Source organism: Ischnura elegans, chromosome X (genome assembly GCF_921293095.1).
Source record: "Ischnura elegans chromosome X, ioIscEleg1.1, whole genome shotgun sequence".
NCBI classification, from domain to species: Eukaryota; Metazoa; Arthropoda; class Insecta; order Odonata; family Coenagrionidae; genus Ischnura; species Ischnura elegans.
Window position 1 is genome coordinate 98,910,957 of NC_060259.1, and position 263,711 is coordinate 99,174,667.

At 39.7% G+C, this 263,711-nt stretch overlaps 1 protein-coding gene across 1 annotated transcript; it reads left to right on the forward strand.

Moving 5' to 3' along the window:
• The first annotated feature begins 58,128 nt into the window (after positions 1–58,128).
• On the forward strand, positions 58,129–188,416 carry LOC124171683 (univin). The gene is made up of 3 exons (XM_046550924.1): positions 58,129–59,181; positions 128,847–129,045; positions 187,253–188,416. Exons 1-3 carry the CDS (start codon positions 58,888–58,890, stop codon positions 188,077–188,079), a joined length of 1,320 nt encoding a protein of 439 aa, XP_046406880.1. The 5' UTR covers positions 58,129–58,887; the 3' UTR covers positions 188,080–188,416.
• Positions 188,417–263,711: the final 75,295 nt, after the last annotated feature.

Genomic DNA, 263,711 nt, shown 5'->3' on the forward strand with positions numbered 1-263,711 from the left:
GCATCAAACAAAACATAATCGATGTTTTCGCCGCGCGCGCAGTCCACGGCAGTTCCCTGATGGTGTGGAATGCCGTGACGTGGCCTACCTACTGTACAATTGTCAAATTGTCAGATTTTGATTTCAGCTAGTTCGGAAATTGATAGAAAAATAGTGACTAGTCCGTAACTATGGGTTGAGAAGGAAATTCATTGCCCTATACTTAGTGAAATCAATCCCATGTGAAATAAAATGGTTTAAGTTAATTAAAGCCAAATATATCCGCATCAAAGGTTATACATAGCAATTTGGCTCTACCCCTCCGCACCCCGCAAAAAGGCCTGCGGCCTGTTATAGTCACGATGGAAGGTCTTAAGCTTTTTTTCTGCCATTTGTTACTCAAAGATCGTTTCCTTTTCGGCTAGCTGAATTAGACACATAAAATTTCACGTAAAACGAGTGCATGGTAGGGGAGACCGGGGCACGTTGGCCCGATTTTTTTTCATTTTTAAATATTTTTTATTTATGCATAGTTAACTTTATGAAATTATTTCTAAATTATAGAACAGTCTTTCTAAATCTGGATAGCAATAAATAAACTTGAATACATGAGTTATAAATTTAAAAAAATAAATAAATACTGGGCATATGACAGGTGAGCCAATCTGCCCCTACATCGGGGCAAGTTGGCCCAGCGGCTGGGGCACGTTGGCCCATGTATTTTTTGATAAGCTGAACTAGTATGATTTTAGGAAATCAAAATAAAACTAATAGTAATCAAGAAATATATTTCAGTTTATGTAACCATTTTACTAAAACAACGGGAAAGCTTTAAAATATTAGGATTTCTGGCGTGCTAATACAAACCAGTTGACTTTTGTGACTGTCCAGATGCAAAGGATCAGCACAATTATTGCTCTTGTGAAATAGTACGCGGATTTCATTGTTCACACATGTCTAATGAGCACAACGCTTGCAATTTGTGCACTAAATACATTGTGCTCCAGGCTGACCGTCGAAAAAGGCACACTTTAAGCACAGTGAATCTTCATCTTCCTATATTGGACGCGCGTATTTTATTTTTTTTAGCTCCAGTTGACATGCGTTACATTGTGATACTATGTTACGTTCAAATAGAAGTCTGTCTTCACCACTGCGCTTATATTTTAGTAGCCTCAGTGAATTTAATTGAGTCTTTGTGTCTAATCAGTTCAGACGCAACCCAACGCTCCCAAAGACGACTAATCGCAGACCCAGCGGAACCTCTGGAGTTGACTATTGATGCAAGCTTACCCGCAAATGTAACAGAAAATAATCCATGTAAGTGAGAAAAGGGTAATCCAGCTTTCGAGCTCAATTTAAATTGTAATTCAATTCTTCCTAATGAAGAGGCAATCAAATGCGTAAGTCCACTCGACTTTTTTTTATTTTTCTCGGATAAACTGCTTAAGCACATTTGCATAAACGGTGACATATATGCTAACCATAAAAATGTAAATCTAGCTTTGGAGAAGGAGGAACGTATGACATGATAAAGTCAGGTAATATGACATGTAATGATAATGTCATGCTACGATAAATTCCCTAATAAACGTATGTGTTGGTCCAAAAAGGTAACAAAACTTAACAAAAGGTACTTCCCCACACTCTTGTTGGCAAGCATGCATTGTAACCGATTTGTAACAATATTAAGTCATTTCCACCTGAATGATAGCTCAATTGATGATGCAAGTGACCGTCTATTAAAATTAGGCAATTTTTGACGAAGAAATGCATAGGACGGGGCATGTTAGCCCGGGTGGCCAACGTGCCCCGTCGTCGCTGGGCCAACCTGCCCCATCGCCATGTTTACAATAAATTCTATTCGTTACAAAACTCACTGAAGCAATTTAGATTGTATGCCACACAGAAGTTGTCCTTAAACTATGAATTATAATTATAGTACTCAACTATTGGGCCCAAATTGATCAAAACTTAAATAACACACATTTAACCTGGGAGTAGAATTTTACTTAAACACGCGCAAATACAATTAATCGCTATAACTTGTCAAAAACTGCTCCGCCAGTCATAATGGCGTTGTGGAGAAAGAGGAAGTGTGCTACCAACCTTCTGATAGATTCCTAGCACGATTCAGTGTCTATTGTATGAATTAACTCGACTGGGCCATCCTGCCCCTATGGCCAACGTGCCCCGGTCTCCCCTACTTAGGCTACAATATGAGAATTAGTTTTTATAGAAGAGAAAAGTTTTCTGAGGAACTATAAAAGTAAAATAAATTTGTACGAGTCTGACAGGGACTAAGGGCCGTATTCTTAGTCGACCCTACATATCCGTCCCTAAATAACAAAAGGCCCCTACATGCGTTTCTCAGTCGACCCTACATAAGTGGTGGGGGGTGATTCCGTCGTTAAGGTCTCTGAAATGACGTAGATGATGGCGCAGCGCCAATTTACCACTCTTGTGGCGTAATGGGAACTAACTTTGAAACTAAGAAAAGACGTCCGATAATTTTCGGGCGTATTGCTAGGGTAACGGCTCAAGGTAAATAAACAATACGTGTCGCCCACCAAGTCGTGTCGGTACCTTAATTATCGCTACAAATACTCTCATATCGAGCCAAAAGTAGAGCCTGATTGTCGTTAAATTACTTCAAAAGCGGTCTGCACAAGATAGTAATAAGTAATATGAGCAAATATGAGCATTGACGTGGGAACTTACGTTAAATCATCAAGGTTCGTCATTCGCTTTCACCTTCCGTAGTTTAGTTATTATGTGGAAAATAGTGGCATGAAAATACGTTTTCTATGGTTATACGTAAACGAGGTATTAGTTTCCCAAAAGTATACCAAGTGCCAAACGTGAAAAATATTATTATATATTTGTAGAAACAAGGTGATGTATACCGCTATATTGTTCTTATTAGTTCAGTCAATTTTATAATTTATTTAACTTGGTGGTTATAAAGTGTTAGTATTATTACATTTCCGCTGTGTTACTGTACATTTTAAAATGGCTTGTGTGAGGTCGTCTCCCTTAACCCTCGGCCTCCACCTGCTCAATACTTACGTGAACTCCACCTGGGGTCTTTTTTGACCCCATGCCGTAAATTTAGAAACAAATTGGTATTTTTTCAGGGTATTTTGAGTAATACAGTTTTAAATCATAATTAAGTCGAATATAAGTAATTTTATTGTTTGATCAAGTAATATTAACACTTTGAAATACAATAACATTTATCCTAGGAAACACTACAAATTATTTTTCATCCAGAAAATTTCTCTTTTAATTTTTCCGTTACAGTCCAAGACAAAAAACAATTATTTGTATAAAATTAGGTATTGAATTAGTTACTAATCTATCGTACAATCCTTCACATTTTCTGCATGATATAATGATATTTGCATGATCACTTCAAACAAAGACTCCGCATTTTTCACACCTTCGATTCATTTTCCTATCGGATTTTCTCAGACAAAATGAACAGCGTCCACGTTTTTTTTTCTATGTGGTGGCAAATGTATTCTAAGCTGCAGTTGAATAAATGTTCAAATCCTGCAGAGGTAACTGCTTCCCTAATTACTTGCATTCGTGTATGAGGATTTTTCAATCATCTTCTTATCTCTGGTTCTACTAACTCCTTTGCAAATCAATAAGAAATTTTCTCCTTGCTCCCGTTTCCCTGTTGATCCTCTTTGCATTTAAAACAGAAGCAATTATTGATGTGATATCAGTAATATAAAAAATAGAACAAGAGATCATCACTCAATTTTCAAGATGGCGGATGCTAATAAGTGCCCGGTGTGTCTCAAAAACGTTGATACGAATAATTCACATATTGTATGCAGCAAGTGTGACGTTCATGTACACAAAAGGTGCTCTAAAATCAAAGACAACATCTTTAAGATATATTTGAGTCAGCCTGAACTCGATTGGTTTTGTTCTGGGTGCAACCCCAAAACTGCTCCGACCACGCCAGGATCTAAGGCACCTAATAGCAGTAAGATGGCAGATAGTGGAGTGAACTGTGGTTGTGCCACTTTTATCATCAAACTGGAAGCCTTGGTGATGGAACTGAAAACAGAGTTGACCCAATTGAAAAATGAACGACTGATTAATCCTGTTCCCGCAAATCCCACTACGGACGCATCTGATTTTATGGAAACCGTGATCAATGAGGTTAGGGATAGGGAATATCGTAGCAGGAATGTAATTCTTTTCGGCATTAAGGACAATGGTGCTAATGAAAAGGAGGACAAACGGGTGATATTGTCCGTTATCTCTGCGATTGACCCTAGAATCGCAAATGGAAACGTCGTTATGCATAGATTAGGTAAGGTCGTCAACGGGAAAAACCGTCCGGTGAAGTTACGATTAAACGAGGGTCTCAAACCAACAGATCTATTTAAGGCTTTCAACACGTTAAAATCAAGCAACCCTGAGGGGCCACTGAAAAATATTGCTATTTCGCGAGATAAGACCATCTCGGAAAGGCAATACATAAACAAAGTGCGTGAAGAACTGAGTACTCGTCTTTCTTCTGGTGAGTCTGACATCACGATTAAGTATGTGAACGGTGTCCCAAAAATTGTAAACAAATCCACAAAAAACGTATAAACACCTCAGTTCTTAACTGTTATCACCAGAATGTTCGAGGGTTAAGGTCAAAATTACCTAGATTGAGGGCTGGGGTGTATTGTTCACATTATGACAAAGTAGTAAGGTCGACAAGATCTTTCCTCGCCTTTTACCAAAATGTGCGAGGTCTCCGGACCAAACTTGATGAATTAAGACTGAATGTTCCTCTCTTGAATTCGGACTTGGTTTTTTTAACAGAAACTTGGCTTGTTCCTCATATCCACGACTCTGAGCTTGGATTTACTGATTACGATATATTTAGGAAAGATAGACCCCTTGTTAATGGTGAAAAAACTCGCGGGGGTGGTGTTATGATTGCAGTGAAACTTGGATTGCCTGCTTATACGCTGCCGTCTGATAGTGACAACATTGAACATATTTTTGTGATGTTACCTTTACTGCATAGAAAACTGATTCTTGGATGTGTTTACTTCCCACCGGCATCGCCTTTAGCACACTACGAGGAGCATTTTGAGCAGATTGACAGGTACTTGCAGAAATATCCGGATTCCTTTGTATTAGTATTTGGTGATTACAACCTCCCGGACAATATCTTACCTTCAAGTAATTTAGGTATTTTCCCAGACTGGTACTCGTCCACTGGGAAACTTGCGTACGAATCGCTTCAGTTTCTGGGTTTGTCTCAGCATAACTCGGTGATTAATGTAAATGGACGCATTTTGGATCTTTGTCTCTCAAACATTAATGATATTTCTATTGAATGTGATGATCCACTTGTAACTGCTGATGTTCACCATCCACCACTTCAATGTGCTTTTAATGTTGATTCTAATGTTGTACCTGATTCTTGTGATATTTCATTCTTTAACTTTAGGAAGGCCAACTATGCTCTACTCAACGACTATTTCTTTGCTGTTAACTGGTTACCCTTATTGTCAATGTCTGTTGATAATGCTGTGATGGAATTTTATTCAATTTTGAACAGTGCAGTTAATCAGTTTGTGCCTCTAATTAATCTAAAAAAAAGTAAGAATAGATTTCCATCCTGGTTTACTAAAGAGCTGAAGGAAAAGATTATTGCCAAGAAGAAAGCCCATAAAATATACAAATCATCACATTCAAGGGTTGACTATTTATCTTACTCCAATCTACGATCTCAGTGCAAAAATCTTATTAAGAAGTGTCATCATGATCATATAGTTATGATTGAGGATTCCATAAATTGCAACATGAAGTATTACTGGAAATATGTCAAAACCTTGTCTGGGTCGGACTAATTACCTAAACAAATGCACCATGGAGATGTTCATTCTTCTGACCCAAAGTCTTCTGCTAACCTCTTTGCTGACTATTTTTCCCAAGTATACACTACCCTAAATAGTGCAAGCTCTGTACCTAGCGGCACTCAATCTATTAATTTGGGATTTCTTAAAATTACTTCTTCAGAAGTGTTGAATGTGTTAGTAAATTTGGATATCAACAAATCATCAGGGCCAGATGGTATTCCACCGATTTTTCTTAAGAATTGCTCGCAATCACTCACATTTCCACTCACCCTGCTCTTCAACCATTCATTAGATAATGGTCTTTTCCCCTCTTACTGGAAATTAAGCTACATTACACCTATATTTAAGACTGGTGATAAAACTGATATTAGTAATTACCGGCCTGTAGTAACTCTCTCCTGTGTACCTAAAATCATGGAGAAAATTCTGGTTTCTCGAATTACTCCTCATTTCAAAAATATTATAGTACCACAGCAACATGGCTTTATGCGTGGTCGATCAACCTCAACTAATTTATTGGTGCTGCAAGATTTTATAGTTAGTGGTTTGGAGTCCAATTATCAAACTGATGTGATATACACTGACTTCAGTAAGGCTTTTGATCGAGTGAACCACAAGTTATTGATATCCAAATTGTATTCCTTAGGTATTCATGGCAAGCTCTTAAGCTGGTTTGAGAACTACCTAAAATCCAGATCTCTAATGGTCCGTATTAATCATGTTTTTTCTGAGCCGTTTCCCTGTCTATCTGGTGTACCTCAGGGCAGTCATCTAGGACCTTTACTATTTTGTCTTTTTATAAATGATATTCATAATATATTCGATGACGTTAACTTCCTGCTCTTTGCTGATGACTTAAAGATTTATAAGCATATTGCTTCCCTGCAGGATTCTCATGTGCTACAGAAAAACATTGACCAACTAGTACAGTGGGCTGATGCAAATGAGTTATCACTCAATGTACCAAAATGTAGTGTAATGACTTTCCATCACTCTTGCACGCCCTACTATCATGAGTATACCATTAATTCCACTGTATTAGGTAGACCTACTGCTGTCTGCGATTTAGGTGTTTGGTTTGACAGCCAGCTCTCATTCAAGGTACATCTAGACCGAACTGTCTGCGATGCCCTAAAGAATTAAGGTTTCATAAAGAGAACCTGTCTAAAATTTAACAATCTTCATGCTTTAAGGACTATTTATATAGCTCTGGTACGCTCAAAATTAGAATACTCTATTGTAAACTGGTCACCTTATTATAATGCAGACTCAATACGGCTTGAACGGGTCAAAAACAAATTTCTCAAATTTATTAATTTCAAATTAGGAATACCTCATTCTGATTACAATACTTCACATCTTCTATCCCTTTTAAATCTGAAATCCTTATCTGACAGGCGTTCCTCCATTGATGCCCTATTCCTTTACAAAATTATTAATTCTTATATTGACTGTTCGTTTCTTCTTTCTTTAGTAAATTTTAACGCACCCCGACATAATTCCAGAAATCCGCACCCATTTGTTATTAACTACCATAGAACAAATTATGCCTTTAACTCCCCGCTATCTAGAATGATGAGGAATTTTAATAGACTCGGCCAAAGTTACGATTTCTCTATGTCCTTTTCCAGATTCAAATGTCACCTGTGGCAAAGATGAACTTTTTTACTGGAGAACATGTTTATACTTTAAATTTTATTTTGTTGTATCTCTCTACATGTTTTATTCATTGATGTGCAATTCTGTATAGATTTTTTTTCTTCTTTTTCTGGGTTTATTGCATGTGTGTTCAGTATTTTGTATTGTTTATCATATGTAACACTATATGTAAGAATATGTTAATGGGTTATCCCGTAAATAAATGAATTGAATTGAATCTTTTTGCCCCTCGCTTTACTGAGTAATGTCTTGCCTTTAGATCTACAGTTTCGACGCCGGATTTTGTATGACAGTAAAATAAAATTACTTTTTTTATGTTCACCACGACTAACATCAAATGACCGGTGTTGAGTTGAAAGTAGACTAACTGCCTTTCTTGGCTTTGGGAAACATGTAAAAATTATCGTATTGTTTGCATAAGAAAAAATACTTGATTGCTCCTCTCGATGCTTGGCGGGTAACATCACCCTCGGAATTTCAACACGATATGATCTTAGTGTAGCTACAAGTGTTAATTTCCTTTTTTCAGAGTTCCTGACCCAGTTCATAGCTTGTGAAGATATTATCCGTAGTTATATTACTTCCATTGCCTTGCAAATGACAAACCAAATCTAGCACTGTGCGTTTACCTTGATACACTTCCCTGGATCCTTCTATTTTTCCAGTGTATATTTGTGCATTAACAATATACTGAGTTTCACATTCAACGGCTGCCCATTCTTTTATTCCATATTTCCCCGGCTTTGATGGCATAAACACTTTGCATCTAAATCTACCTCTAAATTTGCACAAATTCTCATCAACTGTAATGTTTAAGGATGGTTTGTACGATATGATGCAGGCCTCCGTGAACATTTCAAACACAGTTCTTATTGCCTCCACTTTATTTTTTCATATCTCTTGCCTAGCCGCACGAGTCTCCTTATTATCAAAACGGAGACACCTAAGAACATCTTGAAACCGGTGACGAGGCGTTGTAGCTCTAAATATTGGTAAGCCATAGTCTGCAGACCAAAACTCAGGTAGCGGCTTCCCTCGTCCTTTCTGAACACCAGACATAATCAGAGCACCAAGGCAAGAATTTAGCTCTATGATGTCCAGGTCCACCCATTTAGATAGCTGAAAGTAACATATTTATAATTTTAGTAATATTTTGGATATCACTTGAAAAATATCAATGAAAATGAAAATGATGAATAAATGAAAACACTTACTTTCAAGCTGCGTACTTGTTCATTCGTGTGCTTACAGATGAGTTGCAGTATGTATATCGTGATGAATCTCTTGAATCAGTTGGTTTGAATCCAACTCGTTCTGCACTTGCATTGGAATTCCAGTGGCTTCTCTCGATAAGTTCTCTTGAGGGCGTTTCCGAGCGATAGGTGGAACTTAATTTCAAATTTCCATTCTTGTTGGTGTAACCTCCCTCATCTTCACTGTCCTCAAACTCTGACGAATTTTCTTCCTCCACTATCACGTCTATGATATCCTCCTCTATTTCAATTCGTTCCTCTTCATCACTGCTCAATTCACAACTGTCCATTTGTGTCTTCGTTACTGTCCTCAAAAATTTCATTTAGTACCCGATCTGTACTATATCCTCTGCTCAGCTGATGAAACTCCATATTTACTACAACGTTTTGAAAGTACAATTTTTTACTGGCCCCACAAAATCGCTTTCTGCACTATGCACCTACAGAGCTAAAAAGAAAATAAAGCCTGTCCTCCTTGACATGATAGTTGTGTGATAGACAGCTGTGGCTAGTTTAAAAATGAGGAGGAAGAGGAAATCCTGCGACAAAGTAAAGGTGATGAATCATAATCACAGTGGAAGCAAACTGTCCCCTAATATTTTCTTTTCCCTCTCTCAATGAACCTGCTGATGACATAGGGTTACGTTGCTCCAAGAGGCCAGATAGTGCCTTCGACTTGGGCGTTATATGCTATTATTATTTCATGAGTGAAAATGCTGTCTTTGACATGGAACAATATGAGGATAATACATGAACATGATGCCCTCCAAGAGAACTCAGGCAGGCAGTGGCTATTTTCACTCAATGCTCACTGGGCTCACATTACAATATCTCTGAAACTTTATATTCAAAATATAGCCCTAAACGGAGGAAAATATATTGGATTCTACGAACATCTTCAACAGGAAAAACCGGAACCAGCTACCCAACTCATGGAAAATAGTTCACGTTGAGTAAAAAATACTCACCCCATGCCTAAAACCCTAAAACCCTAGGAGTTTATCATGTAGATTAGATGCTGAACAGAGTGCTCCAGCAAAACCCGGAAAAAATTCATAGGAGAAAAAAGGAAAACACGAGGATCAACTGACCAACGAGATGAGCAAAGCCTTGAACGAATGATATGGATGACGATCTCTACCTCCCCTCTGCACTTGACCTAAAGATGCTAGCTGCAATGCTGGCGAAACTGTTTATATAAAGAAAGACACTCACGGTGTATAACCCGAAAACTTTGCATCTGAACCTTCATCCCACCATGAAAACCTATGTAAGGATTACTTACCTTTCATTAGCTTTTATGAATTATATTTCCATATTTATAAGTTTCTCCACCTGGGGTGAAATTTGACCCCAATCAGGAAAAATAATCCCTTCCATGACTAACTTAAAATTTTTATTTCAAAATGGTATGAATTTAAAGACAAAACATGCGGGAAGGCATATCTGTAACATGGCACGATTCTCTGCATTGAGTCAAAAATTGCTGGCATTTTATCAACCTTGGGGTCAAAGAAGACCCCAGGTGGAGTCGGAGGGTATCCATTGTAACGTAGATTCTTTAATCGAAGTGATCAGCAGACGATATTTGGCCGCCATGTTTTTGTAGGGTGTAGGGTTGGTTCGAGTACCCTACATCAAGTTGGGCCCGTTTAGTTCCAAAAACGGCCATATGTAGGGCTTGATTTGGCGTATGTAGGGCGAGATCGGTTTATGTAGGGGCTGATGACGTATCCAGGGTCGGTTGACCCTACAGGGTTGACTAAGAATACGGCCCTAAATTATTCAAGTCAAAAACAAAAAACGTTGAGGGCATGTTCCACTGTGACACTCAATTCATACGTAATATCATGACATAACGGCTTTACGCAATAGAGTGAAAAGCACGTTCATCAATTTTTTTCTTATAACTCAGCCAAATTATTGATATATCAATAAGGTGTGACTGCAGTTTCCCTTCGTAACCTTAAGAGAGGATGAAACACACAATATAATTACATTAAATCTGAATATCAATATCTAGTGCAAATGCGCAAAGTGGAGATCCTTCGCATGAATTAGGGCTCCTAATGGCGTATTTCATCGAAAGATTGTTTTTCATGATCGCGAATGATACCACTTCAGGATTACCTCTCGTTAAAGTTTCAATGATCCGGGATACATAAACATCTCCAAAGAGCTTTTATATCCAATATTATGCGCAATAAAATCTTCTAAAATCCATCACAATCGATGAAAATAATATCATTTTTATCTACCTATCTTTTATGGAAGATTTGTTTAGAAATCTTTCGACTGCAATCGTGTATTGGCAACAAGAAACAAGACAGGAACTACAGTCAAAAAGAAATATCTACAATTGCACTCATCCTCCATATTCTATTATTCACTGCCTTTGATGCACCAGATCACGGATAACATTGCATATTAAAAAGGATATTAACGGTGAAAGAACGTAAAAAAATTAAACGTTTTCGCTATCACTATCAATAAAAATAAAATCATTTTTACCTACCTGTCTTATATGGAAGGTTTATTTAGAAATTTTGCGACTGCAATCGTGTATCGGCAACAAGACAGGAACTACAGCCAACAGCACGAATCATCTTTTAAAAATGGCATTATGTGCACTTGTTAACTATTGAAGTAATGATAACCACACTTTAAATTTTGATAACACCGAAATTTCATACACAGAGTGTAATTCATCAAAAACAACAAGTAATTTCTTACCTTATATTTCTCCTCTTTTCGTTTGAATAAAAGTCTTTGGTGTTAACAAATTTTTGTTCTTATGGAAAGAAGCTTTTAAGAAATTGACTTTTCAAAAATTACTTTGTAAACTTCTTACCTTATCTTCATCATATTTTCGTTTTAATTCATTTATCTATATTTTAGTTTTAAATCCTTTACCTTCTTTTCAAATTTTGCTCCTTCTGCTTACACAAACAAATATGTTGCTATGATGTTTTGTTTGTATCTGATCGCCGCGCCGCCATTGGATTTTGGTGGCCATTTTATGAACTAATCCCCATACTTAATTTGAAATGAATAGACGGATATAAAATGGGAAATTTAGTGTTTTCATAATTTTTCCAGGAGTTTCAGACAATTTTAGAGGGGGTTATCATAAGATTTTTTGTCGTATCTCTTCTCGTTTACCCCAAACATTTGTATGTGTGAGTGAGTGAGTGGTCATAAGTGGGCTTTATAGTATACCGTAAACTGGGACAACTTTGCCACTTTTTTTCTTTTTCAACTGCATTCTTGTAAGTTCATGTACGACAATGATTTAAAACTATTTTCAGCCATTACTCTTGGTCTCTTCTTTCAAAATTTGAGAAAAATTACAACCTAAGTAAAAGTTTATACGTTAAAATAATTGAAAATATAGTTGGCAAAGATTCTCTGGAACTGGGGCAACTTTGCCAACGGAGTTATATCCAGTGGAAACCTCAATAAAACAACGGAATAAATAATTTTAACTTAGAAAACTCTTTAATATAGAATGGTACACACAGATACTCATAACACTGAACATAATATACTATGGTTATTCCCCTAATTTTTCTTCTATTTACAAGTTCCTCTAATATGATTCTGCTGATCTGATGTGAAGGTGCTTGGAAGTGATCAAGTGTGATTTTTCCGCGGTTTCTCCTGGGGTCACATCAATTTTCCGACTTCTTCTCTATGGCGAACTTTTGTTTGGATTACAACGACAGACTTGAAGATAATTAAAAAATGAAGCACTTACTCTTGTAGGAGTATCATTACGATCAGTTTTCTATGCATCCGGAATTGAAGACTAAACTTATTTGGGGTCGAGTAGCACCTTGCTATATTTTTCGAACCCTGATATGATGTTTGAGTTCATTTTACGTTATTCATCCAAACCACTGAGATATTTTTGCCTAAAGTGTTGGAAATGATCTATTTTCAAGACTTTTATTACTAGTAAAGTTCAACAATTTATGGCCTGTCAGTATGGCTCTCCATTTATTTTTTACAAGGTTTGAAGACTGAAACATCAAAAGGTTGTCATAAATGATTGGACGATGGCGTAAGAATACAAAATGAATCAATCATCAATCAATGCCATTAAAAGGCATTCCCTGGTCTGCATAAACAACCACATGTTTGAGGATCTCTTCTACCATATCCTTGCTCAATGCCGTCTGGCGCCCTTGATTCTTTGAATGGCGACACTTCACCTTACTGTCAATTGTCCTATGTGGAATATTATTTTTCAGAGCTGCTTTTCCACTTCTCATTTCATTATTAATTACTGCAGTGACAGCAAGTTGCAGCGTAGTATCATCATCATTTCGATACCTGCGGCCTCCCCACTTAGTATTAAAGCGTCTTGGCATCTGAACGGTCTATAAAACGAATATGAAAAACGCACCCTTACAATAAAGTGTTTTAGAAATTGAGAAATAACAATATTGTCAGTTGGCAAAGTTGTCCCATTTCCATCAAGCTTCCTGGTGCAACATTGCCAAGTTACATTATGAAACCGAAGTACTACATACATTTCACCATTTAAAGTGATTCTGAAAGTAAATTATATGCTCTATTGAACGATACCAGAAATTTTTACTAAGTTTGAGAAAATTGGCATGGGGAGACACTTAAATAGCCTACCAAAATATTCAGTTTGGTGCGACGAAAACAAAACACTAATAAATACCTGAAAAAAAACTCGCAAGACTACAAGTGTGTGGAAAGGCTATCACTTAATATCTTTTCTGTGTGATGAACAGATATGCCCTTTCTTGGATAATTAGGGAACCTAGTAGGGCACCAAAGATAATATTTTTCAAAACCTGGCAAAGTTGTCCCAGTTTACGGTATAGCGATAAAAAAATTCTGCATGAGTTTCCTTATTTATATTTCTACAATTTATAATTGTAAACACTACATATTTAAAAATTAATTTTATGGCACAAAATTCGAATAAGCTACTCAAATTGAATGTATTAAAAGAAATTGAGTTATGTTGTACTAACTTTCACTATTCTTATGTCGAGTACACTCTCATGCACGGATAGGGACTGGTGACGGTGATGCGAGTCTAATGGTTTGTACCCCTCCACAAGTACTGTGTATATAGCGAGTATACTGTGTATATGCAGAATATACACAATAGAGCAGGGGTCTCCAAAATACAGCCCGCGGAGGGCTTTCATCCGGCCCGCGCACTCGTTTCAAGTAGCGCGCGATTCTCGCTCGCTTAACTCTGTGAGACGCCGCTAGGAGCATTGCAGCGCTGTACTGCACGCCAAAGTCGCCTCCAACTGTTAAATAAGAAATACGCCACCGGATTCTTCAGTAGACGTTGGTATCGAATACTTCAGTCATCGGCAAATTTGCTATCCGGCCCGCGGGGCGATTCGGAACTTGGAATGTGGTCCTCGTGGCCTAGTAAATTGGAGACCCCTGCAATCGAGTATTTGCGCCCGGGAGGAATACGACTGAAATGCAGTTTATTCGATGAAGTGTATCATAAATACCATTAATTTCTATTAACAGCATTAATTGTTGCTTATTTGTGCAATAATTAATATTTAATATGCATTGTTTTCGCATCGATATTGAGCAGATGAAAACGCTTATCTATTGGCTCCTCTATATCTTACGTAATTCTGTTCTATCTCATCAGCGTGCGAGGTGTTTATGATACGAGTATCATAAACACCTCGTACAGTGAACTACGTGTGGATTGGAAAACGTTGGTGGATCTAATCTGTGTTAAGGGAAATACGTTTAAGTGCATATCATGGAATCAGGTTTCGTGAAGGTTTCTTAAAACAATATCCTGAAGGTGGATGCTTCAATGATTGGCCATGCTGACTATGTTGGACTATACCTACATGCCACGGCACGATGTTTTAATGTTGCACTAGAGCTTTTTGTTATGTTGCCTCATTAATAATAATTAGCAATCGACGGGAAACATCATCAGAAATTAGGCCAATGTGAAGAGTAAGAGTGTTTGTACAGTAGGTAATTGGGAAAAAGTTTGTAAGCACGATTCGAATATTTACGGAAGTAAAAGTGCCTGTGCGTAGATAACTATCGATGTTTGTGTCATTTTTTTCAAATACCGATCTTAATGTAACTTATCTATTTAACTATTTTCTCTTCCATTATTATTTAACCTACTGACTCGCGAAAAATAATTTTTCATATTGAGTTTTGGCCCATAGTGACTGAATGAATATCCATGGTTCATTATTTAATTTATGCAACTTCTGGGCTATTTAATGTTTGAAACGCAAGCAAAAATAACTGGAGTTACATTTTGGTCCAGTCTAAGCAGTAATCTAACCTTCATTTCTTTAACAAAACACAATTTTTATCGACGTATTTGTTCTTTCGTAGAATTAATGTATTCAAAAGCAGAGTTCTGACTATCTCAATGTTTCTACAAGTTATTTTCATTTCGCTGATAGAGATATGTCCGTCAGCTTTACATTTGCTTGGGTGAGGTTTATAAAGAGCATTTGTGAGGTATATCGTAAAATAATGTTATTGAGAACTTAGTCCAGATGTATGACCTGCTGATGGAACTCTCTCGGGCTGGAAATCAAATGTTTGATTGTAAGATCAGACGATTACTTTTCATTCATTCGGTTTTAATATGCTTCTCGAAGCATTTACCAGCACAATTTTATAATTTGTTAATTTAAATTTCTTCACAGCATGATTTTAGAGGTTTTCAAGGTACAAGTATCATGCAATGACTATCCATTAAGCGAGGAATTCCTGAGCGCGGTGCATTTCCAAAAAGTAGTCCCGACCTGTGATATGTGATAATGAGCTTATTTCACATTCGATTTTGACGATATTTGCATCACCGTGTTTGGCATTAAATTACTACTATTATTGACATTTTGAATACCCAAACTATCAATTTCTATCGAAAATTAATTTAATGTTTTTTAGTTAATAGTACGGGTACTGCTACTTACAATTAGTGACTTAGTTTTCACGATTTAAGTCGTAATATTAGCTAGGGTCATCACTGTTTAAGTTCCTCTATTAATGTTAATTTCAAAATAAATCTGCAAATGAACGCAAAACCAAGAGCCGGAGAGGGAGAAACACTATTAGGTAGTTCAAGGTAGAAATATTGATAGTCTTGTCGTCAGCGTAACCGAGAAATAAATGAATTAAAATATGTAGATTATGGCATGTACATGTTTAATCTAGTCCTTAAGCCATTCCATGGCTTCTTTCCAAACTCGGTATACGCTGTAGAGGTTCTCACCCTAAAGAACGAGGTATGCCTGAAAACACTTAGAACAAAATGACAGCTCTGGGAATATGGCCGCCTGGCGTTTCAGCGCATCATTAAATTTGCAAATTTTAATAATTAATATCTCATTTAAAAAGTATCTCACTATTCTCAGACTCGGAATTTAGCCTAATTGAGGTTTAATTTTTTTTAAGATCAATTCCCAAATATGTGCAAATACTCTATTATACATATATGTAGTAGCGGTGACGGTGACGGTGATACGAGTCTAATGGTTTGTACCCCTCCAAAAGTACTGTATATATAGCGCGTATACTGTGTATATACAGAATTTACACAATTATACATATGTATGGTACCGGTGACGGTGACGCGAGTCCAATGTCTGTTATCCATCTACAAAAGTTCTCAACGCGATATTTGAAGTTTTCACTTTTACCCATCCACAAAAGTGTATACATAGAATATACAATTACACATAGATTTAGTAGTGGTGATGGTGACGATGACGGTGACGCGAGTCCAATTGTTTGTCAAATAGTAGCGGTGACGGTGACGCGAGTCCAATGTCTTTTACCCATCTACAAAAGTGCTCAACGCGGCATAAGAAGTTTTCACTTCAAAAAATGGAACTGAAAAATATGAATATTCAAAAATAATTGTAGGTATCACAAAAATGTGAGTTTGATAACACACCTCCTTATTTAATAAAATGCTTGCTAGACGCAATTAATTTTTCAGATGAGAAATTTAAATTTTCAGAAAAATCGATTAATAAAAATGCAATTGCGATGGAATTAAGGTGAGCGGCAGAATTTGTAGGCTGTGATATTATTCACCTTCGCAACGCTTTAGGACGCTTCATTTAATATAGTTTCACTTATTCCATCATGAGAAACCAGCTCCCCGTATGAAAGTTAATGTTTTTTTTCCATTCATAAAGTCTACTTTCGTTATTATTCTCTATCTCGAATATATTTTTCAGTCCCTCAGTATGTTCCATCTTATTTAAAAAATCTGTGGTGACTCATGTCTTCAATATTTCACTTTGCTTTTCTCGCTTGTATTTGTCGCTGTTTCCATTTATCTGTTATCATTTTTTGCGCGTTGATTTCTATTATTTCAGGATCAAATCATATTCCATCAAATAGAAAAGGAAATATTATAAAACTATAAAGGCCGAAGGGATCAAATTTGACCGACCGGTGTTTCAAAACTGTTAACGATTCCTTCATTTTTTGCCGATTGGAATGAAAATGTGTGACTTTCATCTAACCGTGACAATGCGTAAACACGGTGAATATCAAAAAACGGTTGAACGATTAAGTTGGAATTTTAACTTTCACCTTCAAGGCCGGAGGGGTCAATTCTGACCCCGCGTTGTGATACAGTTTTCACCTCTTTCAGTTCCTTGCATCATTGCTACTTAACTATAAATTTGTCAACTGCAAAAAATGCCTAAATAAAATTAAATCTCTACTCCCTATGCCTTCCACGTCGCAAATGTCCACATGTCCTCATAATTTTTGCCGATTCTACGACTACTTACCATTCGGTAAATTTTTCAAAACGCAGTCGTTGATCAGCACAGTTGGAGGACGGAATCTTAGACTGTGAAGTTTTCTATCGTTGCCCGTGTTCTTTGCCGTGGATCGGAAATGATTACCTATATCTCGAGGAGCTTCTCGCTGCCCTGCTGGATACGTGAAAATGAATGGGGTTCTCATCGTGAATTAGGGAAGATAGTGATCCGAAAAGCTACGAAGAACCTATTTTGCTGACGAATCATCCCATCCCACCCTCTTAATCAGATGTCTCAGTTAGATAGTTAGAAGACTGCAGTGCACATTGAAGCGTTTAGCAGAAGCTCGATTGAAACTTGGGGCTAATAATTGGTTTATGATATTTGAAGAGTAATCATCACTGGCCCACAATCCTGAGATATTTTATTCGATGTCTTCCATTCCCGTTCTTGCCATCCACTTGTCCCTCGACAATTGTCCTCATCAGGTCTTCATTTCCAAAGATGTGGCCTATTAGGTTGTTTCGTCTTCTTGTTAAGGTTTTCATGAAGCTTCTCTCCCACTCTTCTTAGGACTTCCTCGTTACTAACTCGGTCGATCCATTTGATCCTCATCATACTTCTGTAGCACCACAATTCGAAGGCCTCCTTGCTTTCTCCGCTGCTGTCATTGTCCATGGCTCACTTCCATATAGGAGCATACTCCATATGTAGGTTCTTATGAATTGTTAAATTATAAATAGTGATTCTGCTTCCCAAATAACAGATTTCATCTTCCTCCAACAGTGTTTGCTTCCCTATTTTAATTTTAGTCTTGACTTTCTCTCCTCTGATGAATACTACTATCTTGGATAGATGATTTTCTTAGCAATTTTCTACTCGAGAGCAGTCTTAAAATCATTGTGGTCATTGTGAGAGGTAGGGCTTGGCCTTTTGCAAAGAATCAATGACTAGAGACAGTGTATTCAAGAAATTAATCATTGTCTTAATTTGGACATATAATCAACATGACCAAGTAGACTGGTTACTGAGTATTTTCATTGAAAATAGTAAGGCATGCTAAATTATAACGCCCTACGTAACAATGGTAGAATAACTTTTCCCCATGAAATCCCGTTGTCTATATTCGTAATTTACGTCATATAAGCCTGATAAGTAAGGGCCAAAATTTCGGCTATCTGTGGCTAAGGATAAAATTTATTTCATAAATACTTTTCCCTATCGTGGAAAATATGATTCCTGGCCCAAATGTATGCGTCCCGGAGATCATATGGTGATATAGTTGATTTCCTTCTATTCAGGAAAGGGAATGAACATAACTTTAGATAGTATCTTTATTCTCTTTTCCTCTCAAGACTCTAAGGAGTTGTATCACTAGTTAGGTTGGAACTATTAACGGATCAAGAAGGGAGATCCCTACTGAATCAAATTCCCTTTGATTTTTACAATTTAGCTTTTAATTATATACGATATTTTTATCGATGATGCATATATGTTATCAAAATTGCGAAGTATCTCTCTAAATATTTTTATTTAAATAAAATATGTTCAACTTGGAAAGAAATAAAGGGCCGTTATATATGCTACTATGATCTACCGAAATTATGTGCGCCAATTCTTGTCGCATCCGTGGTCATTTAAAATGATGATTAGTTTTGCAACTCTGGAGACTTTGTTTCAGCTAGGAGGGTTAGTCGTACAAGCTGCATTGAATTTCCGATACGATGGTCGTCCTATTTCAAAATGTGCAACCAAGTTCATGGTTGCACTTGGTTCACTTTGATTGGCAACTTTTTTCGAATAAAGATTGGACATCCTACGTGATTGAGCTTTGGTAAGGATTTTATGAAGAAAATCGCTTAATTCGTTTCTCAAGTGTCCAGAATATCTTTTGGCGGCTGGTATCTCTGAGACCAATTCATGTTTTTCCTAAAAATACGTTTTACGAAAAAGTCTGGCTAATTTTAAGTCGAGGCTTTGAGGATGTTAATATTATAAGGATTTTATCTCTCTTTTAGCACTAAATGTTTGATTTAAATGTTACATCAGTTCTATGTACGAACGGTAAGTAATCTTTATCTCTTTTGTGGAGTATTTTTTATTTAATTTAAGGAGGGCTTCACGCTCATAGCCGCGCGGAAATGCATATAGGGCGCCAGGCGGGTGAAGTGGGAGTAAATAAGAAGTAATACTGAAAAATTGTAGATATTACCATTGTTATAAATACTGAGGTAACTTTTTGGGTCAATGAGGTGTGATAGAAGAACTTTTTGTTTATATATTGACCTAAATCAACAAAATGTAGCCTGGCACACTATATAAGTGCCCTTTTACCAAACCACCCTCGTTTTTGAAAGCTGTACTTTCACCGGTCAAAGTTTTTTCTGACGTGTATAGTGACAATCTAGTAGTATCATTTTGCAGTGTATAAATCCAAAAAATAGGTGCAGAATAACATTTTCTTTGCTATCAAAGATGGGAGAAATAATTGCGTAATACTTTTATGCGTCGAGGAAGGTTACTCGGGATTTCCATCGGGTCTGGTTCTCCATTACGGCCGACGTTTTGATGAACGTCGCAATACACGACTCATAAATACTCCACACAGGATTCTCCACTCCCATGGTTCCATTGATTCCCACCGGTCGCAAAAAATAGCGGCGCTCCAGTCGCTAGAATACGTGTTAGCCCGCAAGAGATACGCTACGCGTTGAATGTAATCGTTTATTGCTCAAAATCATCCTGAAATAGTTATTATTGAGCTGATTTTAATATATAATGGTTAAAAAATGCAGATAAACATTTCCGAGTGAAATATACTTCCTTCAAAAAGACATGTATAAATTTGTTAATGTGGTCTAGTGGTTTCGGTGATGGAAGATGATTCTATAGGTTCGTGTTCGATTCCAATCTGTGGTATTTCTTTTTCATAATTTCCTTCTACTTTTTATGGTACAGAGACTTGCTATTCACAATTATATTCACGATTGTCACTGGAAACTTTAATTCCGTGCGAGGAAATGTATTTGTGCACTTGCGACGTCTGATGTTTTCCCATTTTTTCACACGGAAGCTTCCTTAGAATTATTTCATTTTCGTGCCGCAACCCGACGCATTATGAAGATGCCCATGTATTTGGTTTCTTTTCATGCTGCAATACGATATTAAGGACTCATTATTACCATTCATGCCTAGTTTTAGAATCCGATTTCGTTATTGGTTGAACTTTTAACACCCTGCGGATTGGAAAAAAACTTAACCGGAGAAGCTGCATTCTTTGATGATTAAAATTGATAATTCTCCCGATGGAAAAAGCAAAAATTTGCCAACAAGACGCTTCTCAGGAGCCTCTTCTTTGATGAGTGACAGCTTGCTGAGTGAAAATATGGTTGACCATTACCAACTCCGTAGGAAGAACCCATTCCCTTCTTGGCTCGCTCTTTCTGGATTTCAACGATTCTTTTCCATCGAATCGAAAACTAAGCTTGAATCGTAAGAGTCCACACACCCGTATTGCAGTATAAAAGGAATTCAAGTACATGTCTATGCTAAAAATGCGTTGTATTGCGAGAAGGAAATAATATAATTCAAGGACATAAATTGGGAAAACATCGCATGCCGCATGAGCGCAAGGAAATCCTCGCGCAGATAAGTGAAAATTTTAGTGAAAATCATGAATATAATTGTGAAAAAGAGGCTTCTGTAAAAGAAAAAGTAGAAAGAAATATTAAAAAAAAGTATCGCAGACGAGCCTCGATTTTAAAATCGTAGAGAAGAAGCCGAATAAATTAGCCACTAGGCCACGAGTGTGTTTGTGTTATACGGAGTTCTGAAGGGAGCTCAATGCCAAATACATTGACAGCTACCGAACCTTGCGCCACTAATGAATAAAGTTGTAGTACGAATTAATGCGCGGAGACCAGTTACACAGTAACGCGGCAACTGCCCTCAGTGGAGCCTCCTGTGGTAATATGAACTTTATCGGCCGTATTCATAGAGTTCCGCTAAAACACGCTAGTAGAGCGACTAACTTAGTCAGCTACTAAGACCCTTAAGTCGCCTACTAATGATATGGTAATCATGGACTCTTTTAAGTGAGCTACTAAGAGCAACTAACTTAGTATGCTACCAGCCAGCTCGGCAGCCGATAATCGGTAGTGCTGTGTTCAACCCGCTGGACTACGCTTTACAACACTGCATCCGACTCCTCCGCGGCACGGAAAATTCGTAAAACCATCAAACAGAAGAAACTGATTCAGCAAAATGCATCGAAACTTCTACTTCATAATGGATAATTCGATGTGATATCGCAACGCAGATATATTTTTTGATTGCTGTACACACAAATTATGCTATACCATTGGCAAAGGATACATTTGTGAGTACTACCGAAGCATTTGTACGTTTGAGATGCAGTTATTCATGTACAAACGGCCGTGTATTCGTTGATGATATACATTGCATGTTTTTTGCACTTCCGATATTTGTTTTCATAGGTGTATGCGTTATGAGTAAGGAAAAACATAACTAACAACGTCAGTAATACACACATTTATATTCGAAAAGCAGAAATACACCTCAATGTAGGAGTAGGAACGAAACATTTTACAATGCAGAAATGAATCGTAAAGAAAATAACGTTAAGTTAAATGTGTGAATGACACACATTAGTTACGTTACAAATACCTACGTGCGAGCAATTAGTAACATATGTTTGCAACTCCTAAAATTTTATAGTTCAGGATCCCACAGTCACAGTGGGCGGAAATCGAAAAAAGCTTGACAAAACTAATATCTCCGATATTATTCAACGTAGATCCACGATTTTTTCCATTTTTAATCATTTGTACCTCCTTTATCCGATTCTAATGTTAGTTTTGCTCTAGAACAATCAGGGGCCTCTCTAAAATAAAATGGCGGAAACAGTAAGAATTCCCTAATTTTAATATTAAAAGCGCTGCATGTTAGATGCTAATTATAATATTCATACAAGTACTATCACTGACTTAGAAACTTTGATACATAACCCTAAACAACTTAACCGTGATGTATCGATACATCATAGAATGTATAGATGCGTGGTATCTATGTAATATTAAGGATATGTATTTTAACAATGTATTCCACGGAAATTAATGCAAGTATTTTTCTATTATTTTCATTAGAAGTTAATATTTCTGTTTCTGAAATGAATGACTAATGAAATGGAAATGATGCATACCTGAGTAAATACAGTTATAGGTCTTCGTCACCTGAATCAATCTCGTCTCCATCTGACTCTGCGTTCTCGTCAATCAGAAGGAGGTTCCTAGCTCCCTTAGGTACCTTCACATTTCCGTGATTCGAATCGATTGATGAGGATACTATTGCGTCCGAAGATAGAAGAAGTCTTAGAAAAATAAAATTTTGCACTGGAAAATTTTCTGGAGTGCTGCTCTTTGAACCTCCTAATATCCTTGTGCCTCGATTCAAGGGCCTCCTTCGACAATTGTCCAATGGGTAGCACTGCTGCGTTTACAATACACGCTCCATGTATTAAAATCTTATGCACAGTTGGGGGTATATAATACCATTCAGAGTGCTCCACATAAAGGGCGGCAGTGGAAGAGCAATACTCGCGGAAACGATCTTCATCAATTAGAAGTCGCTAATTTCCCAAAAAATCCTTTATCTCTGCATCTCCCCCAATACTAAATTTTTCAATTGAAATTTGAATGCCAATAGTTTTTTCGACTCTACCGTCTACACCATTCCTTGGCACATAGCATCGTGCAGTTCTTTTCGAGTCACTTTCCTCCTCTTCATTTTCTCCCCTGTCGGAGATAAAAGCTTCTAAATCTACAAGCCACAAAAAATTGCTACATTTTCTAACGTTGCCTTATCGACATAAAATATTTCTACAACTAGTGGTGTTAATCATACCTGTGACCGATTAATGTATTCCCTCCGTCGTGTACGACCTCTCTGTATTAGAAAAAGTTCGACAACCGGTAACCAATCGATGGGCTCACCTAGGAGAACTCCTCTGTCAGTAGTCACTGTGGCTAAAAGACGTCGATGTTTCAACACTCACCAGATAACTTAGATTGACCGTATGAGTAAAACTGAGGAAGCAAGACATTATCTAAGACAATAGAACGTGTGAATTTTTGGGAAAACCGCCCGGTAAATAGCCAGCTAACTCGTTCACTAGCGTGTTCCAGAGAAGCGATCTTTTGGAGGGTATTAACCGATGCACGTGCGCTGCGGTGGTAAAACAAATAGCGGCGAGTTTCAAAGAAACAACCTAGCCCCAAACACCAAATTCAAGAGCCCCACATTTTGAAGGAACAATAAGCTGGAGTAGTCAAGAGGTGTTACTTAGAGAACTACTAGTTGTGGAAGCGGATTACCGCCCCAAGGAACAATTGCGGTCTGTCGATCGTGTGCACTGACTGCTTCGATTCTTTCCCTCTCCTCAAGTTCGGAGGGATTTCTAGTTTGAAGGGACCTTAAAGGCGGGAAATTCCCTGTAAATATGTATGTGAGAATAAGTACGAATAAGGGAACAAAGCACTCTGCCGACGTATGGTCACACGTCCTCATAGGGCTCATGGGTGACCGGCGGCAGCGGCGAATTTTCTACTTTCTATGTGCAACAAGAGAGTACGAAATTTTTTTGGACAAAATATTGCCTTTACTTTTAGATTTCACATCTTTCCTAACAATTGGGGTAAAAATAATAGTGGTGGAACCATTATTTGCTTTAAACTGGAGCAAAAACCAAATCAGGGTAATCCGCGGCTGGGCCGGGCGGCTGCGTTGATTTTATACATATCCCATCAACAAGCAAGGTAGCAAGTTGGAGCAAGATTTTTCTTTTGGATCATATAGTCAAGATTCAGGTCTTTATTTCCATATGAATTTTAAGATCGAGTCTCGTCGCCCTCATAAAGTTTTTTTCCACTTTATGTCAAAAATAGTCCAAAAACAATGCACTTTTGAATGTTTAATTATTATATGAAAAATTGATAAAATTAAATAAACTATCCCGTGTAATTCTTAGGAAAGATTTACTCTTTTACAAAATATGCGTTGAAATTTATGAAAACCCATATTAACGGCTCAATAGCGAAAGTAAATACTCGATTTTTGCAGAAATTCAGAATTGACATTTCTTATAATTTTTTCTCGTCTTTAACGTATTCTAATGATTTAATGGATGAACCAAATATTGAAACAGCCATAGTTCTTTAATCCTTGGATATTATTCTATCGGACTGTACCATTTTTGTTTACCAAAAAAATTGTGAAAATTTAGGGTTTTGTCACACTTTTTTCGATTTCCGCCCACTGTGGAACGCTACTTATGCCTTGTTTCCACTACGAGGGGTCTACAGTGGTTAGAGGATGATGGGTAATCTAACCAGCGTTCCAACAGAGAAGTTTGTCCGAATAGCCTGCCGGGAACAGAAGTATGGGGAAGGTAAATAGTTGAGTAACGAAATAGCTTGTGATGAAAATGGAGGTTCAAGTAGCTAGATTGTTGCCTTTAATCAACATTTATTTAATGCTGTGGCGAAATTGGATCCGCCTCCGGAGCTAAATAGAAGAAATGCGACGGAGGAGGAACCTGAGGGCCTATATTATAAATAGGTTACGAAGAAGGCCCAAGTATGCTTTAAGAAGAAGTTAGCGGTTTGTCAACAGCCAGGGGTTCTGGGATAGAGACGTTCCCACTTGGCCCGATGATGTTTTTCAAAAAACATATCGTATCCAGCGGGATACATTTCCAATGCTATGCGATGAAATAGGGCCTCATATCGTTAAAATATGTACTCGCATGCGTGAAGCTATTCCCCTCCCTAAAAGGATAGCGATTGCGCTGTACAAAGGTTCTTAGAGTAAAGGTTGCCTCATTCGCGACTCGGGCTCCCATTGGCTTGACGTCACTGTAGACCCAACTTCCAGCGCCATTTCAAATTCTAGCCTTCCCGCGGGCGTAACTGCTTACCGCAGCGAGTTCTTGAAGTTACCCTTTATCGAACACTGCAAGCAGAATTTTAAATTGAATGCCGATTTATGAAAATAATGACGTTAAGATTTAATAAAAGATAAATTCGTGTATTCAGACGCTATAATTTCCTGATGAAGTGATCAAATGGGAAGGTGTGCGAGTTAATTTCGTGTCCACACTTCCTTCCTGTAACTCTTAAAACACTGTTTTCCTTGCTCCTTCCGCAATATAATTTAAGCTTAGATTAATATGGCTGGGAGGAAAATACGCAAAAAACGAATTAGTTGCTTCAAATAATTACAATTCCGCCACTTTCTTAATAGAAATTATGCTCGTTTTCATTCCTCGTCGGGCTTTGAAAATATATAAGATAAAGAAAATAATACAGGAGGACCTTGAAATCCTTAACTTCAACGGGAAGAAAAAAATAAGCATATAGAGTGAAAAGAGTTGTAAATTTACCGTTATTACCATTTTCAAATAATTCGTAATAGGAATTCAAAGTGATCATACTTTAAGCAAAAATCATACAGATGAAATGGAACTAACTTCAATATTATGCCGAGAGAAATAAGAATTCCCCGGTGAAATAATTTTTAGAAATGGAAAATAAACCACCAACAATTGCCGTTATCAAAACAGCACCATAGTTGCCCGCTTGAGTGGAGAACAGCCTTCGAATCAGAGGACTCTTCTCTATCTTAAATCCCACAGAAAGTTTCCACTGTAGCCTTTGGTCAAAAAACGTAAAAGAAAAATGTTTCATGGCACCAAAAAGCACTGCAGGAAACAAATCCGGTAATTTTCAGTGACGATTACTGAAACAAAACTTACACTAATATATATAAGCTATTTGATCGATCATAAGTCTGTTTTAAAAATTTAACTCCACCGTCAAGGTTCATTTTGAAGAGGGTATAAATAATAAGACTCAATAATATATGTAAAAGGATTTAATGAACAATTTTTTAAATTTTTTTAGTTGCACTACCAAAATTGCTCTTCCTTTTTACAGTTTTTTGTTCAAATATTATATTCTTATGAAGACCCTCTGCTTGGCATAACATTTAATAATTGCTTTGTCCAAGTTGGAGACACAGCACAGAACATCGGTAATTTTTCGAATTAGTCCTAATTAGAGGGCAGAGTCTACTTCATTACAGTTTGCAGGTAAATATACACGCGAAAGAGTACATAAAAATATTATACGGTTTGACTCAAGTAAACATTTATAAGTTTATAAAGGCTATTCTTAACCAATTTACTAGTTCGAGAGAAAATATTATGATTAAAATTAACGTAAGATTCTTTTATGTGAACTATAATTTAACAATTGATTCCTGATAAATATTTTTATACAGTCTAAAACTTTTCTGTCCCTAAATTAATAAACAATTTTGCACTACCGCGGCCTCGAAAATTTCTCAATAGCTCTCAAAGGCATACGAAAGGACTAAAATTTACAGACTTATTACTAGAAATTTGTTTACCTGATATCTTACCAGTGGCACACGATATTAGTCATAGCATACGAGGTAAACGATGAATTTGCAAAATAGTCCCTGCATGAATGAGTGGGCAAAATATTAAATTCAATTTACCTTAAAAGGGAAGAATTCCTGATTTTCCAATGCAATAGGGGCATCTAAGTTCTTGATTACCGAATCTTTAGCATATCCACTTAGTTTGTCTGACTGATTCACTTTCACCACTTTTTTCACATGTGTGGGGGGTGAGACACGGTCAATGATTCGATTTGCTAATATATAAAATAAATTTTTTTTTCAATTTTAGCATCCGCCTGTGATATGAGATATTCCGTCCAGCTTTCTTCGTTTTCAACAAGCTGTTGGAGCACGTTGCCACAGTACAGCGGGAGCCTGGCATATCCGACGATTAAAGGCGCTCTTCACCCACAAAAAGTTCGTCTTACGAGTAGTGGATTTCAAAGACGATTTCCAGTGAAATTGCAGGAAATGTGTTCAGATTCGCGTTAAACACAAGGCGGCGCAAGGTCTCAGGAACTTATTCTCTCTCAATTTCTAGCGTGCAAACAATGTAATGGCGAGGATCAGCTAGGATACAGGGTCGTCAGTGACGTAGCGGGACTTCTGTTAGCGCATACGCAGCTACGAATGAGGCAACCTTACAGTCTAATAACCTTGGCGCTGTACTACCTCAAATCAGGGTTAGATCTTGCAGTGGGGGGAAATACTTTTGGTGTTGCCAAAACGTCAGTGTGGCGTATCGTGGAGGAATTCTGCGATGCCATCATAGGCCACATTTATCAGGGACGTAGCTAGGAATTAAGTCTGGGGGGGTTAAGGTGCAACTTATCCGGGGTGTGTGGTGGTATGGGAGATAGACCCAACAGGATAAGCGGTAGGTGCTAGATAAATAAATTGCGGAATTTTAAGATAAATGGTTCAAAATGGTGAGTTTTACGGCTTTCTGAGGGATATTTTATTAATCCTTACACCATTCTATTAGTAATATCAATCCAATTAAGTAAAATGGATCAAACTTAAAAATTTCTCTGAGCTTTGGGGGGAGTTTATCCCCCAAAACCCCCCCTCGCTGCGCCACTGGCTTTTATAGCCGGGCAGCGAAGTCTGCCCACACCTGTTTGTGGCCTTTAAATGTACCCCGAAACCTCCGTTGGATATTGTCCTCTTTATAAATCGAGAGCAATATCTCCGTCTCCTCGTCTAAAAAATTCTTTCCCTCAGGATTGGCCATCCCCGCTCTTATAAAAAAAAATAACTACTCACAACGTTTTTCCCGCCTTCAATAAAGGCCTGATATCGTGGTTGTTAGACGAAATACGTTCGTCAATTGCTCACTAGATGAGGAAACTAGCGTTCCCACTATGATTTCTAACCCGCGTTACCTGCTAACCGGCGTCAGCCAACCCGGGTTACAATTCTGACCGGGGTTGGCGCGAACTGCCGTTTCCACAACGATATGCAACCCGGGTCAGCACTAACCCGCGTAAGAAGATCGTTGTGGAACCAAGGTATTAGGTGTTAGTAGCTTACTAAAGAAACTATGAAAACGGCCGTATGACACAACCAATGCGCCGCGAAAGTCTGCGATCTTCCTTTTTTATGCGTGCGTGTATTTCAAGGGAACTGCGTAGAGGAGGCGCAATAGGGTGGTTTCTTATTACTTTTTTATTGCCTAAATCGAAAGATTATTACTCCTGGAGTACGTATTTGACGTTTCTTGATTTTTAAATGACGATATCTATTTTTCACGATTAAATGAAAAGTGAAAAATTTCAAGCGCGTGCAAACGCGACGGCTAAGTATGAATGCTGGGTAAACCCCGAGTGACGTCATTCTGGTTCCTGCTACCGCCGTGTGAGGTGACCTTGGAGCGAGGATATGTGCGCCGCAGGCTGCTAGCAGGTAGCGGAGTACCCTGCTAGCAGGTAGTGCTTGGCTTAAATAAGGATTATTAATATCTTATCCAGCGAAGAAAACTTTCAGACCATAGCCAGTTTTAATTAGTGATTATTAAGACATGTTTCCCTGAGCTCTGTGCCTCATAAACGATGTAAAACTGCTATATACTCGTATAGAAACTAGGTCCCTGTGACGTCACGTGGAGTGGCATCGCATGGGCGCCAATCTGGCCGTTTTCAAATGCGGTTAAAATAATTTGTGTATTATGTATACACTAATGGTGGGTAACGAATCGCAATCAATGCCTTTCGTTTTCTTTGATGAAGGAAACTACCCTATTCCATTCCATAGAAGGCTGATTTCTATTGCGACTTCGGTCGCTTTTTTTAATGGGTTTTCAAAAATGTCCGCAGCGCGGGGATGAGTGCAATGCGATCCATTTTTTCCCAATATTTTACAGTGTAATGTTTGTATTGCGAGGAAGAGCATTGAAAAGTAATGAATTTCATAGATCATGTCATCATGTGTATAAAATTCGGTTAATACTCCTAGTAACACCTAATTTTCTCGTGCAAATCGGATCACTTTGTCCGTCAGTGACGCGAGTGGCGACTTTTGTAAACCCATTTGAATATGCGGTGGATGGCAACACATTTAGAGGCCGTTTGAGGATCCTCTTTTTTAGTATTAGTGGTGTAATTCTTGGTGTCTCCTGTTTGTTTGGCTGCTGTCCTTCGGTTCACCCGATGAACCTCAGGAATGACATCCTGCTCTCTGCAGACTCGCTGCACAGCAATCCTCTTATCTCCCAGTCTAATGCGTGACCCAGAATAAAAATCTAAAGTATTTGACTGCACTTTTTGTATTTCAAGCTTCCGTTCATAAAGAGACTAACCCCAGCCGTAATTTGACATTCTTTCGTTAACCTATCTGATACTAGCGACCGAAGCGCATGCCTTAATATTGAGTCATGGATGCTTGAAGATTATCATGCGTCAAACTTTATGCAGACTTGAGTGACTAACACACCATTTCCGCTCCAATTTTCATCTCGGTTTCTCAGCAAATTTTATCACCTTATTTATTCCCAATGCCGCATGACTTTTGCCTGTCCTATACAGTTCCGTTCTTGTCTTCAAGTGAATGAAATATATTGTGATAGCCGAATGAGTGAATGATAACCCAGGGGAAAATGGTACTTTTTACTTGCGACAAGATGATTGACCATGCATAGGCATCAGTCATAACGGATGCAATGCGTGATAAATTGCTTTGACGGTAGTTCAAATCTCACCCCAACCGCTTATTGACAATAGAAATAATAAAAAATACTTTTCACGTGTTTTTCTGTTTTCTGTGTTAGGGTAATGATTACATGAAATAAGGAAGCATGTCAAAGCAATTGTGACAGATGGTGGCAAAAAAGAGAAACGGTGACGTAAAGATAAAATAAATATTTTACCTATCAAAGTAGGTTTCCATAGAATACTAAAGAAGCATTATGGGAGCCTCCCCGACCTTCAAACTTGTTCCTTCTAAAACAAAATGAAGGGCATTTTTTCTTTTTCATAACTTTTTCTTTTTTACACATTTTTCACAAAGATACCGCATAATACAAAACGAACGCAATGAAAACGTCACTGTATTAAAAATCTTGCATACTTTTTAAGGGTCTGGGGGGGGGGGCGCACGTGCCCCCGCAGCATGTTTTCTCTTTTTACACTTTTTTGCATGTGATTTGCCTGTTATCAATGAACAATGAATGCTGTATAAAATTTTAGGGGCTTACGAAAAGAAAAAATATAAGAAAGACTCACAGACGAGCGCTAAACATTAGCGGTGAGTTTTGTTTTGGACATAGGTAATCCTTTTATCTGTCCATTGCATACCCTTAACGTGATAGGACAGTGGAACGTCAATGTTTCAACCTTTTTCCACAATAAGCCTTGTAAAGTCATTGACTTCACTCACCGTTCCAGTTCCCTGGTCTAGAGGGCTGCTGACATATCCCCTAGGGCGGATCGCAAAAATCGATTTTTTTCAAATCCATCTGGCCCAATGAAAAAAAGTTGTGGGACCGATCAAAAATAAGGCCTGAAAAATTTGAGACCTGTACGTGAACCCCTGACCCTCGCTCAAATGCAATTTAGGGGGGGAGAGTCAAAATTCGAAAAATATAGTATTTTATGGTCATTACCTATAGATTTTGCCGAGTTACTGTCCTTTTAGGGCAAAAGTTTCGTGCGTTTTGACGTATCTGCCACCGTTTAGCCACAAAATGCCTAATTTGAGTCCGCGTCCGCGAAGAAAATATTCCAACGCCCACGCAGCGTCGCGGATACCAGAGCCGCAGGCCGATCCCTTCCCCTCCACGCTCGCTTCTCCCCCTCCCACGCCTCTAACACAGCAAAATTCATCCCGCGCATGCTGCTAGGAGGTCGTTTATCTTTGATAATATGAATCAGAAGATGGTAGAAGGTAAAAAGCGATGCGTAGTGAGACGACTTGTCCCTTATTTGGCGCCTCGTCGTCGTGAAACAAATCGATGTTACCAACTTTCAGAGATGTGATGAAATATTTTTAGACCTGCGCACGCAGGAAAGGAGACTACGGTCTATGAAGACGCCTCTCGAGTGGCTATGAAGGTTTGGGAACTTAGATTTATGCACTTCTATTCCGGTATTGTCCGACAGCTGTGATTAAATGGATGAATAAGGGTGAAGGCCGCCGGCGTACCCTCCCCGCTCCCCTCTCGAACGCCACAGATGCAACAAAATTCACACCAAGTGCGTCTTTCTTCGTTAGTCTTACTAACATTTGATGTATCAGCATCGTCCAGTGAGGAAAAATCACGAAGGAATTACTCAATTACCTGCTTTCCAGTCTTTATTTCTTATGTTAGTGTCATTCCTCGTCTTTTGCTGCTGTCAACAAAGTTATGGTAAATTCTTTCGCGAATCTCTCGTCCGTATGTATAACAAAATGAATATTGAAATTTAAATTTGAACTTTCATCAATAGATTTTTAAATTCCACAGCGCTAAGCTCAGATATAGCCGAAGGAACCGGAGTCTCTCTCCGATATATCATCAGCCTTTATGTCGATATTAAAATCCAGCAATTAAAAAAATCTCGGATTGGTCACCAAACGCATCCTTGCAGAGACGCAAATTGGGTCCCTAGGTTACCCTCACAACGTTTATGTCGCAAATCCAAGTCAACATAGTGCAATTAGCAAATAGACCACTGTAAGGGATGAAATACGATTTGATGCTTTCCCGGCGAATGATGTGGGTAAACTCTTTTCGGGGTTCAACAAAATTTATCCCTTAGGATGAGCCCCCAGTCGGAGCTTGAAATGTTGCCCATTATGGAAAAATTAACCCGGTGGGAATCCCGAGAAGAGTCTACCCACACTGCAAGGGATGTTGGAATTATGCTTATAGCAAAGGGATGATGCCTCCTTTTTGGGCGGTATTCGCTTGGTACCATCGTAATCAAATCCTTTTTAATTCTGTGTATATAATTTTCACTCGGAAAGGAATCGATATTCGCAGATTTTATAACTTTTGCTAATCCTCCGACGGGGGAGGCAAACCTCCAAAAGTGGGACCCTGTTTCTTCAACTAACACCACACATTCCCCTCTAAACTTGTATTGATAAGTCCTCTTCCCTTTTTTCATCAGACAAGAGTATAGTCTTTCATTCCAATAAAAAAAGGCCCTTTAATGACACCTCTCTTTTCTTATTCACAGTAATTAGCATCTTTTTCTGTCTACGTAAGTAATTCTGGTACACTAGCTTTGATATATCTTACGAAGTTATGACTTTTGCGTTTGCTAAAGCTGCGGGAACGATCATTGCTGTTGCTTGGTTCTTGCATATACCTCTATCACAGTTGGCAGACGCATTTTCCCCGAAGAAGTTCCAATTTGAGGTTATAGTCCTTAATGTTTATTTCATTAGGAAAGTAGAGATACAAATCGGCTAATTTCTCGCCAGTTTAATTTTCTTCGGATGAATTGATGAAGAAAATTTTTGATTCTATTTTCCCGTACAAGAATTGACGATGATGACTCAACGCTCTCCTACGATTCCCTTTTTTCCTTAGTTGTCGAGTTTCTATAGGGTTCAATCCAGCAGCCATCATCTTTCTTTTCGTCAGATTGTCTCTCAAAATACTTCTCATTGGGGGAACCTTATGCTCCTCCATGCGCTTACACGCAAAAATATCGCATAATTTAAAATGTTCCTTTAAAATTGTTTGAGTCTTATACTTCATCAAAACCCTACTTTTGGCCTATTACGATTTTCCGTAAGTTTTAGTACTTCCTGTGGTACCGCTAAATCCATTTAGTCACATTCATAATGGAAGAGAAGCGCGTCACCATAGTTCGCACACCTTCATAGCCACTCGAGAGGCGTCTTCATAGACCGTAGTCTCCTTTCCTGCGTGCGCAGGTCTAAAAATATTTCATCACATCTCTGAAAGTTGGAAACATCGATTTGTTTCACGACGACGAGGCGCCAAATAAGGGACAAGTCGTCTCACTACGCATCGCTTTTTACCTTCTACCATCTTCTGATTCATATTATCAAAGATAAACGACCTCCTAGCAGCATGCGCGGGATGAATTTTGCTGTGTTAGAGGCGTGGGAGGGGGAGAAGCGAGCGTGGAGGGGAAGAGATCGGCCTGCGGCTCTGGTATCCGCGACGCTGCGTGGGCGTTGGAATATTTTCTTCGCGGACGCGGACTCAAATTAGGCATTTTGTGGCTAAACGGTGGCAGATACGTCAAAACGCACGAAACTTTTGCCCTAAAAGGGCAGTAACTCGGCAAAATCTATAGGTAATGACCATAAAATACTATATTTTTCGAATTTTGACCCTCCCCCCCTAAATTGCATTTGAGCGAGGGTCAGGGGTTCACGTACAGGTCTCAAATTTTTCAGGCCTTATTTTTGATCGGTCCCACAACTTTTTTTCATTGGGCCAGATGGATTTGAAAAAAATCGATTTTTGCGATCCGCCCTAATATCCGCGCCGTCTGCTCAAGAGAGAAATTGGATACTGCGCTAGAGATCTCATAGCGCCACCAACTATCCAGGGACAGAGAACATTTCGCGCGGGTGATTTTTTTAATTTCCTAGTAAATGGCTGAATTTCCATTGATTTTTTATGGCAATCCGTCTTAATTATTCATTGACAACTCAGCAGTGCGTCTCGGCGTGAACGAGCCCGTCGCTCGATAAGGATCCCCTCAAATATCTCAAATGTAGGCGTGGAACACGATGCAGTGTATATATGGAAGAGGGATAATCGCCATTTGCTGTCACCATCAGCTGTGGTCATGTAATCCTTGATGGGATAACGACTGTGGTGTATAATATGTTAAAACAAACCCTGGAAACCAGCGTCATTTTGCAAAGAAAATTTCTTTTCCTGATTCAGATAGTCACATAACTAAACCTTCATGCTAGTTATCAACTGACGTACACTTATATGCATGATTATAAAACAAGTACTTGCTTTGTATTGAACAATCTATTGTTTAAAACTGACGAAATTATATTAGTCGAAGGGAGGTCGCCAGCCCTGAACGCCAGATTACTGGACCTATCGGATTACCGTAAGGCCGGATCACAGAGATTGTACTGTATTTACTCTGACGGCTTAATTACTCGTTAAATATTGATTTCCCAATCAGCCCTAGGTGCACTAACTTCAACTCGACTCTGTTAGAGCGACTTATATTAGTAGATAATTCCGCAAGTGGTCACCGCTCCATTAGGTTAATGACCTCTGCGCGTCCTTGCCTCCCTCATCGTTTTTTACGCCCTATTGCAATTCACTGCCGTACCCTTCGTCCCTTCGTCGTTTACCTGCGAATGGTTTCCTTTGTGTGAGCCGCTCGAATGGTTCAAGAGGAGAGCTCGACTCTCCGTGAGCTTTTATTTTAATTACCCTATTAGGTACGTAGTCTTTTGTATTTTATTTTGTACGACATAATGTTTTTCTGCTCTGGACCGATATTCGTCCACTGCCTGCGATTTGTTACGCGGGCCACGGTGGCTGTGGGGTTAAGTCCTTGGCTGCCTAATCGATGGTCGCAGCTTCGAGTCCCGCCGTGATGTTTCTATGTGTGTTGTTCAAATATATTTACATGATCGTAATTGGAGAACTCTGTGATCGTTACAGTTCTTATTATTGTTGTGAATTTTTGGTTTTAATTTAATCTGATGCTTTAGGAAAGTCGGTGCTTCGTTATATTAGATTTAGTCTTTCTAATTTAGTGTAAAATGCGCGCTCACTAGCAGCTCTGACTTAAATTTCTCCTTCTCTTGCACTCGAAAGGTTTACACATTTGTAAAATCACACATAAAATCATTTTCCTTTCCGTACCAAGTATTGTATTCTGAATTCATGAATACTGAAATGGTTGTACCGTTCGCAACGGAACAGTAGAGGGAACATCCGGGCCGAAAGGCCCAATCAATGAGTGCTGTGACTTTGTGAGCCTACTTATTGTTAGTATTTTTACGATTCCTTACTCTTATGTTTCTAAAATTTCTTTTACAAAGATTTATGTTGCTAGTTTATGGGTAAACATTTCTGTGATGAAAAAAATCTTTCCAGTCCAGCGGTATCATTTGAGGTAGTGCCGCTGCGATCGGAGTTTTAACTGCTCTTCTTGCAAAGGCTTCCTTGATGAATAGTTGATACGATCACGTTTTCCGGTCATCAACCGCGTTGTTTCGATGTCTGGTGACGACAATTTTGTCGGCATGCCTTCTTCATGAATATAGTCTTTCCAGACCAGTGTGGGCCCAGTAGGCCCATGTATAAGACATTATTAGGCTTTATCAGTCTTTCCTTCGGGATCATTACAGAGATGTGAAGTTGATGCGTATAAAATTGATCTGTTGGCTGTTTCGTGAATGCTTAGTGAGTCAGCGTACGCCTATAGATTTGGAAGCTGCATTTCCGTTATTATTCAGGATGTCTTGTGTCTGAGAAAACCGGGAAAATTGGGAATTATTGGTGAATTTTTAGTCCCTGAAGTTATGTATTAATTATTCATTCATTTTTGCTTCAACCTAAAATTTCCAATATTTTATTTTAAATTCACTTAACTTACTTACTTAAATGTTTGCCAGTTGAACGCCCATTGTATGGCCGATTTTACGTACTGTCGTTTTCAATGATATGTAGACACCCAAGAGTCCCACTTACCTGATTGGGCCGGGCCAGTGAAAACTTGCAAGGTTGGCACATGTAGCAACCTGCATTCTTTGCCGTCACGGCACCAAGAGCTGACGCGGGCGCGACCAACCTACTGAAGCTGGAGTCAAATTCCAAGGGTAAAAAGCTCAGCGGATTTCTAATTAGCAGATGGAATGCACTGAGGAAACTCGTCCACAACCCATCGGAGTATTTTTTTCTGAATTCGTGACGAAGTTTATCCTCCCTTTGCATTCACACATGGAATTACCATTTATTTCTCTGTAATACGTAGCTCCGTAGCATCGCTACAGACCTTGCCATTGTTGTAAATTTCTAGTTTTAGTTTAATTTGATGTTTAAGGTAAATCTGTGTTTCATTATATTAGTTTTAATCACCTTAACTTAGAGTAAGATGCGCGCGCTCACTTGCAGCTTTTATTTTAATCTCTCCTTTGATTAAACTTTAAATGGATATTTATGAAAAAAATTTCGTCTATATAACTCTTTAAATTATGACATAAGTCTTGATATGCAGAATGAGAGGTCCATAAATTAAGGGTAACATTTCATTATGTTTCGACGTGACACGTCATCATTCGGTTCATTTGCATCGAAGATAGAGAATAAATAGTCACACTGATATTTTTTTTTCAAAAACTCTAAGAAAATACAACGGTTTGGGTTGTGGGTTTAGGGGTGAGAGGCGGGGTTTGGCCAAGGAGGTGTGGTATGGGTTTAAGAGCATGGCTTTAGTCAAGGAGGAAGGAACATTTGGCTTGATAACAATTTCGTTCGCTCGGATAATTAAACCGTCAGTCCTTGCCGAGCATATCTATTGCTTGCAGGAAGAACTCGAAAGTAAAATATGTTATTACACTCTTTCCTGACTGACTGCTTTAAATCTGACAACCAAGGACTTGGCACTTCGCAGAAACCCTTTATTCTCGCCGCCATATTTCCGTTATGACCGCAAAGTCGTCAAAGAATTTCCATTGCTCTAGTTTAAGCTTTTGAGCGCCCATCTGCAAGCTGTGCACCAATTTTTCACTTCCTGTGAGTATAGAACTTTGGTCGCGTTATCCGTTTTTTCCCCTCGCTGTGCGCTGGCGTCGGAGGTTCTGGGAGGATGACGGTCGCCTTCTTTTCGGTGGCGTGATGCTCTCGCTTTCTTACTGGAAGATGGGTGGTCCACGCTACCGTGAGGAAAAAAGTGATCTTAAAAAATACGCAGGGATGCGTATGGCGTGTGAGGGTGTCGAGAGACGGCTAAGGTAAGAGCACTCTCCCTATTGCGGGAAGGAAACGGAAGGGTGGAGTCTGGAGGGAAACCCTTGGCTTCGCCGGCTTCAGCAGGCTCGTGATGCTCAAAAGCTCATCTGGACGTCTTAACCCTCTAGAACCCAGAACTGATTCTGGGACAAATCAAATTTCAAGATTTTTCATTTTGAAAACTTGAAAATGTTACATTCAATGATAATTATCGCGGCAGCTAACTATTTCATCATTAAAATTTACACTACAAAATAATGGGTATTTTAGATATTTCCTGAATAGAGCTAAAAGTTTAAACATTTTTGATGTTGCTTGGAAGCAACATTGGGTTATAAAGGGTTAAATGGAGGATGGAGTGCTTTTCTGAATTCGGGATCGGCTAGAAGTGGTGGCTGGAGTGCTGGCTTCCCACCAAGTTAAACCGGGCTCAAATCCCGGAGGTGGCAGAGAATTTTCCGAGGCTGCCCGATCCCTGCTTGAGTGATGTTTGGGGGACATTTCGAGCGCAGAACTCCGTCCGTCGGATGGGACGTTAAGCCGTGGTCCCCTTGGCGCCTGTCGTCAAGAGCAGGATAAAGTCGACGCCGGGTCTCTCTCCACCCTTCCGTCCATACCCTTATCTAGTGGCGTGAATGACCTCAGTTCTCGGCCGCCTCCTCCAAATACCATACCACCTTAAATTTAATTTTACTTACTAGCGAAATGCACGACCTTATGTCAGTTAAGCCTAAATTTCCTGTGTCGATACCTTATGATTGAATAATAACTGAATATTTCGTTACTGGAAATTAAGAAATTATTTAAGAAGTATACATTTAAAAATGCTGAAAAACGGATGTCTTGAGGCCTGCTTTGTTTGTTTGCATTCTTACATACGTACTACATCAATACTTATATTATTTGCATCTCAAGCAATTTCCATGATAAACAGGTGATACAAATTCTGCTGTAAAAAAAACTGTCAAAAAGAACATTAATGAGTGTGATTCCCAGCCTCAAGTCGTTACGAGCTGGAAGGGAACTTTTGATCTCCTTTTGATCGTATTTTTAACTTTCTGGCAGCTTCTTTTTACCTCTTAAGTACACATATTCAGAAATATCACACATCGTTTTCGAACTCGAATTTTAAAATATATTTTTGAAAAGCAGTGAACCATTAAATAGCTATTTGCAATAATTTGACCGAGAACTGATGTAGCCTTTCAAGGATGGTTATATTTTTGGAGTATGGATAGGGAAAAGAAAATTGGGTAAAAACCTGGCGTTTGCATTAACCAGATCGTAATGGCTACAACAAATAGGTAGACATTTAAACATCTTATCCGATGGCCTGTGAACTTAGTGCACTTTTGAATCATCCACATACCGCTGAAGTAATGGCGAAATTGATTTTTGGGACATGAGATTAGAGTATGAAAAGCCAAGAAAACATCTAACCTCTACATTTGCGTATTCATTTGTCATTCACATACTCATATTTTATATGAAATAATAGGGAACTGGACATGCGACTTTCTGAGTGATCGTAAGAAAAAAGTGTTTTTTGACGAAATAGCTCTGATGTATTCAACGAGACAACAATTTTCCCACGAGGCAGCATAATCGGCCCTTTGTTCATTATATTCATAAATGGCTATTTATCCCAAATTAGCAGTAGAAAATGTTTATTTTCTGACAACCAAGTCATTAATCGCGAAACTATTGATTATTTTGGTCTTGAAATTCTGTCAACGAATTTTATACACGTTCATGTGTGGAGCCAAGAGTGGGGACTAGAACTTAGTATGAGAAAATGCACGGCGGTGCATTTCTTACGTAGGTCGTCCAATTACCGCTGTGTCTGTTGCAAATAGTGTCAACATAAAGGCTGATTGATGAATTTAAGTATCTGGGAGTTACGATAACTTCGAGTCTAATTTGGGGCTCGCATTTATGAAATATTTGTAACAGAGCCCATGGCCGTATCCAATTAGGGGCAGGAGGGGGCAGCTGCCCCCCCCCTTTAAAAGCAAAATTCGCAAATTTCTTTAAGAAAAATAATATTCTTCAAGCAAATAATTTTAAAAACTAATAAAGAGCTGTTACGGTATCCTTAAAATGTTGATTTCATTCACCTTTTCCATGATTAACTCGTGCCTACAACTTGAACAATCATGGCTTGCCCCCATCCCCTAGTTTTGATCCTGAGTACGCCCTTGACAGAGCCTTGAAGAAGTTAGGATTTCTGTAGTGTTTTGTGATAAGATTTTCGGTTCAAAAAGTAAAAGGGATCTGCTATTTCGCACTCGTCCGGCCATACCTTGAAAGTTCAGCGAGAATATGGGATGCGGTGCTGAAAGACGTAATCCGTGAACTTGATATTTACGAAGGAGAGCTTCGCGATTCGTGAAAACTACTCGGGGTATACAGAAAGCGTTTTACCGATCTTAATGAAATTAGGCTGGAGCCGCTAGAGACTCAGATGATGCGCGCTAGGTGTACAATGTACATAGATTAAGAGATTGGAAAGGGGTGTCTTTGAGAGTGAAACGGAGAGCATAATAGTAGAACCTCTCTTTTCAATTCCTGGTCCAACATAAACCATAAATAAAATAAAATGATAAATTAAAAACCACCGAGAGTGCAGAGGGATAACTGCCAATTTTACGTATCGCCAATTCCCCGATTTCTTTTTGCGATGAAGTCAGAAACTTAGGATTAATTATTGATCCAAATCTCTTTTGGGGATCACATGTAAATAAAATCACTTTATCTGTTAATCAATCACTTTGTCCCGCATTAAAATTTAAATATGTCATCCCTACATCTCTTAAAGCGCAATTAGTATCTACTTTAATATTACCTATATTTGACTATTCTGACATTGTCTACCAGGACCTTTCTCAAGAACTTAGTCTTAAGCTTCAACGTTCCATGAACAGATGCATTATATCAACTTACAATTATCGCACCATATAACCGATTATATTAATAAACTATCATGGCTGAAACTCGATTCTCGACGCCGGCTGCATACTCTTTCTCTCCTATATCAAATTCTAAACACAAAAACACCTCCTTACCTGTCATGCGAGTTGAGGAGTCTTGACACTGTCCACCTGACAATCACAAGAGGGAATCACGATCTTGTTATACCTCACCACCGAACTGTCATTTATAACAAATCATTTACCGTTACTGCATGCGGGAAATGTAATAATCTTAACCTTTCAACTAGGAAATCATCATCATTGGCATCTCTTAAGAGGAGGCTACACAAAGCACTATTCACTTCACTACTAGCTGGTTAATATACATGGCACTGAGCAGCGCCTACGACAAAGTGATATATATATATATATTTTATGTCTTAATTGCATGTGTAATATTTGTGTATACTTTGTACCTCATTAACTTTGTTGTATTTTACATGTAACATGGCATTAGCTTTCACTCAGTAGGTTTTTCGCAGTTTCTTCACGCCCCCCATCTTGTGTGGGCGTTTTCCTGCAGTGGGGTTTTTCGCTGAGGGATATTACACTCTTGTTCTCATGTTTTCCCACAAACAGAAATCATTTTTGCACAAAATTTTCACTCATACTTGTTTATCTATTTTGACATTTCACAAATAGTGTATATTGTATATCTTTTGTATTTGAAAGGTTTACATACCATTTTTTTAAATATGTTTGCATTGCCGCTATCGAGGGGTTAGGTAGAAGAGGGGACTTTTTAGTCTCAACCTCGCCCCAATAAAGGTATATTGTTATTATTATAAATTAAGAGAAAGATTTAGTCGCACAGATATGTATGGCTTTTCGTTTTTCCCCCGAAAAATAAAACTGGTTTTGTAATATTAATGCTAGGTGGAACTTCGTGAGAGCCTTTCCTATTTATTTGCTAACAGCTGCTTTCCTAACACTAACCGCCACGTGACTATTAGCCCTTTCTAACCCAGAGGCGCTTCTGAGAGAAATTAAATTTCAAGGCTTCTCATTTGAAAAAAGGGAAAAGTTTCTACGGAATCATAATTATTGGGGCAGTCACATATTTCACTATCAAACTTTAGAACACAAATTATCACGTATTTTAATCTTTCCTGAATAGAGCTGAAAATATACGTTTTTGATGCTGCTTACAAGCAACATAGTGTTATAATGGATCAAGGCGGCTTGCGGGTAGGATATAGATGTGGATATCTCAGGATAGTAGATACGTTTTATCAACAGCCAAGGTTATTGAGAAGCAGAAGAACGAAAAAATGGAAAACGCCTGAAACATTCTTGTTACCGTGAAAAAAAACATCATTGTCCATTGTTTCGTGGTGTCGCCGAACCCAGCCATGGATTGGCTACCCTCTTACCACGCACGGATTTGATATTAAACCCTCAAAGCTACGGCGTCTCCTATTATTATACTTACAAATTCTAGATTTGGTGTTTGTATTGAATACTGGCGAATCCTAGGAAAAAATACAGTGTGGATTGTTAACTGATCAATCTAGCGATTTGATGGATGGATTTTTCTTCCTCATAGGAAAACCCACTAAAATCGCTGGTGCATTAATTGCGTAAGCTTGGTTTCGTTAGTAGCAGGACCCGCCCGCCTTTGTGACGGTGCGGGATTCCTCGTCCCTTCCCTTCCTTCCCTATCCCCTCCCAGGAGGCGTCGTCGGGCTCTCATCGCGGCGGCGCCTCCTTCCTTGTTCCTTCCCGTCCTTCTCCTTCTGGGTGCACAGGAGAAAAGCTCGCGCTTATAGTCCCTGCCCTAGGAGTGTATCCTTGCGAGCCCGCCCTGGAGTCTCGTTTCCACTGGTAACTGATCACCTTCAAGAGAAGTTTCCGTTGTCCGATTATTTAATTTATATGTAAAATTCATTCTCCTCATATATTTGCATAGCATCAAAAGTATCGTCATTTATTTGGTAAATCAAGTGATTACCACAAAAGCAGGGAAATAAAGTCGATATTATTTGGTAAAGTAATTAATATTTGTGGCATTGAAACACCGAAAATCTCTGTCCCTTGAACCCCTTACTTTTATTAGATTTTGTAATGAAAATAATTGTAATAGCAATAGAATTGTCTCTCATCATCTGCGGTGAAGGCGCCTCGAGAAAATTGTCAGTCGTTTTTACCAATCGATGGGAGAAGTCAGTTGCAAAAAATTCGTTACCCCGTCTTCCAAACCAACTTGGCTACGCTAGGCAAATATCATTTCGGCTGTTAACAGAGGCCTTTGTGGTAAATCCCTCATTTCCGGTCGGCAAAGACAAGAAGAGCGCACTCATTTTACGATTTGCATTACACAGCGTCAACCCTATTCCCGCTCATCTACAAGCTGTGTGCTAGGGACCCCAGGCCTTTGGTCACGTTTTCCCTTTTATTTCTCACTGAACCACATGGGGATGGAGGAAGGATGGATCTTGTCGGCATGTTGAGTGTCTCACTGGAAGACGGGCGCCCGCTGCCAGTGTGGGTAATATCTTTGGGGGCGTCCATTGATTTCGTTTGGCCACTTTCAGACGAGACTCTTCGCCGGTCGCCGTTCACGGCACCGCTCCGTGAAATGGAGTCTCTCATATCGCTTGAAAGCGCCAGAATTTCTCGGTGCCGTGCCGTGAACGGCGGCTGGTGAAAAGTCGTCGCGTCTGAAAGCGGCCTCAAGGAGGCACGGTATGTATTTCACGCCGTAGACGGCGTCGGGCCAGATTGAGATGGGCGCCGTGGTGACCACGGCGGCCGTTGACGCGTCGCTACGGCGCTATTCGACTTGTTTGAAGGCATCCATAGAGACCTATGGTTGTTTGAAAGCACGATGCGCCGTGCCGTGGACGGCGGCCGGCGAAACTTCGGCACGTCTGAAAGCGGCCTTAGGTCATTTTTAGCATTTTTTGGACCCCCCCTCTAGTACTTCTTCCCATTACCGTGAGATATCGTGAGATTTGGCTCTACCCTCTCCTGTAATCTCTTATGAGATTGTTCAAAATGCGCATTTTCGGTATTAATATGGTTCTATCTAAGCTTATCTATGCTTCATTGCGTAGGTATTATTAAAAACATTTTGCTTAGTTATTTTTGTTTAAGATTAGTTACTACTAGTTTTTAAGATTACTAAGATCGCAATTTTACTCTGTGTCTTGCGTAAAAAATTACGTGATACCTGCCAGAACCTCCTCTCTCCCCCACGTGAAATTCGGTGAGAAGCGGCTTGACCTCCCCCCCCTAAACGCCTCACTTAATTAATGCATGCCCCCTTTAGAAAATGTGTAGAGAAAATGGTACTTGGAGGGGTCAACTGACTGCGGAGGTCACTAATATCATTCACAGAAGGAGATGAAGGACGGACCGAAACTCAGTGTCGGCATTCATATAGTGATCCTTCCATTGCATGCATTTTTTCTTTTTTATCATTGCGCATTTCTCAGAGTTAAAGGAAATTCCATGGGGAATGATTTCCAGGGAGAATGGTTTTATGATCAAGGGTTCATGTATCCCGTTGGATAGGAGAATTTCAAGCATTTAAATATACCTTTGATTTAAGGATGAAGATATTTTTAATTGAGACAAGAAGCAGGAAATAATTTATTAATTCGTGAAATTGAGTTTTATTTACGGCTGCTCATATTTTTATTGTTCAGGCAAGTACTTCTTTCTATCCCAAATTGGCATTTTTGAAAATTAAAGGCCAAGGATACATTTTTGAGGAACTCTCTAAAAGACCAGGGCTGGGGTGGGCTTTACAAGTATATTCGAAGGAGACGAAAAGGGTGTAATGCTCTAGAAAATATTTCTCTCAAGTGTTAAGACCGTATTGTAAACGATAATTATTCAAAAGCCACAGCTTTTAAGAACTTTTTTTCCAAAGTGTACAGTGAAGATGGAGTATTATCACCAATAGTTGGGGAAGATCATTCGTTTGACTCTTTTGAAATCAAAGGCAGTGATATAAGAAATAGATTGAAAAAAATAAAAAGTCACGCGTCCTGTGGACCTGACGGTCTTCCGGGGGAACTAGTTAAAAGGTTGGGTAATTTTCTAGTTCCTTTTCTTAAACACTTGTTCACGGTAATAATTAACAATGGTGATTTACCCGATGATTGGAAACAGTCATACATAGCTCCCATCTACAAAAAAGGGCCTCGAGATAGTGTAAATTCCTATCGGCCGGTTAGTCTAACTTGCATCCTGTGTAAATTAATGGAGCATCTGATCGCGGACTATATCAAGGAGGTATTAAGAAAAAAGAACTGGTTTTGGGAAGGACAACATGGTTTCCGTAAGGGTTACTCCTGTGAAAGTCAATTAGCATCTCTTTATCAGGATTTGGTGGAGGGGCTTGACAACGGGAAGCAAATCGATGGGGTTCTGATTGATTTCTCAAAAGCTTTTGATAGGGTAGATCATGAGATTCTATTTAAAAAAATAAACGCGCTTGGCTTGGATGGTAGAGTCGTAAAATGGATAAATTCATTTACTGTAGGTAGATCACAACGTGTTAGAGTCGGCAATATTTTTTTCCGATGAATTCACTGCCACTTCAGGGGTACCGCAAGGAAGTGTGCTATGTCCTTTGCTATTTATTATCTACGTAAATGATATTAGTGGGAATATAAAGAGCACAATTAGAATGTTTGCAGATGATTGCATTATTTATAGAGTCATAGACAAAGTAGATGATTGTATCATCTTACAAAATGACCTAATTAATTTGGATAAATGGTCTAAAGAAAATAAAATGATCATCAATGCCAGCAAAACTAATCTAATTATATTTCGGAAAGGTAGGTGCTGTGTAAAAAATGATTACCATATTATGGGTGACTTACTGTCAGAAACCAAATGTTGTAATTACCTAGGAGTGACATTAAGCTGGGATTTGCAATGGGGACCTCATATCGAAAAAACTGCGACCAAAGCTTTCAGGGCGTTACATTTTTTGATGAGGACCCTTGGAAAAAGCTGTAAAAAAAACAAAGGAATTCGCGTATAAAACGTTTGTTAGGCCCATTCTAGAATACGGGGCATCAGTATGGGATCCTCATTTGAATCGGGAGATCAAGCAATTAGCAAAAGTTCAGCGATTAGCAGCTAGATTTGTTTTGGGAAATTTCAGAAGGAAGGCAAGCGTCACGGAAATGTTAAAAACGCTGGGATGGAATTCTTTAGAATCAAGGAGGAAGAAAGCACGCTTGTAGTGTGTATTTAAAACTTACAGTGGTGATCCTGCGTTGAGGGAGCTAACGAAGCGGTTAAAAGGACCAAGTTATCTAGGGAGGAGGGATCATAATTATAAGATTAAGGCCCCAAGGCAGCTGACAGATAGACTAAAAATTTCCTCCCTACATCGGGGGATAGAGGATTGGAATGGCTTACCAGAAGAAATTTTTTCTGAGCCATTTCCAACTCACGCCTCTATATTTACCAAAAGGATAGATAAAATTGAATTTTGAGGGCTTTGTAATTGTATATTTTTTAAATTTGGTGTTTCTTGTCTTTTTTTCTTTGGTCGTAGTATATTATTGTGTAAAAATGGATTTTGAGGGCAATGTAAATGTAGATATGTATTGTATTTTTGCTGATTTGGTGCTATGTATACGGGGACATGTATTGTGTAAAAATGGTTTTTTTTAGGGCTTTTTAAAAATTTTGTGGTGCTAAGTATTTTGTTTTGCATTTTGGTTTATGTATATTATAGTGTAATAACTTTATGTTACCACCCGACTTCATGGTCGACTTGAAACCAATTATTTAATAATAATAATAAAAATCAACAAATTTGTTGGCATTCCCTGTTGCGTTTACGAATCGATATTATTCAAAGATTTCATCTATGTTTATCGAACCCCACTTCAATAGTTTCTCTAGTTAGACAAACGAGTATTTATGTTAATCTGGAAAAAAGTGGATCTTATCCAGTTTAGTCATTGATTATCACCTTTCGCTCGTTGATCATGATTGTACTTCATAATGGTAATTTTAGCTTCTTTTTTCACGTGAATGTTAACATTATTTTACATCTTTCTTTCTTGGCCGCCAATTCTGTCAGTTTTTCAGATTTTTATAAGCACAGTCCCTAGTTAAAGCTCGTAATGTTTAATTCAGTAATCGCTGATACTAAGAAGACTTAGTAGCATTTCTGTCATATTTTCCGCAGGAACTTTATTCATTTTTCCATGGCCGCAATATGAGAATGCAGAATCGTTGCGTTCAAACTAATCCAGTCCCATTCGACAAGTAATATTTGAGTTTTCCGCAGAAAGGATGGTCTAACTCGTGTTTCCGCTGAACAAATGTATATTTTCTTTCTTTACTGGAATTTTATGTATACATTTATTTATGTTCCAAGTTATATTACTTTTCCCCGACCTTGATCAGTGCATCAAAATTGAGACACAAAATCAGCAAAAGTCTTATTTACTAAGCATAATATACTGTTCTAAGTATAATTTTACGGTCAAAGGTTGAGCTCAAGACTGATTCACCAACCTTGAAGTTGAGTTTAAAAATTGAGCTGGGACATTACTTATGCGGTACAGTAGGATTTATACTTATTTTTCGAAGTGTGCCAATCTGAAAAAATCAATTAACTTTATTTTTCTTTCGCTTAAAAAAACTCACCGAGTATGTTTGCATCACGCCACAGGACTGCACAAGTTGCCTCGTGTAATATTTCAAGTCGTGGTGGTAGTTTATTGGCATATTTTTTACAAATCTCTTTCACCTGCGTCATCTGTTACTTTTGCACATAAGGAGAAAAATTCACCATGTTAAATGTTTTCATAGTAATGATTTTAATGCCACTTCTATTAAGGTTTTCAAAAACGTATCTGCCTCGAAATCATAGCAGTTGTTCGTTGGCGGAGTTATAGCATTGGAATAGAAAATATTTATCCAAGTTTTCTTCATAGCTCTCCTAAATTTCTCGAACTAGTGAAATTTATTTGAATATCCTTCCCTGTCATCATCAATGCACCGGAGTGAATAAGGGGTCTCTGCGGGGACACGGATTTACCGTAATTTCGCTGCATTGTTTTACATTTTGCAGAATTATCCTAATCTCTGCTGCGGTTCAATGTGTATATCACCCAATCTCGAATACTCCATGCCTTAAAGCGAGTTAAGGCCCCCAGGTTTACCAACTGCGTGTCCAAATGGTAGACAAGACACCTTAGTTATTGATTGAGATAAGACCTCGTATTGAGTCTTCGAATGAAAAATTTGAAACTTAACAATATTTATAACTCCTAAACACTAGCTTCACATTAGTTTTAGTTTCCTTTCTCCATTCAAATATGTCATATTTTCGTTTTATTTTTCTCTATCTCGGATGTATTTTCCATTTTCTTCATTATTCCTTCCAATTCAAAATTTCTGTGGTGCCTCAAATCTTTAATAATTCACGTTTCCTTTTTCACATCGTATATTTCCCTGTTCCCTTTTATCTTTTATATTTTGTGTAACAGATAAAAGGGAACAAGAATTTCTTTCCTGGAAAAACAATAGATATACGCGTGTATATAATTTTTTTTGTTAGGATAATGGCAATGGCTAAATTTTTGTCCATTTGGATTGAGGGATGATCCTCCGATTTCATGAAAGTGGTCCTCTTTCCGCTGAAAATGTTGTCTCTTCTGAGACACAACCATTCAATATTTGCATTCCTATGGTTATCTTCCGTACTAGTCTCTTTTGCCGAAATACTAAAGTTTTATTCGTTTATTATCTATTTAAACATCACATTAAAGTTCGTTTTTCTGCTCTGCTGGATGTGAATTTGGTTGAAAAGAGGGATCTGTAAACATCGTCAATGGCTTGTTCAACCTTACAAACCCAAGGCTCGCTTGTTGTCCAGATGGTGCTGAATAAACCTCAGTACTATTTATGGTCACATGACTAGTTGAGGGCAACACAGGTGTGTGGAGTGTACCATTGTCTTGAGCATACTTGAACACTAATGTCCCGATACCTTGGTTGCCATGATTCTCTTTTACTACTCCGTTTGATATCGGTGGTGACTATTTCCGTTATTTAAGATTGCCAATTACGTGGCAAATATTATTTTCACCGAGAATATCAGACTTTTCTAAGATTAAGATTTAACATGGAAACCGCATAAAGCGAAATCATATTTTGCGTCCGGAGCCACGTTACGAAGTCAGAAGTTCAATTTCAAAATTTGGCTCGCATCCAACAAAATTTATAATATTTCCTAATATGCTAGCAAAGGCCATCAAAATCGCGCCGTTGTAAGTGCCTGTAATTAGCGACCGTTTCTTGCACCCGATCAATGGGATTGTCTCCATTAAATATTTTTGGCTTTTAAGTGACCGATCCTTCGAACGATGCAGAAAATGCTCGAGCTATGGATTTGTTGTTACCCGATTAGGCCATGTAACGTATTTATTTAATGCAATGTACAGTGTTTAAAATATCGTGTCGATCGAACATTTCCCCATTTGCTCTTAGAAATGGTATTTCGTAGAAATAATCCTTATGATTTGATTGATCTTTGATGAAAATCTGTCTTGGTCATCTCATGTAACTGAGATATGTAAAGCAGTGAATAAGTCATTGTTTCCATTAATTCGTTTCAGAAACATTATTCCTCTCCCGTTAAAGAAGCAAGTAATTTCGACTTTAATACTTCCCCATTTTGACTATACCGATGTTGCCTTTCAAGGCATATCTCAGGTGCTGTCGAATAAACTTCACCGCTCCTTCAACGCCTGCATTAGGTTTATATTTAATTTACAAATATCAAAACATATCACCATATTAACGATGTCAACTGGTTAAAACCTAATTCTCGACGCCGGCTGCATATCCTTTGTCTTCTCTATCAAATCTTACCGACAAATACACCAGCGTACCTCAGAGACGAATTTCAAACACTTAGTAGAGTACACGACTCAAATACGAGGGGAAATAAAAAACTCGTTATACCTCACCACCGGAGTCAGATTCAATAAATTATTCATTGTTACTGCATGCCCGAATGGAACAAAATTGACCTACCGCTACGTAAATCATCATCACTCGCCTCCTTCAAAAATGCACTACACGTAAAACTTCTTCGAGAACAACAACGAGACATGTAACAACATGGGAACAGTAGGAAAGATTCATCACTTATCTCCTCCGGCTTCATCTAATTTTCTTTTTCTTTACAGGTACTGGGTGATATTTTCCATGTAATTCATTGTATTTGTAGATACTCAGGTTTACATTAGCTCCCTCAGTAGGTTTTCGCAGGATTTTCACGCCCTCCTTCTTGTGTGGGTATTTTCCTGCAGTAGGTTTTTCCAATAAGTACGACAGTCAATATCCATACGTTTTTCCCACGTACAATTACATCTTTTTACACTTAGTCAATAGTAACTTTGTTAATTTATAATTTTATTTGTTGATTGAAAATGGAACTTCTATTTATTTTTATATAATTTCTGTGCATGTAATTTCATGAGCAACTTGACAATGTATTTAACTGCATATATTTCATGTTTGACGAGGGGTTAGATTGAAGATGGGACTTTCTAGTCCCAATCTCGCCCAATAAAGACGTTTCTTATTATTATGATTTGAGAAAATAAATTCATTACCCTTAATGATATGCTGCATGAACTATTTTTCAATCCAATTCATTGGGGAACGCGGATGATTTGCAGAATCAATACCACCAACCGTCGGCAGCGATTTTATATTTCATGAATGTGACTATCATCAATCGTGAACTAGTTTCATTGCTTAGCACGCGATTACAAATGAACAAATTTATTTGGTGCCACAAAGAGCAGAGAAAGTGAAAAACAATTTAAAACATTTTTGTTGATCAAATTGAGAAAATATATTATACCATTGCTTAGCTCGGATACCAAATAAATGGGAATTGGAGGACATTTGGGGCGACATCTAGCGAGCGAATTTTCGTTTAAGAATCTTCAGGACGAAGGTTTATTTTAAATCCATTCTCATTTACGCTGTCAAAGGAGTGTTTTAGGTAATCCTCTTATCGTTTTTTTGCTAAGCACTCTTTGATCAATTTATGCTCAATCTGATTGAGTTTCCAACCACTCGAAATGAAAAGCGATCGGAATAATTTCTATCAATATCAACCGGAAGTCCCCAGGATTCTGTCGGGGACTGGCTTTATGTGATTTCTAGAGTGCTAAATTGACACCCCGTGGCCTAGGGTTCAAGTACGGGCGGGAGCAGAGTTTTTTTTAGAGGTTTACGTATCCGTGCTTAGGTATTTGGTGGAGGAGACTTGCTGTGCAACACTCCGTCCATCGGATGGGACACTTAGCCGTGGTCCCCTTCCTTTCATTAAGTGCTGATGCCGCGTTTCCCTTTCCCTCCCTGCCCTTTTGCAACGCCGCAGAATACGTAACCTTGTCGGCAGCCTCCTGCAATACAACATCAGACAAGGGGACTGAAATGAGGAAGCCAATAGGAGGCGCTATTCCATCGCATTTCTCTTGCCACTTCGGTCTCATTTTAATCGACTTTCAAAAATGTCCGCTGCGCGGTGATGCAGACGGCGACGCTGCCAATATTTTGCAGTATAATGTTTGTTATTAAGAAGAATAGCATTGAAGAGGTATACATCTGATAAATAAATTCTTCATGTATGTAAATTTCGGTTGATGTCCCTGATTTTACGTTGTCTTCGTGATACTCGGATCAATTTGTCAGTCAGGGACGTGAGTGGCGACTTCTGTAAACTCATTTAAATGCATGGTGATCGACAACACATTATCCGTCCGACCTGAGGTTCCTCTATTGTTATATTCGTGGCATAGAGGATGCCCCATTCCATCCAATAGAAGGCTGATTTCTGTTGCCACTTCGTACGCAATTTAATTGGCTTTCAAAATATCCGCGGCGTGGTGATGAATATAATGCTATCCTCTTTTTTTTATTTAATATTTTGTATTATAATGTTTGTAATTGCGAGGAATGTCATTGAAAAGTTATTAATTTGATAAATCTCACAAACATGTAAATAGATTTCGGTTGACACCCCTAATTATACCTTATTTCCCCGTGATACTCGGGTCGATTCGTCCGTCTGCGACGCGAGTGGCGACTTTTGTAAACCCCTTTTAATGCGCGGTGGGTGACGACACATTTAGAGGAGGACTGAGAGATCCTCTTTTCTAATACTCGCGATATCAGACCTGGATTCTGTCTACAAGTCGGCTTCTTTCCCCAAAGGCAAATATCACCTTGTGTTTCATCCGCCTCCCGCAAATGCCCAGCCACAGCCTCTGCGCACTTTTTAAGTTAGCTTAGGTAGTGTGGTGGATTACCTAGCCTCCGTTAAGACTCCATCTCGTCACCGAGAAGGTGTCATCCACCGCCCTCTCAGAAGTTCCCCTCTTCACTGAAGGGATGCCACTGCAAAGGGAAGGGGAAAGGAAAGCGTGACAAATACTCTACACTCGAAGGAAGTAGGCTCTTAGCGAACGGCTTGCAGATGAGCAAGGTTATGCTTGACGTTAAGTAATGAAATTTTTTTATGCGAGTTCGTGGTTCTTCTCTCTACCGATCGGATTGCCTCCCTGATACCGACTCGGATACCGACGCAATTAAAGTATTAGTGCTGAGTGATAGCAGGGATTATTCAGGGTAGTCTCCAACCTGAAAAAAAACTCTCAGAAGATGGTGTAAGGAAGGTAATGAATCGGAGGAGGTTAAGAAGTGTTTTCGCGGAGGTACAATTTCCTTAAATATGGGGGAATGTGATCACTCCTGTGCTGTTGTTTCCTCATTTGCGAACGTCAGCCAAAGTTTAATGAAATATTTAGGTTTATTACACTTCATGTTATTGGAGTAACTTGTATGCATAGATAAGGTTTTATCTTCTCAAGGTGTTAAACACAGCATTATAATAACTCGACCACTATTCCCGAGGTCATTCATTGCTGTTATATGAGCAATCATTAGCCAAAAGTTCTTATTTTTTAACCAAATAATGTATGGCATAAGAAAGCATTTCCCCAGAAAACTTATAAATCTCATGGAATATTTGAAATCCTACCCAATGGTAACACTCCCAAGTTATTATGATTATATTTGCGAGGACGGTGAAATATCAATATTTAATGAAATCTATTTACAATAATTTCGTTTGCTAAATTCTACCATTTTCAACCACGAAAATTATGCGTTTGGGTTTTCAGTATTTCCTTCAATTTATTCCTCCTCAGTAGTTATTTTTTACGCCTTTTTTTACGAATTTTCTAGGACGATGGGAGTTATAAAGATTGAGTTATTTTCCACGCATCGCTTATTAACCCAACAGGTTTCGACACTTTAGTTGATATCAAGGGTATAACTCCTTGAATTGTACCTTTGTCGATGGGGTGAATTTTGAGTGGAAATTAAAAATTCATTGCTGCCAACGAAAAAATGTATTCATTCGGCTATTGCAGAAAGAGTAATACTTTATGGTGGAGAGACGTGGACTATAAATGAAAGAGAAAAAATGTGAACTAAGGGTCACAGAAATGGGCTTATCAAACCCTCTCGTATTCATTTCCTTGATTCCATCATGGACAGAAGGTCCGCTATGGATTCCATAACAGACTGGATAAGAAATGAATAAATTAGAAAAATCATAGATGTTAAGCAGGTGGTGGTGAATATCGGAGACCGAAGATTACGATGTTTGGTTTGGTTTAGACACGTGTAAAGAATTTGGGAAGGAAGATTTTTAAAAGCTATTTTCACATCGACAGCGGGAGACAGAAGGAAAGAAGGAAGACCCTAGATGTAATGCTTGGGTGGTGTAAGCAAGGAAATTAATACGAGAGGGTTTGATGAGTTTGAGCATGAGTCTCCGCGGGCCATAGTTTGGAGACCCCTGAGTTAGAGGGACGATAGGAATTCGTGGAGAATGGGGATTGGGTGAAAATAGGTGGAGATATGAAGGACTTTTTAATTTGGAAGACACAGTAAAACGCACTTATAACGATAAGGCATGCAACCAAATCCCGCCTATAACGAGGTGAGTTCCCGGTCCCTTGGACTTTCCTACGATCGCCAATGTTCATTTCCTCGCATTGTAACGAGTTCGTTGGATACGATATCCCTGCTATTACGTATCTATTCTCCGGTCCCTTGAGGAATTATTTCCTTTTTCATAAAGAAATTACGGCCCTCTTCGCTAATTAACCGTTCTTTACCTTATCATCAGTTGTTTTCACGTGTGATATTCACCTCTGTTGATCTGTAAATCCTTCCCTATACAGCTTTTTGATGGAAAGAATGCGACGATGTTTAATTGTTACGGATCTGGTAGTTAAATTAAAGACGATTTACGAAATATTATCCGGAAATCCTGTGATGTATGGGGCAAAATCCTCTATTATGCATATAAATAAATCACTTTTATGAAAAGGTAGAACGATGGTCCCCTGAAATTCTTGATAAGGAAGTTTTACTTTACGTATATTTTTATAATTTCTTCCTTAACAAGCATATAACAAACTTTAAAACGGTGCTGCCAACATCTACAATGCGCAATAAAAACACCCACGCCCTGAGTTGGGACCGCGTGCCCAGGCGGGACGCGAACCTGCGACTTTCGATTTGGGAGGCAATGGCTCAACCCACCGCCACTGATGCGGACATTATGTTAGTGAGTGGAAAACTAATGTTAAGTGAAATGCCATTAAAAAATATTACTACCAGCATCATGGCGAAATTCCACGAAGTTACGTCAACAGCCATTGAATATTTCCTCTGAGTTCGGCGAAAGGTGGGCTGACTACATGTCAGGCGCACCGGCTCATAATCAGCCCATCGCGATGCTCGGATCCTTCGGTAAGAACAGCACTTAAAATCGACTGCCTTCCCGGTATTTTACTCCAGTAAAGATGTTTATCGAAAGTTTTTGCTGTTGTTTTCTTTTTCCGTCCTCAGTGTATTTTGTGGTGCTGAGTCCGAATCTGAGGTTTGTTAACTAAATTTAGTGATGCAACATTTCAAGCCAAAAGAGGTATAAAATGCTTACTTTTTTTTAAAGCTTTTTTGTGTATGTATATGTATATATATATGTGTGAATTAACTTTTAGATAAACTTCTTAAATTTACGTGGGGGTGTGGAACTTCCTCTAACGCGGTCATGCGAAAGGTAGATTTCAATTTACGTGCATTACACCTCCATATTCTGCTTCGTTGACGGCAGCATGGTGCTCGCCTATTACGCAGTTTCCAAATAAAATACATGCAAATATGGGCGAAAGAAGATTTAAAATACCCTCGTGAGTAAACCTTATTTCAAAGCGGATTGACTCATGGTAATAACATCGTAGCGGATCGTAACTGCCATGAGGGTGACTTGTTAGATACTGCACCGAAATAGATCCCAAACGGAACATAAAAGGAGCTGCCTAGAAAAGAGCACGAGTGGTCCATTAAACTTTAAAACAGAATTTGTTGCAAACAATGTGAATTTTTCAACCGGCTGGGTGAAAAAGATGAGTGGTTTTCCAAAGAAAATTTATTTTATTTATCATCAATAAAATATAAAGATGCACCCAATGAAATGTCTAAAAGAGACACCAGCAATTCCAACTACATACAAACTGCCTAAATAAATTACTATGAGTCTGTTATATGTCTTTTCTCCTTGTGTAATTATTGCGTAAATTATGAATGTATTTATATTTAATGTTGCAATCTCATTTTTTTATTCCAAGAAGACCAAAAAATTTCAAATAACGAAAACTGCTACTTGTACCTAATCAAAATAATTATTTAAAAAATCAAATCAACAAAAAACTGAAAAATAAAAGAAAATAGTTATTAATCTGCTTTCAAAGTGTTTTTCTTTCTCAAAAACTTCTGCATAATTATTAGTTTTAAGTTTTTCCTAGCACAAACACAACGCTTAACCCACATCATTGACTAATGTTCATAAAATTAAATGTATTGTTAACTGACTGGTCAGGGTGAACTTGGTTTACCGGGACAGCTATAACGCGCCTGCGGTGCGGATGATTATGAAAACTGTAAAAATTGAAGCACACAACTTCAAATTTGCTTTGGAAAATGGAAACAAGCTGTAAAATACTTGTTAATGGATTCTTTTTGAAATTGCGATTCTTCTCCTTGTTTCGAGTGCTGAGTTTGATGGAAATGCAATGTTCGATATCAATATACATTATATTTACCAACACAACCATCGGAATCAGCCAATCACGTCCACCATTTATCATGTGATCTGGGATTTTGCCAATTCAAGCGTGGTTGCAGTCGAAAAAGCCGAAAAATACTCTTGTGTATTACTCCTCTGAGCCACTAATTGGCAGAAATGAACATTTTTGAATGGGGTCACACCTATGCCACAAATTTTGAGTGCTAAGGTAAATATTTAACGCAATATTCATTTCTTTTAGCGCTTTATTTAGGTTAAATCGGTTTTATCACAGCTATTTATCGTAAAATTGTCAGTAACGGTAACGCTAATTTTCAATGTAAGTTAAAAAATTCGTGAGTACGAATTTTGCCATTTCAATCTTGCTCCCAATGTATGTAATTCGTGGGGTGTGTGTCTTTCCTCAGGAGCAGACATTTACATACCACCCCGCAAGCCGCCTAAAAAGGCGTGTGAGAAGGGGTGTTAGGACACCAGGCGTCTGCAGAATAAAAACAAATGCTCCAACAAAGCGTACGTAGGCGAAAATGTGGAGCCTGACCAGATCGGAAGCGCGAGAAAGAATTTTCTAATTTGTTCACCGGGAAAACATCAAATCCTGATTCTGTCACCACCATTCGACATTCTGGAGAATAGTTGGACGCAACTCTTCATTCAACTCTCTTTTCTTATTATAAACGCATGTCTACTTATTAAGCCTTTCATCAATCGTGTAACAAGGGAACAAAAATAATCACGGTTATTTATAATACAGCGTTTATAATTGGTCAGAAATTGAAAGTCAAAGCCAATAAAAAAGTAATTAATATGTTTAATGAAATGCATGAAAAAATTATCCATTGGATTGAAAGATTGGAACTGATTTTGTTCAGTATTGTATGGCTTAGTGCGTGCCTACGCTAATTACCTTTTGATAGGGCTATTCACTTAGGTTGGAATAATTTTCGAGTGCCACTTCGCATGTAATGATGGTTTTGGCGATTAACGTCATATAATGGAATTTAAGAAATGTATAAAAAAGTACACTTCTGTAAAGCAGTCCATTTTGAGGCTAAATGAACCAATTGTAGAAGCTCGAGGAAACGATGTGATGGTAGCGATAAGAAAATAATGATAAGAATATTACAATGAAGAGGTGGTTCAACAGGGCAGAATATGGTAAGGGTTCTAGGATTCGTGACAAAGGAGATGACAGGAAGTTAACGGAGGGGCGAGAAATAGCTGAGCGAAGATAGGGCGTGGAGAAAGGCGGAGAGAGCAATATAGTCAGGGAACAGGGACGTGGGGCTATGAACAAAATTGACTGCATCACTGCTTCCGCACGTACTCTCGCTATAGCAAAGCTCTCCCTTCCTCCCTCCTTTCCTTTCCATGATGACGTATTTCTTCTCTTTTACATCCTTCATGACTCCTCGCATGTAACTCATTCGGCGCCGTTCCTTGCCCTTTTCCCACTCCACTTGACCTTCTACGATTGTTTTCGTCAAGCTCATCATGCGTCACAGTGTGGTCAACTAAGATGTCCCGTCTTCTTCTTAGAGTTTTGAGAAGATATCTCTATTCACCCGCGTATCATAGCACTTACTCTTTACTTACACGGTCAAGGAAAAGGGGCGTCCTTTAATTTCGTGTGGTGATTTTTCCGATTTTTTAACCACCACCCTTACCGAGATATGGTGAGATTCCTTGACCCCCTCCCTCCTTGCCTCTAATCTCACGTTATATTGTACAAAATGCGTATTGTCCGTGTAAATACGTTAATTTATGCTTCATTGCATTGGAGTTATTTAAAATTAACATTTGTATATTAATTTTTATTTAAAACTAGTATTTAGTATTACTAGCATCGCAATTTTACTGTTTCTTGTGGGAAAAAATATGTGATACTTACAAGGACCCCCCTCTCCCTCGCGTGAGATTGGGTGAGAATCGGCTCGAACCTACATCCCCCTGAACGCCTCACTCAATTAATGGATACCCCTAAGGTAAATAGTAAAGCGATTTTATTGATTTTTATTTTAACTTCATTTTGTTAGCAATTATGACCATCTTCATGTTAACTGTTCAACATGTCCTGTAACTTTAATCAATCGGATTTCGATTAATGCAATTAAATATAGCGTGTCGATTGTAGTTTAAAATTCTCGGGTTTTCTGAGCCATTACTCATGGTCTTTCTACAATTTCATGGGTGTACCTAATGTCATAGACTCAATTCTTCTTCGCTGAAAGCACCCTTATCTGAATACGATGCTCGAACTCCTCCTCAGCTACTTATTTACTCCATTTTTAATCCTGCAGGACTTCTGGTCACCGTTTGGAGGAAAATTAATCTGACGATGTGCTGCATCACTTCAAGATAAGAATGTATCTATTTCTTGGCAGTTGCGCAGTACTTACGGTAAGAATTTTTGAAAATACTATTTGGAGTGTTTAAGGCCATTGAAACAGCCTGTTATTCCGTAGAGATAATGCAGTTTGATAGTGAATGAAATATGTAGCCATATTGAAGTTATGAAACTGAATGCATGTAATTCACACACTTGTACTCTTGGGTGAGCTTTACCCTCATCTGACCCCTCTTTACCCTGAGCATGTTTAATTCATTTGCTCGTAGTTTAGTATGGAGTAATTACATCCTCATCCATCCAAACGGCTGAAGCATCGATTTGGTGATTCTTTATTTTGCTTGAAATGGTAGATAACCTCGAGTGACAATTATATTTTTTATAATAAATTAAGGGCTGTTGATGATCATAGAATTATGCTACGATTTCATTAGTTAAACTGTGGTTAGGAAATTATACTGATTGATTAGGTCTCACCTTGGTGAGGAGTCGTGGTGCGGTCGGCACCAAGCCCAAATACGGCTCCCTGCGACCGCCGCTCCCCCACACCACCTATGACACATCCGCGGTGTGCATCGCGAGCAGATTCAAACGGTTGAGGCGCGCGCGCACCGAGTCTTCCGGCAACAGGATTGGGAGGCCCCGCCTCCGGTGGGGGAGGACGGGCCAATGAGGAGGCGGCTGGCGGGGCGCGTCCCTCCCGCCACGGCGTGGGGCAGCCGCCACCTTATATAAGCTCCCGGCAGCCCGGTGGCCTCGTGTCTTTGTGCCGCGAATGTCAAAGGCTGTCCATCCAAGTGGTCCATCGTTCCCGGCTCTCGTGTTTCCCTAGTGTTTGTGTGCGTGTGGAGGGTAAGAGCCGGCTTTGCCGCTTTCCCCTGTGGTCCCCAGCCGCTCGGACATCCATCGTGACCCCGGTCGCCAGTGATCGCCCATGGCTCCGGCTCTCGTGGGCCCGCTGAGGCCCTCCGTGGCGCTGGCCGCTTTGGCTCTCGCCGCATCCGCCGTCCTGCTGGCCGAGATGTGCCGAGCCGCCCCCGGACTCGGCCGCCCTACCGGCCTCATGGTGGTCATCGAGGCCCCCGCCACGCCACAGCCCGCCAACTCGAGCAAGCCCTCCGACACTGCGGAGGCGTCCGGCCTGCAGATCAGCGAGGAGGACCGCGCGGCCATGATGAAGAGGGTTCTGCAAGGGATGGGACTGTCCAAGATGCCTGACGTGTCCAGGGTGAGTGTTACTTCCCTAACCTCGTGCTCTCGGTCCCCTTTCGGTGATGCTGGGTTGTGAAAAAATCGACTGCTAAGTAGCTTTAAGGATAACGTAATACTGATATTGGCAATGATTTGTTGTTGGCTGAAAAGTTTTAGCCGTGTGCATCAGAATGATGTTTTTCTCTCATTAAGTGTTGCAAATATTAACTGATAATTATCTTAGAATGCAGTGCGCCGTTGTGTACCGTGGTCTAACTTGGTGTGAAATTGTCGCAAAATTTGCGAAAGGGTTCTGAATCGGGCCAGGGGCTACAATTTCAATGACGGATTGGAGCCCAACTCGCTGTCCATCCTGAAGATCTAAGCCTTCTCCGGACGAAAAGATCTGAGGAAGGACAGCGGTTGCAATTCCAAAGCGCCGATGAAAATATTGCCTTCAACATTTTTGGAAATTCCGTACGCTTTAATCGATATTTTATAGGTTAGGGCAAAGTGGAATCAAAGCAAGCAGCGATGCAATTTGGTGCAAGGAAAACGAAGTAAAGTTACACTTCATGGTGGATGTCGGGACAAAGATAGGATTTTTCATCATGGAATTATTTAACAGAATCCATTCTAATACATTTGAGGATTAACTGGCATTAAACGTCAATAACTTTTCCATTCTAAGTGGCATTTTTAATATTAAAGTCTGAAAAATATTCACGTATCGATAAGGCATTAAGTTATTGCGCTTTCAAGTGCCTGCCATAGATGTATCAACCACTTTTCGATAAAATAAAAGTTCTATTCATCGGAACAAATGTTTTGTGTGCGTTATTAATAGTCTTGAAGTGGTCGTGGAGCGAATAAGGGTCGTTAATATTTGTTCTGCTGAAGTGATTAGTGCTCAAAGTTGTCATATTAGCTAGCCATTTCTGTCCATTCCGATGTAGAAAATTCTTTCAAGCATCGCGTGCGTTATGAAAAGAATACTGCTACTTCCCGTGAGGATAGGGTTTGCGTGTGTGATAGATGAGGAATTTGCCCCGCGATAATGGTTTTCGGGAGCACTCAAGCCGGACGCTAGTTGATCATGTGTTAAGTTCTGAGTGGACTTGACGTTGGCAGTTTTTTTTCGTGTTTCTGCGGGCCGAGGCTCGCGCGAGGCATTCCTCCGGCCCGGTGAGATGAGACGGCGAGATGCGGCTCGTTAATCGTCGTGAGTGGCCCGTTCCAGTGTCCGGCCGGTTGGCAGTCGCCGGCGCGCGAGCCCTCCCCTCGTGCCACGCCGGATTCGAAAACACTTCCACCGCTCACGAGTTAATGGCTGTGATTTTTACTTTCCCAACTCATCTCGCCTCGCCGGAATATCTGTTTTGATTTTTCCACTAGTCCCAGCCTACTTGGCTGTCTCCAGTGCATTTTAATATGGTAAATTCATGTAAAAAGTCATTGGTCACAGTATGGCAGGAGAAATTTTAAGGGGAAAGGGTGTGGTTGGGAAGGGAAGCGGAGTTTGGGTTCTGTGCCTCGCTATTGGATTTGGCGTATAGTTCCATAGGTTTTCTCTTTTGCTTTTTTCAGTGAGGGGAAGTGATTTTTGGAAGATGTGTAGGTTTGCTATCAGATCTTGCCGGATCGAGGTGATACGGAGGTCTTTACGGAGGTCTCTGTTGCAGATGAATCATTACTTTCCCAACTCTGGAAGTGTTTTTATTGCGTTTCTTCTTCAGTTTTCTACGTGGATTGCCAAATTCATGCCATGGTGCTGCGTGCGACCCCTAGCGATGATGCGCGTTGGAAACATTCCAATGATTCGATTCGCGGGAAAAAACTACTATATTCCTCACTTTCCGCGTTTGCGGAATCGGGAGCTTCTGCACGAATTTTGTGAAAGAGGATTCTCCAGTCTAAATGTGATGTCAGCGATCGCGCATTTAAATACGTTCGCATAAGTCACTATTCGCGACGCTTACGGCGAAGCAATCCGTTTTCACGGAGGAATAAATATAATTACATTTAGTGACTGAAATTCTGATGTAATTTATCGAATTAATAATTGTCCAATGCCATACCTTGCGAATGCAAATACCCTATTGCATATAAGAGAGGTTTTCTGAATTTTGTAAATTTTAGAAAAACTGTTGCCATTCACGCCAAGTGGAAAGAGGTCACCGACTCAAATATTACTTACCCTGGGAACAATAAAATTTAAATATATGAATCGTTTGCCCCCCCTATCTCAATAAAGCGATAACGCACATCAGGAAAGATGAAATATTAATTACAGATAAGTAAATTAAATAATTATCCAAGCTGCGAATTTTTTTAGCACTAGTAGTAGTCATTTAGAATGTCTTTAACGTATAATTTTCGTTCTTTTTGCCAAATAACCATAATCTAAATTGTTAACATTGAATGAAGCTTTTGCGGGATGATTTTTTTTCTCTGTAGTCCAATATAGATAGGTATCTGTTTCCAATGTGATGTGTGCGCCTTCAAAGGGTGCTTTGGGTGCTTTGATGCTATAATACTCCGCTGGGCAGCGTGCACCCTCGCCTCTTTCGCATTGTGTCGCACATTCATTGGCAACCATTCCTTCAATTTTTTCAGCCTACATTTCGAGAATGCGATTCCGTTACTTTTAGCCTCAAAGAGGACATATCACTCCCTCTCGACCAGTCTTGTGTTGCCTTCATTCGTCGCGTGTTGCTCGTTTAATAATTTCCAAAGAGTAGACTTAAATCTACATTTACTGTAATCTCATAAATAAGAATTTTACATATGAGAAAATTCGGCGGCAAAATTTTGAAATTCGAAGTACAGGCAAATGTTAGCAACGATTAATTTACTTTACGAGGCCTTAAAATTTTAATGTGATGGCGTAGGTTTTATGAGATTAATAACAGAGGTAAAACAACCGAGAAGGTGTGTTGCGCCCTCTTAAGCCGATTACAATTTAGTTTGTACATTTATCGGCTCATGAATTGTGGGAATTTATAAAATAAGTGTTTTTCTATGCAGTCGTGTAAAAATCATCCCGGAAAAATACCCTGAGCACGGTATTCATATTATTTGCATTAAAATTTCCGATGACCTAATCGTAGTAATGCTTGACATTCTTAATTTGCGTTGTAATGTATGATACTTTTAATTTGCTGTTTTTCCTAATTCCGGTCTTAGTTTTTAGAACAAATTTTAGTTGTAGTAATTTTGGCCGGGCATGCAATATGGTAAAATACTTCCTTTTTATTGTACTTCTCGCATGAAGCTTAAGTATTTGATTTCAATTTTGGATCTTTATTTACGTAGAAAAAATAGTGCGCAAATTTATTGGAGAAGTCTTGTGATTATACCGACATGTTATTTGAGCAAATTATGCCTTGAAACGAGGTGTCTCGATGGGAACAATTTCCGTTTTTGAAATTACCGACTCAAATAATTCAATAGTAATACAGCATAAAACTTATGAAAAGTTTTCCCTCAAACTCAAAAACGCAATACCCCAATGTGGGAAAGTTTAAACGTATACAATATTAAGTAAAGATAAATAAATTAAATGATAAGTGTAGCCACACAATTTTTAGCTTCGCTAATTATTCATTTAGGATGATTTTAGTAAATAACTCACGCCCTTTTTGCGAAATAAACATTTAAAGTACTAAAACATTTTTACAATGAGAAGATTTGGAAACTTATTTAGGTATACATAAGTAGACGCGTCAGAATTTAAAACTCTATGCTTCGTTGATTCAGTTTTTGTTCTGCTGTTTCGACTATTATGTTCATCCTCTTACGAATTAATGTAGATTGTGGTGAATATTTTGTGTCACTGTACGTGTAGTTTTGTTTGAATTTACAGCATACTAGTAGTGCAAACTATTTTTTATTATGGAGTTTCTGTTTGATAATGGATTTTAAAAACTTATTTTGTTTGCGGATAAGATTTAATAATGAGTAAATGTTGTGAGACAGTTCTATGCCTGAATCATCGAAGGGTTTTTTACATTCTCATCTTGATTTCTTCCCGGAAAATTTGGGAGCCGTAAGCGATGAGCATGGTGAGCCTGTAAGCCAGCATGGGTTATTAATTTAACCACCGAAAAATGACTTAGAAATCAATTCAATCCCTTTCAAAGGGCACTTGCGTGGACTTACAACATGTAAATGGCGTATTGAATCTTGGAGTAAAATACAGTCGTAAAATTTATGTCCTTACGTTTATTTTCCTAAGTACATGTTCCATGAATGTTGGTATATCGATAGATATAAGAATACATTGGACACAGATAAATATCTTAAATGAAAATAGATCCATCCATATTATTTTCTGAACTCGAGGTGCTATTTAGTCCTGTTGATATCACGTTGCCAACGGAATAAGTGATAGCTCTCCCTGGTTTTTTACGCTTCCCATTGGAAAGTTTTTCGATCCCTTCGTAACACTTTTCCTCGCCGCAGCAGTTTTCTCCAGCCTATGACACTCCTTTCAGCTCGATCTCGATTGATTCCATTGATATTGCCCCCAATAACTAGCGTCGAGTGACGCACTCTAGGGGATGAAACAGCCGATTGAGTTTTCTGTGAGAGTTAGCATCCACCTGGTGAATAGGCATGAAATTTTGAGCTTCAAAATAAAGGATACATTTAGTTGGATCTTGAATGCTTGAATCATTCCTTCCATTTTGTTTATAGTCGAGTAGGATTGGGGTGACGTCGTTGCTCATAGACTGGAGCGCAGGGCACTGATCGGAGGTTCCTGGCTTTGAGTCCCTGTTGAAGCCTTTTATAATATTTGCGCTCATAAAGGTGGCCCAGGGTGAAAAACAGCCTCCCCCTCATGCGGATATGCACAGTGGACCCAAACGCTAATCCAGCGGGATATAAGTCAATTTTGCTACTTTTTAAAACAAAGTCACCGTAGGTGTAGCTATACCCGCAATTGTATGCTTCATCATGATTGGCAACTTTGACAAGGTTAATATAAGTTATTACAATGTTACACGGCTGCAAAGTCACGCGTCGAGATTACCTACCCTCCGACTACACCCAGACGGTGGCTGACTCGCTAGCACTAACACATACCTGCAAGACAGCAAACACGCAAGGAACCACAATTTCTAACAGGATATTGTAGCTAACGGTATGTAGCATTATTTAGAGTGATATTTCTTCAAATATAATTACTGTCAAACACTTTATTTTAAATGCCAATAACTCAGTCTTTAAAACTTTGTTTTATTTCCGACTTTAAATATTTAAATTAACTCATAAAAATATACGTCGAGGTAAGATTGTAAAACCTTCAAAGGCATGTAGAAACGTCCTTTAACTTATACATATTTTTATGAGATTTTGCGCCTACTTGCGCCTTTTGACAATAATGTCCTTTTTGTTCCATGAAGTTAACAAACGACGCGACGCCGTTGAGACGCGGTCCAGGGACAGACCCTTGGACGAAGCCTGGAATATCGGGATAAAAATATTATATTGCTGAAAATTTATTACATGTTTATATCGTTAGGGAGAATCGTGTCGCATGCAGAGAGATTCAAGCTACCGGCAGTAACTCTCATGGAATTGTTGGAATTATTGCGGAAGAAAAAGACTAGATGATTTATGTAAATATGTAATGAAGATACGTCAAAGGAAATCAGGAAAATTGTGATGCTATTTAAAAGTATTTTGATAAAAAGTGGAAACAATACTTTTTAAAATACGACAAATTTCTGTCAAAGCATTCCAAAGGGGTAAACTGTGAACTTAAATGCCCCGACACCGTCACTCAGAAGGTAGCACCACTTGATATTCTATTGTTAGCACAAATTCGTCAAATTGAAGAGTAGGAAGACCTCGGAAATCTTTTTCTGAGAGAAGCCTGAAAGCTAAACGTAGATTTGTACAGTCTCTTGTGAAGGAAATATGGAAGGAAGGACTTTGTTTTGCTAGCCAGCTTTCATTGTGGAGCTCTTTGAAAAAAGATGCGGCTGCAAATATAAAAGACCTCAATGAAAGCACCCCAAAAATAGCAACGAAGTATAAGAAGGCTTACTAGTTCTTTATTTCATATGTTTTTCCTATTTCTGATTTTTTAATGTTTTTATTTCTTTTTAGTCAGATGAAAATGGAAAGATAGTAACAAGGGGATTTTGGCAGGTTGTGTGTTCTGTACGAATATTGGAATAATTTTTAACAAATTTTATTACCATTAAATTTAGTAAAAATAAAAAATGCCAAAAATTAATGCAACCTACAAATAATGGTGTATCAGAGAAATAGGCTTCAGTAATAGCAAAAATCATTGCTCCTCGGTGATTAAAAGGGTAAATATAAGAAATCATGCAATTCAAGTCACGAACGTTTGCTGTGGGAAAAAAATATCAGAAATAGCAAAATAAATATTTCTTATGATGTGATTTTAGAGATGATTTAACTATCATTAACAGTTTTTGATAATTCTGATACCGCAATGTGATTGATTGTTGAATTAAGGTTGAATGACCTTTTCTCAATTTGATTTATATAGTTCTCGTGTAATACATTCATAATTTAAAAAAAGTGGAACCTTGAGGTTGATAACCTGCGGTCAAAATGGCAGCATTAAGGGTTTGCAGGTAGGCAGGGATGTTTAGGAGCTCTTAGAGTTAAATGTAACATTTGTGTCATTCTGACCAAGTAACATGCACTGAAAGCCCCATTTTCGGCTTTTATTAATGCTTTCGCAAAATAAGAAGTCCCAGAAGGTATATTTTATCAGAAAAAGTCCAGGAACCCCTAAACGGACGTAAAATTCCAAAAGGTCTCTTGGAAAACTTATTAAAAATATTTTATTGAATGAAATTAATGGAGATTTATATTAAAAAGTACATAAGACCCACTTAAAAAACGTCAAAACATTTTTTTTCGCCCTCTGAAGTGTATTTTTTAAGGGAAGATTAAAGGTTGTTGTTTTCGGATTGTTACAATTGTTTTTTAAATTTATTAAAATTTAATGATTTCCAAATCATTGCATTATTTTGATCTCCTTATGCAAGGATTACATAATTTTTAAGCAGGTTCAGCAATATAAGTCGTATTTTTGTGAGGAATCTGAATTATTTTTTCATCGGTGTTGAAAATGGTTAGGGTTCGTTCAATATTTCCTCACACCATCTCTCTGTAGAAGCGACATCTATTAGTTTTTAAACATTAGTTTAGGTTTTCAATGATTTTATCATTTACCGAATGAACATTTACATCACAACAGGAAGTGCTGATGTGGGCAGAATAGTCTTGAATACACCATGCCTCCTATTCCTTGCGGTTTTAATACTGGGTTGAAGCGTGCGCATGTATTGAGATTTTCTCATTTGCACCGTGAGACTTCGCTGAAACCCGTCGCTTTGTTTTTGAAGGAGGGAATATGGAAGCAGTATCCGATATTATTGTTTTATTATTTATGACCCATCACAGTAGAATGCTCGTGATTTGCCTCATTTTGCGAAGGAAGGCAGATGCAGTCGTAGGATTTTTGAGGGCGACTTCTGGCGTGGGAAATTTTCATTGTTGTTATTCTAACTTGGGACGTCGAACCCATCAGGGGTAGTGTAGAGTGCTATATTATTTAGTGCCGTAATATTTTTGTGTGCTATTTTCAAAGGTGAATTATTATTATTTCAACCTTTTTTATGTTTTTAATAAAGAAATAGAGTTGTGTTTACCTTGATTACTTTAACGACTTGTATTATATTGACTTAAAAATACATTTCCATTTTGTGCATAAGAATATGTGGGAATGATTGATTAACTTTAGCGTTAAAAGCGTTCAACTCCAAGCGTGACTGAAAAACGATGCGATTATATTTCCTTGCAGAAACATTTCAAAACATCTTGAATCTACTTCGCTGCGCTTTTATGGATGTTAAGATTGTTTCCAGTCGAGAATTTTATTGATGTTAGTTTAGTAACTTGAAGACATATGTAATTGAACCTCTCTTTGGAATTTTCCTCGATTTCCGTAATGCCGACTAAACTCTTTTCTGCGAAGTAATATTATTGGGCTTTTGGCATCATTTTCCAAAGTAGATCGTAGGGCGAAAAGGTGTAAAGGTTAAATAATAAAAATACGTTTAAGAAAAACACTGTTATCGCATCTGATGTATCAAATCTCAATTACCTGTGTTTTCCCTCCCTGGTTTAACTGGTGTACAAACCTCAATATTCCTAATTTTAGCCTCGAGAAAATTTTTCCGCATTTTCCTCCGATCCTGTGAATTTGAAGGAATGAAAATGTTTGCCGTTCACGCCCGATCCGGTTACTCTTTGTTTATTTTCGCTGTCCCACTGCTTGCTTGCTCTCGCCCTCAAAGCGCCTACTAGCTGGGCCGTGTATCTTGCTTTCGTGTAGCACCATGCCAACATTGTTCCCATTGAGGCAGTCACTTCTCATCAAATTTTATTTTTTCTAGGAAAAGACTTCATGAAAATGCTTAGAGATCATTTACCTTATCTTAGGAGACGTATATCATAGTGAATTGATAAATATGATTTAAATTTTCAATCTATTGAATTATCAACGACTTCGAGGATTTTTCTTTTGGATTTTGGAAGGTTTAACCTGGGATTCGAATGTGGGACCCATCGATCAATAGCCAAGTGTTTTTCCTTCTACGCTTCTACTCCCCTTTTATGGTCCACCAAATTCGTGTCATGCACTCTAGATATTGCAGAGAGACCTTAGGTGCCAAGGAAACCAAACTTCGTGGTTCATTTGAATAGGTAAGGGTAGAACTGACCCTAGACCAAGTCGTGGGCGCGTGAATAGCAGTATAGGGGGCCAGTTGCTTTCCTTAGGCCACCTTGCACTCCATGGATTCTAGTTCGGGGGTTTACAAAGATTTCAAGTGGGATACTATTGTATTTTCACCTGGTGATATTGAGAAACTAATTCTATATGACCTTTGCTTTCCGGTTATTGAAGGTTATCTTAGTAGGTGTTTTAAATTGGTATGGAGGAGAATATTTTGTCATAACGGCATTTTATAAAATCTTGAAGTGATTTCTATGCAACTACTGTGTGAGAAAAATAGTGCTTAAGACATTATAAATTTTATGAAATGCTCTAATTCCTTGAATAAATCATTCCTCAGCGTTAGTAAAAGCGTTGCCGGAAGCAGGCCTTTTTTACGGAGGGAAAAAAGATGAGGTAGCTGTGACCAGAGGCGTTTATGGTGGCACGGTTAATAAGATTATTTTGCTGCCGAGCTAATATTCTTCAAAGTTTATCGATTACTAAACACGTGGGCATTTTAATGGAGCAAAAATATGTATTTCTGCGAAATTTTTATTTGAATTTTTTATTACTTCCATATTTTTACAATGTACCAAGGTTATTTACCAATATATTTCAGGTATCGGGCTGGTTTGATAGTTGGAGCATCGAATTTTCAATCTGAGGGACCATGAGCTCCCATGCAGTTTTTCCTGAGGAATACCGATTCCTAGTTTTGCGCTTTTTCTGCTTTATTTCGAGAAAATAAATCAAATGTCGGGACGTCGGGTTTTTCTGTTTGGCGCTTTTCAGCAGGAACTTGATGAGATCGATAGTTTCTCTCCGCACTTCGTTACTTTCCTTTTCTGAATAGCGAAAGAAGCTAGAGCCTTTTGTGGACGCAACACTGCCGCACTTCTAATACTTTTTCGCGACGGATTGCTCGTTTCAAACTTTCGGTATCATATGGAAAATTTTAGATTATCCATGGTAGACTCTTGTCAACAATTACGAAACTAGGAAAAATTAACTAAGTATTTTCTGGAGTGTAAAACTTTTCAATTTGAGATATATTTCAAGAAAAGAAATTAAATTGACGCATGAATATTCACACGTGAATGTTGCGTATTACTCTTATGATGGCTAATTTTGGCAACACGATGAATCTCCTAAAGCGTATTCCCTCCACTCAGTAAACTTCAAATCCACGCAGAATATTGACATTATTCTACTATATTTTCCGTTAAAATTTCAAGATGGTAAGTTCAGTTTTACCCAAATAATTTGTCGCGAAAAAATTAAGAGCTGCCGTTCGAGAGAGGAAGGTTGCGCCTGGTATTCTACAGATTGCGCACCATTTATTTATTTGCCTTTGAATACGCATTCACTTGCAAGGGTGGCATATCCAACCATTGAACCTTGAACCAATCAAAAAGAACTTGTTAATGAGTTGTGATGTTTTTGCTTAGTTTAAATGCATGCATGCTTCAATTTTGTTAATCGTGCGTGCATATTTAATATTTGCATGGTTATTTTTCACAAGTGGACTGAAGCTTATATCTCCCACTCGGTCAGCTTCAAATGTGCGCAGAACCAAATGCTTGCAAGTATTTGAGGAGAAGCGGACAGCTAGCTGGTGGGCGAGGAGATGCCGGAGTGCGGGTATCGTTCTTTCAATGCGATGGCGATTTCACCCCCTCCGCTTCGGGTTGCAGTTTGTATGGACAGTGTCTTTGCGGATTTTATGACAGCGATCGTGTGAGGCGGTTTGCCACCCATCAATCCTTCACTTTAAATAGTTTATTCTTGTGACTTTATTTTCATTGTGCGTTATGAATTTATTGTTCACTTAATTTTTATTTCTGTAAAAATTTTTATCATGGTCCGTGGGAATTATTGTACTTGCTGCTATGGCAACTTAACTCGCTTATTTTATGGCTAGTACTGGATCTTGAATTTATTTATTTTATTTTTTACTTATTCTAGAACTACTGAAAACAGCAACATTGGCCTTATACATCGGGGCTTTTAACTTGGCAATTACGGGGTGCATGGACATATATGCCCTGGATAGGGGCAACTTATCCAGGCGGGCCTGGAACCCGCGAAATCTTGATGAGCTTGATGAAAATACTTGTAGAAGGACAAGTGGAGTGGGAGGAGGGTAAGGGACGGCGCCCAATGAGTTACATGGTCATGAAGGATGTAAAAGAGAAGAAATAGTCACTGTGAAAAGGCTAGCGGATAGGAGGGAGGAATGGAGAGCTACGTCGAATTGGATTGGGACGATTGTTGACTAATGATGATGAGGATTACTCTTTACTGTAGGACTCAATTCATTTTCTTGAATTTGGAACGTTTTGGGGTTTTAAGTAAAACATTCAACCCGTGATCAATTCCCTCAATGAGCTTGTAGTGATATCCGAGTCGTAAGAGAAAATAATGAATCCACATCTCTGAGTGACGTATAATTCGTGTTCTTTGCCAGTGGCGCAGCGAGGGGGGGGGGATAAACCCCCCCCCCCAGAGTTCAGAGAAATTTTTTAGATTAATCCATTTTACTTATTTTGGATCAGTATTACTTATAGAATAGTGCTAGGACATCCCTTAGAAAGCCGTAAAACTCGCCATTTTGAACCATTATTCTCCAATTTTTTCTGGAGAAGGGCACCCGAAACTCCTTCTTACCCTGGTGGGTATGCAATTCCCCCACTCCCGTAAGTATTAGTTGGGCCTAAAACCCTCCCTAGCCTTAATTCTTAGCTGCGCCCTTGTTCTTTGCAATGGGAAAATTTATCAGCAGAGGCATATCGGAAAGGACTAATAATTTTCCTAGACCTTAGACCTTGCTCTTCTATCAAGGGGTTACTTTAGCACCCGAGCTGCCTTTCTTCCTGCCATGGCAATACCACGTAGGAGAAAATAAGCACCTATCCCACTCCCTATTTTGACCAGCATGTTTTTCTGGATAGATGATGATATCAGGTTAAGGTACAAGCGAGTGAATTTCACACCTTCAGCGTAGGAGAAAATTAGTCTTATCTGGTTTACCTCGCAACGGGAGGACTTTCGCCGGGGCAATGTGGAGGATTCCCCCAGGATTTTATCCCGAGATTCATCGGCCAGTAACCTAACGCTCTAGACACTTGGTCTCCACACTTCTAATGGAAACGGGGTGTTTAAACTACAAGGTTTCTTGGATAGTTTACTTATACCACTACTTCTACCTTTATACTACTTAGAAACGGTATAATTTAAAGTGAACTCCAAAAAACCTTATGCTGGAATACCACTCAGTTAATAATGAGTTAATTGATTTTGCTTGAACTACGAATTAATTAATTAATTTTGCATAGCTTTTTGAGGAAAGAGGAAAGCACGTCGTTGGGGATGGTCGACTCTCAAAAATACCGCTTAAGTGGACTCATTACTCCCGATAAAAGTCTTTTTTCGCGGCCAATTCCTCATTTAAAACATAAGGCATCATTTTGAAATTATTAGGGTATATAGAGGAGAGCCTTATCAAAATTCGCCTGCCTATCGAATTCGGAGTTTTCGCTCAATATTTCCTCAGATGATAAATTTTTACAGTTAAAATGATGTCAAATGTTGACAAGTCTTCTCTGGGTTCCCTGAAAATTTCATGGTGGTAGCGTAAGTTTTGTGTTTCCTTAAGCCTCTAATCGCAAGGGATCGATGCGTTTTCTTCCAATGATCTCTCGACCGTTCGTATTGCGTTTTTTTTGTGATATGCTACTCATTACAACTCACGCTATCACCTTGAAATATTCAGAGTACATAGAGGATACTTTTCTAAATAATTGACCGCACTTCAAATCTTCAAAACTTCAAGGTATTTACCTGAGAAAATATTGAGATATAATTATCATATTTCATGTGCAGAAATATGCTGACCATAGTTCACTTTATAAATACTGAAGTCCCTAAAAGTGAATTGAAAGTCGTAGCAGCGAATTGTAATGCATGGGATGAAAATTAAAAACAAAAAATGCTACCAGCGTGGTTAAAAGAATCATTGGAATTGGAAAAGGAATTAAAAAAATATAATTTCTTTGCATTATTGATTTAATTGTTGAATTGTCTCTAATTTGAGAAAAATGAATTATTTTGAAAGTTTCCTTTCTCACACAAATATCACATTACACTGTCAAAGGTACACCTGCGACATTCTGTTAATATGCTTCTGTAAACTTGCTGGTTGGGGTGAAATTTACTCTCTGGTACTCTCTGGTACAGCCCTCTGAGACGCGTCGTCGGGTCGGTCTCTACCGGGATTGATTGAGATGAAAGCTCAGGTTTTAGACGAATAAAGCGTCGCCTTAGTAGAAATCTAGCAGGTGAGGGTTGCCTCCTCTTAAACGTCACATTAGACGGTCGGTGTCTCGGAGCTCGTCGGAGTCCCACTCATCCCATTGGCACATTACTCATCCTCAGCCCAAATAGTCTCCCGGCGTGGGCCTAACCCAATATTCGCTCCGAATGAAAACGCGTGGACTCCGCTCCCTTCAAACGTTCCCTGTCAACGCGCCATCGCCACTGCACCCCCACTTGAGGCTCGGATCCCGTTCCGCACCCGGATGACTGTTCTGCGCCCTTTAGAGCCGCTCCTCTGCCCACGCCCCCATCCCACGCCTCTTCCTATTGTTGACTGCTATTTTCGGGTGCGGGCCTGCTCTTCCGGTGCGCTCCCGTTAATTTACCTCGCGTCCATCACTCCGCGACTCCTATACGAGGCGGATTTTCCTTCACCTCGAGCCAAGAGAAGCTTCTAACCTAATTTGTCTAACAGAGTGAAGGAAGACAAGCTCTAGATAAATGAACAATTGAAGCGGCAGGAGCGCAACAAAAACTGTTTGCTGTTAGAGCTACCTTCTCTGCCTTTATGAATGGTGCTTATCGTTGCCACCAGGTGCATTTCCGTGCATGCCTATCCGATATCCCGTATCCAAAAGTATTCTTTTTATTTCATGTGCCATTCCATATCTTAGATTTCTCTGCGGCATCTCCTCTCTTATGATATTAATGATTCCTTTTTAAAAAGTTTTCATTCAGTCTGTTTTCTTTAGAATGACATACGTAGCGCTTATAGCCAATGTTAGTCCTTCGAAGATGCAACATAGGCACCCTCGTCGGAGGCAAAAATCTATTTTTGTGTTTTCTCGTGAATTTCGATGCCGGCAACTTAAAACGATTCCTCTGTCTTGGTTTTCAACGACATCAATCATCAAAAAACGTCAATTGATGAATATCGATGGTGACCAATGGCTGATTAATGATAGCTATTGCACAAATTGACATCGTATGATGGAGATGTATGTTTTCGACAGAGTGACACCCTATTGCCGCCAGATATCGACGCAATACACACTTAGCTTTTCGAAGTTGGCCGCTATAGTTGTTGACACTTTGGCTCGACTCGAACGTGAGGACAGGGACTGCCAAGTACTGTGAGTAGCTCATCTCTTGAACGCAGTGCGAGTCGATGACTTTGGATTCATCGATAGCGACAAGTGTTGATTGAACTCCGCGGGTAAAGAATATAATTAGAGATTGCTTTTTTGATTTCATTGCTTATTAGGGATTTTAAAAATTTTTATTTAATTTTATGAATAAGAAGATGAAAATAAATAATTTCTCCCTCGCACCCGTCACTTCTTTTGTTTCTCTACCTCCTCCATCGCGATGCGTATTGACACTCTTGGGATACCTCTGTAAATATAATAGTTGTGAGAGGTCATTCTTTAGCCACTGTTAGCTATATATAAACTGCTATAGCCACTGTAGCAGTTTACTTCAACGTGTAAACGTGCATCCGCTTAAGGGATATCCATAAATAACGAGTGGCGTTTAAGAGGGGGATGGGGTCAAGCCGATTCTCACCCAATTTTACGAGTGGGAGTGAGGTCCTTGCAAGTTATCGCGTAATTAGTTTTCCGCAAGAAACGGTTTAAAATAGTGATCTTAGCAATATTAAATGAAATAAAAAATATCAACTAATCTCAAATAAATATCATTGGGGCGCATCAGCAACTTGTTTAGACAATCTAGGCAGATCTTTAATCTCGTGAGAATCTATTATCGCCGTGTAACGAGGCTAAGCGAATATTCAATATGCTATCCCTCGAAAAATATTGCCGTATTCATTCTCTGGTCTCATATGAAACGCACACGCCGTGAATTCTTACTATGATCACCAATTAGGGAGATTTGATGTTGCAGTGTGCTTATTATGATCATGCATGCGTGAATCTTTCGTACCAATCACAGTTGAACGTCTCTTAAATGAAAGGATTCGTTCTTTAGGCCGTTTTGCACGGTACACGGAATTGCGCAATCTGACGTATGTGCGAAGGCGTAATCAAAATTGCGTCGTGTAAAGCGGTGAATTGCTAGAACACATGCGAGAATGCGTGGATGCGAGACGGCAAAATAGCCCCTGTTCTAATTTCGTTCATGCATTCGCGCAAATCCACGCGATTTTAGGAAAATTAATGCAGCTCTAACCTGCGCAATTCCGTGCCCCGTGTAAAATGGCCTTTAGAGGAGGTCTTCCGGAGCATGAGACCGAATGGTATAAATATGTCAAACATATTCCTTCTAAATTTTGTGTTTCTAAATTTTATGTTTAAAATGGCTGATACTTGCGTACATGTATGGTTACATTCCTTTGGATAATTTTGGAACTCCAAACCGACATAAATGAGGAATCACCAGAACCAGAATAGATTGTTTTCTCAGAGGCCATAAAATGTTCTCCAGAGTGCAGCGTCTATTTTCAAAGGAATGCATCAATTTTTAAACGTCGTCATCAGACTTTTCCAGCGTGGGTCGGCCAAAGCATTCGAAGAAAAGCGCGCAACTCGAGACTGATGACTAACCGAACGAAGCTGTCAATTGGGCTGGGGTGATGAAGCATCACAGAAAGAGCGACTGGTATCCTTTGCGGCCCACGTGCGGATGTCAGTCACGAGAATATTTAGTGGTCGAGTCCGATGCAAGAGCAACGTGCTCCGAACGCCAGGATTATTTTGGCTCTTTTAAGCCAAAACTGTATACTTATGGACCACAGTCTCTAGGGCAATAAATGAATGGAGATTATTTTGAACCTTTTCATGGGCTTAAAAGGTGCGCAGTTACATGGAAAATCGGTGGGGGAGGCCGAACCTTTGATGGCGATACATAAGGCCTGGGTTAAAATTAGTTTATGGTTGCCAACTTATCGTTAACCTGTAGTTATTTAATATTGCTTCCTTAAAAATGTTTAAACGATGGATAAAGGATTATGAGACAGTTGTCTCTTGTGTTATGAAAGTCTAGGAATCAGAGTGATATCAGCTGTGAAATGAATAGTTATCTATAGAATATTATTCAATAATCCATGTTAAATTTTTGAAGCCCTTTTTCAACAATATTATTCTGAAACCGCTACAACGACATATAAAAAACATAACTCCATTCCGTTGCAATTTTGCCGTAGGCAATTTTTTTACTATGGATTGGGCATTTAATAATTTTCAACCAGACGTTTCCTAGTCGTATTGCATTCTTTTAATTATTTTGAGATAATCTTAATTTTCTGGTTAATTAGTGAGGTTCAATTATTTTGAACGTATTTACGGAAGCCTCGCGGCTGAGCTTAAAGCCACCGAGTGCGTCCACCGGGTTGCGGATGGTGGGTCGACCTTTAGATATAGAGGTTAGCTGCGAGATGAGCGAGTTTTCTCGTCGAATAAGCAGTCATGGACAAAAAGCGGCGGTATTCTGAGGGGGTATTGGACTACGCTTGGGTAAGATACATTCTAAGGTTCCTAAGACCTCGCGATGTCATTTTTTAAATATTATCTATTTGCCCCGAAAACAGCAAATCTTTGACCTTTTTCTACGATGATTATTCGACAGTTTAAGTATGAACGATCACAAACACTGGATGGAGGCTACCTATCCAGGTGGGACTCGAACCCGCGACCTTTGTTTTTGCAGTCGAGTACTCAACCCCGCCGCCGACTTAAGAAAAGCAAAAAGTTTTTTCTCAAACTTCGACGCCTTCGAAGAGGAGTGCGCCTCTTCCACGGTTATATACAAAGTCATTTATCGCTGATAAATGCGTCGTCTCTTTTCAATGTTCCGCTAAGCATGGTCTCTTCCGCGGTACTCAATGTGTTTATGTGCTGTCACGAATTGTGCGCGGAGATTCGCCTCAGGTGAAGGAAGAAGACATTCACTGTCTGTGGACCGCTCCTCCCGGATCTGCCCCCTCTCCCCCGCCCCCAAACACCTCCACCCCACCCTCCGCCCCCGACCTCCGGAGGCAGCGTCAATGCTTCGCCGAGATGCCGCTCTGCAAGTTCCGGTCACAGCGAATGAGCAGCCCAGCAAAAAACTCCCCTCTCGCTTTGATCGCCTCTCCTCGGAGTTCCCGTATGAATCTATTACAATCAATTTAAGTGCGGACTGGGAATCCGGGTACGGAGCGATTGACTGGCGCAGGGTTTTCCCGGCTGCGGTTCTGCTCGAGTCACGCGGCATTGAGTTTTTTTTGTGAGTGGTCATTTGAGGAAGGGCACCCACCCCCGACGGATCTATCCATTCAATGAATTTCGTACACGATATCGATGAATCAGATTCGAATTGATCGTTCGAATATATTATGCCTCGTTCACATTACGATTGTCCAAGCGATCGCCCTAACGATAGTTGGCCGAACTAGCCGTGTGAATGCCTGTCCTGGCATTAGTTAACGTAGTTCCGAACGTTGCCACTTTACGATGGTTAGGCGCTGGGAGACCGGAGACGGAAGTGACAAGAGAAAGACGAAAAGTTCGTGAAGCTCTCTTCGTTCTATTTTTTTCATTGATTTGTCCTAGGAAGGAAGAATATGGGCGGAAGAAACATTATTCGTTAAATACACGTTTAACACAGTAGTATCTTGTCCCTGCATACCTCAACAGCTATGCTAACCGTCAATTTCCCGTTCACTTTAGATGTCAGCACTAGAGTGCAGCACAGGTTTTAACTATCGTCGTGTGAATTCACGATAGTTCCGATAATCGCTGGAACAATCGTAATGTGAATGAGGCATTACATTCCATGGTCGATTCCACGAAGCATAAAATGGAGGATTCTTCATTCCGGCTCTAGATGTCTTTTCATCCACTGCGAATTTAAGTTGATTAACAAAAGTCGCTCATGGCCTCGCTGACCAGCAGCACGAGCCAGATTTCACAAATGAGGAAGCTATGATTAGAGCTGTTACCCGAAATTTATATTTGTAATGATATGATATCCAAATCATACCTTTTAATGGCTATCCTTCATAATTGTAGTCTGTGATAATAAATGGATCGCTCTGGACACATCGCCGTACTGCGGACATTCTTAATGCGACCTTTTATAAAATGCTACAGATATCTTGCGTCTGCGTTGCGAACCGTGGCCCCATCTATACAGTCTCCCTGATTAATTCTATCAATGGATCTTGTACTTTAGAGAAGGTGGGTAGTTATTTAGCGACGTCTGGAAGGGAGGGAATTGTGGGCAGAAACCTCACGTCGAAATTATCCTGTTCTTGACCAAGGGCGTACCCAGGATCAAAACTGGGGGAGTGGAGGCAAGCCATGGTTGTTCAAGTTGTAGGTAATATTTAAGCATGGAAAAGGTGAATGAAATCAACATTTTAAGGTAACTGTAACAGCTCTTTATTAGTTTTTAAAGGTATTTCCTTGAAAAATAATATTTTCCATAAAGAAATTTGCGATTTTTGCTTCTAAGGGGGGCAGCTGCCCCCTCCTGCTCCTCGCTGGGTACGCCCATGATCTTGACTAAATATTTCCAGGGGATGTCCAGGCTTAGCGTCTCATCCGACGGACAGATTGCTGTTCATGAATCACCGCTCTACAAAATACTCAAACAGGGAATAGGTCTCTAAAAAAATATGCTTCCCTGCCAGGATTCGAATCCGGTCCTTCGGGGTGGGAAGGTAAAACAATCTCCCCTCCCACCAATCTGAACCCTGATTGATAGAATCAGCTAAAAATATTGCTAAAGAGGATTCCCTTGTCCGCCCCTAAATTTGCTATCACGCATGTAATTGACTATAAAAGAGTTACTTCTGGTGACTCTGACGATAGGGGATGACAAATCATGGTTAACTATTCTTGCCATTTTTAGTTTGTATGTGCACCCTTTTTTATCCAATTGCTACCACTAATAATCAATAGGCAGTTGGTAGAATATTAGTGTTACTTGCATTATGTTCCCATGTATGTCCTGAAGTGAATTGATTATTTCTGTGTCGTCATGCAATGAATATGATAGATTTATGCGTGAATTTTTTTTGAAATCATTAATGGTTAGCAAATTTTAACAAATTCGTGTATACAACACTTGAGAAACTCAGAATACAGCTTCACCTAACCTATTTCGGCTACACTTTGCTATTTAATATTGTTATTTATTTTGAGTAGCAAATCGCTTTGGATTGTTTGCAATAATTATTGCGGGAGTATAATCGGTCTCCAAGTTGAAGCTTCATTAACAAAGGTTTCCAATCAATTTTTTACCTGTGTGTGATGCTGAAGGTATAGCGGAGATAGTCAAGCATTTCCGCTTGCATTCTCTCGAACTGGTCACTTTCAACACCCTAATGCGTCAGTACTCCTTTTCAAAACATTCCCTACCTTAACTAAACATATTTTGTGCAGGAGTGATGACGTTTAACGTCAAATTCAATTAAATTCAATGGCTCTTATAAATGTGTGAGCAACCTTTTCGCCTTAATAATGAGCTTAAAACTCTTCGAGGATTTTTCCACGATAGTTGATATTTGTACCGACAATTCGTGGTATACAGACAATTATATCTGCAAAAAGTCTTAGTTTCAGTAATTTCTGTTTTGACATACCTCTGCTGAAGAGAGAGCCCTGTAAAATTCATATTTATCGGCCTTGTGTACTGCTCTAAGTTCGCGGCGTTCTTAGAGAAGGTGTGATGAACTCGGGTGTGGTTCCTAGAAAGCTCTGTTCTTCGTGCTCGTTGATTGACTGACTGCGGAGGTTTGCCGAGTATTCATAGTATTCTGAGTGAAATAGGGTTGATTCACGAACCTAATGGTCTCAAGAAACCCCGAAGGTCTTGGAGGGAAGGAGAACGTGGAAAATTCCCTCGTATGATGCATCAGTCTTCTTCGAATACTTGATTCTCTCCGTTAGAGATTCAGAGGCTGGGCGCTAGGCTTAGATAGTTTGAGCAATTCTGAATGAATAGATTTCAGAGCTACACGGAGAAATCAAATTAGAACCATCAAATTATATTTCCAGGTCCAAAAGAAACGAGAAATTAAGGGAGAGATTTTGTGGCATGGATATGTGTGCGAGTTCGGTTTTCCCCAGAACAATAAAGGACTTCAATAAATGTTAGGTTCTAGGGTGTCAACACTCTAGGGCGTCAAAACTCACGGGTAAATCGGCTTTTATATGGGCCTAGGGGTGAAAATTGCTTTGCCCTTGTTTTTTAATGTATATTAGTTGATATATTTTAGTTTAAAGGATTTTATTCTGCTGTCGGCATTATTTTACTGCAACAATTAATTTTAATTTATTTTTAACAAATCTTATGGATCATTGGCAAAATGTAATTCACTTATATTCGTTCTGGAAATATCCAGACTCCGGTGTTGGAAGTGTTTCACCCGCTGGTTCAAGACGAAAAGTGTGGTTGGAGTGCTACCAATCAGTATTTACTTTCTTCTAAGAGAAAGGAATTACATCAGTTCCATGGAGTTAATCATGTAATATGATTCTTCAAATTTAATTTTTCTTTTCTCATGAATCTCAGGATCACCATGGCGAGGTCCGAAGTTTTGTCTAAAAATGAAAGTCCGATTATATTTAGTCATCCGCGAATTTTTTCTCTGGAATTTTGGTGGACGTTCATTTTTAATTGTTTTATGACCTAATGGAATCTCGCCCATGACGTGACTAAAACGTCGTTTCACGTTACGTGTACGAAGTCACGCTCGTCGGAACACTTCTTCAGCAATGGATATGTCTGGTTGGGATGCAAAGCGACGTGAAAGTATTTAGCGGCAGCTTTTTTCGTCATTGCCTATTCTCGGAAAGGGACCATTTAAAAATTATTGACGATGTGCAGTCGCAAATAACATAGTAGAATTATTTGAGGCGATATTTCTATCGAATATTGACGTAGTGATACGTTTCAGTAATGCATTTTCTGCTTAACCTATACAGAACCATACCCATTTTCACCCTTATATTTTTATCAAGGGGTACGTTTTTATTGTGGAGTGATGTGATCGAAACCGGTAGAATTATTAATTGGTATATTGTGTGGAAAATCTGTTCCTGATTTTTTTGAATGCTATGAATGAAAAAAATCAAGGGACTTCTACATATACGCCACTACTTTCTTAATATATACGGTGAAAACGATGAAGCAATTGAGTCGAAAATCATATACGTCCTGTTTAAGGAAGATGATTTGACTGAGCAGATTCTGTGTATGGATAGCTTTCATTGAAAATTTAGTTACCAAACAATTACCATGAATTGAAGATCACGACGAAATGTTTCTTAATGTTCCGTCTTAATTTACGCTAATACCAAGAAATCCCGTCCTGAATCTGGTAGTACATTGTAAATTGTTTCCAATAGTGATTTTGTTCGCGATTTCTCCACCAAAATATAAAAGGTTTCAGCTTCACTAAATCCAACCACTTCACTACGCCTCGTCAATTTAACGGCCTTAAATATGAGATAGCTATTGATTGAAGCTCGAGGCCCTATAAATGCGAGTTATTACTTTGCATCTACATATAACGCAGCGTCGCTTGAATAGGCGTGTGCTCGGAGGTAAAGGACAGCGTCCTGTGTGTGAATATTAAAAATTCCATTCGGCTCGTGAGAGATCTATTCGCCTGAGTGCGAACAAGCGTGTATTTTAGTACTCGATTGATCGAGACAAAAACGAATTCCTACACCTTTCTGTTAGACTGGGTATTCCTTTAAATTTTTTTTTATTTTTGCGGGCCTTGAAGTACATTGCTGTTTTAAGATGATATTTTTCGCGTCACTCCGAGATTTGTCTATCCTTAAATCCTAAAGATATCTTATACTTTTATTTGCTGCATATGAGTCTCTAAATGCCCAAAAGCCTATTCAAAGTAACGCTTTGTGCTCACCCGCTACAGTTTTTGACGGTTCGCGCCGTTCTCTCTTTGATTTTACTTAGTGCACGGAATAAATCATACGTTGCCGAGTCCCATATACTTGACTAAGGATCGGCCTGATGAGTTTATGGGAGACCCCTCCATTGTACTTCTTTATTTTAAGCCCTTGCCCAAACAAGCTTTAAGAATCCGAGCTTTGTAAGGACTCTGCCGCAAACATTTCTAACTATACGTTCTTTGCTATATTTTATTATGCCATGATAGGTTTGTAGTTGTAGTAACTCCGAGACATGTGACTTTATGTGATGCCTTCATGTTAACTCTATTCACAACATATAGATGGGGATAGTTGCTTCCTATGAAAGTGATGTACTGCCGCGCATTATCTGGAATTTATTTCTTGAATTGAACAACTTTTTCTGCTAATTCGTCTGACAAGGACTTCTCGAGCAGCGGAGCTATTAAGGCGGTTTTACGCGGGTCACGTAATTGCGCAGGTTAGAACTGCATTCATTTCTCATTGTGGCGTGCAATTGCGCGAATGTACGCATGAAAATAGAACAGGGGCTATTTTGCCATCTCACGTCCACGCATTCTCGCATGTTTTCTGGCAATTCACCACTTTACAGAATGCAATTTTCACTGCGCCTTCGTACACACGTCAGATTTTGTAACTGCGTACCCCGTATAAAACGGCCTTTAGAATAAAAATTCCGATGCCTGTCCACTTATTAGTGGTATGTTCTTACTGATGTTCAGCATTTGATGGACTTGTATTTTCTTTAACTTTGCCCACCAATCAATCCATCTCTCTATTATTCTTGCGTATTTGTCGATCCTCTTCTCTGTATTTACCCTTGTCAATATTTTTGAACTTCCACTCGTTTACGCTACTCTTGATTTTACTTTATTATAGACTTTTCCATGGAATAGTTTTATCGACAAATCACTAGACACAATTCATCAATCTTGATTCTAGCTATGTTCGAAATGCGTGATTTGTGGCTTCTTTGTTGGTCCGTATTTTTCCAGTGTAGCTTTTTCTCCTTTCTTCATTCTTTTTCGTGGCCAGATTGTCGTGCATTTGTCGAGCAATTTTGCGTAGCTACATACGTTTTTCCTTTTTTTAATTTCGGTGGCTTGCAGTGGCCGGAAGCCCTTCCAAAGTCGCTCATAGCCGCATGAATGGGCCGTGGGTGGGCCCGTCCCCCGGCTGACTCTTCTTTGAACCTCTCCTCCTCTCCTCATCCTCTCCTCCCCCACTCCCTGACAAGCCATCTGCCGGCCGGCGCACCTGCCTGCCTCAAGCCATCCTCGTGAAATTGCGAGAATCATTATCACCGTAAACGTTTGGCCAAATATTTTGTACGTACCTAGATGGATCAAGTTGATTTCTCAATCACTGTTTCCTCTTTAATTCTCTTCGGATTTTTCCGAAACCGCTTGAGGTGCCTGCATGGTTCCAATTATTTTCGATCCTGTATCTTCTCCTTTGACGCATTTGTGGATGTACTTTAGTATTTATTTTTCAGAACTTTAAGATTATTTATTGCTTCACTGTGCCAATTAAAATCCTGGGTATGCTTCTCTTAAACACGTAAGTATATGTGGCTTTATTTTACTTGTTATTGATTTACTCCGTAGTTGTTCTCCATTTCCATTTATAACACCTTCTTTCAGGTTCCCAAAACACATGTTTTTCTCTAAAAGGATTGATTGGGTCATTATTACATCCTTATAGACAACTTAGTAGATGCTCATTCCCTTAACTACCTGGAGTAATATTTCAGTAGTTAATCTTTCTATTGTATCTATTCCAATTAATTTTTCTCTTGGGTAATTTTATGTTGATTCTACGTTGCCTAATTAACAGGGTTCGTAATTAAAAATAAAAGTTTCTTGAATATGTTGTTCCCGTGCGTTACTCTTCGGATTATGTGATGCTAAATTTTTCAGGGAGTTTGCTTTTATCTCCATGGGGTGAATTCCACCGCTCGTCTTCTGTTTGTGTTGGCGCAATTGCACGTTTCAAAAGTGTGAGTGGGCGACGCATCTAAATAGGCGCAATCCAATGCAGGTGAAAGGAACTTATTTCGGGGCCTTTCTCATCCTTCCGGACTCTGAAAATTTCTCGGCAGCGCTTGTTATCTCAGGTGGCATCATGTTGACCCACTTGGTCCCATGTTCGATTATATGTTTTTTCATTCCCTTGAAAGAATGAAAAATGTAAATGAAATGAAAAATGAAAATGAGTCTATTACTTAATATTTTTCCGCATTACTTGGCAAACTGCATGGATTTTAAAACCGTTCTATCCAATCGATTTTCGAAAATTAACCGAATTGACGGCATAGCTCACCAAATAAAGCGACCTATACTTAATGACCGCTTAAATCTCACATCATGGATACTTAACATCTCTAAAACAGCGTATGCGATTTTTTCGTGGTAGAAGGCCGCCGTAAAAGGAACAAATTAATTCCACCGGGTGATTACTACCGTTTTTTTTATTTGCAGCTATGGAATAAAAACTTTAAGCTTCTGAACATTTTTATCGCGTCTCAGAGCATGCATTGAATAAAAATGCAAATGAGTTACTTGATTTTAATGAGGTTATGATGGCAAGAGTTAAAAGTATTTTTTTTGTCTAAAATATACCATTTGATTTAAATTGTGGGCTCTCCTTGTGGTTTGGTTACTTATAGATACGACTAGTTTCGGCACAGCGACGCAGGTAGCTCGGCATTACGCCGCTGCGTAGAAACTAGCGTATGAACTTTAAATAAATTGATGGATTTTTTTCATTTCACTAGCAATATTGGTTGACAAATGTTACGCATATTTTTATCGGGGCGTCCACTTTTCTGACTCCTGTGCAAGTGGCGTGCCTACCCCTCTTTCCCGCCGTCGCCTTGCCATCTTGACTTTCCGCTTGTGCACGAAACCTCCTCGGATACTCAAACTGCCGAGTTCCTGTGTGGTGCAACAGTTAAGCTGCTTGGTTTGCGACGGGGCCGCGTGGGTAGCTGCTGCGGTGAGCTCCATTTGAGGTCTTCTCGCGTCTGCGAGTTACGTGGCTCATGTTCTCGGAGCTGGAAGGCAAATGGCTTGTGGTTTGGTGGCATCCCTCAAAACTCTCACCGAACAAAATGATCTCGTGGCCAGGAAAACTACCAAAAATCCCTTTGTCTCCCGCCCCCTAAGGATGATTTGGACGTGGTCAGTTACGTTGCTCCTCCTGGAAATAAATCTGGAGAATAACTGTGTAGTGAAGTTTATGAGATGGTAAAAAATGATTTGGGTTTATGTAAAAAGTGCTACAAGTTGCTATCTTTTCGTTAAAGTTCAGTTTCATTATAAAATTTTAAGCTCCGATGAATATCCTCAAGTATAATTAGAAGTCTCTTTTTATCGTTTCGAAATCTTCATACTTTGCGTCCTTAGATTGTTTTTAGTAAGTTAATCAGTACCTTGTGTACCACTCTCAATGCAATGATCCATAACTATAAACTTAGATACCAATGCGAGTAATCGACATTGAAGTTTGCCGAAGTGTCAATTTCAAGTATGAAAATATATCATCCGTGGATTATCAGGAAAATTGTTAAGTATCATTTATGTCCGCATGGAATATTAAGGATATCGCCTTTTACTTTTAATTTGAATGACGTGTGTTATTATTAACATTATATTTCACAGTAAATCACTTATGCAAATTACGCGTGGTCTCAACTAGCGGTTTCCAGGAAGCTTAATCACATGTTGATTCGGTTATAAAATTAAAACACTTCTTTGGTTCTAATGGAAAAAATTATCCATGAGGCCGTCGTAAGATGTCTGTATTTATTCAATCACTGGACCGATGAACTCAAAATTTGTAGAATTCTGAAATGTGCATTACTTTTATTTGTAATTTATAAATTTTATTTCATGTATTTTCCGATAAATGTATCTGAAGTGATTGTTAGAATACAAATATGGGAAGGGAATGCAGCAGTTGAGTTTAATCGCATTTTATTAGTGCGAGGGTCGTTCATTAAGTAATTCCCCTTATTTTTTTCTCAGAGCATATGCATAGTTAAGAGTCAGCATTTGATGACAATATGCATCAGCATGTCTTGTCCATGCCTTATTTTTCTTCGTTGTACCCATAAAGTTCTAAAGCCATGCACCAACATTTTGGGGGAGCATATATTCCCTGGAGGTAAAAGCTCTTGTTTTGTAGGTGTAGGCATACCGTGCGTGACTGATCATGTATCTGTGATTCTGCATCTCCTGAAGCTGTAACTTTCTTTACCCATCACCCAACTGTACTTCTACCAACAGCGGTATCATCATACACTGCACACAAACGTTTATGGATATTAACCACCGTTTTTTTTTCTGGCCACAAGAATACAATAACAAACCACTGCTTTTAACGTGATTGGTATGTAATACCATTTTGATGCTGTACTACGGTTCTGTCATCTGATAGAACGGTGTCAAACTTCATCAGCACAGAGAACAAACATCACTTGTGAAGTACCGACAAGGACATCGATTAATGTATATTAATAGCTTTTTAAAAAATTTTGGGGCATTACTTATTGAACGACCCTAGTAATAACGAACTAATCGTTGGGTCGAAGTATCTTATCGTGCTTTAGATAGACCAGAGCTTTTAGATGTGCCCTGCTAATATTTATTAATTAAATCGGCGAATCTTTTTACTTCTTCATTCTAATTCACCCACTAACATACACCCCTTGAAGAAGTGCATGCATAATCAGTTATTCGTTTATTGTTCTTAGGGAAGGACTCAAAGGTGCGATAGTCACGAAACTATTGGATAGGTTTACTTACATACTTCAACGTAGAGCTCTCAGCATTAATTTACGAAGATGTCCTTGAGTACGCTAGCCAATACATTTAAATTTGTGTTACATAATTACTTCTGTTTCAAAAAAGTAGGATACTCCAAAAATTCATGCGAGAGATCCCCGCCTTGCCGTAGTATGGTCGTTCATTTTATCCGAGTGCTCCATTAAGTGAGAGAGTTGCATTTCAAAGTATCGTAAGGGGAGAATCGGTTTTCCTGCCGTGCTATAGTTTGTGGACTGGTTTGTAAACATGGGCAACTTCGCGTACTCCGCCTCCTGAATTTCCATTCACGTTTTACACCGTGTCAACCACAGCAAGCAGTGTTGAAACACACCCGCCGTTATTTATTCGTCCCCCGTGCGTTGCGTTGGCTGTCGAGGAGTGGTTCTTTTATAACCAGTATTTGACTCACAGGTGCGAAAGAAAGTCACGTTGAGACTTTTATTAATTTGTGTAGATCCAAAGAGGCTAGAAAAAAGAAATTATCTCTGTGACATTTTTTAATTTTGCAATAGTGAGCGTTATTGTTGGGTGTGGTATTGCAATGCTTCCTTCTTTAGTTAAACAAATTGTGGCCTTTTAGTAATGTTTGAGTCATTAGTCTGCTGTTGTCCACTCTTCTTAGGTGAAAAAATACCGTTAAAATTGTCGGAGGTTACATAATATTTCAATAATTTCTTACCTTAAATAACGATACTTGTTTGTAACTTCAGCTTCTCGGTCCACGAAAGGTGTTTACGGTTGTATGGGTGAAGATGCGATTCGGAAATTTTGATCTACCTCTCTCACATAGCATTTTTTTTTCGGAAATATCCAACGGCCCTGGTGATTGTGGGTCTTCGGCCTGCCGTGACTTTCTTTTGCTGCTGGAAAGGTGAAAGGCTGAAAATAATGGAGTCTTCTCAAATCCCACTTTTTATGGCCTCCTTTCCGCTGGAGGGGTAGCGTATTACTTAGCCCTACTATAATGTTACTCATTTTTATTGCTGCCGCTTTTTCTCATAAGGAAGACTATCCAGTTTTATTCTGTGCGATAAAAGTTACACTTTGGCATATTATGCATCAATTTTTGACTCCAGACTTGGTAAAAGTAGTATTGTGCACTGAATTTGAACCATAAATACGTATGTAGCTGAGTTAAAGGGAAAATGAAAATGATTTTACTGCGCAGTTATTAAATGGAAAGGTCTCACGTATGATTGGTTTCATTTTCAGTGAATTGGGCCACGAGATTGGTCTTAAATATAAGCTGAGGCAGGGGCATCGTTATGCCTTGTTAGCATATTAGCCAAGACAATCGTTTAGCTACTTGAATTTTTTTTGGTGTCGATACGAGATCTGTGCTTACTTCCAGCCAGACTATTTGCCATCGGTCATTCACGTCGGCTTTCAGCTGTCTGATCTTCACTTTTCTTCTCTCCTCAAAATTGAGTTACGATACCTCGTCGAAAAATTCAACATTCTTCTTCTTCTTCGTCGAAGAACCATGTTCAATGATTTGTAGAAACATCTAAGACGTCTTCAGTTCATCTAGGTTGCGTTTTTAATCTAAAATATCAAGTGCCTGGTATGGAAGGTTTTACGTGGGACCGAATATAAGGGCTAGCTTTTTGTAACAACAATAGTTGCGGCTCTCTTCTTCCCTAACAATTGATACTCATCCTCGCTCCCATATATTAGACGCTTTTTTCATTCCCACCAACAAATCTTCTCGACCTGTGTAGAGCTTCTGCCTCAATATCCAATGCTCCCATCTGTCTATGTCCCGCTTCCCAAACGACGTCTTATCCGAGGTCCCCTTCCATCAGCCTTCCTTTCTATTTCCTACCTCAGCTAAAATCCCTCCTTTCCTTTCTTAGAGCATCTTCATCTCACCTATTCTGTATGAATGCTGATGTGGGTATTTAATTTCTTAATTCTACTTTTTTTTGGAAGTCAATATTTTCTCCCATGCTGGAAATTTGTTTACATATATTGCTCTGTAGAACGAAATAAGCCCTAACTATAAAATAACATTTAATAAAATTGAAGAACATGCAGCAAAAACCTGTTATAATTGGCCGATGTATATTGGGTCAACTGGAAGTTTTGTACATGCATGAATTTCATTAACGTGAATTTGTGTAATGTACTGACAATGAGTAAATAGGAAGCTGGTCTTTGGGGTTAATATACGCTTGGTCTTCTCTTTGAACATATATTTCGACTTGACTCCAGTTTTATTCTTTACCTTTTTCATCCTTAATGCTTTCATAAGAAGATCAATAGAACGTTGTCGTGCAACGTGGGAGAGAGCCCGGAAGACCAAATTCCTCCAAACCGTGTGCGGAAGCCCTGCTTACAATGTAGACCGTGTGCACGTCTCGTCTCGAGAACCGGCATTCGGAATGAAGTTGTGATCGAAGGAGTCTTGGGCAACTCCCTTCGGATCGCGATCGGTTAGAAGGTGGGTGGGGGGTGTGACGTGTGGGGAGTGGGAGGGACGGGGGCGGGGGGCGGAAGGACGGGGGGCGGCGGCGGTTCGCGGAAGCTACCCCCTCGGGCGATCCGCTCGGGAAAACCGCGCTCCGTCATCTCATCTCCACTAGAGCATTTCGAAGCGACGGAACGGGTCCACGGCACTTCTTATGCGTGCGCGCGCTCCAAGGACTCCCGCCGCCAATTGTGCTCACCTCGGCGCATGCGCGCGGGGCAGACGCCGCGACGCTGGTGGAGCGCGTCGCGGGAAATCCCTCGTGGCCGAGGAAGATGAGGTCCGGGTTTGGTGGGTGTTAAGGGGGGGTTGGAGGTGGGGTGGGAGGTACGCGAATTGAAAGTTGGCTGTGCTGGAATGCGGAGTGACGGGTGGGGGGGGGAGGAGGAAGGGGAGAACTTCCACCCGCCAGCCCCATTCCATTCCGCTTTTTCGACTCACTCCGCCTTGCCGTCTCATTCAACTCGAGCTGGCGGGAAGAGATGAGCCTCCCCCCGCGAAGTTTCGATGGAGCAGCCCCTCGCGCAAACAAAACCTACCTTGTGACTGGCAACTTTCCTGGTGATTTTCAGTAGTTCTGGAGCTTCTGAGAGCAAAGCAAAGCTTTCAAGTCCCACTCTCATAATCATCTCCTCCTATTGAAGCGTGTTTGTGTGATACCAGAAGGGAGAGGTAGATGTTTTTATAATTTCGATTTGTGAAACAGAATGATCTTTTGACGGTGTAGTAATTGAAATGAGTTGCCGCCACTCTCGTTTAGGTATACTCTAGGATTTGAGGAAGGTAATCATTAGAGCCCTGGAAAGTAAAATAAATTTGATTTCGTACGTAATTGATTATGAGAAGTTGAAACCCTCGTCTTTTGAAACCGTCCTTGTTGTTATAATTTTACAAGACCTCTAAGTTTCATAATGAATCGATCACATGTTGGCACGCGTAAAGCCACTCGTTCTTTCGATGCAATAATTGACTGTTTTGTATTTGAAGAAATAGGAGCGAATTGCTCGATAGTTCAAAATAGTTTGGAGGAAAATAATATTATTTTTCCTATGCTTTGTTCATTCGCGCCAGCCAAAAATTGGCGGTCTTTATTGTATCAAGCTTCCAAAATGTACTCAATCTGTGCTGTCATGCCAAGCTATCACGATATGATGAAGAAATATGTCTTAAATATTGCCAACATTGCAAGTTCACAGTAGGGCAGAGAAATAACTGATCACATCTTAAGGCTTTTAAACAGGATTCAATTGCTCCTTTAGTACGATGGTTTAAATTCGGTTGAAGCTTAGGAGAGATGGATATCGTTTTAGCTATTTTTATCGTGACGCGTCAGCCAAAAGAAACGAAAGCTTGTTGTTTATAGTAAAACAGCGTTTTTCAGTGTATTCAGATCAATAAATTCTCCACCTAACAAATGGAGCTTACTTGAACCACCGCTACTTGGGATGAGTAAAAATACAGACTGAGCTATCGCGTAGATATTAAGTAAATGTCACCTGAAATTTTCTATATTGGATTCTCGAATAAATAAACTCGGAGTTCAGTTACCTGATCATAGAGATGTAGACAAAAGGGCCCTCACGCGTACAATCTAACGTTTAGTATATGTCAAGTCGGTTAATTCCTTAATTTTCGATTGAATTTCTCGATATTACGTAACTGGAATGCCCCAGAAATTTTCCTAATTGTCCTCCATGTCTCATAAAACTTCGGGCTGCTCCATGAATTTTAAAACATTTTTGCTATGCAGAATCGTAGTTAAATATATCCCTTCACTAATATCGAAGTACAAAATATCGACTCTTGTTAACCGTAGTTCGAAATTGTTTCCATATTTTCCCTCTAATCCTGGCGTTAGAAATACGTAAAAATGTATAAATCATTAGTGTTAGAGTTATCTCAATTTACTGATATGTGCGTCATGAAAAGGATGTGTAAATGATTGAAACAAAAGAGGTTCTGCTCTCAGATAATATAAAAGAACTCCTTCCGGGAAGAGTGTATGTGGAGAGCGTAAATATCTCGATGGGCCGTGTATACACGGCAATTACACTCCCTCCAACACTATTGAACTCTACTCCCGTAATAAGATGTGATGAGTCAGCTCATTAGCATGCTCGAGTCGGACGAATTTCCAGTGACGTAATTGGCCTCCAATAGTAGAGGATCACCTTCTGACTCTCATTCGCCTATTTTTAATTTAAATTTCGAAAGAACGGAGACACAAAACTGCTTAAGGATCCATTAAAAGAACTGTGGGATATCATTAAAAGAACTCTGCTTAGTAGCTAAGATGTCGATTTTTGAATCGAGTTCAAAGCGTGGATTGCCCATCATTTATTTGGACTGAGTGGTAATGGTTTTTAGAACTCGTGACTTGATTCAGCCTTCACTCCTACAGCGTTGATGAAAAATACGATTTGAAAGTGAAACAACTTGATTATATTTAAACCAAATTATTTTCGGGGTTTATTATAGTTTTAATTGTATATGAGGACATAGCTCTAAGGGATAATTCAGAGTTAATTGGTGCAGTACTATAATTTCTTCAAAGAACTTCTTCGGTTATTTATCGTGAATATTACCACAGATCGGTAATAAAAGTGGCATGTGTATGTTAAATATAGCGTTTAGAGCTAATTCGGAATTTAATTTACACTCATTATAGAGTCTTATATATTTATGAGAATTAGAGGACTGCATGCATGCATATTGTTTCATTTGCAACTAGATTGTGAAAAAAGTGAATATTTATCGTCATTTCCATATGCTACTAGTATTCCGTGGTCAAAAAGTTGCACGAGAGAAGGCTGGCGGAAAGAACAGAAGACTGTGCTTATCTTGTCGATTGCATCGTTCCTTGCAGCGCCGTGATTACTGGTTATATGGCGTGTATTCAATTTGCGAAACTGCTGGAAAGCATACTTTCTTGAGGTATATTTCAGATCAACGATCACTCGCCTCTATTTGCCACACGCCATTTATTTCGTACTTGGTTTCTCCCGTAATATGATAATGATGAATCTTAAATTAGTCGTTATTGCAATAATAATTTTCAAAGATTTTATCGCTTCCTCTTCCAATCGCTATTTATAAATTTCAATTCCTCCCCATGAAGGTTGTAACATGAGAGCAGTTACCAATTGGTTTATTGAATGTTCAGCTTATGGTCGAAGAGACCTCAGGGATATAATCATTCGCATAGAGATGAGAGAGGTAAAAATCTCTATCAGAAATGTTTGTCCCGATTCAAAAATGTGTTTCGGGCCGCATTTGAAGATAATCATTGTGCCACTCGATATGCTTGTCAATTGTTGACTCGAGTGTTTTTTCTGTCTTGCCGGGCGGATTGGTATCAATGCCGGGTTTCCCTCCATTATTCATGAATATCTGTAATGATTCCATTAATGTGTACATACTCCATTTTCCATTATTGCTTGTATTTTTTCTGCAATATTATTCTAACAACTTCTTTCGCCTTAAAAATTCTGGGCGCATAAGTCCTCTCTTGCAATTAATTACTAATCGCAAACAGAAAAAACACAACAAGGTGGAATTCGAACTCGCAACCTCTGGTTTAGCATGAGCAGACTTACTCCTGAGTACTTACTCCTACTTACTTACTCCTACGTATAAGTAATGAATATTGTTCTTGAATTGAATTGAATATTGTCCACTTTGATAAAGGTTTACCTAAATTTAACCTTGCAGGTATTGCAGATATTTGGCTGCAGGTTACCACTGAAATTCGAAATTCATTACTTCATCTCTACTGGATTAAATCATCGGAAGTCTTCAAGTTACCGTGAAAGTTAGCAGAACATTATCTTGTACGCAGCTGAAATGACTTAACTCATGACCAGAGAACAGAATGAAATCCATTTTCATCCGCATTATTTAATTTTTACCATCTTAATATTAGATTTGGCATAAGAAACAAGGTTTTTTTTTTAGCGGAGTATATCCCCGGAATATACTTATTTCCTGTCTTACCCTTTTCACAAAGAAAATTTTTTCGAGCTGAAGTTACTGTGATGCTTTTTATTTAATTCAGTTTTATACACGCACTTTGTAAGCGTTGTAAGATATAACGCTTCTCCAGATTTATCTAGATTTATAGTAATAAATATACGTCCGATTCTTCCAAAAAGAATCGGTGACAATATTTTGGAATAGAGTTCTTACGTTGAAGGTCTCACAATAAAGGGGATGCTTGACTGTGCAAACAACAAGAGTAAATCCATGCGAAAAATATGGACTTAATTAATTGAAATCGAGTCCTTTCCTCTCATAAAGATATTGCAAAGAACAGAATGTGAAATTGACTGCGGCATTGAAGAAACTTAATTCATTCAAAATCTCGACTCCGGCGGGATCAAGAGAAATTAAGGTTTTAAATAATAGTTCAGAAGTCTCTTGATGGGCTCTGACAGAGACATTGTTGTTCTTAGTGACATTTTTAATCTTGAAACTCCTGTACGAGGAAGGGGTCAGTGCAAAAACAAGGAATTAATACCGCTCGCGAAGGTAGCGGTTGGCATATACTTACTCCATAATTGATGACCGAGAATCGGATTAGTCGTTACAGTTTTCTATTCTCTCGTAAGTTTGTTAGATTTTTATCAATCAAAGATTCAATTTCTTGCTTTACCCGCCGATCTTATGGGTTGAATCTAAGTAATGCATAAGTGCTCTTATGAGCCCTAATTTTCAATATTTGACCAATGAACGGAAGAAGTGAAGGAACTAAATTCATTGCAGTGATTGCTTTCCAGAAAGTATCGATTGGATACAGCATCATTAGTGACCAATTGATTTCATATCTAATTTTTACCGCACCACGAATATCGCTACTCGGGCGTCGTAATGTCATAATCGATGGAATTTCAGTTTGATGAGCGATTAAAAATGTGTATACCAACGCTGACGCGTCTCATTTGTGTGTCAGTTGTCGGGTGTAGAAGTTGAATTTTACCATGCTAACCCAATCCCTATATGAATATTTGTCCCTAAAATTAAAGTTGTCATGCATAGTAATAATTGTTCATATAATATCCTTAGAAAGTTTCAGGTCTTGGTGGCGGCGGGGTAAAGTCCTCGCCTGTCAAGCTGGAGGTCGCGGGTTTGAGTCCCGCCTGGGTAAGGCATTCCCATCCAGGGCATTGTTGTTTGTGTACGTTAAACTGTTGACATGTTAATAACCCCTATGTAAAAGGGCGTATAAATCTGTGTTCAGTGGTATGGATATAAGTAAATAAATGCCCGTTTATTCCTTTTTTACAATGCTATTGCGTTTACGTAAGTTATCCTAACCCAAGAAATGTTCTTTCCTCGCACCTATTGCGACGTACGATGAGATCAAAGCTTCACTGGTGTTTTGTACCTTGAAAATGATGGTTGCCCGTCGAAACGTAGGTCATTGTAGATTTAATTGAAGTGTGGCGGGTTTCTCAGGAAGTGTTCTTCCCCCGTCATAAAGATGTCCATTTCTATCGAAAAGGCGATTGTAGGTCACAGTGCGTGGCTATCGTATAATTGATATCGTAACGTAAGTTTACCTTAATTATAATACGCAGCGTACGCATTTGTGGGAGCAGTCATGCAGTACACAATAGAGAAAAATATAAATAAATGTTATGAGAGAATTACGTTATAGGAAATTTTGCGGAAAGCTGTAAAAAAAAAGATTCCATATTGACTGGGAAAATAGCTGATCAAGGATACGATTTAGAGTAAAGCTTGGGAGCTGCGAGGAGTCCCCAAGGTTCATCATCGAAATAAACAAGCTAGTGTATTGTATGCATTTATCTATATTGCCTGGGTATGTCAAAGAATTGACTGAAAGAGAAAGTGGAATATAATAGAAAACTGATGTGTTAGGTACTTGAATGAGGATACATGTGGATGATGTGAAAGTGTTCTATGTGTTGGATTAATTTGATGATCAAAATCGCCATTTGTATGAAAAGCTAGCCAGTACCCATTATTAATTAATACTCGCTTACGTTCGTTATAGCTGTATTTACCTCGAGGTAGACATAATGCTCTAAGAAATTTCAATGTTTAATGTGAATGGGATTGCATACAATACAGTAATTTGAAAAGTATAGATTTATTTCCTGTACATCTATGTATTTGTATAGATATTTCCTCAAAGTCGAATTGATGAGTTTTGCTGATCAGGAATTATCGTGAAGGGTATAGAATGGGGAATGGTTTTATGAGAAAACCCGCCCTTGAGGAAACAGGACTTGGATTCGCCAGCATAAGACCCGGTCGCTTTTTATATTAGCCGCCAATCAACTCCGCCCCGAAATGAAAAAAAGACCTTCCTCCCCCCGCCCCCCCCACTGCGTCCCGTTATCCGTCGGCGTCCGTGTTGCTTTCCGCCTCTCGACCAACAGGTCCTATTTATATGAGAAGCGAGCCAAGGGTCACTTTTTCCGCGTGGCCTTGGGAGGCGGCGGCGGGCCGGGGGCGAAGGTCCGCAGACGGCGAATCGCAGGTGTGTTTTCACACTGAAAGGGGTGTGCCAGTTGGAGGCAGCGCACAAAGAAGCACCAATCAAGTCACCTGTTGACGATCAATTTTTTGTTGCCGATTATGTTCGAGTTTGGGGTAGTTTTTAAATAGCATCCGATAAAGAGCCCTCCTCCTCGACGGGTCTTGTTTGGTGATGTATTAATCGTTTGAAACTTATTTGACCATCTTCAAATTGTCAGGGAAGAAATGGTCCCAAATAGAATTTCAACCTATTTCTTAGTGACCTATTGAGCTTAATTTCGGCCAAAATGCACTGGAAATCAATATAAGTAAGCGAGCCATTTAGTTATAAAATTACCTCGACACTTTCGAGTTCATCGATTGATAATCTAGAGGATTTAAAGGTCGATTAATACATAATGGCGAAAATTTCATCCATCCCGAATTTTAGCTCAATCAATTATAAAGAAGTTGATTGGTCTTACATTCCAATTTTTAATTTAAACAAAAAACGATGGAGTTAAAACGAGCGTGAGAAGTAAGCTTTTTCATTTCCAGGTATTATAACGAGGACAAAATTAAGTAGAGGAAGTAACTAGTCGAAAGACAATTCTAATATTTATGTATTTCTAACAGTACTGGTAAAATTCACCGTGGTAAATATTTACCTGCACTCTACTGAAATTTTGTGTATTTTAGATGGAGACTTATATTGGCACAGATGAACCCCATGTACCCGGAAAATGTCAAGGTGGTAACTTAGGTTATGCAGGAGTCATGCATCACTAGAAATGACAATGCATACAGTTGAAAGGGAGTGATGTATTTTCTCATAAATCATTATTACTTCCTCTACTTAATTTTGTCCTCGCCATAATGCCTGGAAATGAAAAATCTTTCTTCTCACGCTCGTTTTAACTACATCTTTTTTTGTTTAAATTAAAAATTGGAATGTAAGACCAATCAACTTCTTTATAACTGATTGAGCTGGAATTCGGGATGATTGAAATGTTTACCATTATATATTAATCAACCTTTAAATCCTAAAATTACCTCCATACTTTCGTATTCACCGAGTAATAAATGTTTTACACTGAGAAAAAATAAATAATGACCATGATAATGTGTAAGTATGATAGATAACGATCAAAAATATGTTTTATTCATGCGTAAAAGTTGCCGGATAAAATTTCATAACCCCTCCTCTAAATGGAGACACTTTTTGAAAAGATTTTATTTGCTTTCATTTTTCGACTTGATAAAAATTATTATTTTCTTTCTGTAAACTTGAATATGAGAAATCTCATGGCATGCCTTTCCCATGCCTTGCCCATGAAAGGCATGCCATTTTGCCTTTCCCATCGCATGGCACCCTTTCCATGCCCTAATTAGATGCCATTGAATTTTAATTTTTAATTTTCCTTTATGTTCAATGATATTTATTTTTACGGAAAATATTGTGCTTCTATGTCATTGTCTTAACGAACTTTATGCTTGTCTTATATAGTACTCCATTCAGCGAAGTATACGAAATATTCCACTGGGCTACGCTTTCATTAATTCAATTGTTGAAACAGTACGCGTTTTTAATACCATAGGGGCGCCAGGTATATAATGTATTTTATATTTTTTCATACTCATTCCCAGCGGATGCATCATACAGGGTTTGTCCCAAAAGTAATGAGCTTCATTTTTTTTGCAACGCGACTGTACAACGCCACCTGTGCGACTGGTTGGAAGTGGTGGAAGGGACTCTAAGCTTGTCAGCAACGCCTCTTTCAGTTGCATACGAGCTTACAGAACGGTAGGACTTCATTTTTAGTAAACCTCCGCGCAGTGCCTCGTCGTGGTTAGGATGGAGAGAACTTCGGAACAACGCTATGCGATAAAGTTTTGCGTCAAACTTCAAATGACGGCGAAGGATACATTTTATACGCTCAATGAGGTCTTCAAGGATGATTGCTTGTCGTACTCGCAGGTCAAAAAGTGGCACAAGTCGTTCAAGGAAGGCCGGGAAGAAGTGGCCGATGAGGCCCGTTCTGGGCGTCCATCAACATCGCGAACGGACGATAATGACACTCGTGTGCGAGATTTGCTGGACAAAGACCACCGAATGAGTATTCGTTTGATGATAGAACAATTAAATTTGCCGAAAACAGATGTTCATCGAATTGTTCACAGAGTTACCCGCGTCCGGCCAGAGATTCGGTCGTCATGGAGACTCCACCATGACAACGCGCCGAGTCACACCGCCTTTGTAGTCAACTACTATCTGACCCGGATCGGTGTTTCAACGGTGCCACAGCCCCCCTATAGCCCCGGCAGACTCCTTCTTGTTTCCTAGGGTAAAAAGGGAGCTGAAAGGAAAGCATCTGGAGACCCTGGACAACATTTAAAAAACCACGACGAGGTGCCTTAACAGCATTCCGCAAAGCGAGTTCCAGAGGGCCTACAATGCATCGAAAACACGTTGACAAAGGCGTATAGATGCGGGAGGAGACTATTTTGAAGTTTATTAAGTTATATTATATGTTTGATCAATAAATCTATTTTTTTGAAAAAAGGCTCATTACTTTTGGGACAAACCCTGTATGTTGCGAGCGCTCTATATCACCTTTGCTTCAAAATCATGAAATACTTATTTGTAGGCTTTTTTATCCAATGAGTTTCTCTGAAAGTTTGTACTAAACTTGTTGTAATAAACTATGTACCTCTGAGAATGGTATTCGGTGAACTGAAAACTTATATAATTGTTCCATCCAATCTGAGATGTTACTTATTTTCATTCAAATGCATACCACATCCTTTATGCTCATGAAATGCATCTTTGTAATAAGAAAAAAGCAAATGGCCTTCTCTAAGAACCTCACTCCTACGTAATAGAAGCTTATCGTTCTGTCTGGTTCATTGCATTCAAATGACCTAATATACTGAATTGACTCGTCTGACATTTTCATGAATAAAATTAAATATTTCATATCTTTACCTCTACTGGTTTCAATAGTAATGTTGCGTCCCCCTTTTTTATGTCTGAAAGTTATTCCTTGATTTCTAGACGAAATCGCCGAGTCATTCCTATGATGTTGCTCATCTGACTTTGTCACTTCAACTTTCTTGCGCGGGAATTCTCCCTGAATTCTTGATAATATTGAGAATGTTTTCTATCTATTGAATTCAAGTGCACGAATAACTCTTTTCACAAAGAAAGATATTTTTGGTTCAGCCTTTTGTTCTTTCGCATAGTGATATAATGTCTTTTTTTACGGCCTTTAGCTAAGATATACTATGTTTTTAAAACGACTTTGTTCATTTTTAGTGCTTTGGTTGTTAATTGGTATCGTTTTATGCTGATATTCGAGCTGCTTTATGATTCTAAATAAAAATAAAAATCCTTGTATCTAAGGCATTAGACGAGCGTGATTTTTGTAAATCAAGCGTGATTTATCATACAGTTTCAGCCGTATCAATATTAGAATCCACCGGAAATACCTTTCCACATCTCTGAGTTGTGCGATTTCTCCTCCCATTTGACGCAATCTTTCTACGGTACCATAGAAGACGTAGTTGTCGTTCGCAGAGATTTTGATCCCGAAATCATGGAGATGTCTTTGAGGATTCTTTCATTTTTAAATTTTGTCAACCTCTGTCCGGAATTAGCCTTCTTACATGTAAAAGGTAAAAGCATAAGTTAACTTGCGTTTAACTTCATCGTAATGAGCCTCAAAAAATTATTAAGCGCGAGTAGTTGCATTTTTCTCATTCTTCACATTCATTTTCACCTGTCGGGTAGCGTTTTTGTTTTACTTTGGAGAATAATATCAGTTAGATTTGGATGACAATGAAAATCCACTCATTTCTTTCACCGACTTTGGTTTCATTATAACTTGTAGTTCGATTTCATTCTCAAAGTTACTTAGTTATTAGTATAGATATTGTATTGTCATCATTACCTTGGTGGTGGTATTGTATTGTTAAAAGCGTAATCGGGAAAAAAATATTAGTATGGAACATTCAAAGTGAATTTTCAATGCCTGATGTGTGAGTGATTGTCACCAGAACGGCGTCTGCTGTCAGCGAGTTAGCAGCTCCTATGCGTGTGTAGCAAAAACAAATGAACGCTCCGATATTGGTAAATGGACTGCTTTGGACTTTTAATTTAATTTCAATAGACTTTTGAAAAATGACCGGGTTTAATTTAAAAGTATAAATGGATAATATACTGTAAATAAAAAAAATATTTTGTTCAGACCTTATTTTTCTTTACAGACATTTTGAAATCTTACTGATTTTCTACTTATTTTTGTGTAATTTTTCAGCAGGGAAATGCTTATCTATATTATGCATATTTTATGTGTATACTAAGGCACAGGCAATAGTTTCCATCCCTGGCCAGAGCAAACTTTGAAGTTAAAATCTGAAGGAAGGCTGAGGCTTTTAAAAAAGCTAAAATCCGCTTCCCGGTGTGTTCGTGTGCGTGCAATCAGTGGAAATCTCGAAAGTTATGCCGTGAAAATATGAGCACCAAGAAGGAAAAACCCGAGAGGAAGCCAACTCGATAGCCTTGGGGAAAACTCCCCTCTTTCCGGCCTCTCTGCCCCCCCCGCAGCCCCCAACCCGAATGAGGCAACCCTCACATTCATAAATATCCTCTCGTCCAGCCAGCGCGAAAATGAACCCATTAACCGGGATGACAAATTAATTAATCGAAAGCGACGTGTTAATTTATCTTAATTGTCTTCATCAGGCGATGTCATGGGACATTCAATCATAATCGTGCTCGGTATAGTGGTGCTTTCGAATCTCTTTAGCACTTTGGTCTGAAAGGTCAGCAATCCGCACGTTTTGTTTCTATTTTCATCCAAGATCTCCCCTAAAGGGAGCCCAGTATTCTAACTTGACGTATTCTCTAATTTATTTTCTCGTATCATTTAGCCATTTAGTTACTCGTCTTTCAGGCAACAAAATGATAGCTGCATAGGTGTGGCGACTTATAGCTCTTTTCCTAAAAATATATCTGCATATTATAGTGTTTAATCGTCGTCCTAAAATGAAAAGAAGAAAAAAGTTAAACGAAATCAGTCGATAAATGTTGTGAGCGAGTTAATTTATCTCGATTGTGTTCATCACCAGCATTTTTCAATCATGATCTGGCCTACTGTGCTGACGGGCTCATGGAGTATTTGTTTAAAATCTCTTTTGCACCTGTCTAAATGGTCATTAAGTCATTTGATTCGGATTTACTTTCGTGTGATACCTTACCTATTATTCATTATCGCTAAAAGCTAAGGTTTTCCGACTAGAGCATATGTTCAATTTCTTAGTTGCTTACTTATTTTTTACTCAATGGATCTCTAAGCTGCGCTTCCTGGTTTTTATACATAGCTGAACTATACTCCTGAGATTGCTAATGCCGGCTAAAAAAGTTTCCAAGAAATCTAATTGATATTATGACTGACTTTACAGCCAAGTATTCCCCTTCTTCATAATAAAATATTACAGCTGTGTAATTACTTCTTCAGTAATGTGAATAAGACGAAAGAAAGAATGATATGAAAGTAATCAATCGAATGTGACGCATTAATAGACCTGGATTTTGTTCACGCAATATGAAGTGAAACTCATGCCAACTTCGTCGATGGTACAAACACCTGTGACTCACAGATTGAGTGTTGAAATCTATTGTGCGCTCTTCCCAAAGTCAGAACTCTCATTATTTGTAATAACGTTTATGTTACATTTGTGTTGAAGCTATATTGTCATTCAAACTTAAGTTATCGATAATGTTTTTATATTTTCTAATATTATTCATAGCTAAATATGTTATGGGCCTGTGGCGTCTTTATCTCTTATGCGGCGTTATGTCTTTTTCTCCTCTAGCATAGCAACTAATGTAAATACAAGGCAACAAGGTTCATTAGTTTTTGGCTGAACGCTGATGAATTAAGCACTAAATTAATTATAAAATGCTATAAAGCATGTGAATGATAGACGCCAGTGTGTACTAACCAGAAGCATAAATTCTCTCTCCTTGCGAAAAATTATGCAGATAGTAGTAATAAATATTACTTAATATAGTACGGCGTTAAATTTACATCCCTTTCATTCATCAGGAGCGATGCGAGGAATATTTATGCCTCCATGCCATCTTATTTATCCTTTTTTCCGTGGATCGAGACTATGATCCTCTGTGCAGGGGAAGATTGACATCGCTAGCCTACTGAATGGCGAATTAATGAACAGAATGAAACTAATACCTATCCATTTTTCATCATGACTCGTGTTATAGGCTATTCCATCAAGATATCGCTAGATATTCATCTGGCTTTGTGCCTTCTTGGACTTGATTTGAATCAGATACACAGTCATGAATAAAATACGCATACCTCAGTCCATTCGCATAGAAATAATAATTTTATTATTATTATTAATAGCGCTAAAAGGCTAAAGAATCTAAAAGAATCAACTCTTATATAACTATATACAATCGCTGATCGTGTGACTCGGACGTAGGAGTCATTGAGTGTCGAAGCTCTTCGAAAACGTTTGGGCTGAAACCTTTTGGGGAGCGCTAACTTTTATGCAGTCATTTTTCACCCGGGCGGCCCCGCTCACAACATAAATGTTGATACTTTTGATAGAGAACGCATCGTGATATATGAGCTAAGCTATCCTGAAATCATTGTTTCCCTTCCAAACTAATTAACCGTCCGGGAGTTATAAATGTTTTTTCTTTCCAGACGTTCATTTCTCTCGGTCAAAATAAGTTTCGCAGGTGCAGGTTTTAAACCTCTCGAGAAAACATTTACCCCACGAACTTTAAAAATGTTGTAACCATATTTCTTTTTAGTGCATTTTTGCTAAATTTCATTTATAGTCATCATTTTAATTAAGAAAATGGCAACTATGAAGGGTTTGAGTCTCTGAAGAAACTTTGTCTTAGCTTAATTTGAAAATTTCTCCTATTTATTGGGAAAAGCTATTTTTTAAAGGAATTGAGTCAAAATGTAATAATTTGGCTTCTGATGCCCATTTTTCTTCTGTTTCCTCGAGCATGTATGGGCTCTTACTTTTTAGTTCTGCTATAATGAGGAAACAGTACCCTAGTATATTATCCTACGTTTGAGCAGTAACCCTCTTCCCATTTGCGATTCTCGAGCTTAAGCAGTTATACTCTCTGTTATAGTAACAATTGAAAAAAACCTTGTTCTAGTGTATGTAATTTATCAAAAGTGGTACGGTGTTTGGTATTTTTGGGCCCTTTTCTCATTTTTTGTGACCATTTCAATATTTTGGAATGAAATGGAAGGTTTTTCATGTACTATCGCTATCCTACGGAGTTAATTGTGCTTTCATTACGTCCGTACGCTAGATAACCCTCCTGCTGACCCTCTCTCTATATTGGAACCCCTATTTGTTCGTCTCTTTGTTTAACAAACTTGTTGCTCACCCGGCATACACCCCTCTTATTTCCTCGAGGACCGGAGTCCGGATCCCATTAATCATCTCTCCACGCTTTTACTATTGATCACCCTCAATCAATCCGGCGGTGAGAGCTCCTCCGGGCGCTGACATTCTTTTTCTCATGTCTCTATACACTCGTGTGGGGTTAATGATGACGAAGTTTCGAGTTGACGATGACTTGACAGCAGCGCTCCCCGTCGATGCCGCCGTGCTAAATCAATGAACTCGCCCTCCGTTGGAGAGCCCTCCGCCTCGCACGAGCAAAAAGGTGAAAAAGAGGAGAAACTCGTCAAGCGGCCGGCAGATTCCTCGGAGGCGGGGGCGGATTCCAGTCTCGCTTTCGGCGGGTGGGGGCGGGCGGGCGGGGGTGGCGGTCGCCCCCGGGGGCCGGTCGCGAGGCATGCACCCGGGACGGTGCACGACTCGGCGGCCGGTGTCTGCCAGGCCGATCCAGTGGCGAGGCCGAGGCTGCTACTTTCCACTCGATCCGCTGGCGGGGATGCTGTTTGCTGCGGCGCTCACGGAAGATGTCGAGAAGAAGCGCGCAGTGTGGCCGAGCAGGAACCGACTCCTGGAGCCAGCGTCGAAACCACGTGGCTTCGGATATCAGCCGATGTTTTACTAACAGTTGAATGCACAGTCTGAAACCACTTATTTGTGTGATTTTAAATAGTAAATGCCGAAGTGAAATATGGTGATAGCGTTTTGTTATTTTATCTGCGAAACAATCGTTACTTTTCAATTTTTTCTCTAAGTCATAGGTAAATTTTGATATTAAAAAGGAACGAATTCCACAAGATTTGCTATAATATTTCTTATACTTTGCCGGATGAAATTCCTACTAGGCTATAAAGTTTAAGTTACACTTTTTCATATTATTTAAAGCATGATATGCAATTCTTTTCTCCATCTTTATCTTTATACAGCACATGGTCTTACAATTTATTTGGTGAGCCGTCGTATTTCTTCTTTCTCATGAATTCATGGAATTGTAGTTCTCAATGGGTACCTATGAATGAATGTCCGTGAGCCTCCGTGAAGTTGGCTCCATGCTGCATCTTAGGGGAAACATTTTAACTGCCGTGACCCTTAAAAATGCTTATTGAAAGTTCATCTTCTGTTGAATCAGTTTTTTTAGAATAGGCGTTCATTTCTAACATTTTGTAATGCAGACCTTGGAAAACTGTTATTTATATGTATATTACAAAAATTCTATGGTTATATCGTTTACCTTTAGGCATTTTAAGCACTAAGCCTATTCAGGTACAACATGCCAAAACTGTAGCTTTATCAATTTTTAAGGTTTTGCGCTTGAAAGAAATAAGCAAAGGAAATCGCATCGAGAATTTTTGGAAAAACACTTATTTTTCGTGGAAATGCTTTCATAGACATGGCGAAAATATTAGTACTTTTAAATCTTTTTAATTGGCGCTGAGAAAAAAAATATTTTAAAAATAAATTTGTAAGAAGCACAAGGTTTTGTGGAAGCGATGTTTGACGAAGATCTAAGAGCATTAGTTAGATGTGCTTTTCTAATGGTATTTAGCGTGTTTCTTGGAAATTACTTACAGGAAACTAAATACTCTTATACATCAAGGATGAAATTCGCCAAGTCAGCCCCCACACGCCGAAAGCGAGAATGGAATTCAATTCATCTTGCAAGGTGAATCTCAGAATGGTTTTACTGAACAAGGTGTTGCTGTCACAAGTCCAAACTGTGGCACAAGAGATTGAGATCGTGCTTGATAAGCCACTGTAAGAGAAATAAACCCTACTTGCACTCGTGTGAATAGCTGCGAACAATTTTACTCGTTTTATGCAGTGATTTGATTTTTTTGCCATTCATAAATAGTAATCTGCTTAACGCCTTCATCAGGCCTGTGATATCAACGCTAGGCGCGGAGACCCAGTTCGTTGAATTTAATGGGTTATTTCTTTTCACATAGCAGTTATCCGTTTCCTGCATTTGCTAAAGCGGAACAATATATTCCCCATCATTTCATCTAGTGCATTGAAATCCGTCACTGAAATTCTGATTTAATTGTGTAATTTACTACGTCAATGTTTTCTATTATTTATAGTTGCTGGTGTAATTCTTCCCCCTTTATCTACGATTTTACAGGTCTTCTGAATTAAATTTAATATTTAATGAGTTGAGGAATAATTCTTGAATGCTATGTTTATAATATGAAAAATCTTCAAATTAGCGATTGATTTTGTCGATTAATGCCATCATTTTACACTCATTTTCTTTTATTTTACGTCGTGCAGAAATCATACTATCAATGACCAATAGTGCCCACTCCTGAGAAGCGAAGAATCTGACCCCGTCAAGATTTCGTGACAAGCTCTCTTCATGCACTCATGCTTAAGTATCTACCTAAGATAATCCTGAAAGCAGGGGACGTATAAATGACTGCGCGCGTGTGGTAGCCATTTTCAGTGGAATATATTTTGCGAACAAAAAAGCTTCACAGATGCCGGGGCTTGAGTACTTATATGAGCCATGCATGCAATAAATGCTAATCGGGATGAGAGCCTGCGGGGCCTTCTTGAGCGGAGCCGGCAGCGTGAGGGGGACTTAAGTGAGTGAGAAGGCGAGTGATGGCTCTCCCGGGGCGAGGCGTGGTGTGGGATTGGCGGAGAGCTGGATTTGGCGGGAGAGCTGGCCATCGGCGGCCAACGAGGATGAAGGTGGCCTGGCGGATGGAGAAAGGAATGATAATTGCGGCAATTGCTTATCCAACGAAAGGAGGCCAGGAGATAGGTTTCTGTTTTGACAGTTGCTCTTTCTGATTTTTTTTTACAAAGAAGTTGTTCTTAGAGGGGATTGAGAGTGGGTGATGGCAGATATTCACGATGGTTCTGTCGTCGGTGATAAGAACAGTAGATAAGTTTCTGTAACCGTTAAATTTTGCCTTTTTACTCAGCGAATCCAGATGCTATAAACAGCTCGTTCTACCTTTAGGCTGAGAATGCTTGCTTGGTAATGTAAGCATTGTAAAGTTGACATTTAGATCGAGTTATTCTATGTACTTGTTAATGCGGCTCATTAATTTTTATCTTGTGAAGAATAGGAGCGACTCGCTGTTTTTAAACTTCTACTGAAAGTTCTTGACTCGCATCATTTTCTGGCTTTTTGCGAGTGCAATTATTCTCATCCATGATGCTCATCATGGATAATCATATAGTTTCATTGATAGTAGGTACTAACTTATTTTCGAAATTATTTCTTTAGAATGAATATTGGCAAGGAAAGGATACAGCAATGCATAAATAAAACGTAAGGGCCCACATCGAGTTTATAAGTTGTTTATTGGCTGGTATTTCCATTAATATTTCAGCAGAATCGTCTTCGGTCGAAGTAGAGAAATAATTCAACCAGTTGAACGTAGTGACTGACGAGAATTTGAGGTTTCCATAGTTACCACCGCCAGCGGGTAACAAGTATTTGTAGGCGGGCGGTGGGTCCCGGCTTGTATGAAGCGACGAGTTATGGAATGTCTGCCGACGGAAAGCGGCGTCTTCCCTTCGAGTTTTTTTTGCCGCCGGCGGGAGCGCCACGTGCGGCGAGGGAGTGAGGCACACTGGGAAACAGATGAATCGAACTGAGCGGACGCATCGGCCGCTGCCGCCGAGGCGGAACTGGCCGTTCCTCGGCCGCAACAAGGTCAAATACCTGTCTCCCCTCTCCCGTTATCTTCTTGTTGGTTATATTTACGCAGATGTGTACGTCATCCGAAATATACTTTCTGATAGGGTGTTGATCGCCAATGGCCAGCCAATTACCGTGACAGGAGCTACTATTGGCGTAGACAAATCAACGGTAGACCTACGAGACCGTTCCTTCCCCCAGTGTTGGTATTCCTCATAGTTTTTTTAAGCCTTTTTGTTCACTTGTCTCGCTCTGCTTATTGTAGGTTTAGTTTTTTCAGAAACTAGTAAAACATCAAGCTATTTTTATCGCGAATGTGCAGAGTTATTGCTTTAGCGAGAGCCAACCGAGTAAAATCCGGCTTGTCATATTTATTTCTTATTCTGTGTATAATTTATGCATGCACTTTCTGCATGAATTTAGCTCAATACAACGGAATTGTTTAATAAGTCTTTTGGCATAGATGATCATTCGATAAATACCATCCATAAATATCATGTACCCGTATATTATTCCATTTATGCTCAGATTACGGTGGTTTGATTTTTGTGTTGCAGAAACAGGAAAAGAATAAGCTTGGAAGGAACTTGGAAGAAGAAGCATGAAGCGCTGTCTCTAAAAAGGAATCAGCCCCGCGGGCTATTATTTGTGGTAGTATCCGAATATTGAGTGAATTTTATCGTCGTTTTTTGTAATTATTTTGGAGTCGCTGTCGTTTTTGTAATTATTTTGCAGTCGTTTCCACGGAAATATTTAGTGAAATTTCATACTGCTTTTCCTATTTTCTCTTTTGGCCATTCTGTTTATCCGAGTCCAAATTGTTCCCAATAAACAGGGAATTGCAAGTTCTTCATTCGCTTGCCATTCCTGCCATTCTTATGACGTCACTAAAATTCTTTTTCTTAGATGATAGATTTAAGAACAAATTATTAAATTTATTTGGCTCTAATTTTTTTACCTGTCCGAAAGCAGTATTGAAAAAAAATCTTTTCCGTGTTGCAATTAAATTATTTAATTGAGTCATAAATATTGATACATGTTTTATTTTCATCATCAACATTAGTTTTCGCCGTCTGAGTAATTTTTTTGTTCATCATGATTTTATCGCTTGATTTAGAAAATTGTCTTCAACCGTAAAGTATTATGTTATACCCAAATGTACTAGATCCTCGGCAAATTTTCTTTTAGCAAAACGCGTGAGAGTTAAGTATCTGTTTGCGGTCAGCTTTGAATGTGTTCTTGGCGTTAACAAGCCTGTTTGCGGTGTGTATGTTTTATGACGTAATTCAATATATTCTTATCATTTTTACAGTGAAATTGCCGTTAGACACTTGGATCTTTTTCATGGATGCATTGTTTTGGAATTAATGCATAAATAAAAGTAAGGGCCCACAGGGTGGTTATGAGTTGTTTATTGGGTGGTATTTCCTATAATATTTCAGTAGAATCGTCTTCGGTCGAAGTAGAAAAATAATTCAAGCAGTTGAACGTAATGACTGACGAGAATTTCAGGTTTCCATAGCTACCACCGCCAACGAGAAACAAGTATTTGTAGGCGGGCGGTGGATTCCGGCTTTTATGAAGCGACGAGTGAAGGAGATAAGCATTAGCATCAATACATACAGTGAATACCTACCCTAGGAAAAGGTTTTTTGCTAGATATTGAAATCGTTTGAATTATTGAAGAAAGTACCCCGCTGCTTTACGTATACCTTTAATCATTTAAGAATGTATTTTACTATTAATCTCAAGGGTTAGTATATTTTATGCGAATTTATTTAATAACTCAGCAATTCGTGATTGATTTCCCTGCTCCGCTCTCCATAGTTATCTCTAGCCTGTACAAAAAGCCTCCCATAATGCGTGAAGTTGTGGTTATATTTGGTGGGATAACATAGCGCTATATTAACGAGCAACAGCTAGTAGCAAAATTAATAACATAAAGAACGTATTCCTCTCATCTCGGACGACAAAATAAAACAATGAATGCGGTTGTAATCACGTTTTCACTATTCCCCGTAGTGCTTGTGGTTGACATTCGTCGGCCAACATCATTGAATTACTGAAGAAGTTTTTCTTCACGAATAGGACATATTTTAGCTCTCTCTCTTCAATTATAATTTACGGTTATTTAGTGCTCCTAATGAAAAGAAAACCCCCTCAAGTAGATGGGAAAAGTTTTGCAAATAAGGTAGAAGACACCGCTCATCCTAGATTATTTTACGTCCATTGAAACCAAACTAGCCCATGTAAGGGTAGCTGGTAATGTTAAGTGTCACGTGTGTCACGTTGTATAATTACAGGCATCAGTTCGTATGATCCCCAGATTTCTATGAACCGAAGCCGGTTATTATAAATTGTATCAATACCTCGTTATGCAATGACATAGTTTGTCAAAGCTTTGGTCGGTTTATGAAAACCAATGGACCGTACAAACTTTTCTATGTTATTATGGTACAAATCCTTACTTATTATGTGTAAATAGATACTTCCGGGCGGAAAATTGACACAAATCCAATATTCCGTTTGATATAAAATATTTCGCTAAAAAATAACGGTAAATATTTCCATGGAGCGGTTTTGAGTGTCTTTTTATTTGCTAACTTACTTTCTGTCGAATGAATCGCTACTTGAGTCCTGCATCTACACACCACTCTGCGAGCCACCTGACTGAAAGAGAGGCGAGGGCTGCTAGTGCATCAGTCGATGATTGATACATTATACAATTCGTTGGTGAATAACCTTACATCATTTACTAATATTGTCAATATGAATTTTTACTTGCATTTATAGCTTATTTTATTTTTATTTTTATTTATTTTATACTCAAACCACCGGATACAGCTCTTATTGGCCATTTTACACCGGGGTGTTCAACAAATGTAACAAGTACGCGGGACTCGAACCCGCGACCTCTTGTTTGGCAGGCGAGAACGTTACCCCGCCGCCACCGAGGCTGGCAATGGCTTGCATTGAATTCAAATGTAACCGATGTTATTTTAATTCCCATGGTGAGCTCTTGTCTCGAAAAAACCTTTAATTGGTCGAGACTTGTATCCTGAGTATACGTGGCTCCCCGCTAGTATGCAGGTTCGAAATAGATTTCATCAGTGACGAACCTGGTGGGGAAACACGTAAATTCTCCATGCTTTGTTACGGTAATTTATCATTTTAGTCCCATTTTCAAATTTTTTTAATAGATATTTTCGGAATATGGTTTATGAAAGTAAAATTAGATGTGCACTGAAATGTAAGCATACTTCAAAATTTTATGTACACGTGCCTGTGTTAGCCTGATTGACGAATTTATCCTAAATTCACTGCAGACGGTTTACATGAGAGGAGCACTCGTAGTGAAAGCATAAGAAATCAAAATTTTGCAATTATCATGTAAAACACAATTATCTAATATCCAATTCGCAGAGGAATAGATTTCATCACTATTAAGGCTGCTGAAAGAATATTTTACCAATCATCAAAGTTAGTAAATGAATAGTTCATGAGTAACAAGGGTAGAATTGGGCTGAAGGGTTTACAACTCGCTTGTCTACAGCAGCGTGAGAATGATTGAGGAATTATATATGAATGTATGACCTTAGACATTCAATACCATGAATAATAAGACTCATTTTAGAATTTTTAGAAGATATTTGAAAAGAAAAATTAGAATCCATAGATAAAAGACAGACAAGCAGCCACAGAAATGAACGAATATCAGCGTTATTGTTAAGAGGTCTTATTACTTCCACTAGACCGGGCATTTTTCATGACGTATTAATCATTTCAAATTTACCCTAATATCTTGAATAAATCACGAATATATCGAAACCATAATTTACCATAATATCTTGAATAAATCACGAATATATAACGAAAATCTTGAATATATACACGCGATGATTAATGAGGCTCGCGTAAATATAGCCGGTGGAGGAATGCTTCATAATTTCCACTCGTTATGCTTCGAATCCCAATTAAAGGTAAAGTTAAGTTTAATTGTTTAAATTCTTCGGAGTACGTAAATTATGACTCCTTGGATTTTTATGGCTCAAGAGCTTCATCGAATATCGTAGTCAATCGTCTTAATGCCGCAGCTATGTTTCATCAATTCTGCTGCTATTATGTTTCAAAATTGTCTTCATTTCATTCGTAACTCAATGCACTAAATGTTAGTGATAGTAGAGTTAGTCTTTGCAAATTGTAAAACACAAAACGCTTTCTGTTCACTGGTCGCCATCTTTGCTACTACCGCTTTCTAGCGGATGGCGAACACATGTGCATTTTTGCTTAAAAACATAACAGCTTGAGTTGCTATTTCATTTGACATATAATTTACAACTGTAAGTATAATGTAATATATATTATCAAGCGTTAAAACCCCGATATTCATTTATAAACACCCGATATTTTTGTTCTATAATGTATGCATTACACGTGGTTTTTAAGCCTAATTTATATCTCTATTGGCGGAAATAGATACTTTATTTCTCTCAGTATATTTTCGTTCCTTTTGATTGAACAATGGGTTTCTTTTGGGTAAGTATATGCGAATCGACAGATGCGTTACGGAACGTAAATGGTGAAGGGGATCATGGTGCAGCCAGCAATGTATCATTAAATGATTGTATTGAGAAATGTGCTGATGCCCGATTGATGAACGAAGCATTGAAAAGGCTTATTAGTTTTGAGTATATGAGGTTTGTAATTGCTTAGAGTTTCCGATGCTTGACTAAAACATGTGAGATTTTATAATTAGTCTTGATTTTCGCTCCCGAGGTGGATTTTGATGAAGAATCATGTAAGTCTGAGGTAATCGTTTCATCATGACGCCACTGCTATTAACATGTGTCAATCTTTTTTTTTCATAATACAGTCGACAAATGCAGTTCACTAGCGAGCACAGCTGTCTGGTCCCATCAGCTTTTATCCGCTTAATCCTATCGTCCCCAGAACCTGAAACCTCAGTACGTGATTGATCCTGCGTATGTTTTTTTGATTTCCAAGAATTGTAATTGATAACTTTCAGTTTCTATTTTATTTTTTGAAAATTTGGAAATCCCAATATCAGTGATCCCTAGTGCTTTTGCATGCTTCATTAATTTTTATGTCCATATTTTCAACGTTATTTCTGGGTAAAAATGGCATTACTATATTCGATTGCAGCAAGTAGTCATTTCGATTTAACTTTTATGTTCATATTATCTGTTTCGTAGTGCTTGTTGGTCTTTCGATCAGATTTATTGCCTTGAAGCAGCGGGTGCAGTTCATAAAACGGATGGACCATACACGCCATATCACCATTGCGCTGTTCGTGGGAGGCCCAATAGACTTTTTATCACGCGATTAAAAGTTTGTCTCATCCATTCCGAATCTGCTGTCCGACTTCAATCGTTTCACTGTCTCTGTGAGTATCTGTTCGGGGTGAAGAAAGCCAATTCTCTCAAATTGCCTATAAATATCTGGCAAGAATTATTACCCTTGGTCGGTCAGGCTGTGATTGCTAAAGCCGTTATGAAGTTTGATTTAGGGCTGGGTGCAATAAGCAAAGGCAACTTAACGGCGTGAATAGCAGTGATGGGAAACGAGATTTCTCGTAGAACACTTTGGTGTTAACGGTGTTGACATTTTATTGTCATTCAGTAGCCGACTTCTGACCCTAACGATTTAATCCGCATCTCACGCGGTTAACGTCGAAATGAGTATCTTGTTCAGTGATAATATTCAACTAATTATGATGATTAGGATTTATTTACATTTAAGAGTTATTTCCTTGTGTTTATGTATTTAAGTGGTAGATTAAAGTCGTACATATAATTTTGGTGCAAATAATTAATCGATTATCTTTTATGAGGAGGCCGTCTTCAATTCAATGCCAGATGTGATTTTCGTGAAATGGATTCGAATCAATTTATGTACCGTAAATGGAAATGGTGAGCGCGGTGGTCTAGTGGGTAGAGCGCTGATCCAAGGGTCCCGGGTTCAAATCTGAGTAATGTCTTCGTGCGGCACCGCCAAAAATCCTCGCTGCGAGAGGTGACCCAGTGAAAAGGAAGTGGCCCCCGGAACGCGTGAGGTGAGCGGGCCATTGGCTGACTCTGGGCCGATCGGCCTTTGGAGTGAAGCGATGAGTGAGGCTGCGAATAAAATGAGCAATGAAGTCTTAAGTGTAACTCGTTGAAAAGGTATTCGACAGAATTGACTGATTTGTTAAAAATACGGGTTTCTTCCATTTTTCGGGTACTTAAAACATGGACGAACAGCCTTATAATAGCTATTTTCTCCGTAAAATTCGGACCACTATGCCCCTCAGTGACGCGAGTGGCGGGTTTTGGAACTCCAATCAAATGTGCGGTGGGTGACAGTTCGTGGAGGGGGCGACCGAAGATTCCTCAAGACGGCCTCTATGTGTTGTCACCCACCGAGCACATAAATGGGTTTACACAAGTCGCCACTCGCGTCGCTGACGAACAAAGTGATCCGAGTCTCACGGGGAAGTTTCTAGCGATTTGATCGTTGGATCATTCTTCCCCATAGAATGATCCTCCAAGATCGTTAGAACATTAATTGCGTATGCTTGGTTTCGCTAATAGTAGGACCCGCCCGCCTTTGTGATGGTGCGAGATTCCTCGTCCCTTCCCTTCCTTCCCTATCCCCTCCCAGGAGGCGTCGTCGGGCTCCTATCGCGGCGGCGCCTCCTTCCTTGTTCCTTCCCGTCCTTCCCCTTCTGGGTGCAGAGGAGAAAAGCTCGCGCTAACAGTCCCTGCCCCAGGAGTGTAACCTTGCGAGCCCGCCCTGGAGTCTTGTTTCCACTGTCACGGGGAAGTAAGACGTAATTAGTGATGTGAACCGAAATTTATAGAAAAGTTGATGTGATATATCAAATTTACAACCTTTCAATGCTATTCCTCACAATTACAAACATTATTATACACAACATTGGAAAAAATGGATCGCACTGCACTCATCACCGCGCTGCGGACATTTTTTTAAACCGATTAAAATGCGACCGAGGTGGCAACAGAAATCAATCTTCTATGGGATGGAATGGAGCATCCTCTATGCCACGAATATTACAATAGAGGAACATCAGGTCGGCCGGATAGTGTGTTGTCGATCACCATGCATTTGAATGGGTTTACAGAAGTCGCCACTCGCGTCGCTGACGGACAAATTGATCCGAGTATCACGAAGACACAACGTAAAATTAGGGGCGTCAACCGAAATTTACATACATGAGGAATTTATTCATCAGATTCATACCTCGTCAATGCTATTCTTCGCAATAACAAACATTATTCTGCAAAATATTGGGAAAAAATGGATCGCATTGCGCTCATCACCGCGCCGCGGATATTTTTGAAAGCCGATTAAAATGAGACCGAAGTGGCAAGAGAAATGGGATGGAATAGCGCCTCCTCTTGGATCTAGCAGTCAGGAGGAATAGAAGGATGAACAACTTTGCTATTTCCATATGTCAATTATTGAGACCGACCATGGTTTCGTTACTGAGTAACATTATCAAGGTGATAATGTTACTCTGATCTGAACACTATCACCTTGATAATGTTACCAGACGGCAGCTTAGTTGGCATTCCGTGACTCTCCAATTTTTAATTCATAGATAATCACCTTCCCTCAGTCTTGTAATTGGATTTATTATGTTAAGTGAAACCATGAGAACGAAACCATGGTCGGTCTCAATAAATTGACATGTGGAAATAGCAAAGTTTCTATTCCTGCGATAATGGATTTCCACCAAGTTACGCCCGCTACTATTAATTATATCTAGCAGTCAGCTTCGACGCTTGAAGAAAGGCCTTGTGCATGCAGCATCTTGAGTCGGGAGCATTCTCCTCTGTCCGCCGCGGCGTCCAACAGTCTGTCATAGCAGTTCCCCCTCCACTCGCGAGGTACCCCATCCCACCCTCCCCTCCCCTGCCTTCCGGATTTCGGCCCCCGCGGTCGCCCTCCCCCTCCGCCAACCCCCTCCCCCGGTTGGATGGGGTGGGGAGTCTGTCCGTGCCGCTCATCCGAGTGACGTGACTCCTCGTGCATAGGAAACAATCAACTCGGCTGTGACGTACCGTCGCCGATAATATGCGATAATTTATTTCAATTTCTGTCTGGGTGGTTCGAGTGACGGAAGAACATTGGTCGATTTATTGGCTAGTGTTTTTCCGCTCGCAGAATCTTTGGCGCGGCGCGTGTTATTGGCGGGAGCTTCGGACGCCCATGGCGCGCAGCCCCTCGCCGGGTTATCGCTCCATCCGCATGTGCTCTTCCAGAGGGACACGTTTCTCAACGAGCCAATGGGGTCGTTCACTCGGGCCCAAAATTGCAATTCCGCGAAAGAATTTGGCAGGCGGAAAAGAAAGATAAGTGGAAGAAAAGAGAAAAAACGAGACCAGTGAGACGAGTGCAAGAGAGCAATGCCCCAATTGCGATAAATAGTCGAGGCGCGGTGACACGATAGGAATGGAAAAAGATGCGATGCATTTCCGGCGTGTGGTGGTGGTGAGGGCTGCTTGGCTGGTCCTCCTCCATGGCTGCTGGCTTTACAGGGTGCGAATCGTCCTCAGGGCTGAATAAATCAATGAATTCAGCCCTGATGTTGGAGTATGACTCGTAGCCCGAAACGCCGGCAGTCATTACCCGGAAATTACCCGATAGAGCACCCGAGCAGCCTTCACGATAGGCATTATTTTGTGACGCCTTCAACTTATCTAAGATAGGATTACCTTTATTTTTCTCACCCGAGAAGTAGGCATCGGTAAAACTGATAATACTGGTCTCCTTAATTTTCAAATTCTCAAACTCTGCTCCTGGACAAATCACCGAGAATTTTATGCAGGGAAACAGGACGCTCCCACGTAAAGAAGAATCCACCTTTCCAGCGCAAATAAGCATTTTTTTAGAAACCAACAAGCAATGGGAACATGGCAAATGGAGTGGAGGGAACCACTGTACCCTCAGTCTTATATTGACGAAGAACATTGAAGACGTATAGTGAGAGCGTGCATTTCATACTAAATCTAAGAGAACTCAGTCTACACGACAAAGTGGAAGCGTAAAGTTTCCGCGTCGACAAATTACACGCATAACTAACAGCTACAGTCACCTGAGCAAAAAGAATATTTTCCCTTGAGTTACATATCATTTTTAATTTTATTGCCTTATTTATGTTTATATATTTCTTCCATCTTTTTAATCCTTTTCATTTCCCTAAAGAACGCAATATGACTTAATAGATATAGAATGAGTATAGAACCTAAATGGAATTATGACTCAAAGTTTGCAATTTTCTAAATTCGCCTGCAGTGAGCAGACAAAAAACCCTTTGAGTTAATCAGTTTCAATTGGCAATTGATAGCGATAACCATATTTTTTCCTCTTGGAAATTTGTTTTTTTACAATTTTTTCTGTAAAATGCGAAGGCCAACCGATATGATTTCAAACATAGACATAAATAATATTTCATTTAAAAATGTCAGTAAGAAATATCGGAAATCAAAGACAGGAATAACTTCGGAGTTGCCGAAAAAATATTTCTTGTGGAAGTGTATAACTTTTATAGCGTTTATAATGAGCTGAGTAATCTCCAATAGACTTTCGAATTTAGAATAATTGATGAACGAGCCCATTGATGAGAGGCGGTGTGACCCTCTTTTTGGAGAACAGACCACCACAACTGCCGAGGTGAAAGGTCGTGCCTCAACGTCTTTGAGCCAGGATGGCTCTCAGCCAGGAATGCAGAACATATTGCTTGGGAAGGAAGTTTACCTTCAGGTGACCTTTTTGATGATATTGGGGGGCAGCAGCGTCCCCAAGGCAAGGGTCTGTCTTCAATGAAGACAGAGATGGTTTATAAATGAGCTTCTTTTTTCTCATGAAAATTCTTAGCACTGTCCTCGAATCTTTTCGTGAAGGGATCTTCTCCTCCGACAAATTGTCGCCTTCCCTACGAACTTCGGAGTCTTCGTGATTTGGCGTAGGGTGTACCGATCAGTCTTCACTGGTGTCCACTCTGTTCTTGTATGTACATTGGATATACATTTATAGCTCTCAGTTGCCTATTGAAGCGGATTTACTCTTTGGGGATTTTTTTCTCCTCAATGTCGGTTAACTCATAAAATTGCAATATAGAAAATCATAATTGCAGTTATATTTTATCCAATCTCTATGACATAGCATTGTTTGTAATATATATGTAAATGTTAATGCTGTTTTCTAGCCTCCACAAAATTGTAGAAAAAAATCCTCTATTCCGCGCTAAGCTTTGCCATATTTCTCTCATTGAAAATTTGACCACAGTGCCAGCTTCTCGAAATAACCTGTGAATGCCGTTTTACACGGGGCACTTGATTTCTATGGTTATACCTGCATTCCTTTCTCATGATTACGTGCCATTGCGCGAATGCACGCACGAATTTCGAGCAGGGGTAATTTGCCGTCTCACGTCTATGAATTCTCGCATGCGTTCTAGCAATTCACCGCTTTACAGAATGCAATTTTGACCACGCCTTCGTACTCGCGTCAGATTGTGCAAGTACGTGCCCCGTGTAAAACGGCCTCAAAATATGAAAACTACAATGCCAATCTTCCTGGTGGACTTGAATCACAGGTGGAGGTGGCCGTGATTGGCTTAGCCGAGCAAAATGTTTATGTACTTGTCGAAAAGGGGGTGAAAAAGACGGGCTATGAAGATTTTTTCCAGGGACGTATTCAACATTGAATTCAGGGACAATAGTAAGGAACGTATTGTGCGGAAGTCTTTTATCAACCCTGATAGGGCGATTTTTGGATTGTCCGCATTTTGAGCAGATTGAAATCTCTCATCCGAACTCCAACCTTTCAATGGCCGCCCATTGGCTCATTTTCCAGTATTTTTTTTGATTTGTAGCAGCTGGATCTCGCAATCTCTGGATCATTTTCTTTATAGCATGATTTTTCATTTCTCAAGGAACTGTAAATCTGATGATTCCTCCGGGTTTCTATCCACGTTGTTCATTTTCTGAGCAATATCTTTATCTGGCCAATATTCTTGTATCCTCAAATTTCTTATTAAAAATATTGTGGAAACCAATTGGTAAGTTGGCGAAATTTTGCCCAGAAAATGGATAAACGTGGTAGGAAACCCGGAAGAATCACTGCCTAGAGTCAAAATCTCCTCAGAATCCTAAATAATTTTACTATTGTTTGACCGCGTCGCCCTAGTGACGGCCCGGGATTCACCCATTCTTTTCCAAACTGTTTCTCTTCCTACCTCAAAGGCGACACGTGGTCGGGTTCGTTAATCGCCCCGACTTCTTCCTTTTCCCCTTTGCTTCTTCCCCTTGAGGTCAAGGTGTTAAAATATCACCGCGTCACCCTTCAAGAGTCTCGATCCAATAGGGTGGTTTCCTTTTGTTTTTTATTGCCTAAATCGAAAGATTATTACTCATGGAGTACGCACTTCACGCTCTTAGATTTTTGAATGACGATATCTATTTTTCGCGATTAAACGAAAAGTGAAAAATTTCAAGCGCGCGAAAACGCGACGGCTAAGGAGGAATGCTCGGACAAGCCCGTGTGGCGTTATTCTGGTTCCAGCTGTCGTCGTGTGAGGTGACCTTGGAGCGAGGCTTTGAGCGCTGATAGGATGCAGGCTGCTAGCAGGTAGCAGAGTACCCTACTAGCAGGTAGCGCTTGGCTTAAATAAGGATTATTATTACCCTATCAAACGAAGGAAACTTTCCAACCTCTGGCAGTTTTAATGAGTGATTATTAAGAGATGTTTCCCTGAGCTCTGTGCCTCATTCGTGTAATGATAACCTCAGACAATGTAAAAATCCTATCTACTCGTATAGAAACTAGGTCCCTGTGACGTCACGTGGAGTGGCATCGCATGGGCGCCAATCTGGCCTTTTTCAAATGAGGTTAAAATTGACCATTGACATCCGTCTGAACCGGCATTTCTAAAACCAAATAATTTGTATATTATGAATACCCTAATGGTGGGTAAGGAATAGCAGTCAATGCCTATCGTTCTCTTTGATGAAGAAAACTGCCCTATTGTGATTAGTAGTAATGACTTGTTTATTTAGTTCGAAAAATGTTTTACGTTCATATAAAGACCCGCGAACAATAAGAGTCTTTAAATTGAAACGAATTTTGGGACAAATTCAAGGAAATAACTTTGGAATACCCAGCAGTAAATCTTTGCGGGGTCACCCACGATTCTCCCAGAGTGAGAAATTTCAAAGGAAGAAAAATCGTTTATACACCCTCAATTTGAGGTTAGATCCTGCAGCATTAATCAGCAGAAAATTATAAACTCATTTTAGCTGGTAAGGCGCCTTCTTTGTCTGTGGAATGGTTACAGCAAATGTCATAAATGCGGTGGATCGTGGTTCAACTCTTAAGGTGAGCATATCAACGTGGTGGGTGGATCACTTAGCTGCTCACCTAAGGGTCCGAGATTCAATTTTGGGGTGAAGCCTTTCTGCCGCCCAAAACTAAATGCTGCTCGGAGAGCGAGGCAGCGATGGGAAAGAAACTGCTCCCTGCTCTGAAAATGTGTGATTCATGCGCCCGTGGCTTAGTCCCGCTCCGGGGTGAGCTCTACCCTCACCTATCCATATCACACACTTGGTTAAATCAGTGGCTCACTTACTGGTCACGCCTAAGGAGTTGCCTTAAGCAAAATTTTTGTTTTACATTTGAGGCCATAATTTAGTAACTTTCCAGTTTCCCTATTAACACTGGCAGTTATAACGGGATAATTCGCATTCACATATACCATGTTAATTTCTCACAGTGAAATAATTATGTAATAGCCGTTTATCATGATTGCCTAACCCTTTTATTTCTGCGCGGCGGGATGTAGTTTACATTTGCTGAGGTGCAGCCTTCGCATCAGGAAGGGAGGGAGCGGGGGTGGGTGGGGGGGCGAGGGAGACGGAAGGCCACCCAAGAGCAAGGAGGGAGGCGGGGGCCAAAAAATATGAAAGACCTTCGCCCCCCTCCCGCTCCCTTCTCCTGGTTGTAAAGTTCCCTCGCCCGGACCTCAAACGCATTCACCTACTGCTCAGCGACGCAACTTAAACGACGGCCATATACTACCGTATCAAATCCCCTTTAATCCTCACAATGCCGAACCGTGTGTATCTACGTACTCCTTTTCCAAAGCATTGCATGAACAAATTACTACCTGCGCACAAAGTCACTACTTAAGGTGGAAATTTACTGGCATTAAGGGTGGAATTCTCCTAAAAGGTTATTTTACTTGACCGGAGTCTAATCAAGTTATCGCAATAGCCGATATTCTACCAACTTATTTCAATTTTTACGGCGACGTAGTGGTGAAGCTGTAAGCGCACTCGTATCGCAACGTTTAGGTTCAGAATCAGATTCTCTGTCAATGCTCGCATTTTTTTGGAAAACCTTCAACAAGTTGAGAATTCAAATCTCAACCATCAGGGTTAACACCATCAAACACCATCAGGGTTAACACCACCAAACACCATCAGATTTTTCATGAAAAAAGGAAAAAATGTGGTGTTAATTTTGGACGCTATTCCGTTGAGAAAAGACTGAAGGCATTCGAGATGTGGGTAAGGCGAAGAATGAAGAAGGTGAAGTTGATAGAGAAGAGAAGGAACAAGGAAGTGCTGGGTATGATGGGTGAGGAGAGGCAGCTTTTACATGAGATGCGAAGGAGGCAGAAGGTATCGGTGGAGATAGTACTTAACGGGGGGGGATGTCGAAAACAGTGTTAGAGAGTAGAATGTTAGGTAAACAAGGGAGGGGAAGGAAAAGGAATAGGATTTTGGGATAGAGTGAAAGGGATTAGGACTAATTGTGATTTAAAGAGGGGAGGCTCCCAAAATGCTTCTTAAGTACTCCATGGAAACCTACCTTAATCGGTTGAATTCTATAATAATAACCAGATTCCGCAGGGGAAAGATACTTGTTGAGATTATCTACCCATCATCTGAACTGCAAGGCCAAAAAGTGAAATCTTTCAATAATTCGAAGTATTTAAGAAAATTAGGGCAATCACCGAGGCAGTGCTTGTAAATTTTTGACTTGATTCGCAGAAATGATTTATATCGTGACCTCAAATGGGAAGAAAGCTAAATGCCTTCCTTATCATGCCAAAGTGCTGACCTTCACCTCACTGGGTACGAGCCATATAAAATAATTCTATCGCTATCGATATTTTGGTTTATTCTCCTTCGCCAATATTATTTTTATGTGGCTCCGACCATCGGTCACGCATGGCTTTTATTGTGTCTCAAATACGAAGCCATATAAATGGATTCACGATGAAGTAAAATTCAAACTGAAATGAGGTCCAGTTTTGAGTTATGAGGGGATTTAAGATAAACACCGGAAACAGAAAGTACTTGGAAATACGGGGAAATGATTGGCAGTGAGCTACGAAATAATGAGCCTTTGAGTGATCCAGACAGTAATTACCCAGTTGATAACAATATTTTTTTTACATATAAGTAGCAACGACTCATCTCGCTTTATGCTCTGATATAGGAAATAATTCATAGTTTTGTTCGTTTATTCCATAAATAACTGTGAAAAAACAAACTCAACGTAGCAGAATCATTTATATCATGTTCTTTGCATGGAATGCACATTTTAACGGAATTTGGAAATTAATGATGTTTTTAATATTATTTTCATATTTTATATAGATACATCGATTTAGCCATTTTTACAGAATTTTTTAGTAAATGAACTGCCAATAGATATATTATCAGCCAAAGATTGCGTCAAATTTTGAGTCAAATATTACTTTGAAATAAAAAAAATAAATATAATTTTAGGGTAACGCCGCGTGTTTAGCTAAGAGTTACAATAGTTTTCAAGAGTTTAGGCGCGAGTTTCAAAGGTTAAATGTTCTTTTCACGATTTATTTATTGCAAACGCTGAAAAATGACAGCTGGTGTGGAAAGGTATAATTGGCCTTAGACTATAGACATTTACAAATTTATTTCTTAGAAATTTAGTACAATTGCTGAAGGAATAGTGCAATAGTGGACTCAAACTTCTGGAAAAAGTTTTGATGGAAGTATTTATGGAGTGACTACTCTGAATTACTCTATGGCCTAACTTTGGCTATTTTATGGAAGGTTGTCAATATCTTCAATACCTTAATTTCCATTTTGGCATTTTCTGTGTAACAGGTATCACGAAAAGTTTATATATCGTTACATTAAGCGCTGTGGAAATCCGAAACAGTGAAAAATGATTGCGTAAAGTGCAGTTGCGCTGATCAAGGCTTATAGTTTGAATATGATCTTTTAAAACCCAACTGAGCACAATTATTTTTAATATAATTCCCCTCGTGTTTCGCTTACTTTCATCTTTAATGATTGTTTGGTTGGTTGTGAACTATTTTAATATCCCGTATTCAGCTGCAATATTTTTTATGGAATGTGTCCTAAAGAAACATTAATTTTATTTCAGATAAGTAGAACATAATAAATTGTGAATATACCTCTTACACCTTCCTTTGTTAATGTTAATGGCCTGGCCTTCATATTTTATGATTTTATAATGAATTATTTTAATAATATAATTGGTACCATGATATTTTGAGTCCCCATGTTGTCAAGAAGTAGTTCTAGAAACCTTGCTGAGTAGGATTCATTACTCATATTCATCTGATATGAGGTAATTATTAGTATCTTACTATTTCATCGAAACGCATTTCTACCCTTTTGATATGCTCGTGACAATCACACAGAAACCCTCTTGTATTCTTTAAATGTACTTTAAATGTAAAAAGATAACAAAATAGCCACTTTTCTTATTTCGTCTTTTCTTGAGATATTATTGAGAGCAATGTTAGGAAACACGCCATTCTTAGGTTACTTTTTGAAATTATCTCGACTGACTTTCATCTATTCAAATATCGGAACACGTATACTAATTGGGTAACTGGTATATTTTTATGACTTTTTGACGATTATCTATTATAGGTAGGCTTAGTAAACAACTAATACCTTGAAAATTTTATTTAAGTCATAGAAAATTCAATTTAGGCTGGATGCTTTGTTTTTTGGTACTCTCATATTTATGATCTAAAATTTTTAGCTGGTTTTTGAGGAGTAATGAACTGGAGGAAAATCGATCAAACGTCGTCATAAACCTTATTAGTAATGTTTTCTTTCTGCTAAGTTTATCCTGGTAGGTTTCCATGGAGGCTTTGCGAATTTCGGCAGCCGTCTCCCCTCCTCTCATGGACCTCCCTCTTAACGTCTTAATTAGACCTGTATGGGGGAGGGGGGTAAGAGTACGCACCTAGTGGATTATGGTTTATATCTTGTGATTAAATGAAGATATCAACCCAAAAAAATTCGTAGCTTCACTCTTCAATTATGGTTCACCAGCTAGTCACAGTTTGGTAAGCTTAAATAAAAAGGTTTTCTTGTTGAACAAAAAATAATGAAACAAGTCATTTGCGTACCCTTAGGCTCCATGGCGTCAAAGAGTAGGTATGCATAACAGTAAGCTAAGATTATGCGCCAGAAATAACTCAACAATGATCACAAGTGAAAGGCCCGTTGCCTTTCATATGCTGAACACGCTCCCTGCCACCATTCCTTATTAAGTCCACAATGAATCCAGTTGTCATTAAAGGATTGTCCACATCCTGGGCATACTGTTTCTTCGTCTTCCTCATATTTTTCAAGGGGTATGCTAAATCACTGGTCAGAGCTCATAGATGGCTGAGGATTGTTAGTGTCGAATGTCAGTTTTGCTTTTACCTTCATATATTTATTTTGTCTATTTTTGTCTTTTTCATTTCCTTTCAGTGACATATTTTTAATTTTTTATGCGATCCTTTCAGCCTTTACTGCCTCTTTATCCTCCTTAACTCAGTCTTTTTGTTCGATCATTTTTTGAATGGTAAAGATGTGACAAAGAAAAGTGATCCTTAAAGTGAAAATAAATCACTTTCATAGCAACATAATTACTTATGTATTTTCTCATGATTGAGAAATAGTATTGAACGAAATTGGAAATAGCTTTCTAGTTGATTTCTTTCTAGGCAACGGGCCTTTCACTTGCGATCATTGTTGAGTTATTTCTGGCGCATAATCTTAGCTTACTGTTATGCATACCTACTCTTTGACGCCATGGAGCCTCCTAAAAACATTAAGCAAAAGAAGGGACAACTTAGTTGGCCACATTTTGAGGCACGATGGTCTGATGAAGACAATCGTTGAAGGACAAGTGGAAGGGAAAAAGGGCAAGGGACGGCCCCGAATGAGTTATATCGGACAGGTTATAAAGGATGTAAAAGAGAATAAATATGTAGCTATGAAGAGATTAGCGGATAGGAGAGAGAAATGGAGAGCTGCGTCAAACCAATCTTAGGATTGTTGACTAATGATGATGATGATGATGAACTTATCGGTATAAGTTATGGAAGGTAAATGAGATTAATCGGAGACACCATTATAGATTCACGATTGATTCTTGTACTATGGGGGAAAAAGTATTCCAACAGAGTTTGAGCCGCCACCATCGCTTCATAGGAGAATGGATTCCCTTTCTAACGGTATATAATCCTTAGAATAAGACAAGGGAAATTCAAATACGGTCTTTTTTCAGCCACCAAGGTGGTGACAGTGAATTTTCTTGCCTCGAACCGAGGCTCGAACGTATTTCGTACTCCTATCTAGAACGTTGGCGCATTCGATATCCTTAGGAATCGTGCCTTCCTTTTACCCGCTATCTCCCTCTAACCCTTAGTGAAGAGTTCTCGGGTTCGCCACCGGGTCAGGAACTCCATAACTGCCGACGTTTCGGTGACCGACTCGGCCATCGAAACGTCGGCAGTTACGGAGCTCCTGACCCGATGGCGATCCGGAGAACTCTTATCTAAGTCTATTCGCTGGGAAAGCACGAAATCTTTCTTCCCTCTAACCCTTCTTTCCGTTCCTTCTTCGCACCTACTCTGACACTCGTAATAAAATTCACTTAAAGCCCATCTCCGCTTCTTCATTTTATCGTCTCTGAAAATTTACGGGATAAATATTCGCTAGACGTAATCTGCAAGGCAGCAATGGCGAGGAGCGATTTTGAGCATTAGGAATTACTACTCTAAATACACCGGTCAACAAAGACTTTTTTTCTTTCCTAGAGACGTTGTTGGGTGATCCTAGAGGTGCTTCTCATTCTGATTCCAAATCTGGGATCATATGTTTTCTATCACGGCTAGTTTCTTTAGGAAAACCGAATTAAATAAGGGTTCAAGGATATTTAAGCATATAAATCGTGATTTAAAAAATGTGAGAAAATAGGTACTTTCATTGGATTTTCTCGTATATTTTGCATCTGGTAAGTCCCTATTCAGTTTCCATCAGTAATCTGCCAGCATGTTTCTGAGATTTCCTTGCCACTGAGATTTCCTTGGTACTACTTTTCCAAATGTAAAATATCTTGCTCAAAACGCTCACTGTGTTCATCTCTAACATCGCTGAGTGGAAAAAGGCAAGGTGTGAGTCGAGAAAATAAATTTTTAAATTCATATTGCAGCCCATTTTTTGGTACGATTTAATTAGGTTAGCCATCAGGTCGTGATAATTTTCAGCCATGATAAAAAAATGTTTACATACATTTCCGAATGCGTTCCAGGCGCTTTTTTCCTTTGACCTCAGTTGCTGTTGAAATTCCGAATCCTTCAGCGCTTACCTAATATGTGGCCCAATACAAATTCATTCTTTGATCTTTGCCTCACTTTATTGAAGGACTTTTTGTTTCAAATAAGTAAAACCAGCACCATTTTTGTCCATGGCTTTCATAAAATTAAAAAAAGTCCTTATTTAATATGCAGAGGGGTGAAAGAATATTTTTGGATCGACCAAAGGCTGACAAAGGACATTTTTGGATCCAGAAACAAGTTCTTTACGTTTTGGACAATTTATCTTTCAAGTAATAATTTTTCTGTCTCTGATATGCCACTCAAAGATGGAGCAACAACAATTCGTATAGCCAAGCCGTAAGCCTAGTAAAATTGCAATTACTTTTAAGTGTCCAAAAATTTTCCATCTATATTTTTGGTGGTGATGTTTTTTTATAAAAGTATTCTTTCATTTCAGTTTCGTGAGTTAACAGTATTGATGGGAGCTCATCGCCATTATGTAAGAGATTATCCTTTAAAATAACTTAGGAGGAGTAAATGAACAAACGCAAATCATCTGTGTTGAATTCAAAATTAAGAGTATCCATAACAGAGAGAAAATCATTGCAAAAAGCAAATGGTTTTCTGGAGAAAAAAATCAAATCAAATTCGTCAAGGCGAGATCGAGACATCAAAAGTTTCGTATTTGGATTCAGCAATTTCCAACCCTTTAATCGTGGTCCTAAGATTTCACCCTGCTTTTGGGATAAAATTTAAATCGTGAACTAGATCATTTAAATCCTCATGCGTTATAAAATGAGGTCCATCAGATGCACTCCGTTCAAAATTTGGGTCCTCCGAGTTTCCGAATCCTTCCTTATCACGTTCTTGATTACTTTCTGAATCTTCACTAAGATTAACATGCTCCATTGGTTCCGGGACTTGTAAAATTTCGGAGTGAGAGAACGGTAGTATCGCTGATTCAAAGTTGTCTGTAACTTTACTGTGTGTTTCGACTTCGGTGTAATTCCTTCCATTTTTCAACAAAAATAACAGCCTGAAGAAGGATCTGCCAAAAATTGGGGATGGCAAATTCCTTATGACGTTTTCCCTTAGTCCAACCAGTGAGCAGCCCTACACTGGTGCCACACAGCACACTGGGAGCATATACTTTATCTCGACCACCCAACAGGCAGTCAAAATATAGCTTAGCTGTCTGAAAAAGGGAATAATTTTCCACATTTGAGCCTTAAAAGTAATTTCATGAAATACATAACAAAAGTCATGAGGATGGTTTACGCACTATCTGGGCCTGATTAAAGCTAAGCCACTTCTCAACGATTGCATTGTAATTTCCTGCGAGCAACAAAATTCTCAAACTATCTTCAGAGAAAACAAACGTCTTCACGCACCGACAGCTGGTCACATGCTGATGTGAAGTGGCAGGTGAGTCAGCATTGCTTTGAACAAAACGATGGGATAGTAGAATTTTAAACATATTTTGGCAGGATAGGAAGGCGTGACACTGTAGGACAACATGTTTTAGCAGGAAAGTTTAATTTTCTCTTGCTCATGCTATTACGATGTAAAATGTATTAAATTACTACTTTCGTAAAAGTAAAAACATGCATTAAGCTTTCCTAAAGAAACGAGATATGATAGAAAAATCTAATCACAGATTGGGAATCAGCGCAAAAAATACGTCTAAGATCGCTCAACAATGTCTCTACAACAAAATTTATTTTGACCAGTGATACCTAAACAATTATCACTCTAAAAGGTTTTAGTGCGTCAATTGTGACCGAAAATTTCCTCAATGAAATGCACATAATTGCTACAAATTTAATTGACCACACACAATCTTTTGAGATAAATTCCAGAAAATCGTAAAACAAAATTAACATTTTATCTTTTCCATGCCAGTGGCAAAAAACTTTTATTTCCTGCAGTTTGATACCTCACTTTTTTCAATTAATTTTAAAATCAATTTTATAAAATTAAAACAATTTACGACATTTTGCTGTCAAATTACTTTTGACAATATATAAGGGCAAAATAAAATATCTAAATTAATGTGGACAAAAAATGAAAAACGAAAAATATACTCCAATGAATTCACACTTCACTTGGGACAGTATATCTCATTTTATTAAATGCGAAATATCAGCAGCACTTAGATATATTTTATGTCAGCATGAACATCTCCGGTTGTACAACTAGGTCCTAATCGGTCACTTCTCAGGTGGAGGTCAAGTGGGGGTCTTCTCCGATTTTGCAATGCCTCATTACCCTCCCTGTTGGGTTTCTCCGAGTAGTACACGGCACTTCAATTTTATTCATCCTTTGCTATGTTTCCGCTAGTGTTAAGCCTGCCTCCAACAAGCTGACTACTTTTCCACCTTTCGCCTGCTGTCAAAGGCATCTTAAATCAAGATAGGAACATATCCTTCTCGATCGAAAGAAAAACGCGTTCTGGTAATGTGCTCGTCAGTCCTTCCGGAAAAGCTAAAACTTCTTCAAAATCAACTGCATTCAAATACGTGGACCATCGAATCTTCTCGCTGTCTCGTTTACCTTAAGAGAAAGCTTGCTATCGCCCCTAGTGATTTTTGCCGTTTCGTTTAGATAGGTGACAGAAAATTCAGAGGAGCGTTCCCAATGTGAGCACATGATGCCGCCGAATGTGTCTCTATTCTACGGAGTTCATCTTGAGTCATGCTCTGGGTTGCGGAAGACTCAGTAGTCGGTCGCGTATTTGGACGACGAAGATAGGAAATGGTTTCCCTTGTTTCAATTTCCCTCATAGACCAAAGAATAACAACCCACTGGAAAGGAAACCCATTATCCCACGGAGGTGAAATTAAAGCATACCCAGTCCCAGATTCGCATACCTTATATATTCCATGAAAAGCAAGTGCTAATTGAAACAGCTATTCGAGTCACCAAGTTCCGTTCCATTTCCAAGTGGCGGCTCAAATTTTGTTGGAATACTTTTCCCCCCATAGTACATGTACTGCAACTGTTTAAAAAATTCCATTTTCTTTATATTTTTTTAGTCAGTATTATGTGCCTATGATGGGGAATACAGGTCTTAATTATGTACTTTTCAATTTGCCATAAGAGAATAATTATGCGCTGGTCATTGATGACGTCAGCTGCAGTGTATAAGTTTTATATATTTTGTATGTCATTGACACTTTAATAAGGGAATTAATAAAATACTTGCTTTTTATTCTTTTGAGTAACGAGCGTTGGACCCGGGGGATCCGGGCCTCCCCCGGGCAACGCCACTGTGTTGTAGTAACACTTATTCATCCCATTAGTTATTAATTATAAATATCCGAGAAATGTATAGTTATGGGAATATATTTTAAACATTTCCATGAAATACTTTTTTAACGACAAAAGAGATGTAGCATTTTCTGGAAAAATGTAATATTTAATATTTCATGGACTTGAAATGGCTGAAACACCCATGAGAATAAGAGATTTTTTAATGAATTAGCTAATGCGTTCCTGAAACTTGGAAGGAGAAGTGAAAAAAGAATGATAACTCAATTTCAAGATGACAAGCAGTGAAGCATCGTAAACATATGAAATCTGTCAAAATCAGTGACATGCAAGTTGAGTTTAGTGGAGTTGCCTTGAGTTGAATTTTGAATTAGCATGGCTGACCTTCGAAGAGCTTGGTAGCAATGCTTAGCAATGGAGTAGGGTAAAGGTCGAATATTGCGAAAACCTTAAGTTAAGAGTTTTCAATGGCCATTTGATCAATAATTAGAAAAAATAACTTGGAAGGATTGCCTAGTCAAAGTCTAGATTTTCCTGTATTTTAGCTCGTAAGTTAAAGTCTAGGCTTTTAATTTTATACTGAAGTCAGTGTCAGAAAATAGTCATTTATCGGAATTTTACTTTTGTCCTCTGATAGCGTTTGGAATATTGTATCATACCTCGGATGAACCAAGTTGAAATAAACCTCCCCAGAAAATTATATCCCTTTGACATAGTTGGAAATGCCCAGGAATTCGCATAAATGACTCAGTGGATCTCAGTGGACTCATTATTTTGACTTTGGGTGTGGTAAATAATAGCAATTTCAACTGTGAATGGCATCTCTTAAATTGTTGTGTGTCCATGCTTTGGATATGCGACTCAAGTGAGTTCTCTTTTTTATTTGCAGATGAACGTGAGCCAAGAGGAGTACGACCGCATGTTCTCCGTGTACCTGGAGGCCGTGGCCGAGGGTCGTCGCCGTCACAAGCAGTACTACGCGGCCCTCCGTGACGACAGTGCGGAGGAGGAGCGCGAGCCCCCGTGGGTCGTGAACCCTTGGCTGCCCTCCCGACGACGACACTACCTCATCGCCGCTGAGATGGACGGTGAGTGCCACTCAACACCCTTTCACCAATAGTTCGGTAGTTTCCTTCATCAAAGAAAACAAAAGGCATTGATTGCGATTCGTTACCCACCATTAGTGTATTCATAATATACAAATTATTTTGTTTTAGAAATCCCAGTTTACACGAATGTTAATGTTCAATTTTAACCTCCTTTGAAAAAAGGCCAGATTGGCGCCCATGCGATTCCACTCCACGTGACGTCACAGGGACCTAGTTTCTATACGAGTAGATAGGAGTTTTACATCGTCGGAGATTACCAATGCATGCACGAGGCACAGAGCTTATGGAAACATCTCTTAATAATCACCTATTAAAATTGCCTATGGTCGGAAAGTTTCCTTCGTTTGATAAGGTATTAATAATCCTTATTTAAGCCAAGCGCTACCTGCTAGCAGGGTACTCAACTACCTGCTAGCAGCCTGCGTCGCATCAGCGCTCAAAGCCTCGCCCCAAGGTCACCTCACTTTGCGGCAGCGGGAACCAGAAATACGTCACACGGGCTTTTCCCATCATTCCTACTTAGCCGTCGCGTTTTCACGTGCATGAAAATCTTCACTTTTTGTGTAATCGCGAAAAATAGATATCGTCATTTAAAAATCGAAGAGCGTGAAATGCGTACTCCAGGAGTAATAATCTTTCGATTTAAGCAATGAAAAAAAAAATGGAAACCACCCTATTTGCATTTCCGTGTCCATTTTTATAGAGCTGGAAGAATAAAGGGAAATCGGGTTCGTGTGATGGCTTCCCACCCCATGGGCTTGGGTTCAAATCGTGGCGGTGGCAGAGAATTTACAGAGACCTACTCATCCCTGGTGGACATTTCAGGCGCAACACTCCGTCCGTCGAATGGGACGTTAATCCGTGGTACCTTTCGATGAGAGCAGGCTAATGTCGACGCCAGTTTTCTCTCCACCCTTCCATACCTACACTTCCCCATGGCACAAGTGACCTCAGCTGTCGGTCAACTTCCTCCAAATACCATGACAAAAATTTATGGACACGTATCCGTTTTCCGATCCGTCGCCTACTCCTGCAACTATTCAAGACGAAAAATGGACGGCCACGACCCTTTCATAGATAAGCTGATGAGAACATGGGTTCACACTGCATGCTCTTGATCGCAAAAAACGACCTTAGTCGTCTTTCACCCTCTCTGGAAGAATCAACCAATCAAAAATTAGCATTAGTTGTCCATTTCGTTTGCCAGCAAGTTTTCTCTTTTCCGCAACCGTAATAAAAATACTCGTGGTGGCATAACTAAGAGGAGTAGCGTTGGATATGCTTTCGCTGTGATATTACTTATTGATCCTTGACAAAGACAACGAAGAGGCACAGGGCCCCACGAAATCAAATGGCCTTCCTCAGAATAGCTGTTCAATGTTATTCGCCAATTTTTAATTTTTGTCCATTATAATAGAGGTGGAAAAATACAAAGACACGAATTATATCTGATTTTGATCTTTTACCTATTACTCGAGCTATTTGCCACGAAAAATCGACGACTACAACCCTTTCAGTTTTACGACGTCATGGACTCATGTATGTGGATCACCCCTTGTCGGTTACCCGTCGTCTCTGTGCATCGGCATCACTCGGTTTATTGTTGTTTGAACTCTTGCGAGTGGTTCTTTGGTTCAAAGAGCGGGTCTTCCATGACGAGTAAATGAACCAATAGTGTAATGACTTTACTAACTTTCAAATTAAGAGTTTTCAAAATTATCTCCATTACAGGCATTTAAGTACTCAGGTGGTAAACGAATAAGATATGTATTCAAATGCATACAATAAAGAGGTACTCGTGAACTTACGTAGAGGCCTGGGTACCCGACAACGTAGGCGAGTACATTTATTACATACGAGGTAAATAAAGATGGGCCTAGCAATTTGGGGTTAGAGGAGGAGCTCCTGGATTTGACTCCTAATCCGAGCGGCCTTGCTATATCCATTTTTCAGGGTGAAGTGGGAAGGAAACTCGTAAAGAAAAGATCACGCTGAACTACACTGTTTAGCGGATGTAAATGTCCATCCAATGCTGCTCTGGCTCAGAACCAAAACAAATGGAAGTAAAGCTGCAAGCCAACCCTTGGATTTTGACCTTGTAAAATGGAGAATCAAGTGAGGTTGAGCATTACTTTTTAGGTCGCGACTGTGACTATGCGATTCAAAGCAAATTGTTCTCGTAAATGCTATCGAAAACATTTTGTCATCGGAGACTACATACATGGGTATTACTTAGCAATATTAGTTTACACTGAATGGGGATGGTTCAACCGTTAGATTTTTAAGCTTTTTTATATTTTAATACTAAAGCCAGCTATTTGAGCCGAGCGTTGCTCCATTAAGATCCACTCTTTTCACTATTCTTTATCGCAGGGTTGTGACCTTTGTTTTGTTGTAGCACGAATTGGTGGCAAAGTTGTCGAAAGTTTCTTGAGGCAAAATTAGTGTGCACAGAATGCGAATGATTTAACCATTATATTTGTAAGCTTTGAAAAAATATTTTAAGCTTAAAAATATATTACTGCTTAAGCCAGCCAATTTACCCGAGCATTTAATTTTAAATTTTAAATATCAGTTATCGCGAATCAATGCAAGCGGATTAATGCAAATAAACGATACATGGTTTCCAAATTCCAAAAATATGTTTGCTTTACTGTGTGGTAAAGAGGGTACGTGGCTCACTTAAACAAAATGGGAGATCTGAAGACTTGGTAACGGTGTAAAGAGTGGCAGTAGGTTGGCATAGTGTTACGCGAGCGCTGTCGATTTCATCTTTGATCGCTTGGGTACATTGGAGGGGGCCACGGCCCCCACGCTCTTTCTTCCCGCCTTCAACCCCGGCGGCTGACCCTGAGGCACGTCTCTGCCCCCACACATCGCCTTACATGCTCCGTGCACCTATTTACCGCCGTCAGCCGCGCTTTAGATGCTCAAGGAGCAGTTTTAACCCGACCCCTAAGACAAATAAGGATCTCGTAAGGCCTCAATGGATGGGCAGCTTTATGGAAGGAAGCACTGCTTAAACGAACTTTATGGGTTATTATCGTCACTGGTGTGTGTTGTTGAATGTACAAAATATTACACAGGGGCGTGACAGGCAAACGGTCTTCTAATATCTTACATTAAAAACAACATACTTACAACAATTGCTGTACGAATTGTTCTCTTCATTTTAATATGAAAGTTATTAATATGAAATTAAATGATCGAGGATCCATAATATTACACTAAAAACGCACGTAATTATAACCGTAATAAAAATCTTGTCTATATTTTAAGCTTTTGGAGGGGGGGGGGGCGTGCCTCCCTAATTCCGCCCATGCTTGGCTGGCATTGATTGAAGTTTTAAACACACTTTTTATTTATCGTTAAGTTTTTTAGACGAAAGCTGAAGCCTGATTTTTCGTGAACTAATAACAAATATATTACGTTATGAATGGACCGTTTTCTTAATCGAAACACAATACATTACCCTCGTTCAACTATTCCGCGGTCACTTGAAACTTAGAAATTCGAGTGTAGAGGCGTGTGCAAAATATTCAAAAGCTTGCATTAAGCAGTGGTCTTCCACGTTTGAACTTACTTATTTCCCGAAGTTATGCTTGTATAGAAAGTTTGTTAACTATTAGCTATTGCGACTGTATGCCGTGAAATGACACACTTTTTCCTTTTCTTAGTTATTAGTTATCCCTGCCAAATTTTCTCGCCAAAATAGTGGTCGTTAAAAAGGTTTTCGTTTTTTTTAACGTGGAATTCCATTTTTGAAGAACCCAGAAATCTTCTTCTCGATATTTTTTGCAAAGCTTAGTATATTATACATATAGTTTTTGTTAATCACAAACCATTCTTTCGATAGAAAACGTTCATTTACTAAATTTTCATCTTGGAAAACTCTTCCCATTTACTTTCGTTTATTCAGGAGATGTCCAAATTTTACTTTAACTCCGCTGCCGAACCTCTTGATTGCAGTTTTTTGTAGTTTATATCTATCCGATATTTAGTCACAGCATTTGGCATTCATTGGTGTCTTATACATTTCCATTGGCCTTCGTGCGTATAATTATTGCGATTTACTTTTAAGAATGATTTACATGTTCAGGTTAATACTATTGAATGTGTGTATTCGGCTAGATAACAGAAGTGGGTTCATCCAACGGAGATTGAAATGGCAAAATCTGGAATTGCGTAAAGTATCTATTGGTCCTATTTGGCTAATTCCGTCTACAGCGTTTTCCTACATGTCGTTGTTGTGATTGCAAATATTATTTTCATAATTTATAATGCTCACGAAAGAGAAGAAATGTCAGGATTTAAAGTTACCAATCAATATTAATGTATCTAATATATTTTTATTTTTTATTTTAGTAAAGTGATACGCACACAGCAAGACTGCCGATTTAAAGTGCACTTATTACAAAAAATATAAAATAATAAAATAAATAATTATTCATAGCAAATTTTAATGAAACAAAAAACGAAAACGACAAACATTTATCATGCTATCTAGTCATCCATGCGTTAAATATGTTGATGCCAGATGAGTAAAATATTTAATTGCCAGATGAAACGGATCAATATGACAATAAAATAGGGAGGCGTCTTAATAACTAATTTTGTTGACTTTTTCTTTGCCCAATAGTTATATTGAAAATGGGGCTTTAATGTCAGCATCAGCTCATGGTTATTGCGCAGCCATATTGAGCACTCTTACTTATTTTTCAGGGGCAAATATCAGGTGGGGGGGGGGGAAGACCCACCCTCCCGAAATGAGTAAAATAAAGGAAAATGAGTACTGTATTCTAAATTAATTTAATCACTCGCCAAATTCTGGAATAAATGATTTTCTTCCTAATTGCACATTTATGTTTATATTTTTTTGGAAAATACCATGGGATGTCTATATTTAAAAACAATGCTGGAAAAAATTTCATTAATCTATTTCCCCCGAAGATTTAATCCACGATCTCCGTTGTTCCATTTACTCTGTCGCACTGCCATCTCGTGGGCCACCCATGCACTGCGATGCCTCGTCGCGTTAGATTCGTCGCACCCACCGACCGCCGTCGGCGGGCCGCCGCGGTCAATGAGAAGACGCCTCCCTGTCCGCCCGGATGCTCCCAGTCTATCCTTGCGTCACGCGAGGCACGGCTGATCACGCAACCCCCTGGATGCTCAAAGGGCAGAGGATGCACGGCCAGTGAGGGTAGGCCGGAACGATACATCCAAATATTATCGGAAAATATCATCATGTTTAAACATACCGGAAACCCTATTTTATTAAATAAAAGTTTGTGAAATAGTACTGAGTTTTGTTTCACCATGAACATTTCATCGTTCCACCAAGTAACGCCCAAATCAGTTGATTTTAACCCTATTTTAGTTTTACGTAGACGATTTATGCTTGTCCGATAGAGATCGTGGTGTAATGGCCTATTGCAAAAATTAAAATTTTGAGCCCAATAAAATTATCACGACAAATATCACTATAATAGATCGTGATGAATCATCCGTATATCATGGATTCTTGGTTGATCCCAATGGGACAGTAGTTTTAATCCCGATATCAGTTATCATTCGTCATTTATCAATGTTTAAACAGTATAATAATTCGACAATTAACTTTTAATATCACCCAGGGCGTGGTGGGAGTATTCAGCGACAGCTGCGGTTCGGATACTCTAATAAAAGAATTGTGAATGGCATGCGGTTGAAAAAAGCTCAGCCATTATTTTATAGCATCATTGTTCCCCTTCTTAATCAATAAGATGTGTTAAGCTAGAGCCTGAAAGGCTTTTTTCTCTGACTATGTGTCAGGGCCGGATTAAGGATTTGGGTAGCCCGGGGCTCATTTTGGTGGGAGGCCTAAATACACCAAGAGCCTAGTGCGCCACTCGTGTTTCCGACGACACCACTTGGCGTGCCACTGGTGGTGATCAGAGATACATTAATAACGCCAACGGATAAAGTGTTAAATTAACTGCAGCGTTAACCATTTAGTAACGTCAATACTGACGACTGCATGTTAACCAAAGAACAACCCAACTTCACTTCGAATCCCTTCATATATGATGATTAGAGATACGTGAAAATCGCACTTTCATTTTTATTTTATCGCACTTTCAATAGCAGTTTATCGCAATTTGTAGCGGGGGATCGGGTTGGTGTGATGGCTAGGGTGTTGGCTTCCCACCCGGCGGGCTCGGGTTCAAATCTCGGCAGTGGTAGAGAATTTTGAGAGACTACCCGATCCCTGCTTGGGTGTTGTGTGTGGGGGACATTTCAAGCGCAACACTCCGTCAGTCGGATGGGACGTAAAGCCGTGGTCCCCTTGGCGCCTTTCATTAAGAGCAGGCTTATGCCGACGCCGGGTTTCTCTCCACCCTTCCTTCCATACCCTTCTCTCATGGCGCAAATGACCTCAGTTGTCGGTCGCCTCCCCAAAAGAAAGCATTTTGTAGCGTCTATTTTTTATTTTCATAATGAGGTGGATGACGAAAAAATGTAGTGAAACACAGGGAAATACAGAATATTTTAAATAATTATGTTGCAGAACAATAATAAATTAAGGAATAATGCGCATAGTAGCGAAGGTGCAGATTGCCCGCGCCCACCTGTAGTTCGCGGCCACTTAGATTCCCAGCCAACTAGCAGCTGGCCAGTCGCTCACATGGTTTAAGCGGTGAGTGTCGGCGGAGCATTTAAACTGCGCTCGGCACAAAATGTATGAGTTTTGCCGTCAAAAAGGCAAATTTGCGTAAAAATATTATAAAAGTCTAGTCATCGCATCTATGTCGCATTTATTGGCGCACATCGCATCTATGTTTCATTTTTCGAATTTGCGATTTTCACGCATCTCTAATGATGATTTTTTTTTTCAGTTTTTTTTTCCGATTTAATGAGACTTAGCCCTAAATTGGCTGAAGGCTCGCGGTTTGTGGGTGGGCCTGGGTTGGTGGATGGCCAAGGGCGTGGGACCATTGGCCCCCCCTTTGATCCGGCCCTGCTGCCGGTCACTCATGGCAATAATAATAATTTTAAATCATATCCACCGGTCCCCCCATCCGAACGAAACTGGCCAGCTTACTCCCTTTGCAATGCTCACACTGTGTTTGCAGCTTGGAGATGTAATCGAAAGTCAGAGGGATACTGTGACAAATGCAGTGGTGTGGGAATCAGTTTTTTCGTGCACTATAATGGGCATTCATAAAAAATAGGATTTAATCTATGCGCGACGCGAATGAAGTGATCAGGTGATTAATTACCATCTGGAAACAAAATGCTGTTTGAAGTTTTTGAAGAGTTTTAAGTTAGCTAACACTAGAAATACGGATGGAAAATTTTATCCCATTCGAATATTGTTTTCCTTGCCTTATTATATATTTTACTAATGGAAGGGGCGAGGCGTTTTAATTGTAGTACTCTATTCTTCTGGAAATAATCGTGACGAATGAGCCCTTGGTGTACAAATAAGTATAAGATGCACCTAAAGCTATGGTTGGTGCATTTTTCTCTCGTGTTGATCACTCGTCAGATAATAATCCTTTACGCTATGTTGTCTGATTTCTCATCGTAAAATTGGTAGAAATTTGCTTAAACCTTATAGTCAAATTATATTGTAAATTTAATACGCCTTGCATATTCACTGCCAAAATACGGGTATTACGGCAAAGTTTTCTGGTTTTGATGGATGATAATTCAGATTCCAGCTGGAACAATATCATGCAGTCTTGAAGATTTATTTTAAAAAAGCCTTTAACGTGAATCGTACAAATAACTCGGTAAAAATTGGCATCATACATAGCATGTAGCGAAGTCGGAGTAGTAAACCATGAGAGCTATATATTACAGTCAGGCCACTAAGAATCTGGAAATAAATCACATTTTTATTTGAATCTCCGTTTGCTCATAAGAAATCACATCTAATCTAGAAACATAATGCGAAACGAATTTTCGCGATTTGTAAACTTGCTACAACTCCGGGGTTTCGTCAAATATCAGTGGCGTAGCCAGGATTTTTAAATGGGGGGTTTTACCGGAGATTTGAGGGACCTTTCGGGGAGTATGGAAAACACCACAGGGCAAATGGGGGTCCCCCCCAAAAAATTTTGGGTTATTTGATGTTGAAAACGTGATTTTTAGGGCTCAAAAACAGAAATTATGGAGGAGTATTTATTAAAAGTTATTCATTGAGGCCATCTTACCCGTTTTTGGCTTCTCTTTTAAAGGCTCATTGTAACCCAGAAAAATCCCCCCTCGTGGCTACGTCACTGTCAAGCAATGAAGCGTTTTGGGGTTTGTAGCCTGTACTATAAGCAGCATTTCCACTGATTTAAAATGCCTTCACGGGGCTCTGCAAATGACAATTGGCATTTTGTGGCTGAAATAGGGAAGATTTTGCCTAAATATCGTTGTATGGCAGTCCATATTGTTTAAGAAACTACATGTGTGAGCTTTTATTCACGAAGTGTCAAAAAGTGATCACAATTCCTTCTCTCATTTGCCTGGAAATGTTTCTTCTCTCTCTCTCTCTCTCCCATCAAAATCATAACAATATCAGCAATTATCTCTAAATCCATATCTACCACCGTTAAAACACTCCTCCCTCAAGACATCAACCTAAAAATACCGAAAAAATGTAACGTATGGAATGTACTTGAAGAATGAATAATTTTTGAAGTTATTCAGTCACTCTCACCTACCCAGTGATACAACCCGAAGGTTGGTTTGGATGGGTTTGGGTAAATCTCTCTCTATACTCAGACATTGGAGTGTGAACTTCACACATTGATGGTAGAGGTAAATTACTTTCTCTTGGCCTCCTCTCATTTCGAGGCCCCCCCTTGCGCCCTATCAAGAGAAATATTTGGTATTCCTAAAAATGTTAACGTCTATTTACTCCAATCATGTTATTAGGTATTTAGCTAAGCCCCGCGATTCTTGCGCTGATGTGGCCCATATTTTGTTTCAGCCGATATCGTAACGTAATGTCGTACCATAATTACCGTCCCAAACTTTGGTTCGAAAAAGAAATACCATGCATATTTACTATATGCTGCGCTGCAATGATATCATAAGTTTCATTTTTTTCTAATTAATAACGATCATTAGTGGACTTACTTTGTTATATACTTACCTCTTTACCTTTGTCAAATACATCCTCCATGAAGAGCGTCTTATTCTTTGGTGTTGTTCCTTTTATTCCCTATTTCTTGCCCTCCTTTTCCTAATGTATCGTGAGTGTAGTAAGTACCCTATTGTATGTGTGTAATACGGCCGACCCTTTCAGGCACGGTCCTTCCGACCACGTGGAATGCTTTCTTTCACGTTGCCGCGGAGCACGTCCTCCATTCATCGTTCCCATGCTCGTAATAAGCGATCTCTGCTCTCCCACGCCTTCCACCTGCCTCAGTCCACACCTCACATCAACACTCTCATATCCGCTTCATTTGGCCGCAATCCGTGCTTATCTTGGCGCGCTAAATTTTCGCTTCCATTCAGTGAAGAGAATCCAAGTACGCTTCCCTTGCCGATATTTTTACCCCCTCGATAAACATTTACTTTACGTTGCATAGCACGCGCCGCCTCCCGACCATCGCTCTTCAACACTCGGTAGTCCTTAAGTCAGAGGTCATTTTCCGTAGTATCTGCATGCGGAGTGCGTAAGGATTTCACGTGAACTTTCGTAACGCACTCTCCGCACTAGTAAGATATGCAGGTACGACATGAAGTTACCTCTGCTCCTTCCCGAAATTATCTTGATCCGTGTTTATGGTGACTTGAAGCTGGTGAAAATAAACGTAGTTTAAATATATAGTGGATTTATCAAATTCAGAAGAAATATTTGATGCAGAAAAAGAAATAAGTGGTGAAAGATTTTGAGCATTTAGGCATTTCTTGCCCTTTAAAAAAATTAAAGTATTTAAATGTTTAGTTCAAAAATTTGATGGAAAATTTTGTAAATCCTACTAATAATAAATGTAGAGGAGGTTCTGATTAACTTTCAATCTGATTGTTTGTTCAGTCCCTATTAATTTAAATTAACTAATAAACAATCAATTTTCGCTTAGAACCTGAATTCGAAGAAATAATTTTTTCCGTTATTCTTGATTTCATAATATCTCAGCGTCAGCAGAAATTTCTCCGTCTAAATTACTGGAAAGGCCTATTCTACAGCTACCGCAAGCGCTGGTGATTCCCATTCAAGTTCTCGTGTTGGGCTCGTGACTGAAATAAAATTATCATAACGTCCTTAAGCAACTCTTGCCGACCTTCACTGAGCACGTTCTAATTTGACTCTCATACCTGTCTCAGAAGGGTCCCATATAATAGCGGCGGACCGTATGAGAAAGTTTGCCATTTTTCTTGGATATGTATTGGAATCACTTGACCCTCATCCGGTCTCATCTTGGTTATGAATTTTCGCCACTTCTCTGCATTTCCAATTTCCTTCATTCCATACATTATCGGACGGCTAATCTGCTTTTCTCTCTCTTGCAACTGTATAATCTCGGAACTCTGCGAAATATTATTCGGCGTCTGCATGGAATGCATGCTGTTGCTTTCCATTGTGTCATTTAGTTATCACGCAAAAAAGTGATCTTGTTTTGGATTTTAGCTGAAAACTGATTTTTATTGCATAGACCCACGTAGTTTCGATAGTGATAGGGTTTATGACCGATTATTTATGAATGTTGTTGTCTCGTTATTTCCCGAAAATTTAGATTTAGGCGATTTAAACGAGATAACATATTTATTTTTTGAAAATTTTGTTACTAGTAAAAGCGAAATCGTTACTATAAGGGAGGGCAACTTTTTCAATTCCGTGAAAATATGTTATACAAAGTTGGCATCAGAATAAAAAGTTTCTCATACCGATGAAAAGTGATCAACACACTTCCACTATACTTTGATTGGAAACCCTGTATTTTTTTTAGTATCCACCGATTCCTAAAAACCTGTGAAAGCGAAAGAAAATCCTCGAAAAATCCAAATATATATTTACAATGCGGAAGAATGTTTTCTGATTATATCATTACGAATATATTTTTCTTTTAAGAATAACGTACATGCTCTGGTTCCTTATTTCATCAAGAAGGGCAAGTACCGTTTCTTAGCGATTGCTCCCTCGTAGTATTCCTTACACTTATTTCTATCTCTATTGCTTCCAGCCTTATTTATCATAACTGAGTTTCATCTCCGCCTAATCAGTAATCATAGGTATTTGGTCCTAGTATTTCAGTATCAAATATACTCGCAGTATAGCCTTGAGTCACATTGTGAAATGGCATAATTGCCAACTATTCCCAACATTTTCATCACCCTTAACTATGTTCATGACCTATCCCTCTTCAGAACAAGGGTTTTAGGAAAGTTTTTCAATGACTAATATAAATACGTGGTAATTTTAGAGTTTTTTATGAGGTTACATTGCGAGAAGTGTTGTTATTTTTATAAGGCATCACTCTTCACCTAATACCAATGGTAAGGATAAGATTTTTGTCAAAGATGTTTGACACCAGTCCATAACGTTTACAAATAATTCCCAATATGACATAAAAATTTTGTGTTCGACTCCGATGCACCTAAGTATCCATCATTATTATGACGAAAGCCATTAGCGTCAGAGTGAATGGTTTAGAGTCGCCGTTTAGTTAATCGGTGAGGTTTGCGTTGTTGGCTGGATGTAGTCCTGACGAAAGCCATTCCACCTCCTATTGTCAAGAATAGAATGGAGAGTGAAAATGTGTGGAAAATTATCAGGTGTAAATTAAGATGGCCTTTAAATGATTTTAATTTTTCCTGGTGAATACTATTCAAGAATTCTACTCGAGTTCTACACCTGGTTAATCCGTTAGAAATGGCTTCATTGCCAATATTAATATGTAATACCTATTATTAATATGTAATGGCTGTTCAATACGACTGAATTAATATGGTGTAGAACCCGCGTAGCATTTATGAATAAGAAGACCTACTTAGTAATAAAATCCCGAATCGTATGAAACGATTGAGCTCGTCGTGGAGAATGAAGCAGACACTTGGCGAACCTTCCTCGCTCTCCCTTCGCTACGTCGTCTACGGAAGAGACTAATTTAAAATCATTAGAAAGTGAAAATATTTTCAAAAACCAACTGTTTTCCATTAAATTTACTAATTTTGGGAAAAGAGACATAGGAAGAATGTGTCCCGCTCATATAACTATGGTTTTACTCTTCGTCAAAAAAATACTCTCTGTAATCATATGGCAAAACACATCATGTGGTTTTCTGGTGATATCTTCCTGGAATTGCTTACTCTGTTTTCCCCACGTATTGCTCCATGTACATCAAAATTATATTTCATGTCCTACTAATTATTTAGCTTTACTATTTGCCCGGCTTAATTAGCTACGGCGATACTGGATCCAATCCAATGCATTGAAGGCGTGTGAAAATTGTCATAATTGGCAAGTAAAATCGTAAACATAATCACTCTGGTGCTAACCGCCTGCGACGCGACGATCGGTTCTCGGAATATGTACTCTTCGAGTCCCAAAATAATTTATGGCCGTAAGTTTTGGTCGTTCGAGTGCTCGTCGGTGATACATTGTTCTGTCGATCTGATTTGATGACCGCTGTGGTGAGCTCTTTGATTGCATAGCTTTTCCCGTCGGGAGAGAGAACAGACGTTAGAGGAGCGAGGGAGATTTCCTCGAAGAGCGCTGCAAACGGACGAGTTTCACTTTGCACTTCGCCGGCTCCATTCTTCCGTTGCCAAACCACTGCGCTGCCTGCATGCTCTTGATCGCGAAAACGACCTTAGTCGTCTTTCACCCTCGTGAAGAATCAACCAATCAAGTATTAGCATTAGTTGCCCGTTTCATTAGCCAGCAAGTTTTCTCTTTTCCGTAACCGTAAAAAAATTCTCGTAGCGGCATAACCAAGAGGAGTAGCCTTGGATATACTTTCACTCTGATATTACTTCTTGATTAAGACAATAAAAAGGCACAGGGCCCCACGTAATCACATGGCCTTCCTCAGAATTATCATGCTGTTCTCCGCCCTCTCTCGCCTTCCTCACTCTTTCCGGACCTAGCCGTCACTCCGCGTCCATCAAGAAGGTATGTTCGAGACAGCGATTTGAAGCTCGTCGCATATGCTGATACAAAATAAATTTTCCTATCGTAGACGAAATTAAATCTAAATTACAAAGCGAAATATGGATGCTGAGAATGTGGGTCATTCAATCCTTATACATTTAAATTAAAAATGTATCAAGCTTTGAGCTGATCGCAGCGCCATTTTCATGTAACTAACGTGATTTGACTTCAATTAAAGCGTTCCTTTGCAGGTGGGCAAGTCCAAAATTTGTCCGGTGATGGTCCTAATTTTATAATGGTCATTAATGTATAGTGAACATATTATTAGTTCTGTGGCAGAAGGAAGTGTTATTCAAGAATTAATAAACTCTTCTCGTTTGCTTAGCCTAGTAGTAGCCATGAGAGCCTGTGAAAATGTCGAGTTCAAACGCAATTACAGAAAATATAGCACGGGAAGGTATTGTTTGTGGTTGTGTTTAATTTTCGTGCATTTAGAAAGGAATGTTTGTTAGCATTAGTAAATGACATACGCATCAATTGACCAACCTCTCAAATATCTACCGTCGACAAACAATGGAAATGACATTTTTTTTAATTCAAAACTACAATGTTCATTTATTGTTAGTTATTCCTTAACCAGTAATAATTGAACGGGAAATTTCCACGCTTAATCTTTTAGATAATTATGGTATTATTAAGAGTTTTGCACATCCTACTATGGCGATGCTAGTATATTCATAGGGAAAAGGTTGATTCCAAGTAGAAACGACGCGTCGTGGCGAATAATGTGAAGCATATTGTACCATCAGAGTCATGATAAAAAAGGTATATAGTCACGCTGCCGTACTACTTTCGATCAACGAGTGCATGCTGTTATTGAAGCTAAACCATGCTGTTCCGTGACAATGGGCCACCTTTTAGCTCCTGAATCTTTAGATTGGGTGTTCTATAGCCATGTACTTCAACATATAAATGTATTTATAAAGTATTACCTTTGCTTACTTTTTCCATCATAATGCTGTCGTTGAGGTTTCAATGTTGGTTCCGTGGAGCCACCTTGAGCGACCTTGTATACGTATTTACTCCGAGCTTCCCACAAGTGTGTGGAATTCAATTCCCTCCCATTCCTCCGGCAGGCGGTGGCGTCGGTCAGAACCCCTTCGCAATTTATGCTTCCCGCGGGGCGTCCAGGGGTGGCGGGTGGAATGCCAACGCCTCGACCGGATGCTCCCCTCGATGAGCATGCATCTCTCGCTATTTGCCTTGAATATCGCGGAGGGCGCTTTCCAATGATCGAGCATAAGCTGCCGGTGAAACCATGTGAGCCGTGAGATAGGCGGCAAAAAATGTGAAGGCGATCAAAACCTTGAATCCGTAGATGCTACATTCCTACTCGCCCGATCTTTTTCCTTGACCTGTTACTCGTTTAATACACTGCTATCATCTTGAAATTTTCAGGGTTGTTTGAACCCGGACAATATTTTCCTGTGAGTCAGGTTTAAAAAATGTTCCTCGACATTTTCTCTGATTTAAAATTCCAGTGTGTGAGATACAGTTAAATGTAGGCAAACGTGTTTCCAATGTTCAATGATACCTATTATGAGGTATGAAAATTTCTATTCTATATTGTAAAATATTTAGAAGTCATAGATTCTCAATTTTATTCCTCGCGAATGCAAATACTCTATTGCAAACATCGGAAGTAAATGCATTCCTCTGCATTCATCGCTGCGCTTCCGAAATTTTCCAAAAGCGTGTTAAAAGAGGCAGCAAGCATACAGCCATGGCAAACTGAGGCCTCATTCATGCACCCCCCTTGTAGTTGGCATCGTATATCTGCTGAATATTGACGCCTTTTTTGTAAAGGAGGTCATTGATATGTCTGCTGCTCTATACTTTATGTAAATTACTCCTTGAAGCCGATAAGAAGCTTTTAAAGGAACTGAATCGTTTCATATTCCATTTAAATCAAGATTCGGGTGAAGGAATGGCCGAAAAATGTTGCCTTCTGTGAATAATTTTTCTCTTTACCGCAAATACTGACAAACAATTGAACCCGCCATCGAAATGCGCTCTCGAGTGTGTGTATAAATAGACCACAATACGTACACCCTTACCTTGCTATGACTATGGCTCAAATTTTCGAATGAAGAAACCACCTAAAGGGGAATTGCTGGCTGTGGTGGCAAGAGTGCCGGCTTCACACCCTGTGCGCCGTGGTGGATTTTTCGGAGACTGCCCCAACCCCGCGTGAGTATTGTGTGGAGGGTACTTCAGTTCAACAATCCGTCCGTCGTATTGGACGTTAACCCGTGGTCTCATTGACGCCTTTCGTTAAGGCAGGCTAATGCTTCTCTCCACCCTTCCTTCCATACCCTTCCCACATGGCCCAAATTACTTCAACTTTCAGTCGCCTCTTCCAAATACCATACCATAAAAGTATAAGGATACTGTTAAATTTTTCAAAATGTGTTGATATCGTGAGTATAGGTTGAAATTTCATTTTCCTGCTAGGTTATTGAGGCTCGGTGCGGGAGGTCTTCTTGCAGCCGAGTACCGGGTGTCTCTCCTGAACTTTTGAGCTTTTTGCAAAACTACCGAAACAAACATTTTTATCCTCATGTTTAATTTTCGCACGCTTGATCAGCCAAGGTCTTCCGTGATCAACCGAAGACGGAAATGCTTCCAAAGTTTTTTTTTGTATTTCTCATTTTATATTCAAAATCGAAATGGGTTTCCAAATTTTAAAAGGAAGTCATATTATTAATTATGCATAATCACGGCTCAGTGGCGGATACATTTGGGGGGCGCCCGCCCCCGTCGAGGGGCTGCCCGCATTGCCGAACATTGCAGAACCACAATTGAAACTTTTTCATATCATTAGATATCACTGACTTGTATACCCGTAAAAAAGTTTAAATAATCTTAAAATTTGCATGTAACTTGATTTTTTCATTACGAAAAAATTTTACGCAGCTCAAAATACCTTTTGCACCCCCTCCTTGAGTTTTATCTGTATCCGTTACTGGAACGCCTGCTGCATAGGTCCATGGGTGTCCATAGGAAAATAATGCTAGTTGCACTTCATGATAAAATGGAGTTGAGTCTTTAGCCTTGCGTTTTTTACGCCGAAATTTCTGGATTGTGTGGGGCACAAGTTCAACCAATTTGGTTGTCTCCAGTGCATTTCAGGGGCATAACTTTTCATTTACACGCGGTATGGCAGTAGGTATAGTTTAAGCGGGAGGGTATATGTTAGGAGAGAAAAGTGGAGTTGGCATTTAGGTGATTAGCAGTTGGATTAGGATTTTAATTTCAGAGGTTAATTAGTAATTATTTATCATTGCCTGTGAGGGACTCCAGGAAAACGGGAGGTTGGCCTTTAGTTCGTGTAGAATTGGGTCAATTTTTGGGTTCTTTCGGAGGTCTCCGACTCTGAAGAACAATGGTGCGTAGGTAATCTTGCATATCCGCTGCTTTTTGGTGCTCTGCATTGTTTTGCAGATGAGACATGGCTTGCCGTTGTCCCTTGCTAGTATTACTTACACTCTCGCGGTCAAGCTTACGGTTGAATGCATGGCTCGCACGACCAGAGAGCCACTGGCTGCCTCCTGTTGTTCGATCGCGGTCTTCTCGCCCTGATGACCGTCATTATTGCAAAAGGCAGCCACCTTGGATGCGAGAAAGTGCTTGGGCAGGAGGCGGGGAGAGGCGAGGGGGTAGCTTACAGATGTTGTGCTGGAGGAGGGGAAGGTGCAGGGCGGAAGGGGAGAGGGGGGTGGGGATTTGGAGAGAATCGCCGAACGGCAGTTTCAGCGAAGCGATTGGGATGCTGTCGCGGGCTGTTGAGGGCGTCTTTTTCCTCTCCTCTTTCGGGGAGTGTGACAGTTGCACTCGTGTGTTATTCCACGGGCACGCTGTTGGTGCTAGGAAAGTAAAAAGTCAATTTTTAGGATTGAGTGCATTAAGTATATGTGCATCAAGCTGTCAATGTGACACTCGATGCCAGAATCTGAATTCAAGGCTGAAACCCTAATATTAGTATTATTATGGGAAATATATGAAGTTGTCAAATGCAATATCCTTTCCGGTACTTCCCTTATGTCAGTACGTATTTCGTGGAAATGAAATTTCGAATTGAAATCCATTATTTGAAAACGAGGTCACCCACGTTATAGGCTAATGAGAACCATCGCGTGATGTCGAATTTTACTTTTTCAAACTTAGTCGGATGTTAGAACTAGTTAGATGAAGCCGGATTGTGTTGATCAATATCATGAGATTTCTTCACAGATTAATTTATATTCAACGCATAGATGAGCTAAGACTTACTACTAATGCTATTACATTTCCTTTTAAATCCGTTGTATTCGTCGCTTAAAATAATGCAACGCATTATTCTTAACCCCAAAATGTTAAGTTAAATTCATTTCCATCCTTGTCTGCATCGATTACGGTGGTGTTAAGTCCTCATCTGCCTGGTCGCGGGTTTGAGTCCTGCCTATACAGGTTGCACACATCCATGGCATGGGTGTTTGAGGTTGTTCCTTGCGGTGAATTCCCCTGGTGAAAAAGGCCACGTTGTGCTGTTTTCAGGGCGGTTGAGGCATATAAATAAATAAATAAATAAAAGAATAAAGTACGCTTAGGTCTATAGGAAATGTATTTTGTAGGAACTTTATTCATAATTCGAAATTTCTGACCACCTTCTGCAACTACTCGCCGAAGTAAAGTTTTCTTAATGACTAAATTGTGGTGAAAAGGAAATAACTACATTGCTAAAAGGCTTCCTTAGTATGAACATGAAATATCAGACCACTGTAACTAGCTCAGAATGTAGGTTTCAAAGTAGTCGGTGTCTAAAATCGCATTCACCTTTAATGACAACGTATTTTTAAAATCAGATTGTCAATTGACTCAGGCTCTAAAATATGTGGAATCACACGAAGTGGCATCAAACTCGCTATTGATTACAGTTCGATGCATATAAAACTAAGTGAATTTGGCTATACTTGGCTTTCAATTTTGGCAAATTGAGCACCTTAAATTAATTTTATGGTAAAACTAGAGGAAAGAATCCAATATGAATAGAAGCTATCATTTTCAAGTTGATCTAATATTCACCGACGAATCTTTGTTCATTCAGATTGAGTCCAACTTAGTTTAAATGCACGGTTTTTTTAAATTTCAGATTACAAATTACTGAAAAGGCTGAAATTCTAATCCAACTAAATCAGAATTTTCTCCCCCGTTAACATAGAAGAAACTCGCATGACACTTCAAACTCTCCTAAAATTCTCTTCCCGTTTGGCCTATATGCAGTACTACAAATTCGTAACATTCATGCTTGAACACATCGATTTCTTGGAATATTTGTTTTTCGGCGTCCAGCCCTTTCGTCATCGTTTGATTCCGCCGTGGCTTCGCCCTTCTGGGGTCGTGGACCGACGCACTGCCCGTGTTGCAGTCCTCTGCCTCGAGCAGTGAAAGCTCGATGGCACGCGTGGAAGGGGAGCACGCAAAAAACGCACGGAATCGTCCAAACAGCCGACTAGTCGGAATGGGAGTGGTGGGAGTCTATCTCCCGGCGAGACGTCGAAACTGCGAGTGGAGGCGCCGAATCTCACGCCTTTCACCGCAGCACACAGTCACTAGAGACAAACAAGAACGATCAAGGAGGCTGCCGTAGTGTTCAAAAGCTTAGGCCACCATTGAGGATTTCTGCATTATTATTGGGAATTGTAAAGGCCTGTTTACGCGATACATTAAACGTACGAGTTAATGTCTGTTTGCATGAATGATTTTTGTGGACCGGAACGGAACATGTACGAATGCATGAACCAAATTGGAGCAGGTTCTATTTTCTGTGCATGCATTCGCACAAGTTGGGTGATTACACGGTTCATTTTGGCGTTCATTCTCGCATTCAAACATAGTCATTAACGCGTACGAGTTAATGTACCGTGTAAACAGGCCTTAAGAAAGTTAACTAGTGACTGAGTATTGATAGATTTTATTCAAATCATTACACTCATCCTTTAACGCTTAGGCTTCGTGGCAATATGCATTTACCCGCACGAGCGGACGATTTTCCCGGAATGGAACGGAAAATGCAGGAATGTATGAATAAAATTAGAATTGATTCTATCTTCTGTTCATACTTAAGTGCCTTGAAAGTCGGTTGGCCACGTGGTCCATTTTCACGTCCATAAATGTACTCATTCACTTGAACTTGTAAATGAATCATCTAATAAGGCCTAAGTGGGAATCGGCCAATCAGGCTCAACGAACCATCAAGTGATCCCGGATTTTGCCATTTAAACCTTTGCCGCATGCTCACAAGCCGAAGAGAAATTCATGAGCCTCTTCCAAAAACCATACCACGCCATTCATTTCATAACTAGTACAGAATGGACTTAGCTGTAAAATCATCCCCACCAAACTCTCGAGTAATGTTATAATTTCTTGTAGCTTGAAAAATAATCACTGTCAAACGTTGTTATGGACCAAAGATTATTATTATCCGACCCACGTTACGAAAACCTATGTCACCTTTCAAGTTTAAATAACCCATGATGTGAGGTAATTTCCTGATACATTTTTCTGGGGAAGGATGGGGTTCATTAGAATCAAAAAAGCTTGTACCCGCAACAGGAGCAACTCAAATTGCTCCAAAAATGCAAACTTTTTCCCTTCACGTTTTTGTTGAGACTCGTGACAATGTAACCACAATCGTTCAGCTACACACTGGAAAATCCCTTTGAGCGTTCCCGTACAAGCGTTCTCCTCTCCATTCGATGCATTTTGTGCGATGAATGGACTTTCTTCCCTTGGGTCGTGTTGCGCATTCATTCGAGTGAACGCAGCCTCGCCGGGAATCCGAATAAATGAGGAAATTCATCGTCCTCCTCCGTGGACAGATGTGCTTCTCGTGAGCCGAGGCATGGCCGCAATAACCTCGCCTCGCTTCACGCCACTAACGAACTTCCGGATCCGCACTAACGGATTCCGAGAGGGGCTGTTGATCGGCGGTCTTATTACCGATCGCGGACCGAAACAATATTTTCCTTCGACGGCGTCACGATGCAGTAGACGTGGCTATCGTGCAAAAATCAGGATGAGGACGATTCAGTTAGTCGTACTGTGTGATTTAAGGCAGAGCGGATTATCTTGGGGGGAGAGTGCATAGCCATCATCTCTCTAAGGGTTGACTAAGTGCGCCTTCGTGTTTTTAAGAGTTCTCAAAAAATGTTTTTATCCAGTTGGGATTGAGGCATAAGAAAAGTCTTTCGAGTCACTTTTAAATTTATAAGTGTGTTACTTAATTGGTAATGTATCTATTTATTATTTATTAAGTCAGCGGTTAATCTCAGCTGCTCCAACCCGATGATTGATTGGGATAGTTGAGGGAAGAGCTCACCATGCGCTAAACTTGAGGAATTTTATTTGTCACATTAAAGGTAAACTAGATAGTTACTTTTCCTTGGCTAACTAGTCCTAAGAGGATTTTTGTTCGGAGTTCTCATAGGTTTCTACCGTAGTTCGAACCTGGAACACTTCGGTGCGAAGCTGCACGTTGGAACCACTGGCCTTCCACGGAAGGAAATTTTGGATAGTGGGAAGAAAGTGATCAATATAAAAGAAGGATCACTTCCATTGAAATGTTATATGCTTGAACTTTTGGTGCAATATCAACAAAGTGCCAACAATTTGCCAAGGTGAAGAAAATACCAATAATTAGGAGGTGTTAATTACTTTAAAATTTGTGATTTTTAGAGTCACCTGTCCAGATATACCAGCAATATTTTTAACTTATCTCATGCAGGATTTCTTGTTCAAAACTTAAGGTAAATTTTTTAAAATTTCAGGGAAATTAGAGCCTTTATGAAGCCTAAATATATCATCCGATACAGTTGATATTTGACTGCTTCTGCTCTGAAAATTCTAAGGTTACAGAGTTTAGGCAAAGGCGTTAAATGCAAGTTTTGCTTTTGCATGAATCTGGGCGTATAATTCGTCGGTATTCGTAACCTTTTTATGGGCGTGTGGTGTGCAAATGATCACTTTGCATTGATCACACCCTGCCAAACACCTTAGAGGTGTTTCGCTGGGTATTACATAAATACAGATGTATATTTTAAGGTAGTAATTCGTCAAGAAATGGGAATAAAATACGACTGGTCGAGCAGGAGAGATGCGTTCTCATAAGTGCTAGTCACTCTTCACGCTCTAGTGGTGTAGTGATTTCTGGATTATCCTCCTTAGGGAAATGTTAGCTCTGTCTGGGTTTTGCGTGACTGCCGACCTAATGAATGGGATAATTTCGCGGGAGTCTTCGCAAGGTGCACCGCAACACGAACCCAACTACTGAACGAAATATTGGCGATATGAATGTCCCTATGAATCATAAGAGGTGTTTACCATACAGTAGCATTGGAGTTTTTCTGAAGAGATCGTAAACAGCAGGTGTTTTATTTTTAAACGTTAAATAGGGAGTGCAGGTTAAATGTATCTATTTTCATATGAATTAACTGCCTGTTTATCAAATGAACGTTCCTGGTGTCTTTATGCTGTCATATGCGTGACGCAATGAATTTAAAATTCTCCAGTCTTGGAAGAAGGCCAATAATAGAGGTAATTTTGCCACGCGATGTGGTATAAATTTATGAAAAGGGGAAATATTTCATGCAGGCCTATCCTAAGAAAGGTGAGACCAGTTAACTGAATTGTATTGGCCGCTCAGTAGTCAACTCTTGATTTGCATGAGTATTTGGATAAGTACTTCGAATAACAAACCAAGATGCACGTTTTTTGTCTTCGAATTGGTTAGGTTGCAGTCAAATCAGTCCCGAGTTCATAGAGATATCGGTGACTGCAGTAAAATCTTCGTATGTACTACTCCAAAACAATTAGGGGACTGATAAAAAGATTCTATGATTATTAATTGCTCTGTAAATGGCTATTCACTATCAGTGACGTATGCAAATCCTATTATTATTTACAATTGCCCTTTGTTTTAGTTTATCTAACTGATCAAATGTGGATGGTTGAAGCAACGGTGTCTCTTTGGTACTTTTTTACCATCGAACTCGCTGATGTATGATTTAACCTTTTCTCTGGTGACTTTAGGGTACATGTCCTAACTCTTTGGACCAATTTAGGACACAATACTGCAGTTGGAAGTTCAATCACTAGGCGTATTATTTTTTCCACTGCAAATTTCTACGATGCACTTTGCATTATCATTGCACTTGTGAGTGCGACTTCGTAGAAACAATTTCTCCTTCGAATGCGTCTGCTTCTGTGGTGCTCTTCAGGTATCGGATCTAAATATTTTATTGCCAAGGAAGCGTAAGCGGCCTTCATAATATGGGCCTTAATAGTAAATACAGTTTCTCGCTAAAATTCTCAACATTTACCTAAAAGAAGTATAGATTCAGAAAATTCTCACTATCAACGGTGTAAATCAAACAGCTGTCACAATCAACTTGATGAAGCTCGAGTTCCTGATTTGTATGACAGATAGAAAATAATTCGTAAAAATAGGACATTTTGTCAAAATGTATCTCCATAACTAGAATTCGAGGTAGTTGGAAAGAAACACATTAAGTGTTGATGAAGCTTCAGGCCGGATAGCTTTTCCCTGACGGAAGTGGTTGAATACGTTATAATTAAGTATGGAAAATAACCGATTACCTAATTCATCAACATCCATATTGCCCTTTTCTGGGCAAGTATTTGATTGAAAATGTTTCATGTTTTTTATGTTAATGTTATATTTTATTTCAAATGACGGCAAATTGAGACACCTAACGAATATTAGCGAGATAACGCTTATATTCATCTGAATGAACTAATTGAAACGACTGCTTCACTCTATTCTTCTGCATTAATTAGTTCCTCGCCTGGTTACAATTGAAGCCTTAAATTGGCCATTTTTAGGTTGATCAATCAATTAGTGGGCTTGTTTCTTGCTGGGAGACTTGTCTTAACCCGTTTCTTCATCTGTCCCTCCTGTAAGTATTAGTCTTCACCTCGAATTCTTCTGGAGATCCCAACGGCTCCAGCCAGTTACATGATTCGGTCAGAGCTAATAATCAAAACAAACCGGTCCGGAGGCGGGGATAACTCCGCACGGACTTACGTAATAGCTCCCCCTCAAGCAATTTGTGCCCGCATCATATCTTGGTATGTTCTTGCGGAGGAAATATAAGATTCGAGGGAGTCGGAATGCTGTTGAAAGACAAATCCCTGTGGTTGAGTTCCTGTCGTGATGAAAGAGCTTTGATCTTTTTGAGGACCTTTTGAGGAAGAGGGAATCCAACCAGTTGTTAGAGTTGAAAACAAAAACGATATGGTGAAGCGAAGGATAGAGATTGAAAATAGAATAGAATATTTAAAGAGGAGATGAGTGGCTCTTGAAGGGAATTGTATGCATTACATAATGAGGCTAATTACATAATGAGGCTCATGTATCTATTTTCAGTTTTTGTTCATTTTTCCCTCTCACTAACTATATTTTAGCTTAGTTATTGATTCTTAATTCAGTGAAATAGGAAATTCAGCTCTTGACAACATTTAGTTGTAATCGTGACCAAATATCGGTGCAGTTCCTGAGATGGTAAGCATCACTATTAGTGCTATTGTTGTACGTATAATATATATAGTCATATTGTTGTATCCATAAATTTTAGTTTAAAAGAAGAATCAATATGCTTGACCGAGTTGGTAATAGAGAGGATTTTGTAGAGTTATGAAAGAGAAAATGCTTCTTTGAGCCTTTTAAGATGCGAAGTAGAATTGAATATGAAATTTAAGAACAGTTTAAAATTGATTGTGAGATGTTATGGATAAGAGAGAGAGGAAGTGAGAGAGAAAGCAAAACAAAATAAAACATTGGAGGAAATAAATGGATGAATGCTGTCGGCCTGTAGGATGAACTTGGGATGACTGTGGAGGCAACATTTCATCGCGCTTTTCGCTGCTCTTCACTTGCACTGTCATATATTGAATGAACTGCGATCTCTTGGGAATTCAAAAGAAAGGAATCGTACGAAGAATTAACAAACATACCCACAAAGTCTACTCGCTTCCTTGGCATTTGTCTTTTGCGAGCTGATTAAATTCACAGCTTTTATAATTCATGGATGTAAAGTCATATATGGCACGCGAAGGGCACATGCTAGAGTTAAATTATTAAAGCACTTTAGAATAGGAATTTGTAATTGTGACTTTGTGTGAGATTGAATGAATTTTATGACGTGAATATCGATAGAAGTCAATTTTAATATTCTATGAACTTGTATTAAATCTAGAGGTACCCGTGTTCCCGTTTCATGTTTGCGGCTTCATATTGTGGAACCACGAAATAGGAAATGAAAAATCACTTTGTGCGGTGCACGTTGACGCATAGGATCACGTTTTGTGTGTGTCACACATTTTTGTCAGAGCAGAAAGTCATAGAGAATTTTATTCTTTCCCACTAATGTTGTACCTATCTTTTATTGGTATTTTGTACATACATATCGTAAATTATAGATCAGGAGAAGCACCGTAATTTCTCTTACCTCTTGTTTCCTTTTCTACACCTTCCACTGCCAACTTACCTTTCCATTTGTTGTCATATAATCCCGAGTAGCCAATGAGCTGGATGTCAGTCCTCGCGTTTGGTGAGCTTTCGTATTAGATATCAGGTTCCTTATCCTGAACATTCATGGAGCCCCTCAAGGCTGGATTAGTTCTCATGAAGTAAATAAAAATTCGCAGATATATTGTTTATAGAATAAGCTTTAATTTACGTGGAGTTATTTATTTATTCCACTAAATATCCTCCGTTTATCAACCGTATTTCCTATGTATGAATCTGCTATTAATATTTTTTTAGCCAATTTCCCTGAATAAATCATTTAGCCTCTAGGTGAGATCCGTATTATAATTAATTTATAGTGCTGGAGAAATGTTAGACTTCAGATTTCCTTCACTGAGAGGTTGAGAGGGCGAGGCGATGGGAACTATGATGGATTTTCATTCTCCCTGGCTCCGTTTAATTAATACCCCTTTCTTAACGAGCCTACTTGTCCTGCCTTAAAATTTTCCTTGTGAACGGCTTGTGTTTTGTTTTCTGTGCATGGTGGGGAGTATATGCAATAGGATACTCGCATTCTGAAGGATAGCCTTACTTTGCTCTATTTATAGCCAGAGGATCTGCTTCGAGATCAAAGGAACTGGTCTACTCAAAACCGTTTTGCTCTGTTACAGAACATGGGTTTACAAACCTTCAGCAGTAAACCAGTCGGCGAGTGATAAGTTACCCGATTAGGTATTCGAGGTGAACGGGCATTAGTAAAGCCTGTAATACAATTACTTTGCTAGGTAGCAAACATTGGCTGACGCTAGAAAAACAGAATATCCCTTTAATAAACATTTATCTTTACAAACTTTGATCCCATTGAAATGTGGTTACTTAGCTAATAACTTATTTAGCTAATAACATCTAGATTTCTACGCCTTAAAATAACGCGTCGGCAAATGGGGAACCCAATATTTTGGGATCGTGTCTGATCGCAATGGGAATGAAATTAGGACTGTCGCAGTATTATTTCATCCGTGCAAACTTGAATGATGATTTGTTTTTAACGCACTCACTTTAATTCATTCGTAACGAATACAAGGTACAAGGTAAACGCAAAAAATTCTATTAGTAAGAAAAATTTACGCATTTTTTCTGACTGTTTATCGTACATCCCTCCCAGACTTTAAAATGATTCCTTTGCGAGTCGTTAAAAAAAGCAGAAATATCAAGATAAGGTAAAAGAAAGTGGTATAACTTTAAAATGTCTGCTTTTGTTGGTTATATAGAAGTAAAAAAATCAATTCTGTTAAAATCTCTCAGCATCTGTTGATGTTTCCTGTTTTGCAGCGCTTATCTACGTGCCGTTATACATTTAATGGAATTTACATTAAAATATAAATTAATGACTCCCTCCAGCATGATGGCCCGCCTGGTTGTTGGACATCCGTTGGCTGGAATGTGGAGCCTTCAGTCAATAGCAGCGCTGCCTCAAACTCGAGCATAAATTGATAATGAATCCCCTCCCTTCTTGGAAAACTGTGCCGTCTTATATGGGGTCTGATAAACATTTGTCAGAGGAGTTAATTTGTCGTAAAAATAAAAATAGATATTCTTTCTAATCCAAAAATGTCTATTTTGACTCGCTGAAAGGGTTGAAATATTTTGGTGAAATCATGCATGGCATGCGATAGATTTTGGTGACGCAAAGAAGTTATTCTTGGATGGGTGGGAATCGGAGCCATAAATACAAGTTTAACGGTCGCACTCCGCGAGGCTCAGGTCTCCGTGAGGAGATTGAGGGCCAGCGCGATATGAGGAGGTCCTGAGAATTCATATGCCCAGAAAAAAATCCCAAAATTGATGCGGCCGGCTTAAAGGCAACCCAAAGGCCTGGGACTAAAAATGACCTGTATGTTCACGCTTACCTTGCAATCAGCACTAATTACTATGACATCCTTGACGTTTTAAACACCTTTTCAGATTTCACATAGCTTTCTATTTAATCATTTTCTTTCTCTTTTCTCTTTTGTATCACAGTTACTAAGCTATTCGATCTAAGTTGAATTGGGAAGAAGGGAGTGTCGACGGCAAGTTCATTTTTCACCACTACCCAATCACTTAATTGAAATAATAAATAGATAATTTTAAAAGCAAATAATATGATAAGTAGTGTACACTTCAACTACATATAATAGGCGGGTATGAGTTAATTATGTTACCTACTCATGGTAACGGCAATTTTTAAAAGTATTATCTCGGTAAACCTACAAGAAATCAATCTTGTTTTATTGTGGAGAATGTTGAGTACTTTTGGAATGTCCTCTAGTAAGTAGTGACACCTTCTTTACCTCCGTAAGGAGTCGTCTTGTATCCTCTTTTAGCGTGTGGTATTCACCACATCCAATTTTTCCTTGGAAATAGAACGGATTTTCCTCGATACTCTCGCTGTTTACTTCGTTGATCTCAATATATTCATCCTGTACCGATCTTTCACTCTTCTTTGAGTATTCTTTTAGTGACTGAAGCCTTTAAATAATTTTTAATACGGGACAATTGAATTACCAAGCTATTTTGGTCCAGAATAAAAATTTTAAAATATGTAATAATTATTTTGCGCAATTAATCAGCCTAAAATGTAACTTTTTGAGGAACTATGTATGAAGATGATTAATTGTAGAGGTGACACCTCTATTTTTGCAATGGTTAACCCAGATTTTCTGCATTTGTAATAATTAAGTTGTCATAAACTTCGTAAGGAATGAATTCAAACGTTCATAAAGTTATTTATGTATTTCAAAGTGCTTTATTGCTACCGCTTATTTATATAGTTTAGTACTAAAGATATTGTCCGCTTTTAAAGCATTCCTTGTGGATCTTACCCCTTATAAGGAAGTAAATCGAGGAAGCATCGGGAATCTCTCGATTCAAGATTTTTTCGTGGGAACAATTTTCATCTTCCCTTTACCCCTCAGCATTAATAATTTGATAATTTCCTACTAATTCTCATATTATGATCTCGTTTTTCTGAAAGTAAAACCCCCTTTTTATCAATCAAATTATCCCCATAGAAGTATCTCGTCAACCTTTTCCTTGATGAATACGGGGAAAATGGGATCCAGTCATGGAGATATTCATCAGTAGTTATGAAGAATGGCAGTTGCCTGAACCGCATAGATTAATCTGAAAAGCGATCGTGCTAGATGTAGCGAGTAAGAATCCAACCTCCCTTCCTGGAACTTCAACCCCCATATTTGGTAAAATCGAAAATTTCAGCGCTATATTAACTCCCACTTCTTTGCTCCTTCGTTGAACCAATAAAACGATATACTCATCGTTTAAATGAGATAATGAATTTTGAACTTATATGCCCATACTCCACGTGCGGAATTTAAAGTGCTCAAAAACTGCTCTGAAATGATTCAAGCCGTAGTTGCCAAAAATACCTGAGTATTGGTTTATACAAATTGCCTTCCAAAGAGCAACAAATTCTACAATTAGAATTAGTGTAGAGAAGACGAGAAGGGCGCCAATAGTCACTTGGCTATTGGCGGAACATGCCTGCGAGGGGAGGGATGCAAGGGAGGGCGGCGGAAACGTAAACTCTATCATCCTGGAGGCTTCGTTCGAGTTAAATGTTTTATTTTATTTTAGTGTTCAAAAAAAACTTGAACACATGTTTGGCCAGGGAGGCAATTGAAATCCGAAAACAGCGGGCTACTTTATACCGAGACCACGGCCTGATGCTCAGCGACATATGGAGACCCGTAATTTCAAAATGTAGACCGTCACTTGTAACCACAGCAACTGGATAATCATTAAACTGTTACGAAAGCATGAGCGGATTTGGGGGGGGGGGGGGTCACAGGGATCTTGACCTCCCCTAAATTTGACAATGAATCCGCCCCTGGACGGAACCTTCGACGTGAGAGAAAGGTTAGTAAAAATAATAAAATACGCAGTAATTTACCCAACGAAAGAAGTGTAGTACTAGTACAATACAATCTCGTATTAGATACACACTTGAATGTATGCAAAATTTTATTCCATACACTCTCTGAGTTTCAAGATGATAGCGTGAGTTTTGCACTAGTAATTCGAAAGGAAAAATAGTTCGAGTGGGGAAAGTGAGGTATTCGAAGGCGGGCAATGGTGGAGGGCTGCCGCATCGCTGGCTCTACTCTGGCTGTTGAGGATGCACCGGCGGAATTGAGTCGGATGCTGGGGGCGTTGTTAGCGGGCGGCGGGGAGCAAGGTCGCTTCGGGAAGGCAACAACCGGTCCCGAGCGGTGGCGAGGGCCCCGCGCACAATGCGGCCCACTGCATTTCGTCACGCGCCTCTTCCACGCCACTTGTCTTTCCTTCGGAACGCCTTTGATTTCGCCGAAACAAGTTAGTGGCGCACTTGTCGCACCGCACCTCACAGATCCGCGAAAAACACTTAAATGTTCCGGCCGTGACTCATCCTCAGTTCCACGGAAATGTTCCGAGATTGACGTGGTCAGTGAGGGGAGGATTAAGGTCTTTTTCGGGAGGGGTGGGAGAAGGTTACCCTTTTTTCACGGCGCGTTGGTGGTAAGCAATAACTTATGATGCGAAAGATTCGCAGAGAAAAAAAATCATCCGACTTGACCGGGATTCAAACCCGGATCCCCCGATTACCGGTCGAGTGCTTTAGCCAGTTAAGCAAACGAGGCGTCATTCTTCCCTTTCGATATTTTTTCCACCGGGAATAATAACGCCTCGTTAGCTTAATTGGCTAAAGCACTCGACCGGTGATTTGGGTATCCGGGTTCGAATCCCGGTCAAGTCGGATGATTTTTTTCTCTGTGGATCTTTTGCACGATTTTGCATTGCGGGTGACTCCCGTAAAAAGTTATCACCGTGGCTAGTCCCGGCATACTTTAAACAATAACTTAACAGTAAAATTGCGTCTAAAGGCTGTTTTACACGGGGCATGTCATTGCTCAGGCTAGCGGGGAAAACGTTTGCTGAAATTGCGAGAATGCAAACTCGGGATTAGAATAGGGGCTATTTTTCCGTCTCGAAGCCACGCTTTCTCGCATGTGTTCTAGCAATTCACCGCTTTACACGACGCAAATTTGAATTGAATTGAAATCGACTGCGCCTTCGTAATGCGTCAGATTGCGTAATGTCATGCCTCGTGTTAAACAGCCTGAAAGGTTTATATGCATTGACAAATGACTTTTAGATATTTTTTAACATTTTATTTAAACTTGTGAAATAAAATTATTTCACAGGATAGTCATCTGAAACGTTGACATCCTTCCAACTTTTTACCCCCACTTAATCCGCCATTCAAGGCAGTGATATTTTTCAATCAAGTCTGCATAAGTGTTACTAGGGTCTGGAAGTAATAAAAACTGCTGCACTCGCTAATTCTGCGTAATGGATCATGCATTTATAGCCTTACGAATTAAAATGGTAATTGAGTTATCGGTTGATTAATTGAGCGCATGTAGTTAAGGAGACTCCAAGGAGGGGAAAAGGTTAAGATAAGCTTAAGGGTTTATTTCCTGAAATTTATCGTAAAAGATTTTGGACAGTTATTCACGTTATATTTTGTTACTTTTTGCCTCAAGAATTGGTGGTTATAGGTAATCTTGATACGGAAATCAAATCGTCCCCTGTGAACAGGAATTCATAAAAATGTGGATTCTTAAATTCCGGATTGTGGTAATAAAAGTAAAATTGTCTATAAATACGTAAAATTTTAACTCAGGATCGACGAGTTAATGATAATTCCCAGATAAGTATTTTTCATCAAAAAAGTCCTGGCTCGCCAAGAATAACGAAAAAATCACATCTGGTCTCTTGGAAAAATATTAAAAATGTTTTATTTGAGAAAATGATGGAGATTTATTTAAAAAAAACGCAGAAGACCCTCTTTAATAAGTCGAAATACTTCTTTCCGCCCACTACTGGCAATGGTTTTGTAGAGGATTGAAGCCTTGTCAAACTCGGTTTCTTATGACTGTTTTTGAAAATTATTTAAATTTAATAATTAACATATAATTTCTTTATGATCAATTCCTTATGCAATAATAATAGATTTTTTGAAGCAGGTTCATCCATGTAATTCGCATTATTTTGAGAACTTGAATTATTTTTATATGTATAAAATTGGTTGGGATTCGTTAAATATTTACTTATAATGTCTCTTAAGAAGCGACATTTATCAGTTCTTACGCATTGGTTTAGGTTTGCGATTATCATACACCACGTGAAATTTACATCACAGAAAGAGATGATGATGGGTGCGGATTTCATTTTGAGCGTAAAATACTCATGAGTTTCTTGCTGTTTTAATACAGGATTGATGCGTACACTTACGGAGATTGTCTTATTTGGGCCATGCGACTTAGCTATAACCCGTCGTTTTGTGTTTGACGGAAGGAAATTTCCGGTATTATTTTCTTATTATTTCTGTTCCATCGCAGTAGAATGCAAGGACTTCGGCTTATTTTGGAAATGAAGGCAGATGCTGGTGGAGGATTCTAGAAGGGGACATCTATCGTGGGAAATGTGATTCATGCTCTTTTAGCGTGGAAGATCGTACCCATCAGGAATAGTGTGGGGTAACATATTATTTAGTGCTAAAGTCTTGTTTTTATGATATTTCTAAGTATATTATTTTAATTTTTTCTCTCTTTTTAAGTGTAACTATAAATATAGACCGTGTTTACTTTAGCATTTCATGTTATGTTGCCTTAAAAATTCATGTTCACTTGGTGCATGAGAAACTGTTATGGATAGGGATGTGCGAGTACTTGACAATTCGAGTGGAGTCGAGTACATAGTTGGTACTTGACTCGAGTGTTTTGAGTCGCATTTCGAAGGTCGTTCCGAGTCTAGTAGTTTTTGTTACAGAGCTGTCGAGGCCAGGAAGTTCAGAAATCTGCCTACAGGAGGCGCTATCATGAAATCAAGTAATAATATTAATAATATCGTTTTTAAAGTCAATAAGTCGTTCTAATGCCTTTGCCTGGTAGTTTCAGCTTGCCCTATGCACTATAGCAGTCGACGTAGTCGCTGAATACCTTTCCGTCAGTCGCGGCGGCCGATCGTCTTCCGACCTGGGGCCGTATTCTGTAACTCCAAACCGATCGGTGCGGCACCGATTCGTCGGGTGCGACGTCACACCGACTCCCGGTAAGAAGTCGTGCGATTCTGTACGAACCCGATCGGTGCAGCACCGACGAGAGGACGGGAGATCGTCGGTAGCCGTACCGACAGCAAAAAGGTGTCGGTACGGCCACCGACAAGTGGGTTTCATGAACTCCCCGGTGCGCATTGTACGTTTTATTTTGTTTTTATCTCATCACCGAGTAAATAATGAGGTTTGCTGCAATGTTATCTTTTTCTGCCCCTTCGAATAGGCCACTATAATTCACTGTGTCATCATCTATATTGATTACCTTGACATAAATATAAGATATTGGTTAATAAACATGAGTTATGTATGATCTTAGATTTTCCCGGCGTATCAGTTGCAGAAAGGTTTCTCGGGTTTTCCACCGGTTGATGTCGTCCATGTCTCCCGACGTTTCGATCTGCGACTTGCTGATCATCCTCAGGGGATCTTCCGAATGCCGTTCTTCAAAAATTTCAGTATATATATATATATGTCTCATATATATCAATATATAGTATATATATCAATATGTCTCATATATATCAATATATAGTATATATATCAATATGTCTCCACAATATCCGGAAAGATACAACGCATTCTAGGCAGATACAATATTAAGACAATTCATTTACCACCTCCAAAGCTCAGGGATCAACTGGTGAGAGTAAAGGATCCCCTCGGACTGAAGACACCAGGAGTCTACGAAATTCCATGCGAGTGCGGAAAGAAATACATTGGAGAGACCAGTCGGACTATTGAAACCAGAACGAAGGAACATCAGAGGTACTTACGGCTGGCCCAACCGGAAAAGTCTGCAGTGGCGGAGCATAGCATCAATGAAGATCATGCCATACAATGGAAGGAGACGAAACTGCTATGCCGAGCACATGGCTACTGGGACCGCCTTGTCAAGGAAGCCATTCAGATCCGCGTCAACCGCAACAACTTCAACAGGGACACTGGTTTCCAAATCAGCAATGCTTGGAGACCAATAATGAAGTCTATCATATACGACAAAAATGGCGGGAAAACCTCAACAAGCGTGAACCAATCAGGTTACACCTGAACTCGGATGGAGTGTATATATACTGAAATTTTTGAAGAACGGCATTCGGAAGATCCCCTGAGGATGATCAGCAAGTCGCAGATCGAAACGTCGGGAGACATGGACGACATCAACCGGTGGAAAACCCGAGAAACCTTTCTGCAATAAACATGAGGTTTGCCATTATATAATGACTTTCTCTCATTTATGTTACTACTTTCACTCGCTTGTAATAGGATTTCTTTCACTCTATCATGCATTTATTTGCTCCTTTGACATAAAAAAGATATTTTTGATTAAATATGAGTTTTGCCGCAATGTTATCACTTTATCTCACTTTGAATAGGCAACTATTATTTCACTCGATCATCATTTGGCGTTTCTCTCGACATAGAAATAAGATCTTTTTATTTAAATATGAAGTTTGCCGTAACGGTATTAGTTTCTTTCATTTGTAATAGGCAACTATATTTCATTTTATCGTCAGCCATTGATTCCCTTAACGATAAAAGAAGATATTTGTTAATAAGGATGAGGTTTGCCGCTATATTATCATTTTCTCTCACTTGGAATGCGCTCTACTTATACATATGTATTTCACCCTATCACAATTTCTTTACTTCCTCGTCATTACACTTCTTTTAATTACACCCAGCTCCATATTTTTATAGCAATTTCCTAACTTGTTCCTCTAATATAACATTTACATTTGCTTTTGAATCCTACGTTCACGTTCCATGGTATGTGATTTTCGTCTGCTACGGTGCCAATGGCATAACCTTCCGTTGATAACATTTAGACGGAACTTACTTAATGACAACTATATTACTAAATCATGAATAAATAGCATTATACGGAACCAATATTTAAAAAAAGAAACTAAGACCTCAAGGATAGTTTCAATAATTCATTCCAGCAACAACAATCTCCATCACATACAAACTTTACTGTGATGTTGTAATATTGTTTCCTTCGATTCTGTAGGTACAGCATTACTACCAGACATTATATAAGCATTGTTAACAACTTATCCAATATCGATTATCTTAATCTAGCAATAAGTCGTAATTTCCGCAAATAAAAAGATTGAGAATGACGACAACAAACTGTGCCAATGAGTCTTCACTTGTTTTTACCCTTCTCATTGGTGGAGACACGTTAGATGACTTCCAACTTCGGATATATTCGGATTTTCCCTGTTTGGGAAGGAGAGGGAACCGTACCGACTGGATTGATACCGACGACCATACTGAATCGCTGAATTTGCCGTCGTCGGTATGGAAACCGTCGTCGGTACGGAATGATGTGCTGTCGGTGGGCTGGGAAGGGAAACCGACCGGTGCGGTACTGACGAAATACAGAATACGGCCCCTGGCGGTGTAGTGGTAGTGGACCGCTGCATTGCTCATAATTTCTTATGCGATACTTTTATACCCTTATCTACTTTCCTTACTAAAACGCCGAGAGAATACGTAAAATTGTTAAGATCTGTAAGAAAATATGTGTAAATTTTAGATTTTAGCGGACTATGCCGATTTCATCCTTTGTTTTACGTGTTCACAAGTCACGTCTTTTAACTTCCTTCAGTACTACGTGCACCCTATATTAGCTTCCGATTATTCCTTTGGTGCCTTCAGTTTTCTTCTTGAACTTACAAGAGTTTCTAATCTTGATAATACGAAGTGGGAAATATAGAAAAACATTTTTGATCTACAAAGCTAAAGCTAAGTTCTATAGTTCGCTCGCTTCGTCCGCTTACATTCCATTAATATTCAAAATCCATAAAAATCCTCATCCTGATGTTTTTTCGTTTTATTCCAAGTTTATAGCTTATGATATGTCGTTCTATTATTACCGAGAGTCTCGGAATGCGAAAACTAAGGAGGAGTAATGAAGTACTAGTGCTCTTGTGGCAACTACTGTAAGAAACCTTGATTGAAATATGCATTCTGATAATCCTTATTGACATATTATGAATTGAATTTTTTTTTCATTTAAAAATAATTAAGAGTACAAGAAATCGTTTTCAGTAGTCAAATATTTATTCCTTTTGTGAATTTAATGTAGAAATTAGAAATCATAAATTATTTCTTTTATAAATGGCTTTATTGCGTGACATACTTGACTTTACTTGTTTTTTTTTCGTTGTAGATGTTGCTTCATTGGTTTTTAAAATGTTTACTGTTATTTGCTTAGTAAACAAGTGTTATCATTATGAAGCACTGATTTTAGAAATGATTAATAATCTCATTTTATACTTTTAAAGGTTTTTAATATGGTGAATAAGCTAACCTCATCAATGCTTTTTTGTTCTATATGTATGCACGTGTCTAGGCTAGTTTATTTTGTCGTTCTTTTATTACCGAGAGTTTCGGAATGCGAATGGCCGGTGGGACGAATGAAGCACAAATGCTATGAGGACGACTCGAAAGAAACAACTTGGCGACACGAGCGAAAATCAAGTTTATGGGAATGCCTGTCTCGTGTGACGAGATGATCGCGGAGCGGTTCGCTACTTGCCCGGAGGGTCCCTCCCGTCTCCCATTAATATGTCGAACGGGCCGAGTGGGAGGCGATTAGACGCTCAGCCACCACTCATCCCCCCCCTACCCCCCGCCCAAAGAATATTCGCGTGGCCACCGAGATGGTGCTCCTCCCACGTGGGAGTTCGCGCCGCCCCCGGAGGTGGGAAGGGAGCGTGGGAAGGGGGCGAGCTGGACTGGGGGTGGGAGGGAGGCGCCGGCGCCACCTTGCGGCGCCGAGAGGAAATTAAGAGTTGAGAAATTCCGGGTACAAAACGTTGACGAAAATATGTTCAGTCTCATTTCATGGACTCAAGGCTATTTCCAATGATAGCGTGTAATACCACAGATATTCTCACCCGGATGGTCTCCAGAAGGTTTAATTAAGCGGTACAAAGCGTTTATTAAGTATGCTCAGTTTTGTTTCATGAGCACAAGGCTATTATTAATGATAAAGTGCAATAAAACGGATATCCGGATGGTTTCCACAAGACTTAATGTAATTGATTCGTAAGGTAGTTCATGGTATGAGAATCCAGGAAATACTTAACATGAGCACCTCACATTACTGATGTGCAAATTAAATTTTTGCTGTAACTGAAACTCAAGTCAAATTACGATGGTGGTATAAGAACGGTTTGCTGAAACAGCTGCCAAAATCATCAATTTTATAGCGGTAAATATTTTCTAGAATATTACTATTGTCTTGGATAAGTTATCATAGCAGTAGGCAGCGATATTTTTCATGTCATGAGAAATCGATACAAGGCTATACAAATTCACCAAAGCATTTAAATAGTCCTTTAAATTCTTATCCATAGACATATGTTACCATTTTCCCTTTTTTGGAATTTTGTTGGTATTTGTTCAGATACTAAAGTGAATCCTCTAAAATTGCATTTGATCTCAGTCCGTAATTATTTTTAGCCATTATCATATTTTTTCTCATGCTAGCTATTGATTATATTCACAAATGATTGAACGGATTCTTATTCACAAAATGAGGACTAGTACTCCTCAACTTATGCCTTGGTTAAATGCGAATGAAAATTTAGTTGGCAAAAAAGGGTTAATTATAGAGCAATATTGACGGCGACCAATTTACATTAGAATCGACTTCGGAGGAGAAATGAACGAGGGCCTATTAATGGAGAATAATGGAAGGATCTATCGGAATGTATGTATTAAGAACCATTAATCCTCTTTGGAATAAATTGATGTAAATTTTTATCTTTTCCCTTCCGTTGAAAATTAATACTTTTCTGTTAGTTTTCCAGAAATATCTGCCCAAAAGTGGACTATTTGCGTAAAAGGAGTGGTCTCTCCCCGATTCTGCTTGGTCACGTAAATTTATTCTTTCATATCGCGCCAACTTTAATTTTCAAGAGAAACAATTTATGCCTTCATTAGCGTTATTTGCTCTCTGAGCCTACGTACGAGCATAAACGTCGTCCGTTTTCGATTAAATCCTAATTCATTATTAGTTACACAAAGCGTGAGAGCTATTTATTATTTCCTTTTGGCAGGAGTTCTCGAGGACTCCATTAATTTAATTGCATTAATTTCCTCCAAATTAGTTTACGACGGGTGCGCATCGGATGAGAAACGGCGTTATACATCACCGGCCGAGAAAATATTTTGGCATGGATCCCTCGCGACCCGCCTTCAAAGTGGCTTACTTTCACAAATACCCCTGTTTATAAGCATTTAGCGGCTCTGTCACTTCGACATAATTATCTCTCTTGGGAAAATAATGGCTCACTTCCGAAAATAGTTCCGATGATCGTGTATTTTTGGAAAGGCACGGCGGAAGAGAATCATGCGGTTTTATTTGAGTGGCGCGGAGGTCGTCATATATTTGGAAGGCGTTAAATTGTGGGAGCCTGGAGTGGGTGGGGGGGGGTTCAGGGCAGGGTGGGGGAGATCTTTGGAATTCAGCGTGCGAACAGAAGGCTCAATGAATTGCGGGCACAAATGCCAAGCATTGCGAATGAAGACGTGATGACACGCCGCATAAATAGCCCCACGGTGGGAAAAAAACGTGGTAAGGTATTTAAGGCCGTGTGTATTTTTGGCCCCTGCGGAGTGGTCCCTCCACTATTTTGATCGGAGTGGGTGGGGGAGGAGAACTAAACGGAGCCGATGGCAATTTGCATTCCAGCCCACCCACCCCCACCCCCTCCCACGCCCCTCCCCCACACTTCCCCCACCCACCCCCACGGACGTCAGACGCGATGCTCGGCCCGTTGAAGTCTGTCCGTGTTTGGTGATGGGAACGTCTTTGGAGTCCACCCTCACTGTGCGACGCGCCTGTCTATCAGCCCCTGCATTTCTTGCAAGCATACAACGCGCTGTTATTTTAACTATTACAGTAGAGGGTTGGTAATTTTTAGTATTCAAGTGAAAATCAAACTGTCAATAATAAGCTGCAAATATTTTTTGTGACCATCAGCATAAAATAACGGAAAAAATCGTCTTGGGAAGCCTCTTTTACTCAGTTGGAAGAGAAGTAATTAGATTACAGCTTAGGAATTGAAATTTAAAAAAACTTTGTAATTCCACATATATTTAATACTGTACGATCTATATATTTGATAATATATATGCTTGTATCCGAATAATAAATATAGCAAATCCATGTTACTTCGAACCCATTTCTAAAGTGAGGGTCCACTGTAATATAATTCGTTATTTCGGGCGTGATTTTAAGAAACCATCTTAACGCAATGAAATGTTAAAAATTGTAATTCCACACATATTTAATTCTCTACGATCTAGGTTTCGGCGTGGCTCGTCGATTCGCCTTCCATGCAAATAATTATGCTTGGCGATCCACGTTTAAACCTAGGTCATACATTTTAAAGTTATGTGGAATTACCATTTTTAACATTTCATTTTGTTAAGTTGGTGTCTAAACCCGTAGAGTGCCGGGGAGCGCTATCGCGATCCTTCTATCTCTTGCGAAAAGTGCCAGCTATCGCTCTCCTCATGCAATATAACTCTTAGATGCTGATAATTAACTAATCATACAATTGTCAATATTCATTTTATTTTAAAATTAACTATTTTTTTTAAATTATAAAAATGAACTCACATTACCAAAAATTCGTCAAATAATATAACAAAAAGGTGAAACCACATATAATAAAGATTTCCTAAAGTTTTTGAACATTTACTTTTACTTGTTTTTGAGACCTAATTATTTTCCCTAGCCTACTCCAAAATAATCAAAAATGCCTCGGCACTTATAGCATCATACCCAGAATCTCTGTTGGCACTCAAAGGGTTAAAATCACGCCCGAAACGACGAATTAAATTACAGTGGACCCTCGTTTTAGAAATGGAGTAACATGGATTCGGCTCAGGATTTGGTCCAATTTTGTGGGGGACTTTTTAAATTTCAAATTCCGCTAATTTTTTTGTGCCTCTCACCCATGCGTCATCAGTTATGCAATTTTACGCCTTATTTCATACCAAAGTACATTTCTACAATAACAGCATTGACGTGAGCTGATGATCTCCTAGCTGAACCACGTCTGGAAGTATTGCCGTTTCATCATATGATGGAATTCGGTCTACGATCGATCCTTCGGATCGGATTAAGATCATCTTTTGTGAATAATTTTTCATATAACGCTACGACCGTGACAACGAATCTCACTCACTATTTTCAGGAATTCATTTACATTTGCAATTGAGCTACTTACTCACTCTGAGATTCAGCCCGAAGGTTGTTATGGATAGGTGGGGGTAGAGCTCACACAAGGCCATGCCACAGCGGTGTAAATGTCTCATATTCATAGCAGTGGGGCAAGTTCTTTCCCTTGACCGCCTCGTAATTCCACGATTATTGTTTGGGAGGTCCGTGGGCTTGACTCGAGATCTGAACCTGGGACCCCATGGTCAGTTGTCCACCGGAGAATTCCATGAATCAATGCTTTCAAGGATCTTGTTTTTATCTCGCTGTTATGTCATTGTGATATCTCATTTTGCGAGAGTCGCCTATGCTACGTATACAATCGGTTCATACAAATTATGCATCATAATACAATAATCTGTAGCAACCGGAAAATAAATATATAGAATTGTATAATAGACCCATTGGATGTGGTGTTGGGTGCTCGGAAAAATGTGTAAGTATAAATATTTCTTTACTGCTAATTTAAGTATACCGGGACATAGCCACGGTGATAGCTTTACGCAGTCACCCGCAATGCACAAATTGTGCGCAAAATCCACGGAGGAAAAGTTATGCCACAGGGGAGAATGACGCCTCGGTAGCTAGGCCTAGCCTCTGGCTAAAGCACTCGGCCGGTAATCGAGGGGGTCCGGGTACGGATCCCGGTCAAGGCGAATGATTTTCCTCTGTGGGTCTTTCGCATAATTTATTACGAATTTTATATACCTATTTATGACCAGTTTTTTTATTTTTATAGTAAGGTTAGCATGGAAAGATAGTAACGAACGCATTGGTGCTGGATCTGTTTTCTGTGGGAGCATAGGAATAATTTTCAACCAATTTTATTAACATAAAATTTAATAAAAATAAAAAATGGAAAAAATCTAATTCAACTTACAGTTTCATTTATGAGAGGAAAAGGTTTAAGTCTGAGGAAAACTCATTGCTCCACGACGGTTACAAAATAAAATATAAGAAATAATGTTTATTTAAGTCACTTTTTGCTGCCGGAAAAGAAAAATTAAAATAGAAAATAGCGAAATATTTTTTTCCCTAAAATGGTCTTCTGTGAATTTACTAGATATTAATAGAGACATTAAAAATTTGATCAATTTCTGACACTATTTTATTTAAAAAAGTATTCATCACATCAAACTTTAACTTAGGCGTGGCGATTATATAAAAAGCACCAGAAAAGTATTTTCATAGGAAAATGTCTCGATACGTCGAGAAGGTTGTAATACCTACAGGTCTCTTTCAATACTTATTTTTTTAAATTTAAATAAAATCGATGGATATTTATATCTGAAAGCACTTATATCTCATTTCTAAAAAAATGGAGACACTTTTTTCCACAAGCTCGATAATAAAAAACTTGTCCATCTCAGTTTCTCAGAGCTATTTTTGGATTTAATTAGTTTCCAAATCATTGCATTCTCATCTATTCTTTACGCAAGGATTACATATTTTTAAGCAGTATAATCCATGTAATTCTTATTGTTTTGTGGGTCTGAATAATTTTTATCGGCGTAATAATGTTTGGGGTTCGTTAAATATCTTCTTAGAGCATGTTTCTTGAGAAGTTACATTTATTAGTTTTCACACATTGGTTTTGGTTTGCCAAGTTTTTATCACATGAAACTTCACATCACAGCAAGAGGTGATGATGTGCGCTGATTTTATTTTTGAGCATAGCACAAACAAACAACTAGGTATTTTCTGCTGAGCTTCGTTCAGCATTTATCTGTTCATCACTCTTGAGCTCTTCAGACGATGATAATCCTCGGACTGCTCTTCGTGAAGGGACTTAATCCCTTATTTTAGCCTCCTGAGTTGAGGCCGATGACTCCTTTTTGGAACCGCTGCATCCTGCTCCCTCGGAGTGAGGTTCTCCCGATCTCTGGTCCCGGCGCAGGGGCGACGGTAACCATCCCAGGGCCGAACAGGAAACTCTGCTATCCTCCTCAGCTCCTGGTAGCGGGATTCGGAGACGTCCCCGAAGAACTTCTTCGTGCGGGATCTGAGCAGGTCTTCCAGCGGCTCCATACGTGCAATTGGCCAAAGTGCGCGTTTTTTGGAGTCCATCCGAGTCGAAGAGCAACCCAAAGTGATTTCCGGTCTGCCAGTGCATGAATATGCTGAACAGACTTGTTGGTTAATCCGATCCAGGCCGGTGCTGCATGTATGATGATCGGCCGTAGAATTGCTTTGTGAAGATGAACTCTTCGGTGTTGCGGGAGACTCCTGTTGCCAAACATTGGTGACAATTGGTGGCGTCCTTCTTATGAGGCGTCATGAGGCGTGTTAGCGTCGAAACGAAACGTCTGAATGAAAAATTTACTACGGTTTTTTATATTCTTTCCATGTGAATTTTCACCAAGTGAAAGCCAAATCTGTCGATTACTATCGTAGTGCTTAGTATTTTTGCATAAAATATTCTCCAAATATGTCCGATTACTTTCTTCCTCAATAAAATGGAGTTTTCAGTATAAGCGTGAGAACTACATATCAGATGTCTTTATCGAAATACATAAGTGACACTTTTTTTAGTGAATATAATGAAATGTTTTACTGATTTTACTTTGATATTTATGATATCTTATCTATGTATACATATAAAAGAGGATGTCTGCTTCTCTGCCCACATTGCGTTTCTATACGGCTGCATGGATTGCTACCAAAGTTTGTGCATAGGTGCTTCTCATGCTCCGGAACCCCGTTGTGCTACTTTCGGTTGCGTCCGACGCATTATTTGCATCGTTACCTCATTGCCGAACCCTGCAAGTACACTCAGCGCCACCTGGCACCCATTCCCCAACCTCTGCTTACTCTCCCACCTTCCGATAACATCCCCATTCACTCTACCATGCATGTATATCCTTGTGCGCGATTTGCGCGAGGTGAAGGCCACTTTGGTGACCTCTAGTTCCACTACTACATCTTCCCGCAACCTTAGCGTTCACTGGTAAATGGTCCGCAAATATCCTTGCTGCCCTTTCAACCGTGCATTCCGGCAAAATTGGTTGCTTCTTACGTTTTTTTTCAATGTTATTTTTATTATCTCATTACCGTTCTTTACGTCACGTCATACAACATTTGTGGTTGGCCAACTTGCAGGGTAGTCACACCTCTTGACACGCCCAAAGGGAAACATTACTTTAAGGATTCCTCATTTAACTATGTATTTATCCTCTCGGTACAAACTTTTTTGTCAGGGTATACGTTCACACAACATTTTCGGTCTGCGCACGTATGAGTACACATAACGATCAATTTTGTAGAGCGGGATATGAGGTGATCCCGTGCGCGATATACGGAGATAGTTTTTTCAATTGCTTGCTGTTACAAATGCGTACCATCATCAAACCTGCTCTGTCCCTTTACCTAAAAATCCTGCCGCAGGACCATGAATTTCAAGTTCCAAGATTCCCACTGCTCTGGGTATATACTATCGTTCCAATCAACGCCGGATGGCCTGCTAGGGCCTTAATAAAATGAAACTAATTACAAGTTTCGATCTGCGGATCCATCCATTCAACCTCCTCCTCATTATCATAAATATCTGTTATCCACGTAGCCATGTTTTAACCGCAAGTTTGGCACCAGAAATCAGGGGTGCAGCTAGAAATTGAGGCTAGGGGGGGTTTTAGGTACAACTAATACTGGGGAGTTGGAGGGTATGGAATACCCACCAGGGGAAGTGGGTGGTGCGGGGGCCCTCCCCCAGAAAATTTTTAGATAAATGTTTCAAAATGGTAAGTTTTACGGCCTTCTGAGGGATATTTTTATAATCCTTACATTATTCTATAAGTAATATTAGTCCAATTAAGTAAAATGGATTAAACTTTAAAAACTCTCTGAGCTCTGAGGGGGGTTTTATCTCCCAAAACCCGCCCTCGATGTGCCTCTGGCAGGAATCACCATCACCCCATATGTGTTCAAAGTTTTTAATTGCGGAATATACATTTACAAATGGGGAATTGATTGAACGTGATTATAAAATTTATTTTTTACTCATGAAGGCTTTAAAGACCATTTTCATATTTTTTAGAGGAATCATTAATGAGAGAGTTATTTAAGGCAAATTCAGAAGCACTCTTTACCGGGAGAGTGTTACTGTCTTTGTGGTGTACATTTTACGTGATTTTTTTCTGTCTTCCGACGGATGCAATAAATTATCTTGGTATGAAGTTATCGCCTATATTTTAAGTAAATCATGTTATACGCGGTGGCATTATTATATTTGGTGTCAGCATAATGAGGTAGGTCAACAGAATATTAAAAGTATTCCCATTTTTTTAGCCGACTGTTATATGATTGCATTCTTGACCACAGGAGCATTTTTTTCCATGCTTAAATAAAGATTGAGGATTCCTAACGGTGTCTTTTTTTACTGCATGAACGTTTCAAGAGTTAAAATTTAAGTGGTAATATTTTAAGACTATTGAATATGTGATGTCAGGAATTCTTGTATTCAACAGATACCCTGATACATTTTAGCATGGAAAAGTGGCTGAAAATGGAAATTTGTAGTTAGTTTCAGCAATATGCGTGGCATTTCATCGGGAGAGAGACGGCATTCATACCTTTCCAGCGGTCTCGATGTCCAGGAAAGTGTGACTGGTGGAAATTATTTTCCTACCCACAGGAGGTCATTTGTGCCGGCCATTCCGAACAATGGTCATTCTCGGAATTCATTGAGCTCGGCTGATTCTTGCCTCTCACTCTCTGTATCTTTTTTCCAATTTGCTTTCGATTTGCTGTTCCCAGTTGTTCCCAGTACTCGCAGTTGTCCATCCAATGCTTATTATATTTGGTCTTGATGTCAATGTGATCCACTTCATTGAATATTTAGTTTAACTGAAAGCCATTGGCATAAACTCATTACATGCCAATTTTCTTTCCTTGGGACGCGAATTAAAGTTGCAAGGAAATATTAATTTTCCTTGCTATTCTCTTCATTTCTTTTATGAAATTTAATCTCATCGGGATCCTTTTGGGATTCTACCTATAAAAATAAATACGTTTACATGCTTGTATTTTCTGCTTGGTAGCTTAGAGAGTTATTTTTTCAATGCCAGCTCGCTACTTGGTCATAGATTTAATAATATATGGTGGTTAATTGCGCTCCACGGAAAATAACCTTTTTTTTGCATTCTTCTGGCTCTGAGTCCATATTATGGAACCATAAATAATGTCTTTATCAAAGTAATTAATTACCCGATATCGTTTATCATTTATTAGAAGACCACCCGGCGTAGCTCGTGAAGGATAGTACCCAGAGAAGTTGGAATCTTGGGAACCCCCCACTTAATGTAATCCACGGTTAACTCAAAAGTGAAGTAAGACGGTGAGCGGAAAACGCTAAAACGCTAAAAGGAAAAAATGGTAAAGACGATTTTATACTGTGCACGGGATCAGCTTATACCCCACTCCACAACATTGATCGTTATGCGTGCATACTTGTGTGGACCAAAGGCATCTTTTGAACGCATACTCAGCAAAAAGGTTTGCACCGTGAAGATTAATGGACGAGTGTTATGCCCTTTAAGTTATGTTTTCCCTTTGAGCGTGTCAAAAGCTGTTCCCACCCGGTAGGATGTCCAATTCTTGCCCACCGCAGAAGTTGTGTGATGTGACGTAAAAAATGGTAATGAGGAAACGACGCAAAGGACGCATCTTACGCAATTGAAAGTAGCACTACGGGGTTTGGCAGCATGAGATGCACTTATGTACTAACTAAGGTTACAATCCGTGCAACCGTATGGAAACGCATATCGGACATACAAACAGACATCCTCTTCTACGTAAATAGATTTTGGGGTATGAGCGCGCTGAACGTTCGATTAATGAAACTTACCCTCGCGAATGAATGTCTCGCGGGAAGTCGATCACGGGGCGTGTACAGATGGGAACGCAGGCGTGGGTAATTGTGTGTATATTGACTGTGCGTATGAGCCACCGCCCACCCCCGCCCCCTCCCGTGGACCCTGGCTGCGTGGGCCGAAGAGAAGCGAGCCCACGTGTTTTGCTCGCCTCCCACGCAACGCAGAGCATCTGGAATCCCAAAGCCCCCCTTCCTCCCCGGCCACCTCCAAGCAGACACATCTCGCGGCGGCGGCCGATGCGAAAGTAGTGATTACACCTCTCCCCTCGTCGAATGCCGCACCAGCCGGCGTGAGATATCGCCAAGGAGCAGCGTTCCCACTCTCTTACGCGCCGAAAAATAACAACAATCGAAGGGAATAGCGGCGGGCCTGCGCTCGTTGGCGTGAGATCAAGTATCACCCACGGATTGCACAGCATCTACACGGATTAGGCTGGGAAGCGATGGAGATCTCGTACTAGGCTTATATTCCTCGATCAATTGAAGCGGTGAATTCCGAAACAGTGTAAGTACATTCCGCTAAGTTTTCGAGACAAACCTCTTTTTCTGAACATCCCTGAAGCTACAAAATACGTGGCTCTTACCCGTGAATAGATTTTCCACTGAATTTATTGTCCGTTCATAGGAAAAATATCTAGGCAACGACTCCTGTAGTTCCAGGAATATACGTAGAAACTGTTCATTCCACATTTAGGTCAAGTGGACTTGTTCCGTTTTGGCATTCATGGCTCCAATTAAGAACCGGCATCGTTCAGTGTGACACGGAGGGCATCGTCTTAAAACTAAGCTTCAATTATTTTTAACTCTCCACCTCACTCGAGTGGACGTGGTTTGCGGGGTATTATATAGGTGTAGGCGAAGGACATTGAAGAAAATGGTCTTTCAGGAAAAAATAATGAGCACAACGGACACTCCCCAAATGACCCTCGATCATGCCAGCGGTAGGAAATGCGCATAGAAGGCCAAATATGAGTAGAAGTAAACCAGAAATTGCAGCCTTTTTATGAGGAGCACGACCCAGGTTGTTTTACCTGACGTCGACGTCGGGTTTCGTCCTATTAAAGGAGACATATTATATTCTGGAAAAGAATGTAGGTAAATGCTCAAAGGATTTTTCAAAACTTTTAAGTATAAATTGAATGCCATGGAATGGCTATTAGGTAAAAGACTCTTGGTTTTTTATATTCTCTGCGTTTAAACCACAGGTATATATTAAAATACCGTGTTTGCCAATATGAAAATGTAACTACAACATTAAATTTGTGAGTATCAAAGCAATAAAAAAAATTTCGTATTCCCCTCTAATGAATCAATTATCTTTTTTGATCCTGATGTCAATTGAAAAAATGCATTGGAATCATTTTAAAAATGATTCATGAGCGTTGAAATTGAATTTACGTGAATTTACTCCAGATTACAAGTAAATTTTGATTTGTAAGCCTGGGTAGAATATTTTTTGTTTCGTCATGAATAATAAATCATTCAGATCTTTCCTTTATATTGATGATTCTGATTTCGTAGACTGATAATTTCGTAGACTTCCTGAAGTGATTTCGTTAGTAATTTGATAAGAAGTCTCGCCTGTGTGGTCTGTAAGGTCTGTGTGGTCCATTCAAGTCAACGTCCACTTCTCTACACGCAGGCTTTATCGCTCTAGTGGATGGGAATGGTATTTTTCCATCGACGTCTTCGGGCTCTCCAGCATAGTAGCTCGCTTCATTCTTTCGGGTGTGTTTGTCCACGTGGCCCATCGGGTGGCCCTTATCTGCATTGCATCCGAGTCTATCTCAGGGCTGGTGGACTGATCTCCAGGTGCTGACCCGCCATCATTAAGGACCAGGGGGTCGTGAAACGTGCTCTTTTCTCTTTCGGCATAGGCATCTGTATCTTGTGAGGAGTTCCTTTCTTTGATACCCTCTCAATGGTCACCTCGGTTTCTGACTTCTCTTCCAAGCGAAGTTTGTTGGAAGGCAATCTATGCTGTAGCCATGAATATCGCATAGGACATTTTATGCAACAAATCGGCTCTATATACGAAAGACATTTTGTTTTGCGAATACATTTTATATCGGGGAATCCGAAGAACTCAGCCGTATATGAACCTAGGACCCTTGAATCAATATCCCAACGCTCCTCCCACCTGGTCATTGTGCTTCCATTTATCGAATATGAAGTAAAGGTACTTCGTATTTTCCACGTAAATATTTATTTAAAAATGGATCGACATGTTTCTCTGACCTGCAGCGTCATCAGACTAACATAGACGTTAACCATGCCAGAAAAAATAGTCACGTAAGGAAGGTGGGATTCGAAGGAATTTATCCTATTCTGTGATAGTCCTGATGATGATGCAGTGAAGTAAAACATGTTGACCCATTTTAAAATAAATATTTATGTGGAAAAGTTCATAGTGTATTTACTTCATATCCTGAAATGCACTTCCACCAAGCATCAGCCTGCACCATTCATTCAACTTCCATTTATCGCTATTAAATATCTATAAGCCGGATAGCTGATGATAAAAATTAATCATTTATTGTCCTAATGATTGCTATCCTTGATTTTTAAAATTGATTTACACTAATAGTGCTGAATGAACAAGGGTAGCGTTGAAGTCTAATAGTAGAGCGATGAACGATTTTGTGTTTTCCCGGCGTATAAAACTAATAACTTCCACCGGGTTCTCCAACGGGTAATACAGTTAGCTGCTGCCAACATTGCGACGCCAAACTTTGATATTGTCATGCTCACTCCGAGGACAAGGCTAGAGTTAGGCGTCGAAATTCCAGCTGCCGCTATCTCTATTACCCGGTGGAGAGCCTGCGAAGACCTCATCAGAACCATCAACCAGTAGAGCGCTCGGATCCTGACCGGAGGGTCTTGGATTCAAATTCCCGGTGAAGTCGTCCATAGCAACCGAATCATAATCATAAGTACGAAGAGTTACTTTGATGTCTGAGTCCCAAATATTAAAATTTAATCGCTATTAAATCTCTATAATCCGGATAGCTAATGATAAAAATTAATCGTTTAATGTCCTAATGACTGCTATCCTTGATTTTTTAAATCGAAATACACTGATAGTGCTGAATGAACAAGAGTAGTGTTCAAGTCTAATAGTAGAGCGATGAACGATTTTGTGTTTTCCCGGTGTATAAAACTAATAAATTCACTAATAAATGCAGTATGTTCTCGGAGGTTAAAGTTTCGTACCTATGCATAATTAAAAACGAAAAAGCGTGTACAACTATGTTACATAATAATTTCAAATAGTGTAAATCCATAATGTCTTACGCGATGAAAAAAGACTAAATACAAGGGCGACGAAAAATATTAATTCGCCGTATCACTCGTGCTCAACTGAAGTATATTCGAGATGCGTAACGTGAGGAAAAAGGTCTGGCCTGAGAGTGATCCACGGGCCTATGTCTGGGTCTGATAAGAGTTTTACCCTCACCTATCCGAGATAACGTTCGGGTTGAGACGCTGAGTGTGTGAATGGTCTGATGCCATGCGAATCTGAGGGCCTTTGTTTCAGACGGCCGAACAGTGGCCGGTGGATTAAGAATCGCCAGATGGCCCTCTCCGCACGGAGAATTTTGTGATATCGAGATAGGTCATGCCCCTGCAAGAAATCAGCCAAGAGGCTTTGATGTACCCTCATCTCTTCACGGAATGGGAGATAAAAATGCCACACGCAAGACGATGCCCTATCAACACTTCCTAACGATAAAGAAAGAGATGTAGTGAGTTTTTTGGCGAACATTTTCGCTAAATTTAGAATTACTTTGGGACTATTACATGGAAAAGAGCTGCCGATAACATATACTAATGTCGCTTTCAGTACAGAAGTGTTTTTATCAAAGACGTGTTATTTCAACAAATGAAATGTATGGTCAGCGATGAGGAAGTTACATTCCTACCTGTCATAACACTAAATCTTACGCATTTTAGTCAGTTAATAATGGAATGGAAAGTTTGAAGAAGAATTGCTGGGACAGAAAACAAATTCATGGGATAAAAAGGTCGATTTCTATGCTTCGGACTTCGGGAAAAGTCGGAGAAAAATGGTATCGTACTTCAGAAAAGGAGAATGCTTCGTTTCCGAGGAATAGAGTGTGAGAATTTGCAGTCACATTCCATAAATTAGAGTTATGAAGATATAACTTTGCTTCAAGCCTCACGTTGAACCACATTTTCTTACCGTGTTATGCTCCCGACGACCTTAACCGTATTCCATAGACGAGGAAGGCTTAAATGAACCTCCTACTTTATTTGATATATAGAGACTTGGATCGTATCGGCGTACTTTGATGATGAATATCGGGAGGTGACAACGATAAAAAATCCTAAACTATCATCGTTTATTTGCAACCAACCACAATAAAGCAAAAAGGAAAATTGACCATGATTTCCCACAGTTATTATACATCACTTTTAGTTAAGCATAGTAGTTTACCGGCGGCCGTAAATTGTATGCGCGGAATAACTTGCAGCCCGATCCTCAGATCACGGAATCCTGCACCCGAAGTGAGTAGAATTACTGTGGAGAAAAAATAAAAGGAATGGTTCGTGGCCGGACCTTGCCGAGAACCGGAACGAATTCCGGGAAGTCTGAATCGCTGGTTAGTTTAGGTTTTGATTAAGCTGTCAGATTCGTCGAGTCGGCCGGCCCGAGGGAACGAAAGCATGCTAACCGCTCCCATTTGTGTGATCAAGGAGAAAGGGTGGACTTGCAACACACTCCGCTTCGCCAAGGTGGGAGGGAGAGTGAGGGGGGGGGCGGGGCCCTTCCGGTCTCGCTCTCCGATGGAATTCGAACGGCGCGTGGATTCCTCTCACGCCCGGACGATGAGCCGATCACGAACCCAACGGAAAGGAGTTCTCCGACGATCCCCGCGCATCATTCCCGTATCACCGGTCGTTACTCGTGACGTATTGCTTGGTTAAAATTTATAGTATCACTTTGAAATTCGCAAAGAAGATAGAATGGACTCTTGACAACATTATAATAACAATAATATTATAAAAATAATGGCAAATAAAATATCATATATAATATGTAATTATATGTACTTAATTTCATTAAGTGCAATATATAATGATTATTACAAAATAGTAAAATATAATAATAACAGTAATAATGATATTTATTTGTCCTGATACTTTTAAGGTGTAAAATACAGGATAACTCATAAATAAAAAGAAAAATGGTTTAACCCGAGAATAACACAACACAGGAACACAAAACTGTATTCAGGTAAAGAGATCAGGATCCATTAGACTTGAAAGTGTTGAATATTGGAGAAGGCTTTCATTATCAGAAAGTCTTTAAGTTTTCTTTTAAAGGAGGCTCTAGGAGTAGAATTTGTAATGAAAGAAGGTAATTGGGTGAAAACTGCAATAGCTGCAGGTAAAGGGATTATTATTATGTATTGATGTAATGTGATGAAGTAAATGCACAACAGTTTCTCTACCCAGTGTTGTGCCCATGTATTTGAGCATTTGTAGTGAATTATTAACTAAAATTTAAATACATGGGTGATAAATGTATAAGCTTTGCAGAGTTAAAATTGTTTACTCTTTAAATAATGTGAGGTTAACAGTATTTTAGTGCCGGCTTTTTAGCTGTGTGTCTAATGCCTCTCTTTTGCACATGTCTCAAATATGAAAATTTAATCGCAGTATATTCTAGGTGGATGAATTTTTGTTCCTATAAAAAGTAAAATATAAAAAGGCATATACTACTATTTTTCCTAATAATTTCAAGATACTTGTGTAAATTCATAATGTATTTACACGACAACAAAGACTAAATACATAAACGAGGACAAATCTTAAGACGCCTCATCACTCCTGCTCAACTGAACTGTATTCGAAATGTTTAACTTATTTATTATTCTACCTTTTTGAAATTTTCAGGGTGCAAGGCAGCTTGTCAACATTTACTTGTATCTCAAATGTAAACACGTTATAGCAGTGCCTTCTTCGTGGTAAAATTTTCATACCAGTGATGTAATGAGATATGAAAAGGCGCCTATACTCTACGTTCCCTGAGAATATTTTAGATGTCGGTCTCGCTGGCGGCGGAGTCAAGTCCTCGCCTGCCATACGGGCTCGCGCCCCGCCTGGGTAGGTTTCCAAGGAATAGTTATTCGTTTGCATGTAATAGGGTGGTTTCCTATTATTTTTTATTGCCTAAATCGAAATATTATTGCCCCTAGATTACGAATTTCACAATTTTAGATTTTTAAATGACGATATATATTTTTCGCGGTTAAATGAAAAGTGAAAATTTTCAAGCGCGCGAAAGCGCGACGGCTAAGTATGAATGCTGGGAAAACCCTGTGTGACGTCATTCTGGTTCCCGATGTCGCCGTGTGAGTTGACCTTGGGGCGAGGATGTGTGCGCTACTGCAATGCAGGCTGCTAGCAGGTAGCAGAGTACCCTGCTTACAGGTTGCGCTTGGCTTAAATAAGGATTAATAATACCTTATCAAACAAAGGAAACTTTCCGGCAATAGGCAGTTTTAATAGGTGATTGTTAAGACATAATGATGTTTCCCTGAGCTCTTTGCCCCATGCATGCATTCGCAATATCAGACGATGTAAAGCTCCTATCTACTCGTATAGAAATAAGGTCCCTGTGACGTCACGTGGAGTGGCATGGCATGGGCGCCAATCGGGCCTTTTTCAAATGCGGTTAAAATTGACCATTGCCATTCGTCTAAACTGGGATTTCTAAAACCAAATGATTTGTATATAATGAATACACTAATGGTGGGTAACGAATCGTAATCAATGCCTTTCGTTTTCTTTGATGAAGGAAACTACCCTATTGTCTTATGGCCTTTTCAACTATACTCGACCGATCGTTATTCAAGATGTAGGTATTACTCGTTAAAACTATCATCGCTATCAAATTGAAATTTTAAAAATAGGTATGTGGGGTGGATTTTTTCCAACCTACGCGTCGGGCATAAAATTTTACCCCATTAATTTCCGAGAGGTGACCTTCATATTTGAATGGAGTTAAAATGGATAAGCGTATATTCTGTTCACGCAGAGAATTTCATAGCATTACGAAATGAAAAGAAAGAATGTGAAATTAACCTAAAATAAACTTTGTGCTAGTAAATTGTAGTAAGTTACTCATTTGTTTTCATTTCCATAGGTTCTGATTGTCACAAAATATTTCCGGGGACTTCCGTTTGTATCATTGCGTGAATATGAAATTAAATATGCGAAAATGAGACAAAATACAACCCGTGGAGTGGGAATGTTGAGTCTCCTTAAGAAGGCGTATCACCCCTGCTCGACCGTTCTTCATTCGTGAAGCTTTCCTAGTTTTAGTAGCCCCCTCTAAGAAAGTTATTGATGCCATGAGATATCTCCTTTAGTATGCAATTCTCTCACTAGTTAGAGGAAGGGTGCTATTATGTTCTCTCCCTTACCAAAGTCAAAGCTAATTTCCATTGGCAAATTTAAATTATTGTTTTATAATTCGCTATTTTCACTTAAAAATTCGTTTTAAAAGTTAATTAATCTCATGGTTGGTTAACAACTAGTTTTTTTTCCTTTGAGGATTTTTTTAATGATGAGTCATTTTCCTTGGGGGGCGTGGTCGGTGGAGCGCTTGTGTTAGGATTCCCGGCTTCAAACCCCGGGTGAAGCCCGGGTGAGAGTGAGGTCTGACGTCCGCAAACGTAAAATCTCGGAGGGCGAGATGGCTCAGGGAAGGGAAATTTAATCTCCCGTGGCCTAGCCCAGGTCTAACCTCTTACCTTACTTTACCCTACCCTCACCTTACTATGCCAATCTTCCTTTCGGTTTGAATGGCTTTGTCTTAGTGAGTGAGAGATTGCCTAGAGATATTATTTTAGAGCTGGCCTAGAAAATTACTATGTATTTAATTAAATGTTTTATATTAAGAATCTGTTTCTATTTTAATTATTTAATCATTATTATGTTATAATATGCATGTAAATAATAATTAGCTCTTGTTATATAATTATGTACAGAAATTGGATTGAAATTTTAAGAAAAAATTTATAATTATATATTAATATTTATGTGTTAAATTTGTAATTAATTTAAATTAATTATTATAAATATATAAATTATTAATATGTTAATATTAGTATAAATTGATAAAAATATCTGTACTGATTGATTGTCATTGATTGTAATTGATTAAATCAATGATCTTTCATGAACTGATGCCCCGAAATTAATCTCGTCATATAAGGTTAATAGGTTCGGTGTCCCTCACGGAGGTGCATCCCAGTGTGTTGCTCAAACGGTTTCTAAATTTCTTTACGACATAGAAAATGCAGGTCGATGATTGCTCAAACCATGGAGTATTGTGTAAAAATCTTTTGAAGCAATGACTCAATATCCTTCTAAGTAGGAATTATTCCACTGTCAAAACTCACGTGGAATGTATAATACAGAGTGGATAGGATAAAAAGTTTAGGATAAAATCCTCAGGATTATAAGTTTACAGAAGATTATTATAACTTTATACTGCGTATTATTTTCTATGCTTACATTGTTCGAAATCTACCAATACCTATTTAGAGAGTACCCTCGTTCAAATATTATCATCATACCCATCATAAGTGGGTAAAAATGTTTTCACGCACCTCTCCTTTCAACCTTTCACCTTTTCGTAATGACGTATTTCTTCTGTATTACATTCATATTTATGTGACTTTTGTAACTGATTTGGAGTTTGAATTTCGACGACGACTGACGTGGAAGTGAAAAGGGATCAAATAGTATTTTTATAGGGCTGTGGAGGTGAAAGCTTCCTCCCTTGAAAATTGCGAGGATGCATCTATTGTCTCTATAACTAATCTGGGATCATTGTTGGATTTTCTGGAAATAATTTAATCGTCCTCCAAGTTAATGCTGGGCCTTGGTTCAGACATATTGTGTTCCATCGCAGCTGAAAGATAAAGATGTTTTTCACAGCTCTTCCATGCCCAATGATGCGGCACTTCGCAGCTCTTTCTCTATTGGGTCTCCTACTCAATGCGTGCATTGAAAGATAGGTCCTCTTACGACGTACGGCTTGCTTCTCCTGCATAAATTGTAGAGGGGACGCTTTTTGGCTCTCTCATGACTTGCATCTTAAATTCATGGTAGAATGGGCATTTTGGCTCAGTATAGATAAATTCCCATGAGGCAGATAAGGTGTTTCGGGACTTTAACATAGAATGACTTACGTATTCTACCGTGGGCATAAGAGAGCCAAAATACTCTTTCTTCAATGAATTTAAGACGCGTTTGGTCCCTTAGCGTCATGCTGTTTGAATTGCACTTCGATTGTGAATACTGACTCTTTTAAGACTAACGGTTTACGCCCATTGCAGGATAGTGATTTGAATATCTTGGATTGCATCTTTCATCCATTGCAGAAAAAGCATTTCGGCTCTTTCATGCCTTGTGCCGTGTATCTGTAGTGAGGTGAATATGTTGGCCCTGTGGAAATATTAGCTGATTGGAGCACTAAGTGGGGAGGTGTGTCAAACCAGTCTTAGGATTGTTGATCAATGATGATGATGACATTTTGAACCCTTGCGCCTCACGTCCATATTGGAATAAACATTTTGTCTTTCTTACGCCTAGCTTCCATTGTAGAATGAGCATTTTATGACGCAATTCCCTTGTATTAAGGCGTTTTTCACGGGGGACTTAACTGCGTAGGTCTAAACTGTATTTCTTTCTCAATATGGCGTGGAATGCACGAACGAAATTAGAACAGTGGCTATTTTATTATCTCTCGTCCATGAATTCTAGCATGCGTTCTAACAATTCATCGCTTTAAGACCATTTTACACGGGGCACGTAATTGCGCACTCTATTGCGTATGTATGGTGGTGCAGTCAACAATGCGTTGTGTAAGGCGGTGAATTGCTAGAACGCATGCGTTAATGCATGAATGCGAGATGGCGAAATAGCCCCTGCTCTAATTCCGAGCTCGCATTGTCGCATTTTGAACGCAACTCAATTTCTACTGCACCTTCGTACACACGTCAGATTGTTCTAGTTCATTCCCCGTGTAAAACAGCCTTTACGAGGCATTGGCCGTTCGCGCCGCCGCAATTCTTTCCGCGATTCGTGGCCTTCGAGGCGACTTCGATGCTTGACCCAGGGCTGGCAGGAGACCACCGCCATGGCCATAAAACGCGTGGTTGCCGGAGTCCCAGCTGGTGGGATGGCGACCTATGACCCCTTCGCGGCTTCAGAGGACGCCGACAATCTCTCGCGGGGCTGACGCTGATCGTGTGAAATTATGCCACGGAAGAAGAGAATGAGGAACGGGGTCATCAAACGGTGAAGCCTTCGGATGCGAATACATAAACAAGTCGTGGTTATCTCGAGCGAGAGTTTGATGTCATCGTTGGGGATGATAACAGTGAATTAATGATTTCAATTGCTTGGTTTCCAGCCACACGGATGCTCGCTGGGGTTCGTAATCAGGATCCAATAAATCGTTCAAAACCAGTGAGCTGTAGTGAAGAGGAACTGGTGCATCAGACTCATATTTTATCAACTAGCGCAGACATTGATTTGGGAGGTGGTTGGCATCATTTATTTTGGTGGTTGTGATGCAATGAATCGATAGACTGCTCCATGTGGCAAACGTTTACATGAAAAAGGGAAATTTTATTTTATTGGGTTATGAACGCCTAATTGCTGAATGTCATTTTTCGTATCGCAGTCCCGTAAAATGATATCTAAAGGCTACTTTTATCCTCCGGTGCACATTTCTACGTATCTGTTCATTTCATAGCCATAGAATTGTTCATTCAGTGGTGCAAAAAAACAACAATAAATTATGCTTCGAAGCTTGTGCATACAAACCCCTTGTCTACTTGTATTCGTAGTGTCTGGCCCATTGAAGGGCCTCCTCGAGTAGTTCTAGTGATTGCTGCCCGTAGCGAGAGGGAGCACATACATTTATGATAGCTTCGTTACTTACGATAGCTTACGCTTAATAGTCACCTATTCTCAACTTGACTTTCATTTACATTGAATAAGTGTAATGGTCCCCTTGCACTTTTACCGTCGTTCCCCACTTGTGCTCTTGCACGCGTTAAAACGCTAAAGATATGGTATTTACTCACCGCTACAGTAGGTATGAAGAGATGGCAAAATATCAGAAAAAGATCCTGTCTGGTGAAACAATATTACCAACTTAATATTACTTTGCCGAAATACGAGGGAATTTGAAAAATGCGCCCTTATCTCACTGAAGGATTGATTATTACGGGGTACTAGTACCATTATGTGCTCAGACATAGTGTGCTCATATCTTTCTTATTCATTAAGGAGACATTAGATCGCCTCATTGGCTGTATTTGGGCTACAGAGGTCAAAGATCATGGTCATGATTGTGGCCCGTGTTAAAGTTCGCCTACAATATATCTTGTTTTGATTCTCTATCTGAACGCTAATTAAAATATTCATTTTTGAGCTTCTTTTTTCTGGGAATTTTCCACTAAATACTTTGTTTCTAATGTGTAGTTTCATGCTTTACCTGAATGTGATAGATATATCACAGATTTTTTTCTACGCAAGGTCACTTTGTTTTTGTCTTTACTAAGGAATGGATAATACGCAGGCAGGAAAGCGGAAAAGGGCGAAAAATAGTTTACGCTAGTGATTAGTGCATTCATCTGATTAGTGCAAACTGTTTAGCATCTACAATACCTATTTTTTAAATTCTGTTTATCTTATTCGTAATTTATTTGTATTTTTTGTGAGTTTTACGGATAATTACTGAATTTTTGTAGCAAGCTAACTGCAGTTACCTGTATTCAGAACTATCAAAAGTAGAACGTAAAAAAAGCGAACTAAATCACAGATTATCCTTATCCGGGACGGATTCCCCCCTTGACCCTCTTCATTGGTCTATAGGTTTTCCTTGCTGCTGCTACGCGTTGTTGTGATAAGTTAGGCTAACAATGTTTTTGACAACTACGCTAGATGTTATTTATTAATATGGCAGCCACTTTGAGGTCTATTTCGCTTTTAGAATTTTGTTACTTTAAAAAAATTTAGCACTCAAATATTTTCTGATGATTAAAATTCCAAAAAGCTTTCTTTATGGGTGCGTTGTCACATAAATATCTACTTTATCTTTCATTCATTCTCCTTTTCGCCGTCTTCGATGTGAGTACTATCGGAAGTGTCATCAGGAACGAATTATGAGCAGTGAAATCATTCTTAAACCACTAGGCCTGTCTTTTCAACAAGCGTCGTGCTCGCCAGAGGCGAAGTAGAACAGCGAACGTAATCCACACTTTGGAGGGTGATCTAAGTTTTCCCCGTTTTACTGCCTTCGATTCTACAAAAAGACTTAACATTTATACAATTACTTTTTTCATTCCGGAAGGGCCAAACATATGTTCAAATTCATCCATTGAGATTCGGCCAGCATTATTTATGGGGATAATAAGAAACCATCAATTTCGTGTACCTATACCTATACAGTCAATATTAAATTGACTGCCGACTTTCCGAATCATTTTTTCCCTGTTACTATGTTGGACTTTTTACTAACAGCTATTTTATTATCTTTCGTATAAATATATGATTCAACCTTCGCCAGTGATGGCGGGGTAAATTCTTCTATAAATCCTGGTGTCGCGAGTTCGATTCCCGCCGGATTAAGCGTTTCTTCATAACTGTTGAGTAATTTCTGTCGGTTCTCCATATAAAATCTAATGACGAATTACGGTCAGTTTTTGCTGGGTGTACTGAGAAAAATCCTCTGAGATACCTAGAAAATGTTGAAAAATGTTTGATGCAATTTTATTTGTTCTGAGTGTGACGTGGTGAAATAGGTTGCTCAGTGGGTATTTTTATCTCATAGTGGCTTGTAAATTTTTTATGGTTGGATCCCTATAAAACCTGAAAACAGACTATGCGTAACATTTTAGTACCTCACTTTATTTCCAAGACTAAAAGAAACCATGAAATATGCGAAATACTTTGCCAAACGGATCCGCTTGGAAAGTTGTTTCACCTGAAACAGTTAAGGTTTTAGTCAAAACAATCCAAAAACTCAATTTTAATACCAAACCATAGCATTTACCCTCTTTAAGGTCAGCGACTATAGTCTGTTAAGAAAACCCACCGCCACTCGCGGCTGGAGGGGTTTTATTGAAAATGCAATTAGAGATTTGACAATGGATGCAGAACGATTTATGACGCAATTATTCCTCTCCTTGCAGGCGACTTGGGGCGGAACCGTCGTAGCCTGGGGCCCAACGACACGCAGCCCACTTCGGCGCTCCACCTGCCCATCCGTGTGCCCGACCCGCGGCTGCGCCACCGAGGTGCTACCCTGCGCCGAGCCACCCTGCGCCTACTCATCACTGCACCACTGTCCGTCGCCAATGAGGGCCTGATGGTCCGCCTGTACCGGCCCGCCGTCCGTGCCGGCCGCGCCCCTATTCTCATCTCGGAGCGGCGGGTCACCTTCCACTCCCGCGGGCCACATCTCGCGGCTCGTTGGATCGACCTGGACATGACGAGTGCCATGGCTGCCTGGCTGCGCGACCCCGCCTCCAACAAGGGACTGCTGTTTGAATGCCAGGGGTGCTCTTTCGAGAGCGGCCCAGCGGCTGCTGCTCGCCCTGTCGTCGACGTCATGGTCGGCGTTCGTCCCCGCCACGACCGATTCCGTCGTTCCTATGACCCGATGACGCCAAGAAAGCGCGGCCGAACCGATTGCCGCCGTGGCGGAGAACGCTGCTGTCGACACCGCATGGAGGTCGTCTTCCATGAGCTCAAGGGTTTCGAGTTCATCCTTCAGCCCAAGAAGATCGACGCTGGATTCTGCAAGGGTCGCTGCCCACCCAGCTACAACCCTGCACACCACCACGCCGTACTTCAGTCGCTCGTCTGGAAGCAGAACAGGAAGCTGGCCCCGAAACTTTGCTGCGCCCCCAACAAGCTGAAGGCCCTAGAGATCTTGCACCTCGACGAAGACGACCCAACTCGCTTGAAGGTGTCCCACTGGGAGGACATGGAGGTGCTGGAGTGTGCTTGTTCCTAAACTGACGCTTAGAGCATGTATTTCGTTGGGGTTGCTAGGGACATTTTTCCATTGCTGCTACGTGTCCGCCAGTGCAATTTTATTTAGTCGCTGGTAAACTGAACTTTAATTGTCACGACGACGCAATGCAAATTGGTCGAATTGCAAATGCAGTCCCTCTGAACAATTTGGAAATTTACGGAGGGGAATTTCCGTTTCGGTGACTTTGAAAAAGGCAGTTTATCTTGAATTCACTTTTCTGCCGAAATAGCGCCTCTATGTAAAACATGCTCTGAGAACTGATGATAGTGCTGTGTAGGGGTGTCCAGGTGCCTTCGTCCCATTCCATCTTGGTGTTGGCGAGCGTTTCCCATATGACCCAGCTGTAGATGTGTGGTTCAAGTGGAAACGCAGTCACTATTAAGGGACCTACTGAACAATGGGGCACTGTTCACGTTAATTCCTAGCGTGTGCTCTCCCGTACTATGTCAATTGTTGGAGATCACGATTTTTTAATCCTGGATATTTGTCGGAAAAGGGCGTTGTACGTGAGCGGGTGATCCCCAACCTTTAATCTCTCTTAACATGCCTCCCTTCACTTTGTTCGCGCTTCGAACCAATTTATTAAAAAAAGATTTCTTTAGTAGATAGGAAGGAGTGAGTAATCCTTAAGTTAGACGAACAATGAACTTCAGTGGAGCTTAAGTTGATCACTGTCTTCTATGTAGGCCTTATTTTCCAAGAATTTCAGTCAGATTTCTCTACGCCTCCAACACACCGTACTCGCGCTTTCTGCCATTCGTTCGGGAAATGCTTATTTCTTGGTGTGGGAAGGATGAAAACCATTTGTAGTAATAGCGATTGAAAATTGACGGTTATAGACTTCTATATATTTTTTCTTCTCTAGGAGGGGTCAGAGACTGATATTCAATTCAACCTCTTTAACCCTGGATCACTAAACCCTCGCAAATTTTACGACGCGCCCAATTAAAATTCCATAGCTATGGAAAATGCATTTTGTAATTAAAAAAAACGTATTTTATGGTATTCCAAATGTTCTTCACCAGCACCTTTCATCAAAAAGTTTTGTTATAAATCATAGTTATAACAGTCATTAAAAATATTTCCAGTGAGACATGACTTAAACTTTACAAAATACATGAAAAATAATAAAACTTTAAGTTAATTGATTTAGCCATAAAAATAACCTGATAGGAATGTTAAAAAAATATCGTAATCAAAATGACGAAAGTTTAGTGATCACATGATTTTATTAATCTAGAGTTAACATGCCTCCAAAATTAACTCCCGCCCCTAGCCGTGACCCTAAAGTTGATTGCCGTCCTCTACGGAGGTATATCTGTATGCAAGACTGAATATCAGTCAACGGTCCACCTTCTTAAGATATCCCCAACCTCTACCCTGCATACGCTTCATGCTATTTGTTTAAAAAAATATATAGTTGGCAGAAAGTATAAAATATCCCATTAGTGAGAATAATAACTAAGTTTGGCAGTCCTAAAGTTGACTGTCGTCTTCTACGGAGGCATTTTTACCCAAGACTGATGTTTTTATTAACATTCAGGTGGCGTAGCGATGGCTTTGGCATAGCGGAGCGTCATTTGAATCGGAAGGTTTTGGGATCACCCATAGGCTAACGTTGGCAATCCAGTGTCGATATTTGTGGTATGGATGTTCACGTATCTTTAAGAGTATTCCACATTGGATTTGCCATGGCAACCAATGTAACTTTTGGTGATTTATTGGTGTTTTTGCATGGATTTTGCATATCCTGCAAACTTCCTATAGTGAAGGGCTCATCTTACCTCCAGTATTGCTGGAGCTTTAAGCCCTTTGCGATTTTATGTGGCAGTCATTACGCCACATTGATGACTTTTCAGAGACTTAAATCTGTCGCCGATGAAAAGTGATCTCATACCAAAGATGTAAAACTTAACGTGTTTGTATATTTTTATGTAATTGGTTATTTTATATTAATTGTATTACGCGTTTTTTACGGGTTTCAGCAGTAGTAGTTTTGCGCGCGAAACACCACTGCTGAATGATTTTTAAATGTTATACTTTATTTCCTCCATCCGTCTACCGTGAGAGATTTGTGTACCACAGTACAAAATTTTGAATGTATTTGCTTGTGGTTTTTTTATGATGATGTTAATATAAAAAATGACATACCGCTAGATTATTGCCAATTTAAAATGCTCAAAGAAAAAATTGTTGCTCTTCTGTGATACTTAAATAAGCTTTATGTAAATGATATTACTAATTTTAACTTCACCGTACTTGAGCCATACTTTGTGTTGGTGTATTTATGTACGGGTTGGATACTTTTGAGCAGACTATGGCAAAACTTCTCCAAATAGAGGGGAAGGATGTGTGCAGATTTGTTTAACTTTGTAAGTGCTACCAAAACCTCTTAGTTTGCCTCCTCCTTCTGCTCTTGTATTCTTAAACTTCAGGTGCCATTCACAAGTCCTTTGCGGATACATCCGCTAGTTACTTAATACGCTTATCTTAGTGAAGGAGAGGATTTTGTTTGCATTATCTTAATATTTAATATGCTTCGTATTTTTCTATTCCATTTCAATTTTTAAAGAAGTGTTTGAGCCTCTTAAATTTCCTGGATATATTCTGACTCGATATTGTATCCTAAAACTTGCCGGCAACAATTGCTATCATGTATTATTGAAAATTGCATTTCGTTGAAATTATTTAATGTTCACTATTCGAATTTGTAATATACTCAGGTATTAATATTGCCTTCAAGGTGATGCTTTGAGTAGAGCGGAGGATGGATTAAAACAATGTTACTAAGTTAGAAAGATTTGTAGCGTTCTTTTCGTGAACGCATGTGATAAGAGGTAATTTTAATGGTTACCAGTTATGGAATTATGCTGACTGTTTATTTTTTAATAACTTTATATGATATTTCAATAGAATACTCCTTTTGTAACGGAGTTTGTCAAAAAGTTCTTAAATATAGAGTAATAAATATAAAAACAAACTATTTGGGTATGAATATTCTACAATATCCATTGTTCCATATCTTATGGCTAAAATCTAGTGGTTAAACTGGTTCACTATTGCTATTACTGTTACTTTGAGGACTCACCGTTCGACTTGTCTCTTTTCGTGACGAATCACTAGCTTAATAATTAAGGTATTTACTTGAAAATTTTAAACCGTACAGTGTATAAATTATTTAAAATTTTCTTTATTCTAAAATTCTATAATTTTACCTCAGTTCTCTATCAGATGCAACGTTTTTATATTCCAGATGGGTTGGCAAATATTTACTCCACGTATCCTGAAATTTTTAATTTGATAGCATTATTTCTCAACTAGTGATACGTCTAGAAAAAAAGACAAATAACATGGGTCGAGCGGGGGTGATACGGCCTCTTTAAAATTGCCTTCAAGTCTATGAATTAACTCCTCGAATCATTCTCGAATGATGTCATCGATTAGCAGGAGTCAGCAGGGTGAAAAATATCTATCTAATCGCCGAGAGCGTTATTGATTCACGCTTTTTTGTTGTTAACGAGGCGATACTTGTCACAGAAATCCTTTCCGAGAAGATAATCGCCCAACGCCTCCGACAGCTGTGTGGAGGAATTTGACCCCGGCTTGATGGTGGGCCATTGGCGGCGCAAGTCTTTCGTCACCATCGAGTGTCATCCTTCCTCTAGTCAGTGAGAGTGTTGTTCTTTATGGGCGTGTTGATTGATATTCAGGTCGTTGCTTGGAGATTGTATCAGCCGAGAAGCCTCGCTGCAGTCTGGCCCTCAAAGAATTGAGTATTTAGCACCGATGGATTTGCAGGCATCGCCTCATGTTCTTGTTGTTGCTTCTGAATGTAGAGCAGGCCCTGATGGTGCTGGAGCATAATATTTTGTTTTCCTGGAGGTGAGGAAGAGGAATATGGAGGAAATTAGCTCCCCTTAAGGAAATATAGACCTCATTTTCAGACAATAGCGAGTCTCATGGTTCTGTAGCCACTTAGGTACGTCGAGGAAAATAAAATGTGTAACGTAAAGGTTAAGGAACGGAATGAACCGGAGGGGTCAGAAAATGTAGCATCCCACATGAGTGCAAAGCAAGTGGTATCTATATACCAGACGCATTTATCATGCATATAAGCGTAGAATATCGTCGCAATGATGGGTTTATACATTTTGTCGCCATATTTAACTTTCACTCAGGTAATAGGCTTGCGACTCATTCTACTCCTAATAGTCTAAGTATAGCCTATTTCAGGCCAAATCATTGGTAAAAAATCGTTTACCACGTCATAATTCTGTGAGCTCACTGCTTTTACAATGGAGATCAGACAAACTTACTCTGGCGACAGTTGCCTTTATTTATTGTGTACGTTATCCATGATTAGAGATATATTTTTGCTCGCTTCATAAATTAATCATTTGGAGATATGGCTGGTTATTCCTTTCAAAGTAGTGAAAATGTTTTTCCTAATGCTTATGGGTTCCCTCTGTCAGTTCATTCGGTAACTTGTGGAAATCCACACTATATTTTACTAGATATCCTATCATTTCCTCTTTTTTCCATCATTATTTCAAGTAACAACAATTTTATTCCCTCAATGCTTCAGACAGACGTTTTATTAGGGTTGGTTGGTGTAGAAGTCACTCCGGACCTGGACAAAATCTAATGAAGTTGTCATAAGGTATTGAGGTATGGGCCAGTAATATTCCCTGGGTCAACTCTCTGTGGGAGGACTGTTGGAGGTGCCTGCAGATTTCGCTAACATCTTCTCCCAGGGTGCGTCAATCAGCAGCTCTATCCGCTGCGTCACCACGGTCGTCTTTGTTAAGTTCAATACATCTAAAATCTTGCAATTTAATCTGTCCACAAACATTCAAACTTACTCAGCGACTCAGCCCAAAGGATGGTTTGGTTGGATGAGGATTGAAATCTCCCCAGACTAAACTACAGGTGTTTGAATATCATGCATTCAGAGTTGTGGTATCAGTTTATTACCCTGTGTCACCGCGAACACATTTATTGTCGTTGCATGCGATTTGAATTCTTTGACTAATAACATAATATCACCCAGTAGGACACCGTACCTTCCTAAAATTCTCGCACGACCATGGCTTGCCACCCCCCTTTCCGTTAGTTTTAGTCCTAATGTTTGCAATGATTCCACCGAGGAAAGGCCTATACAATCGTTAATTTTTACATTATTTGATACGGAAATATGTGATCTGAAAAAGTCTTCAAGGATTATAGTCTAATCGCGCTGTGTGTCATAAGTGATGACAAGTAGTTAAAGCGTGTATTTATTATCATGATACTTAAAGGGACGGATTGTGTAATTGTAAAGACGATGATGAGGGGGAATTCATTGCCTCACTTCAAAACAAAGTCACTATCACGATGTATTGCCTTCTTTAACCCTGGGATTCGCATCTTACATACGCATTCTCCCTTAATTCCAGCTAGATTACATTACTTGCCATTGGTTTTAGAAGCTTCAGATAAATTCTCGAAATGAATTTGCCAGGTGTTACTCAATTTTGATTTCTACTTTGAATATTTTTAAAATGCCAAAGAAATCTACCAGACGCTTTGAATAGAGTGCTACATTGTTTATACCCATGAAAAGATGACAAACTTTGTTTTGAAATATTTTGTTGAAACGGTGACAAATTTTGGCATATTGTGCAACTGAAATTTCAAGTCTAGTTCACACCTGGTACTTGTTAACCATGGCCAGACATTATAGACACCATGATATGTTATTAAAAATGTTTCGGGAAAATATTGTACCCAGTTGCCAAACAGAGTCAAACAACACCGATTAATATAAATCTCTTCGATTTGTGGTTCAAAACGTATGCTTGTTTCAGCAAATTATGTTGAATTAATATTTCCTTAGTCTCATTGTGTAATTGGCCAAAATATTGTGAATTTGTAAGAAAGGACAAATTGGTTCCCACATCCACCACGTCGCATTATAAATGTTTATTGTTTATTTTACTGGAGGAATTCGATTCAAGTTATCCAAAATGTCTACCTTTGAGTAAATGTACTGGATTTTTCAGCCATTTAATTCTTTTGATAAAAGTACTCAGGTTGCTGTAATCAGCACTAGGGCAATGATATTCAAGACCAAAAAAGTGTTCAAAAATGTCCTTGTGATAAGGCACACTAATTAAGCTGAACAATTTCACGAGACCTTTTCAGCGAGAATAATTGGCAAAAAATGTGTATTCCTGATGGTCTACAGTCGAATATTCGATTCATCGATTTTTTCGACATAAAAGCTTCATAAAAAAGTTCCTGGTGAGCTGGTAAAAAGATGAAAGTATATATCTCATGTGAGTATTTCACATTGTAACTAAGGCTTCAGAATTAAAATCTCGGACTCCTTCTTCATCTGGTTATTACACTACATTATGTGAAATGTCTAGATCGCGCATGACATTAACTTGCTGTCATTCAAGGAAAACTGTTTTCTTACGCAATAAAATAGATTGCTGCTTATGCTAGAGGAAGATAAGAGGCGAAAAATGGTACGGTTGACTGGAAGGTTATAGATATTTTGAACTTGTAAAGTTTGCTCTATTAACTTTGCGTTTGAATAGGAATATGGATACATAAATGTAGAGTTTAACCCGAAGTAACAAAGTAAATTTTTTGTAATACCATGTTCAGGAAGACCCTTTGCTATAATTCCGGGAATTCCCCTTCCAAGCATTACTAATGATTTAAATGATTACAATTACTTCAAGAGCCGTGTAAGGTTTCGGAAGCCGGACTGGAAAGGCGTTCACATATTTAATGGCTGGAATCGTAGCAAAAAATAACAGGTTAAGGGTAAACTAAGTTAGTGTAAAGTGGAGTCACCTATTCCCCGTGCTAATTCATCATTTAAGGCTGATGAAGAAAGGAGTTGAGGATAGAGGAAGATTTATTCGGGGGGACCAACAACAATTAGCAATAAACTATTTATTCGTACTGATTTCTGGGAAGTTTAACCACGTATCTAAGGAAGATTAATACTAAGACATTTGAGGGTTGTTCAAGCTTTTACATCCACTATCTTAAAAAACAAAATATTTTCACTCATTAGAATAAATCAACAAATATGCATTTCTACACCAAAATTTACATTTACTTGGAAATGCACTCTTGTTTAGTCTTCATTGAGGGAGTTATGTCCCTCTGAAGGATCATTGTGACATTTAAAAATGTTAAAATATTTGGGTAAGTAGGTAATTTTTAGCTAATTCGGCTTCTAAAAGTCATTATATGGAGTGACGCCATAGGGGTGGTTTTTGATTGGTTGTTTGAATCTTTTTCGTTACAAAGCTTAGACAAAACATTAAAACGTATTGTTTCATCAGAACATAGCTTTTCCTGAAATTATGAAAAACAATACATTCTCTTAAAATTTAAAATCTCCTTGGAGCTGCCAATGCCCCTCTGCAACAATTCACGGATCACACGAAGAAATGCTTCCCATTCGTCGTCAGTTTAAATACCCAAATGATCTAACCTGAGGAAAGCAATTCATTCAGAAATCTATTCATATAAAAGAGAATGCCTGTTTGTCTCTCCGCTATGCATACCGCTGCATGGATTGTGACCAAAATTAGTCCGTGGGTGCAATTCATTCTCCGGAACCCCGTAGTGCTACTTCCGGTTGCGTCCGACGGCCCTGTGTGCATGATGAAGGCCGATAAGGGGATTTCCAGTTCCAATACTGCCTTTTCTCGCAACTTCACCGTATACAGGTAAATGGCCCACGAATAACCTTATTGTCCTTCTAACCGTGCATTCTTAAAAATCGCGTTTCTTCCTACGTTCTTGCATATTATTCCCATCGAGAGGTCAATATGACCATGAATTCCAAGTTTTAAGTTTCACCTATTCAGGGTACTATCCTTCTCGAGTAACGCCGGGTGGACGACTAGTATATAGATAAAGACTCGTGCGCCGGAATTTGATGAACGATGAGGTCTCTACTAATATTATTGAGTCTTAATGTCCATAATTGTAATTTTTGAAAGCACGCAGGATAGAGCACAGTTATATATGCAACGAGCGTGCTGCGCCCGCTCCCAGCGGGCTTCCCCCCTCTTTTCAATGCAGTTCCACAGAGGGATAGGCGCGTTTCTAATTTTAAAATGCATAAAAAAAGGCAGGGTCTTATGTACAAATTTAATTGGAATGTTCATGTACAAATTGAGGCCAGAGGACCTCTTTAAACACAACATTGGAAGTAACTACACTATCCTCTGTTAAACGCACATAATGACTCATACTTACGTATGAACAGGAGACTTGAATGTAGAATCAGCCGCATTTTGATAAAAGTTATTTAAAGAATGCGAGATGTTGTTGCAAATAAACAAATGTATCCGTTTGTGCGCCGTTAACTTCAGGAATATTTACCGGTTTTTGCTTTTGTTTTTTTTTTAATTATTTAAAAACCAATTTTAGGAAACAATAGCAATATTTAGGAAGTAAGATATGCCGTTGCATGTTTTCTGATAAATTCTGTGCATTATGGTACCTCATTTGTAGAGTTTAGTTGCGTTTAAGTTGAGAAAAAGGCATCTATACAGTAGAAATAATATAGAAGATTGAAATTATAATCTACCATAGATTTATGAAACTCTTGATAAAGTCTTATTATTAAAGACAAATATGAGGGAATAGTTGGCCAAGACAAACCACTAATATTTAACCTTTTAATATTCTCTAGCTCAATTTTTCTAAGAGGAATCGCCTTTTTGTAAACTTGAGTTAGTCTCATTTAAAATATTAGTAATGATGGGAATAGTTTTGCATCTAAAAATTTTGAAACTATATATCCTAGGGGTCTGCATTTACTGGTGATTTCTAAGCATTGGTGCAAGAGCAGTTTTAAATGTTATTTATATCACATTGGGTATCTGGAGTCAAATTGCTGGTTATAGTGCCAAATTTTTCATTGTCTTCACATAAACTAAAATGTAGTCTTCGATTGAAAAAAGTATTGTGTATTCTGCATATATTAAAGCCATTTTGATGCCAACATTTCACTGTTGCGAACCGGCCAGACGGCAAAACAACTCCGTAGAAATTTCGATTGTAGTCACTGTGGCTACGAGCATATGTTATGGCTAATTGAAACAGAAGGAGTTTTAATGAGCAGGTCTTGCTTATTTTCAATTTTTCCGTTAAAAGTACGGAATATTGAGCTTTAGTCTTGATGAAAAATTAGTAAAGTAGCATGATTTTAAATGAGCATGAGTAAGTTAGAGCTGTTGTGGTGTCCATTGCTTTGCGAATAATAGGCAAAATCTGCAAGACATCGCTACGAATAGAGAAAAATAATCGGCATTGAAATTGCTTACTTAAAATTAAATAAAATCTACAAGAAAAGTTGCCCACAAGAAGTTGATTTCTTAGTCCTTGCCCTGAAGGTCACGTGGGAGAGATTAGTCAATGCGGGACACAGGACCAATGAGCAGACCATTTGTGCGGGTCGCGAGAACTTGGAGCAGCGTTTAGGGGGCGTAAGCGCCGAAGTGGGGAATGAATAGGGTAGTTTCCTTCATCAAAGAAAACGAAAGACATTGATTGCGATTTGTTGCCCACCAGCGCCTTCTTCAGCATGTGACCACACAGCATGCTTGGGGATTTCTGAGAGAGAGGAGCTGTTGAGAGAATTGTTCGTGTCATAGTTTGAGTGGTAGTAATAGTTGATCGCAAACTATCTGATAGAGTACCACAATCTATACTACAAATGGATGATGTATGGACCGGTGGAATGGCACACCTCATTAGTTTCCCAATTCGATGAATCATGGGAGATAGGTATTTATGATTTTCATGAATCAGAAAAAAATGGTCTCTGAAAGGAGTACCTAAGTAGAATATCGGTTGTCGGCTTAAAATAGTGCACCACTCCTGATCATGTTTTATACTATTTTTTACTTACACTCCTGACGTTTTACCTGTTTAAAAATTACATTATCATTTACAACTTTGGGGAGCGTGGTAACCAAGTGGGTGCGGATCGAGGTGTCCCGGGTGAAACCCCAAAGAAATGCCTAGAAGTGCGAGGTGGCGAAGTGGGGAATGAAAAGGGTAGTTTCCTTCATCAAAGAAAACGAAAGACATTGATAGCGATTTATTACCCATCATTAGTGTATTCATAATATACAAATTATTTGGTTTTAGAAATCCCAGTTCAGACGAATGGCAATGGTCAATTTTAACCGCATTTGATATAGGCCAGATTGGCGCCCATATGATGCCACTCCACGCGACGTCACAGGGACCTTGTTTCTATACGAGTAGATAGGAGTTTCACGTCGTCTGTGATTACCAATGCATGCATGAGGCACAGAGCTCAGGGAAACACCTCTTAATAGTCACCTATTAAAACTGCCTCTGGTCGGAAAGTTTCCTTCGTTTGATAGGGTATTAATAATCCTTCTTTAAGCCAAGCGCTACCTGCTAGCAGGGTACTCTGGTACCTGCTAGCAGCGAACATACTCTCGCCCCAGGTCACCTCACACGGTGACAGTGGGAACCAGAATGACATCAAACGGGTTTTTCCCAGATTTCCCAAAATGTTCACTTTTCATTTAATCGTGAAAAATAGATATCGTCATTTAAAAATCTAAAAGCATGAAATACGTACTCCAGGAGTAATAATCTTTCGATTTAGGCTATAAAAAATAATAGGAAACCACCCTATTGGCCCCCCGACGCAATCCCAATTCACACGCCTTTGGCTTAGTTCGAGGTGGGATCCACACTCTCCTATGCAATATTATCTTCGGATTGGAACACTGAATGAGTGATCTAACACTATTTGGAGTAGGAATAATATGTAGACCCTTTTCCAACTATAACTGTATTTCAAATACACGAAGTTTACCTCAGAAGAAATGCTTAGGTGCAGCATTCATATTTGAAGTGCAGGTAAGTTATGACTAGTGTCAACTTTGGTGTTGAGGTTTTCGCGGCACATGACTCACCCCTATGACTATTCCTAGAGATACGTGAAAATTGCACTTTCATTTTTATTTTATCGCACTTTCAATAACAGTTTATCTCATTTTGTAGCGTCTATTTTTTTATTTTCATAATGAGGTAGATGAAGATAAAATGTAGTGAAACACAGTTATATGACAATATACAGAATATTTTAAATATTTTTTTTAGAATAATAACAAATTAAGGAATGAGGCATATAGTAAATAATTAAATATGAGACATGAAGTCAGAATATCACTTGTACTATTTGAACATCGACATGGAACAAGTTTCAAAACTTTCTTCTTTCAGCCGGTTGCGTTTGTCGATCACAACTAAGAACCTCACGGCATCCACGCTGCACACTGGTGCCCAAATTGTATGGAGTGCAGCATTTCCAAAAATAGGTTTTTCCTGGCAGATGGCAAGAAATATTTTATTAACATCGCATAAACTACCAGAATTCTCTCTCAACCTTTCTATTAGCTGCCGATGAAAATATATGTGGCCATCGATGTAGCAGTCAGGCCCAAAATCTCGGAACAGTGGCGCCGACTCCAAGGGACCTGAGGGGGCCCGAGCCCCCTCAAAAATTAGTTATGGGGAGTAGAAAAAATGTGTCAGGCTTGTCGATTTCCCACGGAGTATTCAGTTATAGAGAGTCGAGTTTTCAGAGATCTAATGTTGATCATATGACTTCTAAAATGCTTTAAAAACTTTAAAACTCACTATTTATAAAACTTCCCAGAGCAAGACCCCCGGTATGGGCCCCCCATAATTTTTTATTAATCGGCACCCCTGACCATGCAACAACTACGCGGCAAAAAAAACCTCAAGAGATAGGAAGAAATAAATCTTATGCTTTCCCAGCGTTTTCTGGTAGTGAAGGCTGCACGGGTGCTCCACCGAGTGATCTCCTCCATGGCTGCCGACGTTTCGGGCTACGAGTCGCACTCAACCCTCAGGCCTGAATTGAGTTGTTAGTTGGGGGCTAATTCATTAAGTCCTGATGATGGAGTACCACTCGGATGCCGAAACGGAGGCAGCCATGGAGGTAATTACCCGTTGGCAGTGACGCATCGAGGAGGGGGTTTTGGGGGATAAAACCCCCCCCAGAGCTCAGAGAAGTTTTTAAGTTTAATCCATTTTACTTAATTGGATTGATAATACTAATAGGATAGTGTAAGGGCTAATAAAATATCCCTCAGAAAGCCGTAAAACTCACCATTTTGAACCATATACCTTAAAATTCCACAATATACTTATCTCGCACCTACCGCTTATCCTGTTGGGTATTCCATACCCCCGCACACCCCGGTATTAGTTTGCACCTTAACCCCTTAACCTTAATTCCTAGCTGCGCCCCTACCCGGTGGAGCAGCCGAGAAGCCTTCACTACTAGATAAGGAGAAGTGTCTAGTTTATATATCATTAACATTTCAAAATGCAACCGGAAGTTTTAAGCAAGTTTCAGGATGTCAGACTGGATGAGCGAGATTGATGCGGCTTCTCAAGAGGAGAAGAGTGCTACACTTGTGGCACCTTATAATTTGCATATTTGCCCGATTGTTGGCGGGAGGAGTGTGTTGTTGGTGCTCCCGTGGGAATCCGTGTCAAGTGGGTTTTGTAAACACGCGCCCGAGCGTCGCCGTGCCGGGACGCGTTTGCCGCTTTGCACCTGCTGCCGCCCACCCCGGCTTCCGCTGCCCCCGGCGCCGCCGCCCCCTCTCCGCCCCCGCTGTCCTCGTCCTCGCTCCTTCCTCGGCGCCAGGTGACCCGGGCGCGCGTGCGCCATCACGGGGACGGTGATTCTCCATATATGAACTAGGAGGGAGGGGATCTAGGGGATGAATAGCATATAAAGTGGTAATACAGCATTTGAATGGCTGAGAATCATGCTTTAAGCAGGGGACCAAACGCGATAATGTACGTAACTAAATATTAATTAATATAAGGGATGGATGGATCCAGGATTTTTTTCGGATTCGGATCAGATCCTTGATTATCTTTCGGATCGGATATTTTCGGATCCAAATGCATTTTCAAATTCCTGACGCTGAGATTCCCTTGATGATTGTTCATCCTCTTGGGAAGAGTCACACTATGTGCCAGTTGTATTTTGCCTTTTTTATTTTCCATGGCTGAAATTATGCTACGTAACCTCTGCGAGAGCTTTAAAACAAAACGGTTGATGAGTAGGAAAAGAATCGCGTGCGACGGCGCATTCGAAGAGAGAATCGGAACTCTTTCCACCCTTATGGGGCGTTGCATTCACTGAAGCTATTATTTCAAATTTAGAACCCAGATCCGATGTCTTCCGTGACTTTGTATCCGACGAAGGGCAATATCCGCGGATATTTGGATCCGAGGTATCCGATCCGACTAATTAATATACCAAAAAATACACTAAACGACATGAGCAGCTTTAGAGTGTAGAATTTGCTGTAAATGGATGATAGGATCACAAGTTAAATTTAAAGTAAGTATCAAACATTTACTTAAGTCGTAAGTAGTGTAAGGGAGGTGATGGGATCTGAGAGATTAAGTAGATTTGTACTAGAGGCTAACAAACGCAAAAGCTTTCAAGTAATTTAAGGTGTGTTTGAAAAGTACTCTCAGTACAAAAGTACTACCTTTTTCGTCAATAATTTTTTCTCCTTTGGTCTAGATCGTCTTGATCATACTACTTATCGATTCTATATCAGGCATTCTTTGCGCCTATACGGCTTACTTACGTCAAAAATATAGTTCAGTAGGGCCCCGTTCTAAGCAGCTCGTGCTTGCTCTTTGCTCAACCTAAATTAATGACTAAATTGCTGAAATTTATGAAACCTAAATTTATGAATAAACTCTTGGTATCGAGGTTGTCATTTTACGTGCAAGGAGCTCAGATTTTTACATAACGCAGGCGATTTACCACTGGAAATACCTGCAAAGCTGAGCATTTTATAATTAACTAGGATTGATCTAAAACGAATGATTGAAGAGTGTGGAGTACTCCTCACGTTCTTTCTGACTACAAGCCATGGAGTATTGAGGGAGTGGTTTTGGTAAGTGATAATCTCAAAGGGGAAGAATGTTGAAACTGGATTGCTGAAAGTGAATACGTCACCCCTCGTCGATCACCACCACGGATTTGAATGACCCTTGCACCCTCCAAAATGCATTGCATTTTCTGCTGGAGCTTTATACACAAATGTTCTCACCGTTAAAAGAACGTAGCATCGAAGAAGGTATTTGCTGAGTAAAGAAACAATATTTTAATATCATTGGAGCAACTGAGCAATTACCAGTTAATAACGAAAATGATATGCTTAATCATCTTCTCTTACCCATATGCTGTGCGTATAGCAGTTGCTCATTCATGATACTTATTACCATTCTGCTCCTTTCCATCGTTTTTCTTTTGCTATTGGTTGGATACCAACTTGAGACCTCAAAATCTCATCCTCTTGCGTTTCTTTGGTAGACATGATGAGAAAATGAAATGAAGAAGAAAAAAACCGTATCATCAACTAGTTTCGTGGGAAAGGGGAATCTATATGCATTTAATTGTGGCGCGTCAACAACGACCATTCCATAGACTCATTTCATCATGTTTATGTCAGAAAAGACAATGTTCCCCGACGCGGAAATAATTGGTCATAATTTTTTTTTCCAAGTCAATCAAGATATTTGTATTTATTTATAGATTTTTAAATAATTTTAAATTCGCTGCAACAGCACCATATAATTTTTAAAACTATTATGAGTCACATAAAAGTTAAGAATAGGGCAAGTGTGGTATTATCCTTTTAAGAATGGCTATATTTACAAGGCAAGGGATTCCGAAAAGGGGGCCGGTGGTAATGGGCAGAAAAAAAACCGGCGTCAGCGTCATTGCACAGTTCAAAGACTGTTGCCAGGAGTCGCTCATTTCTTGTTTTTACTAGAAACTTACTATTCTTTTTCGATTAATATCGGTCTTACTTATTTGCCAGAATACACTGACTTTGCACTCTCCTCAGTTTTTTCGATCGTGCTGTCAGAATGGAAAACCTATTTGCAACTTTAAGAAGTGTGCGCATTTTGTGATCATCGATATTGGTTAATTTACCTTTTAGTGCGTCATAATATGTCTTAGTTGAGTCATATAGCGTAATTAGCCTTCGCAATCATCACGCACCTCTTATTTAGGGCCTCGCGTTGAATGCGTTCTCTGGTTCTCAATTAGTGAAACGATGTAACTAATCTCTCAGAATGGATTCATCCACAGAGAACTTGTTGATGCTATACCCTATTGTGAATTCAAAACCTAGGGGGCAAAAAAAATCTCACCAATTATCGTAGTGACACTTTTATATCGTCATTGCGATACGTTGAGCGCATTTGTATTTCAATCCTGTTGGAATCCTATATTGCTTTTAATAGTAATAATAATAATAATATTATAACACCAACCATTGACATACAACGGGGTTTATTCCAAGGAGACTCATTGAGTCCACTTTGGTTTTGCCTGGCGTTGAACCCATTATCAAATGCCCTCAATAGCACTAAATATGGATACAAAATAAAAAATAGTACGAACACCAGTTTTACTTTGTCTCACCTTCTATATATGGACGATATTAAAATCTATGCCTCAAATGAAATACAGCTCAAGTACCTTTTGGATGTCACAAGTAGGTTCTCCGCTGATATAAACATGACATAAATCCGCTGAACGTAACATGACATAAATTATTGGGGATAAGTTAGATTATAAACTAATTAACTGGCATGGCACTATTTTAGCAATACTATGCAATTCCTAAAATATATTATTTATTTTTGAACGATCAGCAAATAATCAAGCACATGCTGGAGTAATCAGAGAAACTTACTTTATTCTATGTATGCTGAATCGTAATGCTTCATTCATTAATAATCAGCAATACCACAGTATAAAAGCCATATAAAACCGGGGTATAAAAAATTCTCAGTCGGATACTTTAAGTCCTTACGCGCTCAGTCATGTTGTAGAACACCATTTGAGACGCGAGGCTCTAATCTCATCATGGCCACCTGATGCTTTTAATGGAAATGTGTGCCTTTCTCAACCAATAACTATTACAAGTCAAGTTACTCCGATTTGAGTTGTTGTGAACCAGTAGACGTCTTCTCCAGTTTTCAATTCCTTATAGTTTCGCAAAATTAAGTCAGGTAAAGTTGATGTGAACGAGGTCTCGTTGTTTCAACGCTTTGTACAGGCGCACCGTGTCAAAGCCAAAAATGTTTCATTTTCTATCCCTCTTTGTTCTCCTTCATCGTTCCCTATACCCTTACTCCTTAATCCTTCGCCATTTCCCGTGATGACGATGTGATCGGTATTTAACCATTCAAAAACACTCTGTGGAGATCATAGATCTTTGCTTAACATCGTTGACCCCATCCCTTCCCCCTTTATACAACCACTCTGATGAGTGTAAGTAGAAATCTTCCTGTTTCCTTTGTGATATTGTGTCCTATCGGAGGAGGTACCCACTTGGACAAATGTGCCGCTAATCACTATGCCATCGCGGTGCATATTAAAATTAATTATGAGATTTTCGCTAGTAACATAACGTTTTTCAATAAAATTGATTCATTTTAAAATCAGTCTGCTTACTCCAAAATGACCGGGATGTCCGACGTGCGCTCCGCCCTCAAACTTCTCTCGAAAGTGCAGTTCATATATTACCTTGTGCCAACTTTTAAGTCAAGGCTTCAGATAACTAATAGCACGCTTCATGCACTCATTCTGCTGCTTCTTGCGACCCTTGAGTCCGCGTTTAGTACACACTGTCTCATTGTCAATAAATATACTCTCTCCTTCCTTCCACGTTTTTCAAGTTTTAGCTATACTTAAAAGACTAAAAATACGAATGGCATTACGAATAAATGATATAAGTTTATTTGCAATGAAATGACGGGAAAAAAACTTTTTAACTGGCAGCTTAGAGGCATCAATTAATTACCTAAGGCGTTTAGGGGGGAGGGGGTCAAGCCGATTCTCACTCAATCTCATGTGGGGGGAAGGGGGTCCTGGCAAGTAATGCGTAATTTTTTCCTCAAGAAAAAGTGTAAAAATACGATCCTAGTAATCTTGAATACTGGTATTAAAAGTTTAAATTACGATCCCAAATACTAATCTTAACTAATCTAAAATAAACAATTTTTTAGTAAATGGAACTTAATGAAGCATAGATTAACTTATTTACACTGGAAATGCGGAGTTTAATGAATCTCACGTGAAATTAGAGGGAGGGGGTGGAGCCAAATCTCACGGTATCTCACTAAGGGGGAGGAGTTCAAAAATACCCGAAAATCACCTCACGTTATTAGTGGACGCCCCCTTATTACATTAAACGCAAAACTTAATCTGCTGCGGAAATAGAGAATGAAAACCATTAAGCTAATGATTTAGTGACCTTAAAGTTAATTTTCATTTCGAAATTGCTCGTGCAATGCTCAGGAATACCAATCATTATGTTCGTTAAAAAACTTTTGGGCTATGTCGCCAGGTCAATTTTCGGATGGCCCCAACGTTTCCCGACCGATGTTGGTCGCTTTCACAAGAGAATCTGATGGATAGAAAATTTTATACATATTATACATCCGTGTTAGGGGGTGGGAAAGTGGTAGCTGGAGGTTGGAGGAGTAGGTTCGGAGTTTTTCCGTACTACGGTTTATTCACGTTGCCAAGTACGACTTATTTTAAGGCCGGTATCCCTGTTAAAATTGTCCTTCTCTTTTGATATTTCATTGACTTTTCTGAAGAGTCTCTGTTTGAAACCTTTCACTTTGGAAACAATTTTTGTTCCTTTAAGATCGATTGCATGGCCCTGCGCTACGAGTTCGCGGCTTTTGCTGTGTTGTTTTTGTCTTATTATTCTTTACGTGGCCTTATTAAATTTTCGTGAGATAATTCTGTCATCGAATCCATTTCCACGCAGAATGGCCCATTGTTTCCACCTTTCTTCAGGAAAGTTGTTTTGGTCACTTATCGTGTAGGAACGGTGAAACAGGGTGCTGACCATTCCTTTTATTTGGGCCGAGTTATGATGAGATAGTGCGAGCAGGTACCGATTTGCTGATGCTGGTTTCCGATAGACTGCGTGCAAGGGCGTACCCAGGATCAAAACTGGGGGGGGGGGGGGGCAAGCCATGGTTGTTCAAGCTGTAGGTAAGATTTAAGCATGGAAGAGGTGAATGAAATCAACATTTTAAGGAAACTGTGACAGCTCTTTATTAGTTTTTAAAATGATTTGCATGAAAAAATATTATTTTCCTTAAAGACATTTGCAATTTTTTTTCTAGGGGGGCAGCTGCCCCCTCCTATCCCTCGCTGGGTACGTTGGTGATACAGTTCAAATAATTATAAAATTCTTGTAGCTTTCCCTGCCGTGCGTCCAAATAATAAAAGTATCGTTTATGTATCTCACCCAAATCTTTGGTTTGTGGGCGGCTTTCTGGATTGCTATTTTCTCTATATGTTCCATAAATATGTTTGCTATTGCTGGGAAGAGAGGGAAACCCATCGCTGCTCCAGACGTCTGTTGGTAAAAAAAAAAACAATCTTCCTCTGGAAGAAAGTAACCTTTAATCTAAGTAAAAGAAAGCAATCTCTGCAAGCTTGGCGAGGTTTTCTCCGCATCTGTCTTTTATGACATTTACTGCCTCGGGGCAAGGAATATTTGTGTAAATCAATGTAATATCGAAGCTGACCAAGATGTATTCTTTGTTGACCTTGATTCCACTAATAATCTGAAGAAACCGTTGAGAGTTTCACGTATTATTCTGCCTCTTCTACTGCGGGATGTAAAATCGGTGCCAGGTATTTCGCTAATTTATATATTGGTGAGTCTATGGCGCTGACGATGGGCCTAAGGGGCACTCTTTCCAAATAGATTTTCGGCAGGCCATAGATACAAGGTGTTTTCGGATTCTGTGGGTTAATTCTTCTTCTTTCGGTAGGATTTGATACATAAATTTTTATTATTTCGGTCACTATCCTCTTGCATCGGGAAGTCGGGTCTCGGTCGATCCATTGATAAGGGCCCTCCCCCTTCCTACCAATCATGAATATTCTGACCCATATTAAAGCTGTTGTTTCTACTTTCAGTTCTCATTATTAAAGTTGAAAGTATTATTTATTGCTTAAAATTTAACAAACGCATAAATATGCTCCATTTCGTGTTACTCGGGTTTATGTTATTCTGAGTTCGGTGTTCAGGGATTTTATTGCGCGCAGATCAAGGCAAAGATGGCTTTTTATGCTCAATGTATGGAGAGGCTGACGTTAGAGCCCTTCCAACGCTTACATTTGGTATGAAATCCATTCTTTGCTTATGGATTACTGGACTTGACGGTACGGTCGTGGGAGGTTCCAGAAATTCTGAACATCTTTAATGATAATAAGATTTCTGGATAATTTACCGAACGGAGGAATGAAGTCAGTTTATTTCATAGACAGGAATGTAAAAGTAAGGTTTTTAGTGATCTTAAAGTTAATTTTCGTTTCGAAACTCCTCATGCAATGTTCAGGAAGTCTAATCATTATTTTTCTGATTCATATTACGCTGTTTTTCCACATTAAATCCTTATCATGAATCTTATCATATATCCTAATCTCACTGCCATTTTTTTGAGTGCGTAGGAACACGTTCTCTTTTAACTGTTATCCTTGCCTCCTTCCATCAGAATTCATCTCACAATGCACACCACCGTCAGCTGTTTCCTCTTTTCCTGAAATCACAGTATATTCTCTGTGATTGACGCGATTTCATCTAGATATGCAAAATTGCTATCATGACAAATTTTGTAGTTTCGTTTTAAATGGGAATTAATTTTCCCATTCCTCCTTCCAGCATTCTATAATTAAATCCTTTTTATTATTTTTCAAAGGATTCTACGTGCCTTTTTTCAACTTTTTCTCTCTCACAGTTGTTAAATAGCATTCTAAATTGTCTCTATAGTGTTCACTCATTACAATCGAAGACGGTATATAAATCGAAACTTTCAAAATAAACTCTTTCTAAATCTCATGCCTTCTGATTCTCTTGATATTAAAACGTACTCTCCGAAGTTATTGCTTGGTAATAACTTCAAATTAAACTTGTGATCCTAACATCCACTTGCAGAAAATTCTACTCTCTAAAGCTACGTATTCCGTTCAGCGCATTTGTTTTGGTACATTAATCAGTTTCAGTTTAATAAAATTCATCGTGCTTGATTTCCTGGTTTTAACCCATTAATGCCCAGACGTATCTTTAGATACGTCACACTTTAAAAAATCCTAAATACTCTGTGGTTTGTTGTTAATGCGATTTCTTTACGTAATATGACAGAATAAAGTCTTCAAATGGTATACAAGTGATATAGATTATTTAAGCCAATATTTGCAATTGTTATGCTTACTTACACACGGCTGGTCATAAACTACTCAGAAATCGCTACGCTATGGTCATGTGAAAATTAAATTTTCACATAAACCATTGAGTTATCTGAATCCAGTTTTTACCTGTTTTATTTTAAATGTATAAGGAATATTATCTTTTTAAAGAGAATCATTTTTCTTTCAAGCTCATCACAAAACTAATCAGTAAAGTTTTGACGTATCTAAAGATACGTCTGGGCACTTGTGGCACTAAAAATTCAAGTTTTGACTTATAGGTATGTTTCATTCTATTTATTGATTAGATGAATAAGCAATAATTTTATAAACCTAATTATGTGACAGATCGAAGACAGTTTTATATTCCTGCCATTTTATGAAGTATAATATTGAACAATTAGGAAAATACAGCAAAAAAGGAATTTTCTCAGAATTGTTGTGCATCCTCATTTGAATTGTGATAAAGTGCCTTCATTGGAAGCAGAAAATGAGTCAGTATTGGATTTCTGGAAATGCAAATACTCGCAATTTCAAGTTGCCTATCCTGGCACAGTAGCGGACACAGAAAAGAAATCAAGGGGGGTACAAAAGATATCTTGAGCTATCTTTACTTGTATCGTAATGAAAAATAATCAAGTCACGTGCAAAGTTTAGGAAAGTTTTATTTAAAATGATTATAAACAAGGCATTAATATTATTATATATATTATATAATTATTAAATATACAAGGCAATGCCATCTTATGATATGAAAGAGTTACAATTGTACTTCTGCCCTGTTAGGCAATGCGGACGGCCACGTAAGAGGGGGCGCGCTCCCCCTTCGCCCGCCATATGTATCTGCCGCTGTCATGGCATTACTTGTATTCTGTATCACCGACGGTGGAATGGATTGATTACTTTGTTTCTCGTTCAACTTTCCCCTGGCAATAATATGCAATTTGCAAGCCGGAAATCAGTGTACGAAATAAGCAACTTTGGTGAACATTGATAAAGAAACTTTGTACTACGCTCCATCACCAAAAACTCTGTACTTTGTATTCAAATTCGAGTCTCCGAAAGATATACCTGACATAAGGAGGAATCTTCGCTTTAAAGACTTTTCAACCGTCTTTTCTGTAAATACTTTTTTTGTTACTTTTGTTGCACACCGCTTGCTGTATAAGTCAAGAAAACAGCATAGGGGCTCCCATTTACCGCTGAGAAGAGAAGACGTACCTTAGTGATGGAGCAGAGGTGAAATAAATCTGAAATAGCTCTAACATCAGCGCTGTCAGCAGAAGAAATTCAAGACAAATTTTATGAACAATTGTTAAAAATGTTAGTACGTTCTTCGTACGTACAAATCGAAGTGATTTATGAAGTGTTTGGAATATTGCTTCTCTCAGGTCACCGTCTACTTAGTTGATGGCTTTATCGGAGGTCATCTCCAGACTGCACCATCGAAATACTTTCTCAGTGAATGCGAAGGAACAGGTTTGAAGAAATGTTAAGGTTTTTGCACCTGGCAGATAATTATTATAATGGGAAGAATGATGGCAAGGATAGGATATATAAAGTTCAACCTTTGTTTGAGGTTTTGAACTAGACTTTCAAAATTGTAAGCGCTGGAGAATACTGTTTGGTGGATGAATCAGTCAACCTCTACTATGGTAGATATGGCTGCAAGCAATGTATTAGAGGAAACGAGTAAGATTATGGTTAAAATTATGGTGTATTTTCGAATCAAGTCAACCTTTATCATGCTGTAGCCAACCTTCAGAGAACAGATCTTGGTCAAGGAGATGTACTTTTAGGACTAGTGGATGAGTGAAAATTACCACCAGGTACAAACATATTTGCTGACAACTTATTCATATCAGAATTGATTACTATTAGCATACATAAAAAAATGAAAACTCCTGTTTGCTATTCTGTCTCCGAAATGCCAGTGGCGATCGCGGACTGCAATTCTCACATGGGTGGAGTGGACATGTGTGATCAATTCCTGGCAAATTACCGGAAAACAATCAGGAATAAAAATTGTGGTTCAAATATTTCAGATGAGACTTGGATGTATCAGTTGTACGGGGATGGTTACGGTATAAAAAACTCGGATACAGTATCACACTGCTGTAAAATTTCAAAATGCAAATGTAAATTGTTCACGTTATAATACTATAATAATACTCAAAATTATATTATTTGATGCATAATAATTCTAATTCAAGTATTAAAAACTACTGATAAAGGCATGGGTAATGAATTATATAGCAAAAACGTGCATAAATACAATTAAATGATAATGTGCATTTTTGACCCCTTAAGTGCCCAGATGTATCTTAAGATACGTGTAGGATTAAGTACTATGCAAATGTTAGAGATTTTTTAAAAAATATTTTTTCCCGCATCAGGTATGATGCCTAATCATAATTTAAGCAAAAAAAGTAAAATTTTTAGAAAAAAATCTTCTGGGCATTAATGGGTTAAAACACGATTCCAAGCCAGTGAATCCCAGGATTGCTAATGTTTATGCTACTCACGACATTGATTTCCATGCTCGTCGGTATATATCTCAACTCGGTATTCAACCATCAAATCATTACTATTCAATTCTTGCAAAGCGTTTGCCTCATTTGGAGTGAAACCTCTAGACACCCCTTTCTATAAATCTTCGCCGACCTATTTTCTAGATCATGATTTCATAAAGAACTAAAACCATATGCCTTTACACTCAGGCTCCACCTCATTGCGTAATAAATAAGGTTTGTTGACGTAGGGACCCAGTTGGCTACATTACTTGCATGTTGAAGGTATGGAATCCGGAAGGAACTTAAGCTACCTTAACTTTCAAATGCCTAAAAAACCTGAGAATGGACATGAACGTTGTTCACTACGCTTAATAGTAATTTAACAAAAAATTTAACGCAAGGCAAATCTTTTGAGGTTAGTCTCTTTGTCATAACTTTCCACGATTTCACATACAAGGATGTTGAGACTAGTCACGGAATGGGACTGCTTCATCCGAGCCCTTCTTGAATGACGCCATCATCGTTAATCTCTTTTTTTTTAGATTCGTGCATATTTTCCTTACTACTTGAGGCTGAGTTACGGTAGCAGATCAACTGTTTACTTTGAAATTCGTTTCCGGGTACTACTGGACAACGCTTCGCTAGCATTGAAGATTTGATGGGTAATGAATCGATCAAGCACACATATGGTGTCTCCTCAGGGGTGTTACCTCACGTGTTAGGACGTGCAAGGGGCGTGGCTGGGCCCCTTGCCCCCTCTCTCTCCCATCACGTCACCCAGTACTGCGCAGTCAAATGACCTCATCCCCCTGACCTCCCTTTGTTCCATGAGTTTCTCAGGGACTCCAAGTGCCCTCGGGGAACATACTGATTAGATGCCTTGGCATCTTTAAATTTTTCGAGCCATCATCAATCTATCGATACTTATAAACGCGAGAGACCCAACTGACTCATCACTAATTCCTACGCTTCCCGGATAGGCACGAAGTTAAAATATGGCATGAATATATCACTTCATATTTGATTTAATATTCATTCATTATCGCAGACCTCGAAGAACATGAGGTATTTTACCAATTATCGCTCAATGAGTGCGGAGGTATAAGTAATAACTTCTCAATTGGTGTGAAACGCGAATTAGTTCCTATGTATATTTTCAGGTCGGTACAGTGAAAAAAATTTTAATTTACAATTGATTTTTTACCGACAACTTAAAAAAATTATTATGGCAATAATGAATAATAATGAATAAAGAGCTAAATTATTATTTTCAAACTTAAACTATTAGCTTTTAAAATTAAAAAATCTTTATACATATATAACTGTCGTAAACATTGTATTTTGTCGCGTGAGGAAGAGTTTATTTGTATGCATAAAAATTGTGTGATAAAGAGCACATACTTTATTCTTTATTCTACCTGTATTAGGTCACTCACAGTATCAGTTCTTCGTCCGGACATCATCTGTCATTTGATTAATACACTTACATATTTCTTTGACATAAAAAGAAGCATTTGTAGTTGAGGATATAGGAATTAAGCATTTTCCAATGTAATTCAGTGGGATTAACCTTGGGCAACTCGGTTTTTGAACGGGAGTTAGTTTCAATGAACAGCAAAGGTATATTTCAAGTTTTCTCGAACGAGTGTTTACATCTTTTCTCTTGGTAACCGTCTCACATTTTGTGTAGCAAAATATGTATAGTACCTCCTCTACCCGGCATTTGTAATTGAGGAGCATTATGGCGCAAGTCGGCGTCATGCTGCTCTTATTAGCAGGAGAGAAAGACTCATGAGTCCTCCACTGTGAATGTTATATACTTCAATGGGTTTGGATAGTTTAATTTCCCAAAAAGTGGAAGAACACTAGTGGTTCATGGGAATTATTGCGATCCTACGCGTGATGTACTACAACCCTCCTCTTCTCCCTAACCCAAGCCATCTCCTTCCTCCTTGTGTTACATTAGCCCTGGTAGTTACTCCTTGGCCCTCCTTGGGGGATGTTTCCCTCCATTATATTTCTCTTGTTGATAATTACTGTGCCTTATGGATCGCCTACCCACCTGACATTCCCTTCGCTTCCTCGTTCTCATCCTTTCCGTCATTCGTCTATTCGATTTCCTTACTTCACCCGCAGCACCCGGTCTCGAAGCCTACCGTTCTCTCCTGATCGCTTTTTCCACTGACCCACGTTTCTGATCCTTAGAGTGTTTCTGCTCAAAAACACACTTTTTTCACGTACCGTTTTCCTTTTCTGTCGTGAAAACTCACTGAAAGGAGTTATTTTAACGAGATAATTAAGTAGCTAAGGAAAATTTTTAATAACTGGGGCAACACGAATTAACGAATATTTTTACCCATCCTTTTCCCCTACTCTGACGTCCCTTTAAAATTCATCTCTTCTGTTACGCCACTAATTTTACAACAATTAAATAAATATATAATAATTCACGCCTGATGATGATTATTATTCATCGAAACCCAGGTCGCCTCATGCTAAAAGGAAGAGGTATAAGTAATAGTTATTCAACTGAGAAACCTTAAAATGGCATACCACACAGTTAAAAATGAGATAGTGAATTTAGCTCGTTGAAACTAGCACGGAAATGACACTGCGATAGAGTTCTCCATCGGCCGCTCTCTGCACTTAGCCGAAGAGGGTGTTTCGGGGTCGCAGCTGAGGTGGTAAGGCTGCAGCCCTCGTGTTTTGGCGCGCAACTCGTGCACACGTTCTCGATTAAAGACTTAAGCGGGCATCACCCGTCCCCTCGCCGTGACTCAACCCTAATTTTAAAAACATGTCTCCTCGTGGCGGATGTCGAGCCGGGCGCCTCCTATTGTTGCCTCCCTCGGGTCATCATCCATCGATGACTTCATCCGCTGAGGCGATGACGGAGTGCGAGCCCTGCGGCCAGCCGCCATGATGCATTCCATGCAGGTGCGCCCAGCGCCGCGGCGCGGCGGTCAGCGGTAGCGCCGTCATACCCTCCCCCTCCCCCCGCTCCACGCGCCGGAGTGCGGCCCACCTTCCGCGCTGTGCGCCCCGCGAACCGGTTGCCCGCTCGCGACGTCCTGGTTCCGCGAATAGGGACGCCTTAGGGTCACCGATCACCCAAGCACTGACACGGGCTCACACTATCCTCCGCGGACCATTCGCCGGTGGCGGAAAACGCTACTGACTCGCCGATCACCGTCTTCCCACGAACCCATGGCTTGTTATTTTCTTTCGATGCGGATTATTGGAAGCATTGACTTAAGAGAATGTATTACTATCTGTCAGTAACATATTCCATTCACGGCTCCAAATGGATCGCGTACATTAGGTTAATGTTTTAGAAAACTCTAAATACATTTTGATGCATATGAATGTTTGCATCTATATTAGGAAAAAAATTAAATTGTATACATTTCTGACCAGGAAATGCAAGTATTTTTAAAACGGCACTTTTTGCTGCGGGTCTTTCCGCCCATTTTCGTTCACAATTTCACCTTCATGACCGAGTTACAATATAAACCCGCGTAAAACTAAAATATTTAATGATAAGATGCTGTCGTTTTTCATAAATTTAATGGTATGACGCACCATAATAGTTATTTTGCCTCTACGGCATTGAACTGTACTGTTGAATAGTTGTTTTCTGCCTATTTTCCCCTCTTAAACAAATGAATCAGTATGAATTTTTGGTATTCTTACATGCAGTTATTAAAAACTGCAGCAAAGAACCACCAATTAATTCTTATGATCGACAGTCGTCAGCGCTCAATAAGGCCTTTGTTTCTTAATTAACGATTCCTGGCGTCAGGTATAACTGCAATGGATTTCATAGATGGTATGGATTGAGAGATTTCATCGAGCACTCTTCAATCAATGGAAGAAGATTCTATCGCATTCTTGAATGAAATACTAAAAATACCATTGTGCATTATTTATACTAAGGGCGAAATATTTTTAGATATCGGTAAAAGTTTCATCGTTGGCTTTGGAACCAACGAAGCATGATATTAGGAATATTTGATAAGAGTGAGAACTGGAAGGGACTTTGAATGAACCTGCTTTAAATGGGAAAAGGATAAGTTTGCTAATTGAGTCCCCTCACATTTTTGATTCAGGCCATCAATGTTGAATTGCTTTTACAACATTCCTTTCTTCGCAAAATTTTACCAATGCTCAATGTTCTCATTTCGTGTGAACTAGATCTGCTCATTACTTGAATTTATCAGATCATTTTGGCGGAGCATTTGAAAACCCACCGACAATTATAGAAAGGAATCGTAAGGGTTGAGCTTGTATTCATCTCTATAAAAAGTAATGATTTCATGCTTTCAAATGATGTCATCTGTGAGAAAACGAGCCTGTCAAAACGCTCATCGAATCCGATAAGAATAATTAGGGGTTGCGCGAGGGATCTGGAGGCTAATGTTTGTTTTGCGCCGAAGAGCTCGTGTTGGTAATCGCGCCGCGTTAGAGGCATCGCCGCAACCGCCAATTTGGCGCGCTTCGGAGGTCCCGGCAGACGACCGAGGCACGGCTGAGCCCCGGGCTATCAGCCCACTCGCCGAGATTCCATCCGCGAGTGCACGCATGCCGTGCACGCCGCAAGTAGAGGCGCCAATGTCTAGGCATCATTGCCTCTCATTCACAATGTGCTCGGCATCAATGTTGATTTTATGGGTTATTCTCAGTAGGTTTTCGCAGGTCTTTCACGGCCCCCTTCTTGTGTGGGCGTTTTCCGGCAGTGGGTTTTTTCCAATAAGGACGAAAGTCAATATCCTTAGGTTTTTTCCACGTTCACTAATTTCTTTTTACACTTGGTCCATGGTACCTTATTAACTTATAATTTTATTTGTTGATTTAAAATGGAACTTCTATTTCTCTTTATGTAATTTCTCTGCATGTAATTTCACGAGCAACTTCATTTTGTATTTAACTGCATGATTTTCATGTTTTTGTTTCATGTTTCATGTTAATGGAAGATGGGACTTTCTAGTCCCAATCTCACCCATCAAAGACGTATTATTATTATGGCAGTATTTCTCGTTAAGGGGAAGAGTACCTCCCTCACAACCGCTTGCGTTCAGTCCTTTTTCCCCAGGAATTACTCCAGTAAGTACGGAAGTATTTAAAGGAGGCGACCGGCATTGGTATGGGAGGAAGGCTGGAGAAAAATCCAGCTTCATCATTAGCCTGCTCCAATCGAAAGGAGCCAAGGTGACCACAGCTTTAGGTCCCAACCGACGGATGGATTGCTATACTTGAAGGGCGGACTTTATGGTGTCTAGCTAGTGTTACCTGGAACATGACACTGCCGTAATCTTAACTTAAAAATATGTAAAATTAGGATTAATATAAAGTAGTTCAGATTCAGTAGTTAAGTTTAGCGGGTGGCCTTAAGGGAAAGACATAACTCTGGTTTAATCGTCCGATAAATCTCAGCTAAAAATTGTAAAACCGACTCTTCTCCATTAAGCACTAAAGCTTGGATTTGACTGTAGCTAAAAAATCTCCACCTCTACCGGAATTCGATCCCGGGCTCACGGAAAGGAAGCCAATAACCAAACCACACAATCGCGATCCCCAGAGCTACTTATGTAGAACCTGCTTGAACATCTTCAATGTTTTATAGTATGTATCAACTTAAAAACATTTATCTAGTGCTATATCGTAAAAATTACACAACTGAGAAGGCACTGGAGAAAATATGCAAATTTTTTAAGCCGTAATATATTAAAAAGGATCTACTATACATATCCTTAAAATTTCAAGACGATGGCTTAAGCTAAAAAATAGTACTAGGTGTTGAGAAAATATGGGCCTAGCGGGAGTAATGCATTCTCTTTAGAGGAAGAATTGAATTTGAAGTAAAATAATTCCAATTTTTTCCCACCAAACCGATAAATTGGTGTTTTATTGCTCTTTCCCATACCTCCGGTTATGATTAATGGCAGTTAGCGTTAGGAAAAAAACTAAAACCACCCACTCCTCGAATCCACTGAATCATCTTGGATTCGACCATTTGATATTTTTGGCTGGGATCGATCGAGTCTAAATATTCTAGCTGTGCTGAATAATTATTTGCAAAGTATTCATTGTCTCAAGGGGTTTACGCAAATATGTATTCATGAAAGGTTTCTTTTAGTCAACGTGCATTTATCAAGACAGTTCCCTCATTTGTGAATGTCTTGTTCAGATACTGAGGGAATATGTTTCGACTGAAATTTTTTAATGAGTTGATTGGATCAAAACTGAATTAAGGTAATTTCATCAGTGACTCATTAGTAATACTGTATGAGGCAAGCTTTCGGTTTTTCATAAAAACATTTTTACAAATGAAGTCACATTAATATGGCCTCTTAGGGTTAAATTGTTTATTAAATTACCTTACCTTACCTATGTGGCCACTCAAACCTCAGGAGGTTTTTGGCCTCACCAACAACATGTCGCCATCTATCTCTATCCGCCATCCATTCTGCATCTGCTCTCATCTTCCCTAAGTCCCTTTTCACTTGGTCCTGCCATCTTAGTCGGGGTCGCCCAAGCGGACGTTTTCCTCGGGGTTGATTTTCAGATACCATTCTTAGCATGGACTCATCTTTTCTCCTCTTTACATGACCGGCCCATCTTAATCTCCTGCTTTTTATTTGCGCTATTATATCCGGATCTGTATATAATTCTCTGAGCTCTTTGTTGGTTCTGATCCTCCATACTTCATCTTCATTAATAGGACCATATATTGTTCTGAGGATCTTATTTTCAAAAACTATCAATTTCCTTTCCTGGTTTTTTGTTAAAGTCCAGGTTTCGGATCCGTAGAGTATTACTGGTTGTAATATTGTCTTGTACAGTTTTGATTTAGTTTTTCTTGACAGAAGTTTACATTTTAGCAATGATTTAAGAGCCCAATAACAGTTGTTCCCGAGAAGTAACCTTGCATTTATCTCTACCTCCTCTTTATTTTCCTGTTCTATGGTTACTCCTAAGTATTTAAAATTTGTTGTCCTTTCAAAGGTATAATTTTGGACTTTTAAAGCCTCTGCTTCTATATTTTCTGCGTGTCGACCAACAATTAAGTATTTTGTTTTTTCTTCGCTAATTTCTAATCCTACTTTTTTGGTTTCTTTTATCAGAGACTCTGCAAGAGTTTTAAACCCATTTGCATCCTCCGCCAATAAGGTCACGTCATCTGCAAAAGCTAGCAGATTTATCTTTTTGCCGACTTCAATCCCCGGTTGTTGCTCCTTTACGGCTTTAAGTGCATTTTCTAATGACAGGTTAAAAAGCAATGGTGAGAGTGCATCTCCTTGTCGTACCCCCGTGACTACATCAAAACCTTCTGAAAATTCATTATTTATCTGTAATTTGCAACTTGAGTTTTCTGTACATATCTGAGCCAGTTTGACTAGTTTGTTTGGGATTCCCATTCTCCTGAGATATTTCCACATTTGGTTTCTGTTGATACTGTCGTACGCCTTCTTAAAATCAATAAAGAGGAGGTGCGCATCTCTATTGAACTCCCAATACTTTGATAAGATTTGTTTAATGATAAAAATTTGATCAATCGTAGACATTTGTTTTCTAAAACCTGTCTGGTGCTCTCCTATAATTTCTTCCGAGTATTCCTGTATTCTGTTATACAGTATTTTGGACAGTACTTTGTAAGCCGTGTTTATTAAAGATATTCCCCGATAATTGCTGCATACTAACCTGTCTCCTTTTTTATGCAGCGGGACTATTATAGAGAGGTTCCATTCTTTTGGTATTTTTTCCTCGTTCCATATTTTCACTATTAGTGCATGCAGCTTTCTTAAGAGAGCATTTTCCCCGGCCTTGAGGAATTCTGCTGGTATACCATCCTCTCCAGGAGCTTTGTGGTTTTTTAGAGCTTTTATCACGTTGCATACTTCCTCCTCAGATGGATCTTGGATCTGTATTTGAGGATATATATATAATTCATCTTCTTCTTCTGCTGGGATCCTGCCCGCATTAAGGAGGTTGCTAAAGTAATCCTTCCATATATTAAGGATATCTTTTTGGTTACAGGTAATTTTACCATCTTTACCTTTGACCCCAAATGTTCTAGGTTTAAAACCCTGTTTGAAATATCTCACCGAACGGAAAAATTCTCTAGAATTGTTATTTGTTCTGTCTTCTTCCGCTTTCTTTAACTGATCTTTCACAAAATTTCTTTTAGCGGTCCTCAGTGTCTTGTTTGTCTTTCTATTAATTCTTAAATATTCTTCCCTTTTTTCATGGTTGTCATCTGTAAGTAGTCCTTTCTTGGCTTTTTTTCTCTCCTCTATCATTTGCCGGCAGTCTTCATTGAACCAAGTTTTCTTGTTCTTTCTATTATTTTGGAACCCAACTACTTCCTTCCCTACTTCCTGAATTGAATCTCGAATAACTTTCCATTTTCCTTCTATAGAATCCTCTTCTTCCTTTTCTAAGGCTTGGAACCTGTTAGAAAGTTTAATCATGAACTCTTTCCTAATATTTGGGTTATCAAGTTTTTTGAGATCAAACTTTTGTTTTGTCTTTTGTATATCTCTTCTGTTTTTGCACACTTTTTGCCTTACTTTTATTATTATCAAGTAATGGTCCGTTCCACATTCTGCTCCCCTCTTGCTTCTAACGTCTGTGATGCAGCTTTTATGTCTATCCTCAGTCAAGACATGATCAATTTGGTTTTTTACTTGTCCATTTGGAGAGACCCATGTATACTTATGAATATCTTTTCTTGGGAAGGTGGTCGACATGATCTTGAGATTTTTTGCGCTTGCAAAGCTTATGAGCCTCATTCCATTTTCATTAGTTGTTTCGTGCAAACTGTTTCCTCCTGTATATTGTTTCCAGCTTGGTTCATTTCCTACTTTTGCATTTGCATCACCAAGTAGAATTTTCATATCATAGTCTGGTATACTTGTCATCAGCTGATCCAGATTGTCATAGAAAAAGTCTTTTACATCATCCTCTGCATCCTCTGTAGGTGCATAAAAGCAAATCACAGATATGTTCTGAAATTTCCCTTTCAGCCTTATGTAACATAATCTTTCATTTACAGGTTCAAAAGTCATCACAGATTCCATAAATGTTTTTCTTACAGCAATTCCTACGCCTGCGTAGTGATTACCATCGTCACAGCCACTGTAAAAAAGGGTATGACTAGATGAATTCAGCTTGCCATTGAATGGCCATCTTGTCTCTTAGAGACCTACTAAATCTAGTTGGTAACTATCTAGTTCTTCCATGACTAGTTTAAATTTCCCTGGTAAAGCTAAGGTTCGTACATTCCATGATCCGAATCTCAAATCCTTAAAACGAAGCTTTGGTCTAATTCCTTGATGTCCGTCCTTTTCCGAGGCTTGTTGTTGGTGTTTCTGAACAAGATTTTTTTTCTGGTGTAAGGTTGTCAGCCTTACGTCCAACCCCCAACCTGGGGGACCAGGAGTTTGTGATCGAAGTCCTCTTCTCCTAGACCGATTGCTTTCACTGCAGCTTGAAGACCTTGGTCTGGCCTCGGTTTTACCTGGGAGTGTCCTTCTCCTAGCCTTTGGGTACCCAAACCCTAACGTACAAGGCAGTACGGCTTTTATACCTACAGCCAGGTTTATATTATATATTATTAAATTATAGATATTAAAACTTGATTGTTCATTAACGCTTATGAAAGTGGTCAACAAATGTGTGAGTTAATCAGACTGACGATATTTAGTGCTTTCTTAATGCGCATCAATCTAAATTCTGATCATTCTAAATTTCCTTTTTGGACAGCGTTCAGAGGTAAATACATTAATTTTAATTTTTTTCTCGGTTATTGATATTTAAAAAATTACAGTGAAAGAGTACTTTCATTTTTAATTGGCACGATATCTATTTGAAAATTTGTCAATGCAGTGTCTGCTGTCAAAGCAAAAATAGGGTTTAATTAGGAAATACTACAAAAAAGTTGATTCGATACACGATTCGAGTCTGACGGTGCGATATCGACTCGATTTGGAATTCGGATTCGAAGAAAAGGTGGACTCGACCCAACTCTATAAAGAACTACAGTCAACAAAATCAACTGATGAACCTACATGTATCAGGTTGCTCATCTATCTTCTGAGGCACTATTTCTTCCCGACTCCTCTGGTTTTGTCCATGTCGTTCACACTTTTTCTTCCTGTTCTTGCATCACAGCCACTCTCTCCATGGCATCTCACAATCTTTTAACATGTCATCCAGTAGCTCACTCTAGCTGCTTGGGAATTCACTAATTTTCACGCAATTTCCTTTACTTAAGATTGTTTACGTCAAACATATTTTTTCCCTCTCCATACTCCAAATATCTTGTAAGTCTATTTACCTCTGTTAGATTATCCTTACCCTACATATTGTCGCTGGACCGCTTTCCTGATAAAAGGCTTTTTACATTTGTTAAAATCTCGCTGTGATTATAGAGGTCATATAATTTCAGTAACCCATTTTCTCATTGGTTCACTAACTCCTCATCATCTGCGAGCTTATAGGATATAACCTGATCCGCGGATTCAGTACACCTTACAAACTGACTTCAACTTCCTTTCCCATCCCAATCACGATGTCTTCCATGTATGGGTTAAATAACTCAGCGATAACGGTCACACTTTATTCTCCGTCCAATCTCTTCCATTGGACATTCCGATCCTCTTCCTTGCGCTTGCAGATCCAAATTGGTTTCCAATAATCCAATCACTGCCTATTTTTCACTATGCGCTCATCAAATCAGGCAGCACCATTCCGTCGGAAATCCTCTGGAAATTCCAAGGGACGAAAGTTCTGCCTACGAACTCCGTGCATAGCCAAGCTGCCCTTGTAAAATAATGCATGCGTATGGAATGATTTACGCTACTGAACGAAATGTGATCGGATAAAGTAAATTCACACATGGTCCGAGGCATCTTCTTTGATTGCTGAATTACACCTGAGTATCAATGCCTTTGTTAGCAGTATCAATGATTTTGTTAGAATGAAAATATAAGGATTTATTAGTTATGAATGCATTTCAAAATATATCACTCGCGCAAAATAGTCTTTACTACGAAACATCAGTGCAAATAAGTATGAATAATTCCTGAAAAAAATTGAAGTTGACTAGCAGTAAAAGTTGTGGTAGAATTTAAATTTAACGGCGAAAGAGAAACATTTGAGGGTTTAGAGCCACCGATGAATTATCCTTACGTGCTGCTTCAATCATAATATTAATATATAATCATAATATCAATTAATAATAATCATAATTAATTAATAATTAATAATAATCATAATATTATTCAATCATAATATTTTATTGTTAATTTTGCGAAATATTACGTCTCACACTTAGGCTGTTATGGTACTGGAAATAAATAATTTCAAGAATTAAAATTAAATGAAAGCAGGCAAGGGTAAAAGAATAACGTCAATTCACATGTCGTGGTACCCTTTCCATGAATATGCTTTGTAAATTGAACGAATGCTTTCCATAGGCTTCATGTGGCTATTTTTCCTGAGGCAAAGATGGGTTTTTTGGAATAGGATAAGGATTAAAGGGATTGCGTTGAGAGTTGTGACCTTAAAGGTGCTGGTCTCACGCTCTCGCCTACCTGCTCTGCACCTTTAATTTCCAACCGTCGCACCGTGGGCTGAAATCGAAAAAATAATCTTCTGGCCAAGAATCATATCTTCCATATTTTTATTATTAGATCGATGAAATTTTTAATACTAGTCTTTTTTATGCTATATAACATGAATATAATGACATTTTGCCGAAAAATTGATCCGGGAGTTTTTTTAAACAAATTCGCGGAGACGGAAAAAACCGAAAATCGACTATTTGGATCGCTTCAGTGGAGAGGAAACATTTGATTGAAATCAATAGTTAGCAATAAAAAATTATGTAGTTTAACATTATAATTTAATAATTTAAATAAAAAATTTCATATTAAATGCACAAAATTATTTTTTTAAACATTATTAATGGTTTAGTCAATTAACTTTGCGTCAGCATTTTTTCTGAGAGAACACATAAGAAATCACCCAGCAAACGCTTTATACCATAAACCACAATGCCACATAAAATTATTTATAAACCATAATAAATTAGCATAAATATATAAAACAAGGAAACATAAGGGATAAATTTACCAGCCCACTATCAGTTTTCATTGGATTCCCAGCCATCAGTGTCATTAGAAGTTGGCTCCTCCAATACAAGTAATTTTCGTATCCTTTCTAAGTAACGTAATCCTTTGAAACATTTTTTTTAACATTTATACATGCATAACTGTTGGATATTAGAGGACCAGTAAGGAGGAGCCTTCGGAAAAGATCTCCTATTTTAGATAAGCGCGAAATTTTTTGCGTGTGGTGGGCTCGGGATCTTCTGATGTCTTTGTGGCGAGATTCCTAAGCTTCCTCCGAAAGTTGGCCAATTGGAAGCACTGCTGCCTTGGCAATTGATGCTCCATGAAACAGCACTTTGTGCATCGTGGGCGGCATGTAGTACCACGGATACAAATCCCCAAAAGGGGATGCAGTTTCTGAGAAGTACTCGCTGAAATTGGCGTAATCTATCCCAAGCCCAGAAGTCAGAGCTTTTAAAATCGAGGCAAACCTCGAGATGAGCTCCTCGTTAATGCCTTTTTGAAAAGGAAAAAAAGTCCTCACCAAATCCTTCTTCCAAAAATTCTAAATATTCATAACAAATTTTGGAATTAATAAATAAAAATCTTTATAATATGAGTTTTTGATGGTAAATATACCGGCACTTTCTGATGTTAGTTTAGGATCAGAAAAAAACATCGGGCAGAGCTCCCATCATTAGTCGTGCCTTGACCATGCTTGAACAGGGAGTCTCACGAAAAGATTCGTGCATATCTGTAGGGATTGGTATATCCTTCTCTAACCAGCATCGAAATTTTACTTCAAACTAGACACTGGTTCTCTTGCATTCTTCCCATTTCTGGATATACCTATAGAAAAACTATTTATTCATGACGTTCTTCAATATTTCCTTTGTCTTCTCGTCTTTCCCCAAGTTTAACTTATCATGAAGGTATTTATGGGCGAATTTACGTTTTGACGACAACGAATTTCCACTTCCATTAACAATAACGTCATGTATTTCTTTACGGGTTACTTTCATGCGCTCCATTTTCTCTCATCCAAAATATCAACAATCTAAATCACGGGACAAGGAAAGCGAAATTAGACCATGATTCCCTGAATAATACACACGATCACTGAGATATTTTACTTGGGAAACGTACCTTTTAATCGTTCCGAGATATCCTTCACTAGTGTTAGTTCGGCATCTACGCTGAAATTTCACGGTATAGGGAAAATAAACCCTGGTTCCTCACTTCCGTAGCACAACCACTGAATTCCTTTCAAATTCAAGATGACAAACTGACTAATTTTTTCGGTAAAATCGTGAAAGATAATATTTTTCAACCAATTGGAAAGAAGCATTTGTGGAAAACTCCGTGCGAGCTACTTCGTAGAAAACGTTTGCGCGGATATCGAAGGGAAGCGATCCTCAATTGTGCAAAAACCCCTTCATAGACCGAGGCAATGACGCAATATGCGGCATTTCTGCAAAGGGAAAGTTATGAATCGAGTATAGAACTTCTTTAACGCTAGATAAGAATCATTACACGGTGGTTGGGTTTTCGGGTACAATAGGGATTACCGAGGCCGGCAGGGTAGTGCCCGCCGCCACACGCATGCCCTTTCCAGTGCTTGAGCTGATGGGAGTAATAACAGACCTAGGAGGGCGTGGAGAGTAAAATATGCGAGTGCATAGTGTTTAGGTTTGGGTTTTCCAAGAATTAATATATAATGGTTTGCAGCCACCCGCTTCCAGGGACAAGAGTCTGACTTGCCGGCGCAATCGTTGAGTCCATTATATGTCTTACAGAGGAAATCGTAATGTGCCCTTGGAAAATTAGACTAATATGGCATGCTAAATATTTGCAGTGTATGTAAGTGTAGACAACTGTAATTTCCTCTTACTTTTAGCGAATTATAATCGACTACAGCTAAGTCTGAACAAAAGTTCGCATCTAACCACCGCGTCGGGAGGTTGGAAATTCACGCACATAACTTGATAGGAGAGGCGGGGTGGCAAATTGGGGCATGATTTTTTAATGGATAACTTAAGTTGACACTGTATTTCATGATGTGGTGCTAAGTGAAAAGCAAAGTAAAGCAAAGTTAAAAACCTACAGTTTTTCTCTACATTATGTTAAAAATACGTGAAAAATAGAAACATTTTAATTCAAGTCAAGTAATAAAAATTATCGCTAGAATAAAAAACTTCACTACAACGGATTCCAAAAATGTTCATTTATATTATGTAATGATATAAATTTAGGCATATTAAAACATAACGCAACAGTAGCAAAAAAACTTCAGTCAATTTTTTCAAAAAATGGGGTACAAATTATGAGAACATTTTTCATGAAATTGACAGACGTCTCCTGCATCAAAAAATGATTTATGAATAAAATTATTTCATTAAAAAAGAGTGGCATACGGGTAAAGCTCTGTATGTCGCGTGTCGTAATGGAGATTGCCCCGACGTTTTGTGATCGACTGCTGGTCACTTGTTCAAGGGAATGATGCTGGGATTTGTTTTTGCTTCCTTTTTTATTTCAGGTGGGAGGGGTGGGCGGAGGGTGTGAGGAGTGAGGACTGGAGGGTGAAGATAACGAATTTTTTCGGTAATGTGGTAACTGATCATTCTATAATTTGAAAATATAATAGTTTTTTTCCAATTTAAAACGTGAAAAAAATCATTTTTGGCCAGCTGTTTTCGATTTCAGCCCACTGCGCGTCGTGCCGTGACATTCTTTATTGCATTAGCGCCTGATCTGATTAAATTACATGATTTTTATTGGGATGGCAGTATTTTTATGATCGAAGTTTTTTATTATTACCACAGCAGCGTAATTCATTTTGACTGTAATATTTTTAAGTTCAGTAATTTCAGCTTGATGAAAAATTAACTTTGTAAGGTGCCTGATTTGTTTTTCATCCTAGACTTTCTCTCACACTAGCCTAAAGTAAATGCCGTACACGTCTTATATCACATATCAATCGCTATGTGGATACACATAATAAATTTTGCAATAAACTCAAAACAAATGCATTTTATTATGTAGTTTTAAATTATAAATAATGTATGACAAGTCGCAATGGCTAAAATTATGGTTGTGCATTCATTGAGGAAATAACTAGTTTTACAATGATTTGGATCCCCCAAAGTTAAAAGTTTAAATGTGTAAAATCTTTTTTTTTGCTTTCAATGGTTGTTAATTTGTTGTATGTCCTCTTTAAGAGCAATTAAATTTTGATATTCTTGTCTCGGAAGGAAATTGAAATTCATATTTAATGAAAAAGAATAGTTTATAAGGATATTGTACTGTTTAAGTTTCTGAAACCATTGGTGTTTTAGAGCAAAAGGAAATCAATCTCAGCTCTGTTTTTGAACCCAAAATTACATGAAACGAAAATTGTAAATTTTAGAACAGAAAACGTCTTGCAAATGCTCACTTTATAGCCTCCCCGAAATTGTTAAAATCTATAGTTAAATTTATCATGTTTCACTCATGCATCTAAGAAGATATTTTTAAAATGTCATTGATACTTTTGATCATTAGAAAATGTCAGAGTGGCTGCTCTTTACACTAGCTACGTTTTTCGAACGCCACCCAAATTCTCATGTATTTTTTCCCAGCGTCCTGTATCACTAAGAGCTGTGTAATAAATATGTGAAGAAGTCCACGCAACGCTGTGGTGTGAGTGGTTGAATTGGGATTTGGTGAAGTCTCCGCCAAAATAGATACTTCTTACAGCAGGGTGGCAAGTGGAGAAAATTGGCGGTTGGGGCGGCCAAGCGATTCCGATGAATGAGGGGCTAACGAAGAAGCGCGAATTGCAGTTGGTTGGTGGAGGGTACGCCGATGGAGGCGGAGATGTTAGCCATTGACCGCAGCGTGAAACTATTTTTGATTTTCCGAACGCTCTGAGTAATTGAATAAGTTTACCCCAAATTAATTTGTACTCATCATTATCATTAGTTCTTTCCCTTGGGCCTTGTCGTGGTGGAAAGGCTTGCGAGTTCCTATGATCCCTACAGCTGCAATGGCGGGATTAATTCTAAATTATTCCTGGTAGGGCCACCCATTGAGGAAATAACTACTTTTGCAATGATTTGGATCCCCCAAAGTAAAAAGTTTAAATTTCGAAGGGTAGGAGCCAGACGAAAGGTAGTCCACGTGATGGTGTCACGTAAAAAACACTGTTGGAATGGAAGTGGGAAACCCTACCAACTCTCTCTTCCCTGAACACATGATGTACAACCAAATGAGCCTCGGAATCTCATCGCCCGGGACCCGTCCGCAAAGGGCGGGTGTCGGGCACGGCAGCGAGGTCGGCAAGGTCCTCGGGGTCGCCAACATGCGAAATCCTTGCAGAGACTTATCATCATCACCATCAGCGGCAGCAGCAATGAAGAAAGAAGAAAGGAAGACCAAGAAGATGGAGAAGAAGAAGTCGGCTATAAATGTGGGGACGTGGAATGTGAGGACTATGATGAGGGCGGGGAAGTTAGAAATCATCAAAAGGGAAATGGATATAGGGAGGATAGATATCATCGGATTATGCGAAGGTAGGTGGAAGGATGGTGGGGGACTAATGGAATGATGGTTGTAGGGTTATATATAGTGGTGGGGAGGAAAGCCAGCGATGGGTAGCTTTAGTATTAAACGGGAAGATGGGTAAGCGTGTGGTAGGTATAGACCAGGTAATCTATAGGATTCTGGTGGAAGAAATTGAGGCGTGACCCACCGACCTCATGGTGGTTCAAGTTTACATGACCACTAGTAATCATAGGGCGGAAGAAGTAGATGAGGTGTACGAACAGCTCAAGTAAATAATTAGAGAAATGCCGGGTACGAAAAATCTAGTAGTAATGGGGACTGGAACGCCTCAGTCGGGGAGGGAGGGATGGACACGAAATAGAAGACTTTGAACTAGGAATGCGCAACTGCAGGGGAGAGAAAGAAGCAGGAATTTTGCAGGAGAAACAAATTATTTATCACAAACACGTGGTTCAATAATCATAAAGGGCGAAGTTACACATGGAAAAGTCCAGGGGGTGTGGGGAGATATCAGATAGACTACGTTATGGTAAGACAGAGGTATAGTAATAGTGTGAAAAACTCGCGCAGCTTCCCTGCAGCGGATGCGGATTCAGACCACAAGCTAGTGCTCATGAAATGCAGCGTAAGATTCAAAAGACTTATTAAAGTTAGGGTTGGGGAGGCAAGGGAATGGAGTGTTGAAGCGCAGGATGGGACTATGAGGAGCAAATATCAGGAACTAGTGGACATCAGTATACAGTAGATTAGAAGTACGCAGACTGTAGAGGAAGGATGGGATAATTTAAAAACGGGAATAGTCAAAGCGGCGGAGAAATTAATTGGCTACGTTGACAGCAGAAGGATAAAGAAGCCGTGGATAACGGACGCAATGGTAAAAGGAAAGGAGGAGGGAAGGAAGTGGAAGAACGTGGACACAGAGCAGGGTAAAAGAATGCATAGGGAACTAGATAATCGATTACGGCGTGAAACTAAGAGGGCAAGGGAGGCGGAAAAGACAGTGAGAGGAAATGTAAAAGTTCCATAAGGATGGGGAAGTAGGCGTGTTGGTCGCCAAAAATAAGTCATTATCCGGCGGGAAAAGAGGACAAACCTTGTCTAAAATTACGGCTAAAGATGGGAGGATGCTAACCGAGCAAGAAGAGGTACAGAGTAGATACAAGAAACACGTGGAGAATCTGTATGACGGAAGGAACAGGCCGTAGAGATTGACTTTAGAGGAGGAAAGTGCAGTGGAGGAGAACAATCTTGGGCCGGGGATCTCAGATTCGGAAATCGAGAGAGACTTCGTGATATGAAGGCTAGGGAAGCAGTGGGCGTGGACAATATCTCGTGTGAGCTGCTGAAGAATCTAGGGAAGGATAGTAAGAAAAGCTTTTTCGAACTAGTACGCAGGATCTGTGAGGAGGGATGTTGGCCGGAGGATTTCTTGAAGGCGGTTCTAATTCTACTACCGAAAAAGAAGAAAGCTGTGAAAAGTTGAGATTAATGGGATATTAGCCTAATATCTAACGCGGCGAAAGTGGTTCTGAAGATATTGAACAGACAAATGGAGGCGAGGCAAACGATTATTTGGGAGAAGATCAGTTTATTTTCAGAAAAGGGAAGTCAACTCGTGATGCAATTGCAATAATGAGGTCCCTCGAGGAGAGGAACCTTGTATATGACCAGGACGTGTATGCCTGTTTCTTAGGTTTTGAAAAAGCATTTGATAGGGTGAACTGGGTTAAGTGAATGGATATACTCAAGAGAGCAGTTGTAGATTGGAGGGATAGGAGACTGGTTCGTGATCTGCATATGGCCCAGACTCCGCAAGTGAGGGTAGCGGACGGAGAATCTGGGTGGGCAAGCATTGGCCAAGGAATGAGACAAGGTTGTCCTTTATCGCCACTGCTTTTAACGTATACACTGAGGAGATGGTAATAGAAGCGTGGGACGAGATGGAAGCTGGAAAATGGGAGGAATGATGTTTAAATCGGTAAGGTTTGCGGATGATCAGGCGCTGATTTGCCAGTCAGCGAGGGGACTACAGGCTCTAGTGGATGCGTTAGACGAGTGGTGCGAGGAGTATCGGATGAGGATTAATTACAAGACGGCCAAGGTAATGCGGTTTTGTAAAGCGAGCAAGGAATGTGGGACTCAAGATAAAAGTAAGGGGGGGGGGACGTGAGCAGGTAGAGCAATTCAACTATTTAGGAAGCACATTAGAGGAAAACGAATACATATACAGGACATCAGGAAGCGAATTGCATTAGCAAAGGAGACATTCATGAACAGGAAGGAGCTTATGAGAGGATCGTTATGTTGGAGTTTAAAGAAAAGGTTAGTGAAGAGTTTGATCTGGAGTGTAGCTCTCCACAGTGCGGAAACGTGGACACTAAGTAAGGGGAAGAGAGAAGATTAGAGACATTCGAGATGTGGGTGAGGAGAGGCAGCTTTTAGATGAGATACGAAGGAGACAGAAGGTATGGATGGAGAGAGTACTTAGCGGGGAGGGAATGTTGAAAACGGTGTTAGAGGGGAGAGTGTAAGGTAAGCGAGGGAGAGGAAAGAAGAGAAGAGGATTTGTGTATAGATTGAAAGGGAATTGGCCGTAGAGTGAATTGAAGGAGGCAGTGACGGGGGAAAGGGAGGTTCCCAGACTACGTCTTTAGTACTCCATGGAAACCTACCTTAATCGGTAGAATACTTTAATCAATCATCATTAGTCAACAATCCTAAGATTGGTTGGCGCAGCTCTCCATCCATCTCTCCTATCCGCTAGCCTTTTCATAGGGTCGTATTTCTTCTCTTTTACATCCTCTATAACCTGTCCTATTTAACTCATTCGGGGCCGTCCTTTGCCCTTCTTTCCTTCCTCTTGTTCTACTACAGTTGTTTTCATCAGGCCATCATGTCTCATAATGTGGTCAACTAAGTTGTACCGTCTTCTACTTAAGGTTTTTAGAACACTAGTCTTTTCCCCCGCTCTTCTTAGCACTTCCTTGTTACTTACACGGTCGATCCATTTCATTCACATCATTCTTCGGTAGCACCACATTTCGAATACTGCCACTCTTAACTACTCTGTTGCCGTCAACGTCCAAAGTTACTTATGATGGAGGCCGTATTTTTATTTATGTGAAAAAGTTATTCTTGCTTAGTATCTGTGCTATGATCTTGAAATTTAATAATTATGTGAAATTTTCTAAATTAATCAGTTACAGTTGACCTACTAGTTAAAAATGAGTGGGAATTCAGGGTTCTCAAGTGGCTCTATGGAGGGCCGGATTTTGTTGATAAGAGGTCCCTAGGCTATTCCACTGATGAGGCCAAACGCGTTTATTTCAACCAATAGATTTTTGTGTTTGTTTATTAGTCATATGCGTACCATTTCTCCTCAATTTCGGTTCAGTAATTTACTGCTCACTGTTTTATAAGGTGCAATTTTAATTATGAAATGAAAATTATGAAAAAAACTTTTTAGTTCCCTAATAGTTTTTATTCTCTTCAAGTTATCTGGTAACTCGTTTATTGCCATTGGGATTTTAATATTCATTACACCTTTACCATAGTTGTTATTATATTTCGGTACATAGTAATGAGTAAGATTTCTCATTTCCATGGAGTGTTTGTAATCTTTGTGAATCTTTAATGTATTGTTGAAATAATTATTAATTACTAACACATAAATGTACAGGTCAGTAACCTTTAGTATACCGAGTTCTTCATACAAAGATTTATTATGATCAGGAGAACCCTTGAGGGAAATACCTGCATTTTTATGGTTTGTTGTTGATTCAATCCCTGCGTGAATTAATTTGAGTATTTTTTTTTTGAGTTTTTAACAGAGTGTCCTGATAGTATTGTGCAGTACTTCCCCAAATGGTAATTCCGTAGCGTAGTATTGATTCAACCAGTGCGTGATATATCATAATCTTTGTTTTCTTTGGAACTAGGGTATTAATTTGATACATCTGATAATTAATTTTCCTTAGTTTACTGTTCATTTTAACTATGTGTCTATCAAATTTCAAATACTGATCAATGGTTATACCTAAGTATTTGTAATGTGTAACCTGTTCCAGAGGAGTGCAGTTACAAGTGCTAGAAAGGCCCTTTTTATGTAGACATTTGTGGTCATGCATATAGAGTATAATGGGAGTAATCTTAAATCCTACATTAGTAATTTGCATAACTTTTGTTTTGTTAGGATTTATTGTTAGGTCGTGATCGTGAGACCATGCAGCTATGTTTTGCAGATCTTCTTGCATGTAATTTACTGCTTGAGTGTAATCTTTATGGTTTGTAATTATAACCACATCATCTGCATAAAGTAGAATTTTACCGTACTTAATTGCTTTAAATATTCCATTCACATAAATGTTAAACAATATAGGTCCCAGTACTGATCCCTGAGGTACTCCATACTGAGTAATCATGAAATTACTCTGAACATTATTAATCCTGACTGCTACTTTTCTATTTGACAGATAACTCTTAAACCAATCTAAGACATTTCCTCTTATTCCAAATTGTTGGAGATCCTGTAATAGTATCTCATGGTTTACAGTATCAAATGCTTTTTTGTAGTCTATGAAAGAAACAATTACATACTTGTTCTTGTTTAGACAAGAGTTCACAATGTCAGCAAAAGTTTCAAGAGCTTCTCTTGTACCCTTACATTTCTGAAAACCATATTGATTTTTATTTATAAGTCTGTATTTAGATACATAGTTAGTTAAATGAGCAGCTACATATTTTTCAAGGACTTTGCTGAGTGATGACAAGATTGATATAGGTCTATAATTATTCATGTCAGTAAAAGTGCCATCCTTATATATTGGTCTATTAATATAATTATCAATATTTATGTTAGCAGTTCCACGAATTTTCACGAGAAAGTTATTAATTTATTTCCATACCATCGGAAACAGTTCAATTCGGCCTTTAACATCGGGGTTATTAACATGTTAACATTGTTAACGTTCACAAAGAACTATGCCCTGGATAGGTGAGAACATGCCCGGGCGGGACTCGAACCCGCGACCTGCTGTTTGGTAGGTGAGCACTTTACCCCGCCGCCAGCGAGACCGGCTAATATTACGTAATTAGCACTTAAGGTGTCATTACGTCTTAGTATATTCTCTAGTTTTTTCCTTAATTACTGACCTAGGTTACCACGTAAAGTAATTTGCATGCTATCAAAATAGGTATTACGAGTGGATATAGTGGTAAGATTTTGTAGGAGGGCGAAACATGAAAGATAGGGTTGGGGACCGATCGGAGGGTGAGTTGGAGTTTTAAGAAAGTACAGCGATCGTTTCTCAACCCATGCATAACACTATAGGGTAGTTTCCTTCATCAAAGAAAACGAAATGCAATGATTGCGATTCCTTACCCAACATTAGTGTATTCATAATAGACAAATTATTTGGTTTTAGAAATCCCAGTTTAGACGAATGACAACGGTCAATTATAACCTAACTTAAAAAAAGGCCAGATTGGCGCCAATGCAATTCCGCTCCACGTGACGTCACAGGGACCTAGATGCTATACGAGTAGATAGGAGTTTTACATCGACTGAGATTACTAATGCATGCATGAGGCACAGAGCTCAGGGAAACATCTCTTAATAATCACACATTAAAAATTCCTAAGTTAAGAAAGTTTCCTTCGTTTGATAGGGGAATAATAATCCTTATTTAAGCCAAGCGCTACCAGCTAGCAGGGTACTCAGCTACCTGCTAGCAGCCTGCGTCGTATCAGCGCTCAATCTTCGCCCTAAGGTCACCTCACAAGGCGACAGGGGGAACCAGAAATACGTCACACGGGCTTTTTCCCATCATTCCTACTTAGCCGTCGCGTTTTCGCGCGCTTGAAATTTTTCACTTTTCGTTTAATCGCGAAAAATAGATATCGTCAATAAAAATCTAAAAGTATGAAATTAGTACTCCAGGAGTAATAATCTTTCGATTTATTATTATTACAGTATTCTACCGATTAAGGTAGGTTTCCATGGAGTACGCAAGAAGTGATCTGGGAGCCTCCCTTTCCTTCCAGCACTGACTTCTTTAACTCACAGTAAGGCCTACTCTCCTTCAATCCATCCAAAAATCGTATTCTTCTCCTTCCCCTCCCTCGTTTCCCTAACATTCTACCCTCTAGCACCATTTTCAACATCCCCTCACCACTAAGCACTAACTCCATCCATACCTTCTGTCTCCTCCGTATCTCATCTAAAAGCTGCCTATCCTCGCCAACCATATCCAGCACTTCGTCGTTCCTTTTCCTCTCCGTCCATTTCACCCTCTCCATTCTTCTCCATACCCACATCTCGAATGCCTCCAATCTTCTCTCGTCTTCTTTCCTCAGTGTCCACGTTTCCGCACCGTAGAGAGCTACACTCCAGATCAAACTCTTCACTAACCTTTTCTTTAAACTCTTACATAACGATCCTCTTAGAAGCTCCTTCCTGTTCATGAACGCCTCCTTCGCTAATGCAATTCTCTTCCTGATGTCCTTACTACTGTATCCATTTTCCTCTAACGTACTGCCTAAATAGTTGAATTGCTCAACCTGCTCAAGTTTTTCACCACCTACCTTTATCTTAAGTCTCACATTCCTCGCTCGTGATGCTTTACAAAACCGCATTACCTTAGTTTTCTTGTGATTAATCCTCATCCCATATTCCTCGCAACGCTCGTATAACGCATCTACTAGAGCCTGAAGCCCCCTTGCTGACTGGCTAATCAGCGCCTGATCATCCGCGAATCGCACTGATTTGAACATCATTCCTCCCACTTTTATTCCAGCTTCTAACTCATCCCATGCTTCCCTTACCATCTCTTCAGCGTACACGTTAAAGAGCAGCGGCGATAGAGGACAGCCTTGCCTCACACCTCGGCCAATGCTTGCCCACCCGGATTCTCCGTCCGCTACCCTCACTTGCGCAGTCTGGGCCATATACAGATTACGAATCAGTCGTCTATCCCTCCAATCTACACCTATTCTCTTGAGAATATCCATTAACTTTACCCAGTTCACCCTATCAAACGCTTTTTCAAAATCCACGAAACACGCATATACGTCCTGGTCGTATTCTAGGTTCCTCTCCACGAGGGACCTCATTATTGCTATTGCATCACGAGTTGATTTCCCCTTTCTGAAACCAAATTGATCTTCGCCCAAATACTCGTTTGCCCTCGCCTCCATTCGTCTGTTCAATATCCTCAGCACCACTTTCGCCGCGTGCGATATTAAGCTGATAGTCCTATAATCTCCGCATTCCACAGCTTTCTTCTTTTTCGGAAGCGGAATTAAAACCGTCTTCACGAAATCTTCCGGCCAGCATCCCTCCTCATAGATCCTGCGCACTAGTTCGAAAAACCTTTTCTTACCTTCCTTCCCTAGATTCTTCAGAAGCTCACACGGGATATTGTCTACGCCTACTGCTTTCCTAGCCTTCATATCACGAAGTGCTCTCTCTATTTCCGAATCTAATATCCCCGGCCCAAGATTATCCTCCTCCACTGCACTTTCCTCCTCTAGAGTCAATCCCTCTGGTCTGTTCATTCCGTCATACAGGTCCTCCACGTATTCCTTCCATCTACTCTGTACCTCTTCTCGCTCGGTTAGCATCCTCCCATCTTTCGCCTTAATTTTAGACATGGCTTGTCCTCTTTTGCCGCCTGATAGCGACTTAACTTTGGCGTACAAAGCGCCTATTTCTCCATCCTTCTGGAACTTTTCCATTTCCTCACACTGTCTTTTCCACCAAGCCTCCCTTGCCCTCTTAGTTTCACGTCGTAATCGATTATTCAGTTCCCTATACATTCTTTTTCCCTGTTCTGTGTCTACGTTCTTCCACTTCCTCCTCTCCTCCATTTCCCTTATCATGTTCTCCGTTATCCACGGCTTCTTTATCCTTCTACAGTCAACGTAACCAATTGACTTCTCCGCCGCTTTGACTATTCCCGTTTTAATATTATCCCATCTTTCCTCAACAGTCTTAGTACTTTCAATCTCCCGTATACTAATGTCCACTAGTTCCTGATATTCTCTCCTCATACTCCCCTTCAGGGCTTCTACGTTCCATTTCTTCGCCTTCCTAACTTTCATAAGTCTTTTGAATCTTACGTTGCATTTCATGAGCACTAGATTGTGGTCCGAATCCGCATCCGCTGCGGGGAAGCTGCGCGAGTTTTTCACACTATTCTTAAACCTCTGTCTTACCATAATGTAGTCTATTTGATATCTCCCCACATCCCCTGGACTTTTCCACGTGTACCTTCGCCCTTTATGATGATTGAACCATGTGTTTGTGATGAATAATTTGTTTCTCCTACAAAATTCTGCTGCTTTCTCTCCCCTGTCGTTTCGTATTCCTAGACCAAAATCTCCTATTTCGTGCCCATCCCTCCCTTCCCCCACTGAGGCATTCCAGTCCCCCATCACTACCAGATTTTTCTTACCCGGTGTGTCTCTAATTATTTCCTCGAGCTGTTCATACACCTCATCTACTTCTTCTTCCCTATGATTGCTAGTGGGCATGTAAACTTGGACCACCACAAGGTTGGTGGGCCGCGCCTCAATTTCTACCACCAGAATCCTATCGCTTACCTGGTCTATACCTACCACATGCTTACCCATCTTCCCGTTTAATACTAAAGCTACCCCTCGCTGACTCTCTTCCCCTCCACTATTTATAACCCTATACCCATCACTCCAATAGTCCCCGCCATCCCTCCACCTCACCTCGCATAATCCTAAGATATCTATCCTCCCTTTATCCATTTCCCTTTTGATATTTTCTAACTTCCCCGCCCTCATCATAGTCCTCACATTCCACGTCCCTACATTAATAGCCGACTACTTCTTTTCCATCTTCTTGGTCTTCTTTTCTTCCTTCTTCATTGCTGCTGCAGCTGATGATGATAAGTCTCTGCAAGGATTTCGCATGTTGACGACCCCGAGGACCTTGCCGACCTCGCTGCCGTGCCCGACACCCGCCCTTTGCGGACGGGTCCCGGGCGATGAGATTCCGAGGCTCATTTGGTTGTACTCCATGTTTACAGGGAAGAGATAGTTGGTAGGGTTTCCCACTTCCATTCCAACAGTGTTTTTCACGTGACACCATCACGTGGACTACCTTTCGTCTGGCTCCTACCCTTCGACCTATCTGGCATGGGTGGCCCTACCGGGAATAATTTAGAATTAATCCCGCCAGTGCAGCTCTAGGGGTCATAGGAACGCGCAAGCCTTTCCACCGCGACAAGGTCGTAGCCCAAGGGAAAGGTCTTTCGATTTAGGCAATAAAAAAATTATAGGAAACCACCCTATTGCGGAAATATGTTTATCCATGATACGCTTAGGGGCAGATTCAGCATCAAATTTTGGGGGGTTATGTCCTGGGTCCTGGGAGTCAGGAATACCTCCAGGAAAGAGGGTTGTTCAACTTTGTCCAATTTTCGTATGGAGTGCCTCGCTCTACGATAAACAAATTTCTCTTACGTTTGGTACTCGTACCCATGCATTTGCATATACACTCTCTTACTCCTTTGCAAGTATACAAAAACTATTAAGCAATAAAAAATCAAGATATTTGATAAAATTTGGGGGGTTAAATATGACCCCCCCTAAATCCGCCCCTAGATACATCTGTACATAATGTTGTCGTCTTTTGCCTTCTCGAAGAAATAAACGGAATATATTCGCCATATATGAATATATATGGCGAATATATTCCGTTTCGATCGCCATATATGAATATATATATGAATGGTTGATAGCTATTTATCAACAGAAATTATCGATTAAGAACTTGACCTGCACTGTGAAGGAAACCAGTCGTTACCAACCATTGCATCTTTATTGGAATGATATCATCAGAAAGAGGTTTCATTTGAAAATCGGCGGCGAAACAGTACACGAGACGTTTCTTCGTTCGGGCCGTTATTGTAAATTTCAGCCGTGGTGTGGTGGTGGTGGTGGATATTAGTATTCCATGGTGGATAATTGTATAATTATACATATTTAAAGGGAATAAGATATGTAAGGCTTTGTATCACTAATTACTATTGGTATTAGTAACGCAGAAGCGTAATTTAACTGGAAATGGCTTTCAACTGAAAATTTTACACCGAAATAGAGAACCTCGTATTTTTAAACAAAGCTTATTTCTCACTCGCTGTTTTCATTCCAATTCCAGGAGACTATAATCCTTCCATTCCTGTTCGTGCTCTTCGTTTAGGGCAGCATTGCGTATTTTTTGTTACTTAATCTCAGTGGCGGTATTTAACGTTCTATTTTCAGGGTATGGCGATATTCTCTTTGCCATAAAACTTGTGTCGACATATTTCTTCCACCTTTTATGGATCACTCACTGCTCTGAAGTTAGCTGCTGTTTCTCACCGAAAGTCCATTTCAGCTTTGTTACTGAATCTTTTTCAAGTATTTCAATCTTGTTTACATTGATATTTAACTTCTTTTTTTTTCCTGAAAAGTATCGAGCGTCTGACTTGGATTCTATCTTTGTGGATAGCTTGACTTTCATTTTAACGAACATTCGGCGCTGAATATCTCAGGCACATTTATGTAAATTTATGAACCTACCTCAAATATTGAAAATGCATCCTTGTGAATGACTTAATGAAAATCTTCATATGATGGCATCCATTTTTTAGTGTCATTCTACTTATTTAGGCCACTTATATTTCTGGTTACCTTATTCCATCGTTATCAGCATAGTAACTCGTATATTATATCATATCCATCCAGGGAATATAGAACTTAACAACTATCTGGCGGCTGGCGTTGTGTAAATATTTTGTATTTTTCTTATACTTGTCCACTAATTTTTTTTTATACATGTATTTGCACATTTTAATGGAGATTCGATTCATTGAACACCATTTTTTGGTTTAATTTCACATGTAAGAGATCAAATAAGAATATCGAAACTTCTGTTGTCATCATAAATCTTCTTCAGTCGCTTTTGCATTAGTGTCAAGTCTGCGCTATCATTATTTTTTTCTGAATTGAAACGATACTACACCGCTGTGTACTCTCGTACGAGATAACATCGCCTAATTAATATGATTTATTAAAATTATTCTTGAAATACTTTCCCACGTGTCCCATTACCATCATTTTGATATCGTTCGTCGATAGTACCTGAATTTGACATCATGATTTCATTATTACGTGGCTATAAAAATTTATACCTATTTTCATTCGATTTTTGCTCGAATTTTAGTATATATAATTTTACTGGCATTAAATACTACGTACGTGATAGCGTTATTTTGCCATTTTGTAAGTTAGATTCCGTAAAAGAAAAGATCATGTAACGGAAGAAAGGAGAGAACATGATTGTCCCCTGAGACAAGCTAATAATGAATTTTCTTTTATTTTACCCAGTTTCTCTATAAATTAATACCTGAATGGAGATTATTGCTGGTTGTCTCGGTATGTAGTCGAGAGTTGTTTTGCTTTTACTTCTCCTCACAAAAATCTTGGGCTCATGAAAAGAAATACTACCCTGTGAACTTGAGTCATGTTCTTGGCCCCCACTTATACCATTAGGAAGATATTTCTGATGGATCAACTGGGCATAATCTTTATTATTAGACCAGAGTGAGGAAAATATTTATCCGCGGCGACTATTTTAAGTAGCACTGCCACGTTAAACGCTCCTGCCCTATATTTTAGGATCATCTGGCAAATGGCTCCTTTAGAATATGAGGGAGGCTGAGGTATTTTACGTTCCCTTGAAATATATGCGGCGAATAAGGAAAAGCGGCAGTTGGGAAGTCGCTGAGAGATAGGCCAGATGGACGTGCGGCCGTTGGAATGCGCCTTTTGAAAAGCAGCGGATTGGCCGCCCACCTCCGCGCCTCTCGCGGCCGCATTTCGGAACCAAGAATGTGGGCGCGCATTCCGCAAGTCTCATGTTTTAGATGAATGGTGAAAATCGGATAAGCAAACAACACGTGATTTCCGCCCTCCTTGCCAAGAAGATTCCGCTGTTTGACGCGTAGATACCACGACACCGGAGAACCTCTCCCATCCTCCTCTCCGTCGAATATTCGTCTTTGGTGGTGATCTAATCGACTTCTTAAATTAGTGTTGCATTAAGTACATGCAAGGGTAAGTGATTTCTCTCGAATCAAATCACGAAAATCAATGCCCCAGAAGGAAACATGACCACCAGCTACGAGATATTGGTGAAATTCTTCAGTCGGTGAAATGAGAAGAATGATCCTGAAACTGGTTATATTCTCCAATGCCCAGTTATTAACTTTATTTGGTAATTTCAATCATTGCAAAAAAACGTATTTCAATCATGTATACGTAACTTATTTTTCCTGCACATTTCCTGCACTCATTAGTATGGTGGAATTGTTCGGTTTCACTTAATTTTATCTCTTTTTGAAACAGCGTTTCACTACTTTTCTGTCTATGACAGTCCATAAATGGATAATATCTGAAGTAATACGAATATTGAGATTTTGGATTTGAGGTAAAAGTATCTTTTTTCCCATATCATGAAAATAATTGGGAGAATTGCATTATTTTAGAAGAATTATTTATGCAGGATTGAAACAACCTACCAAATGGTATTTTAAGGAAAGTTTATCTCGTAGAAAGTCGGATAAACTTATAAAAATAACTTTAATGTTTAAGATCATGAATGTTTTTATTTCCAACAGTAGCTCAAATTTATTAAGAAATAAAATATAAAAGAAACGTACTAAAAATAATTAGATGGAAGAAGGGAACAAAACTTGTCGTCCTTCCAATCGCAGCTATTTATTTCATGACTTTAGCAAGTCTTACTGTCTATTATGGTCCGAATCGCATCTTATGTCTCATTCTGTAATCAGCTCGTTAATTTTTTAAATATTAATATGCATCTCAAAAATATTACTTACAATTTCAATATTTTAATATTTCGGTGTCTTGTTGTTGGAATCAGATTTAAGTACTGCATAGATGCATACATAAAGGATGTATGCTCTCTGCGCGTCGAGCCCGCATTTCCCCTCCTCTCAGCTGCAACCATGGACGCCACCCTCCCCTCATCTCCCTCGGACGCGACTTCATTCATATCACCCTCTCTTTTGGGGCATTTAGAGCATGGTATAACAGAATTTCCCGAAAGTATGTGGTGTCAAACCTGGCGATCTATCATCTATAGTCTTCTAGAGATGATAGATCGCCTCTAGTCTAGAAACGCTTCATTAAACTCAAATCGGGCCGATAAGTTAAATATGGTGTGCAACAATACAGAAAATGCAAAAAGTCCTAGTCCAACTAATTTCATCCTTCGCCTTTATAAAGTAGGTACGAGAAATAGAGTATGATTCTTCCTAAGAACAGCGCTAAAAACTCTGAGGGAAAATAATTTGAATGAACCTACCTGTTGGTCGGTTGAAGCAGAGGCACTTGTAGATACTAATGCCTTCCTCATATTTACCCCTGACGGGACTACCATGACCCATTCCTAATAATAATTCCCCCATGCAGACCGTAACCTCGGTGACGGGTTGAGATCCCGCTTGTCAGGGCACTTCATAAAGGGTCGTCAAAGTAAGCTGGGCAATTTCAGCCCTCCGGTTTTGCCTCCATCACTCGCTCGCGGCAGTAGTAGGGATGAGCAATAACTTAAGAGGGCGAATCGATAATAGCAGGAAGTTTAGGAGAAACCAAGATAAATGAGACGTTCGATTAATTTATTTCCAGTAAGGAAACCCCACGATATACTTATGCCTTAATTTTTATTTATGACTTAATCTAAACTTTATGACTTCATTTGCAGTAAAATTTCTCGGGTTTTCCACCGGTTGATTTCATCCATGTCTCCCCACGTTTCGATCAGCGACTTGCTGATCATCCTCAGGAAATCTTCCGAATGCCGAATGCCGTTCGAGATCCCCTCAGGATGATCAACAAGTCGCTGATCGAAACGTGGGGAGACATGGATGAAATCAACCGGTGGAAAACCCGAGAAACTTTTCTGCAACTGATACGCCGGGAAAACCTAAGATCATTTATGACTTCATATTTAAGCCTTAATTGGTCGCGTTGGGTCATATTGACCCGACTGGATATTAATACGGTTTGTTAAATAAAATAACGTAGCCCAAAACTGGATTTTTTCATAGTCTATCATTTCTTGTAATTCTACCGCTGAGTAAAGTTGGATTTTCAAAGTATTGCTTAGTTTCGCTGCTACCGATTTATTGACCCGACGCGACCATGAGCGTATCAGATTTTTTCCGCATTTGACCCGACGCTTAGTTCCGTTTTAGTCTTATATTAGTCTGCTTTATATAGCAGGATGATTTCTTCAAATTTTCATCTTCATTTCCCTCTTTTTATATAATTCATGTTTCTATGTATGTTCTCTGCATAAGTATTGATAACGTTTTCTATGCATCGGTCATATTTTATGAAATGTTTATTGTGTATCTAACTGCGAATTTGACAATAAAAATGTATAAACCTAATTCACAAAGCTTATTTAGTGATTAACAGTATAATGACACTAGTATATTGACAACAATTTTTTGTAAATCGCAATAAACTCAACTCGGGTCACAGTGAGCCGACGCGACTAGTTTTGGGGTTCGACCAATTAAATATGTGCGAAATATAATACAGGTCATCACTGAATGCCGCGGCACTGTCCTCGCGCTTGATTTCTCAAATAATTAAGACGGTCGTACTTCATCTTTTTCTTTATTTCCCTCATTTTGGGGAAGTTGGGCTCCCGTTTTTATTGGTCTATTGATTTTCTACGATAAAATTTTTAGAATCTAATTCAGAAAGGATTTTCCTCGGATCGAGAAGGACTTTGTTTCATGGACAAATATGGTAAACTTGGAAGTAAGTTCCGAATGAATAGAAGTAGGATTTACAACAAACTAAGGAAGGCAAGTTTTGATAGGAGTATGAGCATCAACAATTTTGAAAAATATAGATTTTATTCGGTGCAGTATTTAGTGGCAGTGCGCCTCCTTGCAGTTGCACATAAATGGCCTATTCGGTAAGGCTATATGCTGCAGGCCTTGAAATTAACACTTTCAATGCTGACCATGTAAAACTCAAAATCATCCCCCGGTGCGGCTGTCGTTTTTTAATGCAAAACGCATGCATGGATGCCAAAAGAGCTGGAAAAAATAATGAAAACTTTTTCTTCGCTCTAATTTGTTAGTTATAATTTTTTTACTTATGACGTGATATCACGTCAACCGCACAGCGGGATAGACACGTGATGCGGGTTGCATAAGATCGACTTTTTCCCCGCGCCACAGTTTTATTTCAATTTTTTTCTGCGCGATGTATCCAAAAAAATACGAGGAAAATGAATTTGTAATGCTCTACTGGTATCACCAATGGTATTCTGCCTCTGCCATAGGGAAGTTTTTGGCTTACATGGATGTAATACAAGTTATAAGTACAAGGAATCGCCGTGAACAGCTGTTTGTATGGGATGGTAATTCCGCGCAAGATATTTCGGCATATTCCTTGTACTAGTAATCCAAAGTACCAGGGTAGGGTGCCAGAATATTGAATAATTTCTACATTTTCTTCTCAAGCTACTATTCTCGTCACAAATTCCTTTTCTCGTTTCTTGTTTTCAGCTCCAATACCTTTCTTCACATACGACAACCCGTAAGCATCAGATATTTAACAAAAATGGTTTTCAATACCATTATGTTGTCCCTTCTCTGCAGGTGCTTGAGATGGTTGGCACTCCACTTTCGAGATTATTTTCCGACGGTGTATTAGGGTTTCTCTTGACGTGCACCACTCCTGCCGGCTGTTCTAAAGGCCGATTTACACGGTACACGGAATTGCGCAATCTGTCGTACGTGCGAAGGCGCAATCAAAATTGCGTCGTGTAAAGCGGTGAATTGCTATAACACATGCGAGAATGCGTGGATGCGAGATGGAAAAATAGCCCCTGTTCTAATTTCGTTCATGCATTCACGCAATTCCACGCCATTTTATAAATAAATGCAGCTCTAAACTGCGCAATTCCGTGCCCCGTGTAAAACGGCTTTAAGAGAAGATGATTTAGCATATCATTTTCTTTATTACCTGGTACCTAATTGCTAAGTTGCTCCAATGATATAAAAATATTGTTTCTTTACTCAGCAAGTACCTTCTTCGATGCTACGTTCCTTTTACGGTGAGAACATTTGTGTATAATGCTCCAGTAGAAAATGCAATGCATTTTGGAGAGTGCAAGGGTCATCCAAATCCGTGGTGGTAGTCGACGAGGGGTGGCGTATTCACTTTCAGCAATCTTCAGTTCAACATTCAGTTTCAACAATCTTCCTCTTTGAGATTATCCCTTACCAAAACCACTCCCTCAATACTCCATGGCTTGAAGTCAGAAAGAACGTGAGGAGTACTCAACGCTCATCAATCATTTATTTTAGATCAATCTCACTTAACTATAAAATGCGCAGCTTTGCAGGTATTCCCAGTGGTAAATCGCCTGCGTTATGTCATAATCTGAGCTCCTTGCACGTAAAATGACAACCTCGATACCAAGAGTTTATTCATAAATTTAGGTTGAGCCAAGAGCAAGCACGAGCTGCTCAGAACGGGGCCCTGCTGAACTATATTTTTGACGTAAGTAAGCCGCATAGGCGCAAAGAATGCCTGATGTAGAATCGATAAGTAGAATGATCAAGACGATCTAGGCCGAAGGAGAAACAATTATTGATGAAAAAGGTAGTACTTTTGTACTAAGAGTAATTTTCAAACACACCTTAAACTACTTAGAAGCATTTGCGTTGGTTAGCCTCCAGTGCAATTTTACTTACCCTCTCACATCCCATTAACTCCCTTACACTACTTACGAATTAAGTAAATGATTGATACTTACTTAAAATTTAACTTGTGATCCTATCATTCATTTACAGCAAATTCTACACTCTAAAGCTGCGTATGCTGTTTAGTGTTTTTTTTTTAATATTAATTAGGGATGGTCGGATCAGATAACTCGGATCCAAATATCCGCGGATATTGCCCTTCATCGGATGCATCGGATTCAAAGTCGCGGAAGACATCGGATCTGGATCCGAAATTTTAAATAATAGCTTCAGCGAATGCAACGCCTTATAAGGGTGGAAAGAGTTCCGATTCTATCTTCGAATGCGCCGTCGCACAAGAACCGTTTTGTTTGAAAGCTCACGCTGAGGTTACGCAGCAGCATTTCAGCCGTGGAAAATAAAAAATGGTAAAGACAGGCACATAGTGTGACTCTTCCCAAGAGATTGAACAATCATTGGGGGAATCTCAGCGTCAGGAATTTGAAAATGCATTTGGATCCGAAAATATCCGATCCGAAAGATCCGGCTCCGAAAATCAAGGATCCGATCCGAATCCGGATCCGAAAAAAATCCTTGATCCGTCCACCCCTAATATTAATTAATATTTAGTTAAATACAATTTATCGCGTTTTATTTCCTGCTTAATGCATGATTCTCAGCCATTCAATTGCTGTATTACCACTTTTTATGCTATTCATCCCCTAGAGCCCCTCCCTCCTAGTTCATGCATGGAGAATCACCGGTTGTAAAGTATATGGTATTTGGAGGAGGCGACCGAGAGCTGATTTCATTTGCGCCATGAGGGAAGGGTATGGAAGGAAGGGTGGAGAGAAACCCGGCGTCGGCATTAGCCTGCTTTTAACGAAAGGCGCCAAGGGGACCACGGCTTAACTTCCCATCCGACGGACGAAGTGCTGCGCTTGATATGTCCTCCACGCAACATTCAAGCAGGGATCGGGCTGTCTATGAAAATTCTCCACCGCTGCCGGGATTTGAGCCCGAGCCCACCGGGTGGGAAGCCAACACTCTAGCCACCACACCAACCCGATCCCCGAGAATCACCGTCCCCGGGATGGCGCACGCGCGCCCGTGTAGAAATAAATGCAGCTCTAACCTGCGCAATTCCGTGCCCCGTGTAAAACGGCCTTAAGGTTGATGAGGGTACGGAGATGAAGCGAGGGGTGATAGTAAAATTTAGTCGGTCCGCTAGTAAGAACTAGGAATAGCTTTTTTGGGAGTGCCATCGGCACATCAAAAATATGGGGAATGTATGAGGAAAGATTTTGCTGACACGTGTCCTTTTTGGTTCATTGGGGTGGAGAATCCGGTACCAAAATAATAATGGATGTGGAAACAGAAATAATCAACCCATAACTTCCTCATTACTATCTTCTGAACTCAAGCCAATAACATATTTTTGCAATATGATGTGACCGAGTTAAAATTTAATACATAAAAACTGGAACTAATAGTATTTGCAAGCAAACATCTCACAAGTAATCTTCATTTAGGCCACGTATCGCGGTTCTTACTATAAATATTCTGCGAAAATCTGAAAATGATGTAAATTTTTATCGCAATAATATTTTTTCATTTGGTGCATAATAATGTCAATTCGAGTAAACCATGCAATAATATTTATTGCTAGGAATAGATTTGCAGCATCTATGCCCCTTATTACGTACCCGTTTACCGAAAGCAACGATGGCGTTTTCTTTCTAATTACACGAGGGAAAGACAAATTCCATCGTGCTTGGAAATCTGTAGTTACTTCTTATTTATATAAGAGCCCTAGTCTATTGAAAAAAGGAATCACATGACATGAAAAAATGTTATATTTACCCAAAATAAAAATTCAATACAATCGAAATGATGACCATTTTCAAATTATATATTATACTCGCACGCTCCGCGCGCTCGTTAAGGGGCTCCGCCCCTTAAAAACCCCGGTTCCGGCTTCGCCGTCTACATTTGTGGTCGCTCGAAGACTTTTAAAGTTCGAATAATCTCACCTCAGCTAGGGGCCGGCTACGCCGGCCAAGGGGTAGGGAGGCGCCCCACTCATTCCTCGAAACGGCTTCGCCGTTCCTCGCTGAAGGGCGGCTTCGCCGCCCAGGGGTTGAATGTGAGTTGAGATGGGGGACACTACAGCGGCTGCGCCGCTTGAACGCCGGGGCGGCTTCGCCGCCTTGGGGTTGAGGAGCCCCCCGCGGCTGCTCCGCTTAGTCCTCATTAATGCTCTTCTCCACCGAGAGGGGTGCCCAGGGGGATTCGGGGGTTTTAATGTGTTATGCATGCGGTCACTAATCGTCCACAGTGATCACGTAGCGATGATTGTAAAGGGTAGTGCAATGCGGAGTGATAGTAGCGACAAGTACCCATAGAAGAAGACTTAATGGCAAGTTTTTCATTTTTTGCGGGGGGTTCCAACGGAATACCGGGGTTTTTATACTTGTGTTAAACCAGTGGTCACAAATCGTTCTCATAAATTCCGTGCCGATATGTCCTAGGGGTCCGGAACAGTGGTCTGACGATTCTTTTACCTAGAGCGGCGATTTATTTTGGGAGGTTTCACGGGGTTATTGGGGGTTTTAATAGGTGGTAGGGGCACCGGTTAAATTGTGACGAAAACTATTCGGAAAGGCGACTTAAAAATTTTTTTTTTCGGCGATGTTCCAGGAGGTGATCGGGGGTTTTCTGGTATTTTTCCTGTATGGTTTACGGTGGCTTGCTCTCACCAAATATTCCGGATCTAGAGCTCAGAGGGGACGGGTAGTGCGGCGTAATGTTTTCGAGAAGTTCCCCAATAGGAGGCTAAATGACACATTTTACATTTGGGGGGGGGATTTCAGGGGGATACCGAGGGTTTTAAAGTGTGTACTCCTGGCGGTCACCATCCGTTCACATAAGTTCCGTGGGGATGAGTCGTTGGGGGCGGTGGAATAGTCACGAAAAGTACCCAAAAAGTAGACTTATATGCAAAATTTTATTTTTTGGGGGTGGGGGGTGTATGTGGGTTTACAGGGGGTTTATAGTTTTTACTGCCAGCGGTCATCAATCGTCCACATCAATTCCGTAGCGATGAGTGGTAAGGATTGGAAAAGCGGCGGAATTGGGACGAAGAGTACCCGAAAAGGCTACTTATATGGAAATTTTAATTTTTTAAGGGGTTTCAGGGGGTTTAAAGATGACGATACTATATGGTGACATTAACTTACTGTCATGTCTGAAAGAAGTGTGCCCTATGACAACCATATTTCGAGAGTAATACAATAAAAATGCAAACCAGTCCCTGAAAAAAGTGAGTAGTGTCCGCCATTTTTAATTTTTCGCGGTTAAATACATTGAATTATTTATCAAATGTTTATGTTTTCTGAAAGACAATGCATAGTTGTACGTAACTACAAAGTTTGAAAGAAATCGGTTAGGTTGAAATAGACAAAATGTTGTGTTGATCTTTTAGAAATCGTAATTTTCGGTGATTTTCGGAATATTTTAATTTTTTTCTCAGTAACCAAGGACGATGAAAAAGAATTGATAACATAATTTCGTAAACGATGTTATGACCATATATAATAATCATTTTCGTTATCTTACACCTGAAATTAAGTCGAGGGGAGCGGAAGTTATGAAAATATTTTCGAAAAACCACTTTTTGGACGCCATTTTGGCTGCGATTTTCTTAAAATGAAACTAAGAGCATTACACAGTCACATGGCCACGTTTATCAGCTTTTAAAAAATGCATTATTGATTCGGGTGGCACGCACGGTTCCTGCGCAGTAAAATAAAAACCGAAAGACGGCCCCCGGAAAAGGCGCGATTTCGGCCATTTTGTCGACCTAGCGACGACACGTGGCGGAAACTTCCGGTTTTCGGATTTTTCCTCCGGATCATTTCGGGTTCCCCGCACTCGTGCCAAATTTCAGCTCTCCAGCACTTCTGGAATTGGCTGGGAATTTGTATCCATGAGTCAGTCAGTCACCACGCCGGCTGTATATAGATAGGACTCGCACGCTCCGCGCGCTCGTTAAGGGGCTCCGCCCCTTAAAAACCCCGGTTCCGGCTTCGCCGTCTACATTTGTGGTCGCTCGAAGACTTTTAAAGTTCGAATAATCTCACCTCAGCTAGGGGCCGGCTACGCCGGCCAAGGGGTAGGGAGGCGCCCCACTCATTCCTCGAAACGGCTTCGCCGTTCCTCGCTGAAGGGCGGCTTCGCCGCCCAGGGGTTGAATGTGAGTTGAGATGGGGGACACTACAGCGGCTGCGCCGCTTGAACACCGGGGCGGCTTCGCCGCCTTGGGGTTGAGGAGCCCCCCGCGGCTGCTCCGCTTAGTCCTCATTAATGCTCTTCTCCACCGAGAGGGGTGCCCAGGGGGATTCGGGGGTTTTAATGTGTTATGCATGCGGTCACTAATCGTCCACAGTGATCACGTAGCGATGATTGTAAAGGGTAGTGCAATGCGGAGTGATAGTAGCGACAAGTACCCATAGAAGAAGACTTAATGGCAAGTTTTTCATTTTTTGCGGGGGGTTCCAACGGAATACCGGGGTTTTTATACTTGTGTTAAACCAGTGGTCACAAATCGTTCTCATAAATTCCGTGCCGATATGTCCTAGGGGTCCGGAACAGTGGTCTGACGATTCTTTTACCTAGAGCGGCGATTTATTTTGGGAGGTTTCACGGGGTTATCGGGGGTTTTAATAGGTGGTAGGGGCACCGGTTAAATTGTGACGAAAACTATTCGGAAAGGCGACTTAAAAATTTTTTTTTTCGGCGATGTTCCAGGAGGTGATCGGGGGTTTTCTGGTATTTTTCCTGTATGGTTTACGGTGGCTTGCTCTCACCAAATATTCCGGATCTAGAGCTCAGAGGGGACGGGTAGTGCGGCGTAATGTTTTCGAGAAGTTCCCCAATAGGAGGCTAAATGACACATTTTACATTTGGGGGGGGGATTTCAGGGGGATACCGAGGGTTTTAAAGTGTGTACTCCTGGCGGTCACCATCCGTTCACATAAGTTCCGTGGGGATGAGTCGTTGGGGGCGGTGGAATAGTCACGAAAAGTACCCAAAAAGTAGACTTATATGCAAAATTTTATTTTTTGGGGGTGGGGGGTGTATGTGGGTTTACAGGGGGTTTATAGTTTTTACTGCCAGCGGTCATCAATCGTCCACATCAATTCCGTAGCAATGAGTGGTAAGGATTGGAAAAGCGGCGGAATTGGGACGAAGAGTACCCGAAAAGGCTACTTATATGGAAATTTTAATTTTTTAAGGGGTTTCAGGGGGTTTAAAGATGACGATACTATATGGTGACATTAATTTACTGTCATGTCTAAAAGAAGTGTGCCCTATGACAACCATATTTCGAGAGTAATACAATAAAAATGCAAACCAGTCCCTGAAAAAAGTGAGTAGTGTCCGCCATTTTTAATTTTTCGCGGTTAAATACATTGAATTATTTATCAAATGTTAATGTTTTCTGAAAGACAATGCATAGTTGTATGTAACTACAAAGTTTGAAAGAAATCGGTTAGGTTGAAATAGACAAAATGTTGTGTTGATCTTTTAGAAATCGTAATTTTCGGTGATTTTCGGAATATTTTAATTTTTTTCTCAGTAACCAAGGACGATGAAAAAGAATTGTTAACATAATTTCGTAAACGATGTTATGACCATATATAATAATCATTTTCGTTATCTTACACCTGAAATTAAGTCGAGGGGAGCGGAAGTTATGAAAATATTTTCGAAAAACCACTTTTTGGACGCCATTTTGGCTGCAATTTTCTTAAAATGAAACTAAGAGCATTACACAGTCACATGGCCACGTTTATCAGCTTTTAAAAAATGCATTATTCATTCGGGTGGCACGCACGGTTCCCGCGCAGTAAAATAAAAACCGAAAGACGGCCCCCGGAAAAGGCGCGATTTCGGCCATTTTGTCGACCTAGCGACGACACGTGGCGGAAACTTCCGGTTTTCGGATTTTTCCTCCGGATCATTTCGGGATCCCCGCACGCCTGCCAAATTTCAGCTCTCCAGCACTTCTGGAATTGGCCAGGAATATGTATCCATGAGTCAGTCAGTCACCACGCCGGCTGTATATAGATAGGACTCGCGGCGCTGCGCGCGCTCGTTAGGGGGCTACGCCCCCTAAAACCCCCCCGCATCCGGCTTCGCCGGCTGCCCCCACCGGACGGCTTCGCCGTCCCACCCGCGGCGTCTCGGAACGGCTTCGCCGTTCCTCGTCAGGGGTCGGCTTCGCCGCCCAGATATCGAGGTAGCCCTGTGACGGAGACCCGCTTGTTCCTCGGAACGGCTTCGCCGTTCACCGTGGGAGGGCGGCTTCGCCGCACATGGGTTACCCGAGTCCCCCCGAGGCGTCGACTCCTGGTAACGGCATCGCCCTTCCTCTTGATGGGGCGGCTTCGCCGCCCAAGGTTTTCCTATGTCCCCCCGAGCCATCGACTTCTCGGAACGGCTTCGCCGTTCCTCGCCCGTGGTCGGCTTCGCCGCCCAAGGTTTACCTGTGTCCCCCCGAGCCGTCGCCTCCACCGGACGGCTTCGCCGTCCCACCCGCGGCGTCACGGAACGGCTTCGCCGTTCCTCGTCAGGGGTCGGCTTCGCCGCCCAGATATCGAGGTAGCCCTGTGACGGAGACCCTATTGTACCTCGGAACGGCTTCGCCGGTCATCGTGGGAGGGCGGCTTCGCCGCCCAAGGGTTACCCGAGTCCCCCCGAGGCTCGACTCCTGGTAACGGCATCGCTCTTCCTCGTGATGGGGCGGCTTCGCCGCCCAAGGTTTGCCTGGGTCCCCCCGAGCCATCGACTTCTCGGAACGGCTTCGCCGTTCCTCGCCCGTGGACGGCTTCGCCGCCCAAGGTTTACCTGTGTCCCCCCGAGCCGTCGCCTCCTCGGAACGGCTTCGCCGTTCCTCGCCTGTGGGCGGCTTCGCCGCCCGAGGGTTATCGGCGACCCGAATCCGGCTTCGCCGGCTGCCCCCACCGGACGGCTTCGCCGTCCCACCCCCGACGTCTCGGAACGGCTTCGCCGTTCCTCGTCAGGGGTCGGCTTCGCCGCCCAGATATCGAGGTAGCCCTGTGACGGAGACCCGCTAGTTCCTGGGAACGGCTTCGCCGTTCCTCGTGGGAGGGCGGCTTCGCCGCACAAGTGTTACCCGAGTCCCCCCGAGGCGTCGGCTCCTGGGAACGGCATCGCCCTTCGTCGTGATGGGGCGGCTTCGCCGCCCAAGGTTTACCTGGGTCCCTCCATGCCGTCGACTTCTCGGAACGGCGTAGCCGTTCCTCGCCCGTGGTCGGCTTCGCCGCCCAAGGTTTACCTGTGTACCCCCGGGCCATCGACTCCTCGGAACGGCTTCGCCGTTCCTCGCCCGTGGGCGGCTTCGCCGCCCAGGGGGTATCGTCGCCCTCCCCCCTCGTAAGACACACGTTCGGGTGCTCCGCGTGTCGGGGCGGATTCGCCGCCCGAGGGTTCTCGGAGTTTTTCCTCGCCTCTGACTCCTTGGAGTGCGTCCGACGTTCCTGGAGCTGGGGGAGCTTCGCCGCCCGGGTTTTCACTCCTTACCAAGCAGTGAGAACTACCGGCTATCCCCTATCGTTTACGAAGGCTGCCGGGGGATAATATTGGAGGATGTAGACGCATGCTAGCCGTGATTGTGGCATCTTTTTATATTATAACGATGTTTATAAGGCGGTCCTGGGAGTTTCCAGGGTTTTTTTGTGAGTGTACTGACTACGGTCACAATCATCCTAAGAAATTACTTAGCGATGAGTCATAGGAGAAGGGAATTACTGCTAAAATATGCTAAAACACCAAAGAACATGCTATTTACAGAAAAAAAATAATTTTTTCCCTGGTCTTCTAGGAAGCCACGTGAAATTTAGAGGGGTTTTCTTGCATAAAAGGTCTTTGTCTACCTACAATAAAAATTCCAGCGATCTAGCTGTAGGGAAACAATGAATTTTCCCGTATTATTAATATTTAGATTTCCAATTCTGTGTTCTCCACATAGCGGTGCATAGGCGCTTTAATAAGGCATAACTCCTGTGAATTTCGTAGCCGTACCTTATGGGGAAGTGGTTTAAAAAATTCGCCTTTAAGTGTCCATGTCCATGAGCCCCTTTTATTACTCTACTATTTTGTTAAGAAATGTACATTTAAAAATTTGAAGTTTTATTGCGGGTGAGTAATTGGGGCAGGATAATTGAACATGACGCGTAAATATAGCCGACACAATTCTCATTCGGAATCAATAAAAACGATACACCTGGGATGAATGGTACACGAAATATACGACTTATTAGGTAATTTTTATTTTTTTGGGGGGTTCACAGGGGGTTTTCGGGGGACCTAAAGTGCTTGTTCTGTATAACGCGGCATCGTTTACCTTGGATAAAAATTTCGGCTCTGTAGCTGTAGTGTAAGCATGCTTTTTCGACGGTGTCATCCGTTTAAATTAAGTATTCTGCGTTCTCCGGGAAGCGGCACGTAGGGGCAACAAAAAGACGTCACTCACGTTAATTTCGTGGCCGTATGTCGTCGGGAAGTGGCAGAAAAAAATTCCGAAAAATTTAAAATCGTGTATTGAGGGAATGCAAACTTCACGGCGGATGTATTGTAAGTTACCAAACGTTGTAGGAGTCGCAATTTCAATGGAAATACATAATCGTTAATAACTCGAAATTCGTTCGTCTTAAGGATACATGAAGATAGCCGAAAAATTGAATAAAAAATCTAGTATCTTGCATTTAAGTGAATTTGTCCTACGATTATTGCAAATTGGTGAAAAAAATTCCGAAATTCGGCCCATAAGAGAAGCATTGAAAATTTGAAAAAGTTAAAAAAAATACTTTAAATCAAAATATTGCAAATGAAACGACACTAAAAAATCAACCGAAAAATCTAGTATCTCATACGTTAAGGAATTTTTCCTACAACGATTATAAGTTGGTTTTAAAAAAATCCAAAGATAGGCCCATAAGAAAAGCATTGGAAATTTAAAAAAATTATAAAAAATACTTTCAATCAAAATATAGCAAAACGTTTCGCATCAAAAAATCAACCAAAAAATCTAGTTTCCGTCAGTGAAATTTCATGTTCCCGTGACATTTTAAAGTAGGCAAAAAATGGAATATGTTTTAGTCCCATAAGGCTCCAATGTTAATTCGGATCGATATATCTCGAAAATCGATCGACTTTTTCGAGTTTTCGGACTTTTCCCCCCGATGAATATTTTTTCTCCACGACCCGTAAAAATTTCGTCTTCCCAGCACGTCCGGAAGTGGTCGGGAATTTGTATACGTGAATCAGTCAGTGGTCAGTGAGTGTGCTATCTGTCACACATCGGGTTGTATATAATATAGACTCGCACGCTCCGCGCGCTCGTTAAGGGGCTCCGCCCCTTAAAAACCCCGGTTCCGGCTTCGCCGTCTACATTTGTGGTCGCTCGAAGACTTTTAAAGTTCGAATAATCTCACCTCAGCTAGGGGCCGGCTACGCCGGCCAAGGGGTAGGGAGGCGCCCCACTCATTCCTCGAAACGGCTTCGCCGTTCCTCGCTGAAGGGCGGCTTCGCCGCCCAGGGGTTGAATGTGAGTTGAGATGGGGGACACTACAGCGGCTGCGCCGCTTGAACGCCGGGGCGGCTTCGCCGCCTTGGGGTTGAGGAGCCCCCCGCGGCTGCTCCGCTTAGTCCTCATTAATGCTCTTCTCCACCGAGAGGGGTGCCCAGGGGGATTCGGGGGTTTTAATGTGTTATGCATGCGGTCACTAATCGTCCACAGTGATCACGTAGCGATGATTGTAAAGGGTAGTGCAATGCGGAGTGATAGTAGCGACAAGTACCCATAGAAGAAGACTTAATGGCAAGTTTTTCATTTTTTGCGGGGGGTTCCAACGGAATACCGGGGTTTTTATACTTGTGTTAAACCAGTGGTCACAAATCGTTCTCATAAATTCCGTGCCGATATGTCCTAGGGGTCCGGAACAGTGGTCTGACGATTCTTTTACCTAGAGCGGCGATTTATTTTGGGAGGTTTCACGGGGTTATTGGGGGTTTTAATAGGTGGTAGGGGCACCGGTTAAATTGTGACGAAAACTATTCGGAAAGGCGACTTAAAAAATTTTTTTTCGGCGATGTTCCAGGAGGTGATCGGGGGTTTTCTGGTATTTTTCCTGTATGGTTTACGGTGGCTTGCTCTCACCAAATATTCCGGATCTAGAGCTCAGAGGGGACGGGTAGTGCGGCGTAATGTTTTCGAGAAGTTCCCCAATAGGAGGCTAAATGACACATTTTACATTTGGGGGGGGATTTCAGGGGGATACCGGGGGTTTTAAAGTGTGTACTCCTGGCGGTCACCATCCGTTCACATAAGTTCCGTGGGGATGAGTCGTTGGGGGCGGTGGAATAGTCACGAAAAGTACCCAAAAAGTAGACTTATATGCAAAATTTTATTTTTTGGGGGTGGGGGGTGTATGTGGGTTTACAGGGGGTTTATAGTTTTTACTGCCAGCGGTCATCAATCGTCCACATCAATTCCGTAGCGATGAGTGGTAAGGATTGGAAAAGCGGCGGAATTGGGACGAAGAGTACCCGAAAAGGCTACTTATATGGAAATTTTAATTTTTTAAGGGGTTTCAGGGGGTTTAAAGATGACGATACTATATGGTGACATTAACTTACTGTCATGTCTGAAAGAAGTGTGCCCTATGACAACCATATTTCGAGAGTAATACAATAAAAATGCAAACCAGTCCCAAAAAAAGTGAGTAGTGTCCGCCATTTTTAATTTTTCGCGGTTAAATACATTGAATTATTTATCAAATGTTTATGTTTTCTGAAAGACAATGCATAGTTGTACGTAACTACAAAGTTTGAAAGAAATCGGTTAGGTTGAAATAGACAAAATGTTGTGTTGATCTTTTAGAAATCGTAATTTTCGGTGATTTTCGGAATATTTTAATTTTTTTCTCAGTAACCAAGGACGATGAAAAAGAATTGATAACATAATTTCGTAAACGATGTTATGACCATATATAATAATCATTTTCGTTATCTTACACCTGAAATTAAGTCGAGGGGAGCGGAAGTTATGAAAAATTTTCGAAAAACCACTTTTTGGACGCCATTTTGGCTGCGATTTTCTTAAAATGAAACTAAGAGCATTACACAGTCACATGGCCACGTTTATCAGCTTTTAAAAAATGCATTATTGATTCGGGTGGCACGCACGGTTCCCGCGCAGTAAAATAAAAACCGAAAGACGGCCCCCGGAAAAGGCGCGATTTCGGCCATTTTGTCGACCTAGCGACGACACGTGGCGGAAACTTCCGGTTTTCGGATTTTTCCTCCGGATCAATTCGGGTTCCCCGCACGCGTGCCAAATTTCAGCTCTCCAGCACTTCTGGAATTGGCTGGGAATTTGTATCCATGAGTCAGTCAGTCACCACGCCGGCTGTATATAGATAGGACTCGCGGCGCTGCGCGCGCTCGTTAGGGGGCTACGCCCCCTAAAACCCCCCCGCATCCGGCTTCGCCGGCTGCCCCCACCGGACGGCTTCGCCGTCCCACCCGCGGCGTCTCGGAACGGCTTCGCCGTTCCTCGTCAGGGGTCGGCTTCGCCGCCCAGATATCGAGGTAGCCCTGTGACGGAGACCCGCTTGTTCCTCGGAACGGCTTCGCCGTTCACCGTGGGAGGGCGGCTTCGCCGCACATGGGTTACCCGAGTCCCCCCGAGGCGTCGACTCCTGGTAACAGCATCGCCCTTCCTCTTGATGGGGCGGCTTCGCCGCCCAAGGTTTTCCTATGTCCCCCCGAGCCATCGACTTCTCGGAACGGCTTCGCCGTTCCTCGCCCGTGGTCGGCTTCGCCGCCCAAGGTTTACCTGTGTCCCCCCGAGCCGTCGCCTCCACCGGACGGCTTCGCCGTCCCACCCGCGGCGTCACGGAACGGCTTCGCCGTTCCTCGTCAGGGGTCGGCTTCGCCGCCCAGATATCGAGGTAGCCCTGTGACGGAGACCCTATTGTACCTCGGAACGGCTTCGCCGGTCATCGTGGGAGGGCGGCTTCGCCGCCCAAGGGTTACCCGAGTCCCCCCGAGGCTCGACTCCTGGTAACGGCATCGCTCTTCCTCGTGATGGGGCGGCTTCGCCGCCCAAGGTTTGCCTGGGTCCCCCCGAGCCATCGACTTCTCGGAACGGCTTCGCCGTTCCTCGCCCGTGGACGGCTTCGCCGCCCAAGGTTTACCTGTGTCCCCCCGAGCCGTCGCCTCCTCGGAACGGCTTCGCCGTTCCTCGCCTGTGGGCGGCTTCGCCGCCCGAGGGTTATCGGCGACCCGAATCCGGCTTCGCCGGCTGCCCCCACCGGACGGCTTCGCCGTCCCACCCCCGACGTCTCGGAACGGCTTCGCCGTTCCTCGTCAGGGGTCGGCTTCGCCGCCCAGATATCGAGGTAGCCCTGTGACGGAGACCCGCTAGTTCCTCGTGGGAGGGCGGCTTCGCCGCACAAGTGTTACCCGAGTCCCCCCGAGGCGTCGGCTCCTGGGAACGGCATCGCCCTTCGTCGTGATGGGGCGGTTTCGCCGCCCAAGGTTTACCTGGGTCCCTCCATGCCGTCGACTTCTCGGAACGGCGTAGCCGTTCCTCGCCCGTGGTCGGCTTCGCCGCCCAAGGTTTACCTGTGTACCCCCGGGCCATCGACTCCTCGGAACGGCTTCGCCGTTCCTCGCCCGTGGGCGGCTTCGCCGCCCAGGGGGTATCGTCGCCCTCCCCCCTCGTAAGACACACGTTCGGGTGCTCCGCGTGTCGGGGCGGATTCGCCGCCCGAGGGTTCTCGGAGTTTTTCCTCGCCTCTGACTCCTTGGAGTGCGTCCGACGTTCCTGGAGCTGGGGGAGCTTCGCCGCCCGGGTTTTCACTCCTTACCAAGCAGTGAGAACTACCGGCTATCCCCTATCGTTTACGAAGGCTGCCGGGGGATAATATTGGAGGATGTAGACGCATGCTAGCCGTGATTGTGGCATCTTTTTATATTATAACGATGTTTATAAGGCGGTCCTGGGAGTTTCCAGGGTTTTTTTTTGAGTGTACTGACTACGGTCACAATCATCCTAAGAAATTACTTAGCGATGAGTCATAGGAGAAGGGAATTACTGCTAAAATATGCTAAAACACCAAAGAACATGCTATTTACAGAAAAAAAATAATTTTTTCCCTGGTCTTCTAGGAAGCCACGTGAAATTTAGAGGGGTTTTCTTGCATAAAAGGTCTTTGTCTACCTACAATAAAAATTCCAGCGATCTAGCTGTAGGGAAACAATGAATTTTCCCGTATTATTAATATTTAGATTTCCAATTCTGTGTTCTCCACATAGCGGTGCATAGGCGCTTTAATAAGGCATAACTCCTGTGAATTTCGTAGCCGTACCTTATGGGGAAGTGGTTTAAAAAATTCGCCTTTAAGTGTCCATGTCCATGAGCCCCTTTTATTACTCTACTATTTTGTTAAGAAATGTACATTTAAAAATTTGAAGTTTTATTGCGGGTGAGTAATTGGGGCAGGATAATTGAACATGACGCGTAAATATAGCCGACACAATTCTCATTCGGAATCAATAAAAACGATACACCTGGGATGAATGGTACACGAAATATACGACTTATTAGGTAATTTTTATTTTTTTGGGGGGTTCACAGGGGGTTTTCGGGGGACCTAAAGTGCTTGTTCTGTATAACGCGGCATCGTTTACCTTGGATAAAAATTTCGGCTCTGTAGCTGTAGTGTAAGCATGCTTTTTCGACGGTGTCATCCGTTTAAATTAAGTATTCTGCGTTCTCCGGGAAGCGGCACGTAGGGGCAACAAAAAGACGTCACTCACGTTAATTTCGTGGCCGTATGTCGTCGGGAAGTGGCAGAAAAAAATTCCGAAAAATTTAAAATCGTGTATTGAGGGAATGCAAACTTCACGGCGGATGTATTGTAAGTTACCAAACGTTGTAGGAGTCGCAATTTCAATGGAAATACATAATCGTTAATAACTCGAAATTCGTTCGTCTTAAGGATACATGAAGATAGCCGAAAAATTGAATAAAAAATCTAGTATCTTGCATTTAAGTGAATTTGTCCTACGATTATTGCAAATTGGTGAAAAAAATTCCGAAATTCGGCCCATAAGAGAAGCATTGAAAATTTGAAAAAGTTAAAAAAAATACTTTAAATCAAAATATTGCAAATGAAACGACACTAAAAAATCAACCGAAAAATCTAGTATCTCATACGTTAAGGAATTTTTCCTACAACGATTATAAGTTGGTTTTAAAAAAATCCAAAGATAGGCCCATAAGAAAAGCATTGGAAATTTAAAAAAATTATAAAAAATACTTTCAATCAAAATATAGCAAAACGTTTCGCATCAAAAAATCAACCAAAAAATCTAGTTTCCGTCAGTGAAATTTCATGTTCCCGTGACATTTTAAAGTAGGCAAAAAATGGAATATGTTTTAGTCCCATAAGGCTCCAATGTTAATTCGGATCGATATATCTCGAAAATCGATCGACTTTTTCGAGTTTTCGGACTTTTCCCCCCGATGAATATTTTTTCTCCACGACCCGTAAAAATTTCGTCTTCCCAGCACGTCCGGAAGTGGTCGGGAATTTGTATACGTGAATCAGTCAGTGGTCAGTGAGTGTGCTATCTGTCACACATCGGGTTGTATATAATATAGATACAACTACGTACAGTCATGTATGTTTTACCAATGTAGGAAACACCTCTCTCACAAACTTTATAACAATATGTTTAACCTATATTACTATTTGCAATATATGATTATAAATATATAATGCTATTTATGCCTTCTTATGAAAGAAAGAAAAAAGCTCGGGACAGAGTAGAGGAGAATCCTTGCAGCCATTGTAGATATCTGCGGTCTCTTTCCTACGCCCAAGAGTGCTTCCACCGCAATAGTGCAATACTTGCACCATCGATACTTCTTTCTGCCACCTTCCTCTTGGATGAGTTCAGGGAAGTGAGATTGAGATATTGATGGTAAAAGAGGCTTGGGATAAGGAATATAGGATGGCATAATAAAGGATCTAATGACAGAAAGACGGAATTTATAAAGGGAAATCTTTTCGGCGGGTTCACGATAAATGAAAAAGCGTGCATAGCTTTCGGGAAGGAATTATTAGGGAATCAAGGGAGGAGTGAAATGAATCTAAAAGGGACGGATTTTTTTAGAGGAAATACTCAGGCTCTGAATCGCTTGGGCCGGTGTTCGGTGAAAAATGAAGGGCTTGAGGAATGCTAAAGAATCAATCACGACTCATGTATTTCCGAAAGCAAAGCAGGTCAAACAAAATAGCAATGCTCCATTAGTTGGATAGATTATTAAATTTGTATTTAAGTTGTTTTGTAAGCAAGGGTAGCATATCCGTAAGTTACTTTGAGTGAATTAAACTGTAACCTGCACTAAGATAGCTTTATCATAATGGAAAGTCGTCGGGATAAAACTGGCGAATAAAAACTTTAACTATAGATATCTGTAAACAGATGAATAAGTCACAGGAAATTGGTAGGTAATAAGAATAAAATTTGCGTCAGACCCTGATCTTGAAATATATTTAGTAAAAAAGTGGAATGATAGAAGTAAATGCAGGGACACCCAGGCTTGGCTGTAGCTGGAACAGGATCGAATATTTTCAGATATGCGAATATCTAAAAAGAAAAAGTTTAAGAGAGAAGCAAAGCGATGGCATAGCCAGATGGCGGCATTGTGTATTTTTATAATTAATTTGGTGTATACCATTTAAATTTGAATTCAAACACTGCTAATGCATTCTAAAGACATGATAGGTTTGTCTGCTCATGTAAATGTCATTGCACGTGGAGAAGTGGAGAATGAACTGATTGTCAATATGGCAATCATTTGATTATTCTACTTTAATTATCGGTATATGTGAGTGTCGTTTCATGCATTCAAATGATTGGCATGTATTTTGAGGTTATTCTCTTGAAACCCCTGCCGTCACGTTTGGATATGTTCGTCAGACCACTCTGCTTTGTGTTACAGCATGCGGGTGGCCTATGATACAGGCGATAGCAATTCATCTCTATTCTCTGCGGACGAGTTTTGCTGAAGAAATTTCAATTTTCCGCAAAATTGAAGAATCTCCTTCTCATATTCAATTCTTAATTCTTCCGTAACTACATCATTGAATTGTCCTCTATTCCTCTCAATTTCAATTTAAATAATGAAATTTACAAAAAAATATTTACAAAAACACAGCATTTGCAAATTAAATTCTGCTGAAAACATTTATCCTCCTTTTTGTTAATAAATAAATTTGTACTAAAAGTGTGGTCCTTAATCATTCCATTTTAAACCACCCTCCAGGAGGCATAAAATTCTGGGAAGAGTGAAATATCTTGTGCGGTAGAAATCTCAAAAGTTCTACAGATCCAAAAGTGCCCGAGCCATCAATCAGTCTAAAATATTCCTGAGTTCACGTTGTTGCCGTTAGGCAATTAAAATTATTGAAAAATTAGGTATTCCGAGCGAAAATTTCGTATTTTGATGCAATCAGCGAACAAGTATATTAAGGAGACGGTGTAATTGGGTTTTAAATAGAGAAGAAAAGCACTCATAAAGCACTTCCTATATACTTGTTTTCTTGCAATAATATACAAAACGTACGAATACAATACTGGTAAGAGAGTTTGGTACTAGTGGGAACTATCATGATGTCTGTTTAAGGGAATGCAATTTATAAGACTTCTTGAAAGACAATATTAGAAGTAACAATTTTGTCGTCAGTAACTTCTCGACAGTAAGTTTCTTTAACACAAACATGAATATCATGGAAAGTGCGAACTATAGAGAATGCTACATACAACTTTCCATGCGAAATAACGATTTCCGGCAAGTATTACCCGTCTCTCTGAAGAGTCTGACACTGCTTTATTAATTGATATCGCAAAGACCACTTTGATTGGGAATTGTTTTCTTGTCATTTGGAAAGGCATGGTCGGATCCGAAGGGGTGAATTCTCGTAGGAATACGGTAGTTCCCCTCATCAAAGAAAACGAAAGGCATTGATTGCGATTCGTTATCCACCATTACTGTATTCATAATATGCCAATTATTTGGTTTTAGAAATCCCAGTTTAGACGAATGTTAATAGTCAATGTTAACCTCATTTGAAAAAGGTCAGATTGGCGCCCATGTGATGCCACTCCACGTGACGTTACAATGACAAGAATTTTCCATTCCGCACCATCAATCTTCACTTTTTTGACTCCACAAAAAAATTTGCTCCATAGAAGAATTTTCATTTCAGTACCTTCATTTTACAATTTTTTGTTCTCAGCATGAAATAAATTATCTATGAAAGAATTTCCATCCTATATATAGTTTTTTGTTCTCCGATTGTAGATTGTCATGTGTACAAGAATTTTAATTCCGTCCCATATTTTCCATAAATTTTTTTTACATGCAAACTTTGTTATGCGCAAGAATTTAGAATCCGTACCACCTGTTTGCTGTTTTTTGTTCTTCGCATGATACTTGTGATCTGTATAGAATTATAATTCCCATAATATCATTTTGTTTCATTTTTTTCTCTATTGAAGTACTGCTATCAGTGTGAGTATTTTCATTACCTTAATATCCTTTTGCAATTTTTGTAAACTTGGAAACCTACAATAATTTTCAAATCACCACCATCATTTTGCATTTTTTTTTATCTCCACAAAAAATCTGTAATCCGTACAAGAATTTTCAGTATGTATTATACCATCATTTTGCATTTTATTTAATCATCGCTAGAAAAGTTTAATATGTGCAAGAATTTGCACTTCTGCAACATCGTTTTTCATTTTTTGTTCAATGTGTAGAGATTCGTGAAATTCGCGAGACGCGATATCTGGAAATAACGCGAAATAACACGAAATAATGCGAAATCCGTAAATAAAAACGAACTTCGGCCTTTCTCGTGAATTGGATAGTTTCCTTCATCAGAGAAAACTAAAGGCATTGATTGCGATTCGTTACCCACCATTAGTGTATTCATAATATACAAATTATTTGGTTTTAGAAATCCCAGTTAAGACGAATGTTAACGGTCAATTTTATCCTCATTTGAAAAAGGCCAGATTGGCGCCCATGCGATGCCACTCCACGTGACGTCACAGGGACCTAGTTTCTATACGAGTAGATAGGAGTTTTACATCGTCTGATATTACCAATGCATGCATGAGGCACAGAGCTCAGCGAAACATGTCTTAATAATCACCCATTAAAACTGGCTATGGTCGGAAAGTTTCCTTCGTTTGATAAGGTATTAATAATCCTTATTTAAGCCAAGCGCTACCTGCTAGCAGGGCACTCTACGCTACCGCCATGCTTGGCAGCAATCTTATTATAACCAGCAACTTATGAGGTGAGAGACCTGAAGGATTTAATAAATTCAAGAATTCTACAGGGTATAACTGTGTGCTATCTGTCTTTTGGCTCTCTACAGAATCTGAAATGAGATATACTTTTTGCTCTCCAGACAAAATATTAGTCACAATATAATCTTTGATAATATTACAATCGTCATTTTTAGGGCAGAGAATGGCTGTCGAATGCTTTCAACACGATATTTTTATTTATTCGTAATACTCGTTAGCTTTCAAGTACCTTACACTCGATGTCTCTTTTAGAGAACGCTAAGCATTCTTCATGCTTCTTATATTTTTTCCTTTTTATATACCTTATACTTATATATTATACTTTATACCTTACTACTATTAATACCAATGCAGGCATGAGGCACAGAGCTCAGGGAAACATGTCTTAATAATCACCTCTTAAAACTGCCTATGGTCGGAAAGTTTCCTTCGTTTGATAAGGTATTAATAACCCTTATTTAAGTCAAGCGATACCAGCTAGCAGGGTACTCAGCTACCCGCGAGCAGCCTGCGTCGTATCAGCGCTCAAGCTTCCCTCACAGGTCACCTCACAGAGCGGCAGCGGGAACGAGAAATACGTCACACGGAGAGATTTTCCGGCATTCATACTTACCCGTCGCGTTTTCGCGCGCTTGAAAATTTTCCCTTTTCATTTAATCGCGAAAAATAGATATCGTCATTTGAAAATCTAAATGCGTTAAATACGTACTCCAGGAGTAATAATCTTTCGATTTGGCCTAATGCCGTGTAACATTAGGTGGCAGTAACT

Excerpts from the sequence above, each read along its gene's own strand:
- LOC124171683 (XM_046550924.1), top strand. The coding sequence starts at position 58,888 with ATGGCTCCGGCTCTCGTGGGCCCGCTGAGGCCCTCCGTGGCGCTGGCC. Across the intron at positions 59,182-128,846 it reads AGATGCCTGACGTGTCCAGG|ATGAACGTGAGCCAAGAGGA; the intron begins GTGAGTGTTACT and ends TTTTATTTGCAG. Across the intron at positions 129,046-187,252 it reads CATCGCCGCTGAGATGGACG|GCGACTTGGGGCGGAACCGT; the intron begins GTGAGTGCCACT and ends CTCTCCTTGCAG.